Source organism: Hetaerina americana, unplaced genomic scaffold (genome assembly GCF_022747635.1).
Source record: "Hetaerina americana unplaced genomic scaffold, ioHetAmer1.1.p SCAF_54, whole genome shotgun sequence".
NCBI classification, from domain to species: Eukaryota; Metazoa; Arthropoda; class Insecta; order Odonata; family Calopterygidae; genus Hetaerina; species Hetaerina americana.
The window spans coordinates 2030001-2267500 of NW_027287139.1; the positions used below are offsets into that span (position 1 = coordinate 2030001).

A 237500-nucleotide genomic window follows, 5' to 3' on the forward strand; every position below is an offset into this window, starting at 1 on the left:
AGGCAGCCGAGGGCACTCCACCGCCGGGGGCCGCACCCACCTCCTTCGGCCTCACGCCTCCTTAACCACGCTGTGGCTGAAGACAACTCCGTGGGTGTTTCCTTCTATACCTAATTCGAGTGTTATGGAGAAGGGAAATGATTTCCGTACCCATTGCTCAATATAGATTATCCTTCCCATGTATTTCCTTCTCGTTATGCCTCTCGTTTCATGAACGAACCAATCGCGAGTGCACCACGGATGCTGACTTTTCGGAGTCCGAATCGTTGTGAATTGTGGTTTGAATGTTTCGAATCTTTTCTGGCCGCCTTCGAATGTCATGTCTTCGACCTGCCATTAGTGAAGTAAACCACACGAGGGCGTGGCGCTAGGCGGGGAGTTATGTATTCGCGGAAGTGTCGCAGCGTCGCTCACGCATCATTCCATCAGTTAGCGTTTGTCTTCATGCGTGATTTGGTTGTCGTTTGTTTACTTATCGTATTTTGAATTTGCTTTTGATGGCGAAAGATGCGTGTGATACAGTTGGAGAGACTTCGCTCAACTCTTTGCGTTGAATCCATTCAATCAATTCATTTGCCTTTTGAAGGAATTTACTTCCGCATAAGCGCAATTGATTTGCCCTTGAAACTTGTCGGAGGTAGTCTTTGCTTTTGTGTTCTCAGCAGGCGACGTTTTCTTACTTTTGGGCCGCTGTTCCTCAAAGTCTTCCATGGAGGACTTGGAAACGAGCACCTGCTTCTTTTCTCTCAAATGGTGGCCCAACTGTGTGAATGATGATTTTGATTTCAAAGGCCCCACGCCCTCCGGTGAGGCATTCCTCCTTATTGCGTCTTCTTATTACCGTTCATATAATGCTGCCCTCAGCGTTGTTATTCGAGTTCGCGAGGAAGACAAAACTCTGGGGGCATCGAGGGTGGAGTGTGGCAGTGGAAAATAGAGCTGCTATGTGCTGATATTCACATTTACTTAGAGTGTTCACCTTTTGTTTAGAGAAAACTTGATGCACAATAATATTTTATGCTCTTAATGGTGACGATTTCTTGAATTCCTCCGAATTCCACGTCCGAATGTTGTGGCAAAAATAATATAATGACTCAAGTGAATGCTTACTTATGAGAGGAAAGACTGGGCTTCATTTCGTTAGGGGAAGGTGGGGCTCTTTCTCTTGAGAGAAAGCTATTGAAGAAAAATCCATCGGAAGGAAGCAGAGGAAAAATTGAGACACGACGATCTTATTCCGGTAGTTTGTGATTAGACATCGTTAAGTAATAGATTGAAGGTTATATAAAGCCCTGTGTATTAAAAATGAATTCTAACTACATTCCTTCATTACTTTAAAAAAAAGTCTACGTAGAGGCGTCCAATCACAAAATATTCTGATTGCCTTATTATTGCCGCCTTCCGCCAAAAATTTGTTCTGATGTTTTCGTTATATTGTGGTGGGAGCAAAACTTGGCTTACTTTTTTAATGATAGAGGTATCAGTAATCAGGAAATAGTATTTTGCTAAGCTATTTTTTTGTTGTGCGTAATCCTTTGGCACTGATTCAAACAAGTGATTAAAAACTATCCCTGCGTTGTTGAAATGAGCAATAGGTAATATATATATATATATATATATATATATATATATATATATATATATATATATATATATATATATATATATATATATATATATATATATATGTGGATCGCGGTAGTCCAGGGGGTAGAGCGTTGGACTGCTGACAGGAGGGGCCCGGGTTCGATTCCCGGGCAAGGCACTCTGGGCACCTGCAGCTCCACGCAAGCTATGTGATTTTTCGGGTACCAGATCTTCCTGGGAAACCATAACCGGCACAGGGAAAGGAACTGGTCCCCCTACCCTAATGTGTGAATTTCTCAATCCGTCGGGCTTAGTACTGGGTGAACTCTGCCGTCACCTACCAAATCGACCTTCGGGTTGATTACTGTGTTTATGGTTATATATTATTATTATACGATTATAGGGAAACACTCACACGATCAGCACAATAATGGGACGGCACAATAGAACACAAATAGAATAGCAACATTTAAAAGGACACTCACACGGTAAATTGTTCGAGCTTTCGGCCTTCTCCGAGGCCTTCAAGTAAGACGAAGCTCGAACAATTATCCGTGTGAGTGTCCTTTTAGATGTTGCTATTCTCTTTGTGTTCGGATACTATTCTATTTGTGCACGGATAATTGTTCGAGCTTCGTCTTACTTGAAGGCCTCGGAGAAGGCCGAAAGCTCGAACAATTTACCGGGTGAGTGTCCTTTTAAATGTTGCTATTCTATTTGTGTTCTATTGTGCCATCCCATTGTTTATATATATGTATGTGTACGTGTGCGTACGTGTGCGTACGTGTGCGTACGTGTGCGTACGTGTGGGTACGTGTGGGTACGTGTGGGTACGTGTGGGTACGTGTGGGTACGTGTGGGTACGTGTGGGTACGTGTGGGTACGTGTGGGTACGTGTGGGTACGTGTGGGTACGTGTGGGTACGTGTGGGTACGTGTGGGTACGTGTGGGTACGTGTGGGTACGTGTGGGTACGTGTGGGTACGTGTGGGTACGTGTGGGTACGTGTGGGTACGTGTCTGCACGTATGTATGTGTATGTGTATATGTATATGTATATATGTATGTGTATGTATATGTATGTATGGACGCATTCCGAATGTTGACTGTGGCATATGGAGAAACTACCTAGGACCGAAGTAACGTTTATCGGAGGTACAAAATGTTCTCAGAGGGCCGAGAAGATGTGAACGACGAAACGGGTGCCGGACCTCCGAGCACGTCAACAACAGACGAAAACATTGATGAAGTGAAGAAAAAAGTATTGGCCAATTGTCGAATTACCGTTAGAGACAGTTGTCGAGAACCTAATTATATCGATTGGCTCGTGCCATTCGATTTTCACCAATGATTTAGGCATGACACGGGTCGCCGCGAACTTCGTATCAAAATTGCTCAATTTCGACCAAAAACAGCAACGTATTAACATTGCTAATGAGGTGTTGGACCCTGTCCGCGACGACCCAAATTTGCTCCAGAGGGTCATAACTGGTTAAGAATTATGGGTTTATGGTTAAGACGTGGAAAATAAAGCTCAATCATCTCAATGGAAGCTGCAGCACGAGCCAAGACCGAAAAAAACGCGCCAAGTTCGGTCGAATGTGAAAGTTTTGCTTATAGTTTTCTTCAATTGCAGGGGCGTGGTACATCATGAGTTCTTGGCACAGGGTATAACTGTAAATAAGGAATACTACCGGCAAGTTATGCGCAATTTGCGCGAAGCAATCCACCACAAACGCCCGGATTTGTGGAATAACAAAAATTGGTTTTTGCACCATGACAACACCCCTGCTCACAGATCGTTACTTGTGCGTGAATATTTGTCCAAAAACAACACCCTAATGATGCTGCAGCCATCATACTACCTTGATCAAAAATTTCCCGGAATAACCACCGTGTGGCGCTCCCATCGTTCCGATTTGAGTTCTGTTTTTTTTGTTAAATTGGTACATCTGTTGTTGATATTCCCTTTAAATCTTAGTGTCATAACTTGACATTTGCAAAAGTTACGTAGCCAAGAGTACATCTATCTCTGTGTGTGTTGGCGATTTTTTACAATTTCAGAAATGGATTTAAATTTGCAACAACGAACTTGTATTAAATTTTGCGTAAAAAACGGATTTAGTGGCGCACGGACGTTGGAAATGTTGGAAAAGTGTTTCGGCAACGATTCTCTAAAAAAAACGGTCGTTTACCAGTGGCACGAGCGGTTCAGAAGTGGTCGTGAGTCAATCGAAGATGATGAACGCAGTGGCAGACCATCGACATCGAAAGTCGGTGAAAAAATTGATTAAGTAAAAGAAATGTTGGTCAATAACCGCAAATTAACCATCAGAGAAATAGCGGAGGACTTGAACATTGCCTATGGATCCGCCCAAGACATTGTGGTTAATGATTTGGGTTTCCGTCGTGTAGCAGCAAAGTTGGTTCCAAAAGACCTCAATTTCATGCAAAAAAGAGACCGTGTTGACGTCGCAAAAGACATGATTTGCGAGGCTGAATCCGATCCCACATTCATCAAAAGGATCATTACTGGAGACGAGACGTGGGTTTATGAGTACGGCACGCAATCCAGACATCAGACAAGTGAATGGCGTTCACCAAATGAGCCGAGACCAAAAAAACCACGTCGTTTTAAGTCAAAAAAGAAGGCAATGCTGACGGTTTTCATGGATTACAACGGTGTAGTGCATCATGAATTTTTGCCAGAAGGCCAGACAGTAAACAAAGAGTATTATTTGGGCGTTATGAGACGTTTGCGTGAAGCAATTCGCCGAAAGAGACCAGAAATGTGGGCAGAAAAATCGTGGATTTTGCACCATGATAACGCACAGTCGCACAGTGCTATCATTATTCGTAATTTTTTGACGAAAAATGCAACAAATACCATCCAACAGCCACCGAATTCACCTGATTTGGCTCCCTGTGACTTCTTTCTGTTCAATCGAGTTAAAAAACCATTACGGGGAACGCGTTTTAGCAGCCGAGAGGAAGTAATGGAAAAATCGCAGGAAGCACTGATGGACATACCGAAAACCGAATATAAAAAATGTTTCGAGGATTGGATCAAGCGCTGGCATAAGTGTGTTGCAGTCGATGGGGATTACTTTGAAGGGGACAATATAGATTTAGATGAATAAACTTGTATTTTTAATTTTCTGAATAAATTCCGGGAAATTTTTGATCAAGGTAGTATTCTCCATAGCTGGCCCCCAGTGACTTTTTCTTGTTCTGAAAACTGAAGAGGTCCATTAAAGGACGATGCTACGCTATGATTGACAAGATAAACACTGCATCAAAGGAAGAGCTGAACAAGATCACAAAAAATTATTTTTTGAAGTGCTTCGAGGATTGGAAAAAAAGTTGGCACAAGTGTGTAATATCTAATGGGGATTACTTTGAAGGGGACAGAACACATACTCATTAATGAATAAACTTTTGAAAAAAAAATTCTTATTCAATGCTTTTTTTTTTAAATCTATTTTTTATTTGAAATATGTTTTAACTTGTCTTAAAACACATATACTTATTTCGTAGATCGCGACGGAAGTGAAGAAATTAAATAAAGTTTGCAACATTTTTAAACGTTAACTATTGTCACTCTGTAATGTAGGTAAAAATTGTTCTCTTTGACTATCAAACGAGTTCTCAACCCATTGGTTTTTGAGATGAGTCCGTGGAAACGAGAATTGGATTATTTCTATATAAAAATTCGTATTCAGAAATATAAATTGATTTTATGAGGACCTCACACCCTCCCTGCCGTAACCATCGTCATATTCAGCATTTGCCAACGCTTAGGTCTTCCTGCTGAATTGCTCCATTCGGGTCACTGTACGCCAACTATTCTCTTCATTTATTGCGAAATCTTTATCTGCCCATTTATTATTAACGTAATGTCCAACAGAATGCTGATCTGTTTTGCAGTCTTATATCGTTGAAAGATGAACACTTTCTATCGTGTTCGTCTCTCTTCTGGACTACGAATGATCTTCACCTGGTGGAAGTACTCGCGTATTCCAATGACCCCAAAAACTATTCTGGAAGAAACCACGGTGCTTGCTCCTGGTTGAGTCACCCGTGCCAGATGTGTCGGAGGGTACGAGCCAATCGGATTTTGGGAGGGGGAGACGTGAGCCAATCGCAGCGACGATTGACTTAATGAAATGGAGTGTGACAAATTTTTATCGAGTAGTGATTGTGTGCTTTATGGATACCTGGTGTACCTAGATGAACTCTTAAACTTAATCGATAAGGAGATGCAGTCTTAATAGGTGTGTACGCGTTAGATATCGTCCAAAACCTACCTTAAATAGGTAGATTACCAATCATTCCCTTGTGGCATAAAATGTGTCGGGAAGTATTTTATTTTCAACAGTTGAAAAGAAATAATTACTTAGTTTAAGAATTTATCCTAGTCTTGACCTTAGGTGACATAGGAGTGCTAATTTAAATTTAAAAAGCAAGCAGTTTACCGCAGGTATTATCATATGGCATTTAAAATGGTAGATTTGACTTTAAAAAGTCTAATAAAGTCTCTCATATGACACGTGGTGCATAAACTCAAATTGCTTGTGGTTGTTCCCGGCTTTTCTGCATCTCCACCTTTCGTGTCCTCTCTCATTTCGCCTTGTGCGGGAAACAAATGAATTCTCTTCAGAAGAGTTTTAAATTCAATTTTCTCAGCAATTGAGCCAATGTGCTGGCTTCCTCAATACAGTATATAATTTCATACATGGATGCATTATTTCATAATAAAAGATATTTTGAGGCAATTTTTTGAGTTCAGTAATAAGCGTGGAAAATTCAGTCATCAGTGTGTTGTGTTGTTGTTAATTGAAAAAATATATTTATGGTGCACATTTAGTTTTCCACAAAACCTATTCACTCTTCTACATAATCGCCGTTGACTTCTAATCACTTTAAGTAACCATGGACCAGCTTCTTTAGTACCTTTGGCGGTCTTGTGTCTCGTCGTCTTCAAACCGTTGTCCTACAAGCCATTGTTTCATAAGGAACAAGGGATCTCTCGCTCCCTCTACACAAGTATTGTCGATGTAGATTCAAAAGCGCTCGCCCATTCGACATTCTTCGCTCTTTTTGTTGGTCGGTAAGCATTTTCGGTGCACGAAATGGCGCACAATTTCGAACTCTTCCGTAAGAATCCCGTAAACGGTGGTGGGTCCAACAAAAGGAAGTTAAACATAATAGTTTCACTTTGGGGAATTCCTTCATGATGAGGGTTAAATTAGAAACTTTACATTTCCACAATAACGTTTTAATATTCCACGACCATGGTCTCGGTGCTGCGCATCATTATCTACATCTACATAATACCCCGCAAGCCGCCGCAAGGGCGTGTGGCGGGGGGTGTTAGGTCACCAACCGTAAAAAGGAAAAATACCACATGCAAAAAAACAACACGGAAAATTACACCCACAGCAGCGCACACACTCATGCAAAAATCCCTTCATCCAATACTCATGCAAACACATATACCGCAAAACAACTAAAAAACTGCACCCCATGATGCAGCACGAAAGCCATCCTACAACACGGAAGCCAGGACACAACAAGCAAGAAATTGAAACACCACATGAAAATGCACCACGAAACACTCTACCCCCAAAGAGTCTGTAAAAGGCAGGGAATGCGACCCAACGTTGCAGGTAGCAGGAATTTTTGAGGGACGAGGGATTGAAAGAGAAACTTAAAAACAGATGAACAGAACACGAATGAGGTCATTCGGAAAGAATGGGTTATTATAGCAAAACACATAAGGTTAGTGGAAGAGCATGCATTTAAATACAACTAATTATTTTTTAGACGCTGAGGGTGGCAAGTGGAATTTTTGCTATCTATAACCCTGCAGTTGCTATCCCGTATTGTCCGTGGGAAGAAGGAGTCCTTGAGTCGGCTAGTTCTGGCGTACTATTACCTGGCATTATCAGGTGATTATGGTAATGATGCGGCATCAAAACCATGGCCGTGTAATATTATATCTTTATGTGGAAGTGCAAAGGTTCTTTTTTTACCCTCATCAATAGGAAGTTAATTAGTCAGAGAGCACTAATTGTCGATCAGATCGCAGTCCTTGGTACATTTGGTCGGAAGATGCCATCGGTCTGGACACTGGTTGGTCTGCCACTCCGCTCTTCATCGCGCGCATTCGTGCGGCCATTTTTGAACTCTCGATACCATAGAGATCTAACCTTCACTTCTAAAAAGGCACAGCTCTCCATGAATTTGGGCGGCGGATGGTCCTTTTGCGCACAAAAATCGAATCACAACGTGCACTTCGAAACTAGCGGGAGCAACGATCCTCGTGGTGCAAACGTAGGTAAATGACTATTGTATCAAAACGACAACTTCAGTGACTTTGGAAACAATCAATAGATGACGCTGCATGTGTACAACTTTGTTCTGACTCGCCAATATTTAAATATAAGGAAACGGACGGCCCTTCCTTTTCGAATATTCCTCTTGCCTCGGGTGAGAAGTTACGAGTGTGATTTAAGTAGGAGTGTGGTGAAACCATGGAAATGAAAGACAGGTGATGAGTCGCTCCTTGCTCCCTTATTTTTCGAATATGCCTCGTAACCTGTTATTGGGAGACTGAAATTCATTTCCAGTGATTAAACCATTTTTACATTGCCGGTGTCTTGTGGTCAAGAAAACATTGACATTACTGTTAGGGCGACAGGTAATTTATCATGGACTAGATGTAAAGAGATTTATGCGTGGGAATTCATACTTGAAGTACATCTACTCGAGAAAATTTTGGTGAATAATTATAGTTATCGTTTTCTGAGTTTATCGCCCACGACGTAAACATGAATGTTGAAAGTGATTGTCAGCACCTGCCATAATTACGATCAGACCATTCACCTCAAGGCCTCGTGATATTTGTGTGGTTTTATTTTGAATCATTAATGATTCAAAATTGCTCACTACCATTAAATGAGTTAAAATTGCATGCACTGCAAATACTGTCATTCATTGGAAGTTATCTGTATAGAACAGCATTAGTAACCATTTGTTCCCCCGGAAAACGTAAAGAGACCTTGCAAAATCAAGCTGGTTTACTCGTAAAAAACTTACAATTTAAGGTGTTTCGATTGCGAAAGATTGAGATTGAATATTGCCGTGGTTGGTAATGTCCATGATTTTATTTCTTTAATATCAACCAATGTGTAGTTCCTTTTTCGTAATTATTATAAATAATTTATGGTATACTGCTTAGCATAATTCTAAGTATCTATTTCTGTTAGCGAAAAGTGATGTGCCAAATATAGAATATGAACCCCTCAAATTTAAAATGCTGTGAAACATCCGCGATACGTGGGTCGTTCAATAAGTTCGTAGAAAAAACTAGAAACTCGTACATTATTTTGGGGAAATCTCCTTACAGCTGGACATAACTTTTTGAGCCGCCCAACAAGTAGGATTTCGGAAAGTTCACGAAGAAGGCATCTGTGTAGGTGATGACATCCACGTTCGACGTGATTTTTTTTCTACCGGGGTATTTTCTCAAGTTTGTAATGAAGAAATAGTCGAAGAGAATTTTTTCTTTGCCAAATGAGGACGTTGTTTCTTGATTTCTTCGCTCATCCGGCGCAGTAACCATGCATGATACTCTCCATTTATCTTTTGTCATTTTTGTGAGTAATCGATGCAAATGATTCCGCGTGAATTCCAAAAAACCGTGGCTATCATTCCCTTGCTGGCCGATTTCACCGTCTTCACCTTTGGCGGAACTGGATCGCCCTTAGAAACCTACCGTTCTTTTGCTTGTGGAGTGTATTAGTGTATCCATGTTTCGTCGGCTGATATGTATCGACGCGGCAACTCGTCAAGATTGCGATGGAAATGCGCCAAACCAGAATAAATGTAATCGACCACACGATTACGTTAATTCTCCACTGAGAGAAAACGCCGCACCCATCTTGTTGAGATTGTTTTTGCATCCAATTTTTGGTGCGAAATTGAAAACACTGTATATTGTTATATGCCTGCGGCCTCGTCCTAATTGAATGATATCAGCCGACTAAAAGAGACTAATCCGAATTTAATCCATCACAACAGAAAAGTTAAACAATATTTGACGCACAAAAAATTCACACTTTTCATATTATGCACAGTATACTATTTCCCTAAGGCTTGATTACTTTCATCAATTACCTTCACTTAATGAAAAAGGAGCCGCTTAAAGGTGGTCCTCGACGATTCCATCCCACTCCTAGTCGATATTAGTTATACCTATGCACCAAATCTCATGTCACGAGATAGGTGGGTGCATTTTACACTTAGCTAAATCCAGCCAAACGAGATAGTGTACCATTAAAATATCCGTATTAGATTGAGAGACATTCTATGGTCGAGTGTCTCAGGTAGAGTAATAAAGGCTATCAATGGAAAATAGGCAGTATTACACGTAAATGACAAGTCGCGGATAAAGTTATAGGTGGCCATTAAAGATGCCTATCATGATATTGATGTCATATTAAATAATATGGTGGGAACTAAGCACTATTTTTGCAACAAATTAAAAAAGGAATTTAGGAAAATCCCACATCTTAAAAGAATATGTCCTAAATCTTGGACCAAAAAAGAAATATTATCGTCACCTCTCTGCATGCGATCGCTGTAAATGTAATGTGAGGTCATCGTAAACACGGAATGATTGCTCCCAGTTCGCTCTCCCTATCCTTGCATCGAATCTGAATCAATGCAACGAAAAATGATGTACAACTTCCCCACCTAATTCTAATAGGCTATTAGAAATATATCGAGTTGAATATTAAAGTTATGTTTTTAAAGGGATAAGGCATTAATGATATGCGCGCATGAAACTTCTATTATTTTGAGTGTACTTACAATTTCTTGACAAAGTCAACGTCTCAGGTTTACATGGAGAAAAATGCGCCTGGTAATGGTTAAAAGTTGTGTTTGGATCCAAGTTGGACAGTAGATCTCCCTTCGGGGGAAAGGCAGAAGCTGAGTTGAAATTTGATGACATCACTCCCAAACCAAAGTAAACAGAGAGTGTTCAGGTATGTGGCATCTGGGTTTAGATGCCAAATGGTACAACCGAGCTCCATCTGGTGAAGGTTGTGGCCGCATTTCACTTAATGCGCTACATTATTCAATGTTTAGTAATTCTTCTGCAATAAAATAATGTAAAAGAGCTAAAGTGGAAGAACTTATTCATGCATAAATACAGAAATTAAGTCACTTCAAGATGCAGACCACCATTCACAAGGAATCATCATACTAACGCAATAGTGACAACGTAATGTTGGCTGGAAGGATGGAACAAAATGTGAGCGTATATTATTGTAATCAAGCCATGTAATTATAATATTTTCTCATTTTAGTACCCTGGTACCCTGCAAGCCATCGCTAGGGTGTGTGGTAGGGGGTGAATACTCATCAGACTAATTATGACCCGAACATGACTTCACTGCGGTCGGACAATGTTATTCTGATCCCTTATCATTCGTGGAAAAATGACATATTATATCTATCTGTTCTACACTTAATCTCTTTAATTTTATTGACATGATCTGTTCTACGATAGTAAGATGGGGCTAGTAATACATTTTCAGCATCACTGCTAAAGAGACCTCCTTCTAATTTATGCAAGATATTTAAACTGTAATATAACCTTCGCTCCGTGAGTGATTTCCAGCCTAGCTGCTCTAATATTTTGAATACGCTGCTAAGTCTATCATAACAACGTTTTACAAATCCAGCTCCTCTACGATGCACGCGATCCAACTTGGAAATTAATCCTACTTCGTGAGGATCCCATATACTACATACATATGGGGCCTAAAGAGCGAAAGATAACATGTATCTTTTATTCCCTTCATCACATTTACCCAGTACTCTTCTAATAAATTTTAATTTTTTTGTTACCTTGTCCACATATTCCCCGTACATGTTTCATCCATAAGAGGTCGTGAGTAAGGGCAACATATAACTATTAATAGTCTCAACATTCCATTTCAGTGTTTCCAATGCAGTAGGCGCTCGGGTGGGAATTGATTTATTTTTCTTCAAAAAAAATTCATCAATACGCGCTTTTTTAAGCCTACATTTAATTTGCCAAGTGTCGCAACAGCGTTGTAAGGCATTAAGATTATCTAATAAAGCTGCCGGGTCCTCAAGATTACGGATATCACGGTAAACCACAGCATCGCAGGCAAATAAACGTATCTTAGTGACTACGGAGTCAATGTTGTTAACGTAAAGTAGGAACGAGAGAGGTCCGATAACACTTCCCTGGGGAACACCTGAAGTAACTTCTACTGCATGTGAGCTGACTCCATCTATCACTTCTCTTTAAACACGACTATTAAAAATGTCTTTAATCCAACCCCGGACATTTTTATCTATGCCACACGCTTCTAGCTTCGTACTGAGTACTTTACTATGAGGTACTTTGTCGAAGACTTTCCTAAAATCTAGTAAAACTGCATCCACTGGAACATTGCTCTCTCCCGAAGTAAGATTATTATGAACAAAAAGCGCAACTTGTGTCTCACAGGATCTACCCTTTCGAAACCGTGCTGATTTTTCATTAATAACTCCTGACTATCGAGATGCCTTACGATCGAAATAGCAACTAAATGCTCCATACCGTGCACGAAATGAATGTGAGGAAAATAGGTCTGTAATTGCTCGGTTCATCCCGGTTTCCATTTTTAAATATTGGTGTTACGTTACCAATTTTTAAACCTCTGGGAACCTTGTGATTACCGGCGAATTTTTTAATACGAAATCTAGATAAGATGTAATTTCTGAAGCTAGATCCTCAAATATACGAGCGGGTGTTTTACTATTATTATATTCATCTGGTTACAATTAGGCAATTATCCTGGTGGCAGCGGCCAAGTCTGCTCTACGGTCACTATTACAATACACATATATACATACACAAGAAGAACAGACATAAGACCAAATGGTCTTACGTATATACAAAGACACTTTAAGATTACCAGTCGCACCTTTTCCATCACCCAAGGGCCAGGTTCACACGATATCTACAACGCTCCGTCCATTGGCGCACTCCGTCCATAATCACGTACTCTTCAATTTTATACTAGTATACCATTCAAAATCACGCACGCGTAACACATTATTCACTTTTGCAATACAACGTCTACCGCCCTCCACATCACATATAAATAATACTTTTATAAATACACCAGTATAATAATGACTAATCAATGAAGTTTATCAACCAGTTGCTGCTTACAATTATTCTTGAAACTGCACACAAATGTTCAATGACTGCCCAAGCGGGCAAGTATAAACCGTCCCGATGAGTGAAGTCCCCCCTTTACCGGTCATTGTACATAATAAACGCATGGCATTGAAGAAAGAAACATGGCTGAGATGGAAGTGTGGTTTGCGAGATGGAGAAACTTGGAGCTAGGAATGAAATTAAAATTCGATGGAAAGGGCTCAAACAAACCTCCAGGCAGCTGATTCCATTCAACAATAATTCTGTTTAAAAATAGTATTTTTTTCTTATTTATTTTCTGCGTCTTTATTTTTATTTTAAACTGTGGCCATATTTTCCCTTAAATTTTGATTTTTCATAATATTTCCATAAATCTTCCCACGCTTCGTCATTTTCAACAATTATCTTACATCGCGCCGAACTTACTCTTTTTTTCTTCTAGTTTTCAAACTCTCTTATTTCAGTGCATCCAATATTTCCGTGACTCTCTGTTCTTTTGTATCTTCCGAGTATATAACTTGCTGTCTTTCTTTGAACTATTTCTAGCTTTTTAATATGTCCCACCTCATATGGATCCCATACTATGGACGAGTATTCTAGGATAGGGATAACCAGTACCTTATCTGCTTTTTCTTTTGTGGCTACGCTACTTCCTTTTAATTTTCTCATTAGCCATTGCAGTACTCTAAATGCCTTCCGCGTCACATTCTCTACTTGGACTTTCCACCCAAGATCCGTTGTTAAGTAAACGACTAAATATTTGCAATGATTGCTACATGGAATTCTTTGTCCAAAGAGGATGTAAATACACTTTTCTTCGTTCTTTTTGTTTTAAAAACGTATATGCTTATAACTAATAATATTACCTATATTATTATTTGTAACCCAGTCACCAAGGCAATCGCTGTCATTTTGTAGTATTACGTGGTCATTTACATGCTCCACCCGTCTGTATATAATGCAATCATCAGCAAAGAGTCTTACTTGGGGATGTAGATTATTTGGTAGAACGTTTAGGTGATATAGGAAGAGTAATGGCTCTAGAACACTGACTTGCGGAACCCCAGCTATAGCGTTCGTGTCTTTTTAAAATGTATCTCCTATTTTTACTTTTTGAATTCTGCCTATAAGAAAATTTTTATCCATTGCTTTACCTTCAAATCCAGTGGCAACGACTCCAACGTAAAAAATAATCTATCGTGAGGCAGTTGGTTGAAAGCTGCCGAAAAATCAACGATTACTTCAGCAACATCCTTTCCTTCATCTATTGCGTCGCCGATATATTGGCTAAATCCCAAAATCTGAGTTTCACATGAGTATCCCGTTCTAAACCCATATTGGTGTTTTAATAGCCATCTATCTCTCGTCCACCATTCCTGAATGTAGTCAGCAATTCTTTTTTCCATTATGTTACAAAAACGGATGTTATGCTTACCGGTCTATAATTCTTGGTTATTGTTTTATCCCCCTTTATGAAGATCGGTGAAATGTTTGCTTTTTTCCAAACAATAGGCAAGACGTCATTATTTAAAGTTGCTTTGAGTAGATGACTCGGGTACAAAGCTATTGAGGTTTGATCGGGCCCGGAGGATTTATTAGACTTAATATTTTTCAGAAAATGTGCCATATGACATTCCAATTTTGGGTATACGTTGACAAGCACGATTTGGTAAGCTACCCGAGCTATTCCGTGAGACATTGGCGGAGACGATTCAAAAGAACGAATTTGATAAGTTAGCCTTTTCCAAACTGCTGGTTACTCTTTCGCCTTTATCATTTTTCAGTGAGTTAACTGTTGAATTATTTACCTGAACCTCTCCAATGTACGTCCAAAATGATTTCGGATTCTTTTGCAAATTTTCCGCTAATATTTTTCTTTTAAATTCGCTTAATGCCTTCCAAAATTCATTCTTAGGATTCGCCCTAGACATCTTGTAATTTTAAGTGATCTCAATTCTCTTGCCGCTATATATCTCATCCCTAATATTTTTCATCTTGGAATAATATGGCCTTTGACGTCGATATAATTTATTGAAGGCTAAATTGTTTGGTAAAGAAGACTTTAGAGACCCACTATTTTATCTACACACCTGGCGGCCTCGGACGTGTAGTGAACACCAGAGCGATTCAGGTGATTCCTACACGATTGTATCGCCAGCTGAAGGTCGACGAAAGACGCCCCGATATCCCTGCAGAAAACACGAAACCTCTGATTGATGCCTTCCAATCGGCTCCACACCATAGGTCCACGATCAATCCTCAAGGGGACTAGGCTGCAGATCGAGAGCGTCACATCAACCCCCTTGACAACACCCATCCGCTTCACTTCCCAGTTCAATTACCTGAAGGAATTCAGAATCTCTACAGATCCACGGTCCAGGGCATCGTTGACGCCAGCATGATCCACGACCCGCAGCCTAGAACAACTTGTGGCCACAGCCGCCACTTCAACCACCTTCGTCACCTGGGGAACGCCGCCACTAGAAATGCAACATGCTATCAGGCGCTGGCTCACACTCTCATTTTTGTAATTTGGGATAAGGTTTGTCTTCGAATCTTCCATCCCTCGCCACAGCGTTAACTGTCCTCCGCTAAGTTTCTCAAGTTAGCAAAAGGAAATCGTCGAAAATAACAGTTAGAATAAAACATTTTACTGACTGGAAAGGAGTTAGGACAAACGATCAATGAGAAATAAGATAAAGTGAAACTTAAAAATTTGGTATAGTTTGGAATATCTCATTGAATTTTAGTTTTATTCACTGCCAGTATAAGGGTGGGCTCATAGCACCATAGCTGCGAAGTAGATCGACTGGGAAACTTCAACTGAAGTCGTTGTTCCTGAGGTCAATTCGCGAAGGTAGGTGTTTTTTAGACTCTAATTATAATAAAATAGATTGACTTAGGCTATTATTCACGCAGAATTTTAAAATAAAAAATAAAATTCCAATGTATTAAAATATCACTGAATGAATAAACTTGGCATTTTTGCACATGAGAACTTCATAATCCTGCCGGTTTCGACGCATAGGCGACATCATTAGGTATAGAATCATACGTGGCCAGGACATTTATATACTCTCGCTAGGAGGGGAGGTGGACAATGGAAGGGAATTTGCGATGAGAAGGGGGGGTATGTATCGGTTAGGACGGGGTCGCGGGGAGGGTCGTGGGTCGGTGCAATGAGGTTAGGTGCACCTCATTGCACCATTCCACGCCCCTCCCGCTCCACCTCCGCATTCTAACCGATACTTACCCCCCTCCCCCTTGCCATCGTAAATTCCTTTCCATTGCTCACCTACCCTCCTTGCGAGAGTATATAGAGGGTCCATACAATAAGTATCGCGACTGGTTCGCTGTAGCCTCAACGGAGCGGTGGATGGGGGTCCGACCGGTCGCCTCGGTAGATGGGTCCCCCACCACTCAGGCGCACTTTAGTTCAGTCGCCTCCGGGCATGCGTTGAGACAGGATCGCACCGTGGAGCAAGGCTACGCTGTGAAGTTTTGCGTTTAGCTCGGGAAATCCGCGTCGAAGACCCTTCAACTCATTAAAAAGGCTTATGGGGATGATGTCTTAAGCCGTACAAGAGTTTTTGAGTGGTACAAAATGTTTAAGGAAGGCCGGGAGCATCGCGTCGGACACCCGACGACCGCTCGACCCGATGCTCAGGTGGCCAAAGTGAAAAAACGTTTTGGACTCTGACAGGCGTTTAACCATCGCCCTTATCAGTGAGAAGACCGGTCTTTCAGTCGGAACCGTCCTCACCATTGTAACAGAGGATCTTGCGATGAGGAAAGTGTGAGCGACGCCGGTGTTAAAAGACTTGCGCGAGGAACAAAAACTGTTGCGGGTGGAAATTTCGCAAGAAATTTTGGACTGCGTCCAGTAAGATGAAGATTTTCTCGACAACATTATTGTCTCAAAGGATAGCTCCAAAGGAGCTCAAAGGATATCGGTTCGAGATCCATCGAGGCGGTTCAAGCGGCGACGACAAAGGCTCTCAACAGTATTCAGTAAATCGACTTCCAGCGGGCTTTTGACGAGTGGCAGACGCGCCGAACTAAGTGTATCGATACAGGATGAATGTATTTTGAAGATTATAAAGTAATTGTAATGTTAAAATAAGAGGGGGGGGGATAAACTCCAATGGCCGTAATAATGGAAGTTTCTCACCCCCCCTCTTATTTTATTTGAGAGGCCGTAGAGCTCATTTCTTGCCAATTGTAATGATAATTGCAATACATTTTGATTTTTGGAACTAGTCCCGATATTTATTGTACTGACCCTGTATTAATGCCCTGACCACGTGTGATTCTATACCTGATGATGTCGCCTATGCGTCGAAACCGGTAGGATTAGTAAGTTTTCATGGGAAAAAATGCCAAGTTTATTCATTCAGTGATCATGAATGTTCACAAAGTAGAGCCTCAAACCATCAAGTTCGCATTAAAATATGTTCTGTAGGCCGTATGTAATGTCACTTTTAGGAAAAATATATCCTCTTTGTGGCATCATATCCAATATATTTTAATAACGATCATACGCTGCAATGTATATGTTTTATTTATGAAATAGGGAAATGTATTTCAACCCAATTGTTAAATGATATGCTGTAATTGAAATTTAATCTTCATGGGAAATGTAAATGTAACGGATGGCTAAGAAAACATTTGTTAATTTCATACTATCAACAATTTATTCGGTACAGAATTGTATGTCCTATAATATTATCGATACAGCTGTCTCGATAATATCGATTCAACTGCCAATCCCTAGGTTATAGAGGTATTTTAAGAAAAATCGAATGACATCTGTTTTTTGTTCTTTTTTCTGCTGTGGCGTTATATTTTACGGGAGTCTTTAAAAGGGTATTGATAATATGATATAGTTGTTAAACACCAGCAAGTTCTCTTATGCTACCGCATCATTATCTGTAAAGTTCACTTTTCCCTTATATCGAAAAAGGATATATTCCGGAAAGATTTCGCGGTCAAAATACGGGATATCGTGTAGAATTTCAAGATCAGAATTCTCAGAAGAACATCATATAGGATGATTGCTTGAAAAAATTAAATTTGGTAATTCACCGGGAATATTGCAAGAAGTTATTTTTAAAGCTGAAAGTCTGCGACTTACCTCTTTCCGTGGTTACTAGATAAATTGCACGCTTCCTCTTCAGTTCAGCCTCAATTAAGTTACTGGGTACTCCACATTGAGTAGCCAAGGAATTACAGACATTCCCGTCTTTCTCCGCTTCGCGATTCGATGGAGATGATGAAGTGGGAAAAAGAGAGGACAGGTGGTCGATATCCCTTCGCGTTAAGTCAATCACTCTGATAGATCGGAAATGGCGTGCCTTGTAGGGTTTGTGATTTTAGTTGTGATTAAGGATCTCGAATTTATTTGGCGGAAGGAAGGGGTTCTCCGTTATGCCGAGTTTCGATCGGTGTTTCACCCCTAAACAATCGAAGATTCCCTCCGAGCTGTTTTCATGCTTTGGCCGTTGAACCTCGCAAGAAGAAATTGTTTTCGAAGGTCATGACGGGTCATGATCGGAGCACTCATTGGCCTCAAAGCGGGAGAAAACAGGCTGTAAAAGGTCCCTCCCAACCTTTCTTACCTTCACGGTCCAGACGTCCTGGGCGGAAAATTTTCCAAGCACGCTCGAGCTTCCGTTGGCCTGGGGCTCGCGCGGGGAGAGGAGGGGGAGGCGGCGGGTGGTGTTTTTGCCTCCTCTCCCTCCCTCTCTCAGACTCCGTCTGGTGGTGCGGGGAGACCGAGGGGGCGGAGGTGAGGGTCCGGAGGCTGGGGCCTCATCTCTCGCTGAAAGGTGAGGCGAGGTCGGGGTGTGCGCGCGTGTGGGCGGAGGTGGCGGGGGAGCATCTCCCTGTGTGACACTGCGACTGGGGGCATGGCGAAAACAGGAGGCGTGGGGAGGGACCCCGTGAGGGCGGGAGGCGATGGTCACTCGGGCGCCGGAAAACGGTCAAGTGAATCGGGGGTGGGACGGGAGCCTGCGCTCGGAAATTCGTGGGGGTCATGTGATGTTTGGTGCCGTGGGGGCATGAGCCACAACAATGGCCCAGTTGAGACGACTGCGTTGTATGTGAGTGCTATTGAATGGAGTGAGGGAAACCTCGCACCACGAAACGCCGCTACCTCACCCTTTTTGGTCATGTTTGAGCATTTCCAAAGTCTCCGTTTTTTTTCATAATTCCATTGGTGACCCATACATCCGACGATCAGTTAATTGCAAACTTAAAGAACATGGAGGAGTTAAGAAAGGTTATCGTCATGATGGGATGCCACTAACCTGGTAACTCACGTTAAATCACTAAAGTTTAAGAAAATTTCGAGACTTCGCGTCAAAGACCTGCAAAAAATAACTTTTGATTTGAATAGGCTCCCCTCTGTCAATATTTTGGGATGCAGCGCGTAGATAGGCGATGTAATCGAGATTTTCTTCGTGTTGCGGCGGTGTATTAGCGCATTCCTACCCGTGGTGGTCATTTTTATCAGGATTTTGGCTAGAGCTAGTATACAATAAATATTTTATCGCATGAGAATGGAATATTAAGGTAAACCGGCAGTATGAGAGCTCGTCCGGCCACTCGAGATGCACCAGCCTTTATGAACCAGCGATTTAAGTGGACAATGTTTTCATTTTTTCCGAGACTGTGAATTGTCGGATCCCTACCCATGTATTTACGATTGCAGTACTTCCTGATCACTGCTAATACGACTGTAACCCTCATAATATCAGTAATTGTTAACTTTATATTTTAAATTTTTTGGCTTTGGCACTCAGGAATTTATATACGTCCAGGAGGTTGAAGATGGTTGGGCATGGAAAGGAATTTCCAAAGAAACACGGTTTAGAAGGTCGTTTTCTATTCATTTGGCGCTTCCACTATATGTGCCTTGCATGAAAAGCTACCAAAAAATTGCAAGCAGCGCACCTGTGACTTTGTTGATTCAAACGCGATGTTCTTTTGCAAATCATTGATAAACCCTTGCGCAGATTATCTGTAAAAAATATTTGTCTATTTTTCACTATTCGATTCCGCAGTTCTTATTGCATGATCACTCTAACATGAGAATATGGAATTTGACATGCGCCGGCATTTTTAAAGCCCATCTCAATTACAAAATATTTCGTTGGTTTCAGTTTTCTACCGGTTTATAAATGGAATGGTAACTGGCAGCAACCGTTCGTATTCCTGCTTTCAGACCCTTTCAGACTTGCATTGCCTGAATTGTCTTGCCTTGCCTGCAGCTGCCGAGAGTGAATAGGGGGAAGCCGGTGGCAGGCGACCGGAAATTAAGTTTACCACAGGAGTTGTGAACTATTTTTTATTGTGGAAATAATTATTTATTCTTGTGTTGATACGCATCTAAAAGACACGAAGAAGAAGTTAACCTGTTGTTATTGAATGTGATAATAACCGAGCGATCTTCACTGCAACAGGCAATGTGACAGCTTTCATCAAATTGTGACCATGCGTCCATAAGCTTTGGCGTGTGAAAACGAATGTGAATTCTTTCAGCTCACGGAATTCTTAAATGCTGGTTTCGGAACGAAAACAAAGCGAAGCATGTTTTCGATCACGAATATTTCTTTGGGGTGAAGATGTGACACAGGAGACACATTAGTGAGCCAATGGCGCTAATGGGAGCGTAGATATGAAGATAATTCGACTAGTCCTTGGCATGCGTGCTTGCACTTCCCACTTGCCATTGCGAGCTATTTTCCCGTAAATGAGAATGAGCGAGTCCTAAAATTTTCCATTCATTTCTAGGACGCGCTTGTTTACAGAGTTAATATAGAGCTTGAGACGGAAAGATAATTGGATTTTTATTAATTTTAGGATGTATTTATGAATTAGTATCCGACCGTCTGTAATTACGAAGAAAACTACCCCATCGTCAAATTCATTTGTACGAATTTTGAACTCCTTTGTTTTTATTTTTCTGTGTTCAGACAGATTAAAGCCAATGCATTTACAATGGTGGGAATTCTTCTTTGCAAACATTAAACTCCCAAGCAGATTGAAACCGATCAAGTGAAGATATTGGGAAGGTTGTGGCACTGCTGTAATTTATTATAGACCAGAGAGCCATTTGTTTTTGTAATCGGTAATAAACATTTAATTCATGCATTCTAATGCGGCCTTGTCCAAACCAATTGGTGGGTTCCCACACGAGCTGGTAATATTCAGGATGAACGAAGTCAGTACAAACGACTGTCAATATATTGGCTTTTTTGACTCGGGAATGAAAAAAATGACGATAGGATGCAATTAAAAATTTGTTGAATTTTAGGAATCATTTTTGAGTTCGGCGCGGCCCCTCTGTGCCCCATAGATAGGTGACGGTGAGGGAGGGCCTTCGGGTACTGGCGCCGCGCCGGTCATTGGGTCAGCCAATTACCGTGCGAAAGGGAAAGGCGGAGGGGGGAGGTGTGAGGGGCGTGCTGGGATGTGGAGAGCAGCGTGCGAGGGATGGCCGGCGTGCGTGTGTCGGCCGACTGACTATTGACCGCATTCATTTTAGTTGGAGAGGTGTGGGGGCCGGGGAGGGGGGACGGATGGTTTCACGCGTATCTGTGTGGCGGGGTGCCGTGTGAAGCGAGGGGGGGAGGGGGCGAAGAGAGGGGTTTTCGGGGTGGGGGGGGAGGGGAAGCGTTTCGAGTTGAGCCGATACAGCGGGTATAAATAGCGAGCAGAGGAGGATCATGGGGGACCTGCGCCTCTAGCCACCCCTTTGCCCCCCCCCCTCAATGCTCCCCTCTGCTCCATCTCTCTCTCTCCACCTCCACCTTGGCGGTGGAGGTCCCGGGGCTCGCACGTGTGGGTCTGTGTGTGTGTATAGGGGGTGTTGGAGGGAAGGGGGAACGAGAGCTTCCGCCGGGGGAGAGGTGGGAAGAGGGGCGGCCCCAGTGATTGGCAAGGCGAGGGCTCGCGCCCACCCTACCACCGCCGCCACCGCCTCCACCGCCCGCTACCGCGGCAGCCATTTGGTACACGGTGGGGAGGGGGTGTCAGTTTGCGTGAGTCGTCGGATGACGCACCGGGGGTGGGGTGGCTCCTTTCGGATGTCTCGGGACGTTGCGAGTGTGGGGGGGAGGAGAGGCGACTGTTTCCCCCTGCACCCCCCCGCCTCCAGCCCCGTCGTGGCACGGTTTCCAACCAGGGATCCCCCCCAAACCGAACTCTTTTTTTACAATCGATCGTCGAGTGTGTGGTTATGGGCCGGATTGGCCCCTCTTCCGGATGCGGGGGGCGGTGGGGGTGCGGGCGAAAATGAGGGATCGAGAGGAGCTCCGTGTAGTTTGGGCGTGGGGTTGTGGCCCGGGGGAGGCGTCCCCGGAGGGACGTCATTGGGGCTGATTAGGGCAGCCGTCTGTAACTCCGAATGAATATTATGCTGTGGTACTCGCTGGCTAGTGGACGTGGCGCCCGAAGAGGCGGTCGCGCTCGGAGGGTGTGTGACACGGGGTGCCATTTCGGCCCTCCCCATGAATTTCTGCATGGGTGCGAATTGGTTTGGGGTCGGGGGTGGTGGTAGGACGGAGGGATGTCCTCCATATTCGACCCCGTGGGTGGATGACAGGTGGTTTTAAAAAGGTCCAAGAACAGGAAAACCAAATACTATTTTTTTATTTAATACATACAATTATATTAGGCATATATACATAGACATTCACTTTCAAGTGAACCAACTACATCATAAACTACAACGATATGTAAATAACGACAATTCATTGACGTATTGAGTTCTTTCAAGTTTTAACACAGAATGCTAATTTTTGGAGACAAGACATTGTCTCTTTTAGAGAGAGCTTTTTTATTAGGCAACTTCGTGAAGATGATGCTTACAACAATAATTTGACTCACAGGTCGCGCCCTAACATTTGTATGTTCACTTGAAATGACAAAGAAACAGGCTAAAGGTTTTATATTTCTCATTTTGTTCTCTCCTGAAATGAATGCCTGGAATTCCATGTCTGGGTCTGCTTTATCATATATTTCACATGAAATCTTCTCACTCGTATTCAAAGCACAAATTTTTTAAAGTACAGCCGTGCAAACTCGAGATAGAAGCCGTGTGGTCACAGGCGAGGCAGTGTAATTAAACTTAAAAGCAACATTTAACGACCTACACGATTTTTTCCCTCGACAGTTAGTGCCAAAAATACCTATGTTCATACTCGTGGAGATATTTGATTGTGCATTAATTTTCTTACTATCGGTCAATGCTTTCGCGTCGCACACGCGAGAGAGAGAGAAACAAAGCGATAGAAATAGATAGATGTAAATACGACATAACGTTTGTTTTGATAAGCGTTCGTTTCGGCGTGCGTAGCGGCAGCCTTCGCTCTATTGGTCGGAAAAACGCCTTACCCGGCACGTCCGCTCCTGTTCATCTAACTACGCTTTAATACGCCATATTAAAAGTGAGCATCGCCCTCTCCGATGTCAGGCATCACGTGACAAGGGAGGTGGGGGATTCGTTAAAAAGGCGCCCGCCATCAGGTGGGCTCACATGATATGATTATTCAGTGAGAGTGCATTTTCTTGTACAACTTTTTACGGTTGCCTCGAGTAACGAAAATAAAAGTTTTTGACCTCTACACTTTTTTTCATTTGTTGGACTAAATAAAATCTGGCGTCCCTCTCGAGCGATTGATTGGTCAACGTCCTCCACAGAGTCGCTCATTTTGGATATGTTTAAACATTATTTTTTTTGGATTTGAAGTCGAAGGCATCAGAGGCTCGCCCCTTTTGAAGGCGAGTGAAAGAGTTTGAATCATTGAATACAATCATTGGAGCACGGGAAGGACAAAAGAAGCGAGGGAATGGGGGATGATGGGAGGTGTAAAGAGAGGAGAGGGTTGGTTATGTGAAAACTGGAAGTAAATGGGATCTAATAATATCGGTGAAAGGCATTAAGGCATAGGTAACAAATATTTAGGAGTGAGCATTGGGTGTGGATAGGAAGGAGAACAAAAGAAAACGGTAATCAGTTGTGTATGATAAGAGTCTGAAGGCAAGGGCTGAGGAGAAATAAGGCATGAGAAAAAAGAGATAAGAAGGGAAGGTGGAGGATATTAAATACCTCATCGCGCGCATGAACCATGGGTCACTAACGCAAACACCCACTCAAGCTTACAACAACATACACACACGCTCACACAAATATATATATTTATATATATATCTATATATGGATATTTGTATATTTTTATATTTACACACACAGGTACAAATAAATTTTACGGCGAATCGCCAAGCCGAAGATGCATATTTTGTAATTCTCGCATTTCTTTCGAAAACATTTTGCTCTTAAACTCTCGTTTCCCACCGAAGGATTGTCCACTAAAGCCGATGCAATGCACTACAGAAAAGAGCAGCGATTTGATCAATCAATTACGACTGAAGAATATTATGTTTCTTCTTCTCAAAGAAATAACTCAATATTCGTTACTCGTTGAATATATTTTGCTTTCAAATGAGATGCGCTCGGTGTATTTCAAGATTACATATTTGTTAAATAATCAACCTGCCAACTATTCTATTACTTTTTAGCTTCTCTTATAATGTTGCTGCATTCGAGTGATTTTGTCAATGGGATAATCAAAAGAAACGCAAATCAATGCGAAATGTGGTCAATTCACATTATTCATAACTATGATACTTACTTACTTACTGAGCTCGACGACGTTTTAATTCCGGCTTTTTATACCTTTTTATCTTTTCTCAGCTCGCCTCAAGAGTTTTGGGATCTACAAAGATTCGCTCCATCGTTAAATTTGATATGTATGGTTTATTTTACCCTATGAACAGAAATCCTTCTATGCTCATCCCGAATTTATGTTTGTATTAAGGCCTTGGAATAATCGTTGCTTAACTTACCTCTATCGTTGCTTTCGACATTTAATAATTTAGAATGCAAGAATTGACGCGAATTAATCAGTCGGTAGTAAAAAAATAACCTGAGTTTGAATGAAATGAAAATTTCCTCAGAGAATAACCGAGTGAACGATTCACGCAAGTATAACAAGTGCCACTATTTCCTGCCATCTCGTGTCATCGTGTTCAGAGATATTTTTTCTCTCAAATGAACATTCGCCCCATTAATTTTATTTTGAGTTGTGGTTTTTTTTTGAGCCTAGCACGTTTTTATTGGAAAAATATTTTGAATTGATTTCCCAGCCATTATGTTCTCGAACTAAGATTTATTTTTCAAAATTTATAAAATACATTCTAAAAAGACTGATGTGGTCGCGTGTATTTGCGATTTATTAAAAGAGTTGATTTTTTTAATTCTAAAAAATTCAGTTCTCACATCACGATTCACGCGGCCGCATTCTAACTGATTAAAAGCAAGGACGCCATGCGTTCAGAAGATTCACACGATGCGTTCCGTTATTACTCGTAAAAATCTTTCATAGATATGTCGAAAGCTATTTAACATCCAACTGTTGCACCAATTCGGGATCCAAAGATATCAGCTCATTGATGAAAAACTCGTCCAAATATATTGTTATCTAGTGCGTTCAAAGGTACTCTCTCACGTTACGAAATATTAGTGCCAAGTTTCAAGCTTACAGTTCCTTTGTATATTTACGTCGACAAAACGAATATTTGGTTTCATGACAGTTTCACTACCTGATCAAACCGTAATCCTAAGTTAATATAACGATATTATTTAATTTTTATAGGCTTAAAATTGGTATTTATTTCTTTGAACAGTAAATATTGATATGTCTTTCACATTATAGGTCGAGCGTTTTTATCAAGCGTATAGTACAAAGTTCATCTTAAATTTATACTAATAATTTCATTTAACACTTCAAACACATTCCCCCCTCTGTAACGAGCCAGGGATAATTTGGTTCATTTCAAGAATCAGCCGCACGTTTAATGTCTCCTGGCAAGTGTATACAATTTAACAACAGGCTTTCAATTGTTTCGGATATTTGGGATTTTGGGTAATGCTGCCATTGTACATCGCAGAAATCACAAGAGTATGACCTCGGAAAATAGGATAAATGTCTTTTATCACAATAAATACTATTTTGTGGAAATGAATTACAAATTTATTCATTATTTCCCTGCTAAGGGTATCTAAATGGTGAAGCCAGTGGGCGAAAACTTTCCTATTAGCAGCCTTGTTTTTTTTCTACTCTCGATAACTTGCAGTTATTTTCTTCCTGTCTTCTTCCTGAATCTGAGTCAGCGTACGCTAAATTGCGTATAAAAACACTTATGGAAGATTTAGTTAAAAGGTTCGTGAAAAGATTTAAAAAAAAACTCCCCGATCCATGACAATGAATAAATCGACCCTCCGATTCTGGGAATCCTTTTTTTCATCAGGTACGTGACGAAGGAGAAGTGACTTCATCAAAGGAATGAGGGGTGGAGAGCGAGCGCTTAGGGAGAATGTGGCATGTTGTCACGCGGTGGGATGAGGGGGGAAGGACCTAAGGGCAGGGGGAGGGGGAAAGGGCGCGAAAGGGGGTGATTTCGCTAACCTGCCCTACGTGTTTGCACATCTCATCCACGTGAGTTGAAAAGAGGGATGGTGGCCTGGGAAACGCCAAAGGGTTGGGAGGGCCACCCATCAACCCCTCGACCAGGGGGTGGGAAGTGGGAGTGGGGTGGGGTAGGGTTTCAACGGGTATGTGTGTGTATATGTGTGTGTGTGTGTGCTTGTGTGCATCCATCACCGTTGCGGCCCGTCTTTTGTCGTCTCGCTTGGATCCCCGCCAGGCACTCCGTCCCGAGGGCGCCGGGTCGAGGTCTCCGGGAGAAACCACTTGACGCGATGCCCTGTGACCCTGGCATCGGCGAGTGTCCGACCCCTCTCTCCACCCCGGACATCGTCCCCCCGCCCCCTCGCCCGAAAGAAACATCTCCAGCAGCCCCAGTTCCAAGAGAAACCTTGCCTCGTACGTATTATATCCCTCGGTCATCACACTCTGGCGCCAGAGTGAAACAATGCATTCCGCCAAGAAGACTATCCCCTTCCCTTCCGTCGAAAGCCGTCACCTTCGGAATAAACCTCTCTCCTCCTCCTCCTCTCTCCCTCCTCCTGCCTCTCTACTCCTCCTCTCTCTCTCCTTCTCCTTCGGCCAGTCGTGACGGATATCTCACAAAATGCATTCCGGAAGTCGCCTTCCGTGGGAATTGTGAACATCGAGGAGCGCGAGTTAGCGGTCCGATCTGCAGTGCCCCCACCGCCACCGTCCTCCCTCTCCGCCTCCCGCCGCCGCCGCCCCTCTTGCTCTCCTCGGCCGCCCTCTTCCTCCCAGCTGCCTCCTCGTCCGCCCGCCGCCGCCTCCTCCCGCCGCCCACTACAGCGCGCCGTGGCCCGGCGCCGCCCGCCACAGGGAGGCGCCGGCGGCGGCCAGGGCCACGGCGGCCCCCCTCCAGGCACCGCCGCCGGCCGCCGCCCCCGCCGCAGCTGCGGACACGCTGCACGTGTCGGAGCCTTGCCCCCGCCGGACAGGGAACGAAAAGAAAGAAAGAAAGAGAGGGGGGGCAGGTGTATCGGGGGAGGGTGAGTGGGGGGGTAGGGTGGCAGTGGATTTGGACGGGGGCGTGGGGAGAATGGTCCAGTCAGTCTCCGACGTGTCATTATCGATTGTACTTCCTCCCTACCATCCCATATTTTGTTTTCCGTAAATTGATAGCTTAAGCCGCCAAGCGTTGCTTTTTTGACAAAAAAATCGAATGCCTTGTCACGTGGGAGCGGACGGGATCTCATCGAGTTGGGCAATAGGGAAGGGGAGATCCCGGAGGAGGAGGGAAGGTATTAAATGGGGAATTGAATGGTGTTAATGGGAAAATCAAAAATCCTCTGGTTCCGCATGGTATTTAGATAATTTCAGGCCACTTTCATCTGATCGCCTTCCAATCACGGATTTATGCCAGCTATAAACAGTTTTCATCGTGTTTTTATTTGTACAGATTTATATAATGAACCGATTAGGAGAATGGCAGCTTGAATCATATACGCTCCTCAGATTATACGTCATTAAATTCATGGTTGTAGTGCCAAAGCTTACTGTTGGTCTCCGAACCGTGAAATCTGTTTTGAAAATAAGGCTTCTCATGTTTCAACATGAATTCCGACGCTTTAATAATCTGAGGGATAAACATCTAAAGCTGCGTAGGTTTAATAGTTTAGTTTGCCGCCATTTTAAATTTGGGAACTCCTGCGGCTACTGTGTGCCGTATGATGGAAAAACGTTTCGTGAATGCAAAATGCTTGAATGAAAATGACAAGTGAAGGGTCTTGCATATTAAATAGTGCTCGAATATATTCTTGGTATTCATTTGTGTAAGAAGCTAGCCCATACGACAGTAAAAAGTTTGGATTAATAACTATATAATTTCCTTCGTTCACTTAGCTGGAACGAAGCCTATTTGCAAGACTTCGAATATATAAAGAGTAACATTAGAAACTGAAAATTCTGGTTCGATAGCCGAAAAATGATTGTTCATATTTTTTAATTTCCACTAATTGAAATTATTTTACCATATTCAGTTTTTTTCCGAATGATAATTGTCTCTTCAACCATGCGACCCCGATATCAATGTAGGAGAATGCATGAAGGTCCAAATCTTTAATTGTAATTTGAGAGAAGCGTTAAGATCTTGGGTCGAATTATTTGACGGTGGTAATAAAGCCTCGCTTCAAATATAGGAAGGCGGCTTAAGCTTATCCACTTAGGAGGAATGTCTGGAGGTTTAAACTAATAACATTTACTACCTTGGACTACCTGGATATTACCTGGACTATTTTTGAGCAGCGGCATGAATTGGTTCCAGAAGGCGCAGGACGTGGCTCGTGGTCCTTTTCCAGTGCCATTTTTTTGAGCGTTGAAAATGAAATATTGCGGCTGGTTCCGGGAGTAGATTGGCCAGTTTACGTCGTTAGGCACTGGCTTCCTGTAACAAAAAATCCAGTGCCATGTTAGTTACTGTAGTCATCAAAACTCTACTGCGCATTTATGGTGGTAATCTTTATTTGACCTTGGAAAGGGATCTAGGAAAGCGATATTGTGCACTAGCTAAGCTTTAGGCGATGATATCGTTTGAACCGAGTATGCACGCGAAGTTAGCCTCACTCACCGAGTGAGATAATGGGCTGAAAGTCTTTCTGCCCATCATCCTTTGCGTGCCAATTGTACTCGAGCTACAGTCAAATAAAAGTTTCGAAAAAAAGGTCATAAAATATACAAGAGTCATCAATCATTTATTTGGCTTGACTGTTAAGGCAGAGATCCTGATGTCAAAATCTCTGAAGAATATGTATTCACATTATATAAGATGAAAAATCGGAAGACGTGAAAGGAATATTGGTTTTAATGGCCTTACAAATGATAACTTACCGGTAAAATTCAGCATATAGTACACAGGGTCAATACAAGGTACTTATAGCACTTAGAGTACTAAGTCACTATTTTTCAATAAATAGCTAATTATATGAAGAAGTAGAATTGATTATGTGCAACATGCATTATTAGTTATGAGCGTAGAAACTTGTAAAAATTGATAGTAAAGAGCGCGTATGAATTGAAGTGTTTACTACATTTTTATCAAATGTGCCGTTAAACGATAACGCGGATCGAATCGCTCATCTCATTAAAATCGATAAACGCTCTAATGGTATTTGATGGCGAACTATCTTATACCCAATTTTCATTAGTGAACAACTTTTGGGATTGAACATTCAGAATTTGCGATGGAAACCTATTAAAAGAAATATTACGAGCATGTTGATATTAAAGGAGGATTTAATATTTAAGTGTAATTGTTCGATTTCTTGCAAAAGTAGAGCATATCACAAGTAATTTGACAAGGACGTACAGTCTACCTTTAACTGATATTTACATTTCTTTCCTCTTATTTTAAATTTAAATCTTATGGGCGTTCTTGAAAATCATCATTATTTGCTACATGGTGCCTTCCATGATGAAAGTAGGCCCTCTATATACCCTCTAGGTGGGCAATAATTTTATACTAAATGTGTCAAAAGTACATTCGTCAGAATATGTTGTCTGCAGCCTACCTCGAGGAATGTCATTCTAGATTTGTCTTTCGTTATTCACTTTCGTAATGCGACCCTTTCGAAGGATGTGAAATGGACCGACGTGAATGCTCACGAGCGAGTGGGTAACGTCCTCCGTAAAAATGCCTACGATTTCCGCGAGATTAAACGACGTTCCACTTGTCGCAGGGCCAATTGTCGTGCACGTCTCCGTGACGCACTTCCACTTTTGAGAGCCCCTACGTCACGCCCTTGAAGCCGCCTTGGGGCGCGTGTTAGTTCAGTGTCAGGAATATCAACCTTTATTCAATATATTCGGGTGAACGTGATACTTTCTCATGGACAGATTAGAGTGAAGTTCTTTGATTATTCTTGTTGGTACACTTTACCTTGTGCCTTTTGTAATCTGGCATTGAACACGAGGAAAGACAACATGCTATTTAAATGGGTCAGTTTCAAAGTATGTGTATTTCTTTCAATTTTTTAGAGTGATTTGATAAACCGATAAAATTTGTGGCACTCATAATTCCCCGTTTGGTGTCACCAGTGCTACTCGGGTGACCTCTACCAGTGTAGTGACCTTCGTCTCGCCTGCTCTCTTCTTGTCTGGAGGGGTTGCAGTTATTGCCTCTCGAGTCACTCCTTCTCTTCGTAAAACATTATCTCATATCTGGCAATTCTTAGAGCAGTAATTCCTTGAAACATTTGTTCCTTCTCCGACGACTCCTGAGTACTTACTAATCGCTCGTGCCGGAAGCAGTGCAAAAATACTCCTCCCTCTCTCTCATTTGCCCATTATTTGCATTTTCCCAATACTCGCCTGATGAAACCGAGTGTGTTTCGGTCGGACTCCCGCGTCACTCTTCGTATGTGCGGGCCTCAGACTCGGCCGCAGTGGCATAGATGGTATGAAATCGGAGAAATTTGGGCTCTGCGCCCCAAGACAAATTGATCTTAGACGGACATCTTGGATGCAATAACAGGTGTCACGCTCCCATCTGCGGATTCTAAGAAGAATAATAAACTCCTAGAATTTCTAACCACTCATGTCAAACATTGCCATTTAGTTATTCGTGCTGAGGTACTGGTTTAATAGGTAATATGAAACACTTTCAAGAAATCGAAACTTTGTCCTCACTTCAATTGCTTTCTTTCGCTATTATCACAACAAAAATGTATAACCTCGTAAGTATGCTATTTTTAAGTGCAGATATCTGCGGTTTTGGACGAATTTTAGGCTAGGCTACCGATGTATTCCACAGAAACACATTATCTAATCGCAAACCAGCCATACTTGAGACTTAAAATGTCCTGAACTCTTCTCGTTATCTACATGGACCCGTGCTAATTTTCGTGAATGTCGTTATTAGACCTTCTGATGGTGTACTCAACCGTACATTGTTGCCATATTTGTCGTTTGCACAGCAGTGTGTTAAATAAATTGGAGAACCAATTTCATCGCTCGCACACAAACGGAGTGGCAGATAGGGTCAACATCACCCGTGTGGTTATTTCTCTTCTGCCTTTGGTTGAGATAGGTATACTGCATCGGACAATAATGAAAATATTGGCTTCCGGGGACAATTTTTCGGCGTCTTTTTCTTCTAAAAATGCAATGGGATTGTCCAGATGTAATGCGCGAGAATACATTTAATTGTTATTTTAATTACACGCCAAAAAATGACGTGGGGTAAATGTTATCCCAGGGTAACCGTTAAATATTATCTCTCGGTGAGTTTTAAGTTCGCGTTTGATTCATTTAGAGGGAATGCCTTCCGGTTGTATTTCGCCAATTTTTAATGAAATTTTGTGTAAGTAAATGTAAATACAATTTAAAATGAATATAAGCATCCGAGCGTAATTCTAAAATTCGACTGTTCTTCGTCCATTTTTTGTGAAAAAAACGATCGAAAATTGAGATTTTGTAACGCTAAAATTTGAGTGAGGACGAGCATCAATGGAGAAGGATTTGAAAAAGAGGACATAACTATCACGGGAAAGGGGCGTGTTAACTTGGTTCACCAGTCTCTTCTTTGTTCAAATTTTAACGCTTGGGTTCTATTATCTCAAAAATATTTTATTCTTTTTTTTAATCACTGTTACAAACACAAGTCATGTTTGCATTTAACCTCCCCTAAAAACTACTTCTATAAATAAAGAGCAGCGCGCATCGAAACTTACAAAAGTAGTGCAAAAGCTTAAAATCTGATGAATAGCTGATGTAATTTTGAACAATTTTTATTCATCGGCCGGTATTTGAACAACATTGACGTGAGAGACTATTTTATTTCGTTTTTCGACTGGCGAACAAAATATCGTAGTCTGTCGATTTCTCACGTGACGCTATACGTAATTGAGAAATGGTCGAAAGCGTAATAATCGGCATGTTACGTAAGTAAGCATGGCATAAATTATATTGGCAATGGTGCAGATGCGACCGCCGTGTAATTTGACAACTTATGAGCGAAATGGTGATCGGTAGTGGCGGCATTATTGACCAATGTAATTAACTTCCATTTCCATGGTCATGAACTTAAATTATCTATATCAATATGTTTTTCAGTACCTAACGGCTGCATACAAATCTGTTGTATGCATCCATTAACATATCCAGCCGTATGTATAACGTATGCAGCCGTTAAATAAATATGTTTGATAATAGTCACCATTTTGGTCACTTCTGCGCAAGCCATAACTGTTTTCTCATTTTTGAGGTGTTGGGACCTTAAGCTGTAAAAGAAGATTCGAATTGATGATTATGGACGTACAACGGCGTGATCGATCAATATTTTGGTCGTAGCATTTAGTTCCGCCGCAGAGTTGACCGACGTTGCCGCTGACAACATTTGACGAACGTGAGATATGATGGGTTGATTTAATTCAGTGGCTGTATTGATTATCGTAATTATTGGTAGTCTACCGTTTAAGAAAGGTTTTGGATCGACACAGATTACGACGATATATTTCAATGCTTCTCCTAACAAGGCAGAACATATATCCAAAATATTTTCGAGTGAGACTTTGAACGAGAACGTAAATAGACATTAAGCCTTGCAAGTAGATTCAAATAAAATATGGCCGCGTTTATGATGTCATCTGGATTGCTTCTTGTCCAAATTTATTGGACGAAATGTGGTGAAAAACGGGACCCCGTGAAAGGGGTTTCAGAATATAAATCCAGGGATTTAGGAGATCCGAGTTTAAAGATTGTTAAAATAAGGTGACTTTTTTTCAAATTCAATCCCCTTTCAGTTGAATATCATTTTACAGCAGTGATAGTTACGTTGTATGTGTCATATGCTGCTTCGGCCGACTCCACTGAGATACTACCAGTGCCATGTGTTTTTTATTCATTATGAATTTATTATGACATTAATATGATATCATGTTTGTATATTCTGCATAGCTATAGATATAAATCTGAATGTATTATCTAACCCAAAACTGAGAGGAATTTCATTTTTCCTGGCGGCTAAAATAGGCGTTAGTTACTAGATAACAAAGGACGCCGATTCTTTCCGTGATACATTAGTGCGTCGTCGTATCATTAGTATTCGTATTGGAACCTCGAGAGGCAGTTAAAAGATCATCGTCGCTGTGTGATACCGGAAGTGTAATGAAACCAAGATAAAAGTAAGCAATTGAGCTTCTTTACCCAAAGCAATTCTTTTCCTTGTGTCCCTACTAATTTGATCATTTTGTCCCAAAACACTTCCAAAATAGGTAAACCCGCTCTAGTTGATGAAATCCTATTTTAATATTTACCTTAGCTTTCCTCTTCCTTGAAAAGCGCATCACCTTCGTCAAAGCTGCCGCGGGCAATTGATGCACAACCATGCGTGAAGCGAACAAAGAAGCATACCAAAGCAGGAGTACGTATACACAACGAGAACCTTGCCAATGCAAATCCCCTCAGTTGGACGCTTTACCCCAACTCCGCTCTTTTATTTAATTCATCGAAGAGGGACTCTGCCTTTTTGATTGGCCAGGGCCTTTCTAGCCAATTAACATCCATTCTTTCATCCCTCGTTACTCGCGGTCTGCCGACTTATATCCGACCCGAGTGAAGTGAGCTCATTTTTGGGGAATCACGAACACTTGTTTTGCGTGAAGGGGAGAGAGTAGAGGGGGGCGGGGATTGGCAGGTCATGCAACTGCCCCCTCTTCCCCCCACCTCTCCACCTCCCCCCTCCTCCTCCCCTCTCTTACCCCGTCCTGGCGAACCGCCCGTAGTAGTGCATGATGCGGCGGCTCAGCTCCCGCTCCGACGCGCTGTACTCGAGGGACGTGTTGAGTGGGTGGCCGAACACGTATTCGATCTCGTCGCCGTGCATCACTCCCATCCACTCGCCCCACAGGCTTGTGCTGGACCGCTGCAAAGAACGAAAGCGGACATGCGCGCGTTTACATCCACGGGGAAAGAGGCCTTCGGGATCACTCGGTCTTGGTGGTCATTTGACCCGTTTGGATTTTCCAAAACTAACCTCAGTGTCTGTGCTCATGCATAACGAGAGAAGATTCATGCGGGAATCGCTCGCAACTTTACCCAAAGTGAATGTAACTTCTGCGTTTTTCAAATAGTAACTTCACACTCGTTGCCTTTAATACAAAGTCACTGTCCATATTCAAAAGAACGTTTGTTGGAACTAAGAGCGATTAATATATGCCGATGAAACGGGCATATGGTTGATGATGATCTAAATTACTTACTTGCGTGAAGAAGTAGTAATACACATTCATCCCGTGCTCGGCGAAGGTTTGCGCGAAGTGGTTTGTCGGGCACACGAAGAAGTAGTCGCCGACAACTTCTCCAATCATTTTCTGGTTTAAGTATCCATCACTGACGTGCTCCCAGTCTGTATACTGTGTAATGAAACGAGAAAGAATAGGATAAATTCCTTTAAAAACCTTGAGAGTTATCAGACACATGATTTAATTTTTGAAATAAAAACACAATTATGGCATTCTCTGTGAGTTTTCCCTTCTTTTTGAGGAAATGGGTGAGGGTTATAATGGTGAAAGCGAGGATGAAAGGATATTATATTCATCCGAGTAGAATGGTAAGTAATATGCAAGAAATTCATTTTATGACTGCTGTGTAGCTTGTACAGTAGTTTATCCACGAATGAGGAATGCCCTACAAACTGCCGGGGTAGCTTACATCAATAGGAGCTGAGACAAATATGTGTGTCTCAGTACACGAAGAACAATTGAATTGGTCCGATGGCTACGCGGTAATACCATTAATCTCACCGAATTGAATTTTCCCGTTTAATATAAATTTTTAAAGGTACTCGTTTAAAACTAATTAAAATTCTAGAGTACAAGCTTTCAAAGGAGCATTATAACATTTTCAACCACCGGCACTACATTCCAGTACTCTTCTTGACCGAACCTACGTGCATAATAAAAATTTGGGAATGAAATGAATAGCAAAAGAGTTGTTTGGGTCCTAAAAGTCCCTAGCTGAAAGTATTAACTAAGGAAATGCCATTACGAAAGTAACTTTCGTTTGCGTGCAGTGAGCGAAGTAATGAGGGGAGCCGAATGTATGCTGTATGGACACACACTCACAGTAGAACAGCAAGCCTCGATCTGCAGTGTTTGGAAGGCCGCTGCACTAGTCACACTTTTTACTTGTAATAAACTTCAAAGCTGCTGATATTCATCGGGAAATGTGTTCTGTGCAGCGAATAAGTGATGAGTGACGAGAGTTGAGTGCGTCAGTGTTGACGTTCGTTTTAAGAGTGAATGCACAAATGTGCACGATGATGATTGAAGTGACCGCCACCCGTCTGTGGTGAGCAATGATTTGCTGAAGAAAGCCCTAACGGATGGCCAGTCCTTGGACACCATGGGTATTTCTTCGTTCACTCTTAAACTAACAACAGCAATGAAGTACGACATTGTCACCCATCATTTAGTCGGTACGTAGCAGATATTTCCCGATAGTGAACGTCAGTAGCTTTAGAGTTGATTGCCAGCAAAAACCTTATCACTAACAGGATTTTAGATTTCCAATTGTACTGTTCATTTTGACTCGCTGCTGTACACAAACGAAAGGCGGCGCGGCACTCCAAGCACTGCAATTGCAGGGATCCTACTTTAGCGTATGTGTAATTAGAGCAAAAATTCGGCTGCCCTCACTACTTCGATCGCTACACGCAAACGTTAGTTACTTTCTGTATTGCCCTCGAGCAATTACTATTTAATTACTTCATACTATATTAAGGCTATTCATAAATATGGCAAACATTTTTGCACTCAGTGAGCTAAAATTATTCGAGATATGTGGAAATAAGAAGGTTGAAATGATTACAATTAAACTCGTAGATTTGGAAAACGGTGAAAAACCACCATTGCCGCCGAGTAATGTTACTGCAGGTGTGCACTTCTGGGAAACGAGAAAACGGCTCTTAAGGGAGATAAAGATTTCAGCGAGGAATGAAACGGAAGATTGTAGGCAGAGATTAAAACAAGTTATACGGGGACATTGCGGTAAAACTAAGGATGATGGCAGAAAACATATTAGCTTATTTAACAGGGTACCTGGCAGTGAAGGTTGGCAGGATCAATGGTTGACTTGCTCATAAAGATTCAAGCGGTTGCCAGTGACCAAAATAGTTTATTTCACTGTCGGGAAACAAAATAAAAATATGCATGAATTAAGAAAAGAAAATCCAAAGTAACTCGGTAGGGAGTTAAAGGAAAGAAGGGGTGGAGTAGATGACATTTAAGTCTGCGTTTCTTGGAAAATATACGTTATTGGCCAACTCGAAGACGAAGCGCGAAAATCTCGTTTAATCCGGAATCATCAAAAGATCCGGGGAGCTGCTTGTGATGTAAGAAAGGCACTGGTGCTGCAGACAGGGCGAGCGTTCTCTGTTCATTCCATGGTGCTCAGGGAATAATTCGCGCGATGGCAAACGGGTTAAGGCTTTTTGTAATTCCTTCAGCATAGCCATGTGTGTATATATATATGTATATGTATATATATATATGTGTGTATATGTATATATATGTTTATATATATATATATTTATATATATGGTTATATATATGTTTATATATATATATTTATATATATGGTTATATATATGTTTATATATTTATATATATATATATATATATATATATGGGTTGTGGTAGTCCAGTGGGTAGAGCATTGGACTGCTGACCAGAGGGTCCGCGGTTCGATTCCCGGGCAAGGCACTCTGGGCACCTGCAGCTCCACCCCAGCTAAAGTGATTTTTCGGGTACCAGATCTTCCTGGGAAACCATAACCGGCACAGGGAAAGGAACTGGCCCCCCTACCCTGATGTGTGAATTTTCACACGCCGTATAGGGCTTAGTACTGGGAGAACTCTACCATCACCTACCAAACCGACCTTCAGGTTGATTACTGTGTTTATGGTATATATATATATATATATATGGGAATATATATATATAATGGGAATATATATATATATATATGGTATATATATATACCCATATATATATATATATATATATATATATATATATATATATATATATATATATATATATATATATATATATATATATATATATATATGGGTATGTATATATATACCATAAACCACACTAATATCGAAACACTAATAAATATATATATATATATATATATATATATATTTATTAGTGTTTCGATATTTGAATTTATAATACCGTACTTCGTCATTAATCTCTTCCCGTTCTTTAATAAAACTGTCTAATTAAGTTCGTTGCCAGAGACCACGTGTTCCCGACCTGTTTTAAAACACATGCAGTAATGCGCATACGAGTGTGCTACCAACCGAAAATAACTGTGACGCTTTAAAGGAGCCATCTTAATGATTTTGAACGCATTTTTTCAATACCCCTTATTATGTCTGTGTTTGACGTTTTATTGGCAGTCTTTGCGTTGATGGTGCCGCAAGTATAATAAAATTGCACCGTATAATTAAATCTGTGGAAAAGTACAAGTATTTCCTTTTAGTATGGATATGAAATACTTCCACGAAGTGAAGCCTGAAACAATAGAAGATATTACTGCTGTTCGGTTTTCCGGGAGGGCAACACTTGATATGGATGAGAACGAAGGGAGGCATGTGCATGAGGTAGGGGAATACGTCATAGGAATGAGGAATGGTTACAGGGAGAAAGCATTAGAGTTCTGCCAGGGGATAGGGTGCAACCAAAACGAACATTTGGTTTAAACACCTCCATAGGCACTTGGAAATTGACCAGGGATTCAGGGCGAAATATATTATGCTTGGGCACCGATTTAGAAACAGCGCAATGAATTCGTACAGTTTCCCGGGTATGGATTAGGATTTCAAATCATAATTTGGTACTACCGAAGTGAAACGATGTATTAAGAAGGATTGAAGAGGCAAGAGAAGGTAGAAGCATAAACGGGAACAATAAGGAAGGGTTATTAGGTGGTAATAGAAATATTTTTGAGTGAGAAAGGGTGGAAGAACACAGCAGAAGGCGAATGGGAACATGAAAGAGGAATATTGAAAACTACTAACGAAACCATAGGAATAATTAATGGAAAAAGGACACGTAAGGCATGAATTATGACTACGGAGATTGACGAGGGAAGGATATAAACGCAGAATTAAGCAGATAGAAGTAAAAGGAAATATATAACAAACTGAAGCGGGAAACTTAATAGGGCGAAGGAAGTGCTGGAAGACGCAATGCGATGATATTGATAGTTTACTAAACAAGGGAGAAATGAGTTCGCTGAAGAGAAAGGTTAAAGCGCCATTGGGAAGTAAGAGAGAAAATTCCGTGCACACTCTCAAACATATGATAGGAAAAGTATGGATTGAACCAAGAAAGATTCGATAGGGATGAAATGAATGCAGAGGGGATGCACGTGGTAACGATATGAAAGAATTAGATAATGTTAAGAGAAACAATCCTCTAGATTAGGCAAAAATTGTTACGACAAGAAGACACTTGTAGCGGGCCATTTCGAGGAAATAGGCTTGGAGCTGCTTGAGATGAGAAGAGAGCAAAGAGAGACTATTTAAGCAAGATTCGGAAGACAGGATGTTAATTATGACCCACAGGGAATTATTATGGCCCCACACTATTTGGGTAGGTTAGACCACACAGATAAGATAAGGGAGATAGACTCCAGTACAGATAGATACAAATATTCGTTCTCTTCTCGGGAAATCAGGAATCACAGCAGCAAGATTTCAGTCATAATAGGAATAGTGAAAACATTCGAATTACCAGGAAGAAGATGATTAAAGGCGGCGTGGACATCTTGCGCGTCCTTAAGTGCTTGCGTGTAGTCGTTGATTGTTGGGGATCTTTAGAAGAAAGCGTTTAAAAGAAGTTTTGCTTGAACATATACGTGTGTTCTGATGTATAGCAGCATTTTTTTGCTTGTCTTGCAATTAGTTCCACTATATTATATGAGTGGTGTCCCAACGCCCCCGCCACAAGCCCTTATGAGGGCTTGCGGAGTATTGCTTGGATGAAGGTATTATCCTGGTAGGCTCAGATATAGGAGAGAATATGACGTAATGGGGATTTATTAGTCATACTTAATTTCGAGATAGGTAGAGGATTGCGTTAAATAAGCCTTCGGGATAGAAAATATTCCTCCGGAATTACTTAAGGGTTTAGGAAAAGGTGATAGGTAGCGTTTCTATGGCCTGGCTCATAGCATTTATTAGGGAGGAATGTGGGCAGCAGAAGTCATTAGATCAGTGTTTATTTCCATTCAAAAGAAAAGGATAGCCGTGTGTAAGAACTGATGAAGAATGAGTTTTAATTCGTACGCAGCGAAGGTGATGCTCAGGATTATTTGGAGAGGAATGGAAAGGGGGACAAATGATTACTCACGAAATTTTCAGCTTTGATTGAGGAAGGAGAGAGGCAGGCGTCATGCAGCGACAGTATCGTAGTATTGAGACCACTAATAGAGAGGAATTTAGATTACAATCAGGTTGTACTTTCTTGTTTCGTCGACGTTTAGTTGGCGTTCGATAGAGTTAATTTGGTAGAATAAACAAATGTGTTATAGGGAATAGGGGTATCAACCAGAGCTGGTGGGGCAATTTATTTATCATGGCAGTGTTCAGACGAAGATAGTCAAAGTGGTAGGAACATAAGATGAACGATGGCGCTAAGCAAAGGAGGAGGGAACTGATGGCGGGGAGATTGAGTGGAGATTTTAGGAAAAGGCTCGTGGAAACTTTGATATAGAGCGTGGTTTTGTACGCCATGGAAATATGGTCGTTGAAACAAGATGGCAGGTATGGATAAGAGGTTTTTAGAAATGTAGTGTGGAGAAAGATATTTCAGGTGGAATGGACAGACGAGAAAATAAGCGATAAAGTGCTAGGCTTGGTGAGGGAGATGAAACGGTTTTCGGCAGAACTTCAAAGGAGGCAGGAAAGATGGATGCAAAGCGTTTTAATTGGCGATGGGATGTTGAATATTGTGATAGGAGAGAGAATATTTTCCAAACGAGGGAGAGGGAGCGAGGAAAAGGATAAAAATGTTGGACTGATTGAAGGGAGGGGCAGGCGGAATTGAGGAATGGTTTATTGTATTGTGTGGTCACAGGTTATTTTCTGTTAGGATAGGCGGAGGAATTTATCGCTCTTCAGTCTTTGCCCAGCCAAGCCTACCTTAAACAAAATAATAACAAAATAGAACTGACAATTAATGAAAATGTTGAACAATAGGCCGGTGTGGATACGAACTTTGAATGACCAGAGTTATAAAAGGTGGAAGTATTAAATAGATGTCAGTAGACTTTAAGGTGAAAGGCAAAATATTCGATGTAACATCCTCATGTATATTTGTTGCTTCTGTCACATTCTTACGGTATATGTATGCTCCTTTCTCCCTGGGAATAAAACAAAATCCTTCTCTTGAGAATCTCTTCGGCAACATTCGCCAACGGTTTTCTTAGAATATCCCTTCCTTGTACCAAGACAAATCATTTAAAGCTCTCATTTTGTTAAATTCCCTTTGAAGGAAAATTCTCCTAATCGATGCTAACCGAACGTTGAAAATTAAATTGTATTTGAGAAACAGTCCAACCATTTTATGCGGGCGATTTCACACCTTTAAATAACAAGTTGATAGAATAAATAATGGACTTGTTTGCGGACGTTTTCTCGTAAGCGCAATATATAGAAGGGAGGCTTGTGATTTTGATAAACAACTACAAATATTTGCAGCGGCTATGGAGCGTATAATGCAGATAAGCTTTATTATTCACGAGATCTTTCTGATTTAAGTTAAGACATTCCGTTGTTCATTCCTATTTCGTCATTGCCTTTAAAGTTAATGAATTCGGATCTCCTCTGGACCAAATGTATACGCCTACGACAATAAATGAATCCTATTCCCATCCGTCGCTCGTTGACTGCGCAAAGAAATTTCCTAGAAATTATTGTTCTCAGCCTTATAGATACTTCCTCTGTATTAATTTACAAAATACGTGTGGTGCCAGTGCAGGATTCATAAATGGTGCCCACTTGCAGCATACCCCTCCACTTCCTTTCATTCTTTCTTCCAAATGCAATTTTATTTCTACGACATTCGCGAATATAGCTGTGCATGGAATTTGCGGAATCTTTCTTGTTTATGCTTTAAATTTGGTATATTAATAACTTAAGAGTGGAGTTTTGGGACATGTTATAGGTTTTCGTTAATAAAATATAATTATTTTCATTCCACTAATTGAATTACAATAAAAATATTTCGTAAAATGAAATATCGCAGATTCAATTTTTGAGTGCTATTTCACAATCAGGTAATGCTGGGAGTTGCTTTACCTGAATTATTGTGTATATATATATATATCTATATATATATATATATACTCATATATACAGAAACATATATAAGGAAAAGGGATAGGAACACGTATAAAGGACGAACACAATAGAGGTGGGGAAGGCGGAATCGAACGGATCACAAGAGTAAAAATATTTCCTCAACCGGGACTCGAACACCGGATCTTTCCACTTGCCGGGCGGATGCTCTTAACCACTTGAGCTATCGAGGATATGTAATTTACCCTGAGATCCGTGGGTCTTATATGTCGCCAAGCGCCCCGATTCTTTAGCCAAGAGATGGCGTCAGGGGGCTGTTTCACCCACCAAAGGAGAAATAGACAATACACAAGAGGAAAGGTCAGTGGTTAGAATTCATACAACATTATACAGGAAAAGAACAGTGCGTTTCGTGGCACGCATAGCCAGAAGAAAGAGATGAGCCACATTGGCCAAATACACATTCAAACACGAAATCCCGCCAAACGGCGAATAAATACTCATATATACAGAAACATATATAAGGAAAAGGGATAGGAACACGTATAAAGGACGAACACAATAGAGGTGGGGAAGGCGGAATCGAACGGATCACAAGAGTAAAAATATTTCCTCAACCGGGACTCGAACACCGGATCTTTCCACTTGCCGAGCGGATGCTCTTGGCTAAAGAATCGGGGCGCTTGGCGACATATAAGACCCACGGATCTCAGGGTAAATTACATATCCTCGATAGCTCAAGTGGTTAAGAGCATCCGCCCGGCAAGTGGAAAGATCCGGTGTTCGAGTCCCGGTTGAGGAAATATTTTTACTCTTGTGATCCGTTCGATTCCGCCTTCCCCACCTCTATTGTGTTCGTCCTTTATACGTGTTCCTATCCCTTTTCCTTATATCTGTTTCTGTATATATGAGTATTTATTCGCCGTTTGGCGGGATTTCGTGTTTGAATGTGTATTTGGCCAATGTGGCTCATCTCTTTCTTCTGGCTATGTGTGCCACGAAACGCACTGTTCTTTTCCTGTATGATGTTGTATGAATTCTAACCACTGACCTTTCCTCTTGTGTATTGTCTATTTCTCCTTTGGTGGGTGAAACAGCCCCCTGACGCCATCTCTTGGCTAAAGAATCGGGGCGCTTGGCGACATAAGACCCACGGATCTCAGGGTAAATTACATATCCTCGATAGCTCAAGTGGTTAAGAGCATCCGCCCGGCAAGTGGAAAGATCCGGTGTTCGAGTCCCGGTTGAGGAAATATTTTTACTCTTGTGATCCGTTCGATTCCGCCTTCCCCACCTCTATTGTGTTCGTCCTTTATACGTGTTCCTATCCCTTTTCCTTATATATGTTTCTGTATATATGAGTATTTATTCGCCGTTTGGCGGGATTTCGTGTTTGAATGTATATATATATATATATATATATATATATATATATATATATATATATATATTAATCAGTATCTAATTCCTAAGATTGGTTATATCCTATCTAGTATTCATTCCCTCACCCTCTGATAGGTCCCCTGCTCTATGTCCTTCTTAATTTTCCCTATGTACTTGTCTCTTGGCCTTCCTCGGCGGGTATTTCCTTCAATTTTTCCTTCTATTATATTTCTAACTAATCCATTGTGCCTCAAGGTACGTCGAATCCATCTATTTCTTCTTTGCGGTAGAGTTCTCCATATGGCCCTATTCTCTTCTGCTCTCCTATGTACTTCCTCGTTCCTCACCTTGTCTGTCCATTATTTAATCTTCAGCATTCTCCTCCAGCACCATGTTTCAAATGCTTCTATTCTTCGTTGGTGCACTTTTCCAATGTGCCATTTCCCCGTTCCGTAGAGTCCCATGAGCACTCCACACGAACATCTTGACGAACTGCTTTCTTGTTTGCGAACTTATGTTCTTTGCACACAGTAGTTACCTCTTCTAAATGAACTTTGCTTGGGCTATTCTTCGCTCGATGTCGGCCGAGCTTCTTCCATCCCAAGTTATACTGCTGCCAAACTAGATGAAGGATTCCACTTGCTCTAGTTTCACTCCTCGAATGGTTATATCTGCATTCAGCTTCTCTCTTCCACACACAACCGCCCGGGCTGAACCAAGCCCACTGAATGCATCATATAGCTTCCTACATATCCCCTCCCACCCCCTTGTTCATTTCCCTTACCTCTCCTTCCCCCACCTCTCCCCCGCACATTTCCTCTTCGCTCTTCCCCGAGAACGCCATTCTGAAGACGATGGCCGAGTCGTCGAAACAAATTAAAACAACATATACGAGTGTCCTTTCTTTGCGTCTCTATGGTTTAAAAATCTACATCTGTGTTTTTATATATTTGTGCGTCGCCGAAGAGCGTTCCATTTCGAAGATATACATATATATATATATATATATATATATATATATATATATGTATATGTATAGTATATGTATATGTATATATATGTATATTAATCTGACCAGAAAACAGGATTTTTGTTTAAAGCCAGCTATATATATATATATATATATATATATATATATATATATATATATATATATATATATATATATATATATACAGGGTTCGTCCGGAAAATAAGTGTACTGAGCTCAGGAAAAAAAATTTATTACACTTTTACATATCTTAAGCTAATATTCCTCAAAATAGGACTCTTGTGAGTCGATACACTTGTTCCAGCGGCGTTCCCATTCCTGGAACGCTCCCGCGAAGGCATCATCGGGAACCTCTCGAAGACTCGTCGTCGACCTCTTCTCTGCCCTCCACGAACATCTTGTGCCACCGAAAGATCATGTTTCTGGACATGGCTGACTCCCTGTAAGCCTGGTTAATCATACCGACAGTTTCGGTAGACGATTTCCCAAGCTTTACCGCAAATTTGATGGAATAACACTGCTCCAAAAACTTCGGCATCGCGTTCCGTGACGTGGGTCGAGCGTGGAGGTTCGCGTTAACAGAGCTCCTCACTACACCACAGCTCAGAGCCGACTGCCTTTTTCAGCGTCGCTTGCCAACATATCCCCCTCCAATCGCAGCCCGTCAGAGCGGTGCTGTGCGCGCCTGGAGCGGCGCGCCCAGCCCAGGAGTCAGTACACTTATTTTCCGGACGAACCCTGTACATATATATATATATATATATATATGTGTGTGTGTGTGTGTGTGTGTGTGTGTGTGTGTGTGTGTGTGTGTGTGTGTGTGTGTGTGTGTGTGTATGTATATATGTATGTATATATGTATGTATATATGTATGTATATATGTATGTATATATGTATGTATATATGTATGTATATATGTATGTATATATGTATGTATATATGTATGTATATATGAATGTATATATGTATGTATATATGTATGTATATATGAATGTATATATGTATGTATATATGTATGTATATATGTATGTATATATGTATGTATATATGTATGTATATATGTATGTATATATGTATGTATATATGTATGTATTAATGTATGTATATATGTATGTATTAATGTATGTATATATGTATGTATATATGTATGTATATATGTATGTATATATGTATGTATATATGTATGTATATATGTATGTATATATGTATGTATATATGTATGTATGTACTGTATATGCGTATGTATATATGTATGTATATGCGTATGTATATATGTATGTATATGCGTATGTATATATGTATGTATATGCGTATGTATATATGTATGTATATGCGTATGTATATATGTATGTATATGCGTATGTATATATGTATGTATATGCGTATGTATATATGTATGTATATGCGTATGTATATATGTATGTATATGCGTATGTATATATGTATGTATATGCGTATGTATATATGTATGTATATGCGTATGTATATATGTATGTATATGCGTATGTATATATGTATGTATATGCGTATGTATATATGTATGTATATGCGTATGTATATATGTATGTATATGCGTATGTATATATGTATGTATATGCGTATGTATATATGTATGTATATGCGTATGTATATATGTATGTATATGCGTATGTATATATGTATGTATATGCGTATGTATATATGTATGTATATGCGTATGTATATATGTATGTATATGCGTATGTATATGCGTATGTATATATGTATGTATATGCGTATGTATATATGTATGTATATGCGTATGTATATGCGTATATATATGCATGTGTGCATGTATTTGTGTGTGTATATATGTGTGTGTTTGTGGCGCCTAGCAAAACACAACATCCTACTCTGCATCAGGTCCCGCTTCAGCTCTGAGTACTTTCTTCCTCCCTTCAACCCGTCCAACATCCCTATCCTATTACTGCCCTTTCCTCGTTTGCCTAACATTCTCCCCTCAATTACAGTCTTCAACATCCCACTGCCGGTCAATACCCCCTTCAGCCACTTTTCCTGTCTCCATTGGATTGCCCCCAACAAACCCCTCTCTTCGCCCACCATACCAGGTACTTCTTCGTTTGTTTTCTTCTCGGTCCATTTCACCTTCTCCATTCTTCGCCACACCCACATTTCAAAAGCCTCTAGTCTACTTCTGTCCTCCTGCTTCAAGGACCACGTTTCCGCGCCGTACATAGTTACGCTCCATATTAAAGTTTTTACGAGTCTTTTCTTAATATCCTTACTCAACGTCCCTGTCATCAACTCCCTCCTCTCTGTGAAAGCCTCTTTGCCTAGCGCAATTCTTCTCCTTACCTCCTTACTACTTTGACTGTGTTGATCCTAAACACTACCGAGATACGTAAACTGTTCTACCTGCTCTAGTTTTTGCCCTCCTATTTTAATGTTAAGCTTAGCCTTTTCTTTCTAGAAAATCGCATAACCTTTGGTTTTTTAATGTTGATTTTCATCCCATACCTGTCGCACTGAATTTCCAATTCACTAAGCAATGCTTGCAGTCCCTTGGCTGACTGACAAACTAAAGCTTGGTCATCAGCAAACCTAACTGATTTTACGAATTTCCCGCCCACCTTCATTCCTACCTCCAGTTCTTCCCATTCCTTTTTAATCATATCCTCTGCATACAGGTTGAGCAGCAACGGTGATAATGGGCAACCCTGCCTTACGCCTCTTCCTAACGCTGCCCATCCGGACTCCCCGTTCCCCACCCTCACCTGAGCAGTCTGAGACATGTACAGGTTGCGGATTAGCCTCCTTTCTCTCCAATCTATTCCTATTTTCTGCAATATACTCATTAGTTTTTCCCAGTTCACTCTATCAAAAGCTTTTTCGAAATCTACGAAACAGGCAAATACCTCCTGGTTGTGTTCTATATTCCTCTCGATTAATAATCTCATTACTGCAATGGCATCTCGCGTACCTCTTCCCTTCCTAAACCCAAACTGATCCTCCTCTAAGTAATCATTTGCCCTACTCTCTATCCTTTTGTTTATGATCCTGAGAACAACTTTAGCTGCGTGGGATATCAAACTTATCGTCCTGTAGTCCTCACATGACGTGGCCTTTACCTTTTTCGGGATAGGGACTAAAACTGATCTCACAAAGTCTTCCGGCCAAATTCCTTCCTCATAAATACTACGGATCAGCCCATATAGCCTCTTCCTTCCACATTTTCCTAAGCATTTTAAAAGTTCCGCCTGAATGTTATCTACCCCCACGGCCTTATTTAGTTTCATCTCCCTTAATGCCCTTTTTATCTCATTGTCTAGTATGCCTGGACCTAAGCTGTCTTCCTCTACGTCATTTTCTTTTTCAGTGTCTAACTTTGTTGGTCTAAGTTCTTTACTATACAGTTCTTCGATATCCTCCTTCCATCTCTCTTGGATCTTTCCTGTGCCAACTATTACCTTACCCGCCTTATCTCTAACTGTGAGCATAGATCTCCCTTTCTTACTTCCCGATAACGATTTAACTTTGCTGTAAAGCGCACCGATTTCACCCTTCCTCTGCAGACTTTCCATATCCTCGCACTGCGTCTTCCGCCATGCTTCTTTTGCTTTATTTGTTGCCCGCCTCAGTTTATTGTTTAATTCTTTGTACTTCATTTTGCCTAACCCTGTATTTACATTCTTCCATTTTCGTCGCTCATCCATCTTTGTAATTATCTCATCCGTGATATATATAGATATTAGGTACTCCTAATTCGAATTTCCTATTCCGAAAATAATGTATCCACAGCAGCGCAAGATCCCTCCCTGTGCTACGGCGCTTCTCTCCCCTTCGGCTCTCTATAACACTCGCTCCCTCCCCTGTATTCCTTCCCGGATATCCTCCCTGCTCCCTTCCTTCTACAGCCCTCAGAGTTCCCCTTCCTCTATCTCCCCCTGACTTCCCCTGATTCCACCCCCCCCTTCCCTGCCATTTATACGCCGCCGCTCGAGACTCAGAGCGACCGCGCGGTGAGATCAAAAGCGTGGCAGAGTCGTCATATTTTCGGGTTGCCGCTTGTTGTTGGCCTTGGGCAAACAAATGGGCGGCCCATAGTGTGGGCGGCATGCGGTGTTGCATCTGGGAAACGGGCCTTCCTCTGAATTACTCATCGCGAGGGGGGAATGGATGCCGGCGGGAGGGAAGGGGTTGGCGGGAAAGCTCCTGATCCCTACGTTTTGAGGCGGGTGCGTGGGTGGGGGTGGTGGAGGCGAAGTGGGAAATGGCGCCCCATGAGCGAGGGCGTGGGGTGGGGAGAACGCAAAGAGGGGAAGGGTCCCAGACGGGACTAACAGGTTTCTCATCTCCTCCACATCTTACGACATTAGTTTGGAGATTGAAAAAAAGTTTCCTTCGATAAATAATACCTTGTGGCATGCGCGCAGATGAGGGTGAATCGGGACTCTTCTGCTGGTGTATCTCATTCAAAAACTGCTGTGCATTGCATGAAATGTGTTCCCTTTGTCGCCGTGATTAGTTTCTTAGGCCTCGTGCGGCAGCAACCCCCGATGGAAACTAAAATCAGCCCTTCATGCAAAATTTCAATCGACTGAAAGTGGATGTGCTAATGTGGAAGTTATAAGTTACGGTAAGTCAGGCGTCAAAGAGTAGAAATCAGGGAAGAAAATTGTTATCTCAGCTAACATGTAGTTATCTTTGGTATTCTATCATTTAAGGTAGATTACGAATGAACATATTCTATACAACGCTAAAAGGATGAGTGCTTTCTGGGAAGTGATCGTTTCTCTGCTTTTAACAACTGCGCACTTTTGCTCTAACTTCAACCTAATCTCTCCCACCACCCTCCCCCGCAGCTTCTATCCGTTTTCCCTCAATCCCTCTTCTCTATCTCAACAAATCCTCAGGAAGTTCTAAACATTTTAACAACTTTACCCTCTTCAAAAGCTACAGCATTCGGCCATGCCGGTTCTCTTTTTCACAACCGCACTGCTTCATCACTCTATAACCTATTCTCTATTCTTTTCAACATATTCTTCTCAAGTGGCACCGTCCTCCTCAATGGAAGACATCTAATGTAACCCCAATAATAAAATATAACCGTAAATGTTTAGCTCAAAATTGCAGTCCGATCTCCATATTGCCCGTGCTTTCAATAACCTTCGAGCGTATCATTCATGATCGTCTCCTTCACTTTACCCTCCCTCACATCTCTCCTCATAACCACGGCTTTCTTCCCGGTTGATCATGCCTCATTAATTTCACCGTTCCACACTGCCGTTTCACAAACTCTTTTGTGGTTAACTCGCAATTGGATGCTTTCTGTATTGACTTCTCGAAAGCATTTGACTCTATTAACCTCTCCCTGCTGGTTCACAAATTCAAGCATCGGGACAAAATACTTGACATTTTCCTTTCTTTAATCCGCATCTTTCCCAGCTCTCGCAAACAGCGTGTTCTTATTGATGGCATTCCCTCCACTCTTCCTCTTCTCCCGCCCGGGGTACCCCAGGGAAGTGTCCTCAGCCCTCTCCTCTTTTCACTTAGACGATATTATTGAATATGCCGTCCCCCTTGGATGCAATATTTTGCTTTACGCAGACGATTGAAAAATTTTCAAACAGATTGATTGCCCATTTGATGCCGTTTCCCTACAATCTGCTCTTCATTCCGTCTCTGCTTGGTGCTCCGATGGGCAGTTATGCATTAATAACTCAAAATCAGCTATTATGACCTTCTCTTTAAAGCGCAAACCGCTTTCGCTTTCATACACGCTTCCGAACAACTCAATCCAATCTGTCACTTCTCACTGCGATTTAGGTGTAATTTTTGACGCAAAGCTCACCTTTCGCCAACTCGTTCAAAGGATTGCCGGGAAAGCGATGGCAATACTCAGCCTACTTTATCACCACACTGATGTTCGTGATTCTCTTGCCTTAGGACGGTGTTTTTTGGTTGTGTCCTCCCAATTTTAGAATACTGTTCGCCAATCTGGTCGGCCGCCTCCCCAACTACTTTAGAGTTACTCAACAGACCTCTTAATTTCTTTATTGCCATTTCCCGTTATCGCATCCCTTCCCTAAAAAATACAACCCGGGACCTTACTCTTCCGTCCCTTGGTATTTCCCATCTCTACCGCAGTCGATTGCTATGTGATATGAAATTCCTACATAGCATCTTCGACGGAACTCTCCGTACCAACGACCTTCTTCCCCTCTTCTCAATTCGTGTTCCCCCTCGACCAACACCTAACTTGAGTCTCATGCAGATTCCAAATTTCCATCTCTCGATCTCTCAACGCTCCCTATTCCATCCACACCCCGCTACATTTAATTCCCTAACCATTCAGCATCCTTCCCTGGGCCTCTCTTGATCACTCGCCGCTTTCACCTCCTTCCTTAAATAATTGATGGTTTCCGGCGTAATTTTATGGAATCTATTCGTATTGGAAATGAAAAAATAGTAACTTTGTGATTCCACTGAATATTTATTACGATACGACCCGGGTTTCCACGTTCACGTTCGACTGAAGATGACGTTGAACGTCGAAACCCGGGTTGCATCGTAATAAATTTTCAGTGGAATCACAAAGTTACTATTTTTTCATTTCCTTCCTTAAACGTTAGATAGTAACTTAGCCCTCTCTGCCTGCATAGTATGTGCTCTCCTACTATCTCATAGCTGTTCTTGACATTTATTTTGTTAATTTTTCATTATTGTTTATTGCTCCTACCCTTTCTTTTTACTGATATATATTATATGTATTTCCTGCCGGCCATTGTAAAAGTCTTTGCGCCGTTTTTGGCTGCTTTGTTAATTAAATAATTGAATAGTAACTTACCACGCAGCAGTTTTACTTATCTGTGCCCCTTGCTGCTCAAAATCCCTTCCTTCCGTGCTCTTTTCCTCTACCTTCCTGTCGCCCACACTTCGGCAATTGCTCCTGATCTGCCTTATTTTATTCTGTACTCGTGACTTCCCACCCTATCCTACATCTCTAACCTTCTATATCCTGCGCTCCTGTTGCTTCCGGATACAGCTCACCTTTTCCTGATCTACGTTTTGCAGTAATTAAGTGAAAAGTGGTTTAGTGTCAATGCCCAGTGCTCTTCCCATAGTTGTCTTTAATAGTGCCTCCCTGGGTCCATCCATCGGCAGCGAAAGCAACTCTTTGAATGCTAACCTTAATACGAACTCGGAGTGATACATTGAAAAGTAAATGATATCTCATTACCCGGATTTTGGCCATCTCATATAGTGAACCCTTACTGTGTGACCACCTCCGTCAACTGCTGACCGCAATGCCGAACCATTGATATTCATTCCAATGTCAGTCCTCGTGCATTGTTTTACGCACATTCAGGACATCCATTTGTTTGGTGGCAATTTAAATCTTTTATTTCTCCTGCACGTACACACCTCTCATAATCCAAATAATGGGTGCCAACACAACATCGCCTTGTATATACGCTGACGTGAGTCAGTCTTATGAGGCCTACGTTGCCCATACTGGATTAGGTCATGCGTTGGGTTTTACATGGCATTTAGAGGGCGTAAAAGGCACTCTATTGATCAGTTTTGGCAGACATTCGTCAGCATGCCATTAGAAAAACCAAAGCGTGTTAATTTGTAAACAATTACGCTTTCAATATTTTCAATTGGAGTCGCACGCCTCGTGGAATACTTTCGGAGAAATTCCTGCGCAGTGTGTGCCTTGGTTCCCAGATGAGGAAATAAGGCAGCGATAGGAGAAGTATGACGGGCATTGATATCGGAAAAACATATATCTTGTACAGAAGAGAAGCCTACTTCACAGCACCAAAATTGAGTCCCGAGTGGAAACAAACCATGAAATCGTGTGCTTATGATATGGGTCCAGAGATGTGCCTCAATGTGAGAGACGCGGAGGGATAAATACGCCAAGGAGATTGGAAGCCTTTGGTACAATGGGCATTTTATTTCCCATAATGAAAATTGATTTTTAATCGTGCGTATTGTTAAAAAAGTGAAGCTAAGACTTTTTTAAGATTATTAATTTCGGCGATTGGCTAATCTGTTCTATTTTATTAAATATCCTCCGACGCGCTTCTATGAGTATGATAATAGATGTATCATTAATCGAAGAGAGGGTAATTTCATGGATTAACCATTGAGGGAGAGGTCGCAGAGAATGCCGCTTGCTCCCCGACGCACTTCCGTCGACCGCCGTGGTCGGCAGTGCATCTGCCCCTCTGCCCCCAGGGCGGTGCGGAGGGGCAGGGGGCGAGGGGCTAGGCGGCGATCGGGATGGGCCTCAAGGGAGACGGCGAGCGAGCGCAGGGCCCGTGCCCTCATGACCACTCGAAACGGAAACGCGCTCAGCCCAGTCCATCTAAGAACGTCGGTCCATCGATCTTGGCACCATTCCTCGTCTTTTCGCGACCTTTCACCGGCGACGTATCTGCACACATGATGCTCCTTTGAAGTGTTATCAGAAATTTCAGTATTAATCTTTCTTCTTTTAAGCCTTGGTAAATTGTTTTTTTTTTAGTTTTTTCCAGGGTTAAGGGAACGCGAATACGTAAATGTTATCCTAGGACTGAATTTCAAATGTGAGGACTCCAGAGTAATTGTACAAATAGTTAATGCCACGATGTGGGCTAATTTTTAAGCTTACGATTCAGTTCAGAAATTTATTTTTTTCCTCTTGCGGAAATCTGAGAATATTTCAGGTTTTATGGAGACGGATCATTTTGCTTTGTTTCGAAAGTGATTTCTATGTGTTGAATTTTATTCTTTAAGGAATATTAGAAGGATGCTCATTCATATGGAGCGTTGCTCACTTTCATGTCTAAACATATTTAGGTTTCTCATATTTTCCAAAGGGAGTGGATTTTGTTAAGGTTTGTGACAAGAAATTTGATGTTTTTCTAATCGGATAATGCTTTAATAAGTCTTAGTTATAGCGCTACATAGATATTATGTAGCTGTAAAATGTATACATATTGGACTGTTTAAATATCAATCACAGCGGCAGTGACGTGTGTGTGTATGGAAGGCGAATGGAGACATTGAAACCTTTTTCCTGTAGGGAAGAACGCCTGAAAACCTACGAACTAGCTGCTGAACCCCAGAAGATTGAGTGGAGAATGTTATTGAGATTCTTTCCCGTGAATTGTCATTTCCCTGTGAGAGGAACTTATTTTGCAAAGGGGCGCATTCCTTTTTTCAGCAAACGAAACTGGAAAGGAGGTCTGCGAGCTTGTAAGAGGATCAAATCAAGAGAAGTACCTCATTCAAATTGGCATTAAGATTTAGCATGATTTTCCATCGGCAGAAATCTTTCTGACTAGTTTCATTACAAGAAAGTGATAATGATATGGAGTTATCATGGTTAAAAGGCTTATTACATGTATCGCAGCTTTCCAAGTCGTCGTGTTTGGCGTCATTTCTGCGTAGCAAAGTCGAGCGGCGAATGAGAACAGCATCCCTAATTACAGGTTTTCTGCTTTCGTCGAAATGATGTGACGAAAGCAACAATAAAATCTATTCTTTTTACGTATTTATGATAGAGAAGTCAAAATAATGAGACAGGTTTGGTTGATACCAGTATGTATAATTTTATAGAGTCACGGAATAGATATTTAAAAAACTGATGGAAAAATCTCCAGTTGTGGCATGCAATAAAATGAGGAAAATGCGTCATACATTTTTTAAACATTGCTAATACGGAGACAACTTCCTGGCCACTCATTTTTTTCAATTAATATCGATTAAAGTAGCTATACCAAGTGGAATGCTCTACACGAAGCTGCAGGAAAACATTATTTCTTGGGTGATAGCATGGCTATTGAATATGTTTCCCATTTAGATGAGTCAGTGTTGGTCAATATTGAACTTCTGTCTGCATAAATACAGCAGGTCTGGGAATAATGGCCGCGCGGGGAAGAGTGCGTGCGTTTAGGGGAAAGGTCGACGTCTAATTCCTACCGGTGCGACGGCCTCTCTCCTCATTTACCCTCGCTTTACCTCCCCAGACCTATACATTTCCTCTGGTGACAACTTGCTGAGAAGGGAAAGGGACAGACGGGGAGGGTGGTAAGCGAGAGACAGCGGAACGAGAGTCCTTTCTGAGAACGTGAACTCAAATAAATGTTTCGAAATGGATTCCGTTGGGGAGTACGTAGTCACGATGACGCAAGTCAGTGGCCCGAATTATTTTCGAGGAGTTATCTTCCTTATTTTAACAGGACTCTGCAGTTCTCGCATTCCCTTTTTGAAAAGAATTCAGATTTTTGGAAAAATACTTTGCTTTAAATAAATAATTACAGCTCCACTTGAAAAATAATCACAAATGTTTATAATAACTTGGGGTCGTCATAGACCGACTTTAGAAAGCGTTTAATTATTGTAAATAGATTCAAAGTTACAATAGAACGGACATAATTGATATTTCTCTGAGGTATTATCGCGTTATAATCGGAAGCCATGTCCTCCGTTCTCCTGGAAAGTTATACATCTAAATTTAGTGATATCTTGCGAGCTACCGTCAATGCGCCTTGCAGGGGGTAATTCCATGCCAGGATTGCGGCATCAAATTTATAACAATGAGCGGGGTACATCATACGTATTGAGTGTACCACGATTTGGGCACCACTACCACAGTTCAAATGACAACATTAGTACACACAAAACCATTTTCTGTTAGACTCTGCCCTAAGGTTTACATAAAACTGTTGGTGAGCGACATCTCTGGTGTGTTTCTTCTCAACGGACGTGCATTCAAGGTTTGCATAAAAAGTTTCGGAAAAATAGATTTATTTCGGAAGATATTGGTATAATGTCTCAAAAGTCTTCAAAGTACGTCCCTTTGTCGTAAGGACATGACTCGCACGTGCAGCATCCGGCCTGCGGGGGGCCACGGGACCCTAACCCTCATGTACCCCCACAGGGCAATGGTCAAGGCCGGACTCGCAGCATCCTGCAAAGCACATGTGTCCCACGTGCAGCATCCGGCCTGCGGGGGGCCACGGGACCCTAACCCTCATGTACCCTCACAGGGCAATGGTCAAGGCCGGACTCGCCTCGACGTCACTCCTTAAGGATGAATAACGAGTACCGCACCTGCAAAGGACGTTATATAAGGGCCCCATGCCTAAGGGAGAGCGGTAGTCTTGAGTCTTGTGTCTTGCCTCGCATAGGATCGTTAGTTAGGTCGTGCTACCAGTGCGACTGGCCGGCGACCGTGTAGAGGATCGTTGATTAGGGCGTGCTACCAGTGCGACCGGCCAGCGACCGATCGTTGATTAGGGCGTGCTACCAGTGCGACCGGCCAGCGACCGATCGTTGATTTGGGCGTGCTACCAGTGCGACCGGCCAGCGACCGATCGTTGATTTGGGCGTGCTACCAGTGCGACCGGCCAGCGACCGTTCGTTGATTAGGGCGTGCTACCAGTGCGACCGGCCAGCGACCGTGAAGACCAAGGAAGGTTTACTGACTTATTCCGTGAGTGTACGTGGATGGTTATAAGTCATGCAAGGGTTTTACTGTTCTTATTGTATGTCGTGTGGGTGTCTCGACAATAAATGTATTTAAAGAGTAAGATATGACTTCATACTTTATCGACCCGTCGTTCCCCACCTATATCCCTCGCGACACCTTGAGCATTGACACACATTTGCTAGCGGCTTTTCCACGACTCGAAGGCTCCCTGGTAGGCGGATTCCGGAAGGTCCTTAAAGGTACGCGTGCAAGCTTCTTTGACGGCACTTAGGGTTCCATGATGGTGTCACTGGAGGGAGGATTTCTCTTTTTGGATTATGAAACAGTCTTCTGGTGCCAAGTCGGGACTGTTCAAAAAGTCGGGGTCTTCTTCAACGCGTTGCAGAAGGTCTTCGCAAGCAGATACTCGACTTTGCTCTCTTGGTCGTCCGTCAAGACTTTTGGGACGACTTTAGCGCAGATCTTTCGCATCGCCAAATTTTATGTGATAATGGTGCGTGCACTGTCATCTTATCAATGTCAATAATACGATCTGCGATCATGCGATCACACTTAACCGACTGTCTGAATTTAGCACTTCACGCACAAGTTGCTCTTTTTCGTCGGTTATTGACGTCGACGGCCGTCCAGCGCCGGGCTCGTCATACACACACTCTCGCCCATATTTGAAGAGCTTGGGTCACTTAAAATCTGCAGTTTGTGACATGTTTCATTCTTGAACACTTCGCGAATCATGTCCAACGTCTCCGTACCCGATTGCTCCAACCCTAAACAAAATTTAATGGCGTACTGCTGTTCAATCGTTCCCTGCATTTTGCGTTTGCACCGAGTCACTCGACTGGGGTCCACTAAAAACACGATCTAGTCTGAACGAACGCTCGCAGGCGATTGGCACGTGTTGAAGGTCAGACCTCCCACCACCGAGCCTGCACAGTGCGAGCACGCTGCGACGTACAGTCACGCCAGGAATAAATGTTCCCGATACTTTTTATTCTAACCTTGTACTTAGGATAATACTTTGGCATACATTTGCCCTCTGAGCTCTCCAGGTCTCCTTACCTACAAATGTTTGGTACAAAAAAACAAATATTCTTAAAGGTCTAAAATTCTTAAGTTATTTAATGAAAACTTCGGTTTAGGTTACGGAGCTAATCCTTAAATTTACTACATGATATGATTAACCATAGACATGTTGACATGTTGGTCAATATATTTATTAAGTTGATACCTTCATACTTACCAAATCATCAATTGCTGTTTTGTTTATTATCCATAAAATTAATGATATCATAAAAAACGCAATTAAATTATGGGATTGGTCGGTAAATTTCCACTCAGGAATAATTTAGTCTACTTCGTCTCAGAGAGGATTCTCGACCACATACGGTGACTCACTTTGAAAATATACTTTTTCTGTCAAAGAAACATTGGTAAAAGTGTGGTTCACATGATGATTTGTACGGATTGTTAAATGGATATAATATCGGACAGGAGCCAGGAGAAATGTGTTCTCACGTCCGTGTGATCCCTGTCGCCAGCACTATGATACTGTGAAAATTGGTAAATGTTGTGATTATACTTTAGCTTATTCACAAAGAGATTATTTCATTCCTTTTTGGCTTGTGAATATGGTCTTTTTACCATAACAGCACACTTATAATATTAGATATCTGAGGTCGAGAGAATATTTTTGCAATTTTCCACTCATTAGGAATTACATCACATTTCCTGTCAATTAAAAATTTCTAACTATTTATATCTAATCCTGATCCCGTAGAATTTGGTTTGACTGGCGAGACTACTGTCACTGTTAGAATAATCTATTTTTCAGTTGGTTTGTAAATAATAAAAACAAATATTGTATTGAATTCGAAGCCCACTTATTTTCATAATCATAACAAAAGTCAAAATTAGGAGCGCCGAAAAAATACGTGATGTTAATTCAATTTCACTGTGTAATTGTGATTTCACATAAGAAGTGCTCTTTTAAACGATAAAAATGCCAGCCTAAAGCAAAGACAATTATATCCCGTTCAAAACAAAAATTAGTGACTAAAAAAAGCGAATATTTTTCCCTGATCGATATTCAATGTACATGGAGACTACATAAAAATAAAAAAGTTACGATGAGGTAAGTCGTTTATTTCTATTATATTTCGAGAACTTTTCTAATTGATCTCGTATTATACGTGATTACTCAAGTGAAAATTGTTCATAATGTTTTTCGACGATATTCCCTCACAATGGAAACTGCAGTGGTTATGCTTATCAATGAAAAATTGTTCACTTCCGTTGGAGCGGTGACTGGATCTCCACTTTCCTTTAAAATTGATTGTCCCTTCGTCTTTAAACTAAATAAACCATCTAGGGAAGACCAGACTCTCCATAAGCCTCATGTAGCGTTTAATAGGCCTCGGCTGACCATTTGTTCAGACGAAAGCAACATTTGAAAACGGGTGGTAATTTCGGGCGTTACCGCCACCGTTGCCCCAGGCGAACTAAACATGTTTCAACTTGAAACGGCTGACACGAACGCGATGCATGATGATTAAATAAATGAAACTCAAACCACATATGCATCAGACATTAAGCTAACAAATACAGCTAAATTAAATGTTTACAGAATAAATTATGAAAATAAAAAATTGTTTGACTACTTAATATTGGACAGTCTTAGCATAACACTTATCTTATTTACGTTTTTGCATTCTATTTGTTGAAAATTTTCTTTGCTTTCTAATTTTTTGTAGCCCACTATTTATGCAGAATGGAAGTAAATTTCTGTAGCTTTTCAAATTTGACTGCACACATATAATTATAGGATTTTATTGCAAGGCAATACTTGAGAACTGAACAATTAGGCAGTGAAATAGGATGCTGCACATTTAGTTGATGCAATAATCTTGGACTGTTTTTCTGCAAGACAGGTTGTGTTTTAATCATTACGTTGGAGGTGTGAATATCTTGGAAGTGCACTGTTCATTTTCAAAAGAATGGAAGCCAGAATTAAAAGGAATGACGAATATCATTCTTGAGTGTGTTCCTGAAATGTTTTCCAGCTCTTTACTTTTGCATTATCCTTAGAACCTTGGGGACTATCATTAGATAAGCATACGCCCAAGCCAATAGCACATGAACAACGCGGAAGAATGTGTCTTGACGCTTGGTACTATGCTGCAAAAATGTTCATAAGACAGGCATTATTGAAAAGCAAATCAGAAGAGATATGAAAATAGGCTTGGAGAATATCTGCTCGAATTCGCGATATTTCAGAGGCAGAAAGAATTCGGCAGGGGAATGGAAAAGGATCAACGAATTTTCATGTCACGCGTATGTAGATTAAGAGGAAGCATTCCGTTAATAACGCTGATCCATTGGCTGTATTGATATCACGTGGCCGAGCTCGCATATGAAGAAGCAAGAATAAAGAAGATAGAAAGGGAAGCTCGTCAGTCATTACTGAATAACTTTATATATATATATATATATATATATATATATATATATATATATATATATATATATATATATATCTTTGAAAAGGAACGCTAGTCGGCGACGCACAAATATACTATAAAAACACAGATGTAGATTTTTAAACCATAAAAACACAAAGAAAGGACACTCACATATGTTGTTTTGACGTTTCGACGGCACGGCCGTTGTCATCAGAAAGAAGAAGAAAAAATATATCTATATAGCAATCAATAAATGAAATGAATTATTTAAATGGCGAATACTATAATAACTTTAATAATATTCGGTAATTTTGACTAGAAATTCATTGGGAAAATTCGCATTAAAATATGCTCGACGAATGCAAACGAAAAGTCAAACATTAATGCATTCGTCGATTTTGTTCAGCAAGTATTACTTAAACGTAAATCAATTGAACAAATATCTAATATTCTAGACTTGATATAAGATTCTATGTGGGCTTTATTTGAGGGGCATTTATTTGAACTGACCACGCAGAGCACGTTTAATATTTGGGAGATCAGGAGGTCGGTATTCGGGGTATGAGTAAACTGTTTCACTGTTTTGGGTTGGTACAAGTATTAAATGAGTCAATACAGTGCTCTATTTGATACTTTTCTTCACTTAATTAACAAAAAAAGAAAGAGTTCTTAATTCTCTTCCTGTTTAATCTTACGTAAACTGTTTGATTTTTGATTGCGTTTGTGTCGCGCCATAAATCCCTGTTTTGAGCAATTTCGGCCTTCCTTTAAAGCAATCAAATGGGGAAATTCACGATATCAGGCATTTGTCTGCAATTAAAAATGAAATAGTTTCAACTTCTTATCATCAATTGCTCAACGGGAGAGAGAGATGGATAGAGAAAGATGGTGTTGTGTACGATCGCAGGAAAAGTTCCATCCTTTCCCAAATTACATTTTAGCCTTTTCTTTTTTTTATTGAGATATGATTAGAACGGTACCGGAATTTTGAGAATGTGATTGCGACGCTCAAAGGATGTATTAGGCATTTTGGACAAAGATCTGTTGATTGGTCCACGGGCAGGGAATCAGTGTCTCTATGGTGTGTGTGTGAGAGGTCCTTGAGCTCTCCATCGTGATGAGATTGGTCACAATACAAAAGATTTCGCGAGGAGCATCCCTTTGAGTCGTACCTCAGCAAACTTATCAGTAATTTATCCTCTTGATTATGCAAGGACTTTATTTTATGTTCCCTCGATCCGTCAGAAATTGCCTTTCGTGTTTTGAAGAATATGATTTCCCATTAGACTCCAATCCATATTGATTTCTCTACCCAAGTTGATAGAATTATATATCTACGATTTTTTATAAATGTCGTTTCCTGTTGGATGACGAAAAACACTCGGAAAACAAAATTTTCTTCCGTTCACCTGGAACTGCATCGAGTGATACAAGAATTCCTGTACTGCTGATTTCATATCTGCACAAATGCGAGTGTCATGTTTATACATTAAAATTCAGGAAAAAATGAGTAGCTTTGAAGAGGATTATACAGGTAAATGTAAAATGTACCCGTAAAATGACCGCCATATCATAATATAATTTTAAAGGTTCGTAATCGTATCGCAATATTATTTAAAATTGTGTGATGATCCACGATGTGGATATGTGGCGTAAAATAAAATTAAATATTGGAGTGCCTTCAGAATGTGCTTAATATATTTTTAAAAGCTTATTCAACTACTCCTTTCTGCTTAGTAATTGTAAGAAATAATTTTAAAAATATCAAATCATACGTGCAAAGGATATTATATCTTTGATCTAAACATTTTGTACCATTGAGTAGGTATACATGATTATTACAGGGGCAAAAATAGCCAAATTGAAAAATATTATTACCTTAAATTATAATTTTAGGATACAAAAGTGTGCAGTTACTTATTAGTTAGAAAAAATGTCGGGCAGATATACCAAGCTAAATTTTATAAAAGCTATACAGGGTGCGTTCCAAAGGTAATGTAATTGAATTTTTCGCACCGCTCCTATTGGCCGAGATGCGGCCAAACCACTTGGAATAGGTTGGGAGGGACGCTAAGCTTTGCCGCGAAAACGGTCTCAGTGCTCTCCAAGCTGTGGGAGCGGCAGGGTGTCAGTTATTGTAAACCTCGGCGTGCCGACCGTGTCACGAAAGACCAAACGAGTGGAAATTTCAAGTGAACTTTTGCAAAATATTGCATATGAACCTGATTATTTGGACAATGTCATCACTGATGATGAAACCTAAGTTTTTGAATACGACCCAGAAGCAAAACGCCAAAGCTTTGAGTGACACACCGACCCTAGGCCCAAAAAGAATGAGCAAATAAAAAGTGAAAACAATGCTTATTGTCTTTTTCGACAGCTAAGGAGTGGCCTATAAGGAGTTTGTTCCTCAAGGACAGACAGTTAACGCTGCCAACGACGTGGATGTGCTGTAAATACTCCGATAAAGGGTCATCAGGACGAGAGAAGATATCTCCATTACCTGGCAACTACATCACGACAACGTGCCTTGTCACAACGCACTACGAGTCCGCGAGTTCCTGACCAGACACCAGGTGCCAACGCTGCCCCACCCCCCTATAGTCCTGGCGTCACCCCAGTAGACATACGTTTGTTCCCTTGGATCAAGGCTGCTCTGAAAGGAATCAGTTTTTCGTCGATAGAAGCGGTCCAATCAGCCGTGACGAAGACCTAGCGAGAGGTCTGTAAAAGACGCCTTCCAGGGCGCGTACCGGTCATGGCAGAATCTGTAAAAAAATGCGTCGAGGCCTAAGGACAGTTCTTTGAAGAATTTGAAGTATTTGTGCAAATCTACATATGTAGCGAAGGTTAATACTGGATGAGCTAAGGAGTGAGAAAGGGTTATCGGTACTTTTTCATATACATGAATACGCTGAGGAAATATTAATGGTAGAAGGCATTGAGCAACATTGTGGCGCAACATGATGAAGTCTCGCTGGCCGATGATTAAGCCGTCTGGCAGCTAAAGGATTGCAGTCACTGTTGAGTGCTCTCCACGAGCAATTTTACAGGTTTGTCATTAAAATTAACTACGAGAAAATGAAAGAAAGTGTTGTCTTAAGAAGAATGGAAAGCAGGTTAAACATCAAATTAGAAGAGAATAACCTAGAGACGGTGGATCAACTCATATACTTGTGAAGTATTTTAGAGGAAATTTAACAAAGTAGTGAAGACATTAAACGGAAAATGCCAGCAACAAAATGAATATTTGCAACAAGAATAAAAGGCCGGCACGCAAGGTGAAGATATGAAGAAAAGATCAGTAAAGACTTTAAAATGGAAGGCAACGCTGTATGAATGTGAAACCTGAGATTTCAGACAAAATGATGAGCGTTGATGCTTTTGACTTGTGGTTGTGGTTAATGGCGGATAAGTTAAATTGGGCAAACAGGAACGGAAATGGATTTTTATAGGTGAAGAGAGGAAGATGCATGGGGAAATATACAAAAAACAGGAAAACTGGATGAAGGAAACGTGTTAATTAGTGAGATATTGAAGGTCCTTATAGAAAGGAGGATGTTGCATTAGGTAGAGGAAGAGAACAGTTTTCTGAAACATTGGTATAAAGGCAGGTAGAAATAGAGAAGAGGTGAATCAGTAAATAATGCGGAGTAAACAAGAGGGAAATTCTCTCGATATGGGGAGATCAATGGTCCTCTGTATCTTTTGCTATCCATTTACCTAAAATGTTAAATTTCCTTCTAAATGTATGTATTTGTGTTCCCACAGCCGCATGGACTACGTAGGTTTCAGTTAAAAATCTCAAGTTATACATCTAAAATAGCTATCGAAAATGCACACCGAGCAAATATCTAGCACGATCTACCAGTAATACCGAATGCGTCTGGAAATCCGCTGCTACAAACCATCTGGGACTATGATCCCGGAGAGAAACACACTTATACACTGCCTAAAGATATTACTCGCCTATGAGTCTTTACTATGTCTTTTAATTTTAAATTTTCTTCGTAGTAATAAGCCGCTTCACGGCCGAACGGATCTCTTCCTCCGTCCTCTAAGTTATTTCAGTATCATTGTATCCGCTTCACGGTCTTGCTGTCACCCGCTTCCTCTTGTCCAAGTGTAATTTCCCTCTGTGGGAAATGGGCGACCCTCGCCTCCGCTTCCTCTTTATACCGTTCTGTGCTCAGAGTGTGCCGGTGGGCAGTTAGTGCTGTTAGTGACGTTCTTATTTGTACTTGCTTGTAAAACGCCGTTCCCTGTCGGCTTTCTTTTCTTGTTAGACTAAGAATTCATATTTTGTTCCTACTTTTAAGTTTCACTTTCTCGCAAACCGCACTTCCACCTCAGCCATGTTTCTTTCCTCAATGCCATGCGTTTCTTATGTACAATGACCGGTAAAGGTGGGACTTCACTCACCGGGACGGTTTATACTTGCCCGCTTGGGCAGTCAATGAACTTTTGTGACTCCAAGTGCATACTCGTGCATGTCCTCCGACAGACTGGCCATTCCATGTCGGCTATAGAGTGTCGAGACAAACCGTGGTCGGCATTTCATTTTCGATAGGTTTTGCAACGCATTGCCTCTATAATCAACTTTCTCCAATCGTAGCACATAAAAATGGTTGCTGCACAGTGTGTATCAATAATAAATAAGAGCTAAATCAAGGTCTACATCCTCAGGCGGGAGGTCATTTGTGGACGTTGTAGCAGAGTGTTGATGGAATTTTTGGAGCGGTAATCGAAAATTTATGCGTGAAAGTTATTTCGGTACCTCTTTCAGCATAAAGAATTTCAGAATATTCATATGATGCCGTTCTAAGATTGATACATGTTTTGGTTTTACTAAATTCATCTCATGGTACATTTACGGTTGCATGGCACCGAAAAATTGGTTTGGAAAATGATAACAGCAGATTATAAATTAAAATTTTTGGCGGCAATTTGATCTTAGTATTTCACGTCATTACTCATTTGACTGATTACCCATGGAGGCTCGTAAACACTTGGTCAATCGCTTTCAATAATCAATAGCGCGCGCGCGCCTTGTCACCCTCAACCTTGAGCGAAACGTCCAGGTGTGCCAGCGTTGAGTGTAGAAATCGCGAAGGGTGGAATGTAACATGCTTCCATAGTCGCAGTTGCATGCGTAGTTCTAAAAAAAGAAGTAATAGAGTTTAGAATGCGAAACAACACAAAACGCTGAACTTCTTTAAAACGCTGCTACTCTTTTGTAAAAAATGTCATTGAGAAGAGTGTGTACATATATAGGTGACGGGCATGCGTTTGTGTACGATTTTACTAAATGTTCACACGCCCAAGCACGTGCTTGTTTGTATTTATAAGCATATTATTTATTTGTATATTCATATTCATTGTTATGTGTTTTGCTATAATAACCCATTCTTTCCGAATGACCTCATTCATGTTCTGTTCATCTGTTTTTAAGTTTCCCTTTCAATCCCTCGTCCCTCTCCGCGGGGGCAAATTCCTGCTACCTGCAACGTTAGGTCGCATTCCCTGCCTTTTAAAGACTCTTTGGGGGTAGAGTGTTTCGTGGTGCATTTTCATGTGGTGTTTCAATTTCTTGCTTGTTGTGTCCTGGCTTCCGTGTTGTAGGATGGCTTTCGTGCTGCATCATGGGGTGCAGTTTTTTAGTTGTTTTGCGGTATATGTGTTTGCATGAGTATTGGATGAAGGGATTTTTGCATGAGTGTGTGCGCTGCTGTGGGTGTAATTTTCCGTGTTGTTTTTTTTGCATGTGGTACTTTTCCTTTTTACGGTTGGTGACCTAACACCCCCCGCCACACGCCCTTGCGGCGGCTTGCGGGGTATTATGTAGATGTAGATGTATGTACGTATGGGCTCATAATTTTGCAAGTATGGCCGATATCCTAACACTGTCCATACATACCCACGTCGTTACTTCTAGGGTATCTTTTAAATGTATATAGGTATATCAGAATCAAGGAAAGAAGCTGCAAAACGTGAATGCGCATTTAAAATTCAAGGGTTCATTTATCATAGAATTAATGGCTATGGCATGTGTATTCCAACGGAAGAGTGTCAGATGCTTGGGTATTTTGAACTTTTTCTTTTTCACAAGCTTTGGAAACTTAACACTTTTATGTCATCTGAATCGAAAACCCTTCCCGAAAAATACGATTCCATTTCATTCTTTTCAATATCAGATTTTGCTTTTTCAGTGAAAAGCTGTATACTGAAACTACTACCTTGATCAAAAAGTTCCCGGAATAACCACCGTGTGGCGCTCCCATCGTTCCGATTTGAGTTCTGTTTTTTTTGTTAAATTGGTACATCTGTTGTTGATATTCCCTTTAAATCTTAGTGTCATAACTTGACATTTGCAAAAGTTACGTAGCCAAGAGTACATCTATCTCTGTGTGTGTTGGCGATTTTTTACAATTGCAGAAATGGATTTAAATTTGCAACAACGAACTTGTATTAAATTTTGCGTAAAAAACGGATTTAGTGGCGCACGGACGTTGGAAATGTTGGAAAAGTGTTTCGGCAACGATTCTCTAAAAAAAACGGTCGTTTACCAGTGGCACGAGCGGTTCAGAAGTGGTCGTGAGTCAATCGAAGATGATGAACGCAGTGGCAGACCATCGACATCGAAAGTCGGTGAAAAAATTGATAAAGTAAAAGAAATGTTGGTCAATAACCGCAAATTAACCATCAGAGAAATAGCGGAGGACTTGAACATTGCCTATGGATCCGCCCAAGACATTGTGGTTAATGATTTGGGTTTCCGTCGTGTAGCATGCCAAAAGACCTCAATTTCATGCAAAAAAGAGACCGTGTTGACGTCGCAAAAGACATGATTTGCGAGGCTGAATCCGATCCCACATTCATCAAAAGGATCATTACTGGAGACGAGACGTGGGTTTATGAGTACGACACGCAATCCAGACATCAGGCAAGTGAATGGCGTTCACCAAATGAGCCGAGACCAAAAAAACCACGTCGTTTTCAGTCAAAAAAGAAGGCAATGCTGACGGGTTTCATGGATTACAACGGTGTAGTGCATCATGAATTTTTGCCAGAAGGCCAGACAGTAAACAAAGAGTATTATTTGGGCGTTATGAGACGTTTGCGTGAAGCAATTCGCCGAAAGAGACCAGAAATGTGGGCAGAAAACTCGTGGATTTTGCACCATGATAACGCACCGTCGCACAGTGCTTTCATTATTCGTAATTTTTTGACGAAAAATGCAACAAATACCATCCAACAGCCACCGAATTCACCTGATTTGGCTCCCTGTGACTTCTTTCTGTTCAATCGAGTTAAAAAACCATTACGGGGAACGCGTTTTAGCAGCCGAGAGGAAGTAATGGAAAAATCGCAGGAAGCACTGATGGACATACCGAAAACCGAATATAAAAAATGTTTCGAGGATTGGATCAAGCGCTGGCATAAGTGTGTTGCAGTCGATGGGGATTACTTTGAAGGGGACAATATAGATTTAGATGAATAAACTTGTATTTTTAATTTTCTGAATAAATTCCGGGAAATTTTTGATCAAGGTAGTATATCCATGTATAAATCAATCGGAGTCAAATCGAATCAAAGCTACGGATTTTCAAGACTTCGATGGAGTGAAAGAGATGCGTTCGTTTCGGTTGGAAACAGAATGCAAGGGGAGGAGTTTGGTTGGAATTTCCGAAGGTGAGGGCGGCTATTGGCGCCGTTGCAGCTTTCTGCGGTGGTGACGGGGAGGAGGCCGTATAAGGGTTTGGGCGATGGACGGCGGCAGCGCAGGATGGGGACGGGAGAGTTCGGACGGCAATGAAACAGGACGGTCTCATCGCCACTTATCTCTCCCCGTTGCCTCTATGAGAGGAATACCCGTGAAAGTAATAACATGCACCTCGGGGATGTATAAATTGCACCATTAATGATATCTCCAAATTCGGCAGAAACGGAGATATCATTGATGGCAGGAGTATAGAGGACAAGACGTTCATTATGCTTCGCCTTCGTTGGAGATACCAATCGGACATAATATCAGCCATGATTAATAGGAAATTAGGGAATGATTTGAAAAAAAATATTTTTTCACTCGAAAGAGTAGTATTTGAAGCAATATGGAGTTCCTTAGCGAATGGAAAACATTTCTTTCCTCGTATATAAAAAAAATACTCCTCTCAATCATTATTCAATTGTTTTCTCTGAGTAGGTGTTAAACAGAGTGATGGACATGTAGAATTCTCGCCCGACTCCTCTCCTCAATTCCGTTTTCTCTCTAATCCTTCCTTTTGTCTTCTGAATCATATTCTGCTCTTTTGTCAAACGCCTCTCTATCCAATTAAACCGAGTGTTCCCTCAATGTGATCGTGATCCATCCAGCCCAATTAAACGATTTCTGTAAACCAAACAGCACCCTCAAGTCAGCAGGATTTTCTCTTTTTCATTTCTTTTGAGGCTGGTCCTATTTCTCTGCTCAAATTTACACCGCAACTACTTCTGGAAAAACATATGCTCCGACTTAAAAAAAAAGCCTTTGATCAAGCGCTACGAAAAAGTCTGATGAACCAACTAAGATTATGTGTACTCGATTATTCATTCGTGTGTCTACATTTAAAAAGATAAAAAAGGTGCTAATTATTGGTTTTGTTGAAAATACAGAGGCGTTCATCAGGGAAATGTGAACGGTCACCTTTTTTTCTCTCATAAAATCAATGATGTTAGCTGTGAAGTAACCAACAGTACGCATTAAATCATTTGCCGATGATATGGTCATCAGCTCTTGTTCAAGCAATCAAAGGGACTGCGAAGGCCTTTCTAGCGCTCTTAACAAAAGTGGTGCTTGAAGCCAGGAGCGGGATCACCAATTTAACCTGGAAAAATGCGAATTAATTTATTTCTGTGGAAGGAAATCGATAGGCCCTTATGCTCCAGTCCCGGGGAGATAGGCAAACGGATAGCGGACCAGCTAATATTGCCAATGAAGTGAGCTGTCGGCCGCCTTTCCTAACTTCTACTAAAACCAATTCAAATTCCAAAGATTTTATTCGGAAATGACATTGAACCTGACGCGGAGAATACACGTTAGGAGCGTCTCCGCAGTTAAATTAAGGAATTAGTGGTCAGAAAACTAATTTTTGGTAAATTCTGGAATGGAGAAGTAGTGGAGAGTAGGTCTTTTGCATTGGCAGAACGTCATCTTGCGAGGCGAGTGTTTTGCAACATGCGCAGGACTTAATTTCGGAACTTGATATGAGAGAGAGAAAAGCGTCCCGCTCAGGGAAGAATCACTGTCGGAATGCATCGCATCATTTTCTCAATAGCCAGAGCTGAGATGGGATTGGAACAACAAGGAATGCAAGCACAAGAGACCGTCAGTTGAATACTAATCTTGCCGATCAAACACTGACATCGAGAGGGTTAGGATAAATAGCTATTTCTACTTCATAAAATTATGAGTAATGCATAAGGATATTTATACTTCATCATATTGATCCGTAACGGCGCTTATTTATTTTTTAAAAGCATGATTTTATTATTATCCTTCTGCACCATAAATTAAAGATTTTTTATGCGTTGCTACTGTAAGGAATAAGATTTCAGAACATTTATTTAGCGAGTTTCATCATGTTTAAGGTGAAAATAGTAGGGAGAGGTGCTTATACAAGAAAATAGAGATAGAAATATGAATAGAGGATTGAGGTTTAAATTGTGCATAGATGAATGAAAATGGTTGGTAGTAATGACGCAGGAATGTTAAAAAGTGAGTGAAATGAAGAGTGGCAGCGGCGTTGTCGCCTTAGGCTTTCCTTGAGCGCATTCCGAAGATGAGATGCTGTTTTTATCCGTTGAGTTTATGAAATTTTCCCATCTTTTCCGAATCCATTCTAAAAAGAATAATCAGGGGAATTATCGGGCAATTAGGTGAGTCTTATGATGGAATTGAGGCATAACTGAGGATAATAACGGGGCGAACCGACCAAAGAAAACATCCCTTAGGTAAATACGTATCAAATTGAAAGATCTACGAGAGGCGCCATAAAAGTTATGGACACTCGCGCACGGTGAGATGTATTATATAATAAATGTGTTTCTGTTTGCTTGATCTCGAAAAGGCTTTTGGCCGAGAATTGAAAGATAAGGCAATGGAAATGAGGAAGTAGCGAGGCGGAAGAGCAGGAGATACGTAGAATTGGGCACTGGACGTGTCATCCCGAGCCTAGATGAGTCTTCCTTGTCTATATAAATACCTTTTGAGGGCATGTTCTTGTTTATGAAATTTCTCTACTTAACTATTGGTCAAAGGTTTTCTGTGTTGTAGGCATGGACTAATGGAATACCAATACTTCTTCGAATATTTTCTAGATCTCGATTGCGCAGGTTCATGTTTGTTATGTTTTCTCCCACTCTCCCGCAGACCGCATTGATTTCATTTTTATCTCAAAATCGAATTCATCCAGCAACTTATATGAATTGTGGGGCGCCTTCTTCGGACACTAGTTTTTTGCACTCGCCCAGAGTATTACCTTGTCGTTTATTTTCATTCACATTTTCCCTCGTTGCTTGTCACCAATTAATATAATGAGCGAGAAAATTATTTGATAACGTGTTTTGTCTCTTCCTTGTCCTTATCTTTCTTTTGTCGGCTTCTTTACCCGTACATTGCTTAGAACACGTGTCAGCTCGATGATCGCCAGCAAACTTCCAGAGCTCTGCAACCTTCCCATCTTCTCCCGCCGCTTTATAGTTCTTCAGGGGTTTTATGGTGTACTTAACCCTTTCCTAATTTGGGAGTTCTGCGCCTGGGTGTGGTCCTCCCGGGTCTTAACAAAATCTATGGAATGGTGGTTAGCAGTTAAGGAGTTTCGCAACAACTTAATTTTTACAAGGACTCAAGTTCATATTTATAAAACACGGATCAATAATCCATAGCATCATCCGTTGGTTGCTGCATTCTGAAAAGAGCGATCAGTATGACTCAGGACGAGGTAGTAACCTTCCGTCGCCTTAACTTGACGAAGGCAATATATGTTTGCGGAGTGAAATCAGAGGCATTATTGAGAGGCCGGAGAAGACTCGTGGCGAGGAGCGCAGTGGCCTCCTTCGGATGTTTGTGGTGGAAGACGAAAGAAATTCCGCGATCATCCCCACCCCGATGCGGTGCAAAATCCAACGAGGAGAGTATGTGCTAATGAGCATGTACAAAAGCTATCATAGGGTACGTTTATTAATTTTATATGTTTTTAAGCTAATTCAAAAAGGCTTTTGAAAGAATGAATTGTGAAAAATTAATGAGTATATTGCAGAAAATAGGAATAGATTGGAGGGAAAGGAGGCTAATCCGCAACCTGTACATGTCTCAGACTGCACAGGTGCGAGTGGGGAACGGGGAGTCCGGTTGGGCAGTGTTAGGAAGAGGTGTAAGGCAGGGTTGCCCATTATCACCGTTGCTGTTCAACCTGTATGCAGAGGAAATGATTAAAGAGGCATGGGAAGAACTGGAGGTAGGAATGAAAGTGGGCGGGGAATCCGTAAAATCAGTTAGGTTCGCGGATGACCAAGCTTCAGTTTGTCAGTCAGCCAAGGGGTTGCAAGCATTGCTGAGAGAATTGGAAATCAGTGCGACAGGTATGGGATGAGAATCAATATTATTAAAATAAAGGTTATGAGATATTCTAGAAAGAAACAGGCTAAGCTAAGCTAAACATTAAAAGAGGAGGGCAAAAAATGTAGCATGTGGAACAGTTAACGTATCTCAGAGGTGTTTTGGACCAACGCGGTCAAAGTAGTAGGGACGTAAGGAGAAGAATTACGTTAGGTAAAGAGGCTTTCGCAAGGAGGAGGGAGTTTGTGACAGGGACATTGAGTAAGGATGTTAAGAAAAGACTCGGTAAAAACTTTGATATGGAGCTATGTACGACGGGGAAAAGTGGTCACTGAAGCAGGAGAATAAACGTAGACGGGAGGCTTTTGAAATGTGGATGTGAAGAATGGAGAAAGGGTAATGGACCGAAAGGAAAACAAATGAGGAAGTTCTAGGTATGGTGGGCGAAGAGAGGGGCTCGTTGGGAGAAATCCTATTGAGGCAAATGGATGAAAAGCATGTTGATTGGCAGTGGAATGCTGACAACTGTAATACACAGAGATGAAGAGGGACTTGTGGTAGAGTAGGTTGCTGAACTGTGTTTTGTTAGGAGCAACAAAATATATATTTGGTAGTTATGTCCATCCAAAGCCTACCCTAACCGGTAGATAACATAATAATAATAATTACGCTAATTGCAGTAGTCTACCGGAATAAGGTAGGCTTTAAATGAACTCAGTACTGATAAGCACCTTTCTTTTGGTAGTTAATAATTTTTAATGGAGGCGAATGGCAGCTGAGGTCATTTGCTTCGGTCAAGTTAGATAAGTAATTTGGCACGATTTACGGGTTACAGGTGGGTAGTGGTAAGAAATTCGGCTTCAGAATCAGCCAGCTCTTGTCGATGGGCGCCAAGGAGTCCGCAATTTAACTTCCGATCCGACGGACGGCGTACACCCCAATGACGTGCTTTGTGCGTGGCACCCAAATTGCGATCGGAATGCCTCTGAGAAAATCCAGCCACTGCCTCAAGTACAGTTGGCTTAGTCTCATTTATTTAACATGGCACAAAGTATCCTTAAACCTCATATTACATATTGCAATTCCTCTTTCTTTAGTTCTTCATACTTTCTACCTCCCTTAATTTCTTTCTAAATGCATTTACTCATTCTGAGTTACTTTTACAGGATTACCCCCTCTAATAACGACTTCAGGATCCCATTGTCTACCTGCATCGCCTGCATCCACTTGTCTCCCAACAACTCATGTCTTCCCCTTCCATCAGTTGATCTCCGTTTTTTTCCTTTCCGTCGATTTTACGTTTTCCACCCAACTGTGGGCGTGGAGAAGGATGGAAAACTACCCCAATCATTTTGCTTAAATGGCCAACTTTTCGTGCCACACAAAGCCACGCTCCATGCCAAATTTTTTACTAGTCTTTTCTTGAAATTGTTTCTCAGTGTTCCTGTGACAACTCCCTTTTCTTCGAGAAAGACTCTTTGCCTAACGCATTCTTCTTCTGATGTCCTCAAATATTTTGACAGTCTTGATCGAAAACAGTTCCCAGATACGTTAACTCATCCACCTGACCTAGGTTTTGCTCTCTAAACTTACCATCCAACAAGGCCTTATCTCTTCTCCAAAACTGCATTACATTCTTCTACATTGATTCTCGTCCCATGCCTGTAATATTGATTTTATAATGGGCTCATATACTAATGTAGCATTCGACTGACTGGCCCACTAAAGTTAGATAATCGGCATATCTATCTGATTTAATGGACCCCCCAATTAATTCTACTTCTGCCTCCATCCCTTTCCATGCTTTGTTCAGTTATTACCGCATTTCTATTGAAAATAACAGGTAATAGCGGGCATCATTGTTTCACTCCCATGCAGACTCTCCATCTACCGCATGAAACTGAGCAGATAAGTGGCCTATTCTTGAATTTCAATAAGGGATTTGTTGAATTGCCGCGCCAAAAATTGATATGCAAGCTGTGAAGGTATGGAATGACCAATGATGCAACAAACTGTATTAAGGATATCTTTGTCAACCGCAAAAAAGGTGGTGGTAGATAACTCAAGTTTCAATTATGTGAGAGCAACAACCGGTGTTCTTCGGGCTAGCGTCTTGGCAACTCACTCTGTCTTATTAATATTAATGATATCACCTCATGAATAAAAAGCAACCGAAGGGCTTTCTGACGATACTATCCACAGTGAAATGACAACCGACTGAAAATTGACTGAACGATTGGGTGTCGCGTTCGTATCGGATCCTGCATGGGGAAAACACACGCAGTATTTGTGGATGGCCCAGAAGAAGCAGCCAGTCATCTAAAAATCTAAGAAAATACCCCGCGATCCTACAGAAAGATGGTCGACGGAGAGTGTAAGAACCAGGTGGAAAGCGTGAATGATAAGGGAGGGGGAAGGTGTTTAAGGATAAGGGGGAAAATTACTACTCAACATCCCTGAAAAGACTTGGTTGGCGGTGCTCACACGTGTAGTATGCATGTTAACCGAACACATAGTTTTAAACAGATGCTGATTTGACCCATTATGAGAACAATACATTTTGCACTTTTCCACGGATGTATTTGTAATTTAAAACGCGTTTTAGTCAACGAGTCTCATCGAAACATCTTCAGGTACAAGACCTGAAGATGGGTCGATGAACTGAAACGCGTTGTACGTTGCAAATAAATCTGTGGAAAAGTACACATTTTGTTTTCTCCTAACTCAGAGCTAGGTTAAATCCATCGTATAGTTACTAATCATATGGCTTTATACCCGATATACGTAAAATGTACATTAGCCTCTCAATTACATGAGCAGGACAGGCGATTTTTACAGAATGAGAGAGAGAGAATGCCGAACGGCTAGAGTCAAACATTCGTTTTCCCCGCGCACCATTCGCAGCACCATAAAAGGAGAAGCACGCGTTCTTCGGACATGGGTGGGCACTGGCGGGAATAGTAGGCAACACACCAGCTACCATCTCCCTCGGCTCAATATCACGGCTGATGCCCCCTCTCCCCACCACGTGCCAAGTGGCGGCGAGGTGTCGTAAAGAAGTAGAGATAATGCTTTATATGAGTCGTACTTCTTGCATGAGTAGAATGATGACTGGTAATTGGTGACTGAGGTGCACTCGAGCCCACCCGTTTCCATGGGTTGCCTTATTTTCCATCTTTGTCTCCTCGATGGAGTGGTTCCAACTCGTATGATATCCGTAGTCCGATTAACGAATGCTCCATGAACGGCGTCCGGTCGCCGGCCTTCCACGTCCACTTTCCGTGGTTCTCGGGGTACCGTGTGTTCTATTATGTCGACGTGAAGTGTGGAATTTAAATGTAAAGGTATGGAGAGGAAGAAAAAAATCGACCAAAAATTGTACGGTTAAGGAAAATTTGATGAAAAATCTCCGTATCTTTGAAATGAAGTGGTTGAATAATAATACGATAATTATTATTCAGCTCATTTTGCATTATTACAGGGCAGTAACAATGCCGGTTGTTATTATAATGGTATTGTAATGAGGAAAGGTATACTAAGTACATGTATAGTAGTAGTATTTACTTAGTATATGTAATACTACATATACTAAGAATATGCCAACCAATGTTAATATTTATATTGCATTAGTCCGAAAACAGCACTTCGGCATTTACACAATGGTATAAAAATATTAAAATTACATACATACAAGCCCTAGGCGGAGGAAAAACCTCCTCGGCGGGAATCGAACCCGCGACCTCTAGGTTGGTAGGTGAGGACGACGCACCTTCAACACCGGGGTCGGCATTGGCGAACGAATTAGTAGATGGGCGATTTTTAAATGTGGTTAGGAAAAATGAAGTATGTAGTTGGCATCGATGCCTGAGTAAGGATGAATTCATAGGATACCGGTACCTGGGTACTGGTTCTATGCACAAATACAGAGGAACTTAGGCACCGAGTAATACCTAAGCTCTCCGTTCTAGGTACAGTGGGTACCTTGGTACATAACGTGGCTGTGTTGGTGGTGGAGGTGGCCGCTCCAAGATTTATATCTGTTATCAGCGCCATCTAACATATAAAATTTTACAGTGGGTGGGGAAACCATTTACCTTAGCCCGTAAAATAAATTTTAAGGTATGATTTACAACAAAAACGTCCCATCCTTGTGGCAATAATTCTTTTCTCCGAAATACATGTCCCATATTATTTAATATTCCGAGTTGGATCTCAGAAATTTGAATAGGACAAAGTTTTTAAGCGAAGCGTACTTTTACATACGGTTGCCCTTGTTTTCTCGACATTGAATGCTCATGTTGTCGGTTTTTTGTTGATTTTAGCACATCGATGGATATCCTCGCCAGTTACATTCTCCGGGAAGGGATGTTGTGCGCCGAGCATGGCAAAGAAGAGTCTGATTGGGTGGTGCAGCAAGGGTTGGATCAGCGACTATAATCCGCCACGTACAGCCAGAGCCCTTGTCGCACTAGTGGGCCTCCAATGGAGTCTTCAATGTTAAGATTCTCATGGCCCCGAAGGCGAGGCCGCCGACGCTAAGAAACGCCTCCAGTGACGCTTGCAAGGCCTACCTTCCGTTGTCACAAATGGCATCTTATGCTTTGGAACTTATATACTGAATAGAATACCCCGCTGTTCCAGTAGATCAATCTTTTCGAAACTTTCGGATTGGAACACAAATGCATTTGACCTTTTTTTGAACTTGCCAGTCCTAATTTAGACCGTGAGGTGCATGCCTGATTCGCCGCTCTGTTTTCATGCAACTCGTAATGAAGTTGGCTAGTTGGATAATGGAAATGTGTCTTCGTGGTGGTCTTTGGTTTTCGTTTTGACGACGTGGAGGGGCCGAGATTCGCGGATCCGTCTCTCGTCTCCGTCCCCCCCCCCCCACACACACACCCGCTATCCGTCGACCCCTTAGTTTCCGGGGGGGCAGGCGGTCGAGAAGTGCCGAGTGACCCCGGCATTGAATTTATCGGACCCGCTGCTTTGTTTCGCGGTGCCCTCACCGCATTCTCCCCGGAGCGCGCACACCCTCCCTGCCCCGCCGGTGTGTGTGGCGCCCCGGGAACGTCTCTCCATCTCCCCTCTCATTTCCGCCCCCGCCCGCAATTCTTGCACGCACTCCTCCAGCCCCTCCCCCCTCCTCCAGCCCCTCCCCTCCCCCAGCCCCTCCACCCATCCCCCCACTCCTCACCTCCCCCCCCACTCCTCCCCTCCCCCACTCCGCCTCATCCCGCAGTCCTAACTGAATTCCTCCAAGATGAACCCTTCGCCGAGAGGGGAGTGCGTTCAGTGACAAAATTGAGTTGAGGATGGCTGGGCGAGCACCCAGGGGGAGCGGGCGCGGCGGTGGTGTGGAGGGGGAGGAGACGGCCGATTCCTTCCTCCTCCCCCCGAGCCCCTCCCAGGGGGGTTGGGGACGGGGGAAGGACCGGGAGAGTGAGTGAGAGGGCGAGGGGAGAATGGGGGTAAAGGACGAAGGTGTGCTCGGTGAAGTTTGCCCCCCTTTAAAAAGGACCCTTTTCAGTTGAGCAACCGTGGCAGCGTTCTCCAGCCATCCAGGTATATTTTCGGGGTTATTTAGACTCTTGAAAAATTATTACTTTTTCCCTTACTTCCCTAATTATTTGTACTCTCTCGATATTGCAGCACTTAAGTCATTAAAAATAGCACGCTCACAAATCGCTGGACAATTTCACTGATTATTTTCTCGATTCTGACTGCAGCTTTTACTAATTCGAGTACGTTCTCATAGTTTTACCAGTCGAAGACTGCCTCACGGTTTCCTGGTTTGGGCTGGAGAATGTGACTCCCCGCCTTTAAAGTACCTTTTCGTTGCTATCAGAGTAGATGTTGTTTTCAAAATGGTTTTTTCGAAGAAATGCATCATTAAATATTGCCGTCATCTATTCGTTTTCTTTATTTTTAGGCGAAAATGGTGCAAAGTGTTCCATAGAAGGTTAAGACGCGGACCAAATAAGCTCGTTGCTCACTCTGTACCCGGAATACACCTTTTAGCAGTTTCTCCCGGAGGTAACCCGGAATTTAAACAATCACGGTTGACCATTGAAACGTAAATAGCAGCTTACAATGCATAGTAATCTGATATTAATGTGCCTCATCCGCGACTATCTGTATATGTCGATGAATATGTGATATTGATGTTTTGTTTTCTTTTGAAAAAAAGTAAGAATAAATATTAATTATTTCATTCTCTAACTTTATTGGTTATGTATTTAGGTAGTTTTAGCTAGTGAAATTTGAATGCGTAGTTAACAAATAGATACATATTCCGTGATCATTTCCTTAGACGTTGCAATTTCGTATTGAGACTTTGGTCCTCAAAGGGTCATAAAATTTTAAAACCTTCAAGGATTGTATTTCTAGTTGCATTTCTATAAAGATTCTGGTTATGACTACGTCTTACCTAAGACGCTCAATTATCAATTAAAGCTTAAGATCTAATAGCTTAATAGCTTTTATTTGCAGCGTCAGAAGAAGGCAATTATCTTAAGGTCCTTACAGAATTATGCCTCTAAGATGAGCAAGGAAATGGATGAGGAAATCGCATGATAATTATTTCATTTATACGGCATGATAAGTGTCCGAAACCACTCTTCACTAGTATTTTAAAATGAATTGAAAATAAACGTTCATGCATTAATTACTTCTATACTGAATTTAATTTATTTATTATCGGGTAAAGAGCACTGGATTAATGACGCATCCATGTCTGGTTCAGTGGAATGACTATTCTCGACTTCAGCTACTGCAAGCACTCATATGACTAGCATACAGGGTGGGGCAGAATGGACTCCCTAGTTTAAACAAAATCACTGAAGAGTGCGCAGGTTAATTAGCGCAGTAGGAGCAGTGATATTAGCATTGTGCTTATACGGTAAACCTTTTTCTTCCTTTCTTTGATATTTCATGGTAAGCATCATGATATCGCAAAAATGTTCATTCCAGGGCAAAAAGTGTGGACTCTCTGCTACAGCATTTGCGAATGAATCGCGTAATGTAGATGGCATTGGCAAACTCATGCATCGAAAAAAAAACTCAATCGGTTCACGCAAAGATTCTGGAAACGCAAATGTTTATGCATTTATTATGAGAATAATGGGAAGAATCAGCCCCAGCCGTACTCTTACTATTTGTATCTGGGTTTATATCTTTGTTAGGAATACATGCTGGCTAAGATGGTAATAATAAATGTATTATGTATGACGTGAACGGTAACTACGGCCGTATGAATATTACGGGAAGAATCATCCCCAGCCGTAATCTTACTATTTGTAAGAGTACGGCTGGGGTTGAGTAATTTGATTGAGGTGTGGTGTAAAATTATATGTAACAGCTAATTGTTTTTAAATGTATCTTTATTTTTTCTTGCTGATTGATTGACGTTAATGAGATGGGGATTTTCTTGTTTTTTGAAAGAGATTTGTGTTCTGAAGTTCCCTTTAAGTGTACTTTTGTTTTACTTACTGATTTTATATATTATATTTTTTGATTAATTGGGACTTGTGTGCCACCTGACACTGTGTATCTGCACTTGTAAGTTTTAATAATATTAATAATCTCATTCCATCGTTCTGCACTTCATAATTAACACTACCCGCGACATGGGGATTTGACTGGCTTTTTAATTCAAAGGTCGTGCATTCGAATGCCTCCCCGTGACGTGCACGTTGTATTTGTCCCAGGAGGTTATTACTCGAAGTTAAGTGTAGGCTTATGCAAAGCCCAGTCGTGGACAATTAACTCCAATAAAACTGTATATCGGACTTTATTACCCACAGTAGGACTTCTTGTTGGGGTCGTCCCGGCTCAAACTCCCAGTGTTTATGGTGGTATATGACCTAACCCTTTAGAGGGAATAATATCGAGATCTAAATGCACTTCTTCAACCGTATCGCTCTCGGGAATCGTGCGAGAGCGATACGGTTGTCTTCGTTTCCTTCGGCGGGAGATAGCGAGAGCCTCGGAGGCCCTCGCTCCTTCCCCAGCGGCCCGCGGGGCCTTCGTTTCCAGAGGTTGGGGGGTGGCAATCCACTTCGAATCCCTTTCCACACGCAGCGCCCCCCTTCCCGATGGTAGGCGAAAGCACCACTGGTGCTCATCCTCCTCCACCACCGGTGGTCATTCTTTTGTTCTTTGCGACGCGGTCAATGCGCGGCCCCCTCAGACTCCCCCCCCCCCCTTCCCAAACACGCAAGCCCTCTCTCATACACGCACGCACACGAACACACTCACGCGTAGAGTATCTTTTCCTGGCTCAACAATGCACACCTCCCCTCCCCCCCCGCGCGATCCCCCTCCGCGCCGGACCAGCGCGGTGCTACCTCATCCCGCCTCGACTCTCCGGCCTCAGCCAGAGGAAATCGATTTGGTCTTTGTTGGTCGAAAGGCCTGCAGCTGGGGAAATGGGGGAGGGGTTTTCGGTTGGTCGTGGGGGAGGGAACCGGACGAGGGCCATCCGGGAGAGAGCGGGGGGGGGGGTTGGTTTGAGGGTTGGTCGGTAGTGGCTGCGGGTAGTGAGGAAGAGCGGGGGTGGGGGGTGCTGAGGTGAAGGGGGAGGGAGAGAGAGGCTTGTTAAGATTCTTGAGGTCACGGGAGAAAGGTGGAGAATTTAAGGAAGCGAAGAGAAATGAAAGGGGGGGAGGGAGGGAGTCCGCATGCTTTTCATCACCTGGAAGACGATCGCGTCCTTCTCCAGCTGCGTCCGCTCCTTGAAGATTTTGTTGATGATGTCCAGGAATTTGTCCCTCTGGAGGAAACTGGGCCCGTCCTTCTGGAAGTGCTCGATGAAGTCGTAGAGGATGAAGTAGGTCCCTGCGTGAGAAAGAATACGAAGATGCCGTGAGATTTCCATCAATGGTTTCGAGTATTGGGCATGAAGGAGGAAGAGGAGGTGTTGTGGAACGCGTGGGTTCGAGGGAAAAGATCGGTGGCTGGAATTGGAACGAGCGGACAAAGGATCCTCCTCCTCCTCCGCCTTGCCGATGCTGACGATGACTTCTACATCTCCTTGATTCCCCGCAAGCCGCCGCAAGGGCGTGTGGCGGGGGGTGTTAGGGCACCACCCACAATTAAGAAAAACAACCGCATGCAAAAGCCACAGATTTATACAGTCCACAAACAAAACATAGTATACATTTATTTAAAAACCCTTAAACTCCCTTCACACTTCTTCTGATGTTTCGCCCAATGCATGAAAATGTCGACACAACAGACATGAGAGGAGAAGAAAAACCGTTAGGCGTCCGCAATTCGTGTTACGATGACACTTGTAGGCTTGAAATATTGCCATTCTTTCATGTAACACCCGTGATGCATAAATACTTATTTAACATTCGAAAAAATACATTCTCCTGTATTAGGATTAAGTTTAATTCACCTAAAACATTCACATTCTAAAACAATGTATAGGAAAAAATAATTTAACGCAGGAATCTAACTCTACGGAATAATTCTGATACCATAATGTAATCGATAGATTTGTAATTACGGAATAGTCATAAACTGCCGTATAAATTGAAAAAAAAACTCTTGGTCCTCGAAAGTTGTAGAAAAATTAGCTACAAATGAAAATTAATTTGAATGAAATTGAAAATGAATTAGCAATAAAAATTTTTATTGCGTGTGATGTGAACGGGTCACATCTAAAAAGGGACGTGTTCACGTCACAGTTCACACGTTTCTTCTAAAAAGAAGTGCTTTTCGAAGAATGAGGGTTAGAAATAGATTTGTTGACTCGGATAAACCTCGTAGTGCGTTGCATTACGAGCCTAAATTAAGTGTAGCATAAATTTCGACTGTGTGAAACAGAAATAGTTTCATTTAATTCCCTTCGAATAATTTAATAAATATTTTATAACTAAAAATAATAAAAAAATGTTGATACTGCATGCTTGTATTGAATCATACCCTGCCACACGCCCTAGCGCTGGCTTGTAGGGCGCCTTGTAGGAGATAAGTAGTTTGATGTCTTTCTCTCTCTTTCTGTCTTTCTCTCTCGCTCTCTCTCTCTCTCTCTCTCTCTCACCCGCACACATTAGGGCTTTTGCATAATTACGTAGCTTAGTGTATTTATTTTAACGTTTTGTCATGAAATCAAAATGAAGTTCTTTCAAAATCGCCGTGACAAAAATAAGATGCGTGTATTATGGACAATTACTGCATGTCATATCAAAAGCGATGTCTTGAAGGGATTGATGTAGATAAAGATATACCATGTGTATATAATTAAGCCTACTACACTAGGGAGTAGCAAAATATCTGCTGGTGTTATCATCTCGAATTGTGTTGAATAAAAATGCTCTAAAATGTCTGTTTAGGTTGTTAATGAATGTATGAGAAGAGGAATAGGGACCCTCTGCGACACCGCTACATTCACGTCTACCTAGAATCAACTCAGCCCATCGAAGAATATTTTTTATTTACCGTCAGGGGAAGAAATCTCTGATCCAGTTTGCAATTTTACGTTAACAGCATAATATATTAATTTATATATTAATTTCTCGTAATAGACCGTCGACAGCTTTATTCAAACCTGAAAACACTGCATTCACTTGTGCATGTATTTCCTCCGATTTTAGAATAACGTGAATAAAAAGGCCAAATAAGGTATCAAAATGATGTCCTTTTCCAAAACCCGTATTGGTTACGGAATTCCTACTATCAATAAAGCCCATTATATATATTAAATGGAGAATACAATGTATATTTCCACTGTCCCTTAAAGACAGTGGAAAGATACATTGTATTCTACATTAAATAAAAGGAAAATGGAAAGATACATTGTTCTCTTCATTTAATAAATATGAATTTCCACAAAGTTGAGCCGGGAACAATGGAATATCCATTATGTTTAGCTAACAATGATATCTCCTGAGATTTTGTTGTATATCGATATTAAAGAAACGGTCTTTAAGGACTGGGGTCCTATCTATCGCCATCTTGGCAGAGAGGGGTCGTGTGAGCTACGTAGTCGTCTTCTAGTCGCGAGGCATTGAACCTTCGTCTATCGCATTGTGAATAACTATTTTAAAATTAGGTGTGATGTATTCCGCAAGTTCCTTCAGTATTCTGGCGGGGATATCCTCCGGATCTGGGGCTTTATTATGTTTAATATTTCAGAGCTCTTTTTGTATTCTTCCTTTGGGCAATAATATATTTTTCACGAGCTCTTTATGTGTGCGAAGGACTTCTTCTTTTGCGCTAATATTTTTAATGGAGACGTTCAGAAAAAAATTGCCTTTTCTTTTCGCTGTCTGTAACAATTTCGCCATTTTCTGCCTTCAAAGGATGTACAGCTGGACTCTTCCCTAGTTTTTTTCCAGACGTAAGACCAAAGTTATTTAAGGTTATTCTCTAAATATTTGAGTTACAGTTTCTGTTCAAGGTAAGGCTTTGCGCATATTTTTTCGTTTTTTTCGCGACAGTATCCGAATTTTTCTTCTGATGTCTTCATTAGATTTTTGTCGTCTGTTTTCATAATATGAGGGCATATTTCTTTGCCTCATAAACACCGCTTTAACCAATCTGTTCTACCACCCTGGTCCCTAATTACTGCGTTCCAATTTGTGTGCATTAATTTATCTATAACTTCACGCACATTATTTTGAAACTTTTCTTAAGGGTGCTCTGTGTCAGTACAGAGAGTCCCCAACTTAAATAGAAGTCAAGAACAGCGTCGGTGAGCGAAGCCAGCGCTAGGGCGGAGAGCATCATTATTTAAGTTGATGAGAGGCACCTCAAGGTTTTGCATGCATTCCTTTGAAGACGTTCGCGAGCTTGTCTTTTGAAGGCTGAACGTTTGAAATGGTATTGGTCTGGGAAGAAATATTTGTTTTTGACGTGATATACTCTGCCTTGCTCAAGTTTGCACCCTTTTCCTCGTTTGAAGAGCACTTCTAATGTGCAATCACCGCTACAGTTTTTACGATAGGAAGTTTTAAGATTTGGAGAAAAATTTGCCTCAACCGGCACTTTGCATTTTGAAGTATATTAGCATTTGTTAGAAAATTACTTTGCTCATTTGTCGTAATTTGGTGGCATGAATACTCTTAAATACTCTCATACACCAACTGTTACAGATCTTCTATCCGCGTCCTTTTAGTGCAAAATTTCTACTAAAGTTCACGTTCGCATATTTCTTGTGAATTACAAAAATGTCTCCCAACTCCCAAACGAATTCCCTTTCCAAACCCCTCTGCTCTCCTTTGCCTTGCCTCTTCCAAACTAACTCCCGACCCGACCTTCTGAAATCAAAGGGATTTCCATGCGTGCAATTTAGTTAGCCGACCTCTCTCCGCTCTCCTTTTGACTGCCGTCCCGCGTTCGCTCGCTTGCCCTCCCTCCCTCCCTCATTCCCGTTTCGGACTCCCTCCTACCTTCGCTGTTATCCCCACCCTCTATTCGTATTTTGCCCCAGGGCAAACGCACATGTTTCGCGTTACTATTACCTCTTTAGATTCACTTGTTAGTAGAAATTCATGTCGTTACATGTATTTTATAGAATTCCGTAAGGTGAAAACCCAAAAACATGACGGATATCTGTAATATCTTTTGCCGATAATAGTATTTGGAAAGTTTGTTGACGATCTGAAAATGTAGTTGCCAATATCTGAGTGAAACGATGCCCATTTTTCGTAGATGTAGTTAGCCTTTTACAGTTTTAAAATGTATTTTCACCAAAATATGAAAACTGGTAATTGTATCAATTCTCTTGATATCGCTTGATGCGTACTTGCATTAGGCAGCTAAATAAATTGGAAAGGGATTTGAACCATGATTTCTGAGGTAAACCTTCAACATTAATGCTCGAGACCCTATGCTTTGAGCCTAGGTATTCCACAAGGCCAGAATTTTTGAGAACGCCCTTGGAACGTGCTTCACCACTGAGTTCAATTAATTAAAAAAGTATTAAACTTTCTTAAACTAGGGAACGTTTTGTTTTCCGAGTGTTGGCAATGGTTCCATATCTTCCGATTCAGATTGATTTCGGAATTCAAGACTACATGACTTAATTGTTGTTTATGTAAATTCAATTTGAAATTTATTTTACTTTATCAGTTGCAAATGAGTTGAGCTGTTGAGGGCAATGTGTTCTCAAACGACTGTTTCCGTCCCATCTTTCTCCACTTAATTGATGTATCTGATTGAAACATTTAGCTCAACCACAGAGAAATAATCGAAGTTATGCACCTTAGTCGAAATATACCGCCAGTCATCTTAAACTGCGCCAGTTTTGCGACCGTGCCACAAATTTTTCCAAAATTCGTTTGGAGATCCTCTCGCCATCACAGTTCTGATTTTTAACGAGAGAATGACAAATCTTTTGGCACGGAAATATTTTAATATGAAATAGGAGATAGGGTATACTATTATTATTATTGTTATACCCACCATATGTTATTAATGGTGGGTCGCGGTAGTCCAGTTGGTAGAGCGTTGGGCTGCCGAACCCGGGACCAGAGGGTCCCGGGTTCGATTCCCGGGCAAGGCACTCTGGGCACCTGCAGCTTCACCCAAGCTAAAGTGATTTTTCGGGTACCAGGTCTTCCTGGGAAACCATAACCGGCACAGGGAAAGGAACTGGCCCCCCTACCCTGATGTGTGAATTTTCACACGCCGTATAGGGCTTAGTACTGGGTGATCTCTACCATCACCTACTAAACCGACCTTCGGGTTGATTACTGTGTTTATATTATTTATATAAAAAGTATTAAGATATGGATAGAATACTACTCTATACGAGGCCTGGGAATACGCTCCTACATATCCCAAGGGGTTTCTCTTTCGACAACACGTTGTCAATGTTTCTATGGCCGTGGGATTTTTCTCACGTGGCTATAGACTTTTCAAATAATACATCTCACTTGTAGAGACTTCCCCCAGCTGTCTCTTGCATATCTATTACAGGCGCACAGTCGAAGTGATGAAGTTCATCGAGTTTTCATCAAATCTAATAATGAAGTCAAGGTTCGCAACTTTTTCCGTTTCTCCTTCGAAGAAAACTCAACGTGATTTAAATGGAGTGCTATATTATTACTTCTTTATCTTCCTTGCCCGAGATTAAATTAATAATAAGGGAATTATGAGCTGCCATTGAAATCAACAATATTAAGACATATGATCACAAAGTCGAGGCAAAATAACTTGTGAAATGAAAGAATCCTGAATATTGTTAAACCATACAATGTGGTCACCTGGTCCTGCAATAGTTTGATTGCCAAATTACGAGGCATATTCGAAAAGGAAGGACCGTTTTTTTATATTTAAATACTGGCGGGTCAGAGCAAAATTATACGCAGCAACGCCATCAATAGATTGTTTCCGAAGCCACTGAAATCATTACTTTGATTCGGTAGTCGTTTGCCTTTCGGTGTGACCTTGCCTTGTGGTTTGGTGTCCGCAAAAATGCTCGCTCCCGCCAGTTGCGAAGTGCGTGCTGTGATTCGATTTGTGTGCGCTAAAGGATCATTTCTCCATCTGCCCACATTCATCGGGAGTCGTGGCCAGTTGTTCAAGGAGCTGCTGGGAGGATGTCGCGCAATGTGAATTATGAAGAGGCCCCGGGTCCAGGCCCATGACATCTTTCGACCAAATGGACCAAGAAGTGCGGTCCGATCGACGATCAGTGAGTGCCCTCTGCTCTTATTGGACGCACCACTCCTAACGCGATTGACCCGGAAGAGCTCGGATATCACAAATTGCGTGCACCGAAATTGCTTACCGACCAACACAATGAGCAAAAAGTGTCGAATGGACGAGTGTTTTTGGAGCGCTCTAAACAGCCTCGAGCTAGCAACTATTTCGTCTTCTTCCACTTAAAACAGCCGCCCTATGGACTGCGGCTTGTAGACGACGGGGAGCGCAGGACCGCCGCTGGCAACTAGTTCAATTCCCAGAGGCTGACTGACTGACTATGTTGAGGAATTAAATAAGCTCATCTATTGTTGCGAAAAGTGCTTAAGAGTGTGCAGCGATTTTGTACGAAAGTGTTTATAAGAAAATAAAACCGTAAATAAGTACTGTTCCCAACAAATGTATTGTTTTATGACCAAATGTCCTTAACTTTCCGGAACTTCCTCGTTTATGAAAGAAGTCTTAATGTCTCCCATATTGTTCTCACTCGAATAGTATTTCCCAAGTTACCAAGATTAACGAAGAGGGGTTCTCTTATGACTCGCCCAAGTGGATGAACTGCCCCCCCTCCCCCTTCCCACTCAACTTATCCCTCTCCCCCCACCACATCTCCCTCCTTTCCCCCCATTCTCCCACGCGTTATCATTTAAATATTGATGCAAAAGCTCCTCACACCCAGCGAATCCCAATATTCGTACCATGGCTGAATAGTTCGGTTGGGAAGAGCGAATTATGATTTCTTGAATCCTCTAATAGTTTTTGCGAGGGCATTCTACCTGTCTTAAGTATGTGTACAATCACGAAGTCTAATCTCTAGTAAAAAAAACCCATAGAAAAAAAAGAGTTTTCCCCGCTGTCGCGTTTACTCCGCATTAAAGAGCTCGGCCGATACTCTCCCGGCATGCCGCTGAATTTTTTATGCGGGCGGATTTGTGTGCGCCAGAGTGAACGCGGCCGCCGCCGGATGGCGTCCAAAGGCGCGGGCGGCGGAGTCGGGGGCGGCGGCGTAATAAGGGGCCATTGTGTTCATCTCCCGCCCCATTCTCGCCGCGCTCGCCCCGGGGGCCTATACACTGGCGCACTCCCTGCACCACCGCGCGCGCCGCCCTCCCCCCCCCCCCGTCCCCCCGCCTCCATTGAATTAATAAAGCCTTTCTCGGAATTATTGTTCCCTTGTTGTTTCGTGTCCAGGAGCGCGTATCCCGTCTCTCCCTGTCTCCGCCTTGCCCTATCCACATGCGCACGCACACACACGGCTCCACATTCTTTTGCCCCCTCCTCACCCACCCTGCCTTCCCCCCCCCCCAAACACACACAACTCACCACCCACACACACACGCACACGCGAGAGAGTACACTCCTCGTGGGCGCGCAGTTCACGCACGCTCCTTCGCGCGCCGTCTCTGCGGTCTTCCTCTCGCCCGCCACCCCCTGCCACCCACCCACAGACTACTTCTCTCGTTTCTCTCTTTCATTTCCGCCTCTATTTACGCAACTCGCGATGCACAACGGATGCGCGGGGCCACACGGACGTAGCATGAAAAGGAATCCGTCGGATGGCAGCCTTCCCAGGGCTGGTCACGATCGAGTGATCAAAGGTGATTCTCTTCCCCCCCCCCCAACCGCTTCACCCCAATCGATCTACGCTATAGAATATACACTAGGTGCTCCACTCTTGTTTCTCTGTACACTGCTCATGCGGACAATTAATCAGGCTATTTGGCCGCCTCTTAAAATGATCAAGGATAAAAACTGGAGCAAATGTTATAAGGAGGCCACGAAAATGCTATCTCGCGTGGGATAATTGGATTGGAGATTCCTCTACTGCTCGTATTTTTATGGTGTTTTTGGTGAATGTATTTTTTTAGTATTTTTGTGACTTGCGCACGATACCGTGATGTTTTGTAGGTTTCATGCAGCGGCTGGCTGGCATTAATCGCGCCCGAATGGCTCCAAAAATTTGAGGAGGGAAATGCTGGCTGAAGTCTCTCTTAAGGTCGAGATTAAAAAATTTTTTCCCACCTTTAAACACCTAGTTAGTACTTCATGACGGGTCATGAAGGATCATGGAGTATTCATGACTAGAGGTCATGACTGATTTAGCACCATTAGGAATGTCGGCCATTTCAGGTGACGTTAAGGGCACTCGACTGCATCAGAAGCATGGGATCTTGGACGCTCTGGGAATCGTGTTCTGAAGCTCACACATTTAAGACTAATCATGTAAATGATTAATGCAATAATTTCAGAGTGTAAAAATCATTCGCCTTGACCGGGATTCGAACCCGGATCCCTCAATGTCCGGACGAGTGCTTTAGACAATTAAGCTATCGAGGCATCCTCTTAAACTCTGAAAGTCAGTAATCATTTTGAAAATCATATGAATGATGCTTGAAACGGTGTCATTCGTACTACATCAATTTTCCTGACTTCGTGTCGTGGAGAGCGCAGCTGTGGATGCTGAGGACCGATGCAAGGCTGTAGATGAATCAAAAATTTAGGTTTGTTTGTGTTGTTCGTAAAATCTTCCTTTAAATGATGCAACTTTGTGGTATGCTTCATTGGATATAATTACGTATTATTTCTGGTGAAAATATAGGAATAATTGTTTCTTATTTTTCAGTTCAAAGCCTAAATTGATGAGGAAATGAATAGACCCCAAATACTATAGGAAAAAAATAGACCAGAGAGTAGGAATGAATTGGAAAAATAAAATACCAAATAAAATAAATACTTTGAATTGTTGAAATGCTACTTTTTCTCGCACGAGGAAATTTCATCATATATCTTCAATATAGGTTGAAAAATAGGCTGCTGAAAGGATTTGACCGTGCTACTTACTTGTAATTATCACCACAGGCACACCCATGTATGATGTCGCTGCTTTCTCATAATTATCGATTGCCCAAGTGAGTTTCTTACATACATTTCCACTGTTAAAATGTGATATGCCCGTTCAGATGACGTCCGCACAGCTTCAGCGATTTCTTGCACTTTCAGTCGGCGATCCATTTTATGCTCTTTTTCAATAATTTATGGGGCAGTGGCACATATAGTATGGCCGACCACTGCGCGGGTCGTCATCTAACCTGTCCCGACCAAACTTTAACTTCCCCTTGAAAGCAGTTAAACATGAAGGACCAGCATTACTCGGAGTGTTCTGAGAGTCGGCATGAATTTCCTTCGATTTCTTGACTTTCCATTTAATCACGTCCCGAATTTCATTTTTTCATTTTTACAAATCACTACACGGGAAGAAAAAATAGAGAGGCGTCCACACCAGAGCTCTCTTCCCAGGGCACTCATGCGTTACCTGTTTACTCATTAATGATTGCTTATTCCTACGCGGGAGACTTTTGTGCTGGCGCTGACATCTACTGGTGATACTGAGAACCTGTCAAACTACCCTCGTATACCTAATCCCAGTGGGAGCGTTGAGCTTTACTTAGTGAGTACTTGTTTCTGCTTCGTTTTTAAAATAGGTAAATGAAACCTTTATTTATTCATACGCATCGTACATCACACGAAATAACTAATTTGTATTTATTTATGTATGTTTATATATATATATATATATATATATATATATATATATATATATATATATATATATATATATATAAACCATAAACACAGTAATCAACCCGAAGGTCGGTTTGGCAGGTGATGGTGGAGTTCACCTAGTAATAAGCCCGACGACGTGTGGAATTCACACATCAGGGTAGTGGGCTCAGTTACTTTCTTTTTGTCGGTTATGGTATCCCAAGAAGATCTGGTACCCGAAAATCACACAGCTTGCGTGGAGCCACAGGTGCCCTGAGAGGCATGCCTGGGATATTGAACCCGGGCCCTCCGGTCCAGTCCAACGCTCCACCCCTATATACAAATATATACAGGGTTCGTCCGGAAAATAAAAGTACTGAGCTCAGGAAAAAAATTTATTACACTTTTACATATCTTAAGCTAATATTCCTCAAAATAGGACCCTTGTGAGTCGATACACTTGTTCCAGCGGCGTTCCCATTCCTGGAACGCTCCCGCGAAGGCATCATCGGGAACCTCTCGAAGACACGTCGTCACGGCCTCTTTGACGGCGTCCAAAGTTCCGTATCGAGTTCCTTTCAAACTCCTCTTTATCTTCGGGAACAACAACGTTCTCTAAAAAATGTGGATCATTTTTGCAGTGATCCGCAAGTTGTGTCGCGATTTCCAAACGATTGAGTCTTTGATCATCACTGAGCACTTTCGGCACCAACTTTGCACAAATTTTTCGCATCTGTAATTGGTGCCTAATAATCTCGCACACTATTGTTTTTGGCACATTACACTGCTCTGCTATCATCCGAACACTAAGACGACGATCAGAGTTCAGTACATCGCGAACTTTTCGCACATTTTCGTCGGTGAGTGTCGTTGATGGGCGTCCAGGCCGTGGTTCGTCGTCGACCTCTTCTCTGCCCTGCACGAACATCTTGTGCCACCGAAAGATCATGTTTCTGGACATGGCTGACTCCCCGTAAGCCTGGTTAATCATACCGATAGTTTCGGTAGACGATTTCCCAAGCTTTACCGTAAATTTGATGGAATAACGCTGCTCCAAAAACTTCGGCATCGCGTTCCGTGACGTGGGTCGAGCGTGGAGGTTCGCGTTAACAGAGCTCCTCACTACACCACAGCTCAGAGCCGACTGCCTTTTTCAGCGTCGCTTGCCAACATACCCCCCTCCAATCGCAGCCCGTCAGAGCGGTGCTGGGCGCGCCTGGAGCGGCGGGAAAAAATCAGTACACTTGTTTTCCGGACGAACCCTGTATGAGGATAATTAGATCTTTTTCTGAATTGGCAACCTTTGGGCAGCCGAGAGGGTATTTTTATGGCTGAAGAAGATAATATTTAAAGCACTCAAACCGTTTTGTAGATTTATATGGCTATGTATGTGGCTATAGGTTGAATTTATCATCCATTTCATTTGAACAATTTGAAGATTTTCCCATCGGAAAATGGTGGTAAAATAGTTCGAGGAAATAATTTTCCATATTTTCAAAACATTTACAAAAAATTGCGTCAAACGGCGTCGTTCTGAACAGTGTGTAATCATCCATTTTCCTCACTTACGTCGAATCAAAGCCATCGCATTCATCGTCGATTGATTGAGACTTAGGGGGATGGTGTAGTGAACGAAAAAGTTGTGCGTTTGAGGTGCCGAGAACACTTGCATTTACGGCGGCTTGGAATCATGACGTCGACGTTCCATAAAATGTGCACGTCTGCAGGGAGATTATATTGCGAAACAACAGAAGTTTCAAATTCCTGGTGTAAATAGTTCATCGGAAGCATTAGCATATCTAAAAAGTCGAGTGCACCAAGTGTCAATTAAGGCCGCGGATATGGCCACGACAAGAGAAGACAGCTTAATTACGGCAAGAGATTAAACTGTCAGAGATATTGAACATTTCATTGTGTACCACTCGCACTTTGGTAACAGAGAAAAACCGCACATGAGACGTCTTCGTTTACGGCGGGTTCCGCAAAATCGCGATGATGTCGCAAAACTCGATGTAAAGTGTGTTCCTCGTCCTACCTTTCGTTCAGACCTTGTCCCATGAGACATTTTCTTGTTTTCAAAATGAATAAAGAGAATATACGAATCATGTATCAATCTAATATTACATATAAATAAATTTTCATTCGCATTAAGACCACCTGTAGCCTTCTCCTAGTCGAATACTTTGACAATGTGGGCCTAAAGAGAATAAATAATAAAAACCAGACAGAATTGGAAAGACGAGTTAAAAAATGGATAGGGTCGAGATGGGAGGGAGGAGCAGATGTGGGAAGCAGACGGAGATTAGAAATTTGGTGGCAGCGAGATATGGACGAGGGAGAGGGAAGGGGAGGAGGGGGGAACGGCGCTGATGAGTGAGACTTGGAAAGCGTCGAGTAGTTCGTTAGAAAGTCATAGCTGTTAACGAGGATAGTAATTTTGATGCAGGCTGTTGTTTTACAACCCCTCCAAGAGCCCTCGTGAAAGATTGAAGGATAAGCCCTCCGCTGCCGTTCCCCGAGAGGAGTGGCGTCGTTTGAGCTCGCAAGCGCCGCCACCTGTGCTTCGGCGCCGCTCGGCAAACACTCGTCGAGGGACCGGCGTTTGCGATTCTTTCCCTTAATCCACTCACGGCGACCGCTTGTGAGGCACGGGCAAATGTGGCGGATCAAAAAACATGTAATTCGACACAAACCATGGTGTTAACCGTTAAACCGTTGGCGGCGTGTTCCACGAAAGGAGAAACGAGACTGCGATAGCTTCACGTGCACCACAAGACGGAGCAGAGGCAGGGTGAGTAGTGGATGCGGTTGACCGGGGGGGGGGGGGGCTGGAGCGTGCTAGGGGCACCGAAGCACAGGCTGTACAACATTAACATAATACGACCATTAAGATACATCTACAATTATGACTGCTAACTTAAATGAATTGAGCTTATTGACTGTCATTTGCTTACGCATGTCAATATCCAAAAAAAGCAAGAAACAAAAATAAAAAAGAATTACTATCAATTTACCAGGCTATACTACAACTGATTAGCAAAGAGTAATTTTAAACTTTTTTATTCCGGTATTTTCCCCTGAAAAATTTTATTCTCTAGTTAATACCGAGCAATACATTATTGGTATATATTTTTCCTTGGCGCAAGTATTGCGTTAGCAGCAGCCATTGTGGTTCAAAATGTCTTCAATGCCCGTTCCTCTTGAAGGTGGAAAACCACTTTCCACGGAAACGTTTATTTATTTTGGAAATAAGAAAATATCTCATGGGACTAGGTCTGAACTAAAGGAAGGATGAGGAACACACTTTACAACGAATTTTGCAACATCATCGCGATTTCAAGGAACCCGACGCAAACGAACGTCTCATATGCGGTTTTTTTCTGTTACCAAAATGCTCAATATCTCTGACAGTTTAATCTCTTGGCGTAATTTAACTGTCTTCTCTTGTCGTGGCCATAGCCACGGTTTTAATTGATACATTCGTACGGATTTGATCCATAGCCATGATGATGCCGTAAATCGCTCAGGTGAATTACTTTTTCTGCGATAAGATATATAGACAAGTGCCATGCGAAACGAAATGAGTTTTTGTGGAAATAGTGTTGGTACTGTTCTATTAAGTAATTTCTATATTTGATATCTTTATTGTATTATTTCAAATTTCACAATTCGCCCGAAGTCTATCTGCGGACGAACATGGCGGAAACTAAAGTTGTTGTCCATGTCGGAAATCATGCCGTGAGATATCATTCTCCGACATGGTGTCGTCTTCGTCTTGGGAGCTCGTTGCGTATGCTTTGGACAAACGTATGCCAGGGGGGGCGGGGAGGGTTTCCGGGGCGCTTGGCAGGGCGAGGGGGCTGATGACAACCGTTTCCGGAAAGGAAATGGAAGTTCTGATAAAAAGGGGATGGAGAGTTTTCCGTGTTTTCACTTTCATCTAATTTTAGAAGAAATGAGAGATTGATTTACGTTTTAGAAGAGAAAATCGGGGAAGGGGAATGGAGAGAGTGTAAGGAGAAAAGGCGGACGACGTGGAATGTTTCGTACAGACTCGTGCGCATTGGCTCCCATGTCACTGATGGCACTATGGCAATCAGGGATACTACTGATAAGAAACTTGTCGAGAAATTCCAATATTTTAAATAATCAATTTCTCATTCTATGAACGTGGTTGACAATGAATGCACTCGATGAAGCAATATAATATAAAAAAAACCATAAACACAGTAATAAACCCGAAGGTCGGTTTGGTAGATGATGGTAGAGTTCACCCAGTACTAAGCCTTATACGGAGTGTGAAATTCACACATCAGGGTAGGGGGGCCAGTTCCTTAATACACTGTTCCGGTTATGGTTTCCCAGGAAGATCTGGTACCCGGAAAATCACTTTAGCTTGGGAGTGGAGCTGCAGGTGCCTTGCCCGGGAATTGAACCCGGGGAATATAAGATATGTGCAAAGTAATCATTAGGAAAGCAAATGAGCGCATTGGAGTTTAATTTAATCTGCACAAATGTACACACAACTTTGTATGTTTTATGCCCTAGAAGTATTTGAGAGCTGAAATATGAAACGGTCGAAATAAGGGGAAGAAGGAGGCAGCCGCAAATACTTTTGAGGTAAGGAGGCAATGTCGGTGTTGAAACGAGGAATGTAATTCCGCGCAGAGTAAATGATACGGTCCGCTGTGTGCACAAAGGGGCGAGGGAGGGAACGGGGGGAGGGGGCCACGTGAAATCGCCGGCGGGAGGACCCCTCTCTCCCCGCACACCTCCCCACTCCCTTGGCCACCTCTCTGTCGCCCCCTCGCGGGATTAAGGCCGCCGCGACCCCGACTCTCATTTTCTCTTTCTCCGTCTCCAACGAATTTAAGATCGTCTCCCTGAAAATCTATTTCATCTTTACCCTCCGTGATTAGTCGGACCGTGAAGATCGGTTTATGGCCCGAAAGGTTTATTCAAGGGTGCTCAAAGTGATTTTTTCCCACTTAGAATATGTATATTTGCGTTCCATTATGATCGCGAAATTTCCTGCGGTATCTTGCAAAATATTAGGTTTTCCCCGATTTAGTGTGAAAAGCAAGCTGTGCAAAAAACTTTGGTTAAGATAAGAATATAAACATTACGAGCTGGTGAAATGGTAGCGTATACTCAGCATGACAATGTTCACGAGGGGAGAAATCTTAAGGGCGCTAAAGGAGATGAAAAACGTTTCACCTGATGCAGACCATGTTTCTACCAGGATCTGTCCCAAGAAATATGGTGAATAAATCCGGGAAAAGTTGTTGCAAATCAAAGTAAAAATTACAAAAGTTCTTGAAAATTGCACCCTTGTGCATCGGCGCTCCGACGTCAGCGCATCTGCTATTCGCGACCAGCTTCTTGGAAGGCATCGACGTCACCCGGAACCGAACCCAGGGCCTCTAGTCAGTAGCTCTATGGCCTATCCACGGGACTCCTGCGCCCCGGTATTCAGATCTTGCTTCGAAAATAATTATTTCATATAAGTCTATACAACACTAAAAAACAAAAATGTTTTCTCCAGGGTATGGAATCAGAGCCACTAAAATTAAAAATTAGAACTCATTGGATGGGTGATGTAAATAATTTATAAGAAATTTAACAAATCGAAATTAAAGATAGAATCTCGATAGACATGATAACTCAGAAATATATAATAATTCACCAGAGGAGCATTTTACTCCAATCATATAATTGTATATTTAAGTTTTGGAAATGCTTGCAACCAATCATGCAATCCCAATATTTTTTATGTGTCTCCTTTCATTTTGCATTGAGTATTCACCTAAGTATTAACTTATAGCTTCTTCTTCGATGTTAGATATCTTAAAGTTGTTAATAATAAAACAAATGTGATTTGAACAATAGCTAACAGAAATAGAAAGTATCAAGTGTGTTAACATATCCATCCAAATGGACTCAAGCTTGGGGCTTTTACGCTCTCATGACCTCTAGAGCTCTAATAGATACAGTAGGGCATGTATCTAGTGTTGACATGATCTACGTTATTTGAATTATGTTAAAAAACTATAATATGGCTAAAAGGTAAGACAAACAATTTTTATGTTTTACGGCCGGTGTGCAATCATTTCCTGCTACTGACCCTAGCGGTGGCTTAAGGGGACCAGGTACTAGAGATAGATTTTGCGGGGCATGAGAAACATTGAACCAAAAAGATAAACTAATTCGCTTTGAAAGATCTCTCTTAATAAAACAATTCGAGACAGTCTAATTTAGCAGTAGCAATTTACCGAAATAATATGCGATTTTAAAGTTAACTTTTAATGATGTACTCCGACGCTATCCAATTGCGGCAGGTGCTTAAAATATACCAAGCGTCTTCCCAGCTGTCGGCGTAAATCATAATGAACGCTTGTAAAATGTATAATGTATAGAGAAAGAATGGAACTGTGCAATTGTCGCTATTCATTCAAGTGCATGCATTTAAATCTAATTTCTGAGAAACGTACCTGTATGCTGCCATCTGTGTGCAAAAAGGCAATTTTTTTCAAAAACATTGTATCTCTTTGATTTGTAAAATTTTGAAAAAGTATATCCATGTTGGACCTAGCTAATGTTACAATGTGAATTTTACCCTATTAATGCAAATAATGAGAAACCCTTACTCCTCATCGTCTGGGCGTAATTGTTTCCCAAAAAAGCAAACATAAATTTTCAGGTTTATATATTATTAGGATTGCTTTCTTCTTTCCCTATGTTAATGTGACACCGAAGAATTCGCTTTCATTTGCAGTAGTAATTGTTCCATTCTTATTGCAATATTTGTCCTCCATTTTCTATTACCTGCCTTGCGTTTTGCCTAAGGAGATTTCTATGGATTATGTGGTTTCAGGCGTCGTACGGTGGAATTGGAATATAAAGATAAAATAACACCAATTTTCCATTTTTTCACAAATTAGTTAGTCATCAGGTTTTGATGCACTACTTCATCTTCACGTCTGACCTTAAGATCGATCCATTCACCTGGACATCACCTGTAGTAACATGGTCAGGAATACATTTTTATTTTGTTGGAAAGTGCTATTATTTGACAATGGGATTTCTATGCTCTAATTATCGTACTCCTATAATAAGTATCATATACTTAATAAATAGCTTCATGATCTCATAACAATCTGATCGTCCGCGAATTAGTGTCTAGACGTCATCGTAATTGATTTTAATGACCACACATCTGCTATTTTTGCTCGGGTCTTTGATGTTTCAATAAGGTATGCTTTGAAAACTTTAGGTGAAATACCGCGACGTTGATGAAGTTTTTTATAAACAATAAAGGCTAACCGGCTTACTTTTTAGTTTGAATACAGATTCTCTTGTTATGGCATAATATCTTTGCTGCGTTCTTTTAATCCAGTCTTACTCCTTCCTCGCTTGCCTTTCTTAGGCCCGCAGTTACTGAGAATGGGGGCCCGCCCCTCTTTCATGCAGAATACATTGTCAATCGCTGATATTCTTGGTGGAATCTTTCTTTTATTTTTTCTCCATTTCTATTCGTTGTTTTATAATTTTTCCACACAGTTAACCTATTGAGGCCAAGTCGCTTATCCCTCTACAGTTATCACGGTTCTTCTAGCTACCCATCTGAAGGACTAAACCTATTAGTGGTATCCTATCTTCTGGAGCGTCTTCTTTAAATAGATTGTCGTTGAAATGTTTTGTCATGTACTCAAGGGGTGCACTCCAACACACAACAATCCAATAGGTATACCATCTGGGCCTTTATTGTTTTCGATTCTTATCACGGCCTCTTTTACGGCATTAATTGTAATTCTGTTGGGTGCCTCTAGTCCTTGCATTGTCTCATAATTCATATTTTCATACCCAGCTCTGTTTTTCGCGAGCTCTTCTTCTTAATATTTTTGGTCGCTAGGCACATGTAATTTTTAAACTCGATGCAGACCGAAGTCTCAATACTCTTACGAATATAATAACTAACTGGAGGCACGCTGTTCAAAAATTTCTGGAACTACCTGTATTTGCACAGAACTCGTTTCCTGAATTTGATACGTCACATCCTCTATTCTGAAATAGGATTTTTCTTGTAAGATTATTCTTACCCAGTTACTTTTGGAAGAAATGTTTTGTGATCTATCACGTCTTCAGTTGAAAGCAATTCGTTTACCTGTTCGCTTCCCTTTTCCCGGTTATTCTTTCATCATTCAGCCGATATCACGGCTCACTTCTATTTCCGTCCATTTTCCTGCTTTGCTGAGCGGTATTTTTTATCCACGTTCATATTTCTTCCTCTGTACTGCTCTCATTCATATTTTTTGCGGAACGGAGTTCCCCGAGAAATTGTATGGATTCCTCCTTGAGTAGTAGTAGTAGTTTTGAGGGGAGGCGACCGACAGCTAAGGTCATTTGCGCCATAGGGGAAGGACAGGAAAGGATGAAGGGTGGAGAGAAACCCGGCGTCGGCATTAGCCTGCTCTTTACGAAAGGCGCCAAGGGGTCCGCGGCTTAACGTCCCATCCGACGGACGGCGTACTCACTCAAAGTGCCCTCCACAAAGCACCTCAAGTTGGGATCGAGATACCTCTGAAAAATATTCAACACCGCCGGGATTTGAACCCGCGCCCTCAGGGTGGGAATCCTCCTTGAGTCCTACTAAGTTCTACTCCAGTATGATCGAAATGTTATCTTGATTCTCAGTCATATTTTTACCTGTGTTAAAATGCTGGGTTTTGTCTTATGATATATACACCCTAAGAGCCCCTCTCTTTCAAGGAAATCGTTCAATGTGTTTTCTGATCCTCTTGAAACTCGTGTTTGAAGGGGTTTCAGCTAAGATCTCTGCCTCAAGTTCAAGTATTCGATTGACTTTAGATTTCTTTTCCTTTAGGTTGGCTCCAGATATATTTGTTCATATCTTTGTGGTAAAAATACGCAATCATTACTCTGAGGACTCTCATCTTCTAGGGCCGTTTTCATTTTCATGACCTCCTGCCATCAGGTCATCCATCCATCCGATCCTCTCATCCATCAAAGTCACCTACCAAAATCAATTCGTCTAAAACGTCAACTATATTCCACAATACGAACGTCAGTTCTTCGAGACGCTTTGGTCAGTCGATCTGTCCACGGGAGTATAAGCACCTACCTTTCAAATTTGGTGGCCAAATATTTCAGTCTTTAGCTTCACAATCCGTCTTCGCATCAACCCACGGCCCTTAATTTATCTTTTGCATTTTTGGTGCACAGATATTCCGACCCGCGATTTCAATGGATCACAGTATTTGTTGACTCCTCTTTAACAATGACTTTGGTTTTCTTTTAGTTATGAGCAGTTTCTCCTTTCTTTCGTTTTGTCGGACAAATGAAGTAGCCTTCTAATTAAATTTAATTATGTTTGCTACAACCCTTTGCACAATATATTTTTAAAACAATGAACACCACCTACCTCACTACCCACATATATCTTGTTATGCCACTTTGAATCTTTTAGTAAAATGTTTAATTAAGTTTTTTTAATGCATACATTTTTATCATATAACCCGCTTAGAAAATTTTTCTTAACATGAAGGAGTGTTTCATCAAATATGACTCATTGCAAAATTATTGCTCAACAAATCAGGTCCCATTTTACTCCCCAATGTCGCCAGTCCCTCGCGTTGTTGAACGAAAGTCTTCCCCCTTTAAATGCCGAATTAATGAAGTGGGTGTGATGACCTGGTTTGGGAGATGCGGGGGCGTGCGTGTGCGGCTGCCTTTTCTCGGTCCTCCACCCCCCCCCCCACACCCCACCGCAACTCCTTTGACGCCTAACTTAGTCCTTGTGGTTAAGCGGTGATGCTAAGAAGACATTATTGGAATCTAAGTATTTCTTCATCAGGACGGTGCAAAATAAAATGGGAATTTTCCCCATTTGCTCAAGAAGGCGAGGGCATAGTTGGGGCAATGAAGGCCGAGCGGAAGGCAAAGGGAAATTCCTTGGGCTAAATATAGGGCTCCCAATGTCACCCCTCCCTCCGTCATCATCCTTTGAGTGGATCCCCCCTCCTCTTCCTCCCCCGCCAGGTCGCCCTCAGGCCCTCGTGGGGAGAGGTAGGCCACACACTCCCCTTCCTTCCTTCTCTGCACCCCCCTTCCCTGCCGCCCCTCCCTCCTGCGACGCGGCTGGCGAGGGTACCGCCCTCTGCTCCTCTCCAGTTCGCTCCGCCGAACCTCTTGGTTCCGTGTGCCTCCGCCCTCGTCAACTGTGGCGCCTTCTTCCTCCCACCCCTACGCGCCGTGATCCATCACCGCCTCCCCCTCCCCCCTCCCTCCTCGACCCAAACCCTGGAACCCTTGAAAAAATGAGTCTGCGGCTTCTTCCTTTTACAGTCTGCGCACAGTGCCTTCCTCGCGGCGACTTGATTTCGTGAGACTCGTGTGTCCCTTGCCCATTGTTCCAATTGGATGAATTCTTTCTTTGATGAAAATATGGCTCCAAAAGGAAGGCGGCATATCAAGGGAGGCATATCAAGGCGGGTGCAGCGGAAAGATTCACTGATTCAACACCTCCCTTGGTCTTGGTGCCCTATTGTTTTTCGTGAGTCCTCTCGGCTCATGACGTGTAAAACGGGCCGACGTACGTATTAGTCTTCGTCACTAGTTATTCCCCATGCGGGTTTCCATGGCTTACCTACGTGCAAGCCCAACTTCTAAGAAGCGCATTTCATCTATCTCTTTGCCACATAGAGAGTCAAATTTAAGATTAATCATGCTTGTTTTAATCATTCTTGGAGATAAGTGAGTGTTGCAAACGCGTATTGTTTCGAAAATGTATAAATAACTTTCGTATGTCGTGTCGGACATCTTGGCCAAGCACGGCGTGGCAACGCTGCCGCACCCCCCCTACAGCCCGGACTTGGCACCACCAGACTTCTTTCTGTTCCCGAAGATAAAAAGGAGTTTGAAAGGAACGCGATACGGGACTTTGGACGCCGTCAAAGAGGCCGTGACGACGTGTCTTCGAGAGGTTCCCGATGATGCCTTCGCGGGAGCGTTCCAGGAATGGGAACGCCGCTGGAACAAGTGTATCGACTCACAAGGGTCCTATTTTGATGAATATTAGCTTAAGATATGTAAAAGTGTAATAATTTTTTTTTCCTGAGCTCAGTACACTTATTTTCCGGACGAACCCTGTATATATATAAATATATATATATATATATATATATATATATATATATATATATATATATATATATTATATATATATATATATATATATACATACACACACACACACCCACACATTCAAACACGAAATCCCGCCAAACGGCGAACAAATACTCATTTATATAGAAACAGATATAAGGAAAAGGGATAGGAACACACACAAAGGACGAACACAGGACAGGTGGGGAAGGCGGAATTCAGCAGATCACGAATGTAAAAATATTTCCTAGACCGGAATTTGAACTCCGGATCTTTCCACTTGCCGGGCTGAGGCTCTTAATCACTTGAGCTATCCCGGAAGCTTAATTTACACTGAGATCTGAGATGCAACCAAGTGCCCCGGTTCTTTGGCCAAGAGATGGCGTTAGGGAGTTGTTTCACCCACCAAAGGAGAAATACACAAGACACACAGACAGCGTAAATATATATATATATATATATATATATATGTATATATATGTATATATATATATATGTATATATATGTATATATATATATGTATATATATATGTATATATATATGTATATATATATATATATATATATATATATATATATATATATATATATATAAGTGGAGAGTGGATCATAATACGGAAAATCACAGAGGTTTTATGCGTAATAATATTTAAAAATTTAGATACTAGGAAGTCTCTTATGGCCCTAGTAGTCTGCGAATTGCTATCATGTAAGAAAAAAAGATAATTTAAATTCGGTTAAATGAAAAAACTGAGCCTTATTTGGGTCGGAGTATTATGAGGATATAATTCTTGTTCTTTCCTTTAATTCTTGTTCGTTATTCTAGCTTTGTTTGCGAAGGGCACACTCGGTTATATTCTAAGTCTGCGGTACGTGAGATTTGGTTGCTTTCATGAGTTATGAAATGAGTTTCCCTCTCTAATAAATATTGGATTGCAATTTGTCTGAGGTCAATTACAAAAGCTCCTTTGATCATCGTAATTGAGGTTTAAAATGTAAATATTGTGAAATTATGATATTTATGTGATATTACGGATATAAAAGCAGTCTTTAATGACGCGAATAATTTCACGTACTCCAAGTCGATTGTTCTCATATGGAAGAAGAAGCTAAAGTAAAGAAATGAGCAAGGCAGAGTTGTTCATTATCACCCTGGATATTGAGTGTGGGTAAAACGAGATAAACAAATTAAAAAGACCTAGGAAAAATATGAGGTGACGTACGAATTTTGAGAGAAAGGAAAATTTGTCTGCGATTTGTGGACGCCATATCTATACTTGTAGAGAACGGCGAAGACATGGGAAGTGTATTGGTCGATGTACAGAAGAGAATAACCAAGTAAAAACTTGATTGAAATTAAGATAATACTTATGAATTTGCCGTAGGAAAGATAATCTTCGAGTAAAACTAGTGAAAGATACGCTGCAAATAGAGGTTTTGCTATTAATGCAGGAAGTTCACCAGTTATGGAAGGAGCAGGAGAGAATTGTAGTTGGCAGAATAGGGATGTTAAAGAAGGCTGACTGTCAGAAGAAACAGCTGCCAACAGCGATTAGTACTAGCAGATGCGTAAGGAAAAGATGAGTTAAAAGTTATACCTCAAGTCTACCGTTGAACGGATACTAGCCTTGGAGCATGGAGAAAAGAATATTGGATGTGATGTGAATGGGGGGCCCGAGGAGAATACTGAGAATGAAATGGAGAGAGGCAGAGGCACAAACGAAGAGGCGTATATTTCGAAGAGTGGGTCAAGAAAGAAGCCTTTGAAGAACACTCACACGAAGAAGAGCGGAAACTAATTGGACCGCTCCTGAGGCGAAATAGTTTACTGAAGACCATAATTAAAGGAATGATAAGGAGGAGGGGTTACAAGGGAAGGTCAAGGATGGAGTACGAGAAGCAGGTCACGGAAAATATGTCGGTCCAAGGAGCCACGAGGGAAAGAAGAGGTCGGGAGGGAACGGGGCTCGATCCATCCGCACCCGTGGCGATGAGGCATTTAAAAATGTTAGACGATCCCATTGGGAATGCGTCAAAAAATATCCGGATGAATTTGTGCCGGCGGGAAAGGGCTGAAGTTTCTATGTCCATTCTTCAATTCATTTTCTCTTGGAATAAGGTCGGGGCCACTCTTTATTTTCTCAATCACCCTTTGTATTTATTGCATCCGATTAAAAGGGGTGAATAATAAGGAATGCATTTAAATTGGGATGCTTAAATCACTCGTCGGAAATATGCTGCTAGTAATACAGCCATGAAGTAGAACAGGACACTACCGAAGCCTGGATGGAACGTCATATCTGATATTCCCATTCCAATGATTCAGCTCGAAATTATTTTTACTCTTATAGTTGTGTGCTGTGGGAAATTTGGGAGACTGTAATAGAGGGGAGAATATTGGGCAAACGAGGAAAGGGAAGGAACAAGCTAGGAATGTTGGACGGGATGAAGGGAGGAGGAAAGTACTCAGAGTTGAAAAGGGACCTGATGTAGAGTAGGATGCTGGATTTTGTGTGTTGCTAGGAGTTACAAAATATTTATTTAGTAGCTGTGTCCATCCAAAAACCTACTTAAACCGGTCGATTACCTAATAAATAAATAAATAAATAAATATATATATATAATAATGAGCTGACACAATATAACACAAATAGAATAGAATAACAGCATTTAAAAGGACACTCACACGGTAAATTGTTCGAGCTTTCGGCCCTCTCAGAGGTCTTCTTCAAGAGAGACTGAAAATATGCTGTTGCTTTTTCAGTCTCTCTTGAAGAAGGCCTCTGAGAGGGCCGAAAGCTCGAACAATTTACCGTGTGAGTGTCCTTTTAAATGTTGCTATTCTATTTGTGTTATATTGTGTCAGCCCATTATTGTGCCGCTCGTGTGAGTTTTTCCGTACACTCGATATATATATATATATATATATATGTATATATATATATATATGTATATATATATATATATATATGTATATATATATATATATGTATATATATATATATATGTATATATATATATGTGTATATATATATATGTATATATATATATGTATATATATGTATATATATATATGTATATATATATATGTATATATATATATATGTATATATATATGTATATATATATATATGTATATATATATATATGTATATATATATATATATATATATATATATATATATATATATATATATATATATATATATCTTCGAAATGGAACGATCTTCGGCGACGCACAAATATATAAAAACACAGATGTAGATTTTTATACCATAGAGACACACAGAACGGACACTCACAATATGTTGTTGTTCTGACGTGTCGACGGCTCGGCCGTCGTCTTCAGAATGGCGTTCTCGTGGAAGAGCGGAGAGGACATGTGCGGGGGAGAGGTGAGGGAAGGAGAGGTAAGGGACCAATAGGAAATGAACAAGGGGGTGGGAGGAGATATGTAGGCAGCCATATGATGAATTCAGTGGGCCTGGTTAAGCCCGGGTGGTTTAAATGACTGGGTCACCCAGATATGCGTCATCTCGCGGGTTCTCAACTTTATTATACTAGCAGATTTGAGAAGTGTTTGAATCACCGAAACGGAGAAGCAGTCATCAAGAGATTGATTGTGGGAAGCAGTGTGAGTAGGGATGGGATAATTAAGGAAGGTGGGAGATTTGGTGGAATAGCGGGAGTTATTCGTGCGAAGGGAAAGGGTGGTTGTGCATTCACCCACGTAGAAGGGAAGGCGATATATAATATCTTTTGATGTACAGGTGGCGACCGGTTGGGAGTTAGTACTGAGTGAGGGGGAGGGTCTTAGAGGATGGTATGGCATGGATGTATATGACAACATTTGCAGCGTGGTCGGTTGAATGTTGCGGATAGGGGCAAGGGAGAGACGGGGGTGCTCGCAGTTGGTTTTGTTGACTTGGAGATGTCTCATAAGTTCGACAGGCGTTTAAACGAAACAGAGGGACAATGTGGCAATATAAGTGATGTGGACTGAGTATTATTAATAATTGGGAAGAGGTCACGAATCAAATGTTTAATTTTCTGTGTTCCATATACTAATATATATACATATATATATATACACACACACACACACACACACACACACACACACACACACACACACACACACACACACACACACACACACACACACACACACACACACACACACACACACACACACACACACACACACACACACACACACACACACACACACACACATATATATATATATATATATATATATATATCCTTCTGAATATGAGTGAGTTACTTTTGTATGCTTGTCTCTGGGATTTTGTATTCGTATATTCTAGTGTTAAGGGTTCTACGGAAAAAGATCACGTCGGAAGAATGCTGCCAGTATATGGGATCCCAAGAGATAAATTTGATTTCGGAATTGGCTCGAGTTCAGCGGATGGGGGCAAGATTTGTCAAAAATTTTTATGACCAACGCAGTAGCGTAACTACTTTGCTAGAAAATTTAGACTGGGATTCCCTTACACAGCGGCGTTTACAATTGAGATTAAACTTATTAAAAACATTTAAAGATGGATCCTTTTCATATGACATCAAAAACATAATACGAACCCCAATGTATTACGGGCGGAGGGATTACGAATATAAGATTAGACAGATTGACTGCAAGACAGACAGGTTTCAGTGGTCATTTTTTCCAAGAACAATAAGAGACCAGAATGCTTGTAATCGAAATCCCCCAGGAGCCGGCTCGACATAATAAGTATTAACCTACAAGGTAGCGCCTGCGCATGGTTATACGATTATATTTATATATTTTTTTCCAGGTTCCCCTCACCTTTCCCCATCAATTTGAAAAACCCTAACCCCCTCATCCGTTACCCTTTCCTCCTGGTGCTACACCCCCTGCCACACACCTTTTTGGTGGGTTATAGGGTATTGATGTAGATGTAGATGCAGAAGTTGATGCCTCTCCACGGGCATTGCGGGGACGGCAGGATGGAGGGTCAAATGAGGGGGTGGGAATGGCGATTGATGCGCTCAACCTCTGGTCCCACGAGTGTCTTGGAGCGACACACTTAGAGCACGCGACGGACGAAAGGCACGCGCGTGCCGCCCCTGGGTGTGGGCAGTCGGGGAGGGCGCCGGGGTTGGGGATGGCGGGTGGGCGGGGCGTCTTTCTCCCGCGGATGCGCATTCTCTTCCTCGGCTGCCGGCTGTCGGATGCGACACCGGCGAGCCGTAATTATACGTTTCGGGAGAGCGATCACTGAAATTCTTTGCATATATTCGCGAATTAACGCCAAGGACGTGATGTAAATTGCTCGGCGCCGCATTTTTTCCCGGGAAGATGTAACAGCGATGCGGTGATTTTTTTTTGGAATTCACTACCGCTAATATTTTGACAGCCCTTTCAACTTTATTGCCTTTTCAAACGGAATATTAATTTTCGGTGCGAGGAAAACGTGATTTTTTTCGTTTCCAGAAAATTATCCTCAGGAACTCATTTGGATACGCCACGACATTACTCGTGGTCGAATTTACCAGACCATCGCATAGTAATTTGTATTTGGTGATCCGTGACTTTAACTGCGGTGAGTCGAGGCAGTTCACGAGGTCATCAGATGACGGCCGTGGCCCGGTCGCGGGATAAGGTCGAAAGGTTGAAAACGATCGCTGGTTCCTTTACGAGCCAACTGCTGAGTAATGCTTTATTTTTATCCTTAAAGAGTTTTCTGGAGTGGACATTAACATCTCGAAGTCATAAGAGTCTCCCATACCCCCTCAGAAGGGATTTTCCAGGGCCCCGGGAACACCCAGCACGTAAGCCGACCGCCCGCTAAACACCCCCCACCCACTGAATGCATCATCGCGTGATATATATATATATATATATATATATATATATATATATATATATATATATATATATATATATATATATATATATATATATGGGTCACGGTAGTCCAGAGGGTAGAACATTGGACTACTGACCGGAGGGTACCGCGTTCGATTCCCGGGCAAGGCACTCTGGGCCCCTGCAGCTCCACCCAAGCTATGTGATTTTTCGGATACCAGGACTTCCTGGGAAACCATAACCGGCACAGGGAAAGGAACTGACCCCCCTACCCTGATGTGTGAATATTACGCCCCGTCAGGCTTAGTCCTGGGTGAACTCTACCATCACCCACCAAACCGACCTATATATATATATATATATATATATATATATATATATATATATATATATATATATATATATATATATATATATATACGCATTCAAACTGGTAAACCCGCCATATGGCGAACAAATATTCATTCACATGGAAATAGATAGAAGGATAGATAGATAGATCTTTATTTGGCGAAATTGAGACATAGTGGTCCTTTCTTTCATTTAATCCATCGTCGTAAGGAAAAGGAGCACACACCAAGGACGAACACAGGAGAGGTGGGGAGGCGGAATCGAGCACATCACAAGAGAAAAGAATATTTCCTTGACCGGGACTTGAACATCGGATCTATCGACTTGCCGGACCGATGCTCTAATCACTTGAACTATCAAGGAGACGTAATTTACACGGAGATCTGTGATGCTTTATGCAACCAAGTGCCCCGATTGTTTGGGAAAGAGATAGTGTTAGGGAGCTGTTTCACCCACGAAAGTAGAAATAAACAACACACACAAGAGGAAAGGACAGTAGAAAAGCAATCATACAACATCATAAAGGATGTTTATTTGGCCAATGTGGCTCCTCGTCTCTTTCTTCTGGCTGTGCGTGACACGAAACGTGCTGTCCCTATCCTAAGCCCTCTTTCCGGTTCGCCTCTCTCATTTCGCTCAACACCCGTTCCCTCCGCTGCCGACCCTTCTTCAGGGAGGGCGGGCCGCCCAGTTCGCTCTCTCGGACGACCGCTGGAAGGCATTATCCATCGAGTCTGACAGTGCTGCGTCACGTTCTCTCCTGCCAAATGCCGAGGGGCGGTGATGGACTGGGTGGGGGCGGCGCTGAGAGTTGTGCGTGGTCGGAATCGCATGCCAAACGGGGAAGGCGAGGTCCGGTTCGCGGGGGCCTCGCAGGGGCGGCGGGGTCACAGCGGGGCAACGAACAGAGAAATTCTATCCTCATGTCCTTGAAGAAGGATCAGTTTTTTTCCGCGGCCCTTGCTTCCGGAGGTAGAGTCGGTTTTGCTTGAATGTGAATATATTTGAGTGAAGATTGAAAGCGACATATTTGGAAACAATAGGGGAGCGCAAACCGATCTGCATTAAAGTTTTCCATTGCAAGCCCCCAAAGAGGCGTCTGGCAGGGACTGCTGCTAAGGTACCTGCTTTTCTGCGACTACCCACTCTGCAAGAGGGAAGCACGAGTATTTCAATTGGTCCGTGCCGCGGTCTGTTTCCCTTATTTAATCGCCCGAGTGGTCTTGGCTGTGGATATGAAAAGAAGCTCTAATAATTCCCCCCGGTGTCGCTATTGAAAAAATATTCAATGCCTTTCTGAAGGTCTGAGCCATGATTGACGTCATCTGCGTGCCTATTTATAATATCTCAGCGATCCCTGTAATTCACGTCATTCCCTTTATTCCCCTAAACCAATCCGAGGTATTGCCTCAACCGCGACAGTGGCTCCCCACCATTTGGGATATTCATTTCTTTCTAAATCATAATATCGTTGGAATACAGGGTTCGTCCGGAAAATAAGTGTACTGACTCCTGGGCTGGGCGCGCCGCTCCAGGCGCGCCCAGTACCGCTCTGGCGGGCTGCGATTGGAGGGGGGTATGTTGGCAAGCGACGCTGAAAAAGGCAGTCGGCTCTGAGCTGTGGTGTAGTGAGGAGCTCTGTTAACGCGAACCTCCACGCTCGACCCACGTCACGGAACGCGATGCCGAAGTTTTTGGAGCAGCGTTATTCCATCAAATTTGCGGTAAAGCTTGGGAAATCGTCTACCGAAACTGTCGGTATGATTAACCAGGCTTACGGGGAGTCAGCCATGTCCAGAAACATGATCTTTCGGTGGCACAAGATGTTCGTGGATGGCAGAGAAGAGTTCGACGACGAGTCTTCGAGAGGTTCCCGATGATGCCTTCGCGGGAGCGCCGCTGGAACAAGTGTATCGACTCACAAGGGTCCTATTTTGAGGAATATTAGCTTAAGATATGTAAAAGTGCAATAATTTTTTTTTCCTGAGCTCAGTACACTTATTTTCCGGACGAACCCTGTATATCCTTCTATTACTCTATGCTAGGCAACCTATTTCTATGAGTGCATTTCGGAGAGTCTTACATCTCTTCTTTAGCGCCGAGAAATTTTAGCTACTGCCGAAGAGGGTTTATCATTTTTTTTAGAGCTTTGTTCGTTACAACGAAATCTTTATTTTAAGACATTATTGATATGCAATGAAAAATTAACGATCGTAATGATCCAGGGTTAGAGCGTTGTACTATTCACCGATGGACCCGGGTTCGATTCCGGGGCACGCGTCTGGGCATCTCACTTCACCCAAAATGTGTGATTTTTCGGGTATCAGCACTTCCTGAGACACCGCTGACTGTACCGGGAACGGATCTGGCTCCCCCTTATCCCCTGATGCTTGAATTTCGTTCGCTTATCATTTAGGGTTTGTGCTTGGCGTTGTGTGAAATCCATCACCTATTGAACCAACCTTCCGGTGAAAAACTATGTTTGTGGTTTAATGAATAATTTTCACGCGACTATTATCAAATTGCCTAATTCCACGCATATTGTGTGAGATTCGTAGTAAAATAAGTGAAAAAACCCTGGATTGAATGTTTACTACGAGGGTCATCCGGAAAGTAGTACCCGTTCGTGCCGCATGAAGTGCTGACGACGCGAGTAGCCGCTGGACGAGGTCAGATAGCTTCAGTGGCTTGTCTGCCTTCTCTGAGCCAAGTTGCGTGACGCTAGCATTGCCTGTGTTGTTTCTGTGATTGTTTACAATGTTTAAAAAAATTGAGAACGCCGCCAGTTGTGAAGTGAGGGCAGTGATTAAATTCCTCAATGCAAGAAACGTTCGCCCATGTGATATTCATCGCCAATTAAAGGAGGTGTATGGAGACAATGTAATGGACGAGTCGTCTGTTCGGCGGTGGTGTCGCAACTTCAACATGGGGAGGGGGAACACACACGACGATGAGCGTTCGGAGAGACCGTCTGTCATTACAGACCAACTGGTGAGCTCAGTTGACGAATTCGTGAGGAACGATCGGCGCGTCACAATTGATGACATCTGTGAGCATTTTCCCAATGTTTCTCGAACAATTGTTCATGAAATTGTTAAACACCATCTGCATTATGCAAAAATTTGTGCAAGATGGGTCCCTCGCGTATCTCAATGAGCTGGCGGCGAAGGACTATGCAGCAGGAATACAGAAACTTGTCACACGTTATGACAAATGCCTTAATTTGCTTGGAGATTATGTTGAGAAGTAGTTTAAAGTATCCTCTTTCAAATAAAATTTTTTATGTTTGTTAATATTTACTTTTGTGTCTTTATTTCACGAACGGGTACTACTTTCCGGATGACCCTCGTAGTTGATGTGGTTCATGTTGTACACAAATAAATATTAATTCTCAGAATTGCCGTAGCAAAATCGTATTTTACCTGCCCGTCTACCTTGAAGGGCATTGTATCCTTGCTCATACAGGGTCTTGCCCCAAAATTAATTGAAATGATTTTTAAACGATGGCTGGAGAGGGGCGATTTGTTGCGGGAGGTCTTGAGGAAGCGATGAGACCCGCGTTAGTTGCCTGCAGGCCGTTACATCGTGCGGATCACTGCCTGGCTGGACCTCTATCAGAGAGTCGCGTGACGAATTCACGATGGGACGGTCTATGGAACGATTTACGATAAAATGTTGTGATAAGCTCGGGTAATCGGGGTTTTAGAACATGACGATGGCTTAGCAATGTCCCAAGGAATGGTTACTGTTGGCGCAAGTTGTTCCGGGATTTATTCAACTCATTTCTTGGGACAGACCTGGTACGCGCATTAACTCACACTTTGTTGCTGAATGCCATAGAAATAGCCATGTACTACGTTGTTGAAAACCAAAAAAGAGCATTGGATTAATCACTAGTCGAAAGAAAACTGCATTTACTACGTGTATGGGGAAATTTTTAAGTCTTAGTGTAATTTCAAAAATTACTAAAATTTACTGTTTAAAAGAGAGTAAACTAGTAATGTAAGGGCGCCATCTTGAAAATTGCTAACCGTAGCAAAAGGAATCACATTTTAATGAAAATTCAAATTGGCTGAAATGCACTGATGTGAATTATTACCTCTCTAAGACTGTTTTGCAACAATTCAGCAACACTTTGAAGTTTGCAAAATGTTCTCGAAAAAATGTTTGTGATACCTGTAGCTTAACTCCCTAACTAAAGGTTTCCAAGCTTACGTTAAGCTTTACAAACAAACAAGCTTCTCTCGGCTCTATGAGTATTGAAGCTTCCTCCCTAAATGCCTGCATATTTAAAAGAACGGGGAATGAAGTGCAAGTGAAGCTCACAGCGTTGAACAATACATTTAAGTTGCATTAAATATCTAGATGGCGATTTTGTTGCAGTTAATTTATCTACAGCAAACCATGAACTTAGAATTTTGTAATAATATTTCAGACGAAATGAGGAAAGGAACTGAAAAATGCCAACTGAATAAGATAATGAAATTAAAAGATTTGGAAAAAATCTATATTGGAAAAATGCCAGTTAAAATGGAATTGAAGACGAAATGACGCGGTAGAAGATAGCAAAAGAGACCACAAACGGAGGTGGGCATTCGAATTGACCCCCATGACTCTGAGGACGAGAGCGTCAGTAAGATCCCCGATCGATCGATTGATCATGCCGCCCCCGGACACTTTGAAAAGTGAGAGAAGAATTGAGCGCCACTCTAAAACATAATTTCTGGCATGTACTTAACTGAATAAATACCGATGGACTTCCAAAATATCGTAAAAGTCTCCATTTCCAATTTTGAGGACGAACGCCCAGTCTAAGGAATGGCGAGTGTTAGGCGGAAGATATAATAGGGAGTGTGGAATTTGGCATTAGAAATAGAATCGCGGGGGGACGGAGTGAAATAGTGAATCATCGGAATTCACAGAGAATACAAGTGATTGCTTTTCTAAAAATAATGGGAAAGATAAACTCGATAGCTTTTGAGCCATTAGAACGACAAGTTCAACGTCGACATCTAGATTGAGTAGTTATGGTGGTATTGTTGGCACGTTAGCGTGCTATCAAATGGACGAACGGCATAACCAATGGAGAGGCTTTAAAATGGGATCGTTGGATGAAGAGAAGGAGCCCTTCACGAGAGAGAAGTGAACTGGGCGAACTAGATGAGCGTGGCCCCGGTCGAGATGCGTAGAGAATAACGCCCCAATACGTGCGTATGCGATCGCGTAGGGTTTGGGGGATAGAAATGAGGAAAGTATACAAGCCAAGAAATAGTTTTGATTTTGCTCCCATGTGTGTATGTTACTCGTACCAGAACTAAAAGATAAAAGCAAACACTAATCAATATTCATTGAGTACATAATTAACATCGATAATAAAATGCTTGTCTATTTGAAATGTGCATTTAATTTCAATGGACGTCCACGTAATGATTATTAGTTGTATCATGTTTCTCATTCTTCTTTGCCTTTCACCAACTTGGTGGCCAGTCATTATTCCGTCGTTAACCCTGCGTGACCCCTTGCCCACGCACGGCCCTAGCACGCGGACGGAGGTGCACCCGCTACCTGTTTCAACACTGGACGATGCGAGGAGAGCGCCATCAGCCCTCTTCACTCGCGTGCCCGCCCCGAAAAACCAGAGCGATGAATTTGGAGCAATGACGTGTGTCCACTGGTGGAAGAACGAGGGGGAAGAGTGAGTACGGTCGCGGCGTCACGTAGCGCCCAGCGCGAGACGAGGCGAACTGGGCGAGGCTGCGGGTGGGGGCGGGCGTGTTAGCCGACGTCGCAGTCGAGGAGGCGATTACGGATAGGTGGAGGAGGCAGGCGAGATCACAAACTTCCGCGGCTGCTCCCAGGCTAATCTTTGCTCTCTCGGAGTTAAACACGGCGTGGGAGGATGATCATTCTCCCCCCCCCTCCCGCACATTATACCACCACCAACCTCGCTCTTTCCAGGTCACGACTTATATTTCCCTTCAACCTTTGCCTTTTAGTCCTTGTCCCCCTTTAATTACCCCCCCACTTCCCCTACATTACTCCATTCTTCTTTAAGTTGCATGGGCCAGAGACAACCTGGCAGTGCTCGTCGATGGGTCTCTGAATTCCCGTTGCAGGACGCCGAGCAAACTTGAGACGCGAGTAACACTGCGATCTCAGTCACTTTAAACGCGGACCAAGCGACGCTGCAGCTACGCAAAACCTTCTCGTACTCTAAGGCCTCCTTTTCCTACTTAGAGCTGATGTGATCTCGATCAATAGCGATCCGTATATAAGGAGATCGGTCTCGTCTACCTTGGCGAAAACGAAACCCTTTTTTAAAGACTATTAGCGATGGAAACATTAGATTGACTGAGCGCTTGTGATTATGCAAAAATGCTACTTTTTGTGAGATAAATACATTACTGCGTTGTTAAACCGTTGGAAAAATTAGAATGAACATCAGTTTGAAGTGTTTCAAACATCAATGGAGCTTCGGTTGAAAATGTCAAGTTTCGATTTCCTTCCCCCTAGCCACACGTGTGTTTACTCTTGGTGTTGATGAAAATCGTTGTTGGCTGGCCCAGGACATATCGGATCCGTAAACACGGAGAACACCTAATGGTAATCTTAATGGAATGGACTTAATAGAATCAGTGGATAGAGGGAGAGAGCGAGCCATTCCATCTAATGTGATGCGTCGTGTGTCACAAATAAGTGTGGATCTACGAAATCACGAATTATATCCCAATGGATCAATACTAACAGAAAGTTGGAAAACGGGACATTTTTCCGTCTAGATGAATGACGTATTTGACCTTGTTTGTTGTGATGGTGACTTCTGCCGGAGCAAAACAGTGAGTTATCCATCAACGCGAAGGATGCCCGCATATCAGATTATTTTCTTTTATTCTTTATCTATATTATTTTTTATTCTTCATGGTGTCATACTTATTTGTTGTCATACTGTTAAAAAATCTGTTTCTGAAATTCTCTCCATTGGCTGAGATCACTCGCATCTACTTACTCCTCAAGTAAATATTCTGGCAATGAAGAATTTCTGGATAAAAATTGTGGGGGAAAATAATAAAACCTTATTTATTTTCTAAGATTAATATGACAATTGATTGGGAGTAATCCATTGATGCAAATGCATGGTACAGGTGGAACTTTTCGAAGCTTCAGAGCAGTTAGCTGTGTACCCGCGGAACTTTCAGAGCTCGCTGAAAATGCTTAATTGCCGAGTCTAAACACATTGTGCAATTTTATGAATTTAACGACAAAAATAAAGCTGCAGAGGAGTACCAGCAACGTTTTCCGACCCATTGAGTCTCGAGTGCACAAGGTATTGTTCTAGGTCTCCAAAAATTGCTTGCATGCATTGCTTCCGAGTGTTCCCATACCTTACGAACTCATCGGCTCAACATGTGAATGCGCGAGGTGATGTTGCCAAAGCGGTCAGTGGAAATACATCAATGTCGATTGCTCCCGATCGAGAGCATGGAGGACATTGCATGGCTAAAACATACTTCAAGTATGCGCGACGTATGTGCGCATTGTCTCGAACACGGGGGCTATTAATCGTTAATTGAGGACGTCAGTCCCATGGCAGGTGATTGGAATTTGGACTATAATATGTATATTTTGCACCCTTTTAGTGATTGAATAAGGATTGGTGGCTTCATTTTATCTTTATGATTGGCTTCAAAGTAATTAGGGGCAAGTAAGATACTTTAAGACCTCACATTGACCTAAGACCTCACCTAAAATACGTTAAGATCCTCACATTGACTCAATCAATCGATCCATTCACTGAATCCTCGCTCAAAGACTTTGTTGTAATTCGTATTTTGATTTCCTATATCGACAGCAATACTGATTGCTAGCGCAAATTTTTATTGAAATGTTGCCGATTCAAAAAATGTTTAAGAGCCCAGCTCAATGGAACGATCGGAGTGAGAAAGGAAGCGAGATCGGGGAGGGAAGAAATGTCAACCGAACAGCCAAAGGCTTGCGTTTATGGAGGAATAGAGTTCCCTTGAGGATGAAATTACGCCATCAAAGTAAAATTTAATGCGATGTTTCCCATAAATTCCCTACTGTGAGATTGTATATGATTTTCGTATCTCATTCCCTTATTATTGTTTGATTGTATCTATTATCAACATTCAGTCGCAGTGCTAAGTTTTCAGGCTGTCATAAAATAGATCATATAATTGTCACAAGGAAGATAGAGAATTAATTTTACTACTTGACAAATAATCAAATTCGTTATACATTTTAAAAATAGGTATGTTTTGTATCACTTCTATATGAAATGATATCACAAAAAATGACTCAATACACGTTAAGTTTTTCAAACTAATTTCAGGTCACTTCTAGAAAAGTTTCAGTGAATGAAAAATCATGAGTGTTTTCTTAGAGCTTTTCCATAGCTCCGCAACAGAGTTTAGAACACATATTCTTGGTAATAAAATTTCTTAAAATTAAATTCCCTGCTACAACTTGAAGTTAAGCACCGCCTTTGTGAATCATCTTTCATACTAGATATTTATATTATCAGTTACTCTACTGTTTAAGGAGGGTTTTGAATGGGCTCCGACTTAATGGCGCTATATTCCTAAGGCTCGCCTAAGGAAACATAACCTGATGCCCCATACTAAAGTGAACCCTTCTTCTCAAACCCTTCATGAATTCCACCTCCCTTCCTTCCGTCCATCACGCCTTTCCTCACCCTTCCTCGCTTGCCCAACGTCCTCCCATCTGTCGCCGCTTTCAACATTTCATTCCGTCACCAATTGAACACTCTGTAGCCAACCTCCTTAGGATTCCTCCCAACCACCCACCCTCTTCTCTCCTTCCCACCTCATGTCTTGCTCGTTCTTTTCCTTCCCGTCCGTTTGACCTTCACCCTCCCTCCCCACAACCCGCGTCCATCCTTCCCCGCACAAAAGCCAGCCTCCAATTTAATCCCATCGTCTTGCTTCAAGCACGCCCCTCTCAAAACCATGCTCCATATAACAGTTTGAAATAGTCTTCTCTTAGCATCGTTACTCAAGAGTCCCTGTCGTCCCTTCTTTTGAAAGATTTTTTCGCATAATGCAGTTGCTGTTATTACGGCCATATAGTCTTTGCCCGAATGGACCAACAGTATGTATTACCAAGTTATGTAAACTGTTCCACCCGCTCAAGTTTATGTCCTTCAATTAAAACTTTAAATTTAGCTTTCCTTTCTTTTCCTCCAAAAACCTCATTACGTTTGTTTTGTTTGCATTGATGAACAACCCATGCCTATCAGATTGATTTTCTAATGCAGTGATTGTAACCCTTTGGCTTTACTGGCTTACTTAAGATTTCTCATCCGCAACTCTCTAATTTTATGAATTCCCCACCGAATTTCATCCGGCAAATATTCGAATAGTATATTTCTTGAATGGATGATTCCTAAGACTCTATCCGGGATTTGAATCTGGGGATTCCCTGTCAGAGGCCGAACGCTCCACCTATTGGGCCACCTATAGCGCCAAGATGACTATATATAGCCGATTTGAGAGTACCAGGTCTGATATGACATCTTGTATTGCTTTGGAAGTGCGCCCAAACATAAACTTGAAACCATTTAATAAAATATCTGCATTTGCGGATTTCCTGATTGTTACCGAAATAAAAATTCTAAATTTATCGGTCGTCACTTTGTTTTCACGTTTTGACATTTAGAGTTCAATGCCATTGATGATGATGAGCATATTTTATATTTTCAGTTTGCCAGGACAACTTCTATTGTTCTTTGGTCATTCATTTTTTTTTCACATTTTAGCTCCTCCTCGATGTGATCAGAATCGTTTTTAAATATGTGATTATTGATGTTTACAGTGTTGTGTATTAGCAAAATGTTCATTGGAATACACATTGAATGTGCATATGGTATGCTGAGGTTCATTTTGGGTTCCATTCCAGGTGACTGAATATTTCGTGCAGCATTTAATGAAGGATTTGAAAGGAAATCAACTATCGCATTCAAATAACACAGTATCACCTGTCAGTTAACTAAAGATCATAGGCTGTAACGAAACCTAGGTCGAAATAAAAAAATTCTTTATGGAAAATCAAATTGTCTCCTGTCATGAGCTGTCGCATTGCTCAAAACGACACTGATTCAACTAATAAGCTTGAATACAAAATTTTTTAAATACGCATGTACGAGGGTCATCCGGAAAGTAGTACCCGTTCGTGAAATAAAGACACAAAAGTAAATATTAACAAACATAAAAAAATTTATTTGAAAGAGGATACTTTAAACTACTTCTCAACATAATCTCCAAGCAAATTAAGGCATTTGTCATAACGTGTGACAAGTTTCTGTATTCCTGCTGCATAGTCCTTCGCCGCCAGCTCATTGAGATACGCGAGGGACCCATCTTGCACAAATTTTTGCATAATGCAGATGGTGTTTAACAATTTCATGAACAATTGTTCGAGAAACATTGGGAAAATGCTCACAGATGTCATCAATTGTGACGCGCCGATCGTTCCCCACGAATTCGTCAACTGAGCTCACCAGTTGGTCTGTAATGACAGACGGTCTCCCCGAACGCTCATCGTCGTGTGTGTTCCCCCTCCCCATGTTGAAGTTGCGACACCACCGCCGAACAGACGACTCGTCCATTACATTGTCTCCATACACCTCCTTTAATTGGCGATGAATATCACATGGGCGAACGTTTCTTGCATTGAGGAATTTAATCACTGCCCTCACTTCACAACTGGCGGCGTTCTCAATTTTTTTAAACATTGTAAACAATCACAGAAACAACACAGGCAATGCTAGCGTCACGCAACTTGGCTCAGAGAAGGCAGACAAGCCACTGAAGCTATCTGACCTCGTCCAGCGGCTACTCGCGTCGTCAGCACTTCATGCGGCACGAACGGGTACTACTTTCCGGATGACCCTCGTAGATATCCTTAATTTGTCATTGAAGAAATGACGTTCTCCTGTTGGAAACTTTCAACATAAAATTATGATGGACTGCGAAAATAGATGATATTAACAAATTTATTCTGCTCTTTAAAAACCTTGGTTTTTTTTCATCGTAATCATATCCTTCGATGACCGTAAATAGATCATAAGAGGGTAATGTAATTTCATCTACGAGGACAGTCCAGAAAGTAACATCCGTTATGCCGTAAACAATACGCAGGAATATATACAGAACAGTTATTATTTTCATCTCAAAACTACACATCGCTATTGCTTTTATATATATTCGCAAATAAAATTCAAACATTCGTCATATCTCTCAACTAGTTTTCAACTTCCTTCAGCATAAAATTCTGCCGCCTGAGATCGCAGCAACCCGATGACGGCATCTTGTAGTTCCTCGTCAAAAGAATCACAAAACACGTAGCAGCCTAACTTTTCAGTCGTATTTACATGCAATAGAGTCATAGAAATCTGCGGAAAACTTTTTAATGATTCAGATATCGTAAATACCCGTTTTAACGAATTTTTCGCCAATTCTCAGGAGCGGGTCATTGTTCAACACCAACGGGCGGCCACTTCGGTCATAATCATTGACATCTGTGTTCATTGTTATACGAACGACCTCACTGACGCACAACCCTTGTCACTCATCACACTGGTGCACAATATAGAGCAGAAATTTCCCGATGAATGTCAGCAGCTAGGAAGTTTTTTTGATCAGTAAAAACCTTATCACAGAACAGACTTCACATTTGGCGAAAATTTCAATTGTTGTCTTCATTTTGACTCACTATTGTAAACAAACGACAAGCGGGGCGACCTTCCAACCACTGCAGTTCGAGGCGTACTGACCTACTGCGTGAGTCCATAGGGCAACTGGCTTCGGTAAGGGCTCCACTACTTTTCATGCTCCACGATAGCGATGTGTCGGGTGGATCAATTTAAGAGTGGCAATTTCCCAATTGGCATTTCAATTAATCATGATATTCCACCATATCACGCCTGAAACATCTCTTTTTTGTCGGGTGGCTGCTAGCTTTGATGTCGACCCTGAACCGAGATGTTGTCGACATATCGTGGGTGCTATTTATTCTGAAGTCAATACTGATACCAATGTCGACATTGATGCCGAGGGCGTGCTTTAAGTTGACGTCGATTTTGATGTCGGAGTTGAGCTTATCCGCGTTGACATAGACAGGTTCTTCTATTGCGAAGCACTTCATAAATGTAAGAAATAAACAGACGGGTCCGCGTATTTTGGAGGAATAGCATTTTCTAGTTCTCTCTGCTTTACGCTTAAGGGTTGGGAGGTTTTGCGTGTGCCAAAAACGACCCCTGATATCTGTTAGCCATCATGGCAAAGGAAATATTACAACATACGTGTAGCATGCCAAAGGTTTTAAAGAGTGTTTCTCCTCGTCTGATCTCATCGTGTGAGAATATTTTCGGGATGATTGTCGGCACGCGCACAATTCGCACATGTGCGAGGGTTTCGAGTCGTGCAGATTAATATTCAGGGAAAGCGGTGCCCGAGGACGCCATGACACCCGACAGACGGTTTTGTGATGCCCGCTTGAAGAATAAAGTTAAATAAATACAGAAATTTATCAGAAAAATTACACTTGTGCGCCGTATTAATTATGTAATATCAATTACACCAAACTGGTACTTAGGTTTAAGTAGTAGGTAGGCGCTTCGAAGTACAAAGTCATTTCGATCAGTAATGGTCATTTAGATCAGTAAATACATGGTACATAATACTTGGCGATCTCAGAGAAGCCGTCCTTGTCAGCAGTGGGATATGTGACCGCGCGACACGTGGAGTTTCGATTCAGCCCGCTTACCACCAATCCTACCCAGTTGGCAATCACAAAATCGCCAATGTGGCTCGTGGTTGTAAATGTGGTTCAGTGGATCTTTGCCATGTCGTTGGCATTTAGAACTGATTGATGAGTGCTAATGTACTCCATTATGTGCATAACTTGAAACGTAAAGGTAGTAATTTACCTGACGAGACTACCGACAAAGAGATTAAGCAATATCGATACTGATTGTCGACGTCGATATCGACTTCGGCCCCAATATTGCTGACATTTGCAAAACCGAAATCGACAAGAACCTAGGTGTCGGTAGGGAAACCTCAAATCGGGAATCGGACTTCATCGATACACGGGCGGGCCGAAATCGGTTTCAACCTGCGCATGCGCCGTGACATCCTCATGCCAGGGAACCATCATGCCAAGCTCAGTCTGTTATCGGGGTGCCCACACAGCGGTGGCTCTTTGCTATTAAGGCTGAGTCTGGCCATCGAGGCCAGCTGACTTTGCTATCAAGACTCACAATTGCTGTCTGATAGTTCTCCGTAGTATGAAGAGCAGCAGTGACCGCTCCGCTCCGATTTGCACTGACTCAACGAGTGCGTTTCAATGCATACCTCATTTACCCTCATTCCGAACAATCGCCAAGGAAATGCTGTTGTATCTCCTCAACCGCAAAGACGAGGGGCTTAAGTATCTTTCCTGTGAGCCCCTGGGCACATTGAAATTGCTGGAGATGATGACTGATTTAGCGTCCAAAGAGGCCCTCTGAATGCTGAGAATCTTCAGTGGTACAGACAGAGGATCTGAAAGAGGCGTTGAAGAACGCATCCTAGAATGTGCGGGATGACACTTGTAGGATGATTGCCCCGGGAAAAAGCTTCGCACCGCGAAACCCCTTGACTTCAGCGCGGTCTTCTTCTGCACGCAGGGTGCGCTATCCCGTGATTTAAAACAGGGCACTGTGACATACATGTGACAAACTGGCACATCCGACTCATTCAAACCTCTTCGTTGAAGAGAAGACTTCACCCCGCTGTGAGGATTGCCACTCCACTGTGGCCGTAATACGAATGACGGAATGCGAGAAGCATAGGGCGGCGGCGCGCGGATATATATATATAGTATATATATATATATATGTATATATATATATATGTATATATATATATGTATATATATATATATGTATATATATATATGTATATATATATATATGTATATATATATATATATATATATATATATATATATGTATATATATATATATATATATGTATATATATGTATATACACATACAGGGTCCTCTAAAAAAGCAATTCTCTGGGAAGCGCATTCCCTGGGAAAAATAGATTTATTAATCGTCCTTGTACAAATACTTAAAATTCTTCAAAATATTCTGCCCCTCCACTTGCGGAGACGCCACCCTGAAGTCACCTTGAAACTCCTCGACGGGAATGTCTCTCAGCAACGTTGTAACATACTTTTGAATGTTTTTCTTGGTCTCCTAATACTTTTATTTCAGCTCTCTCTTCAGTTGGGGAAACAAAATAAAGTCGCAAGGCGTCAAGTTGGGACTGTAAGGGTCCTGATGGGATCACCAGGCCAGGAAGTTGGTAGCGATGAATGGACGTATAATTGGGGGCATGTGGCTCGGCGCTTCATTGTGCCGTGTTACGAAGTCGAAAAAACATACTTCACGCGGAGGCACGTCTTTCCACTCAGACTGCTCCGAGCAAACTGGCAACAGGCTGCGTTGGAAGGGCAGGCAGACGCCTCACCACATTTTCCGACTGGTTTTACCGTGCTGCCATGGATAGTCGCATCACAATTCAATCACGCGTATTACTTTCATAATTAAACATGTATTTATTTCTCAGCTAGATGATCATCAAGATGTCCTTAGCTGAATGATAGCTTTCTTAAAGGTATCTGGTCTCGTGTAGCACATGAATGATGCATCCCAAAACTTGTTTTTTCAACATTGAAATTACACGTCATCCTAGCCTCCAGTTTTATACCTTAACTACAAAAGTATTCGGTGGAGAGAGGTGCTAAATGACTTATAGCTGTCGGCGCACCCTAATAAATCCATATCAGCCCTCTCTCTCTCTCTAATAGTAGAAGTTATAAGGGCAGAAAACCGACGAGATCATTTGCAGAAGAAAGGATCGGTGGATGATTCGGTCGGGGTAGGATTTTCATAAAATGGAGGAAGAGTGGAGAGAAACCCGGCGTCGGGAGGTCTACTCCATCTACGAAAGACGACAAGGGGTCCCCAATTTGATGTACCATTCGACGGTGCCACTTGAAGTGCTCTCCATGTACGAGGCCCCCAAGTACGGTGTGGGACACCACTGAAAATTGCTGACACCTCCACGATTCGAACCCGGGCGTGAAATGTAATTCGTAGCGATATATCTCATCTGAAATAATCATTTGAGAGCATGGGGAACTTCTGGAGTGACATGTTATCATGCCACCACACTAGATGATGGCTAGTCAAATAGAATTCCTAGAAAGTCGGGGCTTAAGTCTATAATCGTGATGTTATCGTAAAATTTTACTCTTGGAGGTGGTTTATTCTGGCAAGGTTTATCGATTTAACTCGTCGACCTACAGAAAATGAAAATGTTAAGTGGCAGTTTAAATGCTTTAAATATGTGATCTTGTTTCCCCCATTAGAATCACGTATTCTTCTGCACCCAAATGTGTGCATATAATTAAAATGTACATCTTATTTATATGGGAATAAGAATAAAGTCTTGTCCTTTTAACACGTAAAAGTTATTATTAAGATATTAAAATTAATTTGCGATGCAAAAATTCAAACTTCTTAGAATGGAAAAGTTTTGAATTTGTAGATTATGGAACTCATAATTTTGTTATTAATGCCTTACCATTTAAACAGTTTTGATTTTAACGTTCTAATCCTAATATGAATCCTATAATTCGAAAACGATTTCAAGAGATAGTTAATTCTCTTTGGACAATTACCACCGGAATATAACAACGGAATTGTGTAAGGAGCACTATCAGCGTTTATTAAGGATAAGGCGAGTAACGCAGCGTAATATGTTAATTTACAAATGATGGCGTGGAACTTAACTTCTACTATTGAACTCATTTAATCCTCAAAGAAGGACTTTTCCAACGGAACTCACTAGAAATTCACTCCGATCCTATTTCCTGCATGCTCACGGAGTGAATGCATGGTATACTGTTTGGATAAATCCACGGCACATTGACTGAATAGAAATGGGACAAGGTCAATTGCCTGATGTTATGCAGCTGCGGTACTTGGCCATGCTCTGATGATGGTCACCTATTGCATAGCAGTTAGAGAAGTGAAGAGTATCTCTCCGTCGCGCAGTTGGCATCCCTCATGTTTGTGTCATTCTAGTGGTTAAAGTTACGAGGATAATGTTGGAGATCCAATATGTATTTCCCTCGGTGCCGCAGATAAATGCAGGTGCCGTGTATTTTCCTCACAGTTACAGTCGCATGTGAATTATTCTTGCTTTCGTGGCTCCTTTTTTCTTCAATATTGCCATTAAATATACTTCGTTTTAATAGTAGTTTTCACCAAGAAGATTTCCTTTCGACTTGATCTGTTCTCATAATTAACAGTTTTTCCGGAGAACCTGAAGTACTTTCCAGTAAATCAGAATGTGGCCTAAATAATGCATGACATTTAAAGAGAGTTACTTCGGAACGAAGTGGAAATTCTCACTTCAAAATACATTCTAAAGATAATAAAATAAAATACAAATGTATTACGGCTGCGACGATGCGGGGAAAGAGAGAGAAGAGTGAAATAGACGTTTCAACACTTTGGTAGGTATGGAATATAAGTAATACTTGCATGCACCGACAGAAAAGTGAGAAGAGGGCTGAATGATCTTCCGCATGAGTCAGGAGGGGAATATGTGAATTGGTGGACCACACCCAGCCCACTTCTATTGGCAGTCAGCTGCTCGTTTTGCAGCCAAATACGGATTTTCCTCATTGAAGAGCTGCAGCTCAATGTATTGTGATGTTCGGGAAAAAGGCTTGACCGATGCAGAGTAATTATAGGGTCGAATGAGGCAGGCTATTGTACAACGTGTGATTAAATTATTCTTGTTTTTAAGCGGTCCATTAAATTCCATGGGAATATATGAAGACAAAATATCTCTTACGCTGCGAACGTTTCCTTTTCATTGTTAAGTATTTTTCAATACGCGTGGGTGAAACCATCATATTCCATTAATGGTATTGAGGGGATTATCTGTGAATAACATGATTGCTTCCCTTAGATATTTTCTGATTAAATCACAGTAATTACTCGTATCTGATATTGTAAGCGACCGCTGAACAAAGTAATGGAATTCCTTATGACATCAACAGCCTCATGTGAAAGATCACTTCGGCCAAGAGCACACGAACCGGCTCTTGTTATCAAGAATAATTTACCGCTTGAAATAGATTTTTGAAGATCCAAGTGACTAAGCTCAGCTGCATTTCTTAGCTCCTACCAGAATAGATAAATACTCTAAAACCTACATTACACAAAGCCATGTCTGATGGATGTACTCCACGGCTCCCTTCATTCCGCCCAATACGTTTATTTTTTTCCTCCATCCTCCTCATCTCCTAAAATTCTCCCCTCAAACGACGTCTGAAAGAGTCAATTGCAGCCCAAATTGCCATGCATGCATTTCCCCTGCCTTATGATTTTCTATCAAAAGCCTCCTCTCCAACCCCACCTTGCCTACAACTTCCTCATTTATTTTTATTTCCACACATTTCACTTCTCGACCCTCCTTCACATCCACATTTCGAAAGCTCCAGTCTACTCAGGTTATGCTCTTGTCTCAACGACTTAGTTTACGCACCTTACGACCCACGTTAAAGTTTTCACCTTTTTATATTTACTTATAGTTCATGCCATTAACTCCCTCCTCTTCGAAAAAAATTCTTTGCCTAACGCAATTCTTCTTTTAATGTCTCTAATATTCTGCCAACCCTCCTCCTAAATACTTCATAAATAGGTTAACTCTTCTACCTACTCAAATCTATGGCCCTCAGCTTTAATGCTTATCTAAGGCTTTCTATTTCGCGATAGACTCATAACCTTCGATTCTTTCTTATTTATTTTCATCCAATACCTATCACTGATTTTTTTCATTTGCTCAGTAATGCTTACAACCCTTTGGCTGGCTTGTGAACTAAAGATTGATCACCCGCCAATCCGTTTTCTCTATTTCTGCGCCCACTTTAATTTCTTCCTTCGGCCATATTCTTCTCCCTCCCCCTCCCTAGCCATTTCCTCCGTGTGTACTTTGAAAAGTACGAGTGATGATGAAAATTCCTCTCTTACTCCCCAGCTTAACATGCCCATATTGACTCATCATTCCCTATCACCTCCTTAGCAGTCTGAAACATGCCCTGTCTCTCCGATCTAATCCTATCTCCTTCAGTACGTTGATTCATTTCACCGGAATTGCCTGTCTCGTACGCCATCTCAAAATCAACCAAAACTATTCATCCAAATTGTATTCTGTACTCCTTTCCGTCATTTACCAGCCTCGGTGGTGGCGGGTTAACTTCCTCGCCTGTCAACTCACAGGTCGCGGGTTTGATTCCCCCCAGGTGGGTTTTCCTCCACCTAGGGCTTGGGTGTTTGTGATCTTTGGTGTTTAATGGGTTAGGCGTCATTAATTTAATACGTAGGAGTTAGGTGGAAGAAGGAACTTTAAATTCTTAATCTATCCTCAATGAAGTCGTCAAATAAACGAATAAATTTAACTAATTGCTGCCATGATATTGCGCGCAATCCTGCCCTTTTTAAATCCAAATCGATCTTCACTTAAGTTGTCGCTGTTTTCTTCTCTTCTCCTCAAGTACCAATTAAGCTGCTTACAATATTAAATTCCTTGTTTTATAGTCCTTACATATTGCTGACTTTCCTTTTTTGTGACGAAAATTAACACTACGAAATCTTCTGGCGTCATATATTTCTCCTCTAAGTTTACTGTTTATTTCCTTGTATTTAATTCTTCACAGTTATCCGCTTACAAGATTTACTCCTACATAATTCTCTTTTTCTTATTTCTTCCCATTTTATGTAAGAATATCTTTGTACAAAACTGGATAACTCGTGGATATTAAATCTGGATGCATGAAACTGGATAACTCGTAGATATTCCCATTATCCTAATACTCTATCCAGAACATGTTCCTTGTCTGGGATTTTATCTGCCATTTCGTAGTATTCGTTCTTTTTTTGCAGCGGTGAAAGTTTACACTTCCTCTGTGCATATGCTTCTTTCTTCTCTAACCTTCCTGAGTTGGCTATTGCGATACGTTTCATGGATGCTTATCGGAATCTTAACCTGCCCCAGGAGACTATGCATTGATAACTCTTGCTCTTTTTATAACCCTACTTTCTTCTTCAAATCTTCCGGTGTCTTTCGGTATTTTGGGAGTATACACTTTTCAATTAATGTCTATTGTGGAATTTAAACCAGATATTTATAATATTTAACGCATTTTTCCTTTAAAAAATATTGTTTTATCCTTAAGCTTTCATTCCTTCTTCACTCCATTTTTTAAAACAATGTTCTCTCCCATCTCTACCTGTGCGCATCACCACATTCGAATACTCCGTCACCATCAAACGTTTTGTCCCAGGGGCACCTTCGACTATCTTTGACTATCTCCAGCCAATCATATACATATATGAATCTTCCCCCGGGTATGCGTTTGTCGCCGTGCCAACCTTGTCAACTTAGTTGACTGTTAACCACTATTGACAGTGATCTGTCACTCACTTGATCTATGTTTGATTCTCTTTTTCCTGGATTTTAATGTAATATCACTCCTACGCCGTATTTCTCTCCACTCTACATTGTCATGTGACTATCGATCCGATAACACCCGCAATCTCTCAATATCGCCTCATTCACTCTGTTGCGTATTGATATTAGTACTCTCCAAATTCAGCTTGATATTTTCCCAATTTCCTTTCCTTATCATAGTCTTAGGAATCCAGTTCCTAATTCTAACAGTTTCTTTCCTCTTCTGAGCCTTCTTTTCCGCTGATTTCAGCTCGTTGTGCCATGGGATTCAGATGGCGACCTTGCCTCCCCCATTGCCGGGCGCGTCCGCTGCGCTCCGTGGTTGCCAGGACTCATTTTCCTATTTGGTTCCATCTCCATTTCTCGGGATGGAAAATTGAGATGGTTTCATCTTGCTTCCCTTAATAGCGTTTAAACCTGATAATTACTTCAATCACTTTAAACAGCTACTCTACTGGGGTCAGATGCCTTTTGCAGTCTCCCTTAACATGGAACATGCGCTGCGTAGAACATCTGGCTGTTGCACGATGGGCATTGGCTAGCAAGAATTATTGCTCCCGCCATAGCTCTGGGAGTCATCGGAGCACACCAGTCTGCAGCCTCGTTAAGGTCGTAGTTCATGATAAGGAATAATACGAGGTGATGGGTTTAAATAAATTTATGCATGGTGTATATGACAAGCATGTTGTACGAGCCAAAAAATTCAGTTTTTCTGTCAAATTTTGCAATGGGCGACGATAGCCATGAGTACTTGTCAAAGGACGAGAAATGAATTGCTTAAAGCTAAACGTCATATTTTAAAAGTGTAACATCAACAAATTTAGAATAAAAGCACTGAGAGGATGGAACATATTTCAAGCAATTGCCTTAAAACTTCTCATGTATTAACATACCGACAAAACACCTGCTTGTTTCGGAATCAGATAGCTGTTTCTTTGTTTTCACCTATTTTATTGGAAATATGGATGGATTTCGAAATCTGCACAATTGGCTTGTGGCCATTTGAAGCAGTAATTCTGAAGAAGAGAATTCAATTCGAAGGTGAAAATTAAAAGTTGAAACCTATCGTGCAGTGACAAAATTTCTTTTGAAATTTTAGGTAAGGAAGAATCGAACTTGTTCCAGTATGTATACAAAGGAAGGTGTTTCTAAATTTACAGTCGAATAAGATAATCACTTCGCCAATACGATCGCTTTTAAGAATTTGTGATTACCATTATTCTTTTCTCGACTCATTTTAAGAGGATTTTTCCGCAAATCCACCCGTATATTCCAGTTTACTTAATGCCCTTCAAGGCTGTTATTTTTTACATTTATCTGTTCAGTATTTTATGGGAGCTATTTTAGTTGGTGGAAGAGTGCCCTAAAAATGCTATGATTATACTTTGAACTGTTCCATTCCGCCATTTTTCAATATTTTCAAATGAGATTCGAACCATTGATGCTGCAACAGTCGGTACCGAGCCCGCGATTTTGTTCTATTTCCGTGCTATTGATGAGGACTGATGGCGTAGGTCTCCTATGTAATCGTGCTACAAGTACATTACTCGATCAATGAAAACATATCATTTAAGATTGGTTAGTAGTTTACAATACATTTTAGCAGTTTCAAAAAAGTGTAAAATTCTCCATTGCTTTTGGGAGCCCGCGGTTGAATGCCCTCTTCTCCTCAGAAGTCCTGTTTCGAGTGAGGGTGGACGAAAAGTATCCACCACCCGCAACGAGTGCCAAGAGCACTTCCATCTGCCCATTTATGGCCTTTTATTTGATGAGGAGCTGAGGAAGTTACGGGAAATATGTTACTCTTCATGTGATATGCTATTGCGCAACATTTCCCTTTGCCAATACTTACGTTAACAGCGACATCAGCATACACTATAAATGTATGCACGGAAACAATAGATATGCGTAGACCCATGAAGTGACTGCCTCAGCAGAAATGACGGATCGGTCCGAATAGATTCGATTCATTGAATACGCGCTCAGTCGTTGGACATCCAAAGATCAGCACCGTCTTATAAAAGGGTAATCCCCCTACTAAGGGCTTGCTTTCCTCTTGCATTTCATTATATGCCAATGTCATGCTACAATCGGTAGGTATGTTATTATACGTTGAAATCGCATATGTTTATTTTTAGGGCCGGCCATATTATTTTTTGTATTTTGTGGCTTAAAAGACTGCAAGAGAAAATGCATTTGTGATTTCATCCTATTGGGTGAAAAATTTCGAAAAAAAAGGAATTTATGCTTTCCTTTCGCTCTCTCAGGTGAAACTGGGTCGCATGCTATGACCATTGTCAGTTTTGTTCAACTGGTGGAAAGAAATCATAGGTCAACTACTTAAGGGTGAACTGCGATAGGGTTCTTAGGAAATTGCTCGCTTGGGACATGCGGAATCATCGATATGTAACATAATGGCATTTCCTTTCAGATCCTGTGAATGCGAATCTCCAGTTTCGGGCTCAGCCCAGTTGAGAGGAATGTCTCTTATCTTCTGAAAAAGCTGCTTGATTACTGCATATTCTTCATATTTTTGATTCACATAATATATTGTGCAGACATTTAGTTTTTAAAAATTGTTAGGTAAATGATTATCCATTCTTTTAGAATGCAATTAATGCCATGTAAAAAAATAGAATGTAATAATACTGCAATGGGATTTTTTGTGATACGAATACATATTTCAAGGAGCGTGCAGCTCATAGAGAATCCGAGTGAGTTAAAAGATTCAATAGGAAATAGTAACTGTTTATAATTAGATAAGACATAAAATAAAATATAAACAAATTTGCGTAAACAAAGTTTAAAAAAAATATAGAAAGGCAGAAATATACTAATTTTAAGTAAAATAGGTTCAATGATAGAAATAGGAAATAACCATGATGAATTGGTAAAATAATGCATGATAATTAAGGAAGAGAATGAATAAATTTCATGCTATGAGTCAGAAATGTACACGTTGGATATTACAATTTTAATCTCATGCTAGAGTTAATGATTACATTTAGATTTCACCCCTTTTTGAATTTACCCACATGCGTTTCAAATATCCTTCACTCAAATGCCAACCTGACACTAATCACTAACGTATGTTGTTGTCGCGAAAAAGCTATATTTATTCCATACATAGGTATGTTTTCAATGTGCCACACTTTTTATAAGCCCCCGATCTGAGTTAAATGGAGTGGCGCCACTTACGCAATAAAAATCCACATTATAGATCAGATCTGCTTTCTTCAAGTTGAAAAAGAAAGACAAAGACATGCAGAAATTTGACAGTTATAGGTATTAACTCAAAAGTATTCAGAATACGGAGGGGTTAATTTAAGAAAAACATCAGACAGGTAAAAAAGAATACTAAAAAAATGTTAATCTTAAAAAAAGCTTAAACAAAAATGTTATATAGTAGATCATATACTTGCTCGTAAATATAAAGCAAAATTTAATCCTCAGCATAGACGAAGTAAGTACTTAAGATTTAGTTTCAGTGCGCTCGATAAGGGAAATTACATGAATAATACAAGCATACATATAAAAATAATGTATAAAGTAGTAAATTTTTGGAGTAATTTTTGGCCAAAACTCGATTATTTGAAACGGTTCATGTTATCAATGATGGCCATTCATTCTGTGAAACATTTGAAGCCATTACCGTAAAAAACGACTCAAAATTTAGAGGTGACAACAGTAAGAAACAGCGGGATATTGCCGCAACAGTAACCTTTTTACTGAGTAATCCGCTCTATGCGGATAACAATGCAACAATTTCAGGGTGCAAAAATCATTGCATTGTAAAAATCAGGGTGTAAAAATCCTTGCAAAAACTGTTGCATTGTAATGCGCGCACTGCGGATGACTCCGTTAAAAGTTACTGCCGTGGCATCTCCACCATGAATAAAGCGGTGAAATCCAAGCGGCCACGGATAACAGCTCAAAGAAGACTACATAATAGAAGAATCAAAGAAATAAAACTGAGGAACCCCTTTAAAAACGTAGAGAAACCAAGTCATACGGAATTGCAAGAAGACCAAGAAAGAAGTGTATAGAAACCTGCCGTGAGGAAATTTGGCAACATAACAAAGAGGGGAAACAGCAAAACTGCTTATTCACCGGCGAAGAAACAATACGGAGAAAGGGAAGAGAAATCCCACGACGCGCGAGATGCTAATAGAAGGATATTAATAGAAAATGTAAATCTTGGCAAGAGGTTGGAGGAACACATTGAAGTAATCTGCAAAAGGCACGTAGAGGCTAATTAAAGGAGAAATCTTGGTAGGAGAGCCACGGAAATACTGAGATGTGAATTCCACGGAACCGTGAACGACCTGAAGAACAAAGAGGCACCAGGATTTGATAAAAAATGGAGAGATAATGAAGTCAGTTGGCGTAAAAGCGAAGGACACAAACTTTGGAATAATCTTAGATAACCACAGCGGTGGAAAACTACGAGAGGACTTAGAGAACTTCAAAGTGATGATTGCAATAACGAAGAAAGCAAGAGCAAATGAATAAATAGAGTACAGGAAATTGAGGTTGATGTCTAGCGTTTGGAAAATGCTAAGAATATAAGGAAAGATGGGAGAAAGCCTTGTGGACAATCGATTTGGATTCAGGAAAAACCGCGGAGTGAAAGAGGCAATAATGCTTAGATTAAGAGTGCTGGCCGAAAAAATGGTACACGTACAGAAGCCATTATGTACATATATATATATATATATATATATATATATATATATATATATATATATATATATATATATTGCAATCGTGGATTTCGGCAGCTTTGAATGTAACAAGATGTATAAGAGACTAGAAGCGTTTGGGCAGGTCTTCGATGGCAAAAGAATAATGCATGAATCAGGTTAGACCAATCCAATGAAAAACAGTAGGAAAATATAAGCTACGGTAAAGAAAGGAGTGAAACTCAAAGGATATAAACCTCTCCAGAAGAGACAATGGAAGAAACGCAAAAATGAGGCATCAAAGGAGTCAAGGTGAATGGCGAAGAAATCAACGTTCTCCGGTTCGCGGATGACATTGTGGGAACGCGAGAGGACCTCTAAGCAACTGATGTTAAGAATAGCCTGAACACCTTTATCATGCAGCAACATGGTTTTGTCATCTTTTTTGATATAGAAAAGGCATACGTCAGAGTTTGGAGGTATAACATTTTAAGCGCGTTACACAAATGGAGCTCGTGGGTAAAGTTAGCTGTTTTTACTCAAATTGCTATTAGTCGCCACTTTTTTAGGTTCAGAATAGGCAAGCAATCATCTCGTCTCTAAGCCCAGGAAAAGATCCCGCTGGGCTTCATGAGTGTAACAGTGTTTGCCATAGCTATCAATGATATTGGGGATGTATCCGACATTTTTACACTACTTGACGTTATTTCAAGTCTTCGCCTTACAGTATATAGGGTATTCGATCTAATTAGTTATTCGGTATTGAAAAACGACTTTGCTCTGTTATACTTCAATTATATTAACTTTTCTTGTATTACACCTTGATAATTGCCACAAAATGTTTGAAATTCATCGGAATATATAAGTATTTGGGTGGGTATAGTGTATAAGTATAAGTGGGTAAAGTTAGCTGTTTTTACTCAAATTGCTATTAGTCGCCACTTTTTTAGGTTCAGAATAGGCAAGCAATCATCTCGTCTCTAAGCCCAGGAAAAGATCCTGCTGGGCTTCATGAGTGTAACAGTGTTTGCCATAGCTATCAATGATATTGGGGATGTATCCGACATTTTTACACTACTTGACGTTATTTCAAGTCTTCGCCTTACAGTATATAGGGTATTCGATCTAATTAGTTATTCGGTATTGAAAAACGACTTTGCTCTGTTATACTTCAATTATATTAACTTTTCTTGTATTACACCTTGATAATTGCCACAAAATGTTTGAAATTCATCGGAATATATAAGTATTTCAAGAAATTGCAAGCTTTTATTTTCATATAATTTCATTTTTCATCGGATTTTTAGATAAGAATATAAATTCAAGAATATATTCGCATCTAATTAGCTTAGTATTCTTACGAAAGGCTTAACTGTTAATTTCAAGTCGTACATTGTAATTCAATATCCCTCCGCTATATTTGCTCTGTTTTAAATCAAAATGGAAGATGAACAATGAAAATGCTGAAAAGAACTCATTGCCGTTGAGAATATTATTTGTTTGCCGAAACACTCAATTTTATGCGTTTGTAAGAATACAGGGTTATGAGATTTATTTATATTTATAGGCTTATTTAATACCGAACACATGTGAATTAGGGGTTAACGTGGAATGTATCCAAAAGAGGATTCTTAGCATTCCTTACATTCTGGTTTTGGGGCATAAATTCTTTTTTATTGCGTCGGACCGTTAACTTCCGGAAAAATATGATTTTTGTTCAAAATGAGAACTAGAGATGAGCAAAAAGGGGCACAGCTCGATTTTAGGTTAAACATGTCGGGGTCAGAGACAAGCATACATAACGATAGGTAAATGGGACACGTGCGTAAATAGCAGTTTGTAGACGAGCTTGGAGGAAATCCATAGCAATTAGTGTATAGTTATTTTAATTTTCTGATTTGGGACGAATACACGACGAATTGCCATCTTAAGAAGAAAGTTTGCAGATCTCCATCGAGTACGCATCGAAGTCGAAGCTCAGGAGGAGACGGAGTGGATTTCGTCGGGTCGTGACCATGGGGATTGAATGAATCCATAGCTTTCCGCCCAAGAGAAAGGACTCTTCAGGGATAAGAGGGGCAAGTCAGGTGCCGCATTGAGCAAAAGTTCTCGGTGATTATTTTCCTGATAAAAACACTGGAGACTGCACGCCCACTCACCCACGATTTCATTTCTATCTTCTTTGACTTTGGAGTCCTTCCCGGCGCCTATCAGGAAGAAATTCTGCTCTGGTGGTGACGGATTCGAGAGCTCTATACTACCCTCTAGCTCTTTCCATCCCTGAATTATAGTTGATCCAATTTATTGCTCAATCTCTCGCACAACCTATCTAGAGAAAAATATTCTATTTTAAAATCAGCAAGAATAATATCATAAATTAGCCAGTGAGGGAGAAATAATTTATTGCCCAAGCCTTTGTGAGGAGTCAATATTGGAGTGGAGGAAAGACATAGGGTCGAAAGCATTGTTTTGGTGACGGTATGAAATGGAAGAGAATTCATTTATACACTCTACCGACCGAGAAGGGTTTTGAATGACCTGATTCCATCTGCACACACCCTCGATGCGGATTGCTGTGTATGAAGTACATGTATGTGATCTAAAAAATCGAATTTGGAAACAAATACTGCTCGTTTATTTGTGTGCTTGATATTTTGGCGCATTTTTCCGCAAAACTGCATGGGCTTCGTTCTTAAATTTCAGTCAAAAGAGGCGCTACAAAGTTTTGCATTGAATCGTATTGATTTTGATGAATAATCATTAGACACGCAGTGCGTACTGAACGATTTCAGGTCAGTTAATGGAAATACATTGAAAATCTCCCTCGGAGTTAATTTTTAAAAGTTAGAGCGGTTTTATACCATGTCAAAATTTAGGTTAGAGCCTTTGATGTAGTGTTCGTGAGTGAGCCATTTCCCTGAGGCACCCTCTGAAGATGATCGATACGCTACATATTCACTGAATAGTGTGGCTTAGGTTGATTTGGTCAGCTTGCGACGTTCATCCGTCGGTGTCTCTCATTCTGAAGAAGAGCGATAATGCTCACAAAAGAACATTCAAAAACTGCATCAAGTGAAATAATTACCACTGCTCTGCGTTTGCTGAAAATACGTCCGTTTCATAAGGTCTTATAAGGGCGTCGTATATTCTTGTTTTTCTAATTCGTTAGAACGAAGGTTTCGTTGGATTGAAAGAAAACGCAGCGTTGAAATTTTGCTTTCACCTGAAAATATAGCTACGCCATCCACCTGGTGCCACAGGAGATCCCTAGATTGTTATTCCCCTCAGCACAGCTTGAAGATGGTTCAAAAGGTTTGAAGAAGGTACACAATCAATTTCGAAGGAAGTGTGCGCTGCATGTTAACCTCTTATCTTACGGAAATAGACGTAAACGCGACACCTGCTATTGCGAGAGAAGATCGTCGAGCAACGTCAGGAGCACTGCCTTAAACATTAGAATCTTCTCATTGGATGCCACCAACGTTTTGACAACATAAAATGCTCACATGAGAGGTGCGTGGCGGGTTCTGCGAATCCCACGGCGAAATCGCGGCTGAAAGCAATAATAATTGCGTTCCTCGTCCTCTCTTATATATATAATATAGTCCAATATGAGTTTGCCCCGTTTCACAATGCGAATAAACGCGTGGCAAACGTTTCTCATCACCCGAAGCAGGCGTAAGCGAACTAAGCTTGTATCATCTTACAACGGATGCCATTGACTCAGAACTTGAGTAAATCAATGAAATTTGTGGAGCATAAAATTACATTTCTGCACGGCAAAAGAGAATCTATGCTCTGTCGTCATTAAACATACGTCGTACAAATGATATTAAGGACAGCCAAACTGGATTTAGTAACTGAAGTCTCTTATTCAATTTCCTTGTTATTTTACTCATTGCGCAAACAAACTGTAGTTTAAAATTGCGGGATCTCATGCAAAAAGCTGGATTTGGCTCGCTTAGAAATGATAGTACACGTCAGGCTAATCAACATCATTTGGCGTCGAATTTAGCTCGATCAAATATTTTAACAGCAAATTAATACGAGTTGGCTGTTTAGTTTATTTAATCATTCTCCTTAATGAGTCCTCATCCGGCGACATTTGTACTATTTGCGCGTTGGAGGACTGGGGGAGGCGTGCGTCACTGCGATGCACGGTGGCCCACGGCACCCCCTCTTTCCCTTGGGCTTTCCCTCCACCCTCGGTACGCAGCGCAGCGCATCAACCCCCACGCCACCGCCGGTGGCCCACGGCACCCCCTCTTTCCCTTGGGCTTTCCCTCCACCCTCGGTACGCAACGCAGCGCATCAACCCCCACGCCACCGCCACACATCACCATGCCCCTTCATTTGTTTCTTCCCACCCTCCTTCGATCATCAACATGCATTTCAGTAATCACCCCGCTATCAATATTAACATAGAACGCTACGTGTTCTAAAGATCGCGGCAATGCATGTCCCTACAAAGCATGCGCTTTGAAATATTTGACTTGGTTGATAAATAGAGTGACATAGTTGGAATACTGGGTTTGTATAAAAAGTAGTGGTAAAAATGTTTTCCTGACGTATGCGTGATGTGCTGAATCCAGACCGTGTCGGTCGAGTCTCTGCATGATCATCGCAGATCGTATTGGCATTGATAAGACCGTAACAGCGCTCAAATGATTATCACTGAACATTTGGCAATGCTAAAGATCTGCGCTAAACTCGTCCCAAAGGTGTTGACGGACGACCAAGAACAGAGTCGAGTGGGTATGCTTGTGAAGACCTTCTGCAACGTCATCGCGACGATTCCCCAATCCCCTTTCAGTCCCCCCGACATGGCACCAGCAAACTATTTCCTATTACCAAAAGTGAAATCCTCCATCAAAGTACAACACAACAAAGTGCCATCAAAGAAGCTTGCACATGTGCCCTGAAGGACCTTCCCGAATCCACCTGCCTGGAAGCCATCGAGTCATGGAAAAGCCGCAAGGGCAAAAAGGAGTTTACGCTCATCCGATGTACTTCGAAGAATTTTGACGCATTGTAGCAATATCTGAAATGAATGCATTTTTCCGAAAAAAATTCCTGATACTTTTTATACAAACTATGTTCGTTAATCCGGTGTCCCTTTATGATTTCTTAAAAAAAAATCTGGTGAAAACTCATGAATATGTGTGCGTGCAATTTTGCTTGGTGCGCCCTCACAGGCCCGATTTGGCGCGTGAATTTTCAATATCCCATTTTATTTGTTTTACGATTTTCGGTCATTCCGCCTGTTTTCTATAAACATGGCTGATGTAATGCACAGAAAATGTGGAATTTTGGCTGAAGTAAATTCAATTAATTTGCTGAAAACAAATCATTTTGCAATGAATATTCCGCTGATTGTATTCACCTTTTCGTTTATCGTGACGATATTGGGTCACAGTTATGGGTAAATCATAGAGGCTACGCTAAGGTAAACCAGCTTGCACTTAGAGAAAGCATTGATGACATAATTTAAATAATGTCCCTTACTCAGAAAATGCGTAGATATTTAATTTAAGGTGTATATGTGTGCGAAAATGCTTCAATGAAACGAATGGTCAGAGTGGTGCTAGCACTTGCAAATATCTTCCGACAAAAATCCATATTGCATGAAAATTCACGTAAATGAAAGTATGTGTTGAGCTTAATATTCTCATACGATATATGACGGAAAATGAATAATCACTCTTACATGAAAAATGAAGAGGTATTTGGAAAGTGTGCGGATTCCACAGAGGGGCGCAACGCGAATGCATTGGGAGCGAAAGGAAGGAGATTTCTCTGTTTTGAGCGTTCACACAATTTTACTTTACCTGTGGTAAGACCACGATTTATTACTTGACTTAACTTTGCGGAAGTCCTTTTATGGTCACTCCCTTAGAGTAGTGGAAAAGGGTTGACTTCAAATTGTTCAAGACTGGAATCCTGCGTAAAGTCAAATCAAAGGTACTCCAATGGTATTGGTATTTCCGCAGCACAAAGTTCAAGCATCTTTGTGAAAGTTTAAGAGAAAACTTCTTTTAGAGTAACATCAAATTCACATTACTGATGTAGCTGGAGATGAACAGCCAGTTTTAGGAAAGCATATCTCACAAGTATATGCCTAAGGTTCCACAGTTACACTTCCGTTAGGTTGAATATTGTATTATTCTGCGTATTCCAAACTGCAGTCGGCGACTTAACGATTGCGCAAAACTAAAGTGAAGAGGAAGAGATCCAATCCCAAATTGCAACATTAAAATGTGTTGCAACATAGGCAGTCTTTAGCACCCTTAATATAAATATGGTTAACAACGAAAGGCCTTATATACAAGTGAAGATCCGTTACGCGTGTATTTACAATATTGTATTAGTTCACAATTACGCTCATGCTGCTTGGCATTGCAGTTGGACTTGGCATAGAAGAAGAAGGTTACCGCGGTTGTATACTATGATTTTTCTGATTTTATTACCTACCTACAGGTCTCGTAGAAACATTGACGGAATGTCTTCAAGTAACGCCTCTTGCACTTTCCGTAGAAACATTGTGGTTTAGAAGCGTATAAGGCTTTTAGTGGTGAATGATTCTCCCAAAATGCCGAGGCACACGAATCGGGCATTCAACAAGTCTTCTAGCTTGAACTGGCATATCAGGGCGCCTTGTTGGACAGCACTCTTTCATTGACCTCTAATGTTATTTTTATCCCCTACAACCCCCACCGCCGCTGCATATTGCTTCCCTTTCGCTACCCTCGAGTTCTTTCCTTTTTGTGAGCACCGAAGTTTCGCTCCCCCCTCACCCCCTTCTCCCCGACCCCCCCTTCCTTCCCCGATGCTCTCGACCGTGAATGCACTCCGCCTCGTCCCCTCCCACTCCGATTTACTCTCTCGCAGTCTCCGTTATTTATAAATACGCACTCCTCGTGCTCGTCTCTCATTCACTCGCAAAAAACATCTAATGAATACTAAGATCGATGTGTTTACGCGCCACTGTGGCAAAGGGACGGCCAAGTTGCAACTATGCCATAAATGAATATGACATTTCGAACCCTTAAAGTTATTGTTTGAGCGTGTCAATGGAAGAGAAACGACTGAAAGAATATACTCTGGACATAAAACTGAAGCTTGAAAGAACATGCCACTGAGGTTAAAAGTCTTTTAACCTTGAAATTTTGGCTAAATACCTCTCTTGCGATTTAACAGATTTAAGGAGTTGAGAGCCGTTATCATATCAAAGTTCGAAGTTGAATAATATTGGTCACTGGAAAAGAACTTGTGCGCATGGCCTTGGTCCATTTTTTAAGCGTCACCCTCTTCTCACACGATGTGGCCTGCCCTTCTTGACTGAAGAGGTTTCCGACGGTAAGACTTCACGCGAAAGAAACAAATGCCAACTTTTAACCGAAGAAACGATTAGCTTCCGGAAGTGTATTCGATGGAATAGTTTCTTATTGAATACTCCTCTTACGAGTAGACTGATACCTTCTGGAAATTATTAGTTGCTACCACCCATTGAATTATTTGAGAATGTTATCGACTTATTCTCGATGGGAAAGATTGATGGATGATCTAAATAGGCTTGGACCATAAGATCACCACTTCGCCAGAAGAGCAAATAAGGCCATTATTATTCCAAGTGATTATGAGCTACGATTTTATTTCGAATCATGAAATGGGCAAAAGAATAAAATAAATTGACGTATGATGGCACAAATAATTCATTGATTAATTTAAAAAATAGCCCATCTAAAGAGCAAGGAGGATAAACTCACATGGAGCATTTTGCATTCAGAACCACCAGTCTTAATTCTCCTCTAGGTTGGAAAGACTATGGAAATCAAGCAAAAGGAACAGCAAAACAAACACAGATGTATCAAGCTCACAATGCCGCATTTCAAAAGAAGATATTGAGGTCTAAACCTTGTGGAAGCACAAATATTTTATTCAATTTCTGAAGTATGCTTATACTATTTTCTGTATCACTTTTTTATTTATCAGATATTTGTTGTTCATGTTTCTCTTGTCGTGGCCGATATTGAAATTATTTTGGCAGACATTATTTGGCTATTCATGTTTATTTATAATTGAAAATTTTAGAATATTCATGTAATTCAATGACCGTTATTCATATTTCAAACTCTTAATCGGTAACATTCCCAATGAACGAGGGTTTACGTCAATTGAGTTATTAGAAGTCAGAAAAAGTGAGGCCTAACCTTTTCCAAAATCTGCCGTACCGTCCGCTTTGATTGGAGGCATTTCAACCGTTCGCGCTTGCGATTCAACGTGCCCAAGGCTAGTTTAAAAGTTGGAATTGCAGTGGGCGGTCTCATCTCTTTTTAACTATTGGCAATTAAATTTGAAATGATGGCCCCCACTTCCATTTGCCCTCAACCGGCTCGCCCCCCCCCCCCGAGAAACCCGCTCCCCTCCTCCGACACCCGTGGACACTGATAGATTGATCGCCCTTTGATATCATCGATCCATGCATTCGCCGATCATTGATTGCCCCCCTCCCCTTTCTTTTTATTCTCTATCTTGCCTAACACGTACCTAACTTCGCGCCGGCTTCATCATACGATCCACCAAAATATCATTTCAACATTTGTTCAGGAATTAAAGCAACATAAAATGACAGCCATGACTTTTTCCCGTAATTATGTATGTGAACTAACGCTGCAGGAGTTATGAGCCGAATCATGCCAACAGTAATAAATCAACAAGAATGCTAATGTTATTTAACTCTTTTGGAAAACTTAATAAAATAGAGTATTTTCATCCAAATATAATTCTGATGCACATCGCTGTTTATTTTAGCCTCAAAATATTAAAATACGTCTTCAAATTTTTATTAAGGCTTAGGAAATAAACCAAAATATTTGTTTAAAAGAGTCTTCCTATACCTAATTCCTAAGAAGCTATGCCTGCTGGATCAAATATACCTAAATAGTATGTGATCTCTTAACACTAGGCATTGTCTTTTCCTTCTAGGTCTCTTGAAGGAAACGTGAACTGAGGGGGACATGCGTCTAGGTGGTAGAAAATTAGGATTTATAATAACGAGAGAATATGGTGTAGAGTTGACAATCACGAATACAGTCGTCGGAGAACATTTTCTTGTTTGTACCGTCGGTCGTTTCCCACAAAACTTCTAGTGTTCAGACGAATGAAATGTATTCTCTGCAAGAGAATGGAATGAGAGGATCATAAAATTATTAGAAACACTTAAAACTAAGTCGAGGTCACTCATAATCGACATCAAAATCGGTACAAATATAAAATGCATCATCTTGTCAACATTTTACTCATCGCCCACCTATGAACTATAAAGTTTGCTTGTACATTTGTTTGAGCGATATGAATTTGGACTTGATTTTCCTTGCACGGCCTTTTTTTAATTTTAGGTTTTTATTGAACTATCTCAATACGCACTTCTCTCTGCTAAGGATGAGTGACACAAGAAATTGCATTGACATCAGCGAGAGGAATTGTGACGAAACGAATGATTGAGAAGTATAAGAAGATGATTTGTGTGTTTTCCCACACTGGGACCTCGGAGTATTTCCTTGAATTGACGACATTCGTTGAAATCCTGTCCTCATTCGCTACGGATTCATAAAATATAGATCACAAGCGGGCGCACATAGATTCCCACAAAGTTCTATTTATTTTATTTGTGTTCGTGATGATATTTTACATATTTCCAATGGCGTCAAATAGGGTGAAGAGGTAGCCTACCAGGTTAGGGTACGTTTTTGACGGGCCTTACCACCACACACTACAACGCTTCTACTCATAAGTGCTAGCTTAAATGACGTAAAATATCCCTAATGGCCCATTTTTAGACTCTGCATACTTTCTACCTCCTACTCAATTTCACTAAAAATGCCTATTATTCTCTTCAATCTACCTCTAAAATTCTTCCTTCAATCATCGTCTGCAGCATCTCTTATGCCTCTATATACCTCTTGTATGTTAACTTACTTTGTTTTACTTTCTGTTCAATTTACTTGCTCATTCTTCTACATAGCCACGTCTCAAAACCTCCAATCCATGCTTATCCTCTTGTCTCATGGACCAAGTTTCCAGGCTACTTAAAAGCACTCTACATTTCAAATCTTTCTCGCCTTTTTCTTTGCCTCCTTACAGTCGTCAATTTTTGCCTATTGTTTCAAGTTTCTTCACCTGACGTCATTATTCTTTTAATGTCAATGCTATTCTACCTACCCAGCAAGACACTTCTTAAATAAATCGTGGCCAAGGTGAGTGATTTATACGCTTTGAAATTGATGCGTTTCAATGCACATTAGTATATGACATCATTAAGTTACTGTCGCGGCATCCCACGCAGTCCTCTTATAAATAGGTGTCTGTTCCACCTGCTCTAGTTTATGCCGTCAAACATTTGTTTTTCTTTGCTTTCCAGCTTCTTGAGAATCTCACTACCATTGCATTTTTATCAACAATACTCATCCCATATCTGCCACACTATTCTGAATTGCGAAAAGTAAAGATGGTAAATATTCGACTGTCTGGCTACCCATCGCCTGATAATCCCTAGCATTTATTCAAAATCATTGTGTAAAATATGTAATCAAAATATTTGAGGATTTTCCCGCCTACTTTCACTCTAGCCTTTTAACTTTTCCCATGCCTCGCAAACCATTTCCTCCTCACGTATATGAAGATAAGAACAGGTCACAATGAGCATCCCTGTCCTATTTTCCTGCCTTGTACTGCCCATTCCGATTCTTCATTTGTTATCCTACAGTTTAAGTCATCTGTATCTTCTGCCAAACAGTTAATTAATCATTCCCATTTAGCTCTATCAAAAGTTTTCTCAAATTCTCGAAGGTTACATCCAGGTTGCATTGCAAGAGATATATATATATATATATATCGATTCTATTTGCTTGTCTTGAATCGTTTTTAATTGTCAGCTTAATATAGGTTAACTTCAGCAAACTTAATATGAAGCACACTGATCACCAAAACTATTTAAAAAGAAGAGGAAAAGTTATATTATTACAAATAGTGTAACCTGAATTAGGTAACACAAGTGTAAATAAATAAGAGTAAATTTTATGTTCACATATTTCGATATAATTTTGTCAATATTAGAATAAAATGCAGAATGTGAACATGGTAGGTTAGACGGCTGTTAAGGACGAGTAAAATAGAAGACATAAAATTAGGGCATAGTGAAGAGTAGGCGCATTTTTCTAGAGTTTCCCTGTGCTCAACAGCGTGTAATATAAACGTGAAATTGAAAAATTATAAACTCCGGCTACGCCTAGCCACATTCCGCCTATTTTACGAATGATTAGAGATGCGCTCCTTTTCCACGGTTTCATTCCTCTACCCCAGTTATGACTTCTCCCCCGCTGGATATTGCCAAAACTAAATTTGAATACAGAAGGAGTGATCGTAAAGCCATGTTTCCTTTCCGTCGCAGAATAGATAGAGGTAGGTCGTTTTCATTTTTGAGAGAGCATTGTAATTATTGACATTTAAGCCTTTTGACATATTTTAAGTGGAATTAAGGATTTATTCAAGCCCTTGTTTCAGCGAAAAAGTTGGCAAAAATTATAATGCATTCAATATTAATGTATGCATGAGAAAGAATTCAATTCCTACAATTTGCTTAGCGCGGCAAGTTGAAAAGCTAAGGCAAAAGCATACATTATTTAACTGATAATTTCCATACTTATTGCTGATTTTTATGAAACATTCATGCAAATAACTTATTTGCATCAACTGTAATATGTTAATAACACATTGCGTGTTAAATATGCTGAAGAGGATGCTTCAATATGCTTAAGAACTTAATTAAATAGATTCCCGAAACAACAGATAAGTAACTGGAAAACGATTTATGACCCCAAGAATATTTCCTCGTGGAAAAATAATTTGAACTATCATATTTACTCGTATTTATACTATTTACTATATCATTCTGTCACCCGCCAGTTGCACGTTCACTGCTCTTCTCCCAATATCCACATTCAATGCAATGGCTGCCCCAGGTTCACTCTCCAGCCTTTCGCTACATATCTCTCTCCGATCCAGTCCTCTCCGATATCCTCCCATCTCACTTTGTACTGATGCAGCATGCCTACATTTCCTCTCTCGCTTAATGATTTCCCATTTCTCTAGCCTTAGCGCCATTCTAACATCCCATTCAGGGTATAATAATACTTATCGGACAAAAATGTCCTGTTGTCGCTAAATCCTCATAGAGAACCTTTCTCCATGAGTCTTTGGAATCGGACGAGTTTTACGAAACCATTATTAAGCTTTGGAGTTAACAGTGCCCTGACAAAGTTCGTTCTGTTATTCTTCGGAGTTATTTTCATCTATGATTCCGGCGGTTTAGTGAGTATATTTCCTGCCCTAATTATTTTAATTCATTTAATTATTTAATTGATGATAGAAATAATATAATGTCACATGAGAGCAACATGAAAACTTTCATTAGTTGGTCTTCTTTATCAAATGCAGCTAACTGAATTAAAAGACAATTTAATTCATTCCTGGAAGACAAATCAACCATGCTTATGAATAATTTTCTTTTATTTTCGGAGACTGCTGCAATAGGGTCTTAAAATATACCTAATAACAAAGTAATTGACGCACAGCGGTAGCACTTAGTGTGGGGGCATTCGAAGGGAGTGGAGTTGATTCCCATAACTCCTCAAGTTAGAGCCATTCTTTCCTCCATCACGCTTGGGCAGCTAGAATGAATTTCCTTCAAATCATGGCCCCCAAACAAATAACAGATCAACTGCAGGCGAATTAAACTGAATATTTGCCTTATATATTCAACAAATGCTTCAACATGCGTCATCAGAGTCAATTTAACTGCCGAGCGGAATAAGTTTAGAACGTCATAATTCCTATCACAAATACGATTACTGATTAGTAATACCGGGAAATGAAAGAAATTACCCGACAAGAGTGGCGTCTTTTAAGTAGACACATCGCCTGTGTATAAGTCGATGTTTTCCGAGTGAGCGAGGGGATGGAAGCGGTTGGTGGCGGAGGAGGGAAGGCGTGGGGGTCCTGAAGCTCGCTCTCCGCTTTAATTGAGATGAACGGGAGGATTTGAGAGAAGCCGGGAGCGCAAATCACCCGGTAGGCCGTCGATGAAGTGGAACTAAAAAGAATAGCCTTTCTGAATGTCTCTGGGTTACCCACTCGCCTCCTCCTTCCTCCCTAGCAAAGGGCGGGTTCGGGAGAGGGGGCGCCACACGACGATAAGAAGAGGGCCCATTAAGAATTGATTGGAGGTTCTTCCGAGCGCCTCTTCTTGACGGCGAGCGATATTGACTCACGCGTTCATTTATACCTGCTGCGCAAATTCCGCGATGGTTCGAAAAAAAAGGAGAAAGGAAGAGGCTTCGGAATTTGAAAGGGGACCGCCGGGGGAATGGACTCGCCCCTCCTCTCACGTCTCTCATTACGACCGCGGCGCAACCTAATTCCGAGATCCTCCTCTCCAGCCCCCCGGGGGGGGAGGAAGGGGGAGAGGGGGCGCCAGGCAGAGGAGTGCACCGCGCTGCTCACTTCTCTCCCTTCCTCCCTCTTTTCCACAATTCCCTCTATCTCTCTCTCTCGTAATTGACTGGAGCCCTGAGGATCGATTGGGTGAGCCCGAGGTTTGCGGTTCGGTGGGGAGGGCCGTGTCTCACGATTTCGGTTGGAATCGTTTCCCGCGTCGGGGTCATTTTCTCAATTCCTTCTCGGTTAATTATTTACCAAGGAGAATTCTCAGAGTGTTGGATTGCCGAAGAAATTGCGGAGGAAACTTGCGTGAACGCCATAATCATAAGAATCGACCTATAAATGAGTTGAAAAGCTTTAAGGAAAACAACAGAGAGACGAAATATGCATTTCGTCCAAGTTGGGTGTTTTATGAGTACCAGGAGCATTCAGACAAACCGCAAGAGCGTCAGGGAATAAGGACCCGTCTCTCCATATAATGTTGATGTACGAATGCCACTCGCTGTGTGGCATTGAGTATGGGGTGAACACTAACATCACTTATTAGACCAGCCTCCGGGTTGATTACTGTATCTTTAGGGATGTCCGCGAGGGGGAATAGTAGGGGCGGGCGAGGTTGAGGGCGAAAGGGGAACCAGCGTGGCAAATGATTAAGGGCCAGGAGGACAATAAGCCGCGACACGTGCGAAGTGTGTCGTCTGCTCCCGAGGCCTGTAAAGTGAGCGCTGTGGGAGCAGAAGGTCTCGCTGATCCAGCGCCTTTCCCACACGCTACGGCAGCAGCGACCCGCGCATGACCAGCTGCAAAAGAGAACGCATCGCTACGGTCTACGGAGGAAAATCCACAAAGTAATACTGGACGATCGTCAACTTAAAGTGTGCGAGCTAGCAGAAATAGTAGGCATTTCAAAAAGTACGGTACATCGCATATCAACTAAACATTTGGACATGCCAAAGCTGTGTGGTGGATGGGTGCCGCGTTTTCTCACACTCGAGCAAAACCAGTGTCGTGAAGATGTTTCAATTGATGGTTTGGCAAAGTTTCACAGCAACAAAGCAGAATGAATTCCTGTGCTGTTTCATAACCTTGGATGAAACATGGGTCCATTACTTCACACCCGAGACAAAAGAACAATCGAAACAATGAATTCAAAAGGGTTTCCAAAGAGCGCGAAGACCATTTCATCTGCAGGCAAGGTGTCTCTCGTTGGCGTGGCGTCGGTTATTTAGGATACACGTGGATAATTTTCATTGACTATCTTGAGAAAAGGAAAAACTATCAATGGCGAGTACAATGCGAACCAATTGCAACGTTTGAGCGAAGAAACCAAGCAAAAGCGGCCGCATTTGGCTCTAGAAGAAAGTGTTGTTTCATCAAGACAACGCACCAGCTAACCAATCCGTTTTTGCAACGGCCAAAATCCATGAGTTTAAGTGTGAATTGCTACCTCATGCACCCTATTCGCCATATTTAGCCCCCACGTATTATTTTCTGTTCGCGAACTTGTAAAAAGGCTCAGTGTTTTAACCCTGAAGGGGTGATGTTGGTAGTTGATGACTATTTTGTGAAGCAGGACAGTTCTTATTATGAAAAGGGTATCGAACACATCGAACATCGCTGGGAAAAGTGTATGGAGCTTAAAGGAGATTAGGTTGAAAAATAAATAGTTTTTTTTTAACCTTTGTGTTTTCTTTGTTGATCGGGAACTTCTGGGGGGATCACCCTCGCATTTGATGTTTTTGATAATTCTCTTTACTGATCCATATTATCACTTCCTCGTTTTAAACATATTCAAGACATGCGACACACTGCGCTGCTACTTTTTCTCAATAATGGTCCACCAATACGCAGTCTATCGTTTTTCATTTACTACCGTTAGATGGAAATGGTTTCGATCTTGGAGCAACTTGGCTTTAGCTATAAGGAAAAGGTGATATTTGTTCCTAATTATTATTAGCGCTTTTTTAAATCAAAATTAAGTAAAAAATAAACACAACTGAAAACTAAAAATCACAAAACAATTAGACGTAACTTTAAAATTACGAAAAATATCCTAAAATCCCCCAGAAACCTTTTCGACATGTTATTTGAGCAAAATGGGCTTCTTTCTAGTCTGTTAAGTTCCTGTAAGAAAATACATTCATTTGCGACGAAATATCTTGTTACGGAATAAAATAATATGCCAAATAACTGTAATTTTTCTTGTAATCTCACAAAATTGCACATCCGCTTCCTCGGAAGGTAAGTTAACAAGGGGCCGGCCGGACCAATAAAATATGGTGGGTGGCAGTGATGTTCATAGACACGGGTGTGCGCTCCGATGCCCACGGACTCAGCGAAGGGGGGACTTCCTCGTGCGACCGCGACGCAGTGTTGAGTCAGGCAGGTTAAAGCTACCCAGGGGGTGCTGCCCCCTGGGTAGCGGCCGCGAGGACTCGTGACCCGACATTCCTCTCCCTGAATAAGCAATGCTGCCACCTATAATTCCTTTCATCTTCTGTTACTTTCATGTTCATCTCGCATGACTCGAGTGAAAGGGATCCGATAATTCGCGTAGACGTGCCCTAGTCGTCACTTGATGGATTCATCATTCATTTCACGATTGGCTAATTTCCTCAGGTTTGCGTACATTGGACGCGACAAAGAAATGAAAGCATTTAATTGAATTACTACGGATGAATTTTTCCTCATTCGTTTGATTAAGTCATGCTTGGAAATAGCTGTAAATCTAATCATCCCAAGATTCACGATCCTTAAAATGTTTGTGCATGACTGTATAATACTTTTTACAAGTTAATTACGTTGTTTTGGTCTCTTTAACACGGATCCTCATCACGCTTAATAAAAAAATATGGCTTTACTAACACTTACTTGGGGATACATTTTTTCTCAGATTTCATTGAATTTAAATGCCTTCTCTCAGGTTATCATTTCCATCTGTAATTCTGCGTTAAGGTTTTTTGGGTCCCATTTGACGTATAGTCCTGGACATCAGTTTTTTCATGATTTTTTATCCACAGATGTAGGAACGAGCCAAAATATAAAAGGCGGCAGTGTTCTGATGAACTGTAAATAAATTAAACTCTGTAAGATCTTGTTTACTTTCTGCACGCATAATTCTAATGCGCACTTTAATGCACTCATGCATGAGTACTACTGCATTACTTCTGCTGAGATAATTGCTTTGGTTTGTTTATTCTGATGGGCATAAAATCAAGTGTGCACGTGGGGTATGGATAGAGTTTCAATCATAATTATGTGTGCCGAGTCAAGAGGCCTCCAATTGCAACCCCCTTTGCCCCACCACGCCTTCCCTCCCGAGTGGAGAGGGGTGGGTGGGCACTCACCCCTCTCCCCGCTCGACCTTCACCCCTCGTCCTTCCTTTCATTCCGTGGGACTATTTCCGTCCTCTCTCTCCCCTTCGGTCCCCCCCTCTACCCCCTGCCCATCCTTCGGGCGCACTCTCTCCCTCATCCTTTTTTCAAAACCATCCAGCGGCGAGGGAGGGCTCCTGCCGCCTTCATTATCCCCTCCCATACCGAGGCGCCACTTAAGCCGACCGTATTCCTTTATTCATTTGTTATTTCGAGTTGCGCACGGGCGAGGGCGGGGCGTACGCAGGGAAGGCGTTGGAGGGAGATGGGAACGGCGACGCCACGGCGAGAGGAAATAGAGGAGAAAAAGTTAGAGTGGGCCATCCGTATCATTTTACTATTTTAAATTGTGACCCAATTATTTTGGCGCAAACCTCCATATTCTCATTGATTCTATTTATAAGAGAGGCGATTGCGAGCTTAATAATCTTCTCTAGCACACCACATATCCGACAGTTCCATTCAATATGCACAAATGAAGAAGTTTATATTTCAAAAAGCAATGGTGTTGTTTTAATGAGGGTTTTCGAGCAATCTGTACTATGTGTGCAATTTCTTGATCTAACCTCAATTAAAATTAATAATTCACCTCGATGACAGTGTTGATATGTGGGATATCCATTGATAGAGTGTCGATAGAGTCGGGTTTTGTAAAAATGAACACTATACTATAAATAGTATCTTTCTAGTCAACACCAGGAGGTGGTTACACACCGGACTGCTTTTGACGACAAATACTTCACCCCTTCCCGTGGTCGCATCGTGAATCTGTCTACTTTACACTGAATATGTTTAGCTCTTTTTATGATCCATCCTTTCGCAATTCGATGGGGATGCATTTTCAACATCATTGCAAAAGAAACATTCTTATAATTTATACTAAAGGCTTAATCCGCATTTCGTAATCTGTAAAATGGTGATTGTGTACACACACACACATACACACACAACTCTTCTGACTTCTGAACCAGCCTGTCTTTTATCTTTCTCTCTGTCCTCTTACCCCATTCCTATTGATGTGAATGTGTATTCGCAAACAGTTGTATTTCTGTGCATGCTCGAGTATATATAAATCATAAACACAGTAGTCAACCGGAAGGTCGGTCTAATATGTGATGGTAGAGTTCACCCACCCCAAAGAGTCCAATGATGTGTTTAATTCACGCATTAACTGGATAGTAAGGAGGGGGCAGTGCCTTTCCCTTTACCGGCTATGAAGATCTGGTAAAGAAAAATCACACGCTTGGGTGGAGCTGAGGGTGCCCAAAGGGACGTGTCCGGGAATCGCACCCGGTCTAATTAGCACAAAAGTTTCCATGATAACAAAATAGCCACTCTCCGTTTATACTGAATCGGGAGGTACTTTCCCGGCGTGCATCCCCAGCCAGGTCTCCAATATTTAAATACTCCGCGGTTCTTCAGGATAAAATCGCCAGGGTCTTTCCTGAATCCACTCAAATTTCCCAAATCCCTCATATCTGATGCAAGCAACCCGCTTCATACTCGTTTCGAATTCACTTCTCCAGCGGCACCTCCTGCCATACTTCCTGTTTCCGTCCCTTCCGACTTCTTCCGCCACAAGCAAGGTAGTCGATCTCCCGAAATGTCAACCCCGTTCCGCTCTACTTTTTATACCTTCTAATGTACCACGCACCTCAAAGCACAATTGATAAACATTAATGAAATTTCAATTACCCACAGCAAAATTTTGAGAAATGCTACAATATAGTTACAAGTTCCTCCCAACTGCATACAGTCACACGAATCCAGTTAGGAAGCAGCTTACATTACAGGCTTGCTTGCTTTGATCTGGAATCCCTCCAACCCTACGCATTGAACATTTCTCATTAACCAACGCTCTTCTCTCCTATCCCCACCCTCACCATTAGTTTGCCTCACTCTCTCCCTGTCCTTCATCCCCGCTTCTCCTTCCCAACTGTCCTTTGCCAGTCCCCTCTCTCCCTCACACACAATATTGACTGGGGATAACGAAACATTTCAAAAGTAAATCGTTTCTTTTCTTTTGTGTGGGCGTCATTGCGCTCTATGGCGTCACTTTTTCTAGGCTTATTTTCTTTGAACCTATATATAACATGTTTATATATACATGGCGCGGTAACATGACTTCCTTTTTTCAATCGTAAAAATCTTTCAAAAAAGGAAGTTATGTTCCTGCAACCGTTACGATGCTATGTTCTCTCCACTCTCTAACGCGGGAGCAGAGGCCATCTTGCCTCTGGTTCAACGCTTTAATCCCTGGATTGCCACATCCCCGTTAATATATATATATATATATATAAATATATATATATATATATATTACAAGGATAGTCACATATGTATTTTTGACGTTTCAACGGCACGGCCGTCATCACACCAGGTTGCCGTTCTCGGGGGAAGAGCGGACAATATATGTGTGGGGCGGTGAGGGGAGGAGAGGTAAGGGACGAATAGGATACAGACAAGTGGGTGGTAGGTGATCTGTAGGCGGCTATTGGATGGATTCAGTGGGCTTGGTTCAGCCGGGGAGGTTTAAATGACTAGAGTACCAAGATATGCACCATGTGGCGGTTTTTCACCTCTATTCTTCCAATAGATTTGGGAAGGGTTTCAATCACCGAAACAGAGAAGCAGTCATTGAAAGATTATTTTTGGGATGCAATGTGAGTAGGGATGGGATAATTAAGGAATATGCGAGATTTGGTGGAAAAGCGGTAGTATTTATGCAGAAGGAAAGGATGGTGATGCAATCACCTACGTAGAAGGCAGAGAAGAAGTTACAGGAGAGGCGGTATATAATGTTTTTATAATGATGCAGGTGGCGTCGAGTTGGGAATTGGTAGTAAGGGAAGTGGCGAACCTTAGAAGACGGCAGCATTTGCAGCGTTATATATATATATATATATATATATATATATATACGAGGGTCATCCGGAAAGTAGTACCCGTTCGTGAAATAAAGACACAAAAGTAAATATTAACAAACATAAAAATTTTTATTTGAAAGAGGATACTTTAAACTACTTCTCAACATAATCTCCAAGCAAATTAAGGCATTTGTCATAACGTGTGACAAGTTTCTGTATTCCTGCTGCATAGTCCTTCGCCGCCAGCTCATTGAGATACGCGAGGGACCCATCTTGCACAAATTTTTGCATAATGCAGATGGTGTTTAACAATTTCATGAACAATTGTTCGAGAAACATTGGGAAAATGCTCACAGATGTCATCAATTGTGACGCGCCGATCGTTCCTCACGAATTCGTCAACTGAGCTCACCAGTTGGTCTGTAATGACAGACGGTCTCCCCGAACGCTCATCGTCGTGTGTGTTCCCCCTCCCCATGTTGAAGTTGCGACACCACCGCCGAACAGACGACTCGTCCATTACATTGTCTCCATACACCTCCTTTAATTGGCGATGAATATCACATGGGCGAACGTTTCTTGCATTGAGGAATTTAATCACTGCCCTCACTTCACAACTGGCGGCGTTCTCAATTTTTTTAAACATTGTAAACAATCACAGAAACAACACAGGCAATGCTAGCGTCACGCAACTTGGCTCAGAGAAGGCAGACAAGCCACTGAAGCTATCTGACCTCGTCCAGCGGCTACTCGCGTCGTTAGCACTTCATGCGGCACGAACGGGTACTACTTTCCGGATGACCCTCGTATATATATATATATATATATATATATATATATATATATATATATATATATGTTGGGTTTAAGGTACACTCCTGCATTTATTAGCCTCGCCTTAGATGAAAAAACTACAAACAAATCAGCAATCGAGAGTTGTTTTACAATTTCGCATGCATTTTTGCCTCCGATGGCGGCGGAGGGACATTCTCGCCTGTTAACTCAAAGGCCACAGACTCGATACCCGCCAAGGTAAGTCACCCTTCAAGTAGGGCATGGATGTCATTAATTGCCCTCAGTTTTATATTTAGGGGCTAGGGGGAAGCAGGGACTGTATAGCCTCCACCTCGTCCAGACGAAAAAATTAAAAAAAAGACGAAAAAATAAATGATTCATAATAAGTCCTCTTTCCTCCATTAGTCATCACGACTCTCCGACCACCACAGACACTCTTGGGCATATAGACGCATGTATGGGTTGCGGTGGACACATTGCGGGTTGCGATGGGTCGTTCGCTGTGCCTCCAATATCTTTCATTTTACATTCCTTAATTCTACTCAATTTACTCTCTCAGGTGCCTGATTATATTCTTTGATTTTCTCTTTTTGGCATTTGTTTATGTATCGTTTATAAAATTGCAACAAACTCGTGAAAATGGAAAATATTGATTTTTAGGAATAGTTTAAAACCTGTAATTTAGTCCGTAGCTCTGGGCATCAATTACAGGGAGTTAATCTTTTAATTTCATTTTAATTAAATCTTTTTGAGGGCTTAGAGTTCGTGTATTTACCTCTCGAAGTGTCCTTTGATATACTCTTCATCGCGCTATCTTCTCGTTTTCGTGGACCCCTTGGTTAGAGTAGTAAACCCCCCATACACGCCCCAGCGCAATAAATCTCTCCCTCCGTCTCGCAAATTCATGGCTGCCCCCCCTTCCCATACCTCCCGTACCCCCGGAGATCCTCCAACCACGCGCCCGCCTTAAACACTTCCTTCCCCACGACTTCCCTTCCTGCCGCTGGGTCGGAAGGGCCCTTCTCCCACCCCTTCCCCTCTCCATCCCGGACGGGGCATATTGAGGTAACAGGGGGGGGGGAGCGGAAGGGGGCGTTGTTGCTCGGTGGGTTCTGAGGAGGATGTCGAGAATGGTGGATGGGATTTTTGGAGTGAGCGAAGAAAAAATGAGATTCGTTGGATACACTTTGGAAAGGAGTCTGAAAAGCTCAAGGAACACTATTGAGAATCAAAATCATCTTTTTATTGAAGATTTGTGGAGAAAAGATTTACCCTGATAAAAATTAGTTTCATGTTTAAACTATGGCTTGAAGATTTGAAGAGGATTTTGAAGTGTGGCTTTGGAGAAGAATGGAAATGTTGAAAGATGTAAGGAAGACAAATGAAGGAGCGCTAGTTATGGGGGGAGATGAGAAGAGAGTGTTGGCAGAGATAGCCGAAGGGGGTAGGGAGGATGGCAGCAGAGAATTTCGATTGGAGATGGGATGCCGAAAACTGCTGTAGAGGGGAAACCGTTGAGCGAACGAGGACGGGGAAAAACGAAAATGGGCATATTACTGTAGTGTCGAATGCCAGGTTGTGTTTTGTTGGAGAGACAACGGAATGTATTGATATACCACCGTGTAGGCTGTGTCATATCAAAACGTACTTCAACCAGTAGGGGGCCAAATGATACGTTATATGCTTATCTGATATTTATGCTTTCAACTATGTTTAAGTGAGATTGGCCATTTAGTCTCCGTACATGGGATTCTGGCAATTAATTAAAATAAGTTTAGTATATTTTTGACTCATTCCATGTTTATTCCTGAACAAACTGCTCTTAGGGATGCTCTCATTGATTTTAGTGATGGAAGTCATTAATTAATGCGTCACCAGGAAAATTGCATGCCATTTATATGGTGATAAAGTATTATAATACGAGAAAAGCGATATTGTATATTTTGGCCTTATTTTTCGTACACGTTCATGTATGTATAATGGTTCTAACTCCATCCGCAGTGTGATCGTTTTTTTAATCTTTTTGGCCAAAGAATACTAGTATGAGACGCATTATCGCATTCAACACCGCCTCCAATAGGGCTAGGTCATGGGTATTGCTTGGCGTGGTACGGCTACCCCAGAAAGTAGACTGAAGCGGGAGGGAGCCGGGGGGTCGGGGGTTGGGTGGAAGTGGGTAGCGTGGCAGTGATGGAGGGCTCCTTTCGGCTCGTAGGCCGTGGAGGGAGGGCTTGGGCGGGCGGAACGTGTCCGCGCTCATCTCAAATGAATGTCTCGCGATGATGGAGGAGGTGTTCGCGGTGGGAAGCGCCGTCTGTTGCTTCCCCCCGCTCTCTGCCCCTCGCCTTTCTTTACTTGGGAGGTTGTCGGGGGGGGGGGGCAGGAAAAGTGACACAGGGACCCTGGCAGTTTACGCACGCACGCGCGCGCGCGTGTGTGTGCATTGCGCGAGAGAAGGGGGGCGGGTCGGGGACGGACCGCAGATGGCAGCAGCACTAATGGAGCGAGGTGATGAACTGGAGGCGCGGGGGGTGGCGGGAGTTTTGGGAATGAAGAGGTCAAAGGGGTCAGGTGTATGTGTGATGTCCGGTGACTCTTCTTGCTCGGGCCGGTCCAAAGGGTGGGGAGGGAAGCGAAGGGGCCAGTTGTGCTCTTGCATTTGTGTAGGCACGGATTTCCTTTCTTGTTAGGCTAAGATTTCATATTTTATTACAAGTTTCTCCTCCTCACAAACCACACTTCCACTTCAGATATGTTTCTTTCCTTTCAATGCCATGCGTTTATTTTGTGCAATGGCCGATAAAGGTGAGATTTCACTCACTGGTACCCTTTATACTTGCTCGTTTGGGCAGTCAGTGAATATTTTGGGTGGAAATTAGGAATACTCTGGCAGTCGTGGAGTGGAGATGCGCAGAATCACGAGTACGCCGTATATATGTAGAAGTAGTATGCTTTACATCCCTCTTCATCGGCCCTCCCTCCTTCGACAGGCCTCTTCGTTACAAGGGTACAAATTAAAATTTGATGTTCACCAAGTGCAATGGGCCGAGGATCCAGAGAGCCGGTCGTATTGCAAAATATTTCTGCTAATTCTTTATGAAGCCGTATTTTGTCGTTTTTATGAAGCTGGTGCTTGTTGAATCCAAAGTATACGAATTAAAACAGGCGTGCCTACCGCACTCATTCTGGAACTGCTTTAATATCGCCTTATCACTATGGGAGTTTATACCTGTATGTATTACGTATATATGATTGAAATATTTCTAAAACACGCACCTGGTCTTTTGCCAATCAATTAATCATGGAGGGAGGTAGAGAGGAATAAATGCAGACACGATATTTGAGGCATAACTGATAACCAAGCAGCAAATGGTGTGTTGATTCTCTTCAGCTCATTGCATTTGTGCTCTTCGTAAATTTTATTGCTACCTCGTGGTAGTAATAGTTTTTATGGGAGGCGACCGAGAGCTGAGGTCATTTGCGCAATTAGGGATGGACAGGAAAGAATGAAGAGTGGAGAGAAACCCGGCGTCGGCATTAGCCTGCTCTTTACTAAAGGCGCCAAGGGGTCCGCAGCTTAATGTCCCATCCGATGGACGGCGTACTCTCTCAAAGCGTTCTCCACAAAACACCTCAAGTAGGGATCGAGATACCGCTGAAAAATATCTGCCGTCGCCGGGATTCGAACCCGGACACTCACTGTGTGAATCCACTAAGTTAGCCAACGCACCATCTTGATCCCCTTGCAAGGAATGCTCCAAAAAATATCGTTAAGTTCCACGGAATCTGCGTTTCAATATCTTCGAACAGATTTCAAATAAAATTCTTCACAAATTTTTGCCTCGCCATACTTGTGAACTCTGGATGATTCGTCCATTGTACATCTTTTTCTTGGTATTCAACTCTTGACATGGATTTCTTCAAATTTTCAAGGAAGAGTGTCACTTTGTGTGTGGCGAAGCGATTTTGCCTCTATTTCCCTCCAACGACCAGAGTACTTTTAGGAACATTTAGTTTCCCTCCACGTGCAGTTTGTTCAATTTTGACAAAAATGTTACTCATCTAGTACGTAGCGGTGTTTCCCCGGGCAATGACCGAGGGCATGAGGAGCTAGGCCACGACTCCTCGCGCCGTGAATGCACACATCCAGCAATTCCTTTAAACTTTGCGGGTCGCATACCTTGCTCTATCGCCAGGCGCTTCACTTCAGTCGCGTGGGCTCGTATCTCGAAGTCGATCTGTGATTGGGCATCCGTTTCCTCACTTTCCGGTCCATATGTTTCGAAAGAAAGGTAGATTCCCCGCTGAAATATCTCGCTATTTATTTCGAGGTGCAGAACAACGTGTTAGGGCAGACGAACGACATCGATGGATTCGACTCCGTAATCGGTTGCACGGAAGTGCTTCCAACTGCTGGAGACGAGCGCCTTCGCTTCGATGCTTTGTTTGTTTTCCTCGACGCTGCGATCACCAAGGAATCCGATGAAAAACGTAAACTCTCGCGACCAATTCGGGATGGTCGGTGATTGCAGGGTGAGAATGCGACGGGCGTTTTACAAGAGGTTGTGTGTGTGTGTTCGACACGGTGTAGTTGTGGTGGCGGTGGTCGCGAGGGGGTGTCCCCCCTCTAGTGGTGATTAATAATGAGCGCCCGTGTGCGCGCGGCGATCAATTAAAGCCCCTCGGGTGGGAAAGGGGGGAGGGGGTTGGGTGGGAGGAGGGAACGACATGAATTTGAGGCCTTGTCGTTGTGATCGCGAGTGATCCACCGGGATAACGAAATCGCGCGACATTCCGCCTCCGCTGCGTCCGCAGAATCAGCTATTTTTGAAACTCGTGGAACCGAGCGCTTTCTCCCTTTCTTTTTTTTCCTCGGAATGAGAGGGGAAGCATCGATTGTGAACGAGGCGTATTGGGGTCATTCAATGTGGTGCAAAAAACACGCTACTGAATATTTTTGTGCCATTTGGTATCGCGATCGGACGGATGATTGAAAGGCTTCGACTGCGAAACACTCGATTGAACCATGGCGTCGAATCACATTTTATAATTTTGCAGGTATCGAAACAGTCTCAAATTTGTTTTAAAAATGTCAGCAATACTGCTATTTTATTTTTGAATAGGTCGTTTTATTATTTATGCTGTATGTAAGAAATTTCATGCATAGGTCGTGCGAAAAATATGACTTAATCATAAGTGACTGTACCGTATGTAGTGTTTCACTTTACGTGCATTCGATATACTCATTGTTTTTATACTTAGTTTTTTAAATAACACGATATGTAGTACTTTGGTATATGATGGTATGTAGTACTTTTGTGAAATAACGGCACAGTGGAGACCTAATGGCATACACGAAGGCCGGTTTCACTGGGCCTGATGAAAATATATCATACAATTGTTTCCAGAAAATTGTCTATCTGGGGAAGAATGGTGAAGTTTGACAGTTATGTCATATTAAAATCTTTTGAAGAAATCACGTCATATCCGGCGCATGAACTAAAAAAAGGGGATCTTGCTAGCACTACATTGTGTATATTGGAAAACTTGGAAAGAGGCAGTTGAAAGGATGATTGCTTCTGGCCAATTACATGCATGTTGGTTACGTAACAATTTTAATGCAAATTGGGATTAAATCCACGACACTTGGACGAGGTTACATATTCATTGTATTAATAAAATCCAATTTTAATAAAATTAAATACAGTTTCGTTATTTTTGGCGCATCTTTGGAAAAACTTGTCTCATCCAGACCAAATGTACTTGCAAATCTATTTATGATTACTAGTCTATGTGAATCAGAACTATGTTTTCTTGTTTTCAGTCAAGTCGAATACAAGAATCAAACTGGAAATTTTTCCTGCAGTTTATTGAAAATTACAATTTAGTGACAATCTAATTGATTAATATATGTTGCAAAGGTTTTATGAAATATTTTTATTTTGTATATTCTTAGAGTCACTATTGTTAACTAGAGAATGTATTCAATCCTATAATGAATAGGGGCCAATTTTTAATGTAGTATAAGCCAAGAACGTGCGGGAATCAAAACGTTAGGCACCCTTGGAATAGAGTATGACAGAAAATATTTCTTGCTGTTGGATTTATCGGTAATTTCAGCTTAAGAAACTAAAACGAAGCGGGTAAAATGGTGAATTTGGAAACGTGTGTTCTGGTTTATATTGGCCACTGTTGAAAGATGAAGTGTGTGTCCCAACAAATCATATCCGCGGTTTATTCCCCTTTATGGAAGGACCGCGACAGTATTTAATCTGAGATCCCCTCTAAAGGTTTGCCATCTTGGAAAGTGAGTATGCCTATTATCTTTTGATTTTTATCCAAATAATGTGAAGTGGTTCCTTTCAGATGATTAAAAATGAGTGAGACAAATGTGATTGCAAAGAGAGTGTTGAGTTTTATGATGTGGAAAGACAGGCGTGTCTAAAGGAAATGATTCGGGGTAGCCCAATGGTTATTTAGACGGCAATATGAATCCCTGCGGCTGCAGGGATGTGTCGTCATTTGAAGTTGAAGAGAGACGTTACATTTTGTGTAAAATGTGTGCCCGTACCGCCCCCCCCCGGGCCGAGTGCCACCTCGCACTCCAGGAGAGACCGACACTTGCGGAGCAATTCATGAAGATCACTGCTCTTTGTAAATAAATGTGTTTCTACCTGCAAAAATAACTCTTTCTCTAATAGCAAAACTAACTGTCATTAGAAAAGTAGGCTCATTTAATATTATCTTCCTTTAGTGAAATAGTGACTTCCGTCGACTAATGTCGACGGAAGTTATTGTTTTGGAAGGGAATGTCTAATGCCTACAAAGGTGACGGTGGAGTCAGGAGTGGTAGAAATAATTATAGGCAACAGCTAATAAACATAAATTCCCATATTTCAGGAAGCCTAAAAGGGACATTGGTATTTCTTCTTTGTAAAATCAATTTTAAATTCAAGATCATGTGTTTTTATGCAATTCAGAAAATGTAATGTTTGCTACATGGTGGGTTTAGTATGAAAAATCATGAATTATACAGGGCGTAGAGAATTTGAGAAGTTTAACGACATCAACCACTGGAGCACACTTACGAGGGTCATCCGGAAAGTAGTACCCGTTCGTGCCGCATGAAGTGCTGACGACGCGAGTAGCCGCTGGACGAGGTCAGATAGCTTCAGTGGCTTGTCTGCCTTCTCTGAGCCAAGTTGCGTGACGCTAGCATTGCCTGTGTTGTTTCTGTGATTGTTTACAATGTTTAAAAAAATTGAGAACGCCGCCAGTTGTGAAGTGAGGGCAGTGATTAAATTCCTCAATGCAAGAAACGTTCGCCCATGTGATATTCATCGCCAATTAAAGGAGGTGTATGGAGACAATGTAATGGACGAGTCGTCTGTTCGGCGGTGGTGTCGCAACTTCAACATGGGGAGGGGGAACACACACGACGATGAGCGTTCGGAGAGACCGTCTGTCATTACAGACCAACTGGTGAGCTCAGTTGACGAATTCGTGAGGAACGATCGGCGCGTCACAATTGATGACATCTGTGAGCATTTTCCCAATGTTTCTCGAACAATTGTTCATGAAATTGTTAAACACCATCTGCATTATGCAAAAATTTGTGCAAGATGGGTCCCTCGCGTATCTCAATGAGCTGGCGGCGAAGGACTATGCAGCAGGAATACAGAAACTTGTCACACGTTATGACAAATGCCTTAATTTGCTTGGAGATTATGTTGAGAAGTAGTTTAAAGTATCCTCTTTCAAATAAAATTTTTTATGTTTGTTAATATTTACTTTTGTGTCTTTATTTCACGAACGGGTACTACTTTCCGGATGACCCTCGTAGATTTGATGATTATTATAGGATTTTAAAAGGATTGAACTTCTTATTTTCCACATACATGTACATCACCTTTAAGATAACATGCTACCATTTTAAAGAAGCTTTTATTGCTAGGAACTGATATAATAGAGGTAATTGGAAAGCTTACTTATCTTGACGGTGTTTTATAATAATATGGTAAAAGACGTAGGAACATGAGAAAAAGATACATTCATCAAATAACTTTCACAAAGAGGATGGAATTGATGAAAAGGGTTTTTAGTAAGGATGTTGTGAATATACTCGTTGAAAATTTGTTATGGAGCAAGGTTTTAGAGTCGCGGAAAAAGGTTGTAGAAGCTAGATGATAGGGGTAGTTCGGAAACTTTTGAAAAGTGGGCGTGGAGAAAGTAAAGGGTATAAAACAGAATACAGACCAAGAGATATTTAACTGGAAGTGGAGGAAAGGGGATTGATGGGAGAAATCCAGGGGAGGCAGGAAAGATAGATGCAGAGCTTATTGATTAGCATTGCGACGTTGAAGACTGTGGTACATAGAAGGGAGAACGCTAGGCAAGGGAGGAAGGGATCTTCTCTCTCATAAGAGAGAGAGGGAGAGAGGATGGGATTCTCATTGGGATGTTGTCCGTTTAGACGAAATGAAGAGAGGTAAAATATATACGGAATCGGAGAAGATCTAGTTGTAATGTGGAACCATCTATTTGGCAAGGTTAAGAAATATAGGGGTGTTGAATTTTTGTCCATTCAAAACCTATTTCAAACGATAGACTACCAATTATGATAATACCAATCGATGATAGCCAAAACGCTATTTCAGGTCATTTCGATTCAATGGAGATTTTTACGAGAACAAGAGGCCCACGCCAACTGTGATTAACTACAAATAAGAGGAAAAATTAGCTAATAAATTTTCACTCCTAATGATTCGTTGCATAATTAAAATTTTCCTTCTTACATATTTTACTTTAATTTAAAAAAATAGAAATGTAAATAAAATGCAGTGCACAATTGAGACTTCCTAGACTGTTTTAAGTTTGACATATCCTCAAATTTTGCATCGGTGAAATAAAGTTGATTTTAGGTGGGTACCTAATGGTCCATTGAAGTTTGTTTCAGCTAGTAGAAAGAGAATTAATCATGCAAGTTGAGAACCTAAATTAAAATTATCAGCGACTTTTAAGGAGAACCCGTAACTATTGTTGCCCCTTGGGGCCAATTTACTATGTTTAATTGTCATATTTCGCTATTTTGCGATTAAAGTTTTAAGGTTTCCCATACGAACTTACTGTAGTTTTCTGGAGGCTGTTACTATCATTTGTTCATTTACACCGTTGATTGAAAATAACAATCATGGAGAGTAACTACCGAAAATTGCAATTATTTTTCTTTAACCTGCTGAATACTCCAATGCTGAAATGTGATCAGCGGGCTTCTCCTAAAGTATGAGGGGACTTCGAAGATGGTAGATAATCCCCACGTGCCATTTATTAAAGGTCATATTACTATATAATCAGAGAGAGCAGCAGTAGTATTTATTTTCCAAGGGATTCCCTCCATATGTATACCTTAACCACCCTATCGTGCTCTGCATACGTTAACTTCAAAGCCTTATTCGGTGGTCGCTCCCGGGTTATCTGTGGCAGGAAGCGATGCAGGGCGAGGCGCGGTATTAGGCCGCTCCTGGCGATGGCGCGGTGGAAGGGAGCTAGCTGGTGGCGCTGATGCAAAGGTGTTTGCAAATCCAAGAGTTGGCGAGGGTAAATCCGTTTTGGCAAGGGAGGAGTTAATTTTCACGGTATCTCGAACAGTGGTTTTAAGCAATCCGCCATTTTAGTTCATGATTGCGAATTAAATTTCAATGTGGTTGTGACGCAATAGAAGTAAAAATACTCTCATAATTATTGAGCGGAAAGTAGTAATGAGACATATTTTTATCTTCCTCCCTTTTATAAATTCATCCGTGAGAAGTTTTGATCAACTTGTTTCTTTCAGATTTTCATTTCTAAGGTACTTGTGTTCATATCTGACGTCTTGGAAACTTAATACTACCTTGGGAAGAAGAGGGAGGGCGGTCTCGGGCACAAATGTTTTATTCTGGTCGCCGTCGGGGATTGCGCGAAGGGGAGCAGTCCCTTTGCGCGGCTGAGCAAGAGGGAGGGGGAGGGGGTAGCGGGAAGGCCGAGGTGGCGTAAAGGCGCCACCGCGGAAGGTGAGAGATTGACGACACCAGATGGCACCCCTCGGCGGGGCGGCGACTGCGGCTCCGCCAAATGGGGGCAAGCAGGAGTGGACGGGGGAGGAGGCGAGGACAAATCCAGGGGCCGAATATACACATGACGGCCCTTGTGGTGACAGATAAGCTTATTCGTTTCGTTTAAGACCTCTCTCCTGAGAAAACCTTCTGATACGCTTGGCGTTAGCGGTTAAATCAACATTTGCATGAATACTTCGAGCCACTTGTATTGAACCATTGACGATTGCGTGTATATTCGGGTGTAAGAGTTTTTTATGTAAATTCCTTATATTGCATCGTGTTTCCTTCATTAATATCAGCTTATAACTAGATATATTATGATGGTCGTCAAATTGTTTCCGATTATGCGTTTGACGTAATTTACCATGATTTTGTTGTGGTCTCGTATTTTTTTTGAAGAAAGAGTTTCTTGATAAAAATCTGTCAGGGCTGGAGTTCATTTTTCTTATTTCAAACCAACTCTCTGATGTTTGTGTTTGCATGGCCTTCAGTAATTCTTCCCGCGCGTCGCCATTCGATCGTTCAGAAAACGCTAGCCTTCGAAAAATCATGCAGAGCGCAGAATTTCAGGTGGGGCGTCTCCTAAGGCTTTCTCCAGGGACGCCCCTTGGTCGATATCCAAACACTTTTCCCGTCCCCGTGAATCGTCATTGGCGTACGTCGAGAATCAATTAGAAATTAAAACTGCATTTCATTTATTTGAACTTGTTCATTAACTGGTAGTTCGCCACGTTAGATGTCCCTTGCAATGATTTCATTAATCTATTTCTTAAACAAGAGAGCCTGCGGGGAAAGGTGAGGCAGGGGGGGAGAAGGGTGGGGCGGGATGGCGGGGGAGGGAGGACTCCGGCTGTCTCGTCATTCCGGGCGGAAGGGCACCCGCTCGCTTCACGCTCGAGCCAACCTGTGTGCGGTCACTTCTCAGGGCGCACGGTGTGAGTGCCACCAATGCGCTGCGACTTTATCTCTAGCGGATGCGTCCTCGTGGCTTAAATGAATAGGCTTCGCTGCCTCTAGCGTTTACTCATCAACTGCTAATTGGCAACTGGGTGAGAAATGTTTCGGATAACAGTCGAGATAGATTTACTACTGCCGCACTCCACCACGACTATGTGCTCGTGACGAACAAACGCCTGACATTTGACTGTCTTTGTAAGACATAGTTTTACTTTGTATCTTGCAATGTTATTATTTTTCTGGTGTACTCTCAGAAAAGTTACATTTCAGCGGACTCCCGTGATACTTAATACTTTCCGATTTTCCTGTTTCACTGATGACTTGGTTGGTGCCATAATAATGAAAGTTTTTATCAAGCTAATGATAGGAAAATCACTTTTTTGATATGAACGAAAAGCACGTTGCACTAAACATTTCATAAAGATTGGAACTTGGATGTATTCACATAAATTTAAAATTCCTGAAAATATGTGACGCGTAGGGGCATAATCTCTCTCATAATTATGAGAATAGTTCCACGAGTAATTTCAGTCTTGATCAAAATGATCATCATCCTTTGGATTATTATATTCTTCCATAAATATTAAAGCTGATGTTCCTCTGCTGCTTATTTGTAATCTTGGCATAGTAAAAGCTATGGCACGGAATGAGTGAACGCCTTCAAAGATTCCCTGCCACGTGAGGGAAGGCCTCAACCGAAGCACAGTGGAAGAGAACAAAAGCCTGGTTTATGATTGGCGTGAACTATGTGCTTCAAGCGTGGCCAGGGTGAAAGTCAACAGTTAAGGTTTATGTGGATTGATTCGCAAACTGGAGCGTGCATCGTGCACATATTCTGATGTTCGGTTGAATTGCCCCTTTTTTTGCCCCTGTAACGAGAAAGGTTATGCGCACGCGCTGTTATCAAGCGTGGACGAGAAAGTTAGGGGCAGTGACCTGCCAAAACTTCAAATTTGAAGTTTAAATTTTGACGCTCTCCGGCGGTTGCAAACATCTACCATTGAAACGAGCACGCAGAGCGCTTAAAGTGAAGTTTGCATCCACGTAATTCAATCGTATGTATGCTAGGATTTACCCGAGCTTGTAAGATGTGTATGAGTCTGTGTGAGCGATGCAAAGTGTCCAATTCGCGTCCCCGTTGAGTTCTAGTGCAGTTGCTGGCTGCGTTCGGGGTGAATTGACTTGTAGTTTGCGGTGAATGATGGCATTACTCCAGGGGTGGCTGCTCTTCCCCTCCTTGTCCTGCATGAATCCCACCTTTCCCTTTCATTCACCCGGCTCCCTCGGCCATTTTTTCTTTGCTCCGCGCCGAGAATATGTGGGGCTTCTCTAGATGTCGGTGGGGGTGAAGGGTGGGCGGGGGATGGGGGTAAAGGGAAAGCAGCTTAGAGCCTCTCTGAGGAGGGAAGGAGGCAGCGGTTCATATCGTCTCGTGGACGTTAATATTAACTCTTCGATTAATCGGTTCCCTGAAATTATCATCACAAAAAAAATCGATGAAGTGTCAATAAAAGGTCATATCGCACAAATACCCACTGCAACCTCTCTACCCGCAATGGTGCTTTTTTGTTTCTTTATTTTGTTTATATTTTTTGGGTGATGGAAAAAAGATTCCAAACTGATCTTATTGTCCTGTTATTCACGCCGTGTTTGTTATGTTTTTGAATTGGCATTTATTAAGCGATGTTTTATTTATATTTTGCACATAATCTTTAAGGCTGTAAATCTTATGATACCGGAATATTTCGATTGCGTACATATTCTGAAGAGATGGCCGCTGACTATTCCGCTTCACTATCAAAACTGTGATTGATTTTGTTTGAGTTGACAGATTTGTAAGATATTTACGATTACTGTTTGGTGTTAATCAAATAAATTGAATCACATACAATGCAAATTTTGAATGCATTCTGCATTATAATTAGCTCATGGTTAAATGCAGCCATAAGCTTACTCACTATATTTAGACTAGAGTTTCTCTATAATTTCATGTCGTGCATATTCTCTAAGAAAAAATATAAGCAAAAGGTGATGCCTCCTAAGGATTAATCTTTGCATCTTTATGCAACGATCGAGAGGAACGGGTTACGCAAGAAGTAATATTTTATTGAGCAGTAAATGAAATGGAATCACAGGATGAAAATATATATGGAATAATCCATGTTACGTTCGGAACGTTTTCAACGCGAACAAAATGGAAACAAATAGATAAAAATGTTTGTGTAGTATGGAAGAGATTTAAAGAAAATATTTGAACAGAAGAAAATGGTACTATTTGATGGAAAAACTTCGCAGAGATATAAAAATCAAGCGATAAATTCGCTTCTTAGCAAGGGGTTATTGTGAAAGAAGTAATATGTGCATACAAGTACCTTGTGTCGCACTGAACCAATATCGGGTATATTTTTTCCTTTTCATACAGACGAACGTTCATGCTGAAAGAGCAAAAACTTGAGCAGATTAAATTGAGTTACTGTTCCGATATATGTGGAATGCACACAAAAGCAATCCGTACGTGTACGAAATAGTCCGGGATGACTGTAGTCGGATTGCGAAGGGCCTTGTAAGTTGTGGCAAAAGCCGTGGAGTCAGCATTTACGTGGAGGGGTCGGAGGAGGGGGCGGGCGGGGAGGGTTGAGGGGGGGGAGCCGCGTGCTTCGAACGACGAATGGATTTTTAATTGGGCCATGTTATTACGGTTTGCTCGCACTCTTTAGCCGACGAAACACATACACACACACACACACACACACACACACTCTCTCGCGCGGGGGGGACCGTACCGCTTGGCGTCACGTGGCCACTTTTCCGCCACTCATCCTTCTTACATCTGAAATGCGGCGTTTTGGTGGGAGGGAGGAGATTTCACGAAACAGCACCAGTTCCACGGGAAACCAACTAGACGTCGCCTCTCTTGCCTCGCCTCCACTCTCAGTGGTGAGGACGAACGTTCCCAGGATGCACTTTTAGCATGAGTGGCGTGAGCCTCTTCTCCTCCGCACCGTTTTCACATAATTTCAACGTATCGTTGGCTAATAAGGTCTTTTTTTACATTTTACCACGGTCAAAAATGGTTCAAGTAGGAATTAAATCTTCTTTCATGGCATCAAAGATACTGGATGTCATGGGTGCTTTTTCCCATATATTTTCACTCGAGTTCCAAAATGTCAATTGATCAAGCCAAGGAATTGAGGGCAGAGCTCAGACCGAGCTAAGCAGTGAGGTTTACGCAATACACGCATCCAGGGCAATAGGCGGCCTGTTCAATTTCCTGCCCGATGCTCGGGTTCACACTGTGGGTAACCAAGTATGGGGGGAAGGAACCGCTTGGATTTTTCGATGGAGCTTTGATAGTAACCCCCCGTGCTTGATTCGAGACCGGGTCCATCCATTGAGCAGCGAGTCGGCTCGTCAACCACGCTCAATTAAATCCAACGTCCGTGGCTGAATATCTTTTACACGAGAGAAACTCGCTCAATTTTGACGAATTCAAAGAAACTGTGGGTGAGGCCGCTGCAGCGATGAATTTTAACGGAATCAGCCGCCGATGATAGGCATTATGATGCAACGGTTTCAACTTGTAACAGCCGGCCCGGTCAGGTCGAATGATTTCTACTCTTTGAGATTCTTGCATTGCTTTAAGCTCTATGCGCAGCCATTATTGAACCAGATTAAATCCTTGTTCAGCGCTCATACATGCATTAGTGTTTTAAGGAATGCATGGTATTACTTTAGAGTTTTACTTATGAACTCATTCATTAGAACTTGAATCCAGAGATTGGCTGCTCTTAGTCGTACCTTCTTCTCTGATTCCGGCGTTGATTCGAGCATCTAACTTCTCGATGAATCCTTTTCGTTTTGCATTCCTCTTCGTTTGGCCTGCGTACGTGATTCTTTATCTTCCTCTTGGCGAATTTCCTTCCTCGACTTCGCCGAATAAACCCAATGTGTTGCTCCTCATCGTACGCCACTTTAGCCTTGCCTCTTCTACGCACATCCCTCCTCTTCTTTTCACTACCAACTCCATCATTGCTCATTTCTTCATTTTCATCCCCTGCTCGTTGTACCTCTACTATCCTGTTCCGGTGCCAGATGTTGAAGACCACTATTTTGGTCGACCTGCTCTTCCAAGGGACGTGTCTATATCCAACCAATATCAAAACACCTTCCTCATATGTTTGCCATAATTTCTTGCTATTTTCGAGTGGAAACTCTCAAGCGCAATTTGTGAGGTGCAGGGAACTTCAATTTATTCGGATATCGATTGCTTTATTTGGAGCGGATGATCACTCAATTAGTACTGCATCAAAAAGGCTTCCACGATTGGCCCTTGGATGCAATACTATCCGGCTACATAGAATTTAAAATATTCTTTTTTTAATAACTGCGAAATACTCATTACCTTCTCTAGATGATTCCCTTAAACACTTAATTTAACGTTTTAATTTTGGAACCTCACTCTTCAATGAGAGTAGACCAGTAGAGCCATACGAAAAATAATGGACTTCGGCGTGGCCAAATTAAGTAATCTATATACCATCCTACACGTTCATCCATAACAGTAAAACATGACTAAGCACCCGAAGCCATTGTAGAAAAGTCAAAGTACATTCTGACACTTCTCTTACAAATACATCTAATTCATCAGGATTCACGCGACATAACTGTGTCTGACCCCTCGCCTCTGGCGCCCTTCAGGGAAGAACGCGCACAGGAAAGACAGCAACCGATGGTACATGCTTTCAATGTCTGCGCTCGGGGACTCGTGGATCCTGTGAGACTCCGAAAATTTTCCGGTTGATTGGAATGGCAGCGAAAGGATTGCTCCTCCGAAGACGAGTGCTTTTTTTACCCGGAGAGGCCCTCTGACGCTGCGGCTCGACGGCAAGCATGTGAAGAGAGGGAACGAATGAGAGTGAGTGAGGGAGTGAGAGTGAGTGAGGGAGTGAGAGTGAGTGAGGGAGTGAGAGTGAGTGAGGGAGTGAGAGTGAGTGAGGGAGTGAGAGTGAGTGAGGGAGTGAGAGTGAGTGAGGGAGTGAGAGTGAGTGAGGGAGTGAGAGTGAGTGAGGGAGTGAGAGTGAGTGAGGGAGTGAGAGTGAGTGAGGGAGTGAGAGTGAGTGAGGGAGTGAGAGTGAGTGAGGGAGTGAGGGAGTGAGAGTGAGTGAGGGAAGGAGAGTGAGGGAGGAAGAGGAATATGGATAGATGGCGCGCAGGGAGGGCAGGAGGGAGAAACGAAGCGAGCGGAGCGTGAATTTGCGAAAGATTGGGGGGAAGGTACCTGGAGGCGGGACGGGGATGAATGTGAAGGTGAAGGGCGGGTGACGCGGAGGGGGGAAAGAATGCGTGCCCCACCAACCGCCCCCAATTCCCAACCGGTCGGGAATAATGATGCCCCAGGATGGCAAGGAAGAGTGTAAGAGGAGAGGAGAGGAGGGGGCGTGGGGGAGGCCGGGTCGGAGATGTCCCGTGGTGTGTGGGACCTGGATAGGAGGGAGGAGGGGGGCGGAGGCGGGAAGTGGAGTCAATTACTCCAGGACCAATCTCTGTGGAAGAGGGTCGAGGAAGGGGCGGGTGGCCGGGGGAAGGACTTGAGGAAGGGGGGTGGGAGGCTGGAAGGACCTAGCCCCTGCCGCCTCGCCGAGACGCGACTAGAGGGGGCGGGTGCTCCCCCCTCCCTGCGACTCCCTCTATCAAAGGGGGAACGAAGAGCCGGCCCTGGCGGAATCCTCGAACTACGAATGCCTCGTAAGGCTCCGTAAATGCACCGCCTTGGTATGCGCCCGTAATGAAGGGGCGGCGAAAACAGCCGAGGAAGTAGGGCACATGGAGGAGGAGCGTCAGAGATGGAATTCGCCCTTATTTTATTTCCTAGGGAATTAATTATGCGGAGGGTTCTTCGAATGGTTTATCTAATTAAATATGTACTTTGACGGCCCAGCTCTGGTCTGGGTATTTTCTTTGAAGGTCTCAGCGACGTGTGATGCACAGTCCATGAATGTCCTCGAGTTGTGCGGTGCTCCCATCTCAGCGAGTGGTGAGCGTGTACACCGCATGGGAACTTGTAAAGGAATTCAGGGATCGCATACGTACATGGCCGAAGCTATTTCCGTCGGAGGGATATAATAATTTTTTGAAGATTGCGAATGACGTACGAAACAATTTTTTCCCCCTTTGGTTGGGTACAGCTATTTATAGTCACGATTAGCCAGAGCACGAGGAACCCTTGGCCAGTTAATAATTTGCACCTAGCTTGCCCTCTGGCTCTTGCATTTGGAAAATACCGGTATGTCGGGACGAATATTATAACTAACACTTCACTCTAATTAGTAAATGATACACCAAGGTACTCACGTAAATTTAATTGACTGCGACTATTTTATTGATGCCTAAACATTTTCTTGAACAAAATGCAGGAAGCGGAAAATATTTCCGTTGCGTGGGTTCGATTATAATTCACGATTGATAAGGACCATGTCAGTGAGCTTGTAAAATTAATGAGAAGAAATTGAATACCTTAATGTGCGTAATTTACTTGCAAGTGGACTAGATATTGCACACACCCGAAAATTACGATTTCCCAGAGGGTGTGTGGACACTTAGAAATATGCATTTGGGTCGAAAAGCATACATTTTCGCCCACAATGGAGGTTGCGCCGCGGGGTCCAGATTCATGACCCGTAGAGGCACTGCATGCATACATGGCGAATTTCTGCAAAGTCCAATTCGTCCCCGTGAATGTGAGCTTCTTTTCAGGAGGAAAGTGATAACCGCAGTAATCACTGCCTGCCCCGGCGGGGGTGTGTTCGGATCAAGGCGGAAAAAGTGATTGCGTCCGGGGGAAGGGGGGCGAACTTGGAGGCAGGTGGCACAAGTGGGGTGGTTGGTGAGGGGAGGGGGGGGAATTTTTCCAGCCGCTGATCCCGTCCCCACCCACCCCGCCTCTCTCTTTCAGCCAGCCTCTTGACGCGACCAACCACATCTGTGGGTGCTGGTGCCTTCCGCGGGGTGGAGTCCCCGTGTAGCGAGCGCTCCCCCCGCCCAGGGGGGGAGGGCTCCCCCCATCCCTCCATCCTCCGGGTTCCGCGACGAGGAGGTCCCTCCGAAAGGGAAGGGGGCGTCGGCGGGGGATGGGGGTGGGTTGCTCTTGGCGTTGGTTGGGGGCGGAGGTCGTGAGAGTGGAGGGAGGAGGGCGCTGCCATTGGTTGGGAAACGCGCTAAGGACGCCAAAAGGAACCTCGTCTCAACTTAAAGACGAGAAGATATGCTTCTTTTCTCCAAAACGTAGGTCAGACAGCTGAAGGACATCGCTCGGATCGCCCGGTTGAGAGAAACTTGGCATCGCAGACCGAGGTTGAAATTCACCCCGGAATATTTCTTATTGCTTGGTATTATAGATCATTAACCTTGACAGAGTGAAATTTAATAGAAAACGTTAACATTAACCTCCGGTTTATGTCGCGTTTGTCATTTAAAATAAGTTAATTTTTACAAATGAATGATCAACACCGACGATGTCAATAATTTGTAGTAAATTATTTATAAGCAGCTACTAAAATCGAATTGAGAGTAGAATGATTCATTAAACCTACATGCCATACATTGGAAGTGTCCAGGAAGCTTGGATGAAACTAAATTAATAATATTTCAACCAAACGGAGTAATCCTATCATTAAGTGCGCTAACCTTGTCTCTTATACTTTTTATTCAAACTGTTTGTAGGTTCTGGTTTAAGAGTCAATTCTTTTAAACAAAATTTCCATGCATTATTATGAAAAAACAGGAAATGTATAAATAAGAGATTTTCGATATTTAAAAGGGAAAAAGTGACCAACAGGATGAAGGGACTTCTTATCCTTCTATAATCGCCGATGATTTGAGTTTATGTGAGGCAGACGTGCCTTCAGGAGTGCCACAGAGATGTGTTTTAGGGCCCCTGATTTATCTTATTATAAATTAACGACCGAAGCTCCCATGATAGTAGAAATCTTAGATGAGTTTTAGATGACACAGTGATTTACAGAGAAATAAGGACGCCAGCAGATTGCGTGCCAATGTCTGACGATGTATATCAGATATTGGAGTAGCGTAATCAGAGTGAGGATAGGATTAAATATGGGAAAGTTAAAAGCACTCAATATTTCTGAATAAAAGAATCGATAAATAATACATGAGTTGTAAAATAGATGGGATTTAATTGAGTACCCTGAATTCCAAACTCGACGCCACCCAGGAATTGCACACATGCCAGCAAGGAGACAAAATTATGAACAATGAATCGGGAATCATCAAAGAGTCCCTTATTTAATTTTGGTTCCCGGGTTTAAAAGTAGGCAAGCATTGCAGTGCAATAGAAAACACACATTTCCCCGCTCTCCCTTTCCTCCCCACTCCTATTCCAGCATTCCGACGTAGAATAGCCGCGTTTATTTGACCACGAGCAGTGTTAATTAATGTTGTCTTCCCCGCCATTAAACTCTCACATCCGTCAATTATCATCTTTGATGGCTGACCGAAGTATAGGTTGCGCTAAAGTAATATTCTGGTAATAGGATTGACAACTTTCAAACTCACAGCCAATATATAACAAAGTCATTTGTCATATATCAAAATTTTGTTCAAGGTTTACACACATATATTTTTATATATATGTATATATGTATGTATGTATATATATATAAGTATATATATATATATATATATGTCTCGTTGTTGTAGAAGCACTAACGGTAGTAATATAACACTTGTACGGCACCAATGGACACAAAATATGAATAGAAAACTTTCTTTGTGGCATGAAAGAGTGTAAACATTGAGTTAGATGGATGGAAGTAAGTATAAAGGGTTAAATATTAAATTGAAGTGGGAAAAAAATAGAGCGAGAGAAGCATGGTGAAAAACGCAGTTTGAGGAGATGGAAAATTTACAGAGGAAGGGTAAAATTGGTGCACTGTACAGGAAGGTAAAAGAACTGTCAGGAAATAAGAAAAGAAAATCCGTGCCAAGATAATTCTATAAAAGTATTATTGAACATGGGAAGATTCAAGAGAGATGGTAGGAATGTGTAGACGAACTAAATGGTGATGATATTAAGCCATTAAGTTTACACAGAGAAAGGGAATGTGTCCTACTTGTAGATGAGGATAGCATAGGTCCGGGAATTCTCAAATGTAATAAAGAAATCGGGTATTTAGGGAATCGAGACCAGAAAAGCCCATGGGGGTGGAAAACATTACTGCGAAGCTGCTTGAAGATTTAGGAGAAAGCGACAGGAAGAGTTTTTGATTAATTTGTAGCACATATGAGGGAGGAATTAGACTGTTGGATTTCCTCCGATAAGTGTTGGCTCCTACTATAAAAATGTTAAGGCATACATATGTAAGGACTATAGGTCATTAAGTTTGATTTCGCTCGCAGTTAAAGTAGTTCTTAGGATCATCAACAAGAGGCAAATGATTACTTAGGGGATGATCAGTGTGGGTTCAGGAAGGTACGCATAATGCCGTCGCAGTGATTGAATCACTAATAGAAAGGAACAGTGTACAAATACTTCTCAATTTCGCTTATTAAATTACCTTAATTAAAAATTGTCTAATTTTACTAAAAACATTTTTTATAAATATAAAAAGAATACGAAATTGCTTAAGATTTTCAGAAATTTTTATGGTAGTTTTTATTTGTTTCATAGAATTTGGGAACTTAAATAGAGTAATTTGGTAACTTTGGTAACTAATGAACATACATTTGAAAATGTTGGGAGAGAAGTCTAGGGATAGTTAGTATACACAACCGCTACAAGTATCAGACGAGATTTATTTGGATGGATAGGTATCATGTTAATATATGTGAATATAAAAATACACAATAAACACACACATATGGCATATACACCCACTCAAGACCACCTTCCTCTGCGGAAAGAAGGTTCCTTCTTTCCGCAGAGGAAAGTGGCCTTGCCATCGAACATTTCGGATTCCGTGTGACCGTCCTAGTTAATGTCTTATTCTGTATTTTTGTTGGCTAATGCCATCTCGCTCCTTCGTTTGATTATTATTCACATCCGTGAGAATTTCGTTCAAGATGCACGCATATATATATATATATATATATATATATATATATATATATATATATATATATAAACACATATATTTTTATATATTTTATATATATATATAAACACAGTAATCAACCCGAAAGTCGGTTTAGTCGGTGATGGTAGAGATCACCCAGTACTAAGCCCTATACGGCGTGTGAAAATTCACACATCAGGGTAGGGGGGCCAGTTGCTTTCCCTGATACATAAATAAATAAATAAATAAATAAATATATATATATATATATATATATATATATATATATATATATATAATGTATACCACTTAGCACTAGTGGACACAGACAAACCACACAGAAACACACAAAAAAACACAAAAAAGAGACACTATTTTTCGAATTTTCGGTGATCGTGGCCAACTTTATCAAGGAAGAGAGGGACGACGACGGGTGTGTTTCTGTGTGTTTTTGTCTGTGCCCACTATTGCTAAGTGTTATACATTATTAGTCACGTCTGTGAGACTTTCAAAAAGTGTTATATATATATATATATATATATATATATATATATATATATATATATATATATATATATATATATATATGCGTTGGTAGGTGTGTGCGTCTATCTTGAACGAAAGTCTCACGGATATATATATATATATATACCTGTATATATATATATATACATGTGTGTGTATATATATATGTATATATATATATACTCATATATATTTATTTATATAGACATCCACCCACGTTTCATACTAGCGGCTATGTCAGACCAATCTATCCTTACAGCTGTGACCGCATTCGTTTACAGGGCTTATTACGTATTTGATGAAGCTTTAGTGGCAGTTTCTTCGCCACAATGTCGTATGTGAGGATGCAATTTTGCAGATATATTAGACTAATTGATATGATTGTGGTAACGAATCATCTTTCCTATCCCCTTATGATTTCTCCCAACATAACCCTCTCCTCCCCCACCCTACCATACACTTCCTCGTTTGTTTTCCTTTCTGTCCACTTCACCTTCTCCATCCTTCTCCACACCCACATTTTTAAAGCTTCCGATCTACGCCCATCATCCAGCTTCAAAGGCCATGTTTCCGCATCGTGCTAAACATAACCCGAGATTCAACAGAAATATATTGTGACTAAAAATTGAGGAGACCTTAAATTTTGATGTAGCTTGGTTAGTGTGTAATCACCCCTACCACACACCCGAGCGTTGACGGACAGTAACCATGTAAAAGGATGGAATTTGAGGGTACCCACTTGGAATCGAACTCAGGCCCTACGGTAAATAGCTCAGTGGTCTATCCACGGGTCTAGTTTTCGGCCCCGAAATTTATAAATTACGGTTTTCGAAGTAATCATTGCATATGAGTCTTAAAAATAATGAAAATATTTTATTCATCAATTTTCACTCCAAAACATGAAATCGTAGCACCAACATTTAGATTTTCAGCTCCATAATTTGATAATACAATCATGGCACGTGGTACCATAATTGCATAACCAGTCCTATTTAGATATCCATTATCAGTCCTTTTCAGATAATTTCAATCACCTAATCATTACATAGTAACATGATTTACAATTGTTAACAATTTACATATTCATACATTAAGCAGCAAGTAGACTTTCATCGGGATCAAAATTCGCATTTAAATGTTGAATGAATGACACCCTTAGCACTAACTACATTATATAAATAGATATATCGCCGTGGAAAATGTTTTCTTGGAGTATTGTATACGATGAGACAAACCCTCTTGATCGCCCTTAGAATATTCAAGGATGAAACATGCGCGGTATTCCTGGACCTCGAAAGAAAAACCTCTAAATACCACTCATTCAAAAGCCTCTTCCAGGGACATTTTAGCGCACGGCAATGTTCCTGGATATTCAAATACGAGCAACCCCATAAAATTAAATTAGCATAGTTTCTGGGAAAACATTAGGTATAGATTTCAAGCTCTCAAAGCTTCGAAAATGCGGTCAATACCTCTCATCTTAGGGCAGGCGCGGTGAGAATACTGAGTAATTAAAAACAAACGGGTTGCCTCACTTGCAGTGACCGCGGTAACTTCAGTCGTAAATTACTTTCTAGCTTTTTACCAAGAAATAATGGAAGATTTTCTAAATGTGGTTAACACATATATATTCATTCTTAGAAAACAAAAACGGGTTAAAGTGCATTTTTTTCGTAATAAAAATGCAGTAAAAGTTGAGCAAATTGGAGTTCTACCAATATTTGAAACACAACAATTACATGATGTATGGAAAGTTTGTTTTTTTCCTGCCATGATTTTATCGAAAACTGTGAAATAACTTTGTGGCAAAACATAAAAATGGGATTAACTTTTAATATTTTAGAATCAGTCACAAAATAAAAGTCTATCACAAAGTTTTGGACCTGGCTATTGCCGGTTTCAAAGATTTCGACTAAAACTAACCAGTATAGAAAAAAATAAGAAAGGAAAGAGTCTCAGTGGTGCCATTAAACCGTGTAAGGGTATACGATTTCCTTCTGAATTTGGTATAAATTGCAGTAACATAGAAAGTGGTTTCGTTAAATAACCAAGCATGCTCTTAAAAAATAAAATTGATTATAAGTGAAAGAAACCGAAATGATATCAATGTGTCAAAAGAAGATATAAAACCTCACGATGTATGCTTATAAAGAAATAATAGCCTTATAACCTGCATCTGTTCCATTTTGTAACATTCTCCCTCCAAAAACTTTAATCACCCGCAAATTAAAAATGTACCTTTTAAATTGAAATTCTAAATGCTGATACAGGGTCGCACCCAAAAGTGGTAGGACTGATTTTTTTACAAGAATTTTATTGACGATATACTTACATCGACCAAATAATCTTCAAAGTATGCTCCTTGAGCTGCTACATACTTAGTATAACGTTGCTCCCATTCCCCGTAAGCCCACTGGAAATTTTCTTTGGGGATGCCGTTGATGACCCTCGTCGAAGCCTTTTGAACGGCCTTTATCGAGTCAAAACGTCGTCCCTTAAGCTGTCTTTTCATCAGGGGGAAGAAGAAGAAGTCCGGTGGTGCCAGATCGGGAGAATAGGTCGGGTGCGGCAACGTGGCAACGCCGTATTTGGCCAGGAGCTGTCTGACGACGAGCGCACCATGGCACGGCGCGTTGTCATGATGAAGAACCCAGCAGTTTGCGATGGCCGGTCGGACTCTTTTCACGCATTCTCGGAGGCGTGTGAGCACCTGCACGTAAAATTTCGCATTCACAGTCTCCCCTGGTGGGACGAACTCCTTGTGAACCACTCCATGACGGTCGAAAAACACAATCAACATCGTTTTGATTTGCTCATGCGAGCCTTTTTTGGACGTGGGGACGCGGAAGTGTGCCATTCCGCGGATTGTCTTTTCGTTTCGGGGTCATATTGAAAAACCCATGTTTCATCACCAGTTATCACATTGTCCAAACAATTTTCATCTCGGTGCAAATTGGCTAACACTTCTTCGGAAATGCACACACGTGTTGCCTGTTGGTCGACACTCAGAATTTTCGGCACCATCTTGGCGCACACCTTGCGCATGGCCAAATCCTGTGAAATAATGCGTTGGACGTTGGATGCAGACAGACCCAACTGCTCTGCAATTTCTTCACAGGTTAAGCGTCGGTCTGTGTTCAGCAGTGTCCTCACTCTGTCCACATTCGTGTCGGTTCTTGCCGTCGACGGCCGTCCGGAGCGATGGTCGTCTTCAACGAGCTCCCTACCCTCTTTAAACAACTTGTGCTACTCAAATACTGTGGAACGGCTTAAGGCAGTGTCCCCATAAGCCTGTTTGTTCATATCGAGGGTCTCAGTTGCAGTCTTCCCGAGGTACGCACAAAACTTCACGGAATAACGTTGCTCTAAATTCAGATTCATTTTGTTTTTCGACGCGGACAAAAAACTTGCTTCACTAAAAACGGTGTCCTCACTCAACGACAGCCCGCAGGCGACTGAGGTTGGTGTTGGTCTGTTGCTAAGAGCCTCCTCCACCTTAACCTGCCAGGCAGATCCCCCTCCACCGCTCCGTTCGCGCCAGAGAAAATCAGTCCTACCACTTTTGGGTGCAACCCTGTATACTATATTTGCATATAAATGTTAAAAAAAAAATAGCCGTAGTTTCTTTAAACTTTGCTGTAATGCTATGGGCCCACATAGATTTCACATTTGATTATTTTGGGCAGTTTCATGTCTAATAACATTCAGTTTCATAACTGGGCTTCTAAAAAACTATTGCCAGCAACTTCATGTTATCGTTCATGCGAGCATTAGAATAGTGTGAATCAACGGACAAGTAATGTAATGATTTAATTACGAATACGAAGCTGAGAATGTTCTATCGTCTCGCGGCAATGAAATGAGGGTTTGCTCTTTCCCAGATCCGCATTCGGCGATGGCGGCGCTATCAAATGTGGCGAGGGAGTGGCTCCTCGGGGGCCGGGCACATCCCCCGCGGTTTCGGCCTCCTCCCGAGCCCACACTCGGCTGGAAGGGGGGGGGGCGAAATAAGGCTCCCGTTTCATTTCCAACGACTCGTATTTTTAACGATGAACAGAATGCGTAGGATCCCTCCTCTCGAAATTCCGAATTTGATATCCCGACTGGCTCGAGGAAAGGGATTATTCGAGGGTTTTGTCGGCGGGGAAAATGTTGAAAACCACCGAGAGGGCAGGGGGGGTAGCTTCGCTAGGGAACTCTGCGGCTTTGAGTTGGGGGGGGGTAAGGAAGGTGGCCCGGGGGATTAGGAGGAAGACGATACGGATGGGGGGTGGGTCACGGAGCAAGGTGGGCCGCCGTGGGAGAGTTTGTGAGGAGGGGTTGCCGGGGAAGATGGATGGAAGGGAAGGGTGGGTTGCTGCCGCGGGGGGGGGGAGGTATGGCGCCACCGGGGCGCGGTCGGGGGAGAGGGGTGGGGAACGACCGCGAGGGGGAGGGGGCTCGGGTCCCTCGTTGTGGGAGAGGTGTGCGTTCGGAGGAGGCAGAGAGCATCCCGTGGCCTTCAATTGAAAAACGCAATGATTTCCTGAAAATCGTATGCTGCGCAAAGTTCAGTTTTTACGGCGGGGATCGAGGGAGGAAGATTCCTAAGTAAAGACTGCGAATTGCCTCGCATTGTCGGGCGAGGGCATTTTGAGAGAGTTTCGGTGATATCATTTACAACATTTCCCATTGGCATTGGGTGGTGCTCGTAAATGACGGTAAATTGATTGGTCATGTTCGGCGTAACTCATTGAGATGTTAAAAAAAACTGTGACAACTGGGATGGAACAAACTTCCTCGTTACTCCTACGTGAATGTCCCTAATCAAAATCCTCTAATTTTTCTAAAAGTTCGTCTAACTTCAAAAAAATGTCCAGCAAACTTAATGGTAATAGTTGTTGCTGCGCCAGTTGATGACATGTTATGCCTGTTTATTGACTGCATTATTAGAATGCCAGAAGGGTAATTGTAATGAAACCCTGTTAATTGATTCAATGTCTATGGAACCACATCAAAGAAGCAGTGAGTTAGTTAGAATTAGAGAATTAGTTGGAAATGTCCCTGGCTAAATTAAAATATGGCGGTTGAAATCACGCATTTGAATATGAAAATTTAATTGCAGTTTAGTTGTTTACTCCGACTAATTTCATCGTTGTCTCTGCCATATGTTATCACAATATCCGTTGGATCAGCTTTAGCAACTTGCGAGACGAAATGAACTGATTGAGGTATTATTTATGTAATAAAATATATACATATAATAAAATAATATATATAATGTGTATGCTATAATATTTGATAAACTTTATTGGTCGGTGATTAATACATTATTTTATTGATTGAAAATACTGTTCTGTGCGTGATGTGGACGGGGTGAGAAGTTGGATTGTGAAAGTACGTGATGTCTAAACGGTGGGTGATATTGGTCAGGGTAGAGCGGTGCGTGACTTTGGATGGAGAGTGATGTTGGACAGGGTGCGTTGCTTTGAATGTTGTGTAGCTTTGAGAATTTCGGGAATTTCGAGAATCTTTGTTAATGTGTCTTTGTTTGTAAATAATTTTTTTCATTTATGTGCTTCTTGTGAATTAAAAGAGGCATAACTAGACCGTGGCCACTGGGCAATTTGCCTAATGGTAACTAAATGCAAATAATAATGTCCATTCTCATAATCCAGGGGTCTCTATTTGTATGTTACCGTGAGCCCGTGAGAGATTGGAGGCCCAGAAGCGACGTGAGGTGTGGTGCGGGATTGGCTTCTAGGTGGGAAATATTAGGGAGGGAATGTTGAGAGGCTAGGGAAGTGAATTAATTCGTGTTATGTTTGGTGGAGCAGGATGTATCCAGGGTGCTGGGACGAGGCCTACCTTCTGAAAATTTTGGCTTTTTAGTTAAAAAAACCATTAAAAAAATGAACCTACCAGTACTCTAAAGGAGAAATAAAAAAAATTAACATTGCAATATGTTATATAAAATAATAAAGAGGCATCTCATTTTGTTACGTGATCTTTTCTGCGACTTACAAAAGTGTTTGTGGTAGAACAATTATTGTAGTTTGTTATGGATGTGAGATGCTATTTGAATTTTCAAAACTTGCACAAAAATGTGCAAAGGTCGTCGTGAATGAAGGATCTCAGGTTTTCCCGGCGTATGGTATTCAAGAAGTTCTCTCGGGTTTCCCACCGGGTCAGGTTGCAGTACACAACTGCGTACTGCTACCTGACCCGGTGGGAAACCCGAGAGAACTTCTTGAAGTCGTCGTGAATACTAGCCTACGTGTATGGTGGGCTTCCTGACCTACAAATCTAAATGGAAAATTCTGCAAAGAAATATGTACATTTGAGGTTGGGAAATCTTTTCTTTCAAAATTCACTCATTCCAGTTCATTTAAATGATAATAATAATGATATTAATTAGAAAATTAATTTGATTATTTGTTTGAGGACACAAGGCGCCATGTAGGTTTTAAGGTCTTCTAGTTTATTGCATAAATGGAGTGAAAATAAATGTAACATAGGTTTGGTCCGATTTGAATATATATTTATGGGAATTTTTTAGTGAGAAAAAGTCAATTACTATTTGGCAAAATATTTTTTTACTTATACTTTAGCAGGGCATGCTTGACTCAGAATTAAAAATTCAATAAATTCACTTCAATATGGATCGACGAATAAACCCTTGAATTCTTTTTTAGCTCTTTTATCATTTACAAATGTATATTATGATTAGTTCCGACAGTTAAGCAGACGCTTCGTCTACATGTATTGTAAGCTGCAGCAGCAATATTTGACGACTTTGGATTATTTCATTAAAAGTTAACTTTAAAAAAGCACATTTTTTCAGTAAAGTATGACTGCGAAATTTGATGACCTCAAATTATTTCTTTAAGAGTTAATGCTTATAAAAGAGCATCAGTTTTTTTCGAACCCAGTGACAAATTATGCCGGGGAAGATTAAATCACAATTGTCCCGCACACCCGCAAAATCACGCGCTCACCAATGACACCGTGAGGAATAAACTGACCACGGACGAGGCATGCATGAAAAGTAGGAGCCGTTTTTTATATTCAAGTACGGGTGGGTTAGAGAAAAGTTGTCTTCATGGAGTGCCACCTTTTGATTATTTACAAAGGTGTTGACATTATTTTTTTGATTCAGGATTCGTTTGCCTGTCGGTGAATGCAGATAAAAATGTCCGCGAAAATCTTTGCTCTCCCCATTTGTGAAGTGAGTACTGTGATTCGATGTCTGTAAAAGCTACCCACATTCATCGGGAGTTGTGCCTAGTTTACATAACTACTAAAACGAGTGAAGGAAAGGTTAGACCACAACGGTGTCGGGAGATCAAAAATGGCTGCACAATGTGCATTATGGAGAACGTCCAACCAGGGTTCAGAATGATGAAATCGTTCAACAAGTGGACCAAAAACTGCGATCTGATCCAGGATTGGTGATTAGGGCTCTCTCACAGATTTCTTCATTTGGGACGCACCACTACTAACGCGATTGTTATGGAAAAGCTCGGGCATCACAAATTGTGTACAATCGTGAGCACCGAAAACGCTTACCCACCAAAAAACAATGAGCGAATAAAGTCGAGTGGACAAGTGTTTTCGAACCGCTATCGACAAGAACGAGATGGATTGTTTTCCCACATTGGTACGGCGATGATACGTGGATATCCCAAAACAACGCAGAAACAGAACAACCGTCAATGCAATACAAATTCAACATCGAAATAAATACGGCGCGATCCACCACCAAAAAGGTGGGTGTCTGGGGGTACACGCACAAGGCTGGGAGGGTGAGCGATGAGGGAGGATATAGGAGAGGAAGGGAAAAGAGAAAAATATTGACTAAGAATCTATCAAATAGTGTGCAAATTTGTATACATGCTGGAGGAAGGCTTAATTCAAAACAAGGTTTGAATTACCCAAGAAATAATGTATATGTTATGCGAAAAAAGGGAGTAAAAATCAACCAGAACCATTTACACGACGGGTATCAACCATAAATAGCAATATGGGCCATGCAGAATTGAAAAGTAAGAAGGGGACATTCTATTATCACATTAAAACCGAATAAATTTAATAAATCAATCTTCCTGCTCGAATCTGAAGATGATGGCTACCGTGTTCTGGGACGGAGAAGCTGTTCTTCTGTTTGATTTCATGGAACATGGGACAAAAATTACATCTGACGAGTTGTGCGAAACGTTCACCAAACTTGGACACGTCCGTTCTTAAATCGACGGCGCGAGAAACTGTCGTCCGGAATAGTCCAGCTTCCAGTAACGCGTGCGTCCCCACATCGAACCTGGGAGGAGATTTTGGCTGGGAACATTTTGATCCCCCACCCTACAGTCCCGATCTTGCACCTAGGTGCTATTTCCTATACTTCAACTTGAAACAGTGGCTTGTAGAAGAATGGTTTTAAGACGACGAGGAACCCGAGACCACCGCTGTCAACTGGTTCAATTCCCAGGCGAAGGCGGACTTCTACATATATGCCGAGGGATTAAAGTAGCCGCGGCAATGTAACGAATGTGCTTATAGTAGTGAAAGGTGATTATGTAGGAACGTAAAGTAGGTTGACAAGAAACTAAATCCACCAATTAAAACTTTTCCTAACGCATATGTTTTTATGACCAAATGGTTTTTGCTTTTCTAATAGGTCTCGTACATATTATGGCCTAGAATATGAATCAAATTCATTAAGAACTCTACGCATTAATTGGGTTGGGGGAACCGAGTATAGCCACTAGTATGGCCATAATTTTGTCATTAATTTATTTGACATATTTTCAAATTGTACAATAATATATAAAGGGTAGTTGTAATCCACACCTTAAAAAAAGCGTCGGAGAGTAATTTTGTTTCCGTTTGAATTTTTTTCTTAATGGGGTTTAAGTCACGAAATGAAATTATATTGAAAGCTCTAATTTTTTAAATTTACGATAATACTATGGGCAGGTAAAGGAAAACCGAAAACCCGCCATAACACCACCCTCGCTGTAGTAGGAGAACACATTGCATAGTGGCAATACACAGGTTTACGGAGTTGCTGGGTTATGTCGTTGTTGGTGCACGGACTGTTTGTTGTAGCGGGTGTTCGGTTTTCATTTGACTGTACCGCATTCCAGTATCATATTCGAAGCTGAAATGAAGCTTGATCCATAGCCAATTGTAAGGATACTAACATACCTGTATATACATTTAAATCAGTGAGAGTGCGCTACCAAAGACATTCCTTCCCCTATAGAGCTCAGTATGCTAGAGATAAAAAATGAATATTGATGATATATATTCGAATATGGTGTGATTACGACGCTGAGTGGAGAAAATTTATAATTGTGATTCTTGTTTGGTCAGGTGAAGGTCTATTTTTGGTGATTGATTGCTTAGTTTAATACGATTTCGTCATGGTATTTGGAATTAAAATCTTCTTGATGACGTGCGCAAATTAATCAAGGCTAGTTCCGAAATATGACGTGTCGCGAAATCAAGTAGGGGCAGTGGTCGCGCTTTTTCGGTTCGAACGGCATTTGCATTAACGGGGGCACGCGATGGGATCTATCGATCGCGGTTCATTTTGTGCCAGTCTCTTTTTCACCGATGTCAGCGTTTTAGCCCGACTGCCTCTCGTTTTAAGAGACTGATCGGAGGCAAAGAAGAAAATGAATGGCAATAAACTAATGTTTAACGCTCCCAAGGGGGAAGGGAGAAGGAGTGAAAGAGAAAGAGAGAGGGGTAGTCGGCTGTTTCGCGTGACTCGAGCCGCAAGGCCGCTGCTCGATCGTATCCCAGGCACCTTATCTCCATTATTGATACAAATTGGTCATGGATTGCCACATGAGATTTCTTCATGAGATATTAAAAGGGCCAGACATTTTTATCAAATGCAGCATTGATCCTTCGCTTTCGCAATGAACTTGCTCTTTCAGAAACGCGTCATCGTCGTCTCCAAGGTTTTGACACACATTTTGCGATTCGCGTAAAGACTACAGTTGTACAAATGCCTTGAAGTTATGATGAGGAACTTTCACTTTGAATATTAATACTTAAAATTATAAATAATATAGTTCTCGATTGTCGCCCTTTGGTGCGTATTTCTTCCTCCGAGTCCATCATGCCTTTGGGGGTGATTGAGGGCGAGGGAGGGGGGGGGGTCAAAGGTGACGGGGGTCGCTCCCGTGTCGGCTCTTTGTTTTTTCTCAAATGCGGCCGTCGTCGGAGGACGGTGGAAATGCACGCTCGTACCGAAATTAATTGGCAGCGTAGGAGGTTAGCGTGCCTGAATGGATAAGCGAACAAATGAATGAGAAAAGAGCTCTTGTTGCACCGTGGATAAAACGGGTAGTGAGCACAGATGGTGGTGCATTGATAAGGGAAGAGAAATGGTGGCGGGCGCGGTGCGGTGCGCGGGAATGAAACTGGCGGGGTGATCGAGGGAGGGAGGAGACGCGATCAATTCAAAGATGCCTGGCTCGGCTTCAGTTAAAGAGTAGTTTTCACGGGACATGAGATCTATACTTGCATACAATAGGTGAGAGGCGTACTCAGAATTTGCACTCATTTATCCATCTTCTCGTGAATAACGATGACTGATTTCTATTTTATGTGTTTCTCTCTAAAGAATATTCTAATATGGGAAATTAAGATGTAACATCATCTTAATTAATGGGATTGATTATGATCGAGTATGGATAATTGAAAGTCCCCTTTTTTCAATCACTTCTATTGGCCGGGCTATGTTCGAGAATTATTGCTAGGGAGTGCAAACATCGGAAAATATTTGTTTTCCTCTCGTGAATAACGATGAGTAACTTATTTTTTCTATTTTTCTTTATTAAAAAAGTCCTAATATGTATGCTTTGTCCAAGCACTGATTGTTTTTCGCAAGAGATGATCCAAGATGTCCCTTGATTTGTATGATGAATTTATATTTCACGATTATGAAACTATAGATTGCACCAAATACTAACCCGTAATGGGCCAAGTACATTCTGAAACTATTGCTAATAGATTTCCATTCCGAAATCGTGCACGTTGCAGGGTGACAGCAATCACTAAGGGAGAGGTGGTGGTTTTCTCTGTGTAATTGATCCCGCACTTGGGCGTATGTATGAATTTTATTTAATTCTGACCTCGCAATTGACCGAAGGAAAAGTGTGCACTTCAGTTTGGCAAGAATGCACGTGGAATGAATGATATTGGAAGCGACAGAGGTGAAGTTTGGTCTTGAATGTTTGTGGAGGCATGTAGGGCGGGGGAGGATGGAGAGGGTGAGTGGCGGGGGATTGCGGCGGATCTCGTGTCCGGAGGCGGCTTTGTCGGGAGGCGGGAGCGAGGGTGGGATGTCGGGGACGTTGCCCTGGGAGGGGCGGGGGAGGATTGATGAGGAGCAGTTTGCAGCGGTGGGGAGTAGGCTACCGGCGATCAGGGGGAGGGGAAGACGTGCCCGAGAAGGGTTCGTTCAGGAAGGGATTGGAGCGCGTATCCGAGGGGCGGGAGAGGAAAGGGGGTGGGAGCGCGCGCGCCATTCGCCGCTTCATAAGGCGACGCGACCCCCCGCGAGGTTTCTCCTGAAAATTGACCCAAGGGCGGCGATTGTGAGCACGTCGAACGTCACCGGGTGTCCCGGCTGGAGGTTCCCCCGAGGGCGCATTGTTCGCGGAGGGTAAGACCTGAATGGCGTCTGTCATTACTGGGAGTGCTGGTGGTTTTCTGTAAAATAGCACAGCGCATATCCACCTTTCTCCTCAAATGCTTTATATTCCTGAAGTGACCTGAAAGTACGTTTACCGTAGAAGTGCGGTTACACGGATCATATTTTCAGTCGTTTCGAGCTACTTCATTTTGTAAATGGAGTAGGCATTAACTTCCAGCTTGAACGAAATTCTAAACATTCCCCTGGGCTTATTTGAAAGAAAATGAGAGGTGTGCAGATGCATTCTTAAAATATAAAAAGGCTGCATAATATTGCGCTGATTTTTAAAAGCGCTTAGTTTACCTGACGAAAGAATCGTCGTTTTACCGCTGACGAATTCCGGATATTAAAACTGTATTTCGAATATTTACTAAAAATGGAAGAATGGGGGTCAAGGTCTCGGAAGAGGACGTTTGTATGATATGTGTTTGGTGTCAGAACTAAGGAAAACATAACGGAGACGGGCTAGGCTACTATTTTTACTGGTGCGGCGCGAAAAAAATTTCTGTTTAAAGTTCTAGTTGATCGTATCTGAAAAATATAGCAATGCAACCAAAGTTAGCTCAGGAGAAAACAATTTCGCATATAATATCTGAAATATAGTTTTTGCACTATTCTGCTTTTTCCCTTGCAAAATCAACATAGTGAGGAATTCAACGACCGTGATGGTAACAGCATCGTTACATGCATGGTGAAAACGCATGAATAGCATATTATTTCCATTCATCAAACAAAGGAATGCGTAAGTGACAAATAAAATTTCATAGTACATGTGCTATTATATTCATTGCAAATCGTGTTCTGCAATCAAATCGTTAATTAGCTACATTTCGGAGACTATTCGAGACAATTGGCATTTGTCGTAGGAAATATTGCTCGTGTATGGCTACAACAATTTAAGAGCATATTGTATTTCACTATCAAAAAGGGAAAAATGCTGGTAAATTTTCATTTTAACTTTGGATTATTATGTGTATTGAACTTCATACTCTTAGGATGTAGCAATGCACTGAATTCTTTCGCGGAAATTAAGAAAAGAGACAAATATAGTGCAATTACAGTTTCGGGGGTTGGTTTGATAAGAGTGTATATAAGGAATCCCCTTATCAAATCCCTGGACTGATGCTAAAGAAAAGAAAATGAGATAAGAGGGAAAAATACGTTAGAGAGAACGATTGAATTGAAAGGTTTTGTAAACAAAAATGGACAGCTAGACCTAAAACCTTTTTCATACAAATGGCATAGAGTTAAAACTTTTGAAGAGCTGGAGAATAAGAGAGTATATTTCAAATACTCTAAAAAACAATCATTGATTTATTTTCCTGGTTGATTCTCGAATCAATATAATTCAGGAGTGCCACAAGAACATTGTTGCTACGTGTAAATTAATTTAAACTTAATTTGAATCCTGGGATTGGTGTCTAAGTTATTGCTTGATATATTAATTTAATTGCGCTTGTGAGAGAGAATCAAATAATGTGATTTCCAATAGAACTCTGCCCTCTATTTACCTAGGTAGAGGTTCTTTGACTGCTGAATGACATTATGGTGGTTTGGATAAATCTTTTCGGAAATCATTCCTTCAGTTATTGAGTGCAGACGTAAGTTTCTCTCATACGATAGCGTGTTTCATGTTTCAGTAAATGCCGTGAAAAACATTGTGTGCGGATTGTATCAAATATTTCAATGAAGTTAATCACACGCATGCAAGAATACATGAATACTGACTGTGTTGCAGGTCGCGGTTCTCGAGGGCTTTCATGAAATTCACAGTTCACACCGGCGGGAGACAGGCTGCTGTGGGGAATAAAGCCGAGCTCAACCATGAAAATGATGCACAGCGAACAAGTGTATTAATTCAGATAGAAAACTCTTAAATGTATCCGAGAAAGTTGTTCACCGTGATAGTGGGCCAGGAAATGGATGACTGTCGCTATTCACCATAACATTTTTTACATATACTCTATCTCTGTATCCATGCAATTTCCCGCCAGGGGGAGGGGAGGGCACCAGCCAAAAACACTCAGAATTATAAGCCTATACATATGTACACATGGAAACATGTTAGCTTATTCATGTACAACTCTCGTACACATGCAATTATTTTTGCACTTGGCCACTCATCAAATTCTAATATTCAAGTTAATTCAATGCTCTCGGGTTCTTGGCTTCGATTTTATGTTTTCATTTCGGGCGAGTAAGGAACGAGTGCTCGAATCTGCCTTTTTACGAAGATTCTCTCTCTCTTTTTTTATCCCGGTGGTGGTCGACTCTTCCAATGCAATTTGCTGCCGCAATAACTCCCTTGGTGTCGCAAGAAAACTCAGGTGCCCTGCGCCCTTCTGTAGAAGCCTTTAAGCCTGGCCTTCTCTCGTCGAGAATCAATAGGCTCCTAGCCTGAATCCATCCTTCAGCTCTCCCGTGGCGCTTTCTCGCCATTCTTGTAAACATTTTCAACAAAACAAGCGGGTTTTCTCTGGACCTTATTTTTGATTAATATTTCCTCGCATGGATCCCAAAGAATTGCCGCGTATTCCCAATGTGGCCGAAGTAGTAACTCCTCTCCATTAGCTTTTCCTTACATTTTCACACAACCCGTCTAATAAAACCAAGTTTTTTAAGACTAACACACCTTATATTGTAATATGTGTACAAAATGAAAAGTTTAATACAAAATATAGCACCCAAGTATTCAGGTAGATATACTATATAATACTTAGTCCCATCTATTTTATACTTTATTTTTTGCTTATCGTTTATTTTATTCCAAAATATCCAGTGTTTTAGTTTTTCTGATTTTAATTTTGACCCTCATCCTTCAAAGCACACCAATATCCGATTTAAATCGTTAGCGTGCTTTTCTTGATTTCTCTGCAAATCATCGTGCCATCTGCAATCAATCTAAGATTTCTGGTAGCTTGGGTCGTAAATGTATAAGGAGAACAATTGGGGACCCTCTAACACATCTCTGCGGCACTCTTGAAGTCACATCTGCCTCGAATGAACTTCACACATCCTATACTAATTTTTATTTGCGATAGAATTAGTATCTGTAAAGCAGTTAGTAACTTTTTAGCTAAAAATACATATAATATCTTAGTTTGTATCAATTTCTCGTTTTGTTGCATTCTAATATGCGTGGAATAAACTTCCTTATCACAACTAGCATAATATTGCAAACTTTTTCAAAGAATATATCAGCGCAGTGAGTTTCCAACTTGAATTTCGAATTGTTAGTAATCTTAACTTCTCCCGAAAGTAATAAAGTTGTTTTCTATTGAATAGATATGCGTTACACTTTACCTTGGTCGGACTCTATGAGCAATTGGTGTTTTGATTTTGCAGTTCGCTGAGTGATTCGCAATCGTGTGGGAATAAAGGAATACTCTACTTCCTTCTCGGCCATGGTTGATGCCGAGTGATATTTTTACCCGGCTATGGTTTCGCATCCATTTTCCACTCGTCACTCAGATATCGCCCAATTTTCGTTTGGCTCCTTACGTTCGTAGTGCGAGTGAATAATACCGTCTCCCGTTCCCCTCTTGAAACCACCAACACAAATAAGATGTAGTATGTGCATAGCGTTTTGCGTATTTCATAGCCTCTCATTGGAATCGACCAACGCTTTCCTTCTAAAGTGTGGTGATATTCCCCTCGTCAATTTCTTTGCTCACTGCGTCTAGTGGCCGCAATGCGTTCAAAGTCGCCCTCTGTAGTGCCCTCTGCACTTGATTTCTGTTTGTAATCTCGAGAGGAACAAGCGTGGGCAATTTTACTCTCGTCTACTCAAATGGAATGTTGTTGGCGGCCCTGGAACTGGAAAAAGATGAATGATTTGTCGTATAATCGTCGCGTTTTTCCACAGAGACGAATTGTTAATTTAAAAGCTCGCAATTTAAGAGGTCCTCTCGAATATATACGTTTCTATATTAGAAACTAGGTGGGCTTATGGACGAAATGCAATTTCAGCTTTCCACATTTTATCTTTCTGCAACCCATAAGCTCACCAGTACTCCTGCGACCTCTTAATAACTCCTTAAATATTTGATCACAAATCAATAAAACGCTGCGATTTCATTTTGACTGGATGCATCACACGCGCGCACTAGCAGTAGTCGCGGATGTTTTTCCTTTTTTAAGAAACATGAGTTTATAACGACCTCGGGAGTTAAAAGCACGGAACTTCACGTGCCCGGGGCTCCATGCATGTTTGGTATGACTCCAAATGACTGATTTCAATCCCCTTCTCCCATTGAAAAATTAACCCCAAAAGGTGGAGGCCTCAATGAAGGGACGAGAGCAAAATGAATAGAACAACTTTTGGGTGATCCTAAGTTTGCCTTCCAACTAAGTTTCTGACGACGGCAAATAAGCGGGATGGCGGAGCGCGCGGCTGCGGAGACAAGCCCTCCGGGTCCAAGTGCTTTGGTTTAGTGCTCATCTGGAAAAATAAGTGAAAAAGAAGTACATGTAGTTTCTCCACGAAATCTAGAGGGTCTAAACCTTTGAGTGGAATTGCAGTTTTCCTTGTAAATTCACAAATTTTCCGACTGCGGATAAATGGACTGGAGCAGATAGCCGTGAAACCGAATGCTCACCTAATTCCTCCGGCGGGGTGGGTGGGGGGAGGTGGTGCGGTTAAGAGAGATAGGGGAACGGGAAGGCGGGGTGTTGGACGACCCATAGGTGGCGGGCGGGATCGGGAGGGGGACGGCCAGGGGGGTGGGTGGGATCGAGAAGGCTGCGGGCGGGAGAGGTGGGCGAGCGGGGAAAGGGGGTTGAGTGAGGCCGGCGCAGAATGAGCATTAAAAATATATACGGTTGATACAAAAAAAGGGTTTCCTCATGAATTAGTTAGTACCTCCTGCGGAAGCCGTTCCGCACACTCTCTTCCCCTTCCCTCTTCCCTGCACCACAATCCCCGTATCCCAGGAGCTACTTAGGAGTTATTTATTCGACTTTCTTGGACTCTTCCTTGCTGTACCTCAGCTGAAACATTGCATTTATTTGATAGAAGAACGTCATAACTCGTGGACTATTTTCATCACATTTATGCATTTTAATCGCGCTAATTCACTTAATTTTATCAGACACTTTGATATCAATGTGTATGATGCGGGAAAACGTCAAAGATATTTTTTTCTCGAAATAAGATACGAGTATTTTCATTGCCATGTACTGCAATATGTTCACGAGTGCAGTTAACTCAAAGAGTGGTCATAATATTTTGTTTTACATTGTTTACTGTGCAAAACGTTAATTTTATGCAACACTGTAGGTCGAATGCGTGATGTATATGTGGTATAAGCTTCATTAATTTGACTCCAGGTTAGCGTCAGTGGGTTGTAAGTTGAAACGTTTCCAGTTCGCCCATGGCAACGATAGAGATAATTCGCGTCGATCAATAGGATACATTCAAATTGTCCTTCTGCCTGAGAAAATCATTATTTGAGTCCTGAGTAATTCTTCAGAAGACTTAAAGGGGGTGTTTTCCCCATTTAGCACAGCAAGAGGGTGAAATTAATTTCTGGTGGCGCTGGAGCTGCAGTCACCGTTCTTAGTGACTTAAGCTTTCTCACCACTGCTGTCATTTTGAGAGAATATACTGGAAGGGCATTAAGGGTACCCGTAGAAATTATACAAATATCTTCGGGTGGCACATGCGTTGGTCACAGAAGCGCATGAGACGAGTTTGTGCGCGGCGGGTCCCAAGATTCCTCGCACCCGGACAACAGGGCCTCCTCGCTCATGGCTGCTCGCAGTTGAAGTTGATGTGAAAGAAAAATGATGAGATTCCTTTGAAGGTATCACTGCGGATGAAACGCGGCTACATTATTTATTTTGATTCTGAGAGCAAGCAGCAAAGCTCTCTGTGGAAATATCCGATACCACCAGCACCAAAATTAAACTCAAAATGGTGAAGATTTCTACTGAAAAAGTTATGGTCATGTCATTTTTAGATATCATATCGATGTTCATGGAATTATGATATCGTATCAGCGTACCCAACTGTATATGGAGCATAAATATAGGGATATACAGAAAATTCTCCGAAACCACATCAGTATTAAAATGCCAGATTTCAATTCAAAGCAAATTTTTTTATCTGAGTATCTCGCGAAAATCGATGTGAAGTGTTTTCCTCATCTTCTCATAGTCCAGATCTAGAACCCCGTGATTTTTTTGGACCGACAGAGTTAAAAAATACCGCGGAAAACGTTTTTTTAATCATCAAAAACAGTGGTAAAGGCTGCAAGAGCAAGTTAGAGGACCTATCAAAAAAATGTCTTCCGTGAATTTTTTCTCGGAAAGATTAGACGAAAAGTTGGAAGAAATACATATTATTCAGTGATCAATAATGAAAATTATAACAGCTTTTATTCTTCCAAAATGGTGGTTTCCTCAAACTCCAAATGGCTCTTAAATATTAAAAACGTGACTTTTGCTAGTCCACTTTTAAAATAACGTTAAACTTAACTGATGTAGAGATTTTATTACTCATATAAATCAATATTGCTCAAAATAAACCATTGGGGTTTGAGGGATCTTTGACAACATCAAATATCATCTTATTTTCAGATTGTAAGCATAGTGGTAACCTTTTTCGTCGATTCATGATTTTCAGTTGCTGGCATATAATAGTGCTTGAGGACACAACGGAAGACTTCATGCAGCTTGTTCTCCGTCGACCAATCACAAAATCGTTTCATCGCGACACAAGGTGTAAGGGGAGCATAGCTACGTATTGCCTTTAACCGCTTCAGTTTCACTTGCTTTGCTTGGCATTTTGAGCTCCTTGTCTACATTTCCAAGAGCCAATTCAAGAGAGATTGCCTGATGAAGATTGAAGTACATTGTGATTATATTTATAAGGTAATGATGCCTATATGTTTGAACCTTAGTCTTTATGTGAGATGAGGTGAGAATTGAATATTTTTAATACTTAAAAGTGGTTATTAGCGTGCATCGTCCTTAGCCGAGGTCCAGCGAAGGATTTCTCTCGGAAGGAGATATGGAATCACAATTGTACATATATGATTTTGCGATTATGGAATTGAAGTTTTTATTATTATAAGTTTTAAATTGGGTGCACCTGCTGTGTAACTTTAGACAGGCGAGTGTTGGAGACATTGCCTACTCTCAGCGAAAGCAGCCCACGGTCATCATCCGATCCACCAGGATTGGTGGCATGTGCCCTCTGGAACGCACCTATATGCCCCTGAATAACCCGCTACTTTCTAAGTCAGGTGCACTATGTGTTTCGGGTATAATTTAATTGCGATTATTTTCATAAGTTATCGAGGCTGAATTGAAGAGATAAAATCTTTAGGATATGATATAAAATGGAGGCCGTTCCTCATTGATAAAACTTCCCCAAAAGTTTTTTATTTGTTGTAGCCATGCGATGGACAAACGTTTTCACGAATTAAAGTTTTCGGTGGCCAGCTTATTCTTCCATTTAATTGTTAATTGTTTCGCACCGTAAGCACAGACGCTGTATCACTGACTGCAAAGTTATCCTTAGACACCAAGGGCGCCGCAATGCGGACGAATGAAAAACGCGCCGATCCTATCGCTACCCTCGCTGTTTCTGTCTCTTACGGGGCCAACCCACCTCTCAGATGATAGGTAGACGTCACTTATTATGGTCTACATGATGCAAATCAGCTCCCATCTGACTATTTACCCACTCATTGCTACTCACAAGGTGGTGGGCCGTCCGCATTGCGAAGAGGCAGTTGATAGCGGTGAAGATCCCGCCAATTGGAATGAAATTTACGTGGCGCATCGCTTGTGGCCGATCAGAGACTTGGAGAGCTAAGGAATGGTGTTTGCGAACAATTAAGAGAACACGAACACAGTGATTTAAGGAAATGGCATGGAATTCTATTTTCCTTGTACACTCTGAGATAATTCCTCGACCGATAAAAGGTTAACCCATTCAGTATTCGCACTTTTGCGTTAGTAAAGAGGAATTTCAGGAGCATAAAGAAGAACAAGTATAACTAGCTTTGCATTGTTTGTTTGTTTATTATTCTTCTCGATTGACATTTTTTCGCAGCACCTATGAAGGGTGGAACCCACGCGATGTGTAATCGTAATTTTGAAGACTTAATCTTTGGAATGGTTTTAAAAACTCCTGAATTAGTGGCTACACATCACTTTATTTAATTATTTTGATAAAAACTATTTAAAAATACATCCTAAGGAGAAAATCCAAATGGAATAACCTGGATATCGATAAACTCTATTTTAAATGCCATCTAGAGTAAAATATTCCAGGGGAGAACTGTGGTGGGATGATTGACACGAGCTCCACGATTGGAAATGCGGAGGTGGACATTATTAAACCAAACAGTGTCGCATTTAGGGTGAAGAGCATCCCACCGTGCAATGAAAGAATCATGTCGGTGAACATGGCGACAAAGCCAACAACTTTAGAGGTAAAGGTTTTCCTGCCAACAACGGAGCCGTGTGACGGTATTTCGGAAGTAGTAAAAAATATGAAGAGTGAAGAAAATATTATTATAATTGGAGACTCGCTTTAGAATAAGCGAAGACGGAAAATAATTAGCAATATATGGTTTTAGAAAGCGGACTGAAAGAGGTATTGAAAAGTTGGTGCAATGAAATGGGTTAAAAAAATTGGCAAGGATAAATCGTAGAGCTGCTTAATTTTAATCCTAGGTTGGTAATACACGGTGATGGTTACACTTCACTTAACATTTGCGTATCAAATCTCATGTTCCCGTTGTTGTACGTTCTAACTTCATAACAATAATAATATGATTTAGGATGTACAGTTATATATTTACCAACATTTAGCACTATTTTATTTCCATCTTTGAACTCCATATTCGAGTCCGCCAAAAAACCCGACATATACACTACATCTGAATTCATTTGTAAATACAGCCTCAGAAAAAATTGTTTTACCGGCGAAAACGAGTTTTATTACATGTATGAGGATAAAGGCCGTAGTGCCCGCCTTAAAAATACATTATATACAAAAATAAATGTATATATATATATATAGTGGTATACTTTACAATTATATATATATATATATATGGATATGTATATATATATATATGTATATGTATATATATATATATATATATGTATATATATATATATATATATATATATACATATATATATATATATATACATATATATATATATATATATATATATATATATATATATATATATATATATATATATGGTATACGGTGCTTAAATCCGGACAAAGTAAACTTTTGTTTTAAAGCAAGTTTATTTAAAAATATACAAATGAAATGAAAATCCTTTACATTCAAGAAGTGGTATCTGTGAAGAGAAGCATTACTCAATGTAACCCTCTTCAGCTGCAATGACCGCCTCCAAACTTGACCTGAACTTGTCCGAAAGCGGTGCGTAGAGATCCGACATTAGGGTGCCTCATCTTATTGGTAACTCTTTAGTCTACGCTGCAAGTATACATAATAGTCGAGGGGGTTCAAGTCCGGGCTATTCGGGGGCCAGAACTCCTTTGACCAGAACGTGCCAATGTTATCTAAGGGCCAGTTTTGGACTAAATGACTCTTATGAGCTGGTGCACCGTTCTCCCGTTGAAAGACATATTGTCTCCCCGAGGCCACAGTTACCATCCACGGTTTTACGACATTCTTCAAAATTTGCCCACAGGCTACTTTTGTGATAGTTTCTTCCTTTTCAAAGAAATGTGGTGGTATGACTTCACACTCACTGGACACAACACCCAGGACGTGAACACTAGTCGAAAATCTTTTTCGAGCAACAATTGGGACGTCGTCGGGGTCGCGGGCGAACCAGCGATAATTTCTCCGGTTGATCTGCGTATCAACGATGAAACTTTCTTCATCAGAAAAGAATCTGATTCACCTCGTAGCTCCATTTATTAGAGAACACAATAGCAGGTTGCAGCGGGCAATCCGCTTTGTTCTGGCAGCCTCAGACAGCAAGTGTCGCCCTTGCATTGTATACGACTTGTATCGTAGGTCCTCTTCTGCCATCCGACGCATTGTTCGCTCGCTAACATTCATTTATGAAGCCAATGTCCTCAGCGATCGCCCCGGGTCTTCCGAAATCAGCGCCTGAGCTTTCTCGACGACTGCCGCAGTTCGTGACACGCGTTCCCTCGAATGTGGTTCCCGCGCCGTGTTAGCGAAACCTTCCCCAGACTTCTCCGAAGCCTTGGGAACTTAGTCACTTAGCCACAATATCGTATACTTAACTACCTTAGCCACAATATCGTAAATAGTTGATCTGGGGTACCAGAAGAATTGAACTATTTTGAAATATAACGCCTAGCGCGAACACTTTTGATAATAGCGGCTCTTCGATGGTACTCCGCACTTGTACGTAACATCTGGACCATTTGGAGGTGATGACTGTTTACTAGATGCCTATAGCTTTCAAGAACCCCAATGGTGTCCTCCAGTGGAACAACGATATGGCAGGAAATTGAAATTTGTCCGGATTTAAGCGTCGCACCCTGTATACAAGCGTACACTATTTTTTCTTGACGTGACTACATCGCAGCGCGCAGGCTCGCTGGTGGAGGATTTGAACTTTACCATGCGCCAAGCGCCGATCCCCTGCGAGCGTTTGTACAGGCTAGATCGGGTCTTTTGTGAATCCCTGTCGAGTGATTCGGCTCAAAATGCAGCGAACGATTGAACATCGGTGCACCATCAAATATTGTGTTAGACCGAGGAAATCGGGTACGAAGATATTGGACATGATTAACCAAGTACTCAAGAATGAAATAATGTCACAAACTGCAGTTTTTAAGCGACAAAAGCTCTTCACAGATGGCCGAGAGTGTGTGGAGGACAAGGCCCGCGCTGGACGGCCGTCGAAGTCAAGAACCGACGACAAAGTGTGCGTTTAGTGCTGATTTCAGACCGTCAGTTAAGTTTCCGCATGATTGCAGATAGTGTTAGCATTGATACAGGATGACAGTGCACACACCCTTATCACTGAAAATTTAGCGGTACGAACGATCTGTGCTTAACTCGTCTCGAAAGTCTTGATGGCTAAACAAGAGCAAAGTCGAGTGCCTGCTCGCGAGAACCTTCTGCAACGACATCGCGACGAGTCCCCAACGCCCTTACAGTCCCTACTTGGTACCAAAAGGCTATTTTATTTTCCGAAAAGTGAATTCCACCCTTAAGGACACCACCATGCTAAGTGAAGCCCTCAAAGAACCTTGTACGCATAACCTTAACGATCTTATGGAATCCGCCTACCTGAGAGCCTTCGAGTCGCGGAGAAGTCGCAAGGGCCAAAGTGTGTCGATGCTCAAGGGATGTACTGATTGAAGAATTTTGGGAATCGTAGCAGCATATACTTAAATGGATCTATTTTAACGAAATATTTGCCCGATACTTTTGATACAAACCTTATAGAGGCTCTTGCTTTAATCTGAAGTGCTCAGCTGAAGTGAAGCACGGAAATGAAGTGGAAGGTTTGATGGAAATGACCAATGGAAGGCCTTTTCGGGCCCTCTTATTCAAGCTGCCTGACAATTAAGTGTTGAACTTTCAGTTACCGAGTTATTAAAGTAATTCAACTCGCAGTAGTTATTGTATTACAGCGTATGAGTTACTGTGATCAGATTTTGCACCGTGTCCTTAAAATTTGTAACATTTTCTTTCGGTTATTGAAAATCCTAAGTCAATTTTGGAATTCTGGTTTTTCTGGAACATTCCCCACTTGGAATCATTTAAAGGAACACATTGACTCATCTGCAGACTCTCCCTGATCATGTCCCTAGTGAATTAGCGAAAGAAAAGACAAATGAAGCTATAGGGTATGCGGAGGGTGGAGGGGAAGGGCACTCGGGGCAGTGGGCGGATCGGGATTCAGGGTAAGGGGAGCGGAAGGAGTGGTGGCAGGGTGGGGCGACGGTGTAAATAAGGCAATCCTGGAGACGCCGCTTCTTCTTTCGGGAGTCGACCGTGAATGCCATGGGGGTAGAAGGGGGAACACGGGGCCGTGGGCAGCTCGGGGTGAGAGCTCTCCGCCGGAAATGGCAACGCTTGCTTCCCATCTTTATTTGCGCACCTGTCTGCTCTCAGGTTTCATGAACGCCAATAGTATACTCGGGCTCAAATTGATCGAATTTATCTCTCGAAATTGATGACAGTAGTGCGGATATGTCTTGCGTTTGCGTTAAAATTCTGGCGATTTCTTTTTCATGTGCACGCATGCCTTCCTGCATGTGAGTAAATTTGAAGAACAGACGCGGAGGCGATTGGTGAAGCAGACCAGATGAGGCTCGAGTCCTTTGAAAGACGATGTTGGAAGGGTATTCCGAAGAGCCGGCGCTCACATGAAGTGAGGGACCAGGCGGGCGAATGGAGGAAGGAGAGGCGATGTGGAGCACGACGAGGGAAGAAAGAAGATGGATTGCTTACGTGCGCAACGGGAGACCGGCTATCGCCGAGAGCCCTTTCCATCTTAGGATTAGGCGAGTCTTCTGCTTGTTTATTCTCGTCGATTGAGTGGAAGAGGAAGTCCTTTCCAGCCCTCTTCTTATTTGCTCCCCCTCGCACTTTCCCTCGATCCTCCTCCTTCCCTACTGTTTTCTCTCCTATTCAGTTCTCGAAGCATCTATTGCCTCCATCTCCCTTCTCCATCGTCCGTTTGCATTGCGTATGGTATTTTACTCTTCTTATCATTTTGTATCCTTCATTGTAATTAAGCATATATATTTGTCTGACATTTAGAAGCTCCATTTCTTGTCTAAATTCGAGGATTACTTTTTCGCTGACATTCCCTTCCAGGGATATATTAGATTCCATTATTTTGTACTTTCCAACTAACATTAAATCACAACTCTTACAAGTATATTTTTCATTTCTACGATGGCACTTATTTTCCATTTCCTTCGTTTCCTTAAGATCCTCTTTTAGTTTCACAGTTGTCTTCGAAGAGCTTTACTCTCCTGTATTTGCAATACATTCCAAGTCTTTCCTGCTATTTGAGTTTATTCATCCCCTCGAAAATATAAAACCCCTCTCAGAAGATTCTACCACGTTCAATGAATTCTCCGCTTTCCTTATTGTTTAACGATAGTCCTATTTAGAGTGTCCCTTCTCTCAATTTGGATTGAAATTGATTTTACAAGTGCTTTTAGATCATGTATGCTAACTTTTGGCTGAATTAATGGCCAAATAATAATACCCCACTGCTCTCCCGAATTTACTTTCTTATCTTAATATGATTTTCCTTTTCTTCCCCTTCGCTGTCCTCTTTCGCGAAACTATTTTGAGTGGATATCTGCTCTCATTATATGTTTTCGATGCATTCCTTTACATTCAATTCCTTTTATTATTATTTAATATCATCATTTTTTACATTATCCTCATCAGATTTGCACCTCTGATGCTATATCCTTTCCCTTTAATTTCTGTCGTATTGTCTATTCACAAAATTCTGGATCTTTCAATGTGACCCAAATGTTTTCGTGAATTACTGAAAACAGCTTTCAAGTATATATCTTTGATATGGTTTTCTTTCAGCGTTTTCGTGTTTCATCTTAATTTTCATAGCCTTGGAACCTGCCGGAATTTTTGGAACCCGTGTCTGAGCAGCATTGCTTCCTTTGAGTAACCTCCCTTGGTTTGTCGCAGTGGGGCTCGATTTGATATCCAATCCTAATTTCTTTCACCCTTTACGCAACGCCTCATTCTTTTTTGTCCAATGATATGCGTCACCTTTGCTTGAATCCAAAACTGATGTGGGTAATCTATGTCAACTGCGCTAGAGCTTTAAAGTGGATTGTGGCGTATGAAACGTAGCTCCTTTGGGCAGAGGATTCTATTGAGAAATGAACACAAAATACATATACTTGTATGATATGCAATAAACAATTACTCTGAAAACTGGACATGCCAACCTAAAGAAAAATAAATGATTAACTCGATAAGCAACGAGGATACTTCACTTTCGCGGGATCGTCGTCACCATCAAGAGGTTTTCCGCCGCAGCATGACTTGCTTTCACGGCCTGTTGAGAGCCAGTTTCAATGATTTTTGGCGGCGATAGAAACTGCGTTACCCTGGGAAGCTTGAAGGAGAGATAGACTTTTCGTATCGCTTGCATCGCGTAAATAACAATAAATCATGTCCGTAAAGAATACAAATGTTTTCACCCCTGGTTTCTTTAGACCATTCTACTGCGAAGATGGTCCACTATAGTAACTTTAATTCAAGACAAAAATGCACTGCATTGCGCAATAAGTGCACTAGAAAAGAGTCGAACCCGTAGCTTCTCAATCGACCACATTGCATGCAACGGTCCAGAGTAGAACTGCGGCTAGTCTTCTAGATGCAGGGTGAGGGGAGTTCCACCCCTTCCCTCTTCCCCCACCCCTTTGCAGATTGCGCATCGCGCGTCTCGCTGCGTTCAAGCGTGTTTGCATTGGTATTCGCGATCTTCATTTTCCCCCCTTTCCTCCAGTCGACCGACATTCCTCCCGCTCGTCTTCCGACTCCGAAACTCGGTCACTTTCTCCACCAATCCCCACCTGGCCACAGTCATCTGAGCTACTGCCATCACCATTCTCGCTCCTCTCCCTTGCATGCTCGGCATACGCGGGCCATTATATCCGCCCCCTCTCCCCCTTGTCTCCGTGTCCCATCGCATTTCCTCGCTGCTGCCGCTGAGGAATACGCTTTGGGAACGTTTGAAGAGTGGCTTAGCGGAAAACGCTAATTCCAATTCCATTCTGCGAGGGAGGCGATAAAATGGCATGCTCCTTCGCCTATGTGAACTCGATGTGTGCATTCAGCTATATTATCTGCTGATTTCTCAAGTCCCAGTTTCCCTATTTCAATATTGCTCCCTCCCTCGGGTGATAAAATGGAATGATTTTGCATTAGAGCCTGAATATAGCCACACGCGTCAGAAGTGCCTGCCTCGGTTCCCATCGCATTCTTCCTTGAGGCTGATGGGATTAAAAAACCGCAGTGAAGGCTGCAATTGTGGCCGACAAAAATTTCGAGGAATAATTGAATGCAGCGCGATTAAAGAGTGGATTGCATTTCCTTATCATGCTGTTCATTCCGGGAAATCTCAATCATTATGAAATCACTGACTTGGGGACGAAGTTTTTTAAGAAAATCATATTTATTTTCCGGATTTATATATAGCTTCTATGTTTCGTCAAATTGTTAAAAAATGGAATTGCAATCCGTATAAAATTTGTATTTATTAAAATTATAATATTTGATTTCGATTAATGCTTACATGAATTACTTATGTTAATGTACAAATGTACATTTTAGCAAGCAAATGTTTGTGAATGAAAAATGTTGTTTATATAAAAAAATTCATCTTGGTTTAAAATGAGATTCATTTAAGTTGTGGAAATCCATTTTCTATCAACGGAGAGACCTTTATTTTAGCTGGAGCATCTCCGTCCAGTGGCTTCGTATTCTTTCCTATGTATCTTAAGTAATTGTTGGAGTATACCTGTATACTATGCGGTCAGCTCAATTTATCGTTTTACAGAATAAGTGACCCAGGTCATTGGCAATTTTGTCACGAAAAAAACGTTAAGGTTCAATAAATCTTTTTGCGTTTAATTAATTTTTAAGAAAATGTTTAAAAATTGGTTTTAAAGAGCATCATCGTATAGTAATCATTGAATAAATGAGAAATTTGCGCGGTTAATTTTGAATTTACCTAAAAAATAAATTTACAATTTTTTCCCCAAATTAATTATTTTACTAACGAGATTGAAACATTACGTTTACTCATCTACTGCGTTTCAAAGTTTCCCCGCCTGATTCCATTATTCGCGATAAAATGGATTAAATGACGGCTGGATGATGCTTATGGAGGAGGTGGTATTGGAAATAATGTAGTCCTTTAATGCGTCCCTGTCGTATACATCTATTCCAAGCTCGATTTATAAGATGTTTGCACGGTGTATGTCAAGGAATTGACCACTCATCAAAGAGGACTTAAGACCATTTCTTGAACAGGAGCCCTACAACATTTAGCAATTAGCTCTAAGATACAACTGTTTTTTTTTTCGAAATGAATTTCTGCTTCCGGCCGCTTATAAGGAATAATAGGAAGAAGTTTGAAATCGCTAACCCTACTTGTTTGGTGGTTATGCTACTCCTATCGACGTTTACACTTGAAGACAAACACACCTGCCTTAGTGTGAGAATTGGACACATTTCGTGACAGTGACAGCAATGTTTAGTCCACTCAATTTTGAAATTTTCTAATAAAGGTTACTTTATGAAAGGAAAATTATCTCCCAAATTCTAGGGATTGCTTCTTTATACAATATGAGTAGAAGCTTCACCTTAAGATGTCACGTCTCCAGCGCTACCAACTTTTGCTATAAATCTATGTACAAGTTGTACATGCCCTGATTCCCTTCCCTCTTTTCATATCCTTCCCTTCTGTCAATCTTCTCTCTTGCGACTACTTTAACCGCCAATTCATTTATAACAAATGGCGTAACCTGATCATCTCATTCTGTCAACCCACGAAGCTTTTGATTGTAAATTGCCAGGCTTTTTTCAACTCTTTCTTACAATGTCAAACATTTGGTTTCATCATGAAATTCAGGGAATCGAACTGTATTGTATTTGAGCTATTGCTGAAAGAGTGAGGAAAAACTGATATCATAAATGTATCTGTTCTACACTTCATCTCTCTGATTTTAGCATGATCTCTCCTACCGTAGTAAAATGGTAGCAATAATACATTTTAAACATCACTGCTCAAGAGACTCACTTCCAATTCGTGCAAGAGCTTCAATCCATAATCTAACCTTCGCTCCATGAGTGATTCCCAGCCTAGCTGCCCTAATATTTTGGATGCACTACTAAATTTATCATAACAACGTTTTACAAATCTAGCCCTAACTCCATCTATGACTACTCTTTATACCCTACCATTCAGAAAGTCTTTAATTTAAACCCTGGATATTTTTATCTATACCATATGCTTATAACTTTGGGAGTAGTTTACTATGAGGAATAATTTAATATCCATCCACAATTTTTCTGATTGTTTTTCTGGTTTTAACCACATACTTATGTAGTAAATTGCGTCCGTATATTTCAGCATAATTTGGTTTTACATTTGGCATTTACAGGAAAACAGCAAATATTTTCAGGCTACATATTCTGTTAAATGTCTATCAGACTTTATTTATTTCAGTCCTAAAATTAACATCCTTGGAGAAGAGTGACGAACAAACTAGGTGCGAATCGATATTCCTAATATTCTGTAAGTTAAGTTTCATTCAATTGTAGGCATGTTATTTCATGGCTGTTGTCGACTGTTCGTCCGATGTATGTGGTGAAAACGCTTATCGATGAGAAGAACGCTGCCCAGCACACATAAATGTACGCGGCCCATATCAGTCATCGATCGTCCTGACGACTCTTCATAATAATATTTCTTGAAAATGCAAATGAGTATTCACAATTCAAAGCAGTCTTCATTAGCAACAACTCCATTACCCATAGTTCTTTGTGTGCGGCTATTTGGGAATTAATAATCTGTCATTTAACAATAATTTCGATGTTTATCATTCAAATGAGGAGATATTGAGGCCTTTGATCGAGATTCAGGCTTCCTTTGGATATTAATCACTCAAAATAAATAAATTGTCTTCGATTAATTGGCATATTTTAATCGTTTTCCGTCCCGATTCATTAATAAAGATATTCGATGGAGAAAAAACGACCAGGTTGAAGCCATGCGTCCCCGATCGGTCGCGCCGAACGAGGCGTCCTTAATGTCCCCGCTCTGTGCTCCTCTCGTCCGCTTGAGTGTGAATATATTTGTGCGCAATTTGGTTCCTTCCTTTATTCAATCCAAGCCACTCTCTATGTTGGTACAAGTGGCCCGAGGGGTAGGGCGAGTTATTTTGGTTCGGGCGGTCACCGGGGCACACTCTCCCCTCCCCCACACATGATGCCGTCCCCCCGCCCGCACACCTGGTACCCTTGCTTGAAAATGGCGACCCCCCGTTTTTTTTTGCCGCTGGCGGCGGGAGGACTCAGCAGCGACACCATCGGGGAGGGGGGGGGGGGCAAAGAAGGAGGGCACAAGATAGGCGGCGGGAATGGATGGCCGAGGGTGCGGGGGCCTCGTCCGGGCGGGCACGGACTGTCCCCCTCGCCGCCGTGCGGGGTGGATGACTGATTGTTCGTCCCCTCCTCTAATCCGCGGCGAATTGCCAGTCCCGCTCTGTATGGATTTTTAAGGAAACCAACTCTCTATGCGATATCCAACCCACCCCTCTCCCGGGTCCTTCCCACCCCCCCCTCCCTTCCCACGTCCATCCCCACCCCCCCTGGGGGTGTCCCGAGGGCGAGCGGCCGCCAACATGGCGTGGAAATGAAGTTGGGAAGGCCCGTTGGCCGCGAGTGGCGACCAACCAACGCCGCTCTTCTATGAGGGCAAGTGAACCTCGGATTCCCATTCCATTGTTTATTCAAATAAGTCCAGGACCTGAAGGCCTTTTTCACTTCAGGAGAAGCAAACAGAGTAGCCAAATACATGGTGGTGCTCTTTTAACGTTCTTGTAGTTAATTAGGCTATAAAGAAGTGTGCATTTTATCATAAAAAAACTTCATACTGAAATGGAAATTTTTTGCTGTAGAATCCATATGTGCAGGTTAAATATAAAAGTTTCAAACTTGAAAACTAATTATTTTATAGTACTAAATCCAAATTTCAATTGTCTATGTGAGATAATAAATACTCCATACATAAATGTACGCCCTATTGCGAGGCATATTTCATGTCGTCATTTCTTTTCCTAATGTATCTCATTAATGGTAATATTCCTGATAATCTGAGAGTGTGCGGATGTATTGCTTGAATTCAAACTCATGGGCCTCCAACTAAGAGCCAAATTCTTTTACTGCTATACTTGAATGTCTTCAAAATGTTATTGCCAAACATAGCAAACGCCGGTTGGAAGACCTTAGTAAGTTTTTGCGAAGACACTTCCTTAAATGTGCCGCCGGATTCCAGCGCCATTAGGCCTTCATAATTTTCATAGTTCACGCTATCTTTGTCGTGTTGCACAAATTTGGTTCGAGATATAATGTTATCCTTTCCGTTTCGCCAGACTACACTAATCATTGTAAAACTTGACTCATAAGAATTTATAGAATTTTCCCAGAAAAGTCCTCGTCAGTGACAAAGAAATAACTGGGGAGGGAATATAGTTTTCCTGAGCTTCTCCTCTCTCTGATAAACACTCTCAATGGGGATAATGATTGCTGAGTGCGTACCCGACGAGACAAGGCATTGCTTTGATATCTGTGGAAGCGCATGAACTCCCTGCAACCTTTTGAATTTACAGCTTCCCCGAGATATTTGTCAGGGATGAGGAGGACGTACAAGTCTGCACTTGCACGTCTTATGGCTATGGAAATACAAGAATGCAATTTAAAGTGTTTTAGCTCTAATATTAAAGTCAAGAGCAATTTATGAGGATTTCCAGCATGTTAAAAATAACGAGAGGAAAAACAGTTTTTATTACATATCCCTGCATTTTCAGATACCGATAGTAATTACATTTTCATTCCTTTGTTAAAACTATTTTTTCACCGAGTGGAATGTTGAAAAAATAAAAGTAAATAATGTGCGATAAAAGGGACAAGTCTGATATTAGCGAACAAGATGAAACAGCAAATGAGAAACTAAAAGTCGCCAGAAGGGATGATGGCAATTGTCACTTGACGAAGACAGCAGTGGAGAGAGAGAGTGGGTTACTACCGACTCCATTACTATTGATGGTACTGATTCGTGTCTTGGCATGGCATATCGTGTTACATCCGCGCACGCGCCAAAGAGAATCACGGGGCTGGACGGGAATGTTCGCCGGGGGGGGGTATGGCAGGGGGGGTACTTGCCTTCGTCTTGGTTGCTGCCGATGAGGATCTCCGTCTGCCCGAAGTCCCCCTCCTTGAGCAGTTCGAGGGGGTGCTTGGGCAGGAAGACGCCGTCGATGGTGGGGGCGCTGGGGAAGCCGAGGATGCCCCAGTAGGAGTTCCACTGCTGGACGGATATCGTCTTAGGCTCCACGGAGCGCATGCACTCCATCAGCTCCGCAACGGCCGCCGCCTCCGCCTCCCCACGCCCGCCCCCGGGGCCCTCCGGCAGCGGCCCACTGGTCGTCGCGTTCTCGCAGCCGCAGTCCTTGATGAGCGAGCGGGCCACGGCGAAGGCGCGCTCGGCCGTCATGTGGCTCCAGGGGGCGTTGACAGTGCCCGACTGCATGATGCCCCGCCGCGCCAGACCCCGCGACACGGGCGAGATGAGGTGGATGCTCACCGAGCCCCCTCCCGCCGACTCCCCGAACAGTGTCAGCGACTCGGGCTCCGCGCCGAACGCCGCCGCGTTGTCCTTCAGCCAGCGGATGGCCAGCGCCTGCGGGCGGAAAAGAGAGGGGGGGCGTTGAGGAGCCGGCCGCAGTTTGTTTGCACCGGACCGCGAGTCGAGTCAGCTCCCTTTATTGTGCACCTTATATGCTCTAAAACTTCCTGGTAACCGGCTTCTTAATGTGAATAGTAGAAAGCTGCATACTGGGTGCGGCAACATGACTTCCTTTTTTCAATGCACATTTGCATTGAAAAAAGGAAGTTATGTTGCCACATTCTGTTGCTAGTTAAGAGCTGGAACTTAAATGATTAGGTCAAATGCTATTGTTTATGTTACAGGGTGTACTCCGAAAGTAATGACATTATTTTTTTAAAGTAATATATTGAAACTATTTGTACAAACACGTGATATTCTTCAAAGTACTGTTCTTGGGCATCTACACATTTTTGCCAGCGACTCTGCAATGAGCGGTACGCGCCCTGAAAGGCATCTCCGGGGACCAATCGCAAGGTCTTCGTCACGGCTGATTGGATCTCTTCTATGGACGAAAAGCGGGTTCCTTTCAGGGCTGCCTTAATCAGAGGAAACAAAGAGACGTCTGCTGGGGTGACGTCAGGACTATAGGGGGGATGGGGCAGCGTTGGCACCTGGTGTTTGGCCAGGTACTCGTGGACTCGTAGCGAGTTACGGCAAGGCTCGTTGTCGTGATGGAGTTGCCACGCAGTGGAGATGATGTCTTTTCTCGTCTTGATTGCACTTTCTTGGAGTCTTTCCTGCACATCCACGTAGTAGGCAGCGTTAACTGTCTATCCTTTAGGGATAAACGCCTTATGGACCACTCCTGTCAACTGTTGAAAAAGACAATGAGCATTGTTTTCACTTTTTGCCTTTATGGGCTTGGGGACTACTCAGTGCGCCACTCGGAGATTTGGCGTTTTGATTTTGGGTCATATTAAAATACCCAGGTTTCATCACCTGTGATGAGGTTGCCCAAATAATAAGGTTCGTTTTCCATACGTTGCAAATGTTCACTTGAAATTTCCGCCCGGTTGGTCTTTTGGTCGTCTGACAAAACCTTGGGCACGAACTTGGCGCACACTTTCCTCCTCGCTAAATCTTCAGTAACAATGCCAAACACAACAGTTGAAGACAAGTTCAGTTCATTGGCAACCATCTTGATACTCAGTCGACGGTCAGAGCCCAACAATTGTTTTTCCGTGTCACGGTCGGCGCGCAGAGGTTTACAATAACTGACGTCCTACCACTTCCACAGCTTGGAGAGCACTGAGACTGGTTTTGTGGAAAACTCAATTGAATTACTTTCGGAAAGCAGCCTGTAAGTCATTGATTCTAGGGAGCCAGTTTACATATGGTATATGTTACATCGTGTTTTATTGTATTTCAATTTTCAGCGTGTTTACCTTAATTTTAAATTTGCCTCAATTCGTCCATTTACTTGAACACTCGTGTATGATATTTTGGAGCCTCGTATTGTTTCTACTGAGATGTAATGTTATTGATTAGAACCGGAGGGATAATGCGTGTGTCAAATTATATTTTCTGGCGTCATTCGTGAATGTCCATGTTGCTCATAATGGTTCTGAAAAGATTCCGTGACGCCGTGAGAAGAAAACGACCGGGTCTCCGGTCAAGCGAGGTGACTGGCTTCTTCATCACGATAACGCACCGGTGCACTCATTGAACCTTGTGCAGCACTTTTTGGGGGACCACAAGATTGCGCAGCTTCGCCAGCCTCCTCCTTTGCAGTCCCGGCATAGCTCACTGCGACTTTTGGATGTTTCCAAAATTGACAATGGCGCTCAAAGGAAAGCGGTTCGAGACGATTCAAAGTAATGCGACAAGCGAGCTGAAGGTCATTCCAAAATTTGCGTTCGATGACTGCTTTAAGATGTGAAAGGGCCGCTTGGAGCGTGTGGTTCAATCAAATGGGCAAAACTACTTCGAAGGATGCCAGGGCCCAGATGGAGAAGATTAGCACCAATGCGGAGATATGAACGCAGGTCGGCTTGTATTCTCTAGTCCTTTTCTAAAGGTTTCTAGTAGTCTGGCATATTTGCCGGTACAATTTCCATGCATACATTCCACTTTTTTTTCTTGGGAACCGCAGCGTCTTTACACTTAATCAGCCTATTGAAATGTAATGGTGACTCATAGGACACACAGAATTATTCTTTGAGGATTCTTTTTACAATACAATTGTGATATTTATGTCTAATTGCGGATTGAGTAAAGTATATTCCGTACCTAGTGGTGTATTCACTCGAATGAATGTATTCATCGCCTCTTCTCGTGGCCTTTGTCTGAAGAGGAATTTAATAGAAATGTTTTTCAGCAAATTGCTTTCGGTAATGGTCATCAAATTAGTTAAAAATTGTCTCTCATGGGTAAAAATGAAAGAAAAACTGCATTTGACCTGATTAATTCCAAGTCCTAGGAGAAGTGGAACGTGAACCGCTCGTGACTATAAAATGTAGGAGGTCAGCCAATTTAGAATCCGTGTTAGGAGCAGGAAAACTTCCAATTCTTGTAGTACCACTTAAAGGATTAATTGAAGGTCGAGGAGGAATTGGAAGAAAGCAGTCTTCCAGGCTAAAAACACATGATCCGGGAAATACTGACCGAATATTTCACCTCTCAGAAAACCGCGAAGCCGTCCCGTTCGCACCGTGATTGCCAATGTTGGAAAGACCCGAGGAGGCACTTGAACAGATCAGGACAGTTCCGTTAACTGCAAGCATATGCATTGGTTTTTCTGTTCTGCCTGCAATCCTCTCACATTCAATTTTTACTGGCACTACTGTTTTCTTTATCAATATTCTACACTTACCAGAATTTGACTGATAGACATAACTAATACCTAGACTTGACGACCTTTTTTAAGTAATTGAATATGAAAAAGAGACTTGAAAACCGGGTAAACTTTTTCACTTCTAACAATATCGGTTTTCCTTGGCATTGACTGGAAACATCAAATTTTTAAAGGATCTTAATCTGCTGAATTTTCTGGAACGTTCAAGATGCATTTCAATTTAAAATAAATTCTTAGAGCTGGACTAGAATTTTATTTTTCAGATTTAGGTATAATTTTAAGTGGCATTTGCTGTAGATACTCTATAACGGACAACTGAATAGGAATCAATCCATTTTTTAAGAAAGTTTTGTTCAAGTACTAAATGCCCACGTACAAGCTGCAAGAGTGTAATAAATCAAGAGATAATGAAATGAATCCTACAACTTGAATCCAACTGTGTAGAAATCAAGCCAATTGTTGGCTTGATTTCAACCTGCATGAAAGCATTTTCTTATGCTCCTCAGGGAAGCTTAGTAGAGCCCCGACTGTTCTTTACATTTGCCAAAGTGGTATACGGGAATGAAAACATCGCTTTTCCACCCCAACGGACGAATGTCCCGAAGTCCCGGACGCCGCCCATTGTTATCCACGGCCGCGCACGCCGCCGGCGCCGTCGGAGCGAAGGTGGAGATTAGGGTATGCAGAAGGGGGAAATCAAATGATTTGAGCGCGTGAGGGAATCGTGGCGCCCACTAGCCGGCGAAGTCATTAAATTCCGGAAACCAAACGGAGGGAGACTGCCTCACCCGGGCGTGGTAACGACCGGAGCCTCCGGAACAGAGGCTCCGGCATTGGGGTCGACGAGAGAAAATCGAGGGGGTGCGATAGTGGAGGGGAGCGAGCGGGGCCCTGCGACAATGGAGAGCACGACCCCGTGGCCACGGAAGCGATTGCCCAGGGTATAAACATGAGTGTGCAACAGGGTGGATGAGGCAACGGGGCGCGAACGTTCGAGCCCTGGGAACTGTGGATGGAGGGCAGCAAGCGAGGCAGCCGGCCTCAGCGGATAACTTGGCGGCGTGGTTATTGCAAAAGGCCCCAGATTTGTGGCTACTTAGTAAATTAGAGATCTTTGGCAATCGGTGCAAGGCAGCATCGCAGATAGTGGACAAAGAGTAGGGCCTTGCAGGAAATAGCATTGACCATTACTCGAAGGGAAAGGGAAGAGGGACGCGTCGAAATAAGGACTCTGGCTTATAGAATAGGAGGGACTCCCTAGGCGGAGGAAGATGGATCGGAAATATTGGGAGAGATGAGCTCCAGTTCATGGCATTTGAGGCGGGGGCACTTCTGCTGCGCGGCTCCTCTGCCGGGGGACTGCTTACCTGGTCGAAGAGGCCTGCGTTTCCGGGCGCCTCGTCGATGCCGAGGTAGAGGAAGCCGAAGGCGCCGACGCGGTACTGCATGGATGCGACGGCCACCTCCTCGGCCGCGGCCATCATGTCTGCGTCGTACACGTCGAGCGTGGAAGTGCCGCTCATGTAGCCACCGCCGTAGATCCACACGAGGAGGCTCGCCCTGCGGAGAGGAGGAGGAGAGGATGAAGGGAGGGGTCCTCGGACGGACTCGCGCCCTTTTTACCTGCGGTGGCCAATGCGTACATAAGTCATTATTTTATTTATTTATTTATTTATTTTATTTATTCAGTATAAGTCCGAAAACAGCGCATTCTGGCCTTTACATCGAACTATTAACAACGATAACAATGATCACATTTACAAACACCCAAGCCCTAGGTGGAGGAAAACTCACCCAGGCGGGAATCGAACCCGCGACCCTTGGAATGGCAGACGAGGACGTTACCCCGCCGCCACCGGGGTCGAGTGACGCTCAGCCACGGCATGAATATTAATGGATCGAGAGAACATTCAACCATTAGCAGAAGGAAGCTTTAAGTTGAGGTTATTAGGCCTGGAGTGATTGTTCATTTCGTGGAAAGGCTTCACTGAACACGTCAGTCTGCTTGACAGCGTGTTTTCCAGTTAATTAAGCCGGACAGACGCTATGGTCGCGTTTTTGCAGATGTAATTTTAAGGAAAATTTAGGCGCTACCCGCTGTGTATGATGAACACAATGAAATATCTAGCAGTAGTAGTATTTAGGGGAGGCGACCGACAGCTGAGGTAATTTTCACCATAGGGGTTGGACAGGAAAGAATGAAGGGTGGAGAGAGACCCGGCGTCGGCAATAGCCTACTCTGTACGAAAGGCGCCAAAGGGTCCGTAGCTTAACGTCCCATCCGACGGACGGTGTACTCACTCAAAGTGCCCTCAGTATAGCACCTCAAGTAGGGATCGAGATGCTACTGAAGGATATTCAACACCCGGGCCCTCTGGGTGGGAAGCCAGTACGATAACCACCGCACCATCTCGATCCCCATGAAATATCTTAAACCTAAAATACAGTTATTATCTATTAATTATGCATGTAAGGTAGAGCTAGTATTTCATCATGACCATCAGAAAAGAATGAAAATTCTCTGCGGAAGGTACAAGTTTAGAATTAATTTTAAGAGTAATTAAAAGGAATCAAGGATAGGAGAAAGGGCATTCTTGGAAGGGGGGAGGAGGGAAGAGAATGAAGGGTGACTTGCGAAAGAGAGAACAGCGTGAGTGGCTGAAGGGAGCAATGCACGTGGAATTCACAGGAAACGAAGCAAACAAGAAATGAAACCTTTTTGAGCACGTGTGGAGGAATTAATGTCAATATATATCAACTAAGTTAGTTGAATGTAATCAACTGTCTTAGTTTAATATTTTTAGTTTTATTCGGTATTCCCAATTCTCTGAATTTAATCATGCTCATTCGACAAGAAACGTCTGTTGGTGACCGAGATGTCAACCTGAGCCAAAATGATGGCCTCGTCAATGAAGGAAGGCTGGCCAAAGGGCGTGATTAGAGGGGCGGGGGTGCTCGTGGATGAATTTTCACTGCACATCGATCCATCATTCCGAATGGGGATACGTGTGAACTCCTTGATCTTGGAAGCTGAATGATGACCTACAAATCAAGCTACTCGTGTAAGCTACTGAAGCGTGGAACGTTTGTAAAGCCCAAATTTAGAAGGTGTTCAAGATTTTTTGAACTGTGTAAAAATGCAGTTAATTATTTTAATATGTTGACTTTATTTTTTCCCAGCTTGTTTTCGCAATTTTTACTCAGCAGCCATTTTTTGCTTACTCGCGGAAATAGTCTGCTCAACGGTTTGGGCAAACATCCGACGCCGATATGTCGAACTAAGCTTCAATAGTTGAGTGAACTGTCGGCCTTGACTATCGTTAGGTGACATTTTATAGTAAAAATATGTTTTCCATACCCGAGAATAAATTTACGGACTATGCGTAGACAATACTTAAGAAGTATAATAACGCAGTTTATTTAAATCTGAAGTAAATTTAATATCGGCATATATAATTAACATACCTAAATTTTTTCCCAGTCATATACCTAAATCAATGTACGTAATATTCGCCAAGATCAGTGGAATTGCGTGACTGACTTCTCAATAATTGGAACGTTGAATTTGCGAACAACATTTTGGAGGAATTAAAGCCAAGTGGTTTGGAAATTATATGATTATAATTTTCCTCTCCAATTTTAATCCATCAAAATGAAGTTCCATTGTTTGGTTGCATATAAATTAGCATGTAATCGGCTTGCTGAATTGAATAAAATTTTAAGTTTTAATCTGATATAATGGACCACGGAGTATTCAAGTCCTCACTATAAAACCGTGAAAAATTATATTCACTATAAAATGTCTCTCGCGGTACAAACCCTACTCTAGTCCGCAGAGGAGTAAAGTAGGGTTTGTACCCTATTCTATTTACGATTCTCGAGTGCCTTTATTTTAATAGTAGTGTTGTTAAAGGCGATCATTTTACTAAAAATAATAATTTTGTACTCGCAATTATTTCTTAAAATGTCTGGAAATATTTTATAGCTGGAACTAGGCGTTTGTAATTACACAAATTGGTGTATTCAAAATAAATACTAATAATAATACAGTAATTTTGAAGGCATGATTTTGTTCCCTGTTCGTTTTGTCTTTTTAAGGTTTATTCAAATATAGCTTCCGTTGGTGCATTGCCTCTGTGTCTCTCGTGACCATTGGTTCACGTTCACATCTGCAAGTGACGATGAATAACATTATAGCCTGGGGATGTATACATTATAGTACTGGGGATGAATTGACGCCATAAATGGAAATGCGGTCCAACCATTCTCGCAGTTTTGCATATAAAAAATACCCTTTTATACATATAGCAATTTGTGTATTCAATCAAATCTTTTAATATAAATTGAATCAGTTCAGTTTCAGTCATATATTTTGCTATACCGAGAAGAAATATTGGAATTGATTTCTTTATAAGGGAGACAATGTCAACGTAGACGACCGATGGTTATACGACTGCGACTGACAGTAGATGGGCACCATCTCTGGATGTAGCCCATATTGTTATAAACTCTCTACATCTACCATAACAGTAATCGTAGTGTTAATAAAAATGTATCTGATACATTGGCAGAAAGCACAAGATAAATTTTTAAAGAAGATAAACCAATAAAAAGTAGCGAAGGTTTCGTTGGCGTTATGTAATATGAAGTGGCTTAGTGTGCATTTACATTAGTATTTGTCAAGAGAATACGATTAGTATTCATATTACCCAAGGAATTTTGTACGGCAGGATATGATTTAAGAGCAATCTATTTTTTTATCACACTGAATGACAGAAATTACCGAAAATTATCTTTTATAAAAAACAAATAACTTTTAGTAATGAATAATCAAAAAACTAGAAGTAACTTCAAGTTGTGCACTTTAAAGTAATATTTTACAACAAATTATCACCTACAGAAGCAAGCAATGAAATGACAGTTAAATGGAGTTATATTTTAAGAGTTTAAGTCAAATTGAACAAGAAACTTCACTGTACAAAGAAATCCTGTCGATTGTCCAAATATTTCGTACTTAATTATAAATGAGTCGATTATTAAGTAGTGCGATATTCAGAATCGTACACTATCTCTACCCCATCTCCATGAAATGGCGGAGATTAATTTTGGAGTCACCAGTATAAAATGAATGTATTTCAATTGTTAAATAATGGCGGACATTCTACGAGAGCGATCATTAGAACTAATAAGTTTAGCAATTTCATAGTGGTATTTATACCATCATGTTACCTCAGTATGTATGAGTAAATATAAAAAGTATAATTGATGGTCTAATCATTTTATAAGATTCCTGGCGTAGAAGGTAGATTTAAAATAGTAGTCGTATGCATATTGCTATCTTATCGTATTTCAGCTAATATAATGATATAAATAAGTTCTTATGAGGGTGAATGACCACTTTACCTCGGATATTTTTGTAGAGGGTAACTGTGGCCAAGTGTTTCATCGTGTATTAATTTAACTTGATGGGGCATTTAATCAGTTGCAGGATATGTGATTGTATGTAGAAGTGAATGATGGACCAAGCTGCAATGAAAGAGGATAATCTAGACACAAGAACGGAGACCGCAAGCATTTCAATCCACTGGGGATGGATAAGTAACCTTTCTCGCAATTTTGTATTTAAAAGTTACCCTTTTATTCATAGAGCAATTTATGTCGCCGAGGTATGTGGTTGTTATTCAAAAGTCTTTTACGAAAATACGTGAAGAAATGAACAGCGCCCCTTGACAATTCATCGTCGCATTCGTCAATCGGCTCGTGGCCGCGAATGCCTTTGCTCGTCTGCTGCCCCATTCCTCAGGTCCCACGCAGGGGCCACTCATGCTTGATGGCCGTGCAAACAAGCAAGGTGTGCTCAGGCGGAGCGCGGGCGACTGATGGGGCCTCTTCCCCCCCCCCCCGCCCCCCTTCTCCCTTTCAACGTCGCCGCAATACATTGGCGCGTACGGTGGTCGCATCCCAACCCCCTTGCCACCCCCTTGAAATACCACGTGATAGCGCCATCACCCGGCCACAGGCAGGGCGTCGCAAACAGTTGATTTCTATTCCCGCGGGCGAGCCGCGCGGTCACCTCAGGGCCCGCATTCATTGCTGTTCCGTCTTCTCTGTTTTAATTACACCCGCGGTGATTCGCTTAGGCTCGGTGCTCCTCGGTGTCGATATGAGTTCACCATTGAGAAGGCGTTCGCCCACCTCCGGTGGTGCACGGGGTGGGACGGGCGTGGGAGATGAATACGAAGGGAGGGAATGGCTCATGCATGATGGGAGCGGAGCCGTCGTCCGGTGGACGGAGAAAGTGGAGCATACGAGGGGGGGGTGGAAAGAAAGGGGGGAGGTGTGTGGAGAGAAGAGGGGTGGGGGTGAGGAGCGAGCCCGCCGCTCCTGGTATTTACGATGGAATGTGTGTGTACTCCGCTGCCGCTGTTTTTTGCCTCAAGGCCGGAGCAGCGTGGGGGGAGGGGGTGGCGCGGAGGCGTAATTTGGAGGGGCGTGGTATGCGGGAGGGGGAATGGGGGGGGGGTGCAGGCGAGATGTGACGTCGCGGGATGGGCGGGCGCGTCGGGTGCGGGGCCGCGGTGGCCGGGCCGCCACTATGGCTCTCGTGCAGCTGTGAAGAGATGAGCGGATGGCCCTCCACTCACACCACTCCTCCCCCCTTGGCTTTAAGGAGAGGGTGGGGAGGGAGCGTGGGAAAAGAACTGCTGACTCATATTTCCTGAAACTAATGGACTGTAGGAATGTCCTTGGGCTCAAAACATTACCGAAAGAAAATGTAAACGCTAATTTGTCTCGGAAATTTGATTGTAGTTATTCCTGTTATTTGAAAAGGTTGCGTCATTCAGATTTTTAAATGACTATGCTAATAATTTGACAAATCTTTACGGTGGAAATCAAATATATAAAACTATCGGACGCCTCCAGTCCTCCCCATAGTACGAAAAAAGAGGATTAATTGAGGAAGCCGCTCTCACCTTCAGAAACTGTGAAAATAGAATGATTGGCTGCGTATTAAAGTTTTCGCTGCATTGCACACAAGTCGTATGATGTGCAAGTTGATGACCACGTTTATTCACTCCTAAGTGATTCTCAGGAGTTCTTGGAGGAATAAACGTTTTAACTCGTTACGTTTTGGTGCGGCCATACTATGCGGCTCCTCACGGGACACTGAGTATTCAGGAGCGAGCGATTTTCTTACTCTCGTAAGGAGCTCACCTTCAGCTACTTGAGTGCTACGCACAGATGAATGTGGAAAGGCTTGTGAAGAAGGACTCCCGGGAGATGTCTGCGATGCAGACTCGCGGACTTGGAAGGTGATAGGGATAAAACGTCAATTGACGTTGTTTGATAGAACGTCACCCAATACGCCAACGCAGAACCTTCTTTCAAACCTACCAGGCATACTAAATAAATACGTAAATAGTACCCTGAAGGGATATTGTGAGCGTGAGCAGAAGTGTGCGCGATAGTTATTTTTACTTCAATAATTATCTAAGGATACGGGTTCGAATCCCGTTAAATGTGAATCATTTTTTTACGCTTTGAATTTGTTGAATTATTATTTCGGCATCTGCCGCAGTTCTTTGAATTTATTACTAACGTTAATTTTTTTGTATCGATCTATCCAGAATTTTGCAGAAGAATTTCGGAGGATCAATACGATTGTCTGAGACGAGAAAATAATAAAATCGTATAATACGCTAACTGGTTCGCCTTAAATAAATTAAATGCGGATAATAAAAACATAGCATAGTATACCTGCCTTAAACCTAAAAAAATAAACGCCGACTAATTTCAGGTGTTTTATATCGGAGATATTGTAATTTCAATGAAATTTATTCCGACCATTATACACTTGATACCAAAGAAGACAGTGCTCCGAAAGGTTTTGCATTGCTATTCCTTGCTCTTCTATCCTACCTTCCCCAACCCATCCCGCATTAAACATCTTGGAAAGTTAACTCACCGAAGAATCGATACGTTCATTAAATGCGTTCAGCTCTCTTACCTCGTCCTAATTGCTGAATATTCAGAATTCATTTTCTTTCTCTGGTTTTCCATATTCCGTTTTTCGCGACTGTTGGAAGTAAGAATTATAGGAAGCACCAGACTTTGATGCAGAACGCCGACTGCATTTTTGTATTGAATTGAGAAAGAGACACTTTGTGGAGACAACAGTGATTGGTACGATTGATTTCACTCACGCAGCATCGTAAGATGAGAGATGTATCGTTGAAAAGACAATTAAGTATATCTTCTAATACTGTGGATGTTTCAAACATGTCGATACTTTTGCGCTCTAAATGAAGAACAAGGGCCGACATACTGTAACGTTGCACGAGACAAAGACTGTAAATTACTACCGTTAATAAGTTTCTCCTTCGTGGCTAAATAAAAGATATTTTTCTAATATTTTGTTATTTTTGTTGGAAATCAATCGTAGCGGTTGCGCTCATCAAGACTTTAATTTTATTCATGCATAAACTTAGTTGTATACTTAATTTTCCCGTTAGATCATGTAAACCATACCTTAGCGCTATTCGCTCGATTCTTCGACTTCATACCTTAGAGTAAATTTTCCTGAAATAACATAATTTTGCTCGTTCATTTGAATTTTGCAAATTAAAATGGAGGTTTGCAAGTTGAGCACATAGTAATCTAACGGAAGTCACATAGTGACAAAATACTTGAGGTTTTGCACTATTTAATTTGTCACATTACGGCATCTGGAGAGCAATGCGCTCACGTGCCGTCTACTACATGAAGTTTAAATACGAGTTTCATGTAGAAAATTTAATTTGATTAGCCAAATAGAACAATTCACTACTCTCGCCTAAAAATTATGCTATTCAATTTACTCTCCCAGCGGTGTAAACTGACGAGTTCACGGCAGGGCTCCGGATGGATCCCTTTACGCCAAAAAGACCCATTGGTGCCACCTCGCACTTCACGTATAACTGAGAGAGTCACCAGGACGAACACAATAGCTCACCTATCTCTTCCGTCTCCCCTCCTGAACTTGGCCGGGACCCAAATGTTGAGATAAAGGCAGTCTTCGGATATGTTCGTGTTGGGGTTCCACATCTCCTCACCCTCGAAACCCGGGAAGTACTCGTATCGCTCCTGGTAGCAGCTGTTGGGCAGCTTTGTGGCGTCCCACACGCCATCCCAAGGCTCCGCCGGCTCCGGGCGCCGGAACCGCCGCTCCCCAACGGGCGGCCGGGCGAACGGGATCCCCGTGAACACGTGCACCTCCCTCCCGAGCACCGTCTTAGAGTAGCCCCGCACGAGCCCCGTGGCGGTCTCCACGACCATGTGGTCCAGGGGCCGGGACCTAGGGCCCTCGGCGGCGTCGGGGCGGGGGCCGTCGCCGGGCCAGAGGCCGGCCGCGGGGCCCACCGCCGCGGATGACAACACGGCGGCCAGGATGAAAAGGAGGGGGAGGGGAGGTCGGCGGGGCCCCAGCGGCGACATACGCCGCCGCCGCGACGCTGCCCACGCACCCCCGCCAACGCCGCCCACGCACGGCGACGCCGCCCTAGTAGTGGCCGTCATGTTTGTTTGTGTGCGCGCTCGACCCACACGGAGAGAAGCGCAGGAGGGAGAGAGACGGGGTGGGTGGGCGCTCAGCTCAACCAGTGGTGGCCCTCCTCCCCCTGTGGCCGCACTGCCGCCGACTGACGGACGCCGGTGATTACAACAAGGCGAGCACCCCCGCAACCACCGCCACCAACCCGTCGCGCGACTAGCGGAAGTGGACGTAGTTGGTGGGGACCCGGGCGGCGTGAGTTTCATGGTCGGAGGCCCGGATGCCCTCCTCTCTCTCATCACTCCTCCACTCCCCCCCCCCCTTCACCCCCCTCCCCGCCACCACTTGGCACCTCTCCCCCCTCGCGCGCCCCTCACGCAGCCGCTTTGGAGGAATGGGTTTGCCGCATCCTCCGGCTCCCCTCCGCCCCCCTCTTCACCCGCTTCCCCTCGAGAAGGGGAGCAATCCCGCGCGCGGGGTGCATTCCCCCTCTCCCCCCTCCCCTCCCTCCCTCCTCCCCTCCCTCTCGCAGATTTCTCGGATGCTGGTCGTCCCCCACTCCTCTTTCGAAAGCCGCCGCCTTCCCCCCTCCCATCCCTCCCACCCTCCTATCCCCACCCGCCCTCCTCTCCGCTCCCTTTTACGGCGCACCCCACCCTCCTCTCCCTCCCTCCATCCCTCTCTTCGCCTCGCCACCTGGCCCATTTAAAGCTGTGGCCCTCACTTTTTTTCGCAGTGGCCCTGCGAGCAGAGGCGCCGCCGCCGGCCCTCCCTCCCTCTCCATCCCCTTTCCCCCCTCTCCTTTTCCACCATCAGCCTCTCCCTTCTTCCTCTCTCCCACTTCTTTCTTCCCTTATGCTATTCCCCTTCCGTCTACCCTCCACCCTCTCCCTCCCTCTCCTCCCGACGTCCATCCGGCCCGCGCTCCACGACCGCCGATATTACTCTGCGGGACACTGCCCTCCCGCCCTCTCCGCCCCTCCCCCTCCAACCCCTATCCCTAGGTCGGGGGTGGAGGGATGGCCTCCGAGGAGGCGGCGTGGTCGGAGGGGCGCCGACGATCATTCGTTAGCGCGAGGGCTGTCGGTGGGATGGATGGCACGGAGTCGTTCGGAAAGGGTTCCTTCGCCGAGGCGGGGGTCGGCACCCCCGCCTCGCGCACGGGTCGGACACCCGCAGCCACCCGGCCTGCAACCGACCCCCCTCTCATCCTTTCCCCCTTCGGTCGTTAAGGAGGTGAAATGGCGCACCGCTCGGATGCCTTAAGACGCGAGCCATGCAGTGGCGCGGGAGCCATGAAACTCCCATTGAGACATAATTTATTAAAAAGGGTTTTTGGCGGAGGAAGACTCTGTGCGGGGACGTGGAGGGGTCTGCTCGCGCGAGGGAGGTCGCCGGACGGGGAAGGTGGTACCGAAGGAGGTGATTGGGAATATTTTATCAGTCAGCCCTGGTTTTGATCATTTCAAGGCTTGGCTACTACTAATGCTGTCTTCATGAACTCTTTTCAAAATTTTTACGTATTGTGTCTCACTTTGAAATTCTGCAATCCAAATATTTCGTTCTTTGGCACACCGTCCTTAAAGTTGCGAGGCATTCCGTCCGGGAAGCAACAAGGAAAAGAAAGGGAGGTTTATTCACCGCATTTCACCTTATGGAAAATCAATAAATAATATGACAGAGAATGAAACTGAAAAAGTTGGAGAGAATCTTTCACGGTTTGCAGAGATAATTTACTTCTTGTGGGCACTGCGATTTTTTTACGTAATATCTTTTTTTTGAGAAATAAATGACATAATCTTTGAATGTTATTATATCTGAGCCTTCTTAATGTCTGTAGCAATGAGATCTTTGTTGCTAGATATTAGAAAATGATGTGTGGAAGACAAATGACATATAAAGTTAAAGATAAATCACATATAAATTGGAGATTATCCTTTAGGCGAAAAGTAGTGAAATGGTGCATTTGTTGCCTCACGCTGTCTCTCCCTTTCTCCAGTTTTTTCAGAAAACTGTAGCCCCTTATGCGGTAGAATATTGGAGTAGCTACTATCAAAACTCGTTAACTTTCTTGCTATCTTTAAATTGGTCCCGTCTAGGAATCCAAACCTGATTTACCAAAAATGAAGCAGGGATCTACCATCGGAATGTGTCAGTCAGGTTATTAAAATTTAACAGGGGACCATGGAAAAGTATTTTTGTCCCGGTAACATGCATAAGATATTGGAGTTTGAAAAAATGTAGTGAAACAACAAATACACCAAGCCTACGAGAATGCTAGAATGAATTATTTATCATATTGCTTTACTGTGAATATTTTTTTGAACTTAGGACTTCCAGGGTAGATAATCTATTTGACAATCAATCTAGTGAGGTTTAATAAAACCTCTTCAGTTTGTTCAAATAGAATTCATGCGTAATAGGGAATTTAAATGTTCTTTCCCACTGATGTTTGGCCGATAGTGATTGCCAAGTTGGCCGCTATCACTGCTTCGGAAGGCGAAGTAGGTGCTCGAAGGGCTTGGGAGGGAGGTGTGAAGGGGAGGTATGCCAAATGACGAAAGTGCTCTTCAATTTTTTGTTCACTCCTTGCGGTTTTGCCGCAAGCGCTCCCTCCCTCCCCTCCTCCCCCAGGAAGCGCCCCTCACCCTCTCCGCCCTTCCGCTCCTCCATTTCCTCTTTATTCGCTCCGCTTCTTCACGAAAACTTTTCCCCTTTAATCTTTATTTTTCTTCTTCCTTTGTTCTCCGTCCTACGAAGTGTGCATCCCCGCCCCACGGGATAGCCGTCCCTTCACCGCCGTCTCCCCTCCCCCCCCAGCTCCCACCTGTACCCCCTCGCGCCCCCCTACGCCGCCACCCTCCCTCACGATGCCGACGGCGTGCCCTCCACGCATGCGCCCCACCTGCAACTCCAGCACCCCCCCCCCTCTTTTCCTCCCCCCTCACACGCAGTCGCGTGCGGACGCTTCGGTGTGCGTGGGACTGCGTGCGGTAGTGTTCTTGGCGAGGGTCAGGGTCGCCGTGGCATCCGTCCCTTGCCCTCATCTCCCGGCCCCGTGCGCTGGTGTGGCCGGGGTGAGGACCCTTATCTCCCCGTCGCCGCCGATGCATGACTACGAGTCTAATCCCACCACCCCCGAATCGTACGGCCCTTCCCTTTCGAGATCGTACCCCCTAGGGTCATCATCCCCATCGTTCACTCCGCGCACCCCTCCCTCCACGCCCGATTCGCTATTTTGCGCCTCAAATCCGACCCCTTTCACCCTCACAGCCACCCCCTCTACCCACATCCCTTGTTCGTGAGTGATGCCTTCATAGCGTCCGTCTCTTCTTATGAGATGAATTTCATTTTCCTTCTCTTTCCTCTCTTCTCTTGGCTGACCGATTCGTCGAATTATTCCCTCCAGATCCCCAAAGGACTCATTTTTGAAAGAACATCTGTGCTGGGAGAGGATCTCAAACCTTCCAAGCGATCAAATTGAGCGAGGGACTCCCGCCTCCTAACTCAGTGCGTCCCAAATCAATGTAAACATGTTAAAGAGAAAAGGCTAAAAAAGTAGGAATCTGATAGTAAAATGCAGCCCATATGAGTCACACGGAAATCTTAGCCCCCAACCTTTTATTGAAACATACACTCATGTTAAGTCCAGACAAATAAATGTAAGCACTAGGTGACATTTTCTAATTGTTTTACTTGTTTCAACTGGATTTTTGTTACTTTCTCTCTGTTCAATGTGACATTTCGGTCGTGTTGTGCTCTAATGTACCACGAAGAAATTGGGAAATTTTAATTTATAACATTTCATTCCAGTGTTTCGAAATAACCTGGAGCCTTTTCTGAATTGGACGTCATGTAATGAGGTTATCTCACCATCATTAACTTCAGTAAACGTTAATAATTTTGTTCATTTGAGTATGCTACAATGTAATCTAGCCAATTAATTGATTTCGAACGCATCTTGGGTGCCCATTAATTGCCTTAGTAGACATTTTGAATCAAAGAAGCATTTTTAGGCTCAAATTCTCATTTATTATATTTTTTTATGCATTGTATATCATTGTTACCATCAAACAGATGTGATTTATCAAACCACTTGCCACCGTTTTTGTGTCATTGCATGCCTCCACCTGTCCGTGGATATACCATGCGATTGAATTGTTTTTTTTACACTATGTGAATTTTTGGATGGGTGCCTTTTTGTTCCATCTATCCGCTCGGTAGGAAGCTGTGTGGGAAGCTAAATATCCAGTTTTTACCAACGTCCTTCTTCTGTCTATTAACGTTAAGTTAACTGTTTTTAGTCACTTGCGAAACAATCTCACCGTGCGTTGCATAAATTCACCTAACCTTTCATTATATTTTGATTTTATGTATTCTTTCCTATTGTTTTCTGAAACGGTTCTGAACATTGAAAGGATTTTCACGACTTACTATTTAATTGGCTGTCAATTTCTCCAGCGATAAAAGAATTTGCCAAGAGTATTTGATTTCAACTCAAAAAAATTACGTACATTTTTGTCAGCGGACTCGGAATAATGATCTAATTCGTTGATTTTTTTCTCTGCGATATTTATTAGGACTGTTTCTTGAGATATATTTCTTGAGATATATCTCTATATATATATATATAGAGATAAGAAATTAGTGTTATATAACAAATTATACAATATTTTTATCAATGCCTATGCCACAAATTAAAGTTAATGACTTCGACATATTTTACGTAACGTGTTGCGTATGTCATGGCACCTATGACCTACATCACCACCATCCACTACAGTTATTCACCCGAAGGTCAGTTTGGTAGGTTAGTTCATGCGATATTAAGCCCGACGGCGAAATGTGAATGCAATCATCAGGGTAGGGTAGTTACTTTTCCTGTATCGCCTATGGTTTCTCAGGAAGATTTCGCAGGCAAAACATCACTCAGCGTGGGTGACGCTGAGGGTCCTCAAGGCTTCCCCGGGAGTCAAACGCGATTCCTCCCGGCTTTAACTCAGCCTTTAGACATTGCACTCCCCTCGTTCCATTTCCCTCATCAAATTATAAAAAAACACGATTTGTGGAGGATTACGCAAATATTATTTTTAATACTCCTTGAAAACTGCATAGATTTAAGTATTTGTAAACGATTGAAAGTAGGTAAAAAGTGAGTATTTAAATTCAAAAAACTTAATATGAGAGTCTATACTCCAAAGTCTGTGTCTATTTCCTAAATATTTCATTAGTTTTGTTACTACTCTCTGGGAGGCAGTTCAGTAATTACAGCGCAAATGAAAAAAAGTGCCAGTGGAGTTCAGCGTCAAAAATCAGTGGAAGAATATATTACTGAGATATTATAAGACGTTTAATCGCACTATGTACCCTGACATTGATTCAAGTAAACTTAGGCAAATTTAATAACTCACGGATTGACTTATTAGATATCTTGGTATCCTAAGTTTATTAGATATCTTGGTATCCTAATGCGATGCAACCCACCATACGGGAAGAGGAGTCGAGTGGTAGTGGCAGTGGAAATTGAGGGAAGGCGACCGACAGCTGATCTTAAATCCGCCATATGGGTTGGACAGGAAAGGGTGAAGGATGGAGAGAAACCCGGCGTCGGCATTAGCCTACTCTTTACGAAATGCGCCAAGGGGTCCGCGGCTTAACGTCCCATCCGACGGACGGCGTACTCACTCAAAGTGCCCTCCACAAAGCACCTCAAGTAGGGATCGAGATACCTCTGAAAAATATTCAGCACCGCCGAGATTTGAACCCAGGCCCACTAAATGGGAAGCCAGTACGATACCAACCGCACCATCTCGATCCCCAAGAGGATTCGACGGTGGCTTTGCTCTGCGTGAACATTTTTGTAATATCCCCAGTAGATCTGGAATATATCCCTTAATTCTTGCATACATAGTAGAACTATTGTCATACAAAGGTGTTTGCTCCCTCAGACGTGTATTGCGTAGAAGAGACGTGATTTGCTAGCTTGCCTACGCCTCAAAATCTAATTTTAGGACCACCAGACCAAATATGGGATCACTAGTGAAGTTGTAGATAATGGTGTTTGTCTTTGGACTAGATTCTAAACTAAATGAAAGTGTAAGTGGAATCTACTCGTAAAATTGCAAAGCGCGCCGATGAAATAAATATAATACCTCTGAATTAATTATTTACTAGTTTGCTAATTACGAATAAGTGCATTGGTATGCCCACTTTACAAATGAAATTTACAATTTACGTACTGCAAACAGTGAATCTCTTAAGTATCGCTGGAGTTGCTGCCAATTGAAACTGTTGAATACCAAATATGCTGACTCGTTTAGAACAAATATAGATTTGCTTCCAAGTCAATTTCAAGAGTAAAATTCTTAAGTCTGCCGTCCCGTAAGAAATATACTAGAAATATAGAATAGAAGAGTACTTTTAGAAAGACTTCGTAGCATTTGAAGCATTCCAGCTTTGTCCACGAAAGAACAAACGTTGCAAAATGATTTCATAGGCATTGTTTGTCAATCGCAGATATCATCTTCGGCACGAAAGATTCCCGAAGGCTTTCAAAGTGGCGGAGTATGTGGGCGGCGTGACGTGTGAAGGAAACAGACGGGAATGTGCGACGGAAATATTATTCAGAGCGTGAAAAGAGTTTGCGGGGTGGAAAGCGATGCCGGCGAAAAGGGAGTGGCTGCGCATTGGAGCCGAAGGAGTCGTGGGGCAAAAGCAAATGAGGAGAGGGGCGGCGAAGAAAGAGGACTCGATCCCACCTCCAAAGACCTCACCCTTGTGAAAATAATGACGTGCGGCAGGGAGTAAAAGAACAACTCCGGGAATAACCCGGGAGGGAAGAAGGAATCGAAATAGGATGGCAAGCAAGTGGAGAGGGTTTTATTCCACGAGACGGGGGAGGGAGGCGGCGGAGGAAGGGGACGGTGGTAAGGTAGTGCAGCGGGCCGCCCCGCGGGAGCAGAGACGTCGTCCGCTTCTTAATGTCTCATTGTCTCCCCACCCCCGCCCATCATCACGCACGCCTTCCCCCACCCCCCTCATGCATATTAATGGACTTTCTGTTGCACCTCCCCGCCCCGCCCCGCCCCTCACCCACCGCACGCCCCCGGCCAATCCTCTCCTCATATGCTCCCAGCCCTCGCCCCGGCCCCCTGACCCCACCGCCTCCCCCGCCAGCTCTCACCCAAAACTCACCCCCATCGTTCCTCCTCGCGGTACGTTCTATCCGCTTCCCTGCTCCTTTATTTACTGTGACATTCTCGTTATTCCTCCTTGTGTATTCTTCCAATTCATGCGGATTTTATTCAAAAAACGATTTCTCTCAAATGATTTTTCAAATTCCCAGTTTTTCTTCCGGCAGAACGACAGGAGACATTTTTCCTCGTTCAATTGTTTTCTGTGGACCGATCGCGATTATAGGCTTCGGTTTCTCTCACCCCGCTTCACCGCAAACGTTTTTGTCCTTCTCACGATGTGTGTGAGTGATTGACCTGGTCCATTTGCGACATCTTTTTGCTCGCTTCATGTACAGCGTAGTTGGTAGCGTTCTATCGATAAGAACTTGCATTTAAAAGTTGGTAGCTTTTCAGGTATCCTGGACAAACTTCGCACAGCATCGGGTGCTTCATGCCCATGTGTTTGCCTCATCTGTAAATGTGTTCGAGATAGTGCGGGTGCAGAAACACCTGCGTCGATTATAGACATGAAACCATAAGAATATTTTATGTGAGGATTTCATGATTTCGTAGATGAAGTGGTTGATTTTGTACGTATATATCCACCGGGAATTATATTGAAGTGAGGATTATGCATATTTTTGTGTTTTTTCTTAATTAAGTCCGAAAAACCATCAGTGCTACCGAGTGAAGAAATAGAAATTCTGTTTGATCAAATAGAGGATATTCAGAATATGAACATCAACGATTTTTTAATACATGAAATCGTACTTAAATGATTCGGTTCGTTGGCAGTTGATTAAGAACCCCAAATGAATTCTTCTGAAGCCAGGATAGTCGGGGACTGGGAATTACGAGTCTGTGGCTTATCCCCAGAAAATGGGCAGAAAGTGTAGAGCAGAATGCTATACATATTAGCTAATAAAGGACCAGTGCTACTGTTAAAATTCAGATCTTACTTGTGTCTCGTATGGCGAAACAATACTTCATGTCAATCTCCTTATAAAGATTTTGGGTGAGGATTGCGGTTTCAGTTCCAGTCGTGTGGCCATTGTGCATGAAATTCCTACGATAAAACGCAAAGCGTCACCGAAATGCTCATGGATTTGGGGTGGAAATCATTGGCTGAGAGACGATTCAATGCAAGATTGAAATTATTAAATAAATTTAGATCCGCATGTTTCAGCACCGAGGTCTCGCAAATTATTCGTACTCCTACATACATTAGTCGCTTGGATCATGCATATAAAATTCGGGAAGTAGATGCCAGAACTAGCCGACTCAAGGACTCCTTCTTCCCACGGACAATACGGGATAGCAACTGCAGGGTTATAGATAGCAAAAATTCCACTTGCCACCCTCAGCGTCTAAAAAATAATTAGTTGTATTTAAATGCATGCTCTTCCACTAACCTTATGTGTTTTGCTTTAATAACCCATTCTTTCCGAATGACCTCATTCATGTTCTGTTCATCGGTTTTTAAGTTTCCCTTTCAATCCCTCGTCTTTCTCCGCGGGGGCAAATTCCTGCTACCTGCAACGTTGGGTCGCATTCCCTGCCTTTTAGAGACTCTTTGGGGGTAGAGTGTTTCGTGGTGCATTTTCATGTGGTAGTGATGTTTCAATTTCTTGCTTGTTGTGTCCTGGCTTCCGTGTTGTAGGATGGCTTTCGTGCTGCATCATGGGGTGCAGTTTTTTAGTTGTTTTGCGGTATATGTGTTTGCATGAGTATTGGATGAAGGGATTTTTGCATGAGTGTGTGCGCTGCTGTGGGTGTAATTTTCCGTGTTGTTATTTTGCATGTGGTATTTTTCCTTTTTACGGTTGGTGACCTAACACCCCCCGCCACACGCCCTTGCGGCGGCTTGCGGGGTATTATGTAGATGTAGATGAAGCGCAGCGTAGGCCATTTCGTACACGTTGCAATACCCCTTACCCTTTCTTGTTATGTTTAAACCTGCCCCTTCCATCCGTTGTCCCTCTTCGCGGGGGTGGCGCCTCAGGTGGTCCGCTGTTAGCAGCAGGGTGCCCCCTTTCCTACCGGCGGCGTCGGGGGGTGGGGACTCTAAACTGCATTGCCATGTGTCAGAAAAGAATGGAGGTGTCCTCTTCTTGCCATTCGATTCAGCGTGACCTGTCTTGTGGTGGTGGAGGTCAATCGTATAAGTGGTTAATATTCATTTTTATTCCATCATTTTTATTACACCCGAGAAATTTTTAGGTGGGGGAAATTAATGCATTTTTAAAACTTCGCACTCCGCCAATATGCACGCATGTATGAAAAGAAGTAGATCGATGAACATGCATACACAAGGTCTATCCCAAAATTAGTACGACTTGTTTTTTCCCGGATAAACGGTTTCTCTAGCTGGGTTCGAGGGAGGAGAATCTCAAGAGAGGCTGAAGGCTGGTCCCAAAATTCGCGGGGCGCGGATCGCTCGTTTTCGAAACCTCTAAAACGTGACCGCGTTACGCTCCTAAATGAACTGGAACTACAATATCACTTACCCTTTTCAGATGGTGCTTGAATCCCTTGAACTTTTTTGGTGGGTCGTGGAGTATTTGTGTGCATTTAGATACATTTACGTTAATCATCTTTTGAGATTGGAGACACTATTTTGATATAACGACCAAATAATAGCTCTTATTCACCGAATGAAAAAATATTCCCGGCCAGATTAAATTACCCCTCAAGTTTTTTAGGTTCCGATCTCCTCGGCCATCCATGTGCTTAGGAGTGGGCATGGCAATACCAGAACTGCTAACATGGACAAATTAAGACCTTTTTTTCAGAAATGATGCAGAAGTGTGATGGTGTTATCACTGATACCGGATAGGTAGTCGTACTTGTTTAGTGGAAGACTATAATTGATATTGTCTTTGCAAAAGATATTCTTAAATCTACGAGTATCTCTCTCGTATTAATATACTTTTTGTGATAATGTCAGGATAAGTGATCAAATATTACTTAATGTGACATACTTATAATCTTATTTGGTGGATTTATTTTTATAAAACTGTGTATGTCCTTTGGCAAAATAGTTTCATAATCTGTTATTTATAATTATTTCAAATATATTTGGAGAATATGGGATGAATTGCTAATGGTCAGTAGCTTTTGATATCCTTTTAGTTGTCCCTTTTTAGAAGCACCTTTTCATACTAATTTTTTGCGTGCTGGGATTGTTACTCTCTTCCAACCATTTGGTCAAGATATGTTTTAAAGGTTTAGTGGCAAATTTGGATACTGTTTTACTATATTCGGATATATTCCTTAGATGCCAGAACTATGAGGATTTTTCCAATCCAGTAGCTCATGGGGCTCTTACTTCAATTTCGCTAATTTTATCTAAGTATGACGAATTTACGGACGACACTTCTAGGCTCCTTAAATCTTTAACGGTGTTTTGTTACATTTAAAGGAATTTGCATGGTTTGCAAAGTGCAAACTAAAACATATAGCAAATTTTAGCATATCTCTAATCGAACCACTGCGGTCAATATTATCTATTGAGTTTTTATTCTTCACTTAAGTCGTATATAGCAAATTTAATTTTTCATATTAACCTTCATTTACCACCAACGTGGATTAAGTGATGTTATTGGAAAACACTAGTTTTTAGTGCTAGACTTTCTTTTTATTAATTAATAATGATTTATAGCTAAATTTTGCCTGTTAATAAACAGCTTCAGTTTCAGTGCCAAGGCTATTTTTAAATGGGGTGAAACTTTGCCGAAAATAATCTCTGATTACATTATTAATCTACATATACAGTCCTAGTTGCAGTCTTAATTGCATTTTATATCTATGAGGCTCATTTTATGAGGAATTGAAGTTTTTTGAGTAGTTATAATTTTTATTAGGGGAGTCGACGAAGGTCATTTGCGCCAGATGGGATAGGTGTGTTAGGGGAAAGGGTATTTGGGTATATCATTGGAGACCGGAGGAAGGGTGGAGGAAAATCTGGCGTGGGCATTAGCCTACTCTCAACAAAAGGCGCCAAGGGATCCACGGCTTAACGTCCCATCCGACGGACGACGCATTCACTCAAAGTGCTCTCCGCATAGCACCCCAAGTAGGAATGCCACTGAAAAATTCGGCAACCCCCAGAATGTGGACCTGGACCCTCGCGGTGGGAAGCAATGCATTGACCACCCTCACCTCCAATTTAATATGTGACACTTTGCAAGCTATTGCCGACAACATCCAAAATCTGTTTGTAGCATCTTTTTCTCTTCACTTCCACATTCATGTATCTCATTCCAGTGTTCTCCTGAAGTTTTAAATTAATTACCTCTCCCTTTCATTATCGGAGTAAAACCTTTAGGGAATTTTTGGGCAGAGCCGTTTTTAATTGGAAATCACTCGCAACTCATAAGTTGGTGAAGAAGAGTGCGCTTTCTGGTGGCTAATTTAGTAAACAAAATTGAAAAATGAGAATTTTATGCGTGAAGAATGTCTTCTGGTTTCGAAATAAAATTAAACAAGAAAATAATGATATAATATCAACTACTGTAAGTTGAGCGGACATTACTTTCCATAGAAATAACCATCATTTTATTTTCGATGTTTATCTTATTATTTCTTATAAATTACCCAGGGTAGATATAAATTAATCGAGCAATACCTTTTAAGCCCCAGTACTGTCTAGTGTTGATAATGATATGGTTGCCTAACTTCCTGCATACATTTTTTTAAATTTACGACTCCTCATTCCAGGATAACATCTAAGTGAAACAATAAAGCATATTTATCCCAGACATAGTAATGTAAAAGTTTTATTGACCACATATATGCGGTGTAAGGACCCAGGGTCACGCCTCATCCTCACTTAAACCCTATATCCCTATGGGGAAGGAGCTACTATCACCTAGGTGGCATTTCTCATTTTTCAATGAATTTTTATGGAAATAATACATGGTTGATGCATAATGTTTTTTAAATATTCTTATTGTCAATTGATTATGTATTAATTAATTAAGATCAACTTGCTCAATGAATTAGTATCAAACAAACCATTCAATAGTTATAATAACAGTAAAACGTGTTTATTCGAGCAAAATTGAATCTAGATAGTCCCTTCTTCCACCTAACCCCTAATAATAGGAATACTACTGATATTAACAAAATATTGTATTAGGAATAGTTAATGTACTCCCTGATAAGCCTTTTTATTTACTAATTCCAGGCACAGGATCGAAGGAATTGGAAAAACCGTTGAACCTTTAGAGATGTACCGATGGTGATTAACGGGGGAGAATTTTAGTGAGGACACTCATCGTTTCTTCATGCCTGTCAGGAATGAGAGCGAATGTAAGTCGAAAACTCAGATGAAGAATGACGGAGGAAATAATTTTGTCCGCGAGATAGACAAAGCTGTGTGGAGGTGCGGTGTAGGAATGCATGGGTAAACTTTGAAGCATGCAGGAAAAATGGACCAATGAGATGTGGAGGGGAAGCGCGATGTTGCGGATGGAGTGGCTGAGAATAGAATGTTGGATAGGGGGTGTCGGATGGACGTAAGAGGCGAGATCTTGGGGTGCGTGATGGCGGGATAAAATGAGAGCGAGGCTTAAGAAGAACATTTTGCGACTCCAGCGCGTATGGCAGGGAGTGCCTGGAAGCACTTGGGAGTGCGCGAGTGTCAGTATCCTAGGGAGCAGCCTTAATCGGTATGTCGCGTGCGGTGGTGGCGCCGAATGGACGGTTTTGCTGCATTTATTTCGAGCTTGGACATCGCACGCGGTCCTTGTCCAGATTCCTCTGGATAATATTTCCGTTGAGGACGGCGCCTGCGCATTGCCGTGCGTGGCTTGGCAGAGGGTTTTATTGCCGCGAGGAGATTTCTCGAATTCACCCCGCGTGCTCTCTTTCCCAGTCGGCCACCGTATCCGCCTCCACCTTGGTGGGAGTGGTACCCCCGCCCGCCCTCTCACCTGCTCACCCCCTCCCCGTATCCCTCGCATTGTTTTCGGCCTTTGTTTCTCGCACGCTCGTTTCTAAGCCATTCCAGCTCGTGCTCCCGCGTTCTCCGCCTCTCACGGCGCTCACCCGCACACCCCCCGCCCAGCCCCCCTTTCCCCGCCCGCCAGATCCCTTTCATTCCTCGCACCCCCACCTCCTCCGACCTCCCCTACTTGTGCCCTTCCATTTATGAACTTCTACACTTCGCTCCATTTCTCTGCCGCTACCTTTTCGGCCCTCCACCCTTTGTTGCCCCCTCCGATCCCCCTTTTCAGCCTTTCCACAACCCTCTTACCCTTTGCTGGATTCAGTAAGAGCAGCATTTCTTTGTCTTGCAATTATTTCTTATTTTCCTCATTCAAATTTGAGTTTTTACGAGCAATGGGCGGCCGTTAATTCGTCCTTTTCCCCGCATTATCTGCATATATCGCCATTCTCAAGGACGAGGGAGCGACGTAGAGGAGGGATTATCGTGCTCACCTCTTTGATGTGCAGCACTGATTTTCCTTCAATGACCGACCGAAAGACCACTCATGGCCGTCCTTAATCATTAATTCCTTTGTGTGGACTCTGGTGAATTACAGTCTTAAGGCTAGCACCACTATCAGGATTGCGATCGCGTATCTCGTATAAATAAACTATGTAATTAATTGAAAAGATTATTACAATATGTGATTGTATCTACTCCATATGATTTTTTATATGTAACCACGTATGAAATTTCAGAAGGAGTCATTAGGACCCATTCATTTATGTTTTAATCGTCACAGACACAGTGGAGTTTATATAATACTTAAAATTTCAACTAATGACTGCCTATATAGCATTTAGGTCATCGATAAAAACAACTGAAAATTTTTCTAGTATAACAGGGTATTTATCCCTAATTCTAATCTCTTTTTAATTTCGGATCGTTGCTTGTAAATCATCTTTCAATGTATCTTGTTGTTGAATGCTATATAAAGTGTGCATTTAATGCCATATGCCCCGGAATGATCAATAGATTTTCAGTAATAATGTACAGATCAAGAGTTATGGAGCATTAATAAACTATCCAACAACTGATGAGCAATGTATTTAATCCATTAATGATTAAGGAAAATCAAAAGAAAATCAATGAGCCAATAGTTGTTTAACTAAAATGGAAGTTTTTCCTCTTTCTGAGAGTGGGGATATGCGAGTGTATTCATGTGCGGGAGGGCAGGGAAGAATTATTGCGTGTGTTCTATCTTATCTTACATCTGTATCGACTGCCGTGGCGGGAGTTTCTAGTCACTTGGGTCGGGAATGCTTCAAAATATCAATATCTTGATCAAGGAAAAATGAAGTGTGGCCATAAAATCCCTTTATATCTTGTTAAATGAGCTTCTCAATGCTCTGCAATTAATCTTACTCAATAATTTTTTTATTGCTTGGCGTAAACAATTTCAAGGCCTATGATTCATTTCTAAAAGTCACCGTTATTGCTAGGCGAGTGATTACTTTCAGGAAGTTCTCTCGGGTTTCCCACCGGGTCAGCGTGGTGTGCACCGACGTTTCGACGGCTAACTCTGCCATCGTCTTCAGGGTGAAGTGCAGAGCAATGAATTCGCCATGTATTTATACCCTGTCGTAGGGTCAGGTGTCCTCCGATTGGTCCGATGTGTTCCCAAGTGCCGAGCCGCCCCGGTGACGTCTCGTACTTTCAATTTTTCTCAGCACAGGTCTCCACGTGCTGCTGATCTGGAAGCCAGTGTCCCTGTTGAAGGTATTCTGTCCTTCCAGTCGGATTTCCACGGCTTCCTTCGCCACTCGGTCCCAGTAGCCGTTCGTGTGACAAAGTCTTTTGGTGCTCCCCCAGTCAATCCGATGACCATGCGTGATGCTGTGTTCGGCGACTGCAGACTTCTCAGGGTAATGGAGTCTGATGCATCGCTCATGCTCCGTTAGTCGCTTTTCAATTGTGCGGCCAGTCTCCCCGATGTATACCTGGCCGCACTCACACGGGATCCGGTATACCCCCGGCGCCTTCAAACCCCGTTCGTCTTTTGCCGTGCCAAGGAAGTTCTGGAGTGTCAGACCAGGAAGGTTTGGAGGCAGAAGTTCATCACCTGAAAAATACTTTCCTTCAGAATGGATACACAAGCCGGGAGGTCAATTTGGCCCTTAAAAGGGCCTTCACCAGAAACGACCGTCAGAGAGAGGAAAGAGAAAAACCCGTTGCCAGGGTCAGCATCCCCTTTGTTTCCACGGTATCCCATAAGATCTCCAGGATACTAAGGAAACATAAAGTGGAAACCATCCACAAGTCACAAGGAAAATTGAAGAACTTCGTTGGCACGGCAAAAGACGAACGGGGTTTGAAGGCGCCGGGGGTATACCGGATCCCGTGTGAGTGCGGCCAGGTATACATCGGGGAGACTGGCCGCACAATTGAAAAGCGACTAACGGAGCATGAGCGATGCATCAGACTCCATTACCCTGAGAAGTCTGCAGTCGCCGAACACAGCATCACGCATGGTCATCGGATTGACTGGGGGAGCACCAAAATACTTTGTCACACGAACGGCTACTGGGACCGAGTGGCGAAGGAAACCGTGGAAATCCGACTGGAAGGACAGAATACCTTCAACAGGGACACTGGCTTCCAGATCAGCAGCACGTGGAGACCTGTGCTGGGAAAAATTGAAAGTACGAGACGTCACCGGGGCGGCTCGGCACTTGGGAACACATCGGACCAATCGGAGGACACCTGACCCTACGACAGGGTATAAATACTTGGCGAATTCATTGCTCTGCACTTCACCCTGAAGACGATGGCAGAGTTAGCCGTCGAAACGTCGGTGCACACCACGCTGACCCGGTGGGAAACCCGAGAGAACTTCCTGAATACAATACGCCGGGAAAAACTGAGATCCTTCATTAGAGTGATTACTTGTTTTATGTGGTACATTAATACTTTTTTGAATTAAGTATAGGCTACATTATCACGCTAACAATCCGCAAAACAAAAAAAAAGATTTCGTCACTCGTTTCCGTATTATTTAAAACACCTTTGGATTTCATTAATAATTACGATACGTTTTCCTTTGGAAGAGTATAAACAAAATGCAAATATTGCTTCCCTTTCGCTTTGGCAGAAATTGCATCATACATGTATCATGAAAAAATGTATCAGGCATAAGACACCTCCCTCTTCAAAGTTCATTTATTAAAGTTTTATTGTAAATCCAATGGAAAGAAATTGTCTTTATCTTTGAATTATTATCCTTCTTCTAATAATTGACATTTTATTGTACCTGATAAAATATCAATTACAATATAGCAAGTCTACCGTCAAAATGTGGAAATATTCAAAAGCTGTTAACGCTTGAATAGGCCTTACTTTTATAATCGGAGTATATTAAAATTTTCGAAAATTTCATGAATAAAAGCAGTGGATCGGGATGACGATGCTGCAAAGCACTAGTTTTCTCAGGCGTTTCTGCGGAATGCCGAATATTTCATGATCAAATAATTGCTCCGGTTTAGAGAGCAATTTCTCACCAAGCAAATTTAAGGAGCAGCTGAATTTCCGTTTTTACCATCGCTGGCCATCAATCCTAACATGGTTTTGCTGTTGCTCTAAATTAGATTTTCCTCGGAGTGTACTTCGTATTTTGCCATTATAAACTTGACCTATATGGTATACAATAACTGGTGTTTCCTAGCTCTTTCTATAATTTGAAATTCCTCCTTTTACTTTCTTCATAAGTTTGACATACTTAGAAATATGCCAATTGGTCATTATATTACGCACGTGCACATAGTAGTTGGATGGAATTAAGGGAGGAAAGAAGTGCGCGTTATTGTGATGTCGTGTTGGATGCCAAGTTGTGTTTTGTTAGCAGAGGCAAGGGAATTGTCAATGTACCCTTTGGAGCGTTTATCCCTCAAAACCCTACCTTAATCGGTAGATAATCGATGACAAAAAATAATATGCATCGTAACTGTAGTGAAGTCTTTTGGACAAAACTCTTGGAGTAACAGTCCATTATCGAAAATGCTCTTGTACGTAATATTCCACGCGCACATTTGATTCTGACAGCGGATCTAACGGCTAGTGATCAGTTGAACAACAGTTCCGATATATGGTCCGTTGATGTTTATTCCATTAAGTAATGGGACTCACAACATATTTTTTGCTTCTGGTAACAATCGCTCTCATAACCTGTCAATGCAATACATGCAGATGGATATGGCTGCGTAGATTCCGTTAGGAGCAGTGACACTAGATGACACTAGTATCACCCTGCGAAAAACGTAAAAAAAATCCGACGAGCGTAAGTTGGAAATAGTTTAGGGAGACGTTTTTTCTGTGTTCAGTATTCAGAAGAGATGACGTAATTTTAACGATTTAGAAAAGCTATCTTAATATACTGTATGATTCTATGGGGAGAAGAATGTAATGAGAACCAAGAAGACTGACAGTGCATTCGGTAAAGAAAAATGAAAGCGGGGAGGATTTGACATAATCTACAAAACCACTATAAGACCAATCCTAACCTACGCCTCACCTGCATGGACGGGGCTAGTGAGTAGATCCCAAATGGAAAAATTAAAAACCACTGAAAGGAAAATACTAAGACTGGCCCTTGGACTCCCTCCGTGCGAGAAAAACGAAAATATATACAAAATAATAGACATAGAGACACTACACAACTTTTTACTGAGGCAAACTAAGAATTACTTCGAAAAACTGAAAGGAAATTCTAACGAAGCTATGACATACACTAAAATCAACAAAAATGGTCCATACGATAAGTACAAAAGACCAAACATGGTGTTAAACCCCTAACACATAGGAAAAAAAATAATAAATAATATATAAATAATGAATATAATGAAAATTAAAAAATGGAAAAGGGAAATAAAAACGACGCTAGTCCAGGAAAAGACGGAAAAAATACACAGGACACAGAGCAAAAGCCCAAATAAGGCGATCTCTGAAATAAAAAAGCCGCCTAAAAAACGGCAAGACATCTTCTCAAAAATATCACGCCGCCAGGCAAACAGGACCATGAATTACCAAGAAACAACATTCCCCGTAAGACTTTTTGAAGAATAAGAAACCGCAAGAACCAATGAACGCATAAAAACAAAATTATAGCCTAAATATCTAATGTATAAACAGTATTCACGTGTGCTGAAGAAATATGTATTTTTAAGTTATGGAAACATGTTTGAGCTACTAGGATGATGTTTTCTGACAGACATCTTTCAAAACATGTTCATTATTCTGTACAATAAAGATATATTTTTGGATTCTACGATTTAACCCTAACTGCTCAAATGACTTCAATCTTCCAAACCAATAATATACTAGTATTTTTATTGTATATATTCAGCGGTAGTTCATAAAATTATTCTTAATTTCAGTCTTGCGACACATACATTAATAATTGATCTGGGAAAGAAAACCTAATCAATTTAATCATTCGCGAGGACAGTTTTATTTCTTTGCATTCCACGTAAATGTTGAAAGAAAAATTTGAGAGAGATAGCTATGCAAAAAATAATACGTTAAGTCCTAGACACAGCAGGTAGTGTAAGGATATACAAATATTAAATATAAATGCTCATATTGTAATTCAGCCGAGTTATGAATGATCTGTGTCTGAATATGGTATGCCTATGGATGATCTAACACATCGAGTAAAAATTTCCTTCAATTCGTGAGGTCGATTCGCACAAATTAAAAGATCTCCATGTTGATCATTTGTCCCACCAAAGCATAATTTTTTCAATAGTAAACTCATGCTATGTAATATTTAGCCGCAAAGCAATGGCCGGTCTTCAACGGATGGGGCAAGCGGGTTGGGAAATGGGAAATCAAGATCGGTACACACCCTATGTGCGCTGTAAAACCAGTGATGGTAATAATAACAAATATTGTGTAAATGTAATAAAAACATACTATTTATCAATAAACCGAGATAGGATGCATTGCAGGATCCAAACGTATTGGGCAGAGGAGGGCACAAATGTATAGAATGGAGTGTTGGGCGATTGAAAAGTGCTGCTGTGAATTAGTGTCGTCCACAGTTGACCGAATGGCGGGGAATGCATTTTAAATTAATATATCTGCTGCCCTATAACTCCTCACAAACTTTTGATTACGCGTTAATGCCACATTTGATAGTTATCAAACTCATACGTAGTTAACAAATTCATTCATGTCAAGTTAGTAATGACACTGTTTATGATGCACATAGAGTTTATTGAAAGTTCCTGCAAGGCTTGACATAAGTATTGAACGGTTGCCATGACTTGCAGGTTTCATAATGATCATGGATTTGTATCTTTTTTTTCTGCAACCGGCCATAAGAGCCTTTATAATTATAAAACTACGCCAAGGCTGAAAACGGCAGACAGGCTCAACAAAGGGTGCAGGATCTTCCGAAGTTCTATTTACGTATTTTAAAATGTCTAATCTTTTTAAGTGGAAGTACGAGGGTCATCCGGAAAGTAGTACCCGTTCGTGCCGCATGAAGTGCTGACGACGCGAGTAGCCGCTGGACGAGGTCAGATAGCTTCAGTGGCTTGTCTGCCTTCTCTGAGCCAAGTTGCGTGACGCTAGCATTGCCTGTGTTGTTTCTGTGATTGTTTACAATGTTTAAAAAAATTGAGAACGCCGCCAGTTGTGAAGTGAGGGCAGTGATTAAATTCCTCAATGCAAGAAACGTTCGCCCATGTGATATTCATCGCCAATTAAAGGAGGTGTATGGAGACAATGTAATGGACGAGTCGTCTGTTCGGCGGTGGTGTCGCAACTTCAACATGGGGAGGGGGAACACACACGACGATGAGCGTTCGGAGAGACCGTCTGTCATTACAGACCAACTGGTGAGCTCAGTTGACGAATTCGTGAGGAACGATCGGCGCGTCACAATTGATGACATCTGTGAGCATCGTATTATGAGGCATATTTATGCTCGCCATCGTGTCATGATACCAATACGTCGAGGAATGCATTTGCCACACTGGTGATTCTCCCAAGGCCGCCGGTGACCCAGTGAGGACGACGCTATGCAACCCGGCGACAGTGTACCCTTCCACTGATACGCGGACTGGAGCGCCCCGCGCGAAATATGAGCGCGGGGCGCCCCAGTCCCATGCCTGAAAGGCCAATCGATCGGAACCGCTCGGATAATTCTCCCGCCATGGGAGAAATGTTGCTCAAGTATGAAAGCACGATGG

General features: G+C 42.0%; 1 protein-coding gene across 1 annotated transcript; it reads right to left on the reverse strand.

Annotated features, from left to right (window-relative positions):
• Positions 1 to 27189: 27189 nt before the first annotated feature.
• LOC139694740 (acetylcholinesterase-like) lies at positions 27190 to 217396 on the reverse strand. The gene is made up of 8 exons (XM_071593242.1): positions 216607 to 217396; positions 208982 to 209174; positions 204316 to 204832; positions 79312 to 79454; positions 34606 to 34758; positions 34105 to 34268; positions 28636 to 28793; positions 27190 to 27330 (listed from the first exon to the last, which is right to left on the reverse strand). The coding sequence occupies exons 1-8, from the start codon at positions 217167 to 217169 to the stop codon at positions 27194 to 27196; spliced, it is 2028 nt and encodes a 675-aa protein (XP_071449343.1). The 5' UTR covers positions 217170 to 217396; the 3' UTR covers positions 27190 to 27193.
• Between the last annotated feature and the right edge of the window lie 20104 nt (positions 217397 to 237500).

Coding starts and splice junctions, on each gene's coding strand:
- LOC139694740 (XM_071593242.1), bottom strand. CDS start 217,169: ATGACGGCCACTACTAGGGCGGCGTCGCCGTGCGTGGGCGGCGTTGGC. Junction 204,833..208,981: donor ACGCAGGCCTCTTCGACCAG/GTAAGCAGTCCC, acceptor TTCCGCCCGCAG/GCGCTGGCCATCCGCTGGCT. Junction 28,794..34,104: donor GGGCGGTTCGCCAGGACGGG/GTAAGAGAGGGG, acceptor TTTTTGTTACAG/GAAGCCAGTGCCTAACGACG.